Below are 288,358 nucleotides of genomic sequence, written 5' to 3'. Positions count from 1 at the left end.
AGTATTTCTAGAATTATTTAAAAAAAAAACAATGAGAAAATAAATAAAATAAAGCTTTTTCGAGTGGAAGTAAGGAACTGCATTAAAACTTGAAACGAACAGAAATGATTAAGTATATAAGGGCATTCGTCTCCTCCTCAATACTTTGCTCTTTACGCCAAAGTATTATTAGTAATTTCAACTATTCATTCTACGGCCTTTTTGATTCAGGGGTCATTCTTAAAGAGTTGGGACAAATTTCAAAATTTAGTGCAAAGAGCGAGGTATTGACGAGAGGGCAAATCTCCTCATATACGTAATAAAAATATAGAAATATAGAAGTTTGTTACGTAACTTAATTCGTAAGTTACATGTATTTATTGCTAATAAAAACGTTCGTAAGAAAATAAACAGTTCTAGTCACATTTTTAAGTGACCAAAAATTAGAGGGAAACTAGGCCTCCTCCCCCACCCCTTTTAATCAAAACCATCCAATCGAAACTAATATAAAGCCACTTAGCCGTAAAAAAAAATATACAAATTTTGCTTTAATTTTTCATGTGCAGTGAGCCAAAATCAAAACATACATTAATTCAAAAACATTCAGAAATTAAATAAAACATTTTTTAACTGAAAGTAAGGAACGACATTAAAAGTTAAAACGAATGGAAATTATTCCAAATATGAAAGGGGCTGTCCCCTGTTCAACTTCCCGCTCTTTCCGTTAAAGTGTTTTCATTGTTTTAAAAAGTAGAACTGTGACAAAGAGTCAAACTTTAGCGTAAAGAGCGGGACGTGGAGGAGGGGATAGCACCTTTCATATACGGAATAGTTTCTGTTCGTTTTAAGTTTTAATGTCGCTCCTTACTTTCAGTTGAAAAAAACATGTTTTATTTATTTAATTTATAATAAGCAAAGGCTCATATAAACAACTCCTTTGTTCTTATAGAAGTTGTGTGGCTTCTTTCCTTAGCTAGCAAAGGTAATTTTCCCATTTTTTCACTTTTTATTTCTTTTCTTCTCTAATTTACTGCAATGCTTTTATTATAATACTGTTTGATTCCTTTTTAATAATCAAAGGGTAAAGAATATCACTTAGACTTGAGATCTAACAACCCATTAGCTGAAATTATTAGAGCTAAACAAATCCTCCGTGATAAAAAAAAATGCAAATTAAAAATAGGTTTCTGTTTTGAAATGTGCCTCTTCTATTCCGAAATGTCTTCTCAACGGTCGTTATTACAAACTCGTCTCTCTTAGGGAGGGCAAAATACTCAAAACACAGACCAAGGACATGATAATAATAATATTCCAATTATAATATTTACAATAAAAATTTAAACTAGTTGAATAATCATAGTCGAAACACTGTGTTCAACTTAGTTTAATAATAGTTCATAGTTTTCAGTTGTGCACCGAAACATCTTTTTCAAATCTCAATTTTTTCACTATCTAAATTTTTAGCCAATGAATTATTTTAGGACCTCATTTCTGAATTAATTTTAAAATACCAAATCCAAGGCTAAGAATATCTTTTTTATATTTATCATCTAGCGGCTCAAAATCTACTATCTGACTATTAATACCTTCTAGTTTTCTTACTTTTATTTCTATTCTTGATTTTAGTGCTTTTAGAACTAGGCGTTTCTTTTGTGACGGATTCGCAACTGGAACTGTATCCAAATCATAATCCCTTTTCCCCTCTCAAAATTCAACTTAATAGTCTTTCTTCTTTTCTTTCTTATTCAGTTCTACCTCTCGTCTGCTTTAGAAAGTCTTTTGTTCTAAAGTGAGAACTAACATTTCTATTTCTTTTTCCAAAATTTTAGGAAAAATTTAACTAGAAGGAAAATGATATCTGTATACGTGTGGTTTCGGCCTAGTAAACTGACACAAGGATGTATGCGTAATTGATAATGATAAGGTGACCACTCATCTTTACAAACCAAGTCAAATGGTTGTTTGCTTGCCTAAAAACGTTCCTTTTAAAAGAGGAGCCGGAATACTAGAAAAAAAATGTAAGAAATGAACAAGACTTACGATTGAAAATCAGTAAGTTTTAAATTTGACGCAGGGAGGTACTGTGATGTCAAGTTGTAGCATACAAACTTCTTGTATTTATGAGCTTTATGAATGTGGACAGAAATTTTTAAATTGCGTTTCCGTATGTTTGGATGAGTAAAACCAACTTATTTTTACGTTTTGGAATGGTCAAATTGTTTGTTACATTTTGATCTTTCATATTTCAGTTTGAAATTCCCAATGTCAATCGTTTCGTTCCGCCAATCGCATTAAATCTTCCAAATGGAGAGTTTGACATAACAAAAAATGAATATGTATTTGCACTTGGAAGTCAAATAACTGGTGAAGCTTTCCATTTTTCAATCAAGCGAAAGTCAACCGGTGCCATATTGTGAGTCTCTACGAAGTCCACTTGTTACTTCTTTTTTTTCTGATAGATTAACTGTATTTTTATTGATGTTTGACTTTATACAGTCACAGAAATATTCTCTAAAAATGTAACTGTCAATACCAAAAAATGAAAAAAAAAAAAAACTGTTTGCCAGAGAATAAGAAATAAATTGTTTAGAAGCTATTTTAACTAATAGCCAATTTTGTTCCGATTTCACAAATTAGTATTGCAACCTTGTCTCAAGTATTTTAGCTGATTTTGGCCTATTCGATCAATGAGGAAAATCGATGCCTAGTTCTGTGATTGTTTTGTGGGTGAAGCATTTCGTTTTGTCCTGTTTTGTTCTATTCTGACAATTTTAGTTAATGGAAATGGTAATGATGTAATCCTTCGGGTTTTTTTTGGGTAAATATTTACTTTTGCCTAGATCAATGAATTTGGCGTTGTATTTTGGAAAATGTGTGTATAAATTTTGTCATTACTGTTAGTCATTATTGTTGAGATTGTTCTTTCATTCTCCACATTTGGTACTGAAACAGTTTTACATGATCATCCTTTCATAATTCTGTTCCTTCGCTCCTTTCATAGTAGTGATCTTAAAAAGTTGACCAACGTTGAAAAAATTAACCTTTAGATTAAGAATGATCAAGTTAATGTTTAATACTCTTCAATAATTCTTGAAAAGTAAATGAAAATAGAAGCTATTACATTGTTCTTTTGTCTTGTTATTTTTTTTTATAAACGTTAGTTCATGAGATGCACGTTAGTTCATGATATTTTGAAAATTTCGAAGAGCTGACAATACCATTCTTGTCGCACATTAAAAATATATTGTATAGTTAATCTTCACAAAAATAAGCCAAGTCCTTATTTGATAGCATTTAGGAAGTAGGTAATTTTGGGTTAAGGGGACAGAGTCGATAGATGGCTAGAGGTTTTTACCATTTCTGAGTCCCGACAAGCTTCTACACTAAGGTTTCCGAGCGAACCGAAAATTCGATAGGCTTTTATCTAAAGCCAAGGATATGTTTCTAGATATGGCATGTTTCTAGGATATGCTAAGAAATTTCATATTGTTGGGCTTAGAGCCCAAATACTGGAAGGTTTCAACGTTTCATTGCTGTTAATTTCTCCTCTATGAGAAATTTCTTATTTTTCTCATAAAAATATGAGAAATATATTTTAGAAGTCAGGAGAGTGACTTCTGAGCAAGAAACGCAAAGCCTGCTTATCTTCGGGAGTTAGGGGTCACCCAGTTGCCAAGTGGTCCACTTTAATTTATTTTCAATATGTTTTAGGACTGGAAATGTGTCTTTATGCAAGTTGTCACACCAAGATTATAAATATTTATGTAACGTTTTGAGCTTTAGTACTATCAACATGAAAAGGGTTAGGTTTTATGTTTTGGGATGACGTTATGCAGAATTAGTTTCTTTACAGGGTACTTTTTAAAAGTAACAGTATTGATTAGATGTCAGAAAACAGAATATAAAGTTAGTCTTAAAAATAAGAGTGTGTTTCAAAGAAGTGCTTCAAAGTGTGTGTGTGTGTGTTTCAAAAGAAGTGTGTTTTCAGACCATCTTTAAGGATCAAGTCCTCAATTGTTGTTTCTTTTTCTTTTGAAAGGTTTTTGTTAGGACATACTATTTTAAATATTTTTACATGGTATGAGTGCTAATCCAACCAAAAGCTGATTTAACACTCTACGATGCTCAAGGAATATAAACTTGGTTTCTTTTAAGCCTCAACTACAAAATGAGAAGTAAATTTTACGATTCAAAAACTTGTTTCCATCCTAGCCTTCTTTTCGTATACCAATTGTCACAATAATATAAAATAGTGTTATTTCTGAACACATTTTTGTCCTTCCATTAAATTCATTATTGTCATATTATTTAACCTTATGTATATTATGTGTCCTTTGACTGCGCATACTGTTGTTTTTTTATCTTATTTTCTCCATAGAGACTCATGGTGCAATGTTGTATGGTTGACCTTGTAGCTTAGTCCCAATCTGTAAATTGTTTCTCACTAAAATGCTCAGAAAACAATCAAAAACCATTCTTTAGAAAAATTTTGACCATCAGGGCGTTATTGAAAATAGATTTATGTATTCATTACGAATATTTTCTATTGATTACAATATAATAATCTAAGCTCGTTTTTAAAAATTGACACACCCTACATTTTATAGTTTTGACTAAGGATTCTTATTAAGTTTATTTCAATAAAACAACCGTGTTAGGGAAGTTAATTCCTAGGGATGAAATATCCGTTTATTGCAATAGAGAATTGAAGTTCAACTACCATTAACATGGGAAATTAATATTCTGTACAATTGAATTTAGTACCAATCAATGTAGCTATTACTGACTGCTTTAGCTGAATTTGAATATTCGGAAGAAGAAGTAAATATATATATTTAACTTACTTATTTATATATTTAAATATATTATTTACTATATAAGTATATATATATATATATATATATATATATATATATATATATATATATATATATATATATATATATATATATATATATATATATATATATATATATATATATATATGTATCTTAGTCTTTACCGTCGTAATAAGTTTTATCCATTAGGCCTACTACATATTTTCATTTAATTTTAATTATTGCCTAAAAGATGGTGTTAAGTTCAGTTCAGTTAACTTAATTTATAAATCAATTGCATTTAACTGATATGCAAGTACCCTCCCCGAGAAAGATACAAAAAATACTTGCAGCTAGGCGGGTACATAAAACTCATTTTCAAACTAATAATTCGCTATAAGCAAAACAACAACAAAAAACAACCAATAACTAATAACAACCAATCTCTCATCAACTTATCAACTCATCAATCATCATAACCAATCTCATAATAACAAACAGAAGCGAGGGAAAAAAGAAAAGAAAAATAAATAAATAAAAGAACTATGGACCTTGGCATAGCAAATACTTTTCCAAATTATTTTTAAACAACCCCAGGTGCTCAGCCACCCGAATACTCCCTGGAACAGAGTTCCACACGTTAGGCACGAAAATCTAGTAGGGAAGCCAACCCTGGCTCCACTTTTTTGCGGAACGACGATATTGCTAGCGTGACGCGTTTCATAATGAAGGAAAGATCTAATTTCACTAAATTAATCAAGAAAAATGTCTGGACTTACATTACTCCAACATTGATAAGTAAAGATTACAACTTGGTACTCCCGTAGCTGTCCTACATTCAGCACTTGTAACTTTTTGAAGCAAGCTGTAGTGTTGTGTTCACCTTCAACATATCCACCAATAAGACGCGTTGTTTTATTTTGAAAAATCTGAACACGTTTAAAATTCACATAAAAATTGCTTTCCTATAACATGCAGCTATACGAAATATATGGATTAATCACAGTGTGGTATAAAAGCAATAAAACTGCCGGAGGCAAAAATTTTTAAAACATTGAATTACTCCAAGGCCATGGGCAATCTTTATTGCAACAAAATCGCTGTGGCGTTTCAACGAAAGATTACAATCAGTTTAAAAACCTAAATAACGGATTTCCTGAACCTGAACTACATGCTTATTATCAAACGGAATTCTACCATTATTGGGCTTGAATACTCTAGAATATAAAATGAAATTAGTCTTAGCAAGGTTAACTGATAACAAACTCAAGCTAGTAAAAACATGGAAATTTCTCAAAACGCCATTTACTTTCAAGACAAGGCTATCCAAACAATGCCTAGAAAATGTAACTCCAGTGTCATCAGCAAATGTCGTTAAGCAGAAACCACATACTATATACATAAACTAGATAAAGAAGCGGACGAAGGACCGACCCCTGTGGCACACCACATGACACTTCATAAGGAAAACACATCATCGATCATTACTTTAATAGACCTCCCACGTCAATAACTTTCAAACCACCTCAGACGTACTCCTTTAATACCCAAGTATTCTAATCTCTGCAATAAAATTATATAATCTACTGTGGCAAATGCTTTCTTAAAATAAAAAAAATACTGTTAGGGGGATCTCACCTTTTTTAAAACAATTATTCATAAAATCAACAAGATGAATGGCAGCATGACTAGCTCAATGCCCCTTTCTAAACCCGAATTGGGTGTCACTGAGTAGGCCATCTTTCGTGAGATAGTCATAGAGACAACGATTAACCATTTTTTCTAAAAATTTTGAAAGAGGCAGCATTGAAATTGGTCTCCATTTAACGGCATATAGTCTAGCACCAGCTTTATAAAGCATGATAATCTTAGCTTGCTTGAACACTTTGGGAAGGTCCCTGTTTCCAGAATAAACTGATACCTTTACCATTTAGGGGGTGTCAAAAAATTTGGGTTTCATTTTTTTGCGAAGCGGGGGGGTTTTTAGAACGTTGTTGTTTTTTAGAGGATTCGCATAATAGAACGTAAATGGATGACTTTGACTTTTCTTAACTTGACGTTTACTTTCATTAACATAATAAACAACAATATGAATTATTACAGATATAAATCACTACGCTAGGGAAAAATTTAAATTTTGCTAACGCGTAGTGATTAATTACACAAACATTTTCTAAAGGCATCCTAAATTAATAAGAATAATAAAAAAAATATATAAATATTGCTAGAAGCATCTTAGACTAATTAAAATAATAATAACAAAAAAAGAAAGAAAAGGCAATCACCATCTATTAAGCACCCCTAGGGTAACAACCACCATCGAAATACAACTTCTTCCACCCCATACCCTTCAACCCGCTCCCCACAGCCCTATTATCCACTAGCCCCCCTTTCCCAAAAAAAGAAGAAAAACTAAAATAAAACCCAAACAAAAACTAATTCCCCAAGAAATACTCATTTAATTCTTTTTAAACTGTGGAAGGTGCTAATCCACCCTAACGCTCCCAAGAAGCGAATTCTATACAGAAGGAAGAAGATACTCCAAATTAAAACCAGATCTCATACTGCTTTTAATATCCACAACCAAGTTATCACATCTTCTTGTACCATGATTATGAACAGAACTTCCGAAACGGTAAAACTCATTAAAAGTTTTCAGGACTAGATTATGCACAAAATTAAACTATAAAAAAGCGCGTGAAGTGCACCGCTAAAGGTGCAAAGATATTATAAATTCACGTTTTGGATTTCAGTGAGCAAATGGTGGCTACTTTACTGCTTATTTCCATCTGATCAAAACTTTGCATTATATGACATATTGCCTCATCTGTTCATCCTAAAACATTAAAATAAAGGCCAAAGCCTTTAGAAACATTTTAACTTTAATAAAGGCTCGTATAAGTATACACTTAAAACTAAGCATATGAGTCGAAATACTCCTTCAAAGGTTGGAGTAATCTTTTAAGATAATTAGATTTTTGAAAAATTTTTCTATAAAATAAGGCAAATATTATGTGTTTATTTTTATACCCATAGATGGGTGTCTTAATTCTGATTTTGGATAAGCAGAATAGCATTTTGTTTTAACATTTAAAACGAAATGACGAAAAAAAGTGGAAATTCACACCACTTGAGTTAACCATGGAAATGGATTGCAACAAGAATATTACTTCAGAATTTCTTACCGTCTCAATACCAAATAGTCACAAAATATAGCTATATTTTGTATAGGGATTGCACGTATTTGCCCATAAAAATATATAAACTGCTATATATACAGCTTAAGATGTTTATACTTATTTTGATACATGCCATCTAATCATGTTTCTATAAATAGTTGTTAGTAAATCATAATTTCCACTGGACAACTCTCAACTTAATGCTACAGAATTATTATGAAGGAATTTCTTTCTAAAAGAATTTCTTAATGCTTAATGCTAAAAGAATTTCAAATTTGTATCTTTGTGCCTATGAAATTTAAGCGTTTGAATTGGATATCTGAAAATATCATGATTACAACAAATTAATCGGAAATCTACCACAGCTTGAAACCCTGAGAATTTAAATCACCAATCTACACCTATCAAATAAAACTTATTTACTTAAATTGAAGCACATACCTTCATGCAACTTTATTAGAGATCATGTTTTTCTGTCGATTTTTGTCTTTATTCGAATGTTTTAGGATGATTGGAAAAAGAAATACTAACGAAGAGCTCTAAAATAAGAGGGCTCAAGACCGACAGGACTAGCCATTATAAACGTTCACCGAAGTAATAAATTGATATGGCAGGAGTAGAAATAAAGGAATAGATTATTTCTTATAAAATTGCAAATTCTATAATTTAAGCAAATATTTCAAGGTTTTGAAAGGTAAAAATACGCTACGTCGTTATCAAAAGTGAAATTTTGATACGTAAATTTTTAGATTTTGTCCGAGTTGACACTGTTTATTAAAACTCTATTAAAAAAAATAGTGGGGGTTTTAAGTTAATGCTTTATTGCCTATAGATAATACCCTCGTTTTAAATGTATTCTATGTATTTCCACCTCTTTATCTATTTTTCTTACTACACCCCTAAACGAACTAGTATTTAATGCTTAATACATCTTTTACGAATATACAAGTTGTATCTTAATCCTCATTTCCTATTCTTCATTACTATCACAATTACTAAGCGATGCGATAAGGTTAGGCGACATGCTAAATAGGTTGACCTATACAAATAGTCACAATGAATAAATGGACCCAAAAGATGGTTCAAGACCAAGTTCTGTTTTGACAATACAAATTTTAACTCACTCGCTATAGTGGTCAGAAGTGCAGAGGCGAAAAATTATGCAGAATACATTAAATATCATATTTTTTTTTACAGATGATGAAGAGCTTTATATTTTTTTATGGTGTGGTGGTTTTTATAACTTACTATTTTGTATTGTAATGTCATGTCATTTTTATTTATTCAATTTTTCATTTCCTATTTGAATTGAATTGAATTTTACTTTAACTTCAACATATTTATTAGAACTTTAACCCAGACCAGATTTATATTAAATTCATGACCATACTACCTACCTACGTCGAGCATAATTGTCAGGCTTCCCTTGAAATTGCCCTTATTTGTTTGTTCGTAAGTTTATCGAAGCAACATATTATGCGCCCCCGCTAGGAAAAATTCTGGATCCGCCCCGATATAAATCATAATAGCCTTAAAAGTTTTGAGATTCACACCCCAGCAGAATTCGATTTTCATGCTTTTGCTATCTTAATCACTTCATCCTTTGTACACTTTTCAAACTGGCACTCAACACTGTCACCACGAGAGTTCTTGAATTCCTCACTGAGAACATTTTCCCTGTCACATCTTGCACTTTCTTGAACAGACAATCAAATTTGAGAAAAAAACTGACCAAAATGATTCGCAACTATATTTTTATCACTCAAAGAACTTCTGTTTATATCAATGCAAGGCGATTGACTATTTTTCAGATTTCCCGTGAACTCATTGATAACTTGCCATGTAGCTCTTGTATCTCCCTTATTATCAGAAAACCTCTCCTCAAAGTACTTCTTCTTTACTTGCCTTCTAATACTATTCACCTTATTTCTCACTGACTCGAATTCTGTAAAATCTGCGTCATCCTGACTATTAAGATATTGCTCATATAACAAGTTTCTATTGTTTATCCTGTCTATTATTTCCTTTGTAATCCATAGCTTGCGAGATCGTCCTTCTTTTCCTTTACAAGTCGCGAGGGACATGTTTTCTCATAATTCGGTTGAAAATGGACATGAATTGGTCATAAGCTATAGAAGAATCACCTGAAGTATCAAGGACAGAGTCCCACTTAATTCAACTCTAATCCATGCCAATGTTATTTAAATTCTGCGTTTTTAGTTCACGTTTCAGAATTTTCTTTGACTGGATACGTCCAATTTCTGAAACACATCAAATGAGTAATTACTAGGAGATGATCCGAGCCTGGACATATGATCACATCGGGACAGCTTTGACTCAAATAACTATGTCACACGAAACGTTAATAATTAGAGTGGAAGAATGACTAGATATTCGGGTAGGTGCACAAGTTAAAGGGTAAAGATCATTTGAAACCATATAACTTAAAAAATCCAAATTATCATCTGAAAGTTCCAAAAGATCAAGTTAAAACCCCCCACACAAAAAAGTCCATAAATGTAGACGAAACCAGCCTTATCAACTCATCAAATCCCGTGACAAACTCATTCATGCGAGCATTGCGCGGCTTATGCACCATACTAACTAAAATAAAATCTCTTTCAATTTCCAATTCTAAACAAAAACATTCAAACTTACCTTCTACCCATACACCCGAATTTTCCTCACCCTTTACCTCATGTTCTTCGTAATAAAAAATCCAAGGCCTCCTCGGATCATAACTGATCGATTCCTCACCTCAAAATTATATCCTGGAAAATAATAAGCCGGGAGAGATTGGTCGGCACTCAAAAGAGTTTCACAACCACCCATAATAAGAAGATTTTTCAATTAACTGCAGAACACCTAAATACCCTTTAGTAAGGTGGCAATTCCATGAGCAAAGACACAGCGACATGTCTGAACTAACATGACGGCAATATGCAGGCACTTCCACGAAGAGTTTTTGAATCAATAATAGGCAAATCATCACGTCAAATTTGCGCCTCCAAAATATCTTAATACGGAGTGGATTAGACAAAACTTTACTGAATGAACAAAGATCGTTCACCATAAATAAAAGAAGAAACTATCTTTTTATCCCGTAATAAAATTAAACAAAAACATTAGAACATGAATACTAGAGTAACTAAATAATACGAAAAAAATCAAAACACATAAACCGAAATAAACAACTTTTATTAAAAGCTATAGGGTGTCAACAAGCGAATGGATGCCTATTGGGTGGATGTCACCTTGTTCACGTTTGAAAATACGGCCACGATCATTCCAGACGTTCCTTACACCATATCTGTCTCTCGCACAAATTCTCGCACTAATTTCTTAGTCGGATGTGGACTAATAAATTATTCATGACTGTGTGATTGTTATACTCATGCAAATTTGATCTTTAAGCAAAATTGTCTAAAAAATTTTTTTGCCTGACTTTCCATGTTGAATACTCGTTTGACACAAAATAAGTTAAATATAAATAGCATAAGAAGAGAAAATAAAATAAAATAAACACGGTGTCGTGAAAACAGATTCTATGAGATTTGGATGCTAATATTACAGTTACATTTCACTTAAAGTTAAAATTCGTAATTTCACTTCAAAAGTATCCGAGGACGAGTATGCGCGTAAGTCGAAAAAGTATCCTCATATGTACTCGAAAGAGTTATTGTAAATATAAACAAGCTATGTCATTACCGACATCTTGATTACGAGTTCTTCCAGAATATATGTTCTTTTGTAATGTATTTGCCGATATTTTTCCTTAGGTTTGACACAGCAATCGGTGGATTTTTCTATGCCGACAAATTTATGTCGCTGTCCTCTTTATTACCTTCAAAAAACATCTATGGTCTAGGGGAAAATATGCACCTGTCATTCAGACACAACCTGGATTTCATGACATGGCCAACATTTGGACGGGACCAGCCACCGTCTTACGGAAATGAAGATGGATCAGTAAGCTGTATTATGTATTCTGCGTCTCTCAAATATACTATAGATTTTTGCAGTTCCATATTTAAAACAAGAAATTACCAAGTAAAAAAGAATTTAACAATTGTTTTAGTCGCGTGGGCTTGTTTGAATCCAGAATATATGTGATCAGGGTTGTAAGCGAAGATCGTAATGGCGGGAGGTTTTGTGATTTGGGGTAGTGGCAATTAAGAGTGGCATTAAGGTTGATTCAGATCGTGGGGGTTGTAATTTAATAAATTCTGATTCTCAAAACTGTAAGCTAGATGTTTTCGGGGGATATCCGTGAAAGCTTAGCTGTGACACGGAAGATTTTGAAATCAAAACCTTTATGACCACTATCTAGTGAGTGATCGACTTCAAGTTTAACGTTTTTCTGTTTATTGCCTTTTCAGTTGATATCCAAAAGTTCATTGGAAAGCCGAACTTAGACCTTGAATTAAATGTATGAGCCAGTAGTTCGTAATAGCCACCAATTTAAATGCATAAGCTAAGTATATATGGGGCAACAGTTTTCTTTGCATTTTAATGATGCAATTAAAAAAAAAAATACTGCATATCGTGTATTAATGAAGAACTGCTAAGGTAGACGCGAAAGTTTATATGTGTTTCATTCGCAGCGCAATAGCGCTGCCTAAGTAAAGAGCGATGTGGGCAGAATGTATTATTTATTTGTTTTATCCTTTTTTGTTTGTTTCTTACAAGGGTACTTCGCATAGAAGGAGTTGTTGTAGAAAGCTCGAAAAAAGCTCGTTCGACTGGAAATTGAAGGGGGTAGTGTCTCTTTTCATAGTTGAAAGTGATTGGGGGGCAACCACCCCCCTCTCATGCCCATCATTTCCACAAACACATCCAGTCAAAATTTTGAGATGTCTAAATTTGCCATTTTGTTGGTAGTTGAAAGGTCTGGAAATAATGTCTTTTAGGATAACACCCCCCCCCCCTCACAGCCCTCAGGGAAAGGGTTGTAAGTTATGCCCTGAGGACATATCAAATTTTATAGAAAGGTTGATCGAAAAGCTTCAGAAAGGGCTTATTGGATTGGTAATAAGAAGTTCTAGTGTCCTTTTTAAGAGTCAAAGTGATCGAAAGGCAGCTGCCCCACCCCGCCCATAATTCCTCCAAATACATCCACTAAAAATTTTGAGATAGCCATTGTGTCAACATAGTTGCAAGGTCCAGTGATTATGAGTTTGAAGATGAGCTCCCTCCCCCCGCAACCCTCAGGGCAGGGGTTGTAAGTTATGCCTCGGGGGTATATAAGGTTTGAATGACAAGGGCAGTGGTATAAACTTCGGAGGGCGCTTACTGGATTGGATATTAGAAATTCTAGAGCTCTTCTTAAGAGTCAAAATGATCAGGGGGCAAATAGCACCCCCCCCCCCCCCCCTTACGGTCTATTTTCCCCAAATGCACCTGATAGAATATTGTTTACATTTTTTTTCTTTTTCTTTCTATTTTCAGAAAAACTTGAATTTGTACGGCTCCCATCCTTTTTATGAATGTGTCGAGAACGACGGAAACACGCACGGTGTCTTCTTATTTAGTGCAAGTGCCCTAGGTAAGTATAATATCTGGTCATATATTACTCCATTGGTAAGAAAAGTAGCATTTTCTATGGTCCTCTTGTAAAGGATTGTAAGGAATAGAAACTCACCCCGGGAACTCAAAGTTGAGAAGCACTGTTGGCTTATGTCAGAAAATGAGCATTTAAGAAGTTTGTAGATATTTATTTGGTCCTCTTCTTTGCAGGATTACGTGGAGAAAAATATTTTCTAGGACTTTATGCAAATTTCTGATGTTAATCCAATTTACTTGCCAAACAATCTCCAACATGTTCCTTGATCCTACTAATAAAACAAAAGATATAGTGCAATAGACTCATTTTGTTGTAAACAAGAGATTTTAACAAATAATTACTTGAAAATGAAAACAACAAGTGTTTGTCAGTTCAATTTTATGTATAAAAAGTAAAATAATGTCTATTCTGCAATTAACTACAGCTATACTTTGTCGAAGAAACGCTGAAATCAACTATCCCAGTCTGTGTTAGAGGCACTCAAGGTTTTGACTAGAATGTAGATCTGTACCTTGTGTTGCATTTTGGCAATTTTTTAAGATTGTTGAGGAGACCAGAGAAACTTTGTAAGTATTCAATACAGAAGTTTTTCTGAGATTACAGATTTAGGCCTAGGTGTCAAGCACAGCATCTTTGGATCGAAAAGTCGAAATATTTGATTATGAGGTATTGACATGTGGGTTAGGCCATCCGCCTATGGCTATACAGTTTAATTGTAAAGTCTACTGATTGTGCGCATTGCGTGGGTTCTACAGCCTCTTATTAATGATTAGTGAATGGACGTAAAATACCAAGTTTTAATGTTTAAATGTTACCGTTTTATTTACTTAGAATTATCTTACAGATTATCAACTTTTGCCATATCCTGGAATAACATTTAGAACTATAAGTGGTATGTTGGACTTTTACGTTTTTCTTGGTCCTAATCCTGAAGATGTGGTAGGCCAATATACAGCTTTGATTGGACGACCAACCTTAGTTCCTTATTGGTCCCTAGGTTTCCAGCTATCTAAATATGGCTACGAAAATATAGAGACTATGAAACAGGCTGTTGAGAGAACACTGGATAATGGAATTCCTTTGGTAAGAATAGTTGAATGTTTTTCATAAAAGCATTATTTTTCGATAATTTTGATGCTTGCCATGAATTTCAACCGACATATGCCCAGGCTACTTCATTTTTTTCTTGATTTTCATTGTTCTACACATAATAAAGTAAATGTAAATTTCACAAAAATGAACTGCCAGGGGAAGGCCTAATCCCCCCTACATTTGTGACTGAAGTCATTTCAGTCTAATCAGTATCGTGGTTTTAGACTTAACCTCAAAGACCTCTGATGGACTTTGGACACCATAAACCATATCTGTATTGAAGTTTGATAAGAAACGAAGAAAATATAAAAAAAAAATTAAGAAACCAAGAAAAAAGCTTGACTTTCGGCCAGTTGAAAAAACCGAAGCGAAGACATAAAGCAGATGCCTCGGCAAGGGCCTCTGCCAAGCCGTCCTCAGTGCCCACCACGCAAAAAAAATATTAATATTTTGCTAGAACTTATTCTAGAACTGCTAGGACTAAATTAGCTAGAACGAATGAAACTATTCAAAGATTAGTTTGGGCAGGCATTTTGTCCTTAGTGGTTAATGTAATCTGTCTATTGACTTGATTTTTTTTATTACGGTTAATTGACCTTGATTTGAAAGAGAGGAATAATAGCCAATTCTCTTCGTGCTAAAATACCATAAATTTCGCTTAAAGAAATGGCCTCAATTTCTCGTTGTTTGGTTGCTGTTTCCTTTTCGTTCTTTTTTTTACTGAAGACAGGACTGAAGACAGCTCAGTAGATGTCCTTGCCAAAATATTTGTTTCGTTTTTTCGTTTCGCCTTTTTTCGACTTGCTGAAAATCCCCCTTGATTCTTGGTTCCTTAATTATTTGTATATTTTCTCTGTTGTTGTTGTTTGTTTTTCAAAATTCATGTACAATTAAAATGCCTCTGCAGTATAATTTTTGTAGGTATGAATATATAATGCGTCGAAGGTAATAGGCTTTTGATTGCTTGTACAAAACGTCGAGACTTGAAAATAGAAGAGTACCGCCAAGTGTGAAAACTATTCGGTGATCAAAATGGGCATAAGTTGCACAAAGCTGTTGTTTAATTGGCTATTATTGTATTGTTATTGTTATTATGTTATAGAATCATTTATATAATTTTAAAATGTTTTTGCAACTAGAGATTTAAAAACTGGCAAGATCGATAAAAGAGACCAGGGTAGATATGGGTGCTTTTCTTGATGTTAAAAATAAAAATAGCCATATGGCAGTGTCTAGAGTTTATGTTTAGCTGAAATTTAGGAAAGGTAACTACCATCTGGGAAGTTCTGATTTGGTAGACAGTAGAATGATAAGTTGACAGAAGATTATCAGGAACAGCTGTACATGAAAATAGAAATTTTTAAATTTGGTAGTATGAAGAAGGATGAAATACTTTTAATTAAATAATTAGGGAAATTTCAGATTGAATTTATGGAGAAAAGTCGAAAACGCAGCTAGGAATATCAGTCAAAACGTTTTAAGCTTGATAGAAGAGAGTAGGGGTCTGTACAATATGTTTTGAGTGGTTAACCAGTTGAGATAAGGGGCATGCGAGGAAAGTAGAAAAATCATTACAATATGAATTAAGGTTTGTGTGAAGGGGAGACCGTGGATAAAATCATCGAATTTCTAGAATATGCACCCAGCCGGCCTAATAATAAAATTTTGTACTGTTATGTTAAAACTTTGAGAGGGATTAGTGAATCTGGACTTGTATCAGTCAAAGTTAAAGGTGGGGTCTTAATTAGAGATAAGGAAAATTTTAAGGAGAAATGGAAAGAACATTATAAGAATGTACTAAACCGTTATAAAGTTACAGGAAACAACACAGAAAAGAATGAAAAGGTTTGTGACAATTTTGAAAGGAAGGAAGATTCATTTTGTTAGGAAGAGTTATAGAGATAGTCCTAAAAGGCTTAGAAAATAATAAGGCCTCGGTTGCTGAATTGGTGTCTAAATTTCAAGACTAGCTAACATACATTGGTTCAACAATACAATACCAGCTACTTTTTTCAGGATGTTCAGTTCTTGGATATTGATCACATGGAAAACCAAACTGATTTTACAATTTCTCCTGAATTTGATGGAATCAAGGACTTTATAGCTGAGACAAAAGCCACTGGACTGCGGTGGATTCCCATTCTAGATCCAGCTATTGACACGGAAAGGATGAATTATTCAGTTCATTCTGCCGCCTTAGAAGCAAATATTTATTTCACATGGCCCAATTCCTCGTACGTGAGTGAAGGAACAGATTATTACGACGACTATGAAAGACTTGGCAATAAATCTGTAATGCTTGGCTATGTAAGTGCTTTTATAGATTATTAGAACCTACAAAGAAAAATGCATTGATTACCTTGAGTCTGTATTGATAGCAGTGGTTTATCATTTAGAGTTTTTAGTCTTAATATTTTCCGAATTTAATTATAATCAGTTTATTTCATTTAATTTTAAATCGAATAGAATATAAGCACATTTTTATGGCAATAACTTTCATATTGACTGTAAAGCCAAATGTAAACCCTATTGTCATTTTAACATTCTATTTCAGAGAAAAAGAAAAATTAAAGGAATGAGATTCAAAGAATTAGTATGTTCAGTTTTGGCATTAGTACATTATTTCACAGGAAACCAACTAGAACTCTTTTTTTGGGGGGGGGGGGCATTTTTTTCCAATTTTTTAGCCTGAAAAGGATGCATTTACAGAATTTTTTTTTTATTTAAGAGAAAGCTCAGATGTCATCCTCTCACCTGGGAATAGCCTTGTTCAATCAAGGTCAAAATTGCTGTAGAATATTCTTCAGATTTTAGCTTCTATAGAATGTCATGCAAAATAATGTATAGATCTTTTGACTATTTTACAAACATTTTAATATCTAGGTCACTAATATTGAAAAAACGGCACCTAATATAAACGAAAGAAGAAAAGAAAGAGAAAAGGAAAAAAAGAATCATAACACCATCAGTTGCATCAGGATCCATGATAGGGTTTTCCGTTTTAGATATGTCTTTCAGGTCACGTCTCTAGCCACTTCGGTGCACGATGCTTCTAGTTTTCTCTATTAAGGAAAACATGTGTTTCTCCCGTAAAATTAAATATGGGAATGATATAAAAGCTAACTATTATAGAGGAGTTTAAAAAACAAAATAAAAATTCTGTCCATTCTTAGGTTTGGCCACTTGGTAAAGCAGCTTTTCCAAATTTCCTTGACGAAGCGGCACAACAATGGTGGTATGATGAAATTCAGAAATGGAAAAGGGAATCAATTGATTTTGATGGCCTCTGGATTGTAAGTACCAGTTTTCTTCACCTTTTGTAGGGATTGGACAGTATATCGGAATTCAAATCACTAGATTCAAGGATTTTAAACGGATTCGGATTGAAATCAAACAAAATGTTTGATTCTTGAAACAATTCCACAATTAAATGCAGGTGTTTTAACGGAAAATTTGCATCTTTTTGTTATTTAATAAAAACCAGTGGTTGACTTCTCCCAGTCTTGATGGTCAAATCTGTGTAAAGAGCTTAAATGTTTGCAGTGGCTAATCACTGATTAACTAATTATAAGCAAAATGTGAGTTCTATTGTATTGACAAATCAGCTATTCAAAGGAGTAAGATATTATTATGGGATTTCTATCTTCTGTATAGTCGTATAAAAAAAATCTATGTCATAGTAAAACTTGGACATCTTCCTTTATTCCTTGTTTTTATCTTTGTCATTATATCGAATAATATGAAAAAAAAAACTTCGTTTTCTTAAAGAGTTAAAGAGGCTGCGTCCCAAAGTCGAACCTTAAAACGTACAGGAATTAGGAGAGGCAGTTGGGGTGCTGCCGCCCCCCAAACCCCCCACTTTTAAAGACTCTTTTGTACAGGTTTTTTGTTGTGGGGGGCTGCCGCCCCCCTAACCCCCCGCTCTTGGCTTCGGAAAGGCCCTCTTTTAATTAACAAAGAATACAAAACAGGTTTTTGTTTGCTACCCTACCCCCCCCCAGCTCTTAGCTTGTGTGCTCTGTGTCTGGGAAACAGTTTCAATAATTATGTTAAAATGTAAATGGAGTGGTCAACTTCATTGTTACTAATTACTAGTTTCGGCGCAATGGTTCTCCTGTCCTCTTGTGTTTAACATTTTTCGAAGTTATTCCATTATTCATTCATTTATATTTTTTGTTAATTAAAAGAGGGCCTTCCCGAAGCCAAGAGCGGGGGGTTAGGGGGGCGGCAGCCCCCCACAACAAAAAACCTGTACAAAAGAGTCTGTAAAGGCGGGGGGTTTGGGGGGCGGCAGCCCCCCAACTGCCTCTCCTAATTCCTGTACATTTTAAGGTTCGACTTTGGGACGCAGCCTCTTTAACTTTTTAAGAAAACGAAGTTTTTTTCATATTATTTCTGTACGTTTTTCTACAATCCATGGTGGATGTAATTTAATAATTCCTGTACTCCTCGTACATGAATTAGGACTGCCTCTCCTAATTCCTGTACTTTTTAAGGTTCGACTTTGGGACGCAGCCTCTTTAACTCTTTAAGAAAACGAAGTTTTTTTCATATTTTGTGAAAAAAAAACCGCCCGATAAGGGACTTGAACCCTTGACCTTAGGATTAAAAGTCCCACGCTCTACCGACTGAGCTAACCGGGCATGTTTGAAGTCGAAATACCTGCATGTGTATAAATATAACTTTTAAATAACTTTTAAGAATTTCAAAAATTAACATGGGCTCTTATGGGGAAATGGGTTTTTCTAAGCTAGAAAATCGGGGGGTTAAGATTTTCCGACGAAACTTTCCAGGAAAATTACTCGGAGAATTCCTGCGTCGAATGAGTCTTCGTACACCCAGATCCGATGTCGGCTGTGACCTGTAGGCGTGGCTAAAAAAAACAAAAGGAGAACATGAACATTAAGTGGCTATGCGTGGTTTCTGGAAAACATGGAAGGAGTTATCGGATCGAGCTGAAATTTCACGGATAAGCTCCTGGGCCCTAGGGGACCTTAACTTGTGAATCGGACAGCCCGATCGGACAACGTTAAAGGGGGGTGGGGATGGGGGGTCAAAACTTTCGGCCAGATTTTCCCCATGAAGGAAAAGTCGGAGGAGGATGAGATTTGGCAAGTTTCTTAGTTGGAGCTCGGGCTACGAAATGCATCCCTCCCCATTCCTCTGCGACTACTGGAACCGAAGATCGCTTAACATTGTCGTGGTTTGCCTCTTTAAAGAGGCACGAGTGTGCCTCCTTGATTGGAAAAGTTCATTTTGAGTTGGCAAAAAAGTTGTCTGTCAAACCTTAGCGTAAAATGCGAGGCTCAGTGAAAGTGTAGTCCTAATATATAGCGTGATTTAAGTTTGTTTTCAGTTTTAATGTCATATTTATTTTGTTGCAAAAGATTCTTTTTTAATAATTGGATAGAATAATCACACATAGCCTTCTTTCAGTCCTTCTTGTGTATGGTCTACCTAGGATATGGTCTACCTAGACGACACCAACCAAAAACAACTGATAGAATAGACCGAGTTACGATTATGTTATATAAATTTTTGCATCGCTTCGTTATATTCTTGCATCTCTTAATTTATTCCTTTTTTTCTTTTTTTTAGGACATGAATGAGCCAGCCAATTTTGATACAAATAAAATCAGACCTTGGAATTGGCAAGCTCAAAGACCGAATGAACCTGATTGGAACCTGCATTGTCCCATAAATGAATGGGACGACCCTCCATATGTAACAAGTACGTCGGTCATGAACGTTGATCCTTCGAAATATTACACAGGAATTCTTTTTATTTGAACTAATTTTATAAATAGTAGACATTTATCCGATCATCTATGCCCCTGTCACATATACAGGGACCTACTGCCAACGTGATTTAAATTATTATCCGATTTTATAGTTTTCGGTACTATTTCCTACTGTGTCCGTGTTCATCCCCCTTCTTGCTAGTTTGATAGTTTTGCTCATCTTTACTCGGAATAAGAGGAATATATAAAAGGGAAAGAGAAGTGGGGTTGCCTTCCGTTTCTTTTTCAACATCCCTCTCATCACACCATTAAAGTTTCAGCTTCATGACCTATGTCGCTCCTTAGATGTTGCTGTTGTGTCCTTTTGACACACCATCTGCACATAGTTTGTTTTGATTTTGCTGGACAACCCACGTAATTTTTTCTAAAAATTTATCTTAATACCCCTTGCCTTTTTACTACTGCTACTACTAGGAACAACTCGACCAAGCCGCCTGAAGCCAACACGGCTATGCACGCTCCTCCTCCATCCCAGTCTATTTAAAGGATCCCTCTTTAACCTTACCAGGAAACTCCCTTTTCCCTTATTTCTTTCCTTACGATATTCTCCCACCTTAACCGAGGAAGACCTGCTCTTTTTTTCGCCCTAGATGCTTGGCCAACAAGGACAATACTTGGCAATATGTCATCCTTCATCCGTAAAACATACCCTAGCCCTAGATAGCGGGATGAAATCACACTTTGTGTACCGCCTACTGTTTGATATGCTATCAGTCAGTTCAGTACCCGAGACAATCCGTAGACAATTTCTCTGGAAAACATCAAACGAATCTCATCTGGTTTTTTTTTTTTTTTTTTTGAACGCCCATTTCTTTGACTGAACCTTGACCACTATATACCCATTTCTGATGCTTGACCACTATAGCTTTCAGTATTCGAATCTTGGTTTGTAGACTTGTCTTCATATTCTTCCAAACTTTCTTCAACAATTGAAAAACACCCTGGACTATGGCTATTCTACTTTTAACATCTTCATTGTATCCACCGTCTTTGCTAATAATATTACGTATGTAAGTGAAGCTGTCTAGTTAATCGATCTTTTCATTACCCAGCCTCACCTTTTTATTTTCACTTATTCTTTGTACCACTAATTTTCAAACGTATTCTTGGATTCTGGACACACAAAACTTCCAAGAATTCCTTCATTTTGCTCACATTTTCATCAAGGATGCTTAAAACAAGCACAACATTTCTTTTAATTAAAATATTACATCTGAAAAAAAGTACAAACATAGTGTATTTGATTGTGTTCGGTATCGCTCTTCAAAGCTGTGGAGAGTGGGGTTATAATATCACTGTGGGCATGGTTATTTGAGCTGTAGACAATTTTGAACAAAGTTTCTATTTCAAAATTTTGTGTAAACCATTTTGGAGGGGTTCACAACTAAAAAGGGCATAGAAGGGGAATAGCAGCTCTCCAACCATTGTTCCAGATGAAAGTCTGAACTTAATGCCCTCAGCTGCTCTGAAAACACTGCAGATCCTTCTTTTTGGTAAACTGGATACACACGGTGCCCTTTGATTTGGCACAAGGTACCCCTCAACATTCTCAAAAGTTTTAACTTAACGCCCTTAACCTTTTCTGATGCACCAAGGATCAAACATTTCTTCTCTTCCTAATGATAAATTGTGCATGTAAACAATGGGCTAATTGAATAGTTTACAGTCCTTGTCCCAGGATTATGAGGGACATAGTATCCCTGGAAGCCTAGCTATTATACTTTTTGACTAGTTTGAGCCAAATGAGAAATTTAAAATTATGTTCAGTGTTGAGCAAAGGTGGTCTCTATCGGAGGCATAGTTATTTGGTTTTTGAATTATTTAGATCTAAATGGTTATCTCGAAATTTTGATCTGATTTGTTTGGGGGAGGGTGGAAACCTTGCAGGGCCGGTTGCCCTCAATCAATTATGACTCTTAAAAAGAGAACAAGTACCTTCGATTTCAAATCGAATGTGCCTTCTCCGAAATTTACGCTACCGTTCCTTCCATAACTTGCTGCTCCTGCCCCGCGGGCTCCGGGGCTTCTTTAATCCCCAGATTTATAGCTATTTTGACCTTTGGACGATTTTGAACAAAATGGTTATCTCATATTTTTGATCGGATGCATTTTTGGAAAAGGGGCGTGGGGGGCTACTTTCCTTCAATCACTTTTGAATCTTAAAAACTGCACTACAGCTTCTAATTTCCAATCGAATGATCCCTCTTCGAAGTTTATACAACTACCTCTTCTGTATGATGGGGCTTTGAAAAACAAACATAATAATGCAATGAAGCCATTTGGTTCTTTGCTTCTGATATAAGTGGCTAAAGTACTGAATTGAGACTTCTCATTTTCGTGTAAAACTTCAACAGAAATAAGTTACAGGACTCCGAATGTCGAGCAAAAATTTTCTGTGGAGCAAAAGAAAAATTTCGGACACATAGCATAATGTACTTTAACTTACAAAATATAAGTTCTTGGCTCGTAGATCATTGCTAAATCATAATCTTCTTTCTGTCTTCTTTGTATTATCATTTCTACTATTTGGTGGAGGAATCAAATTTATTCATTAAGCTGCTCAAACTTTTGTATACATTTCAACCATACGTGCTTAAGAGAGCGAGTATCAAAAAGGGGACGTAAATTACTGTCATCCTTAAATCTTTAGTTTCTATCAGGTGGGTTTACCTTTTTTTGAGAATTCATGCTTGGTAAGATATAAATTGTAGTTTTGAAATTCTTTGTATAAATCATTAATGCAACATAATAAGTAATCCGCCCAAGAAGCTTATCCTTGGGTTTGAAAAGTTTGATCAACATCACTTTAAAAAAAGGAAAAAATTGACCTTGAGAAAAACAGATAAGGTAAGGTATTCTGACGGTAAGGATCGTGCTGCATTAAAAATGGAAAATTAGAAGATTCAAGTATTTTTGGCAGTTTAATGACCCCTAAGCGTGGCAAAGTCAAGATATGCTAGATTTTTAGCTGGAAAATTGTTGGAGGATGGTATTAGGTTCTTGTTTGAATGACCATTGTCAGCCAATAAGCTGTACAATAATTTTCATTGGATCACCCTTTCGAGAGCTAAAATGAAAGAAATGTCATAATAGGTAAGTTACAAGTTACTCTTGAAGATTAATGTTTAAAAAAAATGGGCAAAATTATAATCCATCTGGGGCCAGACGAAAAGCAGGACGTCCTTGCATGAGATTAAATAAAAAAAAACAAGTTTTTTTAGCTGAAAGTAAGGAGCGACATTAAAACTTAAAACGAATAGAAATTACTTCGTATATGAAAAGGGCTGCTTCCTCATCTACGCCCCGCTCTTTAAGCTAAAGTTTTTTACTGTTTTAAAAAGCAGAGTTGAGAGAAAGAGTCAAAATTTAGCGTAAAGAGCGGGGCGTTGATGAGGAAGCAGCCCCTTTCATATACGAAGTAATTTCTGTCCGTTTTGAGTTTTAATGTCACTCCTTACTTTCAGCTAAAAAAACTTGTTTTTTTTATTTAATTTCTGAACATTTTTGAATCAATCCATGTTTTGATTTTTGCTCTCCACTGAGGAATAATTAACACGAAATTTGCATTTTTTTTTTTTTTTTTTTTTTTTTTTTTTTTTTTTTTTTTTTTTTTTTTTTTTTTTTTTTTGGCTAAACGGCTTTCTCATAGTTTTGATCGAATGATTTTGAGAAAAAAAGGAACGGTGGAGGAAGCCTAGTTGCTCTGCGATTTTTTGGTTACTTAAAAAGACAACTAGAACTTTTAATTTTTTACGAATGTTTTTATTAGTAAAAAAAACGTAACTTATAAATTAGCTTACTTAACGAACTTTGGTATTCTCATGTTTTTATTACATATATGAGGGGTTCACCCCCTCGTCAGTACCTTGTTCTTTAGACTAGAGATTTCATTTTTGTCCCAATTCATTAAGAATGACCCCTGAATCACAAAAACCATAGAATAAATAGTTGAAATCACTAAAAAAAACTGTAGCGTAAAGAGCGAGGTATTAGGAGGAGGTGAGCCCATCATATGCATAATAATTTCTCTTCGTTTTGTTTAAATGCTGCTCCTTACTTCCAGTTGAAAAAGCTTCATATTTATTTTTCCATTGTTTTTTTTTTAAATATTGCTAGAAAATCCTGCGCGCCCTTTAGGGAAATTGTCTTCCCCCATGACAAATTCCTCGATGGAAAGTTCCCCAGAAATATCCCCTTCTTGTCAACCCCTCCCCCTAACCAAAAGATCCCCCTAGCCCTACTATATGTAAGCACTGGTCAAAGTTTGTAACTTGCAGCCCCTCCCACGGGGACTTTGGGGGAGTAAATCGTCCCTAAGGACATAGTTATAAGGTTAAACTTTTCATAATTATTTTTTCATTGTTTTTTCTTTAAATAATGGTAGAAAATCCTGCGCTCCCTTCATGGAAATTTTATACTCCCATGACGAATTCCTCGATGGGAAGTTCCCCCAACATCTCCCTCACTTGTCAGACCCTCCCCCAACCAAAAAATCCCCCTGAAAACATCTGTACAAAGGGCACTAGAACTTTTCATTTCCGTTAGAATGAGCCATCTCTCAAGATTCTAGGACCACTGGGTCGTTGCGATCACCCCTGGGGAAAAAAACAAACAAACAAAGATACAAATAAACACGCATCCGTGATCTGCCTTCTGGCAAAAACACAAAATTCCACATTTTTTTAGATAGGAACTTGAAACTTCTACAATAGGGTTCTCTGATACGCTGAATCTGATGGTGTGATTTTCGTTAAGATTCTATGACTTTTAGGGGGTGTTTCTCCCTATTTTCTAAAGTAAGGCAAATTTTTTCAGGCTCGTAACTTTTGATGGGTATAACTAAACTTGATGAAACTTATATATTTAAAATCAGCATTAAAATGCCATTCTTTTGGTGTAGCTATTGGTATCAAAATTCCATTTTTTAGAGTTTTGGTTACTATTGAGCCGGGTCGCTCCTTACTACAGTTCGTTACCACGAACTGTTTGATAAGAAAGGTTCATAAGACAATATTTAAAGAATTAAAGAATATATAAAACTTCAAGATTAGATAGCACTGAATTTGTCTTTCTGACATTTGTTGATTCTGAAATCATACTCTTTAGCTTCCCATACTCCTTACCCAGCACTTCGGTCACATTAAGCTGATATTTCGTTAATTCCTACAATAACACAGTGGCGGTGAAACTTCTTGCTTAGTTGTATTATGACACATCGAGTCACTTTGCTGCAGGAAGTTTAATCACAAGTACATTTGTTTTTTTTTTGTTTTTTTTTTTAGCAAACTAGAATAGTCTTAGCACATACCCTAGTTTAAAACATCGGTTTAGCCTATTTTCCTTTACGTGGAGCTTATGTAATCTGGCAGTAATGAAGTTTCAAGCCACGGCCTAAATAGGAGAAGAAAGTTATAATTTGAAAATTGTATACGTCGACCGTTCAATCCTGTTAATGCTTTGTCTGATATTTACTTACTTTCTTAAGTCTCCTTAGACTAACATTCTCTTAAGTTTATCCACTATATATATATATATATATATATATATATATATATATATATATATATATATATATATATATATATATATAGAGAGAGAGAGAGAGAGAGAGAGAGAGAGAGAGAGAGAGAGAGATTTTACTTCATAAGTGTTGCGCGTATTTTAATGTGTAACTCATTTTCGTCTACTTTTAGTGGCTGCTCTGTGGACAAGTTGTGGTGATGAAGATAATGCAACTCTCTGTAGTCGTCGTATGTCAGATAAGACTCTGTGCATGTTTGCTGTTCATGGCGACGGTGATAACATTCTTCGACATTATGACAGTCATAACCTTTACGGCTGGGCCCAAAGTCCAATTACCAAGAGGTATTCAATCTTTTTATTTATGATTGTTCAAAGAACTGAGAATAGGACCTCAGTGCTTCTTTTGTCAATAGCTGAGAGGTTACGATATCCAAAAGAGGAGAAAAATTTTGATCTAAATTAACTGGAATATTCCTGAATCATCCATAAAGAAAAAGAAAAAAGAAAATTTTAATGTAGTCTCTTAGAAAAATTTAGCAATAAAAAACCTTTATAAAGGCCTCTTCGCGATGATATCTTACTAACAACGAGAAACAAAATTCAGCTTTTTCAAGTCCTTGCATTACCTTGTGTGAGGGAAAATTTGTTAAAATATGTCTAAAAGTTGATGCTAATAATTGTGGATAATATTCAATAGCTGATTCCTGAAGTAACATTTGATTGACCAGCCTTTGCTGAATTCTAATCATCTAAGCTTGAATTGTGACTGATTCGAGTTCTAAATTTTATCTGAACAGTTATTGTAAAAAGATTAGGATTTAAGTAATCCAAAGGTGGTATTAGCTGAATAAGTTATTGGTGCTAGTAAGATTATATTTCACAAACTTTAATAAAAAAAAGCTCAATAGCATAAAAATAGCATTATCCACATTTAAGATAAGAACATTAAATAAGTAGGCCCTACGTATGGCTGTGATATATCCCAGCGATCTATACCTTTCTCTCATTAAAGCCCTAAATATCGGAATAGAAAGACATTTTTCGTACAGTTTTCTGTTTGATATGTGATCAGTCACACGGGTACCTGAAACAATCCACTGACAATCACTCTGGAAATATTTAATAAGTTATCTTCTTTCTTTCGGAGCTTCCTCGTTTCAGAGCCATGCTTGACTATTATCTTCAGTGTAGCTTCCAATATTATAATCGTGGTTCGCAGATTCATCTCCCTATTCTTCCCAACTTTTTAACTGTAAGCAAAATATCCTGAACTTTAGCTAATCTTCTTTTGTCTTCACTACATACACCATCTATATATATAAAAATAAGTTTTCTGTGGATGTGTTTGTCAGGTGACGTCATGTTTGTGTGTTGACTGACGTCATGAAGTTAGTTGTCGTCATTTTTGTTATGACGGTGACGTCATTAAAGATATTTAAGACATGCGTTCACGTAGAAATCTATTAATGTTTAACTTTAAAATGACTGATGAACTTACAATGGCAACAGCCAAGGAAGATGCTCAAAGAGTCTATGCCAAAAAACTTTCTGCTGATAGAGAAAGTCATAGAAGAAAGCGTACCGAGGAATCAAAAGAACAGCAAGGAAACAGGCTTGAGGCTGATAGAGAAAGAAAGAACAGAAAGCGTGCCGAGGAACTATCAGAGCAACGCGAAAGCAGACTTGCTGCTAAAAGAGAAAGTGAAAAAAGAAGGCGTGCCGAGGAACTACCAGAGCACCATGAAACCAGACTTGCTGCTAAAAGAGAAAGTGAAAAAAGAAGGCGTGCCGAGGAATCACAAGAACATCAAGAAATCAGGCTTGCTGCTTTTAGAGAAAGTAAGAAAAGAAAGCGTGCTGAGGAATCAGAGCAACCTGAAAGTTATCGCCTGGCATTCAGGTACAGCCCAGTCGATGATTATAGCTTGAGTAGATGTGTTCAAATCGGGACTATGTCTAAAATTTGTCCCTATTGCAAGGCCTTGAAATTCAATGGTGAAACAATGGGAATGTGTTGCGCCTCAGGAAAAGTTAAACTTCCTCTATTGGCTGCACCACCAGATCCATTGAAGACTTTCCTTACTGGAACTACGTCAGAATCTAAGCGATTTTTTTCACAAATCAGAAAATATAACTCGTGTTTCCAAATGACGTCGTTTAGAGCCCAAATCGAAAATCCAGATCAATTTATGTCTACTTTCAAAGTAAAAGGGCAAATTTATCATAGAGCAGGGTCCCTTCTACCATTCTCAGGCGAGAATCATAAATTTTTACAATTGTACTTCATCAGTGATAGAAATTCTGAATCGAATGCACGTTGCGAAATTTCTCCGAACGTTGAAAGGACAATCGTTTCCCAATTGCAACATCTTTTCCACGAAAATAATAATGTAGTGCGTCTGTTCAAAACAGCCATCGGTTTGATGCCTACTGATACGCATAAAATTGTTATTTCCGCTGACAAAACACCTCCTGGCCAACATGTGCATAGATACAATGCTCCAATGGCAATCTTTATGGTCGGTGATCAGTTTTTACCTCGAGACATTATTCTTCATAAGCGAAGCGCTCAGTTGTTAAGAATTGCTGAAACTCATCGATGCTACGATGCCCTACAATATCCTATCATTTTTTGGGATGGAGCCGACGGCTATCACTTTAATATTAAATTGATGAATCCAGCCACTAACAAAGAAATGAATAAGAAATGCAGTGCAATGCATTATTATTCCTATAGACTAATGATTCGGCAGGATGAAGAAAATTATATTTTAAAATGCCGTGAATTGTTTCACCAATTCATCGTTGATATGTATGCTAAAATTGAATCAGAACGTTTGCTATATATCCACCTGAATCAGACCAAGCTCCGCTCTGAACAATACATTCATTTGCGAGATGCAGTTATAAATGACGGTAATACCACAAACGTTGGAAGATTAACAATTTTACCTTCGTCATATGCTGGCAGTCCCCGTCATATGCATGAATATGCTCAAGATGCTATTGCGTATATTCGTCTCTATGGTCGTCCAGATTTATTTATTACATTTACATGTAATCAATCTTGGGACGAGATACTGCAGCTTTTACTTCAAGGACAATCGGCGGTTCATGGACATGACATTACGGCCCGTGTCGTCCGGCAAAAGTTGAAATCACTGATAAACTACATAGTAAAACTTGAAGTGTTTGGGTCAGTGCGATGCTGGATGTACTCAGTGGAATGGCAAAAACGAGGTTTGCCACACGCACATATACTAATCTGGCTACATAAAAAAATTATTTCGAACGAAATTGATGATGTGATTTCCGCTGAAATACCTGATGAAAATGTCAATAAGGGGTTACATGATATTATTGTAAAAAATATGATACATGGACCTTGCGTTGCACTGAACGAAAATTCACCATGCATGGCCAAAGGAAGGTGCACAAAGCAATATCCTCGACTTTTAGTATCCAACACAATTACTGGCAATGATGGTTACCCACAATATAGAAGAAGATCTACTGAAGATGGCGGTAAAACAGCAATAATAAAGAAGCGTAACGGTACCACCATCGAAGTAGATAACCAGTGGGTTGTTCCATATTCCCCATTATTATCAAAAACATTTAATGCACACATAAACGTTGAATACTTTAACTCCGTAAAGGTAATCAAATACATATGTAAATACGTCAACAAAGGCAGTGACATGGGTTAATTTGTATTGTATCTATCTATCTATCTATCTATATAAAAACGAGTTATGTGTATGCATGTTTGTTTGTTTGTAAAAAGAGCGTTTGCATATGACTTCATTATTAGTACATACGGCTTTGTATATGCACAAACAATGGGAAAGCCAAGAATGTTGTATATTCGCAATTTTTACGTAGTTTGAAACACATATATAAATCTATCTATATTCACAGATAGGACACAGGGACACAACTACAATGGCGCGTAACGGCTTACGCGCGCGGGGGGCTTGGGGGGGGGGGGCGCGAAGCGCCCCACCAACTAGGTGTTGGGGTGGCGCGAAGCGCCACCCGCTAGTTCTTAATAATAATACTACCCAGGTTTAAGGGATGCTATCGATTTCATCGATCTTCTCATGACCTAGCATCATCTCTTCATCTTCACTTACTCCAACTCCTAGCCACTTTGTCTTCTTAACATTAACTTTTGAAATTATTCATATAAATGGGGATAGAACGCAACCCTGCTTAACTACTGATTTAATACGAAACCTCATTTCCCACCTTGGCCACAGCAACGTTACTCTCGTACATAACACTAGAAACTTTGCATTCGTCTGTTATACAGTATAATGACAAGACCTTTGCTAAAGCCCTTCTATCAGCCTAATCAAATGCTTGCTCATAATCTAAAGAACTGAAGACTAAAGGTGTTGGGTGACTCGGGCATTTCTCAATTGTTAATCTAAGAGCGAAAATTTATCTTTGACCCTTCCAAAACCACACTGTTATTCTTTTAAATCTTTATCTAAAGCACCTCAAAGTCTAGAAAATATCATCATATTAAGTCATTTACTATTTCCACAAACCCGGCAAATGCCTCTATAATTACCACACTCACTCTTGTCACCTTTCTTATAGAGGGGTTTAATTAGAGTTTTTTTTTAATCGCTTGGTACTTCCCCTTTTTCAAAAATCATATGTGTAATCCTAAGTAACTTATTTCTAACCTCATAACCACCACATCTAAGAAATTCATTTACCACACTATCAGCAACTGGGGGTTCATTATTTGTAATCCGCTTATGACTGACGCTAATTTTTCCTCACACAATAAATCTCCCTTCACATCCAATGTGTCACAAATTTTTTCATTCAGCTAGGAATATTTCCTGTAACTCTATCACGATTTACCTCATTCTCAAACTGTTTTACATATCTCTTTAACGGTTTCCTTAGTGTGGCCCCATTCCTATCTTTAACTGAGACAAAGCCAGATTGACTGCTCCCTCTCAATTTATTAACATACCAGCACAATATTTTAGTATTATGCTGTCTCGCTGCATCTTCCCTATCTTCGACAATTTTACCCTTGGACACCACTTCACAGCTCCTTAATTCATATTTAAATGTTTTCTCCACTTTCTTTACATTCTTTTTATATTTAAATTATCTATCACTCAAATTATTCTTGTACAGGCCCCTCCTCCTTTCAATTAAACACTATGCATTTTGATTAATATTCCTAGCTATGTTCCTAACTTTCTTTCCTAAGACCCCATCAGCAATTTCCTTTTCATTTACTTAAAAATTCCAAACTGGATATTTTCATTTCAGAGACGTAAATAATCAAGGCACTGATTTTATAAAAATGCCAAATATGCAAAAAATTCTTGGTAAGAACAAGTCTGTTTGAGGAGAAATTATTTTATTACAGAGCAGCCGAAGATGCAACTGGGAGCAGGAGTCTTGTTATTTCAAGGTCAACTTTCCCTAGCTCAGGCAAATATGCTGGGCATTGGCTTGGAGATAATGCATCTATCTGGCCAGATATGCATCGTTCTATCATTGGTAAGAATTTGGTTTTTATCTCTGCTCCAACTATGTGCAGAAGCATGTTGGAAAACTTGCAACCTGTTCGTAAAAATTCAATGGAACTGATTCTTTGTTGTGGTTTTCTGCATCTTAGCAGACTTTCCATGTATTATTAAAAGGATTTAATACTTTTTTTTTGTATTCTCCTTGTGTTTAAAAAGATATCTTTTTTTTAAACTATCTGAATGACACCCCTGATTTTACAGCAATTGTTTTTGTTTAAATGCAAATAAACTGACTATCGCAATGTTGGGCATATACATATAAATCTTAAAACTAGAACTTTACTGAAAACACAAAGCCACAAAAAAAAGATGTTCTATTTGATAAGTCTCTTAATAATATTTCAGAGACGGTGATATCATTGACTTTTACTATGCAATTGTAATTCTCTAATCTAAGAAATTCAAGCAAGCCAAGCTTTCAGTAAAGCATTATATTTCTAAATTTCTACAGATTGATAAGTGTGCTTAACTTGCTGGAGATTTCCGGTCATATCAATTTTTGGGCAGAGGAAACTTAAACATGAATATATTTAAAATATTTTCAAAATAATCTCTAAATAATCTTTAAAAAAATTAAATTATAGATTATTTTTAAAATAATCTTTTAAAAAAAACCTCTAAATCTCAAAATTTCATCAAACAATCATCTTCACCAATCCAATTCAACTAACCACCACTTGTCTTTAAATTTAAATATTTTGCGTGCGCTTTTCTTTGCCATAGACCATAGACCACAGGATCAGAACAAAAAAATACCAGATGGTTCGTAGTATGTCGTTGTGCCGAAAATTTTACTTTAGTTTGGTCGAAAAATTCGATAAACCATCTTTGGTGTTCGTTTTATTAATGTGACGTTATGAGTTGTTCTACAACGTCTTATGTTATGCTACAATTATGCTATCTTAAGGAGGATTATGCTTGGATGCCTTTGGTTCCTAGTTATGCCAGGTTCCGCATAATTATGCTACATCTGGCAACACTGGGCCTATAGTAACCAAAAGTTAAAAACGCGTTTTGAAAGCAAAAACTGCCTATTGAAAAAAATTGCCATTTGACATTGACTCAGGAATGGTCACTATTATTTCGGCTTGTCTTAAAACGTTTATTGCGAAAAGAAATTTATGATGATTTCGATAAAAAGTCTGAAACCCCTAGAAAATGGTGTCAGATCGAAATGAAAAGTGTACCATTGGGATCAGCATGGTCTTAAACCTCATGCAGGGAAATTACAGTCTCTCCTTGAACAACTTTTTTGCATTGGTAGCACTGATCTATCTCCTGTCTTTTTTTTTTTTTTTTTTTTTTTTTTTTTTTTAGCAGGCCCAGCGGGCTACCGGAACATCATGGAGAGGAGCTCAATGGCTCATTTAACTATTATTTCCCATATCTAAGTGCTTTTTAGAAATTCTGTCATCTGCAAGTGCCACATGGCACAAAAATGGCACTTTTTGTGACTTCTAAAGGGGTGAGGTTAGCGGTTTACCAAAACATCGTAGACAGATTTTTCTTTATAGCTCATACAAAAGATATTGCTCATATCTACGTTTTCCCTATAAAATACACCATCTGCAAGTGCCAAATGGCACTAAAAATGTCACTATTGGTGTCATGTCTCAAGTGGACAGCTGGGGCTAGTGGGCATCCAGAACTTCTTAGAGAGATGTATAATGGCTAATTTGAAAGTTATTGCCCATATCTACATGCTTTTTATCAGTTCTACCATCCGTAAGTGCTATATAGCGCTAAGAAAAGCGCTTGTGGTGCCACTTCTTAAGTTGAAAAGCCCGGAAGTATAAAACGGTACAATTATAATAATTATGGTCCAAAACACTTAACTGGAGATTTACAAGAATCCCTCCCAGCCCTCTTAGTAAGTCTCATTGGTCGGTTGGGAGAATTCGCTATAGACTCTTTAGCACGGTCAGCCTACGTTGGGGCTCGCATAATGATTTTTGAAATATCGAACGTTCTTAAGAGGAAGATATTTATTAGAAGAGGAAGTAATTGAATCTCAAGTTTCCAAATGACTATTCCTTGACGTGCACCTCCCCTCCTCCTGTTCGCAAAAGTTCAGCTTCGCCAAATATAGTTTAATGCTCTCACTCTTTATAATAGAAGCTTTTATTAACCCAGTGTTTTATAATAGCCAATTACAAATGTATTTGCTGAATAAAGTCGAATAACTATGCTTTTGGTGATGACATACTTCTCCATAGTCTTTGGGAAAAGGGCTGTAAGCTGCACAACTTGGTCCTACAAGAACAAATAGATTGAATTCAATCATCAGCCTCCGTAGTTTCGTTACTAGCGCGTTAGACTTTGAATCAGAATGACAAGGGCTCAGTTCCTTAATCAGGCATTTTTATTTTAATCATGGTTTTCTGCCTTAGATATGATTATTTTTCAACTAATTCAGTTTTTTTGTGAATTGTGAAATAATCCATATACTATTTTTCACACCCAAGACCCCAACCCCCTGCCACTTAGGGGTTAGAGAAGTAAATGTATATGATTCTGGAACTGCTCAAAGTTGTATCTTCAAAGAAGGATCAATTCTTGTTATATTTATTTATTCATATTATTTCCTTTCTTACTATTTAACAGACAAAATAAAACTGTTTGTAATGTATATAGAGAAATCATAGAGCTAAGAACCTATTAGTATTTTTTTTCTATGATATTTCTCTGGTTGTCAGGTTACTTTCCACCTATTTCTTGTTTTTTGCTATTCCTCACTTGTATGTCTAATTTTTTTGTGTTTATGAGGGGGGAGAGGGGAGATATTTAGTGAAATAAGTTATACATACCAAATTTTTGCTTAGATTTTGAAATCTTAAAAATCTTACTTATAAGAACAGTTACTCTTTCCTAGCTGTCGAGGTTGCCAACCTTCAAAAATCGTCTATACCATTTTGTGTAGCATGATTTCTCGGTGTTTATTTAAAAAACAATGATAAATTAAATAGTTTTTTTCAACTTAAAGGAAAGAGCGACATTAAAATTAAAACGAACAGATATTATTTCGTATATGAGGGTACTACCCCTTCCCCTCAAAAAAATTAAAAAGATCATTGCAGTGTTGCTTCTGCATCAAATTTAAATTAAAAACGGGCAAAGATTAGTTTTAAAAAAACTAAGATTTTACAGAAGTAAAGAGCGAAGTTGAAACTTAAAACGAACAAAAATTATTGCTTCACAGTCTTTCTAATATACATCTTTATTTCAACAAAATTATGACTCACTTGCAGCGGCATACAAACAGATCGGAATTTCCTTCAACAAATCTAAAACAGAACTTCTTTTCTTCAATGGTTCAAAAAATGAGCTTTCAGTTAACCTCTCCGTTAAAATTTGCGACACTCTGATTAAGCCCTGTGAGTACCTTACCTATCTTGGCCTCCCTATTTCTTCTACATTGAAGGACACACGCTCAGCACTGACAAACCACTTCTGTTCCCGTCTACGAGCGTCTTATGGATTACTTGTTGGCAATAAGTATCGTTTCAACCGTCCTCTCCTTGCTCGGCTATACATTGCTTTTACTACCCCCCATCTGCTTGCTCTGGCTCCCTTCTGGAAAATATTTACAGCATCCGAACAGAAAGCCATTTGTGGCCCATTCTACAGATATGACAAAGTTTCTCCTGCGTCTCCCTATGTGGCACTGCAATGGCGACATCTCCATGAAATACAAGGTCACTAACCCTTCCATGGCCATAGAGAGAAGAATCTCCAAACTTAGTGCCAATGTTTTAAGAGCCAACCACCCCTGGACTAGTGTTATTTTATAATGTTTTAGTTGAAGTGTATTTATTTTTTCAGTTTTTGACGGGTAATAAATTAATAATAATAATAATTGCTTTATTTTTGTAGAATTATAGAAAACTAGCTCTTTACTGATGATACAAAACAATATAGGAGTTTTAGCACAGTAAAAGTAAACCGATTAAGGCCACTTTTTACAATATACAAAGAAAACATTTTTTTTAGTAATACAAAAGCGTATTTCTTACAATTTAAGATTGTTTATTGCTCACTATTGGTATTATAGCTGGTTAGACCAAAATTTTAAATGATAAATCAATCCAATATGTCTCTATGCTGTTCAGTGACTTTGCGGTTATTAAAAAAGTATTCAGTTTTATGTTTATGTTTTTAAGATAATTTTAATTGTATACTGAAAGTTACTGATATCACATCTGCTGTAAGACTATGAAAAGCTTTACAGATATTTTTGTTGTTGTCAGGCTGTGTGCTCACTTTTAACTAATAAATCAACAATCTTGTTTTTTATACTTGATTTCTGTGTTTTCAATAAAGCGCTAGTTTTCTTTAACCCTACGGACATAGGGAAATATGATTAGTTGGTTTATTTTTACTAGCTTTATTGATATATGTTAGATAGACTGTGAAGCAATAATTTTTGTTCGTTTTAAGTTTCAACTTCGCTCTTTACTTCCCTCAAAAACTTTGTTCTTTCAAATCAATTTTGAATTATTCTAAATTGTTTAGGAAAGGCAATTTTTCCCACTGGCTTTTTTTACCGTATTTTTCAGTTTTTTGCTACTTTGGGTCGTGTTTCGTTCTTTGCCAGGTTGCAGCTATCACTGCAACTACGATAACCCCTACTCTGGAAACTACTACCCCAATAACAGCCTCCAATAAATTGGCCTTTTATAGAAGAAGTAGGCAAGTTCATTTTTGGGAACGTCATTATTTTGCGTGGTATGGAAACATATAATAGCCCCACATTTTATTGTATTAAGAATATTTGCCCAAGATCTATTATGTGCCCCTCTAAGTGTTAAGCCACAATTGTTATATCTCTTCAATGCTTTTGTAGGAATGCTGGAATTCAATTTGTTTGGAATTCCGTATGTTGGTGCTGATATTTGCGGATTTTTCTTAAATGCAACAGAACCTTTGTGTAATAGATGGATGCAACTGGGAGCATTCTATCCTTTCTCAAGAAACCACAATACATATGAAGGTCGACCGATTCCTCAGGTAAATTATCTCCTTGTGTGTAATTAATATAAATGTTGATTGTGTAGCCAGTTTCTTAAATATTTGAGCAATTTGGCTTAAAGCTGTAAATACACTCAGAGAAAGTTATGCAGTAGAACTGATAGATTACGGGGGGGGGTTAAGACCACTAAAATTCTTGTAAATTACGTTGCACATTTTCCAAACCCTCTATTATGCAAAAAAAGGAGCATCTTAGAAGTGAGTAAGTTGTTCATTTTGAAAATTCACACTCATAGAAAAATATAGCCCGATTCTTTAATTAAAACACTATAATAATCCCTTTATTGGGCAATTTAGATTTTTTGAATTTTCATCTACTTCCTTTGAAGTAGAAAAATTGAATCGACTGAGACTTAAAAAATAAATGTGTTGATCAAACTTTTAATTTTATAAATTGGACCACCCTAGTTTAATTGTTTCAAAGAAAGAAACAGTTCCTGTATGTTTTATACCTAAAATGCAGTATAATATTTGAAATCATGATTACCTAATACTTTACTTGCTAAAGCAGTTTTTGTCGTTAAGCCTTATTAAAATTAGGAATACATGCGGCTATGCTGAAAAAACAATTTCGCGAAAAATTTACTGACATTATACTGAAAGTTATCATCAGATCAGTTTTATTCAAAGGAGGCTAAAATGCCTAAAAGTACGAAGCTGGAAAACTAGTAATTTGAGACAGTACGTTAATAAGTTCCTTTGCCTATTATTTTCGAAAGTACGAGACAACAATTCCTTGAAATAGCAAGAAGTGAACACCCTGCCTGACCTTTGACTTCTTACAATTCGGCTCGACCTGACTCTTGAACCAGACTCAACCTTTATAATTAATAATCCCAATTTATAGAGCTATACCGATCTTTTTGTAATGTTGTAATCCCTTGTTTAAATTTAAGTATAAAGACCCTAAGTATATTATTGTATTTGCCATCGTCTTTGCTAGATACTGCGTAATTACAAACACGAAAATGCCTATGGCTTTTTCTTAATTGCATTCGTAAGATGCAGTTTTTGTACATGAAAAATTCAGTTTTTCGTAAAAAAATTGATTTTTTAAAATAAACATTTTAAAAATTATTGTTTTTAATTGCAAAGAGTTTTTAACCACATCAAATGCCTTTAAAATGAGCCATTAAGCGGCAAGGATTCCGAACTAGGTGGTTCTAATAGTGTACTTTTTGTTTTGATCTGATACTATTTTCAAGAGTTATGGGCTATCACGTTTTTAGTAGTGGACATGATCGTCTCTTAATAGGTTGCTAGCTACCGCTCCAACCCGGATTTCGATCTGACTCTTTTTTGGAGTCATGCGCTATTGTATTATGGTACAGCCCACATTACCAACTTATTTTATTTTCTTTGAGAAAAGCCACATACTTCTTTTCAAGCTCGGTATTTTTCAATCTTAATGGATTGAGTAGTATTTGTTGTTTAAATTTAGAAGCTTTTTATCTAATTTCTTTTACATGAAGAATAGATTTTTTTTAGATTGAAATTGAGAATGCAGCAGGTTCTTCTTTTTACATTATATATTGAGGTTCTAAACTAACTAAGAGATGTGACTGAAATCTATTTAGGTTTCTTTTCATTTACACAAAGGGCTTAAATTGTGACAGCTCCAAAGGACGGGTCCAGTAGTAGAAGTAGTAGCATTAATTTATTATCCAAAAGAAATAACAGAGACAAAATCAATCGGTAGCCCACCAAAAGCGTCGATTGCGAGGGTGTGCTACTAACAAAAAAGAACAAAAAATGGAAGAAACAAAAATAATAAACACAAAGAACATAAAAAAAACGAAAAAAAATAGTGAGTTCATCTATAATAAGCAGAAGGGTGAAATCGTGTACCGATAAAAAAAAAACTTACATAAATAATTCATACACAATAAAACAACAAAATATCATGATCCCGAAGTGAAAAAAAACAATAAACAATTATTGTCAATAACAAATCCATCAATCTCAATCTATTTCAAAAGTATACCTACGAAGCAACCCCACACGCAGCTTGGTTTTGAATTGACTAATGGACAATTCTTTGATTGTTGGAACAAGCTTATTAAACAGCTTAGCCCCTCAATAAATAACTGAAAAAGCAGTCCTACTTGAATCTAGGCGAGGAACCTCAATATCTCCACTTGTTCGAGTTCTGTGACCATGAACATTAGATCTTTCCCGAAAAATTCCTGTAAAACATTCTGGAACACGCCCTTAATAGTACTTATACATAAAAACCACTGTATAAAAATCACGCATTCCGGCTGCTGGCATTATATGAACCATACTGTACATTGACCTGATCGAATCCCGGCTCCAAATTCCACTGATGGCATTATTCTGCAGTACGCGCATTGGGCGAAGTATTGAGGGGAATGTCCTAAGCCATCCAGATGAACAATACAAAATATACGAATGTATCAGAAAACAATATAATAACCGTAGAACATATGAAGGAAAAAATGTTTTAATTTACGGATAATCCCCAAATTCCGCGATAGTATTCAACTTGTAGCTTTTACATGGTACTTAAATGATAAAATTTCGTCAATAATAATTCCAAGGTACTTAACGGAACTTGACCTCTTAACAATTCCCTTCGGTGAAGCTATTTCTGTAATCCAAGGATAATAATTTGGGGATCGTGAAAAGATAACAAAATTTGACTTAATTATATTTAGGTCAATCCGTTTTATCTTCAACCAAAGACATGTCATAGTCATTGCTGCATTAATTGTTGAGGTATGTTGTTGTTCAGTTGAAGCAACACACATCAATGTCGCATCGTCAGCAAATGAGGGTGTAGTGATCCTGGATCCCGAAGGTGCAGGATCAACTAGATCCCCAATTCTAGAAGTAGTTGCAACAGCATTTGGCAGATCATTCATAAAAATAAAAAAAAGTGGGACCTAACACAGAGCCCTGGGGGATACCAAATTTAACAAGACTCTTACTTGAAGAAAATCCATTAATGTGAACATACTGCTCGGAGTATACTCCGTAGTGAACATACTACGGAGGTAATCACAAAGCAAAGCTAAAGTAGCCGCTCTTAGTCCATAAAATTCACATTTTCGAAGTAGTAATTGGTGGTCAACAGTGTCAAATGCCTTAATCAAATCAAGCAACAGACCAGCTACTCTAAGCTTATTGTCAAGAGCTCCATTGATTACCGAAGTTATATGTTATAAGTGCCATCTCTGTGGCTCTCCCTTTCCTGAAGCCAAATTGAATTAGATTTAACAGCTTATGCAGTTCCAAATGATCATAAACTGTATTGTTAATACACTTTACTAGCACACGAGAAATAACAGGTAAGACCGAGGTAAGGCCGATAATTTTCAAGATCATTCTTACTACCGCCTTTAAAAACAGGGGTATTCTTAGCAATTTTCGAGCAATCAGGAAACATTCCCCGTTTCAAGCACAAATTAGTGAAGGAAGTAAGAACATCAGCAACATAAGGAAACACTATTTTTAACACCAGAAGATTGAGTGAATCACTACCTGCCGATGTATTTTTCATCTCAAAGATAATTTTCTCTACTTCATCACGAGAGAAGGGTTTCATATATATAGAAATATCAATTGTAGTCTTCATAAAAAAAAACTCCAAGAGAGGATCATCATCAGATAATACAATACGGGAAGAAAAATCTACACCAATATTAGCAAAATGTTTAGAAACAGAATCACATATCTCTTCTGGTTTCTTCGTTGGTAGGTCATTCTGCATTCGGGAATAATAGAGTTTTCTGTCGATATCGCATTTTTAATTATTTTCCATGTTTTTGCAGGGTTACCACAAGTCTCAGTAAATTTATTTACGAAATATTATTTTTACATTTCTCAGTAATGTATTCAGGGCATTCCTGTAATTTTTAAAAATTCTTAAGCAAATCCGATCATTCCCGCTATTTAAGCAATTCTTATAAAGTTAATCTCTTTTATTAATACAACGCAACAAGCTAGGTGACATTCATTTTTTCTTAGGATCATTTTTCTTTGATGGCAAACGAACCATTATGCATGTTTTTGTATCTAACAAAACCAGTTTATTATAAAATCTTTGAAAACTTGTATTTATACCATCCATAAAATCAACCAAATTATTCCAATCGACCTCTGCAATTGCCTGCTTAAATTTTTGAAGGTCACTCTGGCTAAACACATGCATTGAACTCTTAGAAACTATTGGTGCTGGCTTTTGGGGAGTAGAGAGATCAAAACTTGTTGAAATCCCAAAATGATCTGATTCATCAGTAATAATAACTCTTGGAGCTGAAAAAAACCAATTTGAAAAAACATTGTCAATAAGCTTCAATGATGAGGTGGTTACTCGTGTGCATATGTTCATAGTTGGAAATAAACCATAGGACATACAGAGCTGCAAAAAAAAGCATAAAAACACTTGTATCAAGCTCATGAAGGTCAATATTAAAATCTCCGAGCCTCATAAATGGATGTGAACCAGTTGCTAGTTTCTCTAGATGCTTATCCAGAAGATCCATAAAGATGGGTATGGAGCCAGATGGCGGCCTATACAATATAATAACAAATGCATCTTTAGGTTTCGGCCTAAGCTGAAGAATAAATGGTTCAAAAACCATTTCCTGATATATTACTAAGTCATTTCCTACACTAGCCTCAATATCGCTTCGAATATATGCACCATTTCCTCGAAGTTGTCTAAACTGTCGGTTCCTATTGTAAAATTTATATCCTGGAATATTTAAAATAGCGGAGTTGTGGTCATTCAGTCAGGTTTTAGTAAGACCGATAACCTGAAAAACCGAAAACATATCTCATTTAAAAAATGAAACAAAGAATTTAGCCCTTGGCAGTTAAGATGGAAAACATTGAGGCCTCTCGCGTCACCATACTCTGATTGAATTCCATCTTTAAACAAATATTTGGAACTAATAGAATTATAATTCCCTGCTACCCCAATGTCATAACTCCGATGCAGCTGCTCCGTAAATACACCCCCAAAATCTACATTCGAAGCTTCTAGAGTATTAAAACGGCTAATGCTTCGGGAATCACGATTATGATTATCCATTGTCATTAAATTAAAAAAAAAACTCGGTACATGGTTTCAATAAAAATAACAAACAGACACAAAAAAGAAAAACAAATTGAAAAACAAAAATAATCCACTTTAAAACACTAATAAGAAAAAGAACAGGCGATGCAACATCATAAAATCACTTAAAAACTAACTTAACAAAACTTCAAAAAGACTTAATCAACCAAAATACACAAATTACGGTATCAACAGACTCTTTGTATTGCACCAAAGCACTTTAGCTACACTTTTTTTCTCAGAGCATGAAATATGTTAACAAATACATGATTCGTAAAAAATATTTCTGAAGCATGTAATTTATTCGACGGATAATGAGGGTCAATCGGTACATCCTAAAATCTTAGGGATTTTTTTAGCGGCAGGGCAGTCCCCTCATGTAAATTGTGATTTATTTATGCAGAGATTAATTTTCTTTTTTAGGATCCTGGATATTGGCCAGATACTGTAGGAGTATCATCACAGAGAGCATTGAAAATAAGATACCGCTTCCTTCCCTACATTTACACCCTTTTCTACGAAGCTCATATTAAAGGTTCCACTGTTGTAAGGCCTCTTTTTCATGAATTTCCTCGAGATCGCAGAGCCCTTACTATTGATACACAATTCTTACTTGGGTCAGCTTTTCTTGTATCGCCCATTTTAGAAGAAGACGCAATTTCAAGAGAAATCTATCTTCCTGATGAACTTTGGTACGATTTTCATAGCTATAAATTTGAACAGCTAACAGGTACTGACATAACAGTAGTTCCATTGGATAATTTCACTATTCCCTTACACTTACGGGGTGGCTATATCTTCCCAGTTCAAGAATATTTTGGTAACAATACACAGCATACAAGACAGCAACCATTGGGGTTGGTCATAACCGTCGGAAGAGAAAGGACTGCTTTTGGGTCATTGTATTGGGATAACGGTGACTCCTTGGATCCAATTGGCACTGAAGCATATCAGCTCATTGAGTTTGAATTCAGCGAAGATATGATTATAGGTAGTGTTATACATCGAGACATAACAGGTTCGGTACTTGAGGGACTGATGATTGAATCCGTTGAGATTTGGGGTTATGAATTTGAAGTAAGTGATGTTATTGTTAATGGTGAAAGTAACAATTTTACAATAGAAGGACCTGGTGAAATTGAATTTTTGCAAATAAGCGGACTATCGATTGATCCAAAAGAAGATTTTACTATCGTATTAACTCACCATAATTAGTTAAGTTTGTTTTTAACCCATCTATTGTTTCTTGGAACTGTATAAACAGAGGGCTCATAAATATAGTGAATTTTTTTAAAATAAATGCGATAGTTAAAATATTTGTTTAACGTTGTTCTTTTTAGAACGTTCAGCAAGGTTTTGGAATAATTTAATCCTTGTACTGATTACTACTACCCTAAAATCAGTGTATATTGAATTGTGGTAGTCTTGTGCCGAAAATTGATTTAACTGAGACTAATTCTAAGCCTATTCAAAAATTATGAAGAATATGAAATCGCATGCTTGTAGCCTGAAATTGTCGGTTTTGGGCTTGCAAATAGCCTAATATGTTGAATTTTTTCTGCCTCTTTCGCGCAACAAATTGAGCAATTATTAGTCCCTATCACTTATTATATAAAGTTTTACAACACCCAAACAATTAATTGATATGACTTCTAGGGTTAGCTGCCTACGAACAAAAGGAGGGTAAACCCACCTGTCCCTTTCCCACAAAATTTCCATAATGTATATAGTTGTTTAAATTTTCAACATTTTCTTCCTAAAAAAGGCAAATTTTTGGTAGTTTTCTCAAATCCACACCCCAGACCCCAGACCCTTAGAAATACGTATGTAAGTTGCTTTCTGTAGAAAAATGGTAATAGCATCAGTTATTTCCTAATTCTTTTAATATTTGAAATATTCATCGAAAAATGAAAAAAAATATAATATAATTTAGTTCCGACTTCTTCTATAAAATTTCAGAAATACAATCAATGTATTTATATTAGCATCCCTTTTCAAACAGTTCGGGGTAACGAAGTGTAAGTAAGGAACGACCCGGCTCAATAGTAACCGAAACTCTAAAAAACGGAATTTTCATTCTAATAGATACATCAAAAGAATTGGATTTTTATGCTGATATTAAATATATAAATTTCACCAAGTTTAGTTTTACCCAACAAAAGTCACGAGCATGAAAAATGTGCACACCATCAGATTCAGCGTAACAAAAATCCCTAATGTGGAGGTTTCAAGCTCTTATCTGCAAAAAGGTGGAATATTGTATTTTTTGCTAGCAGAAGGATCACGGATGCGTGCTTATTTGTTTTTTTTTCAGGGGTGATCGTTTCGATCCAGTGGTCCAAGAATATCACGAGAGGGCTCATTCGAACGGAAATTATAAGTTCTAGTGCCCTTTTTAAGCGACCAAAAAATAGAGGGCAACTAGGCCCCCTCCCACGTTTATTTTTTTCCCCAAAGTCCCCGAATAAAATTTTGAGATAGACGTTTTGTTTAGCATATTCGAAAATCTAATAACTATGTCTTTGAGGATTATTTAATCCCCCACAATCTCCGGGGAAAGGGCTGCTACTTATGAATTGTGTCCATTGTTTACATATAGTATTGGCTATTGGTAGGTATACTGGCGTGTTCAAGAGGGATTTTCTCTGGTGGGGGTCAGGGGAGAGGATTACGTGGGAGGATCTTTCCATGGAGGATTTTTTTATGGGGGAAGAGAAATTTCTGTGAAGGGGGTGCCAGATTTCCCAGCATTATTTAAAAAACGATCAGATATTAAATTAAAAACTTTTTCAACTGAAAGTAAGGAGCAACATTAAAACTTAAAACGAACAGTAATTATTAGGTATATGAGAAGTTTCGGCTCCTAGTCAATACCTCGCCCTTGACGCTAAAGTTTTCTTAGTACTTTCAAAAGAGCTATCTATTCAAATTAAACGACCTTTGTGATTCAGGGGTGGTTCTTAAGGAATCAAAACAAAATTTAAACTTTAGCGTAAAGAGTGAGGTATTGACGAGGGTGTGAACTTTTTTGGAAGTCCATCCCTTCAAGTTTTGACATGGCTGTTCACATAGGTTAGTATGGAGGTAATTTATGGCAGAGGTTCTGAATATGAGCTCAAAACTAGCCTAAGTTGTACCTTAGTGCCACTAGGTGCCTCAAATCCAAAATGGTGGACGAAAATACGAGTTTGTCAAAATGAGAAGACATGTCCGTTCAAAGAGGCTAGTATGGGTTGATTAATGGCATAGGTTCCGAATATAAATGCAAAAATAACCTAAGGCGTGTCGTAGTGCCGCTAGGTGCCTCAAATTGAAAATGGCAGACGAAAATGTGACTTTTTTTCCAAAATGAGAAGACATGAATGCTCAAATAGGCTAGTCTTGGGTAATTGTTGGCACAGTTATATAAAAGTAAGAGCGGACTAAAGTAATAATATCTGAAATTTCGTCTGTTGTTCTGAATAATGATAGAAAGGAAGCATTTTGATACTAAACCAACTAAAAAAATACATTCAATTTGCATTAAAAACCCGATATTCACAATAAAACGAAAACAAAAAAGGCATTTCGCCCCGCCAATTTCAAACTCTACGTAGAAATTTTACAGCTCATAACCCCATGGTTTTTTTTACCATATCAATAACTGCCTGTTCACATACGCGATGTGGTGCTACTAGAAGCAGAGCATCCATCTGTTTTTGAAGAATTCATGAAAGGCAAGTTCACGATATCAAAACTGGGACATTCTCAAATTTAACTCTGGACCAAGCACACGAGCAGCTAAACTGTGTTATTAAGGGTGTTGGGGGAGCTATTGGCATTCTGGACGATCCTTCAGCTCTTTGTCACTGTTGTATCGGAGGCCCAGAATAGCCCGACTCCACACATGACCTTACAATATTGCAGCTCTAAGGATATGTTGTAAAAACAAAGCGCTAGCTGGAGGACGTGTCTGCATGTTCTTGGTCTTTTGTCGTGGAAACATTTATTTCCTAAATTTATCCACGTCCTCGCAGTCTTGTTCTAGGTCATATGTCTTCATGACCAAGCGTTCAAGGTCGTATGCTTGCAGATCTGTAACTTGGGAAAGCTGGTTTGTCAGTTGAAGGAAAGTCTCCGTCAGTCCTGGCATACTTTGCCAAGTCGCAAAAAAACTTCCTCTTTGAGTGGTGGATAAAAGAAGAAACGGTATCACATCCTGTAAACGCGTGAATGAACGAAAGTGCCTTTGGTTTCGTTGGCCCGAGCGATCAAACTATTTCGTGAATAGCAACGGACTTTAGGTTGTTACCGAAACCAAACGCAGTAAATAGTTTTGATACATCGATGCGATCAAAGCATCAGGTCGCAATCGCAATTACGTCTGTGTCCATCGTTCGTATGAGAGTTGACGCATGTCCTTGTAAGACTGCGTCACACGCTTGAAGCAAAGGCAGGTGTTAGCCTCTTCGTGTGAACATAACTGGGTGAGGTTCTTCTCTTTGAATGCCTGGTTAGCTAAGCGGATGTTTCCAGTAGTGCAATATACTCTTTTTGACGCTGGACGCCTTTTTACGACAGCATGAGACAGCAGGTTAAACAATTCTGTTTTGTTTGCATCTACTTGAAGGATTTCTATACATTTAAATGGAATTTGTGAGTTCAAACCAACTTTTATTTGTGAACCCTTGCCTCTCTGACTTCTTACAGACGACTTTAGACTATTCAATTTGTAAATATCGAATACGAGGTCAAGTCTACCTAAATATCTGAGCTGATACTCCATCATGGGAAAAAAGACGTTTTCTGCATACTCCCCGAAGATCTTCGAATTCCCTAGATACAACATTTGGACCAGAGTACTGATAGAGCTCCGTCTATCATTTTCGTTATAACATTTGGAACGTTCCCCTTAGAACCTGGAGTTAGGCTGATTAAGACATCTGCAAGTTCGGCCTTGTTGCCAAAACGAATCTGGCCATCAGATATCAAAGCCGGTGGATACTGACTGTTTTTCGTGTTTGAAGAAGGCGTCCATGTCACCTCCTCAAGCAACACAGCCCACTTGAAGTGCTCCAAACAGTGATGCATCATTTCTAGCGACGCTGAACTGAGTTTTCGCTGAGGTTGGTCTTTTCTTCTTAGACTCCCTCAAATATGGCAATGCAATTCTTTGACCGACAGAGCTGTTATTGGTTTGGAGCATTCAACGAAGCGTTCCTTCACAAACTATTCGTACTGCTGTTTGCCCAGGCCCTTAATGCTTGAAATCAGCTTTCCTGGTTCAACAACAACATTCGTACTTAAAACACAGAGATATGTCCCTCTTTCCAGAAAAGGATTCTCCGTTTCCAAAATAGTTGTTACGAGACTGGAAACATTTAATAGAAAACTCTTCTGGTGGGACTTTGCCTCACTATTGTGTCCGTCGTTATGAGCATCAGAGTTGCAAGAGCTACATTCAAATTCATAGATGCAGTGGGCCAGCCTGGAATCAACCCCCCAGTCTTCTCAGTTTATCTGAGTTTGCCTGGGTCAGAGGCACCGATGGAAAGTGGCTTCCCGTTCGATTAGGTTCCCTTCCACCAGTGTCAAAAGTCTGCCACGAGACAGTGCGTTGTGGTTGCAAAAAAGGGTGCGAAAGAAGGTGCCGTTGCAGGAAATTTTACCTTAACTGTAGCCCACTATGCAGGTGCAAGTCAAAGTGCTTTAATTGTTGAACATTTGATTATTTTATTTCACCAGAAGACTCGATTTATCTCTTCGTGTTCCTAAAGCAATTTTTATTCTTAAATTATTTAATCCGTCCGTCAAGCTTCTGTTGATTCATTTACAATAAATAAAAAGAAGAAGACTTAACAAGTGTTTGATAGATTATGGTTTAGCAAATGTAAACACAGGCCATCATACTTAGGCAATCTGTACTGTACAGACTGTACTACTATAAGGCCTATGTCGGAATGACAGAACGATATTTAAGACTGTTGAATTAATTACTCCTCTTCAGCCTGTTATATGGGGATCATGAAGCTTGATTCGGAAAACTAGCATTTTCTTCCACCATCTCCAATTTTAGACCCCAGGCGGATCAACAGGTCAACTAATCTTAGACCCCAAGCGGATCAATGGTACAACTAAGGTATGTTTATGTGCATGTACGTGCTTTTTCAGAATCTGAAGTATCGATTGCTTCTAATCCGCCCATTTGAAGTCATTACTTCTTGTTTTGACAAAACTTGTATTTTTTTTTCCGCCATCTTAAATCGGAAGCGCCTAGCAACAGTATGGTAAAACTTAGGTTAATTTTATGTTCATATTTGGAACTTCTGCCATTGATTACTTTATAGATACTGGCCTATTTGAGTAGCCAGTATCTTTTCATTTTTGCAAACTCATATTTTCGACCGCCATCTTGGACGCCTAGCGGCACTACTGTACAATAAAGGTTATTTTTAAGCTCGTATTCGGAGCCAATGCAATCGATTAACCCATACTAGCCTAATCGAACGGCCATGTCTTCTCATTTCAACAAACTTATATTTCCGTCCGCCATCTTGGATTTCAAGCCACCTAGCGGCATTCCGAGGAAAAATGCACTTGCGTAATCGAGCAATATTAAAGAGCATGTTCGAAAGTACGTCTCAGCCAATTTTTGTGCTTTCCTCAAATACAGAAGTATTTTGGTAATTTTCGCCCGCAGTATAAGCAGGAAGTACGAATTAATTCAAGTAATTTTTACATTTTTTTGACAGATGATGTAAAGTGGAAGGCCAGTCTGATTTGTTACAAAATATGAATGATCAATTTAGCTCACCTTGTGTTTTGATATGTCAGACCATACTGTTTCATCCGGCACTTTTCCAGCCATCCTTAGTCCTACCATTCTTTTAATCTGTTGCAATAGAAGAAAATCTGTCTTTTTGCAACGGATTCAAACTCATACAAGCCCTATGATAAATTAACAAAAAAAAAAGACGAGTTTTTCTAACTGAAAGAAAGTAGCCATATCAAAACTGAAAACGAACTGAAATTATTCTGTAGTATGAAAGGGGCTGTCCCTTCTTCAACGCCTCGCTCTTTAGGCTAAAGTTTTTTTTATTGTTTTAAAAAGTTGTGAGAAAGAGTCAAACTTTAGCTTAAAGAGTGAGGCGTTGAGGAGAACATATACGGAATGATTTACGTTCGTTTTAAGTTTTAATGTCGCTCCTTACTTTCAGTTAAAAATAACTTATTTTTTTAATTTAATTTATGAACGCTTTTGAATTAATGTAGGTTTTGATTTTGGCTCACTGTACATGAATAATTAAAACAAAATTTGCATATTGCTTTTACTTTTTTTTGCTAAATGGCTTTCTCAAAATTTTGATCGGATGAGATTCGATTTTGAGAAAAAAAAGGGTGGAAGAGGGGGCCTAATTGCCTTCCAATTTTTTCGGTTACTTAAAAAGGGCACTAGAAATTTCGATTTTATTTACGAAAGTTTTTATCAGTAACTGGCTGTTGGTGTGGCACTTCGCACCACACCAATACCTAGTTGGTGGAGGGGCTTCAAGCAACCCCCCCCCACGCGCAAGTCGTTACGCGCTATATTAGTTACGCGCCATTGTAGTTGTGTCCCTGTGTCCCACCTGTGAATATAGATGGATATATATATATATGTTTTTAACTACATAAAACTTGCGAATATACAACATTCTTCGCTGTCCCATTATCTGTGCATTTACAAAACCTTATATACTTATAATGACGTCATATGCAAACCCTCTTTTTACAAACAAACAAACATGCATACATACAACTTATTTTTATATAGATAGATAGATAGATAGATAAACATATACCCTATAAATTAACTACGTAAAACTTGGGAATATACAACATTCTTCACTGTCCCATTGTCTGTGCATATAAATAGATTGTCAGGTTTACTGACCCTTGAACATGCAGCATACAATTGTTCATGGGAAAAACAATTTGTATTAAGATCTATACCGCATTTTTCTAATAATTGCCCTTGAGCTTTGTTAATGGTGGTTGCAAATGTTAATCGAATTGGGAATTGAGATCTTTTAAATTGAAACAGCAGATCCGTTGGAATCATGGGAAAGTGAGTAATAAAAACAGCCTCACCCTCAAAATTCCCTGTCAAGATTGTTGCCTCTATTACGTTTTCCATTGTTTTTTTACGGCAAGTCGCGTGCCACTGCAAAGCTTTGGTGGGTTAATATTTCGCAACAGTATTATTGGTACGCCTATTTTTAGTTGAAGCACGTGTGGTGGAAAACCTGGGAGGTTCAGGGAAATTAAAATTCTGATGGATAATTAACCGCTTCATTTGGTTCCAGAACTGTGTCGACTGACTTGTAAATAACTGCCTGGTCTCGAATATTGGTCAAAATAATATTGTTGATTTCGTGGACGTCTTAGTCTTGGCTGCCAGAATCGCTCGTTCACTTAGCCATTTATGATTTTTATAATTGGTTAGAATATTCAGAAATACCTTTTCAACCAATTCATTTTTGGACGTCACTAAATTACAGAATTCAGCAGGCAGTTTTATATGACCTGAAATTGAGTCTACTGGAAGCTTTCCGTTTCCAATTGCCAGAAATTGATCTGAAAATATTTACCAGAGTCATCGTTTTGCAATCGGACACGCTTATTTACAGTTAACTAGCTTCGCAGCCAGCCCAACACCTAGTTGGTGGGGGCGCTTCGCGCCCCCCAAGCCCCCCCCCCACGCGCGTAAGTCGTTACGCGCCATTGTAGTTGTGTCCCTGTGTCCCACCTGTGAATATAGAAAGATATATATATATATATATATATATATATATATATATATATATATATATATATATATATATATATATATATATATATATATATATATATATATATATATATATATATATATATATCATGAAAAGAGAAATCACCAATGCAACAGCACAAACACACAAAAAAATAAAAAAAAGAGAGAGACAGAAGGAGAAAAGGAAGACTGTTTTCCTAAATTAGTGATTAATATAGACCAGCACTTGAATGAGGCCTTAACCCTACTCATCCATACAATCACATAGGTCAAACAGCATAGCCACACACAATCAACCATAAAGAATAATCCATGGACAGGCAGTCATGTTGTCAATAAGTATAAGTCGTCATTTACCAAACAATAGAAAAAATAATATAGACAAATAATTCAGAGGCAACACCCAACATAAGGGCTCATCATATATCTATCTATCTTCTATATATATAAAAATAAGTTGTCTGTCTGTCTGTGGATCTGTGGATCAGGTGACGTCATGTTTCGGCTGACGTCATGAAATTAGTTGCCGTCATTTTTGCTTTGAAGGTGACGTCATTCAAGTTGTATAAGACATATGCTCGCGTAGAAATCTATTAATGTTTAAGTTTACAATGACTGATGAAGATGCTCAAAGAGTCTATGGGCACACGTAAAAACATTAAAATTAACTACAAATATGCGTGTCCGATTGCAAAACGATGACTCTGGTCAAACATTTTCAGATCAATTGCTGGCAATGGGAAACGGAAAGCTCCCAGTAGACTCAATTTCAGGACGTATACAACTACCTGCTGATTTCTGTAATTTAATGACGTCCAAAAATGAATTGATTAAAAAAGTATTTCCGAATATTCTAAAAAATTATAAAAATAATAAATGGCTAAGTGAAAGAGCGATTCTCGCACCCAAAAATATAGACGTCCACGAAATCAACAATATTGTTTTGACCAAGATTCAAGACCAGGCAGTCCTTTACAAGTCAGTCGACACAGTTCTGGAACCAAATGAAGCGGTTAATTATCCATCTGAATTTTTAAATTCCATAGATCTTTCAGGGTTTCCACCACACGTGCTACAACTAAAAATAGGCGTACCAATAATACTTTTAAGAAATATAAACCCACCAAAGCTTTGCAATGGCACTCGAATTGCCGTAAAAAAAAACAATGGAAAACCTAATAGAGGCCACAATCCTGACAGGGCCTTTTGAGGGTGAGGCTGTTCTTATTCCTCGCATTCCCATTATTCCAACGGATCTGCCTTTTCAATTTAAAAGATTGCAATTCCCAATTCGATTAGCATTTGCAATCACCATTAACAAAGCTCAAGGTCAATCATTAAAAACATGTGGTATTGATCTTAATACTGATTGTTTTTCCCATGGACAATTGTACGTTGCATGTTCGAGGGTCGGTAAACCTGACAATCTATTTATATGCAGCGAGAATTGGACAGCGAAGAATGTTGTATATTCGCAAGTTTTACGCAGTTAATTTGTATTTCGGAACCAAATGAAGCGGTTAATTATCCATCTGAATTTTTAAATTCCATAGATCCTTCAGGGTTTCCACCACACGTGCTACAACTAAAAATAGGCGTACCAATAATACTTTTAAGAAATATCAACCCACCAAAGCTTTGCAATGGCACGCGACTTGCCGTAAAAAAAAAATAATGGAAAACCTAATAGAGGCCACAATCTTGACAGGGCCTTATGAGGGTGAGGCTGTTCTTATTCCTCGCATTCCCATGATTCCAACGGATCTGCTTTTTCAATTTAAAAGATTGCAACACAGACAATGGGACAGCGAAGACTGTTGTATATTCACAAGTTTTACGTAGTTAATTTGTATTTTATCTATCTATCTATCTATCTATATAAAAACGAGTTGTGTGTATGCATGTTTGTTTGTTTGTAAAAAGAGCGTTTGCATATGACGTCATTATTAGTACATACGGCTTTGTATATGGACAGACAATGGGAAAGCCAAGAATGTTATATATTCGCAATTTTTACGTAGTTTGAAACACATATATAAATCTATCTATATTCACAGGTGGGACACAGGGACACAACTACAATGGCGCGTAACTAATATGGCGCGTAACGACTTACGCGCGCGGGGGGGCTTGGGGGGCGCGAAGCGCCCCACCAACTAGGTGTTGGGGTGGCGCGAAGCGCCACCCCAACAGCTAGTATCTATATATATAAAAATAAGATGTCTGTCTGTGGATCTGTGGATCAGGTGACGTCATGTTTCTGTGTCGGCTGACGTCATTTTTGCTTTGACGGTGAAGTCATTAATGGTATTTAAGACATATATGTTCACGTAGAAATCTATTAATGTTTAAGTTTAAAATGACTGATGAACTTACAATGGCAAAAGCCGATGAAGATGCTCAAAGAGTCTATGCCAAAAAACTTGCTGCTGATAAAGAAAGTCAGAAAAGAAAGCGTGCCGAGGAATCAAAAGAACGGCAAGGAAACAGGCTTGAGGCTAAAGAACGCAAAACCGCGCAGTTAGATGAAGATCCACCTGGACAGCGAGAGTCAAAACATATCAAAACTGAAAATGATAGCGATGATGATTGGGTTTGGGATTTTGACTTGGATAAGGGCATCAATGCCTACCAGATTTTAGTTAAAAAAAACAAAAGTTCGGCGATATGTATTTCATAGTGAAGCTGAAAAATAAAGAAGAAAAAGAAAACTGAAAAAAGAAAAAATGTAAAAAACTAAAAAATACTAAAAAGAAAAAACACTCAAAGAGAAATTACAGACCGGGACACAAATGACGACCGGGACAGAGGGAATATAAATAACGTTCGGGACACTCAAAGAGAAATTACAGACTGGGATACCGGGACACAAATGACGACCGGGACACAGGCAATATAAATGACGACCAGGACACAGGTATTTAAGAATATCGTTCAAAGACAAATTTTTAATTGTAAGAAGACCGTTGAAAGAGAAATTTCTAATTGTAAAATGACTGAAGAACCTACAATGGCAAGAAGAAAAAGAAAACTGAAAAAAGAAAAAATGTAAAAAACTAAAAAATACTAAAAAGAAAAAACACTCAAAGAGAAATTACAGACCGGGACACAAATGACGACCGGGACAGAGGGAATATAAATAACGACCGGGACACTCAAAGAGAAATTACAGACTGGTATACCGGGGCACAAATGACGACCGGGACACAGGGAATATAAATGACGACCAGGACACAGGTATTTAAGAATAACGTTCAAAGAAAAATTTTTCATTGTAAGAAGACCGTTGAAAGAGAAATTTCTAATTGTAAAATGACTGAAGAACCTACAATGGCAACACCCGAGGAAGCTGCTCAAAACGAATGTATTCAAGTCGAAGTAGCTGAGTTGGTAAAGCGTTATGTTTCAGGTTCTAGGTCCGAGAGGCTCCAGGTTTGAACCTTGGCTTTAGCATAAATACAAAAGAAGAAAAAACTAAAAAAGGTAAAAACTACAAAAAACTAAAAAGAAAATATATATATATATATATATATATATATATATATATATATATATATATATATATATATATATATATATATATATATATATATATATATATATATATATATATATATATATATATGTATATATATATATATATCTTCTATATATATAAAAATAAGTTGTCTGTCTGTGTAACGATGACTCTGGTCAAATATTTTCAGATCAATTGCTGGCAATTGGAAACGGAAAGCTCCCAGTAGTGGGAAAGCCAAGAATGTTGTATATTCGCAATTTTTACGTAGTTTGAAACACATATATAAATCTATCTATATTCACAGGTGGGACACAGGGACACAACTACAATGGCGCGTAACTAATGTGGCGCGTAACGACTTACGCGCGCGGGGGGGCTTGGGGGGCGCGAAGCGCCCCACCAACTAGGTGTTGGGGTGGCGCGAAGTGCCACCCCAACAGCTAGTATTATATGTTTTTAACTACGTAAAACTTGCGAATATAAAACATTCTTCGATGTCCCATTGTCTCTGCATATAAATAGATTGTCAGGTTTATCGACTCTTGAACATGCAACATAAAATTGTCCATGGGAAAAACAATCCGTCTTCAGATCTATACCTGATTATTCTAATGATTGCCCTTGAGCTTTGTTGATGGTGATTGCTAATCGAACATTCCCTGTGTCCCCGTCGTCATTTATATATCCCCCTGTGCCCCCGGCATCCCCCTTATAGTTGTGTCCCTGTGTCCCGGTCGTCATTTATATTCCCAGTATCCCGGTCGTCATTTGTGTCCTAGTGTCCGAGTCTGTAATTTCTCTTTGAGTGTCCCGGTCGTCATTTATATCTCCCGATCGTTATTTGTGTCCCAGTGTCCCAGTCTGTAATTTCTCTTTGAGTGTCCCGGTCGTCAATTATATTCCCTGTGTCCCGGTTTTTAGTTTTCTTTTTCTCCTTTATTTTTCAGTTTTTTTCCTTTTTTGGTTTTTTTCTTTTTCAGTTTTTAGTTTTTTTAGTTTTTTTAATTAGTTTTTGTTTTTTTTCTTTTTAGTTTTTTTTTTGTAGTTTTTACCTTTTTTAGTTTTTTCCGTTTTTTTCTATTTTAGTTTTTAGTTTTTTACCTTTTTTAGTTTTTTAGCTTTTTTAGTTTTTTTAGTATTTTCTTTTTAGTTTTTTTTGTAGTTTTTACCTTTTTTAGTTTTTTTTCTTCTTTTGTATTAATGCTAAAGCCAAGGTTAGAACCTGGAACCTCTCGGACCTGGAACATAACGCTTTACCAACTCAGCTACTTGGGCTTGAATACATTCGTTTTTGAATTGGTTTATGATGTGTCCCGGTCGTCATTTATATTCCCTGTGTCCCGGTCATCATTTATGTCCCGGTGTCCCGGTCGACAAACATGACGTCAGTCGACAGACACACAGACAACTTATCTATATATATATTTATATATATATATATATATATATATATATATATATATATATATATATATATATATATATATATATATATATATATATATATATATATATATATATATATATATATATATATATATATATATATATATATATATATATATATATATATATATATATATATATATATAGATTTTAATGTCTTTACGTGTGCCCATTAATTAGAATTTTTCAGGCAAGCATTCATTTCGTCCGCAGGGGTTGATCTAAGTATTATAGGTAATGTTTGCCTGAAATCTCCCGCAAGCAATATTAATGTGCTGCCATAGGATTTCGAATTTCCTCGCAAATCTCGTAACGATTGCTCCAGAGCCTCGAGCGATTTTTTGTGTGCCATTGTGCACTCGTCAAAAATAATAAGTTTGCATTGCTGCAATACTTTACCCATCCCAGATGATTTGGAAATATTAAACATGGGAGGAATGCAAATTCAGAGGCAATTTCAAAGCGGAATGAGCAGTTCTTCCACCAGGCAGCAACGTTGCGGCTAATGTGTCATTTTTTGATCGAACTGATGACAAAATAAATTTTATCACAAATGTTTTACCAGTACCTCCTGGTGCATCCAAAAAGAAGATTTCTCCAACGTTGTTATTTGCACAATGCATTATCTTATCATAAATGTCTTTTTGCTCAGACGCTAACTTAGAAATATTATTTTGTACATACAATAGATCACTCGTGTAGTAACTTTGTTCATGATCCAATTCCACACATGTCGAAACAGCAGCGTTACGATTAGGTGAAGGCATTCCCAGCTCCTAAAGAGGTTTGTTTGCCATTCATAAGCACTAATCTTCAATAATAACTAAAGTTTAGTTACAAATTTATGATGTAAAATCAAAGGTCATATCTAACGTCTCTAACTGTTTTCGATGGAATATATCCTCGGCCATTTTCGCTTTATATTTCTCCCATAACTCTGTAGGAGCTGAAGGAGAGCAAGTTGTTAGTATGATTCCAGACGATGCACGAATTTGACTTGGAGTTGAAGTTTTGCACGCGTCATTGATGCAGTTATCCCAGTGTTGGTCCTTCTCCAATAAATTCAGAGCTTGGCAAGCACTACGGTAAGTGTTATGTATAGTACCGTTTACAGTTTTCAAATACTCAAAGGAAGTCGAACCGGGTACATTCACCGAAAGCAGGCGGAGAAAGAAGCATTCATGTTGATTGGGGTGAATGGTGTAGAGACTTCCTATCGTGGTATCTTTGAAGATGGTAGGTTTGCCGTCGACTGACTTACCCTGTTTTCGATGTTCAAATGATTTCTTTTTAGCATTCACTTGTAATACGAAGGCACTCCAGCATACAGCAGTTTTTTGCAAAACAATCATTTAGACATGACGAAAAGAAAGCAGTTAACGTTGTATCCGGTGGATTCAGGGCTCTTTGTTGCACTTGGATTCCGAAAAATAAACACGTTGTCCATTCTGTACACGTTGCTCTTGTGATTCCTCAGCACGCTTTCTTTTGGCATTATCTGTTTGAAACTCAAGCCTGTTTTCACATTTTTCTTTTGATTCCTCGGCACGCTTTCTTTTCGCATTATCTCTTTGAGCCGCGAGCCGGTTTCCACGTTGTTCTTGTGATTCCTCGGCACGATTTTTTTTGATAATTTCTCTTTGAGACACAAGCCTGTTTTCACGTTTTTCTTGTGATTCCTCGGCACGCTTTATTTTCTTACTTTCTCTTTTAGCCGCAAGCCTTTTGGCATTAACTCTCTGAGTAGCTTCCTCGGCTGTTTCTTCTGCTATTGTATGATTTATACTAAAAATTTCTCGCACGATTTGATCCCTTGGCTGTTTCTTCCACCATTGTAGGATTTATACAAAACATTCTCTTTTAATCGGAACCCTTATATACTTATAATGACGTCATATACATAGCTTTATATACACAGTGACGTCAACTTATAATGAGGTCATATACATATATATATATATAAATAATATATATATATATATATATATATATATATATATATATATATATATATATATATATATATATATATATATATATATATATATATATATATATATATATATATATATATATATATATATATATATTTATATATATATATATATATATATATATATATAATATATATATATATATATATATATATATATATATTTTTATATATATATATATATATATATATATATATATATATATAAGTATATAAGGGGGCGATTGAACGAGAAATTTCAGTATAAATCCTACAATGGCAGAAGAAACAGCCGAGGAAGCGGCTCAAAAAGATAATGGCAAAAGGCTTGCGGCTAAAACAGAAAGTAACAAAAGAAAGCGTGCCGAGGAATCACAAGAGCAACGTGAAAACAGGCTTGCGGCTCAAGGAGAAATTATCGAAAAAATCATGCCGAGGAATCACAAGAACAACGTGAAAACAGGCTTGCGGCTCAAAGACATAATGCCAAAAGAAAGCGTGCCGAGGAATCACAAGAGCAACGTGAAAATCATCGACTGGCATTCAGGTAGAGCCCAGTCGATGATTATAGCTTGAGTAGATGTGTTCAAATCGGGACTGTGTCTAAAATTTGTCCCTATTGCAAGGCCTTGAAATTTAATGGTGAAACAATGGGAATGTGTTGCGCCTCAGGAAAAGTTAAACTTCCTCAACTTCCTGCACCACCAGAGCCATTGAAGACTTTATGACGTCACAGTCCGGGACACTGGGACACAAATGAAGACCCGGACACCGGGAAACAGGGAATATAAATGACGACCGGGACACTCAAAGAGAAATTACAGACCGGGACACAGGGAATATAAATGACGACCGGGACACCGGGACACAGAGAGACAGAAGGAGAAAAGGAAGACTGTTTTCCTAAATTAGTGATTAATATAGACCAGCACTTGAATGAGGCCTTAACCCTACTCATCCATACAATCACATAGGTCAAACAGCACAGCCATACACAATCAACCATAAAGAATAATCCTTGCACAGGCAGTCACGTCGTCAATAAGTATAAGACGTCATTGCCTACAAATCTTGCAAAGACACTAGTTACTCTAATCTTCAGGTCTAAATCGAAGATGAAGAAGACATGCGATTAATTAAGTAAATGCGATGAATCTTTAATCCCTTTGCAATTTCAAATTACCCGTGATTTTTGTTCAAATTAAAATCAATGATTTACCTAGTTGTGAGAAGTTGCTTATTGGATTCTAATATATTGGGGCGGTTACGTTTAGGGTTGAGGGTTGTTGTTTGTTTTGGGGGGAGGGGGGGTAAATTGACTTGCACAACTTCTTCTCTGCATTTGCAGTCCAATTTTCTTCTGTATGGATTCAACTTGGTGTAATGTTGTGCTCAGACCTATATGGACGCTTGATTTATAGGCGGGAGGGGGAACTGAACATGAGCGTTCAAAAAAAACAAAGTGCATATTCGTGATCTACGTACCAGATTTACCTATTACCGATTTTTTATGCACGCCAATTAAATTGTTTTTAAAAGTCGTCATTTTAAAAAAAAAAAAGCCGAAAAACGGTCAATCTTGCCTCGTCCGATTTTGGCCGATTTATTGTATATTGTAGAAAAAAATTTCCGGTTCGAATAGTACCGAAATCAAAACTTTTGCAATTTGTTTGAAGTTAAACCTTAGATTCACTGTACGATTTAATGTACTTGTCCGGTATACCATAAAAAGATTAGACCTTTCATAAAGCTCTTGTATCAACAAAATTAAACACTTTCTCATAATCTATAAGACTGAGGGCCAATCTTGCTTGACAACTATGTCACTTCTCAACTGTTAACCTAAAAGGGAAAATTTTGTTGACACATCCTCCATCTTTTCTAAAACCGCACTGTTCTTCTCTTAAAACATTATCTAGAGCATCTCTCAGTCTAAAAAGTATCATATTACTAAGTAATTTGCTACCTACAGAGACCAAACTAATGCCTCGATAATTACGACACTCACTCTTATCACCTTTCTGATACAGTGGTTTACTTAAGGTTTTTCTAAAATCGTTAGGTACTTCCCCCTTTTTCAAAAATCATATTTGTATTCTTCAGCAATTTATTTCTAACCTCTGAGTCACCATATTTAAGAAACTCATTTACCACACTGATTTTAGGAAAACTTTAATTAAACCACTGTATAAGAGAGGTGACAAGAGTGAGTGTCGTAATTATCAAGGCATTAGTCTGGTCTCTGTAGGTAGCAAATTACTGAGTAATATGATACTTTTTAGACTGAGAGATGCTGTAGACAAAGTTTTAAGGGATGAACAATGCGGTTTTAGAAAAGGTAGAGGATGTGTGGACCAAGTTTTCACTCTTAGGTTAATAATTGAGAAGTCCCTTCGTTGTCAAACACCTTTGGTCCTCAGTTATATCGATTATGAGCAAGCTTTCGATTCTGTTGATAGAAGAGCGTTAACAAAGGTCTTATCGTTATATGGTATACCAGAAAAATACATTAAAGTGATTTGTGCTATGTACGAGAATAATACTGCTGCGGTTAAGGTAGGAAATCAGGTTAGCAACTGGTTTTGTTTTAACTCAGGAGTTAAGCAGGGTTGTGTTCTATCCCCCTTTATATGGATCATTTTGATGGACTTCGTCTTAAGGAGCGCAGGAAAGGCAATTGGAGACCAAGGAATCAAATGGGGAGGAAAAACGCTCCTGGACTCAGATTATGCTGATGATTTAAGCATACTAAATGAAAGTTTGAGCAAAATGAATGAATTTTTAGAGGTTGGCCTTTTGAGCTTCAGTATTCTAATCTTGGATTGCAGACTTATCTTTCTGTTCTTCCAAGCTTTTTATAACTTTGAAAAAACACCCTGAGTCTTAGCTATTCTACTTTCAACATCTTCACTGCTCCCATCGTCATTACTAATAATACTACAAAGGTAATTGAAGCTCCCAACCTGATCAATCTTTTTGTTACCTAATCTCACCTGTTCATCTTCACTTATTACTAGCCTTAGTGACTTAGTCTTCTTAACATTAATTCTCAGGCCTATTTTAGCACCCTGAACTCGCAAAACCTCTAAAAATTCATTCATTTTGCTCAAACTTTCATTTAGTATGCTTAAATCATCAGCATAATCTGAGTCCAGGAGCGTTTTTCCTCCCCATTTGATTCCTTGGTCTCCAATTGCCTTTCCTGCGCTCCTTAAGACGAAGTCCATCAAAATGATCCATATAAAGGAGGATAGAACACAACCCTGCTTAACTCCTGAGTTAATACAAAACCAGTTGCTAACCTGATTTCCTACCTTAACCGCAGCAGTATTATTCTCGTACATAGCACAAATCACTTTAATGTATTTTTCTGGTATACCATATAACGATAAGACCTTTGTTAACGCTCTTCTATCAACAGAATCGAAAGCTTGCTCATAATCGATATAACTGAGGACCAAAGGTGTTTGACAACGAAGGGACTTCTCAATTATTAACCTAAGAGTGAAGACTTGGTCCACACATCCTCTACCTTTTCTAAAACCGCATTGTTCATCCCTTAAAACTTTGTCTACAGCATCTCTCAGTCTAAAAAGTATCATATTACTCAGTAATTTGCTACCTACAGAGACCAGACTAATGCCTTGATAATTACGACACTCACTCTTGTCACCTTTCTTATACAGTGGTTTAATTAAAGTTTTCCTAAAATCAGTGTGGTAAATGAGTTTCTTAAATATGGTGACTCAGAGGTTAGAAATAAATTGCTGAAGAATACAAATATGATTTTTGAAAAAGGGGGAAGTACCTAACGATTTTAGAAAAACCTTAAGTAAACCACTGTATCAGAAAGGTGATAAGAGTGAGTGTCGTAATTATCGAGGCATTAGTTTGGTCTCTGTAGGTAGCAAATTACTTAGTAATATGATACTTTTTAGACTGAGAGATGCTCTAGATAAAGTTTTAAGAGAAGAACAGTGCGGTTTTAGAAAAGATGGAGGATGTGTCAACAAAATTTTCCCTTTTAGGTTAACAGTTGAGAAGTGACATAGTTGTCAAGCAAGATTGGCCCCCAGTTTTATAGATTATGAGAAAGTGTTTAATTTTGTTGATACAAGAGCTTTATGAAAGGTCTAATCTTTTTATGGTATACTGGACAAGTACATTAAATCGTACAGTGAATCTAAGGTTTAACCTCAAACAAATTGCAAAAGTTTTGATTTCGGTACTATTCTAACCGGAAATTTTTTTCTACAATATACAAAAAATCGGCCAAAATCGGACGAGGCAAGACTGACCGTTTTTCTGTTTTTTTTTTTAAATGACGACTTTTAAAAACAATTTAATTGGCATGCATAAAAAATCGGTAATAGGTAAATCTGGTACGTAGATCACGAATATGCACTTTGTTTTTTTTGAACGCTCATGTTCAGTTCCCCCTCCCGCCTATAAATCAAGCGTCCATATAGGTCTGAGCACAACATTACACCAAGTTGAATCCATACAGAAGAAAATTGGACTGCAAATGCAGAGAAGAAGTTGTGCAAGTCAATTTACCCCCCCCCCCCTCCCCCCAAAAAAAACAACAACCCTCAACCCTAAACGTAACCGCCCCAATATATTAGAATCCAATAAGCAACTTCTCACAACTAGGTAAATCATTGATTTTAATTTGAACAAAAATCACAGGTAATTTGAAATTGCAAAGGGATTAAAGATTCATCGCATTTACTTAATTAATCGCATGTCTTCTTCATCTTCGATTTAGACCTGAAGATTAGAGTAACTAGTCTCTTTGCAAGATTTGTAGGCAATGACGTCTTATACTTATTGACGACGTGACTGCCTGTGCAAGGATTATTCTTTATGGTTGATTGTGTATGGCTGTGCTGTTTGACCTATGTGATTGTATGGATGAGTAGGGTTAAGGCCTCATTCAAGTGCTGGTCTATATTAATCACTAATTTAGGAAAACAGTCTTCCTTTTCTCCTTCTGTCTCTCCGTGTCCCGGTGTCCCGGTCGTCATTTATATTCCCTGTGTCCCGGTCTGTAATTTCTCTTTGAGTGTACCGGTCGTCATTTATATTCCCTGTTTCCCGGTGTCCGGGTCTTCATTTGTGTCCCAGTGTCCCAGACTGTGACGTCATAAAGTCTTCAATGGCTCTGGTGGTGTAGGAATGTGAGGAAGTTTAACTTTTCCTGAGGCGCAACACATTCCCATTGTTTCACCATTAAATTTCAAGGCCTTGCAATAGGGACAAATTTTAGACACAGTCCCGATTTGAACACATCTACTCAAGCTATAATCATCGACTGGACTCTACCTGAATGCCAGTCGATGATTTTCACGTTGCTCTTGTGATTCCTCGGCACGCTTTCTTTTGGCATTATGTCTTTGAGCCGCAAGCCTGTTTTCACGTTGTTCTTGTGATTCCTCGGCATGATTTTTTCGATAATTTCTCCTTGAGCCGCAAGCCTGTTTTCACGTTGCTCTTGTGATTCCTCGGCACGCTTTCTTTTGTTACTTTCTGTTTTAGCCGCAAGCCTTTTGCCATTATCTTTTTGAGCCGCTTCCTCGGCTGTTTCTTCTGCCATTGTAGGATTTATACTGAAATTTCTCGTTCAATCGCCCCCTTATATACTTTTATATATATATATATATATATATATATATATATATATATATATATATATATATATATATATATATATATATATATATATATATATATATATATATATATATATATTTGAGTATTATGACGTCATGTATGTATTTTTTATGTTTGTATATGACGTCATTATAAGTTGACGTCACTGTGTATATAAAGCTATGTATATGACGTCATTATAAGTATATAAGGGTTCCGATTAAAAGACAATATTTTGTATAAATCCTACAATGGTGGAAGAAACAGCCGAGGAATCAAATCGTGCGAGAAATTTTTAGTATAAATCATACAATGGCAGAAGAAACAGCCGAGGAAGCTACTCAGAGAGTTAATGCCAAAAGGCTTGCGGCTAAAAGAGAAAGTATGAAAAGAAAGCGTGCCGAGGAATCACAAGAAAAACGTGAAAACAGGCTTGTGTCTCAAAGAGAAATTACCAAAAAAAATCGTGCCGAGGAATCACAAGAACAACGACAAAACCGGCTCGCGGCTCAAAGAGATAATGCGAAAAGAAAGCGTGCCGAGGAATCAAAAGAAAAATGTGAAAACAGGCTTGAGTTTCAAACAGATAATGCCAAAAGAAAGCGTGCTGAGGAATCACAAGAGCAACGTGTACAGAATGGACAACGTGTTTATTTTTCGGAATCCAAGTGCAACAAAGAGCCCTGAATCCACCGGATACAACGTTAACTGCTTTCTTTTCGTCATGTCAAAATGATTGTTTTGCAAAAAACTGCTGTATGCTGGAGTGCCTTCGTATTACCAGTGAATGCTAAAGAGAAATCATTTGAACATCGAAAACAGGGTAAGTCAGTCGACGGCAAACCTACCATCTTCAAAGATACCACGATAGGAAGTCTCTACACCATTCACCCCAATCAACATGAATGCTTCTTTCTCCGCCTGCTTTCGGTGAATGTACCAGGTTCGACTTCCTTTGAGTATTTGAAAACTGTAAACGGTACTATACATAACACTTACCGTAGTGCTTGCCAAGCTCTGAATTTATTGGAGAAGGACCAACACTGGGATATAACAACATATCCTAAGAACAAACATAGTCAGCCATGGGTAGATTTAATCTAAGAACAGTGCTGTGAAACAGAACCATTGTATTTAAATAGGCTATGGTGTATAGGTAACTTTTGTCTAAATTCAAATGTTTGAAAACCAAATGTTTTCTAAGATTGTTGTCAGTTAATCCCCACTGGTCTAGTCCTAACCATCAGCCAATCATAACTATTTAATCCATACATATAAGGTCCAAGATTAGGAGCCTGCTTTGTATGTATAGGAATGATACTTTTTAATCAGAATATCTGGTCAAGATTAGACACTGGCCAAGTAGGCTACTTGGAGCCTTACCCTATCTGAACAATGATTACGACTAACATTGGAAGAATTGCTTCTTAGATATATGTATAAACAACCTTTTATTTTATTCATAATTTTTGCGGCTTGTTCGCAGAGCTGCCCAGTTTTCGGTGCTTAATATGTCCCCTGAGCATCCAAAAATGTTTTATTTCTAGCTAAAATTTGTCCATGTTGAAATCTCAAAACTAGAGCTCATTATTTTTTGAACGTATATAATTGACCAAAAACTGTGTAAACCTCTTCCCAAGCAGCCAGTTAACACCAAATATAATAAAAAAAAAAAAAAAATCATATAAAACATTCATACAAAACAGCTTAGTGTGAAAGTGCAAAACTAATTGGAATATGTAAATCCCTTACTTTGAAGAAAATCATTTACTTACAAAATTTTTGGTACCCTGTATCCGTAAAAAATTTGAGGAAAAGCCCTACTTATGTGAAACGTGAGATTTTTTCACCAAAATATGTATCCAGTCAAAAAATGTTTTGTTTTGTGTCATACATTTACAAAATGTATTCCCTTTTTTGCACTTTGGTGTCGCAAATTTCTAAAATGAGTAACTATTTTACATTTTTAAGTCATAGTGTCACGGCATATTGGATTATGTCCTTTGGAATGTAAAATGTGTTCAGTTTGGAACGATGTTTCACGGTAAAGCTGTTTAAAGATTCGAAGAGACGTGCAAAGTAGGCAGACAAACCAGGAGTGTATCAATTACCAATACCAATCTTGACATATGAATATGAATACCATACCAATACCAATCCCATACCAATACTAATACCAAAAAAAAAGAAATGCGAATTATGAGAACTTTTGACAGTCATAGATGCCTCAAAGTCCGTTTATCCAAAAATTTACAGGCTATTTAAACCAGGTAGAACAAAAAATTTTCTCTTAGGTATTGATTTTTTAAAAACTTTTCAACAATATAAGTTTTTCATAGAAAAGTCAAGACCTACATAAAAAGATGTGCAAAAATGAAGTCAAATAACGTACCAACAGTAAAACTACCACATATAACCCAATTAAATGAAACCCAAAACGAATAAAAATTAACCGAGTCTAAACTCAAAACAATCAGACGCTAAGTTGAGTAGGGCTGACACCTACCATTCCTTTTGAAGACCAGAACTTAATTTGCACTTTATTACAATTTTTTTGGTTTGCTGCTAGAAGCAGGGATGTGTTCCAGTATCAAATACCCCTGTTTTTACTGTCAAAAGTTCAGTCATATGAAAAATGAATGTAGAGCAAATAACTTTGTTTGCCTAATGTGCAGTAGAAACCATATGTCCGAAGATTGCCCCTGAAAGGTGACGACGCAGCAAAACCAAGAAAATAGTACCACTGCAAAAACTACTTAGAAAACCACATAACAAGTTTATTCTCATGCTTATTGTTTTAGCCTCAGCTGTCAAACCTGAAACATTTCAAAAGCATGACAACAATGCAGGCAGCAGAATAGATGACTGCACAGTAATCCAAATTTTGACCAGCATAAAATTCCACAATTTCAAAATTAAAGATGCTATTTTGAATCCTTACAATACTGGTCATAACAAAAAATAATTATAAGATAAAGTAAAGTTAATATGCAAATTTCGTTTTAATTATTCATGTACGGTGAGCCAAAATCAAATCTTCATTAGGGAGTGGAATATTGAAAAAAAATGAACAAGGCCCAAGTTCAACAATAACGCACTAGCTATATAAGCGGATGAGGAGACGGTTAGTACCTAGCACAAAAGAAGCATTTTTCCTTAATTTACGACTCAAACGACTGAAGACTGAATAAGATATATGGCTTGGTACTTTCTAATAAGTCTTTGGTTCTGACAAGACCTTGGAATGAAAAGAAGAAATGATCAATATCAGAAATAATCAATTCACATACATCTAAAATGATGACCAGCCTAAAAGTAAATAGAATGGTTTTAATAAATCGAGAAAAGCTTTGCTAAGGCAATCCGGTTTTACCGGTCAAGATTCGCAGCAATTTTGGGACATTTTGTAAATGTATGACACAAAACAAAACATTTTTTGACTGGATACATATTTTGGTGAAAAAATCTCACGTTTCACATAAGTAGGGCTTTTCCTCAAATTTTTTACGGATACAGGGTACCAAAAATTTTGTAAGTAAATGATTTTCTTCAAAGTAAGGGATTTACATATTCCAATTAGTTTTGCGCTTTCACACTAAGCTGTTTTGTATGAATGTTTTATATGATTTTTTTTTGTTTTTATTATATTTGGTGTTAACTGGCTGCTTGGGAAGAGGTTTACACAGTTTTTGGTCAATTATATACGTTCAAAAAATAATGAGCTCTAGTTTTGAGATTTCAACATGGACAAATTTTAGCTAGAAATAAAACATTTTTGGATGCTCAGGGGACATATTAAGCACCGAAAACTGGGCAGCTCTGCGAACAAGCCGCAAAAATTATGAATAAAATAAAAGGTTGTTTATACATATATCTAAGAAGCAATTCTTCCAATGTTAGTCGTAATCATTGTTCAGATAGGGTAAGGCTCCAAGTAGCCTACTTGGCCAGTGTCTAATCTTGACCAGATATTCTGATTAAAAAGTATCATTCCTATACATACAAAGCAGGCTCCTAATCTTGGACCTTATATGTATGGATTAAATAGTTATGATTGGCTGATGGTTAGGACTAGACCAGTGGGGATTAACTGACAACAATCTTAGAAAACATTTGGTTTTCAAACATTTGAATTTAGACAAAAGTTACCTATACACCATAGCCTATTTAAATACAATGGTTCTGTTTCACAGCACTGTTCTTAGATTAAATCTACCCATGGCTGACTATGTTTGTTCTTAGGATATGTTGTTATAAGTTTAAGATCCTATGGCAAAAATTAGACAATGTTTTCTAAGATCTGTTGTAAGTTTTAAATGTGTGGCCACTTGAATATTAAAATATTCAAGCTAAGCAGATACTTGTTAAGCAGCACTCACCTGCAAGTGTAACTAGAATCTCATGTCTAAACACATATCTAGCCATAAATCAATGTCTATACACATGTCTGTCCAGAAATCAACATCTAGAGGATTACTGTTTACAAGAAGAATTTAATGCTTAGGTAAAAGTACAAATTTAGTTTCAAATAGATTACTGTTATCATTTCTAGCAAATCAAGAGAGCTTATGCAGGGAAAACTATAATCCCTGTTTTTACTGTCACAAGATAATGGATAAGACAATCCAAAAAATTGCCTTAATGTCCCTCACTATTAAATCTGGTATTGTATATTTGCCCAACATGAAAAAAACAATTAATAAAAAAAAAACAAAAATTAAATTTTAGTTTAAAAATATAAACATAAATGGTGAAAATAGTAGAATTTTGTGCATTCTGATTGGCTATAATAAAAAATCTTAGACTTTGAGCTCTAGGGTCTAGAACTAGATTCTTAGCTGTAACTTGTCTAGCCAAGTACTAAATTTTACTTGTGAATGGTAATTGTCATTAATGTTTGGCAAGACATGTGTCTAGACATAGGATTCTAGCTAGATAAGCATGTGAATACTGCTTGAAGAAAATTTAAACACAGGCATTGTTGAAACAATCCACTTCCTAGGTGGCACTATAGAAATTTCACAATGATTTAGCTGTTAAATAGTAGATTAGCTGGCAAAGTACTGGGTATCATACCCTTCAACCAGTCCTGGAATGTACAAAGAAAGGATAAAAATGTGATGTCAAGCTCCCACATATGTACCATCTCCTTTTGATGCTTTTAGACTTGGCTGTATATAAACACTTCAATAGAATATTCTTCTCTTGGAAAGTAAGATGAAAGAATAGTTGTTTGGGTTGATAGTGCTCTTCAGCTGTTGCCCATGAATAGTTGTTGTTGTTGTTGATAGTGCTTTTCAGCTGTTGCCCACTGCACACATGATATAAGCAGTGTTTTTAAACAATTAAACTTGCACAACAATATTGGAAGCTTGTCATAATAGAGGGCAATCTTTGAAGATGACCAGGACAGACTCATGTGCCTATTCTTCTAAACCATGATGATCTTCAGCTTCATTAAACAGGATAAAGTCTTCTCTACCTCTGATTTGCATATTCCTTTTTTTTTTCAGGCACCAGGTTTGAAGAGGCTTTTATTCTGGTCTGATACTATTATTTTCAGGTTCCTTATCTTCAATCCAGCAAAACTTTTTTTCATTGTTTTTATTTTCATCTTTGGGTTCCAATGTGAACACACTACATGACAAATTTTTCATGCTCTTTCCAAACACTACAATTCTATCACTTGAAATTCAATTTAAAGTCCTTAAATGGATCCTAAAGTGTCACTTTTTTGTAAAAATTCCATTGAAATTGAAGCCTTTTTTATTTTTCCCTTATCCATTCAAATATACTGTACTGTAGTAGCATTTGGCTTGGTATGTATTCTTGTATTGTCCAGCCATTAAATGTTCTATAAAACAATCCTGTTTGATTGTTGGTTCACCTACAACCCTGGGATATGGCACACAGCACCTAAAAGTAAGAATACTGCCAGCTTCTAGATTAAGAGAGTTACCTTAAATTTACCTTAAATTGCATTTGCCAGCTAGATAAGGTGGTAGATCCTTCTGTAGTTCTTGCTGGTGGTGAGTAATGTAAATATGTTGGCTTAGCTTCACAGTCCAGCCTCCACTCAGCCCTCTCCCAGTCCCTGTTGACTCTAGCCTTGAAGGAGTGGGAGTCTCAGCTTGGATGGTAGACTTGGATAGGCTGTTCCAGAGGGGGACCATCAGAATGGAAAAGAAGCCACGTTGTTCCCTTCTCCAACACCCAGGCAGATGAAGCTTAAGACTGTGACCTCTTGAATTGTTGGCCAAGGAGGGGGTGAAGATCTGGTTCAGGTGACCAGATTTGAAAATTTTGCATGCCATGATCACATCTCCTCTATATCTTTGATACGTGAGGGTTGGAAGTCTCAGAGATCCTAGGCAATCCTGGTAAGGGACATTTTTTAAGCCACAGACCAGTTTGTTTGCTCTCCTTTGGGCACTTTCAAGGGCTCTTGTGTCCATTTTATTTTGGGGAAAGGCCAAACTCAAGGTGGGGACAGACAAGGGATTTATAAATTTTTGTAACCACACATGACTTTCTGGTTGCAAAAGAGCACTTAATGAGTCCAAGAGCTCGATTAGCTTTTGCAACATGAGCCTGAGTGTGGCTGTGGAATTTTAAATCTTTGTCCACAATGACGCCTAAGTCTCTCTCCTCAGCAACTGCTTCCAACTGATCACACCCTATATGGTAGGGATGGTGGGGGTTATTGTGCCCTAAGTGCAGTACCTTGCATTTTGTTGCATTGAATTGTAGGGCCCAAGTTAATGACCAGGAGGACAGCCTGTCAAGGTCCAGCTGAATGCAGGCTCTTTCTTCTTCAGTTTCAGCAGGCCCAATGAGCTTACAGTCATCAGCATATAATGTTAAAAGGTTGCATAGATAAGTTGTACAGTCGTTAATATATATGCTGAACAACGTTGGCCCAAGGATGGTTCCCTGTGCGACGCCGCTTATAACCGGGGAAGTGGAGGAGAAAACTGGATCGCCATTATCAGTGTAGATCATGACACATTGAGATCTACCAGTTAGGAATGCTCCAATCTGATCAATCACATCCTCATGCACCTGGTAAGCTTTAAGCTTCAGCAACAGGTATGAGTGTTCAACTTTGTCAAAGGCTTTGGCTTGGTCAAGTAAGATAATGTCAACCAGTTTACCCATATCCAAAATTTTAGTTGTACACACTTTTGTTTATTTTTTTTAACTTCAAGATAATACAAATCTTTTATGTTTTAGAGTTTGACAAATTTGAGTAAGGAGTAATGTAGCTCAATAGTAACTGAAACTCTAGACAACCAAATTTTGATATAAATAGACATACCAAAAGAATTAGCTTATTATGCTGATTCTGAAGATATATGATTCATGGAGTTTAGTGTTACCCATTGAAAACAGACATAAGAAATTTGCCTGATTTTAAAAAAGGGGAAAAGGCCCCCTAAAAGTCAAGGAATACTAATGAAAATCACACCATCAGATTCAGCATATCCAAGTACTTTATTGAAGTTTCCTGCTCCCATGTGCAAAAATGTGGGATTTTGTATTTCTTTTTTGCCAGAAGAAATATCACAGATCATTATTCTGGGTGTTTATTTGTTCTTCGTTTTTGTTTTTTTTTTCAGGGATGATCATATCAAACTACTGGTCATAGAATACTGGGAAAGGGCTCATTCAAGCAGAAATTCAAAGTTATATTGCCCTTTTTAAGTTACCAAAAGATTGGAGGGAAACTAGCCCCCTCCCATGGCCCTTTTTTATCAAAATTTGGAGATAGTTATTTTGTTCAATATAGTTGAAAATACCCGAAGCTATGCTTTTGGAGATAACAAGACCCCCTAGCCCCTAGGGATAAATCTTTAAGTTATAAAATTTACCCATTGTTTACATATACAGTTTATTATTGGGGGTTATACAGACATTTCAGGGGGGGGGATTTGTGCTTTGGATGTGTTTCCTTGGTAATAATTGTGTGTGTTGAGGTAAATTTCCAGGGGAAATTTTTACACTGAGGGGAGTTGACAGAATTCCTGTACAAAATTTCATTTATTTGTCTTACTTTCTCTTTGCCTACTCAATTGTGTATGCAGAGATGTTTCAGGGGAAATTTCAGCATGTTTGGATTTCTGGGAAACAATTACCACTGAAGGGGAATATCCAGAGTAATTTGAACAATTAAAACTTAAAGTCTTCTTCAAATGAAAGCATGCTAAGGAGAATTTTTCAGACTAAATCACCTGCAAGAATTTTTATGTACAGGGTAGGGAATTTTCAGTGAAGATGGAATTGTCTAGAAGGAGTTTTCTTCTGGAAGGTTGTATTCTATGTGGGAAGAACTTTCCTCAGAGGAGTTTCCTGGGAGGGGAGGAATTTTTCATGGAGGGTGAGCCAAATTTGCTAGCATTATTTGAAAAACGATCAGAAATTAAATTCAGAAGACAAGCTTTTTCAACTTAAAGTAAGGAGCAACATTGAAACTCAAAATGAATAGAAATTGTTCTATATATGAATGGGTTACCACCCTCCTCAATACAATGCTCTTTATGCTAACATTTGACTGTCCAATGTTTATGGCACTTGGTATTTACCAAGACAAGCTAGGACTATGAAATTTGGCAGGCGTATCAGGGACCAGACCAGATTAAATTAGAAATAGTCGTTTTCCCCATTTGACCATCAGGGGGGGAGTGGGAGACAGTTAATTCGGAAAAATTGTTAAAAGTGATGTATTTTTAACTTATGAATGGGTGATCAGATCTTAGTGAAATTTGATATTTAGAAGGATATCATGTCTCATAGCTCTTATTTTAAATCACGGCCAGATCGAGTGACATTGGGGGAGTTGGAGGGGGAAATCTGAAATCTTGGAAAACACTTAGATTGGAGAGATCAGGATGAAACTTGGTGGGAAAAATAAGCACAAGCCCGAGATACGTGTTTGATATAACCGGAACTGATCTGCTCTCTTTGGAGGAGTCGGGGGGGGGGTAATTTGGAAAATTTAGAAAAAATAAGGTATTTTTAACTTACAAAGGAGTGATTGGATCTTAATGAAATTTTATATTTTGAAGGACTTTATGACTCGGACATCTTATTTTAAATCCTGACTGGATCCAGTGTCATTGGGGAAGTTGGGGGGAGGGGTCTGAAATCTTGGAAAATGCTTAGAGTGGAAAGATTGGGATGAAACTTGGTGGGAAAAATAAGCACAAGTCCTAGATACATGATTGACATAACCGGAACGGATCCGATCTCTTTGGGGGAGTTGGGGGGGGGGATAATTCGAAAAAAAAAAGAAAAAATGAGGTAGTTTTAACTTACAAATGAGTGATTGGATCTTAGTGAAATTTTTGAAATTTTATATTTGGAAAAACCTTGTAACTCAGACCTCTTATTTTAAATACCGACCAGATCCGGTGTCATTGGAGGAAGTTGGGGGGGGGACACCAGAAACCTTGGAAAACACTTAGAGTGAAGAGATCAGGATGAAACTTGGTGGGAAGAGTAAGCACAAGTCTTATATACGTGATTGACATACCCGAACTGGATCCGCTGTCTTTGGGGGAGTTGAGGAGGGGGACCTAATTTGGCAATTTGGAAAAATTAGAAAAAATGAGGTATTTTTAACTTACAAATGGGTGATTGGATCCTAATGATATTAGATAATAAAAGGACCTCATGTCTCAGAGCTCTTATTTTAAATCTTGACTAGATCTGGTGACATTGGGGGGAGTTGGACTAGGAAAGCGGAAATCTTGGAAAATGCTTAGAGTGGAGAGATTGTGATGATGGCCTACTTGGTGGAAAGAATAAGCACAAGTCCTAGGTTCGTGATTGACATAACTAGACCGGATTGGTTCTCATTGGGGGAGAGTTAATTCAGAAAAATTAAAAAAAAATGAGTTATTTTTAACTTACAAACAGGTGATCAGATTTTAATGAAATTTGATATTTAGAAGGACTTCGTGTCTCAGAGCTCTTATCTTTAAATCCCGACCAGATCTGGTGACATTGTGGAGAGTTGGAGGGGGAAACCGGAAATTTGTGGAAAACGCTTAGAGTGTAGAGACTGAGATGAAACTCAGTGGGAAGAATAAGCACATGTCCTAGATACACTATTGACATAATTGGACCAGATCAGCTCCTTTTGAGGGAGTTGGGGGGATTTGCTAGTTTGGAGACTTCTAGATAAGCTAGGACAACGAAAGTTGGCTGGCATATCATGGACCAGACTAGACTAAATTAGAAATAGTCTCTTCCCCAATTCGACCATCCCGGGGGGGGGCAAGTGAACAAAATAGTTGAGAAGAATTTTATTTGCCAATAAAACAAATGATTGTTCTTCTTAAGTATCCCTTGTGGTCTAGGGGTATGATTCTCGCCTAGGGTGCGAGAGGTTCCAGGTTTGAGTCCCAGACCACTCCAATTTTTACATGAAGAAGATCCAAAACTAGATATGTGATCAATATAGCGATTGCTAAAAGTTGGCAGGCATATCAGGGACCTGGCCAGATTAAATTAGAAATAGTCGCTTTCCCAATTTGACCATCTGAGGGGGGAGTGGAAGGATGGTTAATTAAGAAAGATTAGAAAAATGAGGTATTTTTAACTTACAAATGAGTGATCGGATCTTAGTGACATTTGATATTTAGAAGGACCTTGTGTCTCAGACTTCTTATTTCAAATCCCGACTGGATCTGGTGGCATTGGGAGGAGTTGGAGGGGGAAACCGCAAATCTTGGAAAACGCTTTAGAGTGGAGATATTGTAATGAAACTTGGTGGGAAGAAGCTCTTGGCTCTTCCAAGCTCATCACAAGTGCCATGTGAAGCTCATAGCTCTTGTTTTAAAAACAACATCTGAAACACAAAGGCCATTTAAGTAGAATAGGGAGCTTTTTTAAAAGTACTAAAAACTTGTGCGTAAAGAATAAGGTATTGGGGAGGGGGGCAACACCTTCATATACAGAACAGTTTCTGTTTGTTTTGAGTTTTGATGCTTAATTGTTTCTTAATTTCAGTTGAAAAAACTTGTTGTTGTTTTTTTTAAATTTACTTTACTCTAACCTTTCTGTTCTGATTTTTTTTTAATATGCTATTTTGCCGATTTTCTGTTATTTTTTTCTCTGCCTGTTTTTTTATATTTTCTAAAGTTAGTGACTGATCGTTAATACAACTTTACTGTGAGTGATTGGGCTTTAAAATTGATGCTGTAATTTAAAGTAGCATTACAGGAACTAAAGGAGAGAATAACTTCTGTATATTTCATTTTGTTCCATTACAAGTAGAGGAAAGTCGGTAGGATTGTTAAAGAAAACAATCTTTGCACAGCTATAATACAATTATAATGGCATAGGCAAAGTATCATGTCTGTTTCAAAATATATCCTGATATGATGATAACATCAGCATGTCAGCCAGTCCTAGTTGTAGGCCTAATAGCTTCACTTGTATCATGGCTGTCTAGCAACAAGAAATGTTCTGAAAAAAGCCCTGGAAGATTGTTTCAAGAAAAGGGAGGGAACCCTGAAATGAGATTTGTAAGTGAAACGATTATTATATGAGGAAATAATATAAAGAGAGCATCAAGTCAAATGTTTACCCTTTCCCTATATAAGTATTTTTCTTTTAATTATAAACAATACTACTTAGTGTCATTCTGAATCCATCTTTGTGCTTTGGGCCTATCAAAGTCATATCACAGTAATCTACACACTCAAGGTTTGTCATTTGCTATGTTGGAATTGGCTGATTTTTCAGTTATTTCTATTTTAAATGTTTATATAAACTTCCATACTTGTATGTGGCGAGTTAGTCTATGTAGAATGGATCCCTGTTTGTTGGGGTATATGCCAAGGCATACATCTCCGCATATTTTGAAAATGTATGTTGCTATTACTTTATATATGATTTGGTTAAAGTGTTACTTTGCTTTTTTGAATATTGATATTTGGAATATGTTAATGAAAATCAATGTTTTTTTTTGTCTTAAATGGCTGAAACTGCACATGATTCTTTCATGTGAGCATTTAAGGTTTCATTTGCAATGTTGCTCCATGATCACTTTTCTGTCTGGATTACTTATTTCAAGTGGCTGCATCTTTCACATTATATCTCCATTTTTTCCAGTATTACATTTATGTTTTGTAATCTTGTTGAGGAATCACAAAAAGGATCAAATTTGGTTTTCATGCATAGCTACCAATCAAGGCTAATGCAACTGATAGAACTGGTCTCTATGCAGAATTTTTGAACTTTTTCTGATAAAGTTGTGTTGTTCTGAGTTTGTTAAAGTGCCATTATATTAGATGCCTCAAGCTGCATTATTTTTGTTTGAGTTAGAACTTCATCTACCATCCTTGACCCCAAATTGTAAATTTGTTTCTAAATATAAAGCCTAGGAAATCACAAAGAACCACTGAGCAACTAGAGTCACGTAACCAGCTTGTTTTAAGGTTTGTTTGCTAATAATGTCTGTTTTTGTGCACAATACTTTTATGTGTTTAGTTTCCTTTCTGTTTTTTTTTTACTCTGCTTGTCTAAAGCACATATTTAGTGGGTCGTATAACTTATTGCTATCATTTTTACTTCTAATAATACATTTTATTTTTTAGAGCCTTGTTTATTTCCTGGGAAGGTGTTTTCAAGTGTCAGTGCTTACTTTATTGACATTTTCAAGGCTCATAAAAATTGTATTGAAGACAAACATACCCGCTTTAAACTCCTGAAAAAATCCATCTTTATTCATTTTGACTTGAGTCTTTTTATCAGCTGACTCGGTACTTTAAACATATATTCCAATGGTCTGAATAAAATTGTAAACTTATAGTATTCAATTGCTTGTAAGTAAAATTATAAATGATTCCAAATATATGTCTAAAAATTCAATTCAAATTCGAAAATTTAAAGATTCGAAGAGGATTTTCCAATCTAAAAATAATGTCTACGAACTTTTTTAAACGTTTTAAACCAATATATCGTAAAGATGTGACCCAAATACCGTCCTTTGGCTTCATATGTGCAGTTAATCCAATTCGTAAAAGTTTACTTGCATAACACAAATTTTGTCCATGGTCCTCAAGATTCAGTGCCATCTTAAGGGATGGGGCAGTTATGGATCTGAGGGGGTGCAGGAGGTGTTTGATGCCCCTCCCACATTTCAAGGGGAAAAATTGCTGTCATGAGGTATCTATGACCTGATTTTGAGATCAATGCTTGGGTGTTTGATTGAATTATTATATTTAAGAAGAGTGGGTGACACCTGGTCTGCTTTATGTCTCTAGGGAATTGTTCAGAATGTTTGATGCCAGCCAAGCTTACAAAGCATTCTTGTACAACTTGTCATCTCATTAATAAAAAAAGATATTGATAAGTATGTGTCAAATCGTGTATCTTTTTTAATAACCAGCTAAGCAATAACAAAGATGCAATTTGTTTGATTGAATTATTATATTTAAGAAGAGTGGGTGACACCTGGTCTGCTTTATGTCTCTAGGGAATTGTTCAGAATGTTTGATGCCAGCCAAGCTTACAAAGCATTCTTGTACAACTTGTCATCTCATTAATAAAAAAAGATATTGATAAGTATGTGTCAAATCGTGTATCTTTTTTAATAACCAGCTAAGCAATAACAAAGATGCAATTTGTTTGATTGAATTATTATATTTAAGAAGAGTGGGTGACACCTGGTCTGCTTTATGTCTCTAGGGAATTGTTCAGAATGTTTGATGCCAGCCAAGCTTACAAAGCATTCTTGTACAACTTGTCATCTCATTAATAAAAAAAGATATTGAGAAGTATGTGTCAAATCGTGTATCTTTTTTAATAACCAGCTAAGCAATAACAAAGATGCAATTAGGTTAGTAAATATTTCTAGAAGGGCTTTTAAAGTGCAAACTTTTTAGATAATGTTAAGGTTTTATGATATTGATTTAAAAGTAGATGAGAACTTTTTACAAGTTTTTTGGTTCAAAAGCAATGTAAGTGGATAGGGTAAATGAAGATAAAAATACAATGAGAGTTAAGGGTTTCTAGCGACTCGAGCTCTGTGACGAATAATGAGATTGTGCGGAGTTCGTCGGTAGTATCAAATGAATTCTGTAGCCTAGTTTAACTTAAACATCGAAAATATAAGAATTTTCTGTGAAAATCGGATCAGAAGCTTTATCAATAAAACTGAAAATTGGATGATCAACCACAATATGAATTGCTTCAGAAGTAGTGATCGTTTAAAACTTAAGAATTTTATCTAGTTTATTCTGTTATGGCTCAATGACCATCTTCTTGGGGAAAAAGGTTGGGTGTAATGATGATACTTTGGGATCAGATTGAACCTGAAACAAATAGAATACAACATTTTAGAGAATATAATGCAATTTAATGGGTTTTAGTACAGTCCAAACCACTCCTAAGAAGTGTTGCTAGTTGAGCTGTTTGCTTGTTTTACTTGTCACTGAGTCGAAAGGTTTCAGAAAGAAGGTTTTTTAATACACCTTTTTTAAGCTTAGATTATATGACAACAAAATACCTTAAGGTAGGTATTTGTCTTGCTAGTGATGAAAGTAATCTGAAACTGGATTCCTTTCTTAAAAACAACAAACTAAATTAAGTGGTTTCATCTCCCACAAACAAAGGGGGAACTTCACTTGATGTTATATGATAAATCTTTCCTAGGATTACCAGATCCTATAGGAGCTCCTATCTCCTAGCAGAAGCCACTATTCTATGCTGCATTTCTTCTATATCATTTTATGCTATATTTCTTCTTTTAATATCTTTCTTCTTAAAATTATATAGGTTATTGGAACTTTTTAATGACAAAGGTTTATTTGAGTTTGGTTCGTGGATCTCAGAAGATAGTTAGAAAGAAATTTACTCTTTGAATTTCTCGTAATGAAAAAGTATTGATCCTTTAAAATAAAACCCAAACTAAGTATTCAGAATGTGTTCCAGAGAAAGCTGTAAAACGTCGCAATTTGATAGAACATATATAACTGCCAAAATAAAGTGCATAATACGCCACAAATTTGAATTACAAAAAAATAAAGAGAAAAGCGAGCAAATAAACTGCATAATACGATTTGAAACAAGAACAAGTAAGGCTGCTGCCTCATAAAAGTTGAAAACTTTCTTCAAAGCAGCCATCAGCGTAGTATAAGGAAATAAAAAGATTATATGGAAGGGTGCTAGTAGTCTAAATTTTGGCCTTGATCAACATGATTAACACACTGCTGACCAGTCATAAGGAAACATTTAGCAGAAATTGTAAGTTCGCTCCCTCTTGTTTTTAATGAACAAACGTTAGATTTTCTGGAAGCAACATCGATAGACGCGCTGGCCGAAATCACAGAAAAGGAAGTTTTTATCCAAATAAAGAAATTGGAACAAACAAGAATAATCCCATTTTTATGTTACTATATATTTACTTACTGCTCCAACCGATAAGATTGTCCATCCTTTGACTAATATTTTGATACGATTTCTGATATTCGTCATTAACCCTCCAATTTGGAAAACTAGTTCAATTACTCCTATTCCAGATAAAAGAACTGGAGTTGGGTTTTAATGGAGTAAGAACAATATCTTTGATACTCACTTTTAGCAAAAATTCTAGCCAAAAATTTTAAAGTTAGAACTGAACCACTAATTGAAAACCGCCATGACTAGCAGAAATAAGTTCCTATGGTAATATAATTCAGTAATTAACTAACAAATTATAATCGTATATTTTAATTCTTAAGTCTAAGACGTGAGAAACTGCAAGAGGCACAATCTCACTGTTTATCAAAGAGCTGCAATCGCTAGAAACCCTGCAACTTTCATTATACTTATCTTCAGTTACACTATCCAGTTGTCCTGCTTTTGAACCAAAAACCTTGCCCACAGGCAAGTTTCTCTTCTACTTTAGCTTCAACATCATAAAACTTTTCAAATATTATACTTTGCTTAAATATTGAAGGCTCATTTATATAAAACGTATTTCATAGTATTGGCAAATGCATCAACTAAATTACGCTATTTCTTACAACATAAGAAAAAAAAGGAAAAATACAAACAACCATGATATTAAAGCATTGATCTCAAAATCAAGCCCCGGAAATCTTGTGACAATAGTTTTTTCGATGGCAAGGGTGAAGGGCATCAGACACCCCCTTAGATCTACAACTGCCCTACCCCTTCCAAATGGCACTGAACCTTGATGACCTTGGACAAAATTTGTGTTACACAAGTTAAAGTTTCAGAATCGGACTTACAGCACAAATAAAGCCAAAGGAAGGAGTTTTTGCCTCGTTCATGTATTAAATCTTAGTTTGAAACCTTTTAAATAGGAAAAAAAATTTTTTAGATTAGAAAATTCTCTTCAAATTCTTAAAATTTAAGAATTAGAATTGATCCTCTTCGTCATTTATTTGGAGTAAATTACAATTTTGCTTAGAACTAACAGAATTTTTAAGTTTAGAATTTTATTCAAACAACTGAAAAATGTTTTAAACTTCTGAGTCGGGTGCATGAAGAGACTCAAGCCAAAATAAATGAAGACGGGTTTCTTTTTTTAAGTTAAAACAGGTAGGCTATGATTGTCTTCAATGCAATTTTATGAGCTTTATAAATGTCAAAGAAGTAGGTACTGAAGCTTGAAAACACCTTCCCAGGTAAAGAACAAGGCTATAAAAAATAAAGATATACATTTATTATTCGGAGTGAATAATGATGACAATAATTTATTTTCAACCCACAATACATGTGCTTTGGATGAGCAGAGCAAAAAAAAAGAATACTAAACAAATAAAAGTATTATACACAAAAATATATATTTTGAGCATGCAAAAATTAAAATAAACTGGTGGTATGACTCTAGTTTATCAGTGGCTGTTTGCTAACAGTTTACCTTAATTCGCACTTCGGGGGGAAATAATTTCCACTTTTGGATCTGTTTGGCTCCGTTGTTGAAATGATGGCTAAAATGTTTTACACTTAATATAAACAAAAGAGTCGTGGCTGTGTTTAGGGCCCAGTGACACGCCTTCCAACTAAGAGGGTGCTAGAATAGATGCAATTTAAGCCCAGTTGGTAACAGAGACTATAAATAGCTATGATCAAGGGGATTATTCTTCTGTAGTTTAGAGTAGAGACTGCCACACAACGTCAATTTCTGATAGAGTATGCGAGTTGGTTGATTATGACAAAAGCATGAGCATCCTTGCCCAACTCTTTTATATATACATACATAATAATAACTTCATGAGATGCAGATGCTGGGCAGCTCCAGTTGTATCTTGAAGGGTTGGCTTCCCATTCTTTGTCGGTTTCTTTTGAAAATTTTGGCTGATGTTGAAGACACTTTTTCCTTACTTAAACCGTTCCAGTCATTGATGCACTTTGGCAAAAAAACTTTAGAAGGTTATCTTTAGTGACTCCCAGGTCTTTACCACTGGTGCAAATTGGGAGAAGAATGGGGTATGATGTATCATTATCATTCATAGTATATTGATGCAGAGGATTATTGTGAACAAAATGAGTGGTGACACATTTTGATGCATTAAAAGAGAGAAACCGCCTTTCTGCCCATGCCTTTATGTGATCAATGTCAGATTGTATTGATGATTTATCGGGTTAAAGAAATAGTTCTGAATCATCAGTGTAAAGGGCGCAGTGGTTGCTGACTTCGGGAATCATATCATTTATAGAAAGAAGAAACAATGGGGGTCCAAGAACTGTTCCCTGGCACCCATGACTCTACAGTGCGGCGAGTAGGAGCAATTGCCATCTGTTATGAAGAGCCATACAGTCTGAGATCTACCAGCCATGAAGTCCATTAGCCAATCTACTAGTTCTTGGTTGTTTCCTGATGCTGTTAAGTTAAAACGAAGTCTATTATTTGAGACCTTGTTAAACGCTTTGACTAGGTCTAAAAGAATCAAATCAACAGGAAGACCTTTGTCCAGTAACTGGGTAACCTGTTCATTAGTATCTAGAAGGTTAGTTTTTTATAAATTCTCATTGGAGAAAGCCGTGCTGCCGATCAGAGATAATTTCATTATTAACAGGATGTTCAAGAGACGAATCATTGACAATTCTCTCAAGGACTTTTGCAACAGCGGACGTGAGGCTGATAGGTTTTCTGCTTTGGATCTTTCTCCCCTTTAAAAGATGAATTTTAAAAACTTTTTTCCACAAGATAAGTTTTTCAAAGAACAGTAAAGAGCTCCATTAACCCAAGAATGAGCAAAAATAAAGTCAAATAATCTTCCAAGCGTAAACTACTACAAATCAATATCAGTAAATATATGAAACTCAAAACGAATAGAAATTGTAATAAATATCCGAGTCAAACTCAAAACGAGCAAAAATTAACAGGAGTAGGGCTGATAACCCCTATGCCCTTTCAAGATCAGAACACAATTTGAGCTTCATTAAAAAAAACAAACAAATGACCGTGGATTATCAGTTAAATTGACATATACTGACATTTCTTCGTTACGGTTTTGATAATTTTTCATTTATGAAAAATTGTTAGTTGAAGAGGCGAATCATTAACAATCCTCTCAAAGACTTTTGCAACAGCAGACGTTAGGCTGATAGGTTTTTTGCTTTGAATCTATCTCCCTTTTAAAAGATTAATTTTAAAAAAAAAGACTTTTTTCCACAAGACAAGTTTTTCAAACAAAAGTAAAGAGCTCTATTATCCTAAGAATGAGTAAAAATAAAGTCAAATATTTTTTGAAGTGTAAAACTAACACACATCAATATAAATAAATAAATGAAACTCAAAACGAACAGAAATTACAATAAATAGCCAAGTCATACTCAAAACGAGCAAAAATTAACATGATAAGGGCTGATAACATCTATGCCCTCTCAAGACCAAAGCACAATTTGTGCTTTACTGAAAAACACAAACAAACAAATGACCGTGGATTTTCAGTTAAATGGACATATGCTCACATTTCTTCGCTAAGGTTTTGATAATTTTTCCTCTATGAAAGTAAGAAAGATAAAAACATTCCAAACATGTTTTGCTTTCAGTAAAGCGCGAATTGTACCCTCAAAAGTTTCAACTTAATATCCCCAGTCGTTCTCGATATATTGCTGAGGTGTCTTATTGGCAACCATTTAATACAATGCCTTTTAATTGATTTTTAAGCAACATTTAGTTTTAAAGTATGATGGGCCAATTGCCTAATAACAGAGGGGTTCACATGCCTAATATCCCTAAAGACATAGTTGCTAGAACGTTCTACTATGCTGAACAAAATGGCTGTCTCAAAATTTTGACTGAATGTGTTTGGAAAATCAATGGGCTTGAGAGAAGGGCTGCTCGTCCTCCAATCTCTTGTTACTTTTAAAAAGTACACCAGACACCCGCGCTGTATTGGAGTGCAAGGGGGAGGACTTCCACCTTCATATACCTGGTAAAAATATGTTAAACAAGTAAAAACAAAGTGAAAACATTTTAAATGTGTCTTGTTTTTGGTAAAGTGCAAATTATGTTCTGGTCTTGAGAAGGTATGGGGGTGGTCAGCCCTACTCACGTTAATTTTGACATAGTTGCTAGAACGTTCCACTATGCTGAACAAAATGGCTGTCTCAAAATTTTGACTGAATGTGTTCGGAAAATGAATGGGCTTGAGAGAAGGGCTGCTTGTCCTCCAATCTCTTGTTACTTTTAAAAAGGACACCAGACACTCACACTGTAATTGGAGTGCAAGGGGGAGGACTTCCACCTTCATATATCTGGTAAAAACATGTTAAACAAGTACAAACAAAGCGACAACATTTTAAATGTATTTTGTTTTTGGTAAAGTGCAAATTATGTTCTGGTCTTGAGAAGGCATGGGGGTTGTAAGCCCTACTTATGTTAATTTTTTCTCATTTTGAGTTTGACTCGGTTATTTATTTTATGATTTAAATAAACAAAATACGGTTAAAATGTTTTAACATTTTGACAATGAATAAATTAAAATTATTAAAACTTTAAGGAATATATATCAATATTTGTATAATAAACTGACAATCCACTGCCATTTTTTTCAGTAAAAGTGCAAACTATATTCTGGTCTTGAGAAGGTATGGGAACTGTCAAAGACATAATTTCCAGACCTTTCGACTAAACTGAATAAAATATCTGTCTCAAAATTTTGATTAGATGTATTTTGGGGATTGATGGGTGTGGTGGTGTTTGTTACCCTTTAATCACTTTTGACTAATAAAAAAGGCACTAGCCCTTTCAATTTCCAATTAAATGAGCCTTTTTTGAAGTTTCTGCGACAACAAATGGCCATCTCAAAATTTCTATCAGATGCATTACGGGAAAATACGATGTTTGGGGGGTGCGGGTTATCCACCCTTTCTATGTATACCTTTTGCTCTCAGGGCACAATTTACAATCATTGCCCGGAGGCCTGTGGAGTTTGTTATCCTCAAAGATATAATTTCCAGACTTTCGAATTACGTTGAACAAAATGGCTATCTCAAAAATTTTGTTGAATGCGTTTGGGAAAATGGTGGGCACGGAAGGGGGGCTAGTTGCCCTCCAATAACTTTTGACTATGAAAAAGTTCATTGGCTCTTTTAATCCCAAATCGAATGAGCTGTTTTCGAGGTTTCGTCGACAACAATGCCCATCTCGAAATTTCTATCAGATGCATTTCGGGAAAATACGGAAGTGTGTGTGTGTGTGGGTGGGGTATCTACTCTCTGATCACTTTGAATTCTAAAAAAGGGCACTAGAAATTCTGATTACCAATACAGTGAACCCCCTCCGAAGTTTATACGATCACCCTTTCTATATATACCTTATATGCCCCTAGGGCAGAACTTACAACCCTAGCCCTGAGGGCTCAGGTGGGGGGTTGTCATCCTCAAAGACATAATTTCCGGATCTCTCAATCACTTTGAACAAAATGTTTATCTAAAAGTTTGGATTAGATTGGTTTGGGGAAATGTTGGGCGTAGGAGCAGGGTTAGGTGCCCTCCAATTACTTTTGACTATAGAAAAGGGCACTAGCACTTTCAATTTCCAATCGAATGAGCTCTTTTCGAACTTTCTAAGACAACAAATGGTCATTGAAAAGTAAACCTTAAGGAAGAAATGTCAGTATATGTCAATTAAATTGACAATCCGGAGTCATTTGTTTGTTTGTTTTTTCCAGTAAAGAGCAAATTGTGTTCTGTTCTTGAGAAGGCATAGGGGCTATCAGCCTTACTCATGTTAATTTTTGCTCGTTTTGAGTTTGACTCGGCTATTTATTTTAATTGTGTTGCGAGAGCAACACTTTGGTTTTGTCCTTTTTTTTCTGTGCCGCCGATCTCAGATTGTTCCTGGAAAGGAACTTCCTCAGCTTGTTCCTTGTTCCTGGAAACTTGTTCCTGGTTTTTACGGAAAGTGTGGACCTCAGGCCGGATTGATGAATATGACATACATTTTGGAAAGCTCTGCAGAACTCTTGCCTGGGGCCAAAATGGATGGTTTTTGCTTGTCCACGAGCAGAGCCTATGGTGTGCGAAGTGAAGTGGAGTTATATACCCTATGTCAGAGAGGAGTATCTGAAGTTGTGCAGCCAAGCTTTCGTTTCATCAAAGCATGTTTCTGCTTTTGAGTGGAAAGCTCCGTTCTAGCAGCCGAGCAGGCAGGCACCACTTTCAAATTGAAGATGGACTAAAATCTATAAGTGTTAAATATATGCGGCAATTACCCAGCCCCACAGCCAATATATCTTCTTTGAGTGATAAATAGAAAAATTTACAGAAACAAAAAAGCGGCAATTTCCCATGGGTGCGAAAGTGCTGCCGTGATTATGGCTGGGTTTATCATTGGTTTTTTCGGACTTGGGATTGATGTAGAGAAATTTTATCAGATGTACTTCTTAAACTTCAAAAGTTCTGTCATTGCTAAAGAAATTGGAGCTTATCCTTTGTTCCTTTCTAAATGGTGACTTAGAAAGTTGGCCTACGGCAAAAAAGATCAACTTTTGAACTAAGACAGATAGAATTTTTTTTCGACGGCAATCGATAGCTCTTAATGAGCTGATCAAAGTATATGTCTCCAATTTTTGGTACAAAATTCCTTCATGAGATATGCTAGTTTGAAAGTTTCAAGGGGTTGACAACTTCAGTAGTAGGGTACACGCTGAAACCAAAAATAACCTGATACCAATTGTGAGACATGTAGGGGACTTGTAAGGAAAGATCGGCTGTTACCTCATAATCATCTTCGGTAGTGAAGAGTTTGCAAATTTTGCTATTTGGTGTACCTATTATTTGTTTCCAGTGTATTTGATGGTAAGACCGAGTTGGTTCCAGTGGTAAGACATGTAGGGGACTTGTAAGTAATAATTGTCTGTTAGGCTACCATCATATTTAGTGGAGAGGGATATGTAACTTTTGCTAGTTGGTGTAGCCTACCCATACTCACTGTAACCTAGAACTAAATGTTTACGCAACGGGTACAAACGATAACGTAAAACAGCGAGGCTGTTTCGTAATAATTAATAGAGTGTCATCTATGGTATTTTGATCCTGAAAAGTTACGGACAGCTTTATAATACCAACTGGATTATTTAAGATATTGTTTAAGTCTTGATCCGTCACGATGTCTACGATTGAAAAGGATAAAGTTCGACTGGCTGCAAAGTCTTTTTAGTCCCTTCTTTCGATATTCTTTTGTTATTGTTGTTTTTTCAACGCTGAGGAATAGCCTTCGATCATGTGATTACTGATTGATAGCGAAGAAACAAAACCAAAGTGTTGCTCTCGCAACACTTTAGCCGGTGATGCCGGACAAAGGTTGCCGCAACACTTCACGTTGCACGGGCAACGTTGGTCTAGCTTCTGTTTATTTTGAGTTTCATTTATTTATTGATAGTGATTTGTGATAGTTTTACGCTGGGAAGAATTTTTGGCTTTATTTCTGTTAATTTTTGGCTGGAGCTCTTTATATTTCTTTTAGGAACTTGTCTTGTGGAAAAAGTTTTTTAAATTAATCATAAAAAAATCGAAGTTGGTTACAAATAGTTGCCAATCAAGGTTAATACAACTGATATAACTGGTCTCTAAACAAACTCTTTCCCACTTTTCCTGAGTGGGTGTGGGAAGGGGGCTAGGTGCCCTCCAGTCACTTTCGACTATTAAAAAGGGCACTAGCCTTTTCAATTTCTAATCGAATGAGCCCTTGCCTAAACAAAAAAAAATAATACATTGTGCCCACATCGCTCTTAACATAGGCTGCGCTATTGCGCTGCCTATGATAGGCGTGATATAGGCTAGTTTCCATTAAGAGTGGACTTGCGAATGATCAAGGAAATGTTGTTAAGTATAGATAGTGCAGGGTCAATTTCACGAGCTGCTTCTTTTTGAAGAGGGAGATGAATGTTGTCAGGACCTGCGGTTCTGTTGACGTCTAGGCTTTTGAGTCGTTTTTCGACCATAGAAGTACTAACTTCAATATGGCTTATTTGCTTCTGGATGCTGTGCTTTAAGCGGGGAATGGGAACATTATCAGGTTTATTTTTGAAAACTGATGCAAAATGCTCATTTAGAAGATTAGCTATACTTTGGGCGCCAGTGACTTTGATCACTGGTGCTCTTCATTTATCATGAAGTGCTACAAGCTTACTTTTAGTTTCTGAGGCTTCACAATTAGTGACAAATTTTAAATTTGGGGTAAACGACGGAAGATAAAACTAGAACTCAAGCAAAAATAGTTCAGCTGGAGGCACCTAATATTATGGCACTTTTATAAACTGTATAAACCAACTGGAAACATTTTGTCTTGAAACCAGTTATATCAGTTGTATTAGCCTTGATTGGCAACTATTTATGAATAACCAACTTTGATCTTTTTTATGATTAATTTAAAAAAACTTTTTCCACAAGACACGTTTTTCAAAGAAATGTAAAGAGCTCCACTCCGCTAAAAATTATCAGAAATAAAGTCAAATAATCATCCCAGCGTAAAACTATCACAAATCACTATCAATAAATAAATGCAACTAGAAAGGAACAGAAATCAAACAGTTCGTGGTAACGAACTGTAGTAAGGAGTGACCCTGCTCAATAGTAACCAAAACTCTAAAAAACGGAATTTTGATACCAATAGTTAGATCAAAAGAATTGCATTTTAATGCTGATTTTAAATATATAAGTTTCATCAAGTTTAGTCTTACCCATCAAAAGTTACGAGCCTGAGAAAATCTGCCCTATTTTAGAAAATATGGTTAAACACCCCCTAAAAGTTCTTACTGTTTTAAAAAAGTAGAGTTGAGAGAAAGAGTCAAACTTTAGTGCAAAGAGCAAGGTGTTGAAGAGGGAGCACCCCCTTTCATATACGGGATAATTTCTGTTCGTTTTAAGTTTTAATGTCGCTCCTTACTTTCAGTTAAAAAATACTTGTTTTTTTTTATTTAATTAAAATAAATAGCGGAGTCAAACTCAAAACGAGCAAAAATTAACATGAGTAAGGCTGATAGTCCTATGCCTTCTCAAGACCACGACACAATTTGCGCTTTACTGGAAAAAACAAACAAACGACCGTAGATTGTCAGTTCAATTGACATATACTGACATTTCTTCCTTAAGGTTTTGATAGTTTTTCATTTAAGAAAATAAGATAGGTGAAAAGATTTCAAACGTATTTTGTTTTCAGTAAAGCGCAAACTGTGTTCTGCTCTTGAGAATGTATAGGGGTTGTCAGCCCTGCGCGTGTTAATTCTTGCTCGTTTTGAGTTTGACTACTATTTATTTTAATTTCTGTTCATAGTCTTTTTCATGGAAAAAATAATATTGTTACATCTTTTCAGTCTACATCAATAACAATCCATAGTATGGGTTTCAACAATTTCATTAATTTTTAATCCTGACACAAACAGTAGGCTATATTTTATTTTTATTTTATAGCTTCTGAAAATGACCTGAAAAATAAAACTTAACATCATTCCCAAAATATTCTGTCTATGCTCTTTGGCAACCTGGATGCACTTACACTCTTTTTATTTACTTAAATTGTGAGAGCAGAAGTAGTAATAATAATATACCCAAAAGTTTCAACTTAATACCCTCGGCCGTTCTCCATATATTGCTGAAGTGTCTTATTGGCGACCATAAACACAATGTATTTTGATTTATTTTAAAGCAGCATATAGTTTTAAAGCATAATGGACCAATTGCATGATTGTGGAGGGTTGACATGCATTATATCCCTAAAGACATAGTTGGTGGACCGTTCTACTATACTGAACAAAATTACTGTCTCAAAATTTTGACTGGATGCGTTTTGAAAATGAATGGGCTTGAGAGAAGGGCTGCTTGCCATCCAATCTCTTTTTAGTCTTAAATAGGGCACCAGAAACTCTTGCTTCTAGTCTTGAAAAGGTATGGAGGTTTTCGGCCCTACTCGTGTTATTTTTTCCTTCTTTAGAGTTTGACTCGGTTATTTATTGTATCAATTAGATAAACAAAAGACGTTTAAAATATTTAACTTTTTAAACTTTTATTTATTAAAAATTATTAAAACTTTAAGAAATATATATCAGTATATGTAGGCTATGCTAAACTGGCAATCAAATTTTTCAATAAAGTGCAAATTATATTCTGGTCTTGAGAAGGTATGGGGGTTGTCAAAGTCAGAGATATACCTTATATATATATACCTTATATGCCCCCAGAGTATAACCTTGCCCTCAGGGCTGTGGGGGGGTCATCCTCAAAGACATAATTTCCGGTCCTTTCAATTTCGTTGAACAAAATGGCTATCTCAAAATTTTGATTGGATGTTTTTGGGGAAATGGTGGGTGTGAGAAGTGGGCTTTTTGCCCTCCAATCACTTTTGACTCTGGAAAAAGACATTGGTCCTTCAATTTCCAATCGAATGAGCTGTTTTCGAAATTTCTATAACAACAAATGGCCATCTCAAAATTTCTATCAGATGCATTGGTGGGGGTATCCACCCTCATTACTCTGAATCTTAAAAAGGGCACTAGAATTTCTGATTACGAATCCAATGAGCCCCCTCTGAAGTTTATACGATCACCCTTTCTATACATAGCTTATATGCCACCAGGAAATAACTTACAACTCTTACCCTGAGAGTATTATGGGGGGTTGTCATCCACAAAGACATAATTTCCAGACTTTTCAATTACGTTCAACAAAATGGCTACCTCAAATTTTTCATTGGAGGTGTTTGGCCAAATGATGGGCGTGGGAGGGAGTTTATTTGCGCTCCAATCACTTTCGACTATTCAGAAGGGCACTGGATCTTTCAATTTCCACGACAAGAAATGACCATATCCAAATTTCTATCAGGTACATTTCGGAAAAATACGAAATGTGGAGGGGGTATCCACCCTCTGCTCACTCTGAATCTTAAGAAGGCACTAGAACTTTTGATTAATAATCCAACAAGCTGGGGGAAGGGTGTAGGAAGTGGTCTAGTTGCCCTCCAATTACTTTCGACTATTGAAATGGGCACTGGTCCTTTCAATTTCCAATTGAATGAGCTGTAATCGAAGTTTCTATGACAACCTATGGCCATCTCAAAATGTCTAAGATGCATTTCTCGAAAATTAAAGGTGTGGGTGAAGGTATCCACCCTCATTACTCTGAATCTTACGAATCCAATGCGCCACCTCCGAAGTTTATACGAAGTTTATCACTCTTTATTTATATTTTATATGCCCCCGGGGCTTTACTTGCGACCCTTGACATGAGGGTTCAGGGGGGGGGGTCATTCTTAAAAACACAATTTCTGGACCTTTCAATTATGTTGAAAAAAAATGGCTGTCTTATAATTTTAATTGGATGTGTTTGAGGAAATGATGGGCGTGGGAGGGGGGTTAGTTACCTTTTAATCACCTTTGACTATTAAAAAGGACACTAGCCCTTTTAATTTTCCATTGATTGAGCTTTTTGAAGTTTTTACGACTACAAATGACATCTCAAAATTTCTATCAGATGAATTTCGGGAAAATACGAGGTGTGTGAGGGGGGTATACACCCTCCGATCGCTCTAAATATAAAAAATTAGCCATCTCCAAAGTTTATACGATCACCCTTTCTAAATAAATCTTAAATACCCCCAGGGCATAGATCTACCCTTGTCCTGAGGGCTATGGGGAGTTTTCACTTAGACTTCTGTTTTGCAATTCAATGAAACCTCTCCGAAGTCTATACGATCACTCTTTCCAAATAAACCTTAAATACCCCCAAGGCATAGCTTACAACCCTTGTCCTGAGGGATGTGGGGGTTGTTATCCCCAAAGACGTAATTTCTGGATCTTTCAATTACGTTGGACGAAATGGTTATATCAACATTTTGATTCGATGTGTTTGGGGAAATGGTGGGCGTGGGAAGGGGGTTAGTTGTTCTTCCATCAATTTTGACTATTAAAAAAGGCACTAGCTCTTTCAGTTTCCAATTGAATGAGCCCTTTTTGATGTTTCTACGACAAATCTTTCGATACAAAGTGTCCTGGTCTAAACAAAAAAAAAAATAGAAACAAACTAATAAGTAATACATTGTGCGCACATCGCTCTTTACTTAGGCAGCGCTATTCCGCTGCCTGTGAAACCTTATTTTCTCCCAGGGTATAACTTACAACCCTCGTCCTATGGGCTTTAGGACGGTTGTCATCCTCAAATACATAGTTTCTAGACCTTTCAACTACGTTGAAAAAAATGGCTGTCTCAAAACTTTGATTAGATATGTTTGGAGAAATGGAGGGCTTGGGAGGGGGATTAGTTGTCCTTCCATCGCTTTCGAATAATAAAATTTGCACTAGCTCTTGCAATTTCCAATCGAATGAGTCTTTTTTTAGAAGTTTCTGCAACAACAAATGGCCATTTCAAAATCAGTTTTGTTTCAGGAAAACTACGGGGTGTGGGGGGGACCCAACACTCGATCACTTCTAATCTTATATTAGGTACCAGAACTTCTGGTATCCAATCCAATGAGCCCTATCCGAAGTTTCTATCATCACCCTTTCTAAACAAACTTTATATGCCCCCAGGGCATAACTTAAAACCCTTACTCTGAGGGCCTTGGAGGGTTTTCATCCTCAAAGATATAATTTCCAGACCTTTTAACTACGCTGAACAAAATGGCTATCTTAAAATTTTGATTGGATGTGTTTGGGGAAATAGTGGGCGTAAGAGGGGGGTAGTTCCCCTCTAATCACTTTCCACCTTTGAAAGGGGCACTTTTAGAAGTTTCTACGACAACAAATGGCCATCTAAAAAATTTTATAAGATAAATTTCAGGAAAATACGAGGTTTGGAGGGGGGAATCCACCCTTTGATCACTCTGAATCTTATAGAGGGCAGTAGAACTTTTGGCTACCACTCCAATAAGCTCCTCCGAAGTTCATACAACCACCCCTTATATATAAACCTTAAATGCCCCCAGGGCATAACTTATAATGCTTGCCCTGAGTGCTGTGGGGGGAGGGGTTGTCATCCTCAAAGAGATCATTTCTAGATCTTTCAACTATGTTGAATAAAATGGATATCTCAAAATTTTGATTGAATGTGTTTGAGAAATAGTGGGCGTGTGCCCTCTAATCACTTTCAACTATTAAAAAGGGGATTAGCCCTTTCAATCGAATGAGCCCTTGTCAAAGTTTCTATGACAACTCCTTCGATACATAGTGTTATTTTTTCTGAGATGAAGATCAATAGTCTAAATGGATAGCTTACCTGGACAGTGGTTTTTTGAGGGACACAGCAATATTCTCAGCACCTTCCAGAAAACAAAGAAGTCTAACTAATAATAGCCTACTAAATATCGGAATCTTGCACTTTGTTGTCTGTGAATACACTTAGCACAAAAAGATGACCAGGAAGTTATGACACTGATTACATGAATGCAAGGGCTGCTGGGCAGACAACTATTGTGTCACTTGGAAACCCAGTTTAAATCCCTTATTTGAACCCCTAATTCCCTATGGCAGCATTTTTTTCGTGAAGTTTCACAGAGGGTAACATCTTCATTATAGAAATATGTGATAAAGATTACCCCATCAGCGCAGCACTAATCATTCAAAAAGTGAAACACGACTCTGTGTCTTGACTAATGACTGAATGAAAATAAGAATAACAATTTACCGTTTTGTTTTGAAAATAAATTCAACACCATTTTCAATCCTCGTACCCCTGAACAGTTAATTGTAAAAAAAAAGTTTGAACTACTTGGAATAAACTAAAAATGGGAGGCGCTCACCTTAAAGTTTGTAAAGAGAGGCTACGCTAGCTAACAAATTTCAAAATTACCTCTAATGATAAAATTTTGTGTCTCGTGTCCCATCTTTTAACAGTTTACTTCAACTTTATTTGACCATATATAGAGCATGCTGTTCTGATGCTGCATTTCGGTTTAATGGAGGAACAATCGAACCGTTTGGAAAACTAAATCAGAAACGATCCCTTGCTATTATTTTTTATGGCTCTGGAAATTCCATGTTCTGAACTGTTAGTTAAGTTTGTGTTAGTCTCTCTAGAGCAAAGAAAGCTGAACCTGATTATGAATTTTTCGAAAAAAAAAATGTCTTGATGCCCATAAACGTCATGAGATCCTTCCTTTAGCTTTTATCCCTAAACGATCCCAAATGGTCATTGCAGGACCAGTCCCAAAGCCGACAGAAGTAAACGCAAAACATGTGGTATGAAAGAATGTTTGTGAGACTATTTTAGACTGTTCTTTTTTATAGAATAATATGATTTGATTGGATTGGTTTCATTACAACCCATGGATTTCGTGGTCAGAGAGCACTGGAATCGATTATTAAAGGGGAAATATGGTTGATTTTATTCAAACTCTCGAGGTAGACTATCTATATTGTGTTGGCATAGGCACTGATGAATGCGCTAAGATGGTTTCAGTATATTTTGGGGCTGTAAAAAGAGCTGGAAAGGTAGCAGAGAATACCATGTTGGCAATGTTTCAATCACTCTCTAAATATCTCCGTCTCAAAAGCTCCTTCTGTCCACATTGTTGTAAGCTCCATTGGGGAATGAAGTAAATTGTGGCTTTTTTTTTTCTTTAAAGCGGAATAATGTATTAACCAGAGTAATGAAAGCACAGCTAAACGGTGTGTGTAAAATGGGCTGAAACAAAAAACCACGATTCCTTGATGCTGTTCGTGGCAGAGTTCCCTAAAATTGCGGAAGCTTTTGAAACTATCAGCGGCCGGACAAAATGTACAACTGCAGTAAATGCAAAATCCTGATTAACTACTGTGACATCTTCCGATGAGAGATGCTCTCTTGGTGACATATCTGGACTAATTCTGCAGCTCTGTTGGCTATTTTAAAGAAGAACTTGGAGCTTCTGTCTTGAGCATGCCATTTTAAGGACTTTCTTAGCCAGATGCAAGTCAAACGTCAGGAAAGTGAAAGCTAGCTAAAAAAAAAAAAGACTTATGAGGTAACTAAAAAAGCAACTGAGCTGTATTTAGAAATAGGAGTCCAAAGGATAGTGTAAGAGCAAACAATCTGGATTAATGTTCCATTCAGTTCAGGTGAAGAGTATTATAGACATTTCTTATTTCCCTGTTGGACATGATCATTTCGAACTTAGAAATCCGTTTTCCGCGGGAACACAGGATACTTTTAAGCTCAGTATGGCCAGTAAATTGTATGGGAACGAGCAGACGTCAGTAATTCATTTTCTCCTCAATTATCGGATTGTGAATTTGCTCCGACTGAGAAGTGACAATCTTGGTGGCTATGTTTGCAAGAAACCAATGCAGGCACTGCTAGGATACTTGAACACTAGGGGGGAAATAAAGGTAAAGAATTCGGCTTTAGACTTTACAGTCCCTACCGGCGGTGCTGATCTCCGTTTCTCGGCCCTTCAGCCAGGAAGTGCAATGGGGGGGGCGAGCAACCATCCGGTGCTTTCGCACAAGGGGGAAAATAGCAGAAACAGAACGGCAATGATGGTATTCTCACAAACATTTCAGCCCTCTTTAAGATCTTCTTAACCCTACCTTTCAGTTTGAAATCTTCTGAATGGAGTTACTCTACTTTGATAACATTAAAATCATGGCTAAGAAATAATATGAAATAAGAATGACTCACTAAACTTCCCTTAGTTATGTTTGCCTTGGTACTGTCAGAAGTTTTTTTTATTTTTATTCCTATATTCACAGCCCAAGTACATAAAGGTACGTGATATGCTGATGTTCATTTATCTCGTTCCAAAACCTCGAGCTCTTAAAGTCCGCTAAACCTTCTTTTGAAGGAATTAACAGAGGGATTTACTGGAATTTATCCCCAGTAAGATCGTTCCAGACCGAAGTGCAACGCTGGATGAAGCTGTTCCTCGAGTAGTAGGTTCTGCGTGTGTCCTCCTCCAGATGTTTGGGCCGTGCTGTGTGCCTTAGTGTCTGCCTTGATGGCTGGAAAAAGGGGGGCGCAGTGCGACATAGCTTGTCTGAAGGAAGCGAATTCATGTTCTTGTAGAAAACAGCCATCGACACTACATCAAACCTTTCGCTTAGAGGCTGGAGCGAGTCATGTATAGAGGCGCAGCCCACCCTATTTGCACTATTCTGGATCTACTAGTGGAAATGGGTGTCAAAAAATCGTTTTAAAAGATGAGATTAATTGCGAAAAATGACTATCGAAAGCCCGGATTGGCCGAATTTGCAATAAAGATAGCAAAACAAATATAGCAAGGCTGGTTAAAAATAGTTAGGATGTTAAAAAGGTCAAAACAATTAAAAATTTTAAAGTTTGTAACGCAATCGAACCAAATAAGAAAAGTTAGTCTTATGAGCAAACAATAAAGACGCAATTTAGTAAGACAAGTGCCATAAATTGTAATGTTTGTAGGATATACGTTACACACTGAGGGGTAACAAAGCGGGAGGAGATTCACTTGTGTAACATACCAGCTATGGAGGAGAAAAGGTTTCTCGATATCGATCTGTGGAAAATTTTGTTTTTGGTACAAATGAGGATTTTATTAAAGCAGAGCAAGGGAGGTGAGGCCAGGGGGGGGGATCGACTACGAAAAAGTAATTTCATCTGATTATGAAGGGCAGTGCTGGCGAAGCCAAATGAAATTATTGTTCTCATTTCCTTGAAAGTAACCATATTGGCTGTTCGAAGAAAGGAAATTTATAAGGGACTTTCCCCTCATTGAAGGCACCTTTTTTAGGCTAGCTATATTCTGTCCAAAAAATCATCAGAGATATTAGGATATAAAACACGACAAGCGTAGTCAATGATTGGCCGTACAAATATGATAGAAGTTCTCAAACAATACAATTAAGGATGTTTTAGCACCAACAGAAGATTAAGGAGGGAAAGTGTGATATTTTTGCGTCTGTTAATATCACTAATGTAGCAATCCAATTTCAATGGCTTAAAATGTTAACACCTAATAATTTCATAGTACATTGACAATACAGGGGAGATGGGAGTGAAAGAAGGGAGACTCTATATGAAATAATTTTTAGTTTGTTGGCTTGAAGGTTTTCTAGGATATTCACTGGGCTACTTCTAAAAGTTTGCAACGTAAGACAGCTAGGTCCTCCACGAATTTCCGTGTTGCCGAGAGATCAGCACCAAGCTTGTTAATAATTGAAATGAATAAAATTGGGACTAACCGGGCTCCATGGGGCGTGCCGTAGTAAATTTGGAGAGAAACAGAATATGCGTTTTGGTGTTTATTAACCTGTGTTATTTCAGAGAGGGAAGATACAACTATTCTAATAAAATAGGGGTAGTTTAACAGTTTTCTAAAGATGTATTGTGGTTAATGAAATCAAAAAAAATTTGTGAGTCCACTGGTATGATTTTGAGTTGTGGGTTTGTCAATTTTGTTGCACATTGGGTCATAAGGTGAACAAGATAGTGGGTGGTGGATGTAGAACATTAATTTTTGAATTGCCTGTAATTAACGTTGGGATTATCTTTATTTTCAACCACTCAGCTAAAAAGCTTTTATCCACGAGTAACTTCGGAGAAAACTAAAGTAAGTGTAATGGGTTAGAACTGCCAAAACCAGCAAAGGCTTTAATTAGTTTCATGGTAATATCTAGTGGACAAGTGCTGCCTTTTTTATGCTCTTAATTTTTGTCTCCACCAGAGTTGAGGGAGGTCGAATAACAAGGAATGTCTAGAGAGAGGAGAGGCGGGCTTTGCACTAATGATAGAAGGAATCTTTTCAGATCATTGGCTGTATCTAAGGGCTTTTTGGGGAGATGGAAATCATTATTATTTTGGGTTTTCCCACAAATGTATCTTGTTCTATAATACCATTGTTTTAGCTTAATAGCGAACAATTCCTTGAGTTGATGTTTCTCATGTAAAGAAGAAGATTTATCGGTTTATTTTTTTTATGTTTACGCAGCAAGTTAGCTTCGGACATTTTGCCATCTTAAGTAGATTCATTTGAGTTTTATATATTTTTTTCTATTGACTGGTAATTTATGATTAATCATATTAATAAGTTTGATATAATATTCAGTGCGTTTCTATAAGCAGAGTCATGCAAATAGGTTAACTGATCTGACTGCTAAAGGCTGAATAGAAACAGAGGTGTGGAATTTTCAATATCAGTGAGGTATGTAAGGCTTAATTTAGATTTTTTTTTTTTTTTTTTTTTTTTTTTTTTTTTTTTTTTTTTTTTTTTTTTTTTTTTTTTTTTTTTTTTTTTTAATGCAAAGATGTAGTATAGAGAAGTGACAACACTATTGTGGAAGATTCATTAAATTGACCAGGAAAATAGTTGCATCTACTTAAGCATAAGTTTTAGAGAAATGAGGACGTGGTGAAGATGTAAAGAACATAACAACCAAAATTTTACACTTTCCGTCAAAAATTGTCCAGATTCACTAACGTTCTTGTGCTTTAATATGTTCGATGCTGCAATTAAGTTGTTGTTCTGCTATTATTGACCCAAGATTGAACATTTCTGCTCAATTAAAATATGTACAAACCAACCTAACGTACAAACCTAAAAATATGTTTAGTGTTTTTTTTGTGTCTATGTATGTCTGTAAAATACTGCAAGATTAGTTAACTTTGACACATGAAGGTTCTTTTCCCATGGCCTTAATTCAAGGAAAGGGGATATGCACTTTTAAACATCTAGGGGGGAATCAATTTTGATGTTTTTCTCGTTTTTTTTTATGAAAACCCCAAAAAAAAACTGTATTTTGAAAACCAAAGGAAGGTTGGAAAAAAGGGAGTTATTGACGCGTTTAATATTGTCTGATGATAATTATGCTTTTTTATAGCTCGTCGAGTTTGTTATGAGCAACTTTTACATCCTTCTAAAACTCTTCTTTTTTTATCGTCGTAAAGTATTTACTAAGGGCTACCAACTGGGGATCAATTCAAGTATTTGTTGAATTTGTTGCTGTCTGTTGAAGATGACTTCGAAAAGAATGGAAGTGATAACTTATAAATAAAAAGATTAGCTAGTTGATTTGACTCTGGATCCCAACCACTTTTCCGGAAATATTTGAGAAACTATGTTAGGATTCTATTAAATGATTTTTAGATAATTCGCCTGTTATTTTGTTCTGATCAATTTATAACTTTTTTTTGGGGGGGGGATGAATCCCGTACATTTCTGTATCACGCATGTTTCAAGCTGCAGTTTTTAAGTGGATTTAAAGTTTTTTTGGAAAAATCAGCTACCTTGGACCCTGTCATTCTTTTTAGAGTGGTTTCAAGATAATAATTTATCACAATGACCAGTGCTAGAGCTTGATAGTTGGCTTAGAAGTAGGAGTTCTGAGGCACCTTACCCTTAATCGCTACATCAAACCATATTATAGTTTTAGACACTGTTATGGCCGTTCTTAATGGGACTTATTAATTTCATCCCTTAAACAGGATAGATATGTTCCTATAAGGAAAAAAAGTTCGGCCTCAGCATATTTCTTGGATTTAGAGTATTAGAGTATATGAGCAGGCTTGTATTTTTGCTCCTAAGGCAAACTATCAGCCAAACTCAGCTGTCAGAGGCTCTTTACACTAAAAGGAATAGAGGCTTTCCAAACTTGCTGAAGGTTTCCAGTCACTATTACTCAAGAAGCCAGATAGTGTTATGCAGCCAAGGGTTGAATGAGGAACACTCTCTCCCTGAGACATAAATTGGAAGATGAGTCTCTCACCATTACCGAATTGCAGACAATCAGCCTCATTTATTCAATAGCTGATATTCAACTACACAATATCACTCGATTAATCTGTCAATCTAAAAGAAGATCCTGAAAATTTTAATCTTAAAAGCACTTAAAACTCTGCAAATAACCCATAAAGATTCGCCCAACAATGTAGAGAAGAAGACATTCCCATCCCAAAATCATAGTATGGTAGTGTGTAGTCTAATGGGAACGCAAAGTTTGCCAAATCGCTGGGTGATTCCAAAAGAGGTTCCTTGATACCCACTTGGCCAATTTGTTGAAGAAGTTTTTTTTATGGCTGCAGAAAAGCATTTCATGTTTGTAACTTCTTCCCCAATAAAGTATGGAGCCCCTCAGATAGCAAAATACTAGCTGTAGTCCTGTATTGGGAGTATTTTGTTTCATTGTTATTGGTTATAACTGAAGTAGAATCCAAAAGTGTCCCTTAAGTGGATTTATTTTATGTTATTTTTAGAGACCCAATATGCATCCCATTTGTTTATTTTCATTATGCTTGGCCTGGGCCTTCCATTGTGGTGGAAAACAACAGAAGTTTACCGACAAGAACTTCCTTATAAAGATGTGGAATCTTTAAGAGAGAGCTTCCAGATTGTTCAAGAAGTTAGATTGATCCTGAAAGTCAAAAGTATCAATGGCGGTGAATTGGCTAAAGTTATTGCAAAGGAGTGTTCACTGCCAGGTAAGAAAACGTTTTTTAATGATATTTTACAATTTTATAAACTCTCGTCGAAGAATGAAATTTAATACTTATTTTCTCCTTAATTCAAGGAAATTGTTAGGGTAAAAATTGTCTTGTGACTGTAAATCCTGAAAATACTTGAGCGTCGTAGAATAGTAGACACAGTAAGCTCCTGACAGTACACATATTACATAAGGATGAACTTCTTCATAATGATGATAAAGATGAAGAGGATGCGTATACGCTAGGAGGATTGACGAAAATTCCGCAAGACTGGTGTGCTGGCTCCAATTCCTCCCAACCATAAAAATTTTCTGAAAAGTATTACTAAAAAGTAAACAACTAGAGTATTTGGCTTAAAAATTTGCTTTACGATGGACCAAATGCCGAGAAAAAAAAAATTATCTTTCACCTTAAAAATGGTTGGCATGTAATGTATGCCTGTGAATCTAAATTATTCATGAAAGTAAATCAAATAGTTCATGGTAATGAACTGTAAATAAGGAGCAGCTCGGCCTAATAGCATCCTAAATTCTAAAAAAAATAGGATTTTGATAACAATAGATACGTCAAAAAATTGTTTTTTTTTTGTGTTGATTCCAAATATTTGAAATTTATTAAGTTTAATAGTTACCCATCAAAAGCTATAAGGATGAGAAAAATTTGTCTAGTTTCCGGAAAAGGGGGGAACATCCCCCAAAAAATCAAGGGATTGAAATCATACCATAAGATTAAGCGTATCATTGGACTCTACTGTAGAGGTTTCAAGATCCTGTCCACAGAAATGTTGAATTTCTCATTTTTTGCTGTAAGAAAGATCCCGTATGCACGTTCTTTTTTTTCAAAAGTTGATCTTATCGATCTAATGGTCTTAAAAGATCGGAAGAGGATTTATTCGAACGAAAAATAGAAGTTCTAGTGCCCTTTTTAACTGACCAAAAAGATTGGAGGGCCATCCTCCGACGTCCCTTTTTGCCCAAAGACATCCGATACAAATTTCGGAATAGTCATTTGATTCAGCATAGTTCAAAGGTCCAAAAACATGCCTATGCCTCTAGGGATAAGATGACCCCCCACAGCCTCTGGGGAAATGGCTGCAACTTGTACAATTTTCTAGTTGTTTAAAAATAGTATTGCTATCAGGAGATATACGGAACTTTTTCAGAACGGAGTTTTCTCGGAGGAGAATATTCCATGGGAAGTAAGATTTCTGGGGGAATTTTCCAATGGAAATTTTGCACGGGGGGAGATTTCCTACCAAGATTGAAAAACAGTCATAAAATGGATATAAAAGATATCAGCTGAAAATAAGGAGTAACATTAAAACTTAACACGAACAGAAATCATTCCCCATATGAAGCTTGCTGTTTCCCCCTCGCTCTTCACGCTTAAGTTTCACCTGTTGTCCCAAATTCTTTCAGAACGACTCTTGAAACACAAGGGCCGTTGAATTTCAATGAGGAGTATTTTAAACCCTTTTACGACCAAGCCTTTGATTTTTGATCAAATTTGACGAAGAATATGTGATCCCCGACCAAAAAAACGCAGTGACTTTGAATACAATAATAAATACCTCCGAAAATGAGTAGGAAAAAATCTGTAAAAAATGGGACTCCGTATTCCCACTGGGCAAAGCAACCTAATCAAATACTAGCCGAAGGGACCGAGAAGTCCCGCAGGGCAAGTTACTTTTTTCTAAAAGAAAAAATTGTTTATTCAGAAATAAAACTTCAATTGAAATGTTAGGTACAAATCAGTCATTGATGATACTCATGATACTCAGCAGAACAATTCTTCCGTTCATTGATGCACAACGTCAAACCACATATGGAGTAAATTCAATCATTCAATTCAATTCAATCATATATATTTAAACAAAAGACACATAATTACTGTACATAATCTGCCAGGAAAGCACAAAAAGTGCTTGGCTAGTGCAAAAACTTAACTAAATAGTAAATAAACAATCAACAAACAGAAGCAACGAATCCACTGGATTTATTAAAAAAGAGAAAAAAGGGGGTGACGAAGAGAAATAAAAGAAAAAGACCGAAAAGAGGAGGACCGCACGATATTCAAATTTAAACAGTATTTCTGTAATGACCCTTCACTGATCGCTTGAAGGTAATAAGGTTATTTGGGTTCCGGATTTCCAAGGGGATTAAATTCCAATAGCTGATGCAAAAAATCTAACTAAGAAAAAAGCTCTTTTTGTAGACGATGTAGAAAAAATCGAGTGTGGTCTTGATTCAACTTGCTTTAGAGAAAACATTTCACATCTTGAGCATTGAGAAACAAATTTAGGCCAGAGATCTCCCAGACCACTAAGATGGACATCGTCTGGAACCAAGGGTACCGCAACTCCCTCGTCTTTTCTTGTTAACTGCAACAGCCTTCTGAAAAGTGCTTCCATTTTTCCCCTTGGACTGTGGCACAGACACGAATACTCTCACGTCCCTTCGCCGAAATTCGAGCAGTGTCAATTTTTCTTCGGGAAAAAGGAGAGTGTGCAAAACATTTGCATCATAGAGCGTCAAATCAACAAAACCCCAAAAAAGTCGATGCCACCATTTTAACGACTTTCTACCTCTTGTATATGCTGGCCTTTTCTGGTCTGAAAGGTTTACACCACCCATATGGTCATTATAATCTTTTGCTACTTGTGGGATTGTGATAACCGAGGTACATCCACCGTAATTCTTTCTTTTTACAGAGGCTACCTCTGTACCGTGGTAGTTGGAGGAAAACAGAACAGTATTGGAATCCCTCTATTTATAGACACCAATTGATTCACAATATTTTTGGTTGAAGCTTCCTCTATTTAAAGTTCTGTCGGGTGCAAGGATAGGAAGCCCCTTCCTATTTGAGCGAATAGTGAAACACGCAAAAATACCATCTTCCTTAAATTGCTCAAGGAGAGATTCATACGAAAAAAGGTTAATGACGATATGCTGTTTTTCAGTAAGACATTTAGTAATTTAACTCTCGACTCTACCACCAAGTCTAAATCCTAAATCGTCTTTGATAGCTTAGAATTTTCCTTAATAATTGTCAAAATTGTAGACTTAACCGCTCAAGCAAGCTAAGCACCAAAGCTTATAGCCTCTTTTTATCGGCTTCCTTGGGTTATATTGTTTGAGTGTGGAACGTCCTTTCAAGAGAATGATGGAACTCGAGTATGTTCCAGGCTTCACTAACTTTTTGAAGCGGAATTTTAGTAGGTCAGCCATCGGTCGCAGCTTGAAAAGCCTGTCTTTTTGGCCAGCTATGATTGTCAGGTTTGATATCGATTTTCTTTTTCGAACATTTACTAATAAAATATTGATAAAAAGTGGAAATTCACACGACTTGAATTAACCACGGAAACGGAATACAGCTGCAATATTACTTCAGAATATTGTATAGCTTGCCGGAAGAGGTAATACCGAAAAATCCTTCCTTTTACGCGTTCAAGTGTTAGAAAATGAAGTAATTACCAGGACTAGCGGCATATCACCACCTGTGATGGAGTGGCTAAATATATAACGGCAGTGGCTAAATAATATAACGGAAAACAAAAGCTTAGCTAAATCAAAGAAACAAGTTAAACCTGTAAAAACATATTTTAAAAAAAAAAACATTTTGGTAAAGACCATCTCTCTACCAAAGGGTCAACAGTACTTTTTTTGTGAAGAATGATCTGCTATTTGGTAATAGTAAGAGTGGGAAATTAAAAACATTGCTTCGTCTGCATCGTCAAAAGAAGGAGAAGAGTTGCTGTAAAATTTGTGGAATTAAAAGTCTTTAAAAGGCAAAATAAAGGAATTAAAAGACAAAAAGTCTTTGTTTGGGGGGGGGGGCTGACTAAATAGTTTAACAACGAAACTATCATTGCTCCGTAAGCAAACGCATTAGGTATCTAGTAATATTTCAGACTTCTATAGGCCCTACAGCATGGGATTGTCTACTTTATATCTTTAAATATAAAAAATATGTATCCTAGATCTCCAGGAAATAGTCCTTGAAATGTTGATCTTGAAACTGTAGGTTGTATTATGTATTTTCGGTTTCGATAGATTTTTCTCAATTTATGTCTCATAAAGTTTTGTGCTGAAATTAGGCTGAAGTTTAGTTGCGATTGAACTGAAAAGTAAGGTGAGGGGAGAGGGTAGATTCTTTTCATCAGGGCATCGATTATTATGATTGTCTGGTCTCTACCAAAACTATTCGAAAGTAAGGGTTAATGCCTTCGCTATGGCTTTCACTGTCTGGTGTCCGAACTGATTCTATTTTTGTGGGGAAGGAAAAGGGATGATTCGTCCTAAATTCTTGTGTGCAGGACATGTAGTAGAAGGGCTTATTGGACCTATAATAAACCTGGTGAGAAGTAAATGTAAATGTTTAATTTGTGTCTTTTTTCTCGCGAGAGGGATCCCTGCTCATCAGCCTTTACTTGGGAGGAGACAGTCCCTACATACTTGTCAGCACAAAGTCTATCAGAACGATTTATTGTGTCCCAATAAACTAGTTGAAAATACTAGAAAGTTTTCTAGTGGTCCAAATCAATCTATATGGTCAATATGTATTATGCAACAAAAAGGTAATCAGCTGACCAAAACGCATGAAAACTGTTTTCTTTTTTTCCGCACAGCATAATAAAACTAGTTTTTTATTTAGTTCATTCGTAAATGTATTTGTCCTAAAAAACACCGAATAAAAACCAGGGTTAAGAGTAACTATCCTAGTTGTTTGTTTTGTAGGTTATTCTATTACCTCCATTGGTAGTTCCTTTTTTGGTTATGGGGGGGGGGGTAAAGAGCAGTCTGACTTGTTTAAGGCAGAGGGATCTCAAAATTGCGGTTATCAGGACGTCTACCAAAAGGGAGCAGTTGGACTCTGACCAAATATAGTAAGAAAGTTATATTGAAGATATTTTGATTCATTTGTGGTTACTTAATTCCTAATGCTTATCTGTGAAATCATATTTGGGGCTGACAGGGTGGCTTACAAGGAAACTATTGATGTTTCCAATTTTCCAACCTTGTTAAGTTTTGTTGAAATCTACATAAAAAAAAAAAAAAATACTAAGGATGGTAATTTGAGAATGTGACATGTAAAAACTAATAACTATTACAAAAAAACCTTAGAGAAAAGAAAATAAACTAGGAATTGAAGTGTTTGATTTGTATTGTCGAATAACATATAGAAAATGTTACCAAGAATGTAACGTATCCCTGATAAACATCTTTGATAAAGTTGCCTATTGTGGGAGAAGACGGGTGTTTCTTGAAACTATAGTAAACGCTCTCACTTTAAATGGATAAATTTTCAGTTCAAAAGAGAATTTGTAGATAGATAGATAGATTTATTGACATGAAAGCCCAATTGGGCCATGGTGACATACACAAAACAAGTGAAAAATACAGCAACAAAACATAGACTGAAAAGACAGTAAAACTAATTATTTAGGAAAATCATCACGATACCTCATTATTATCTATACTGAAGTAAAGCCTACTTCTCATAATTTCCAAAATCCAATCTCTCCCCCCGACCTCCCTACGAAATATTTTAAGCGGAACTCCCTCAACTCCCTATAATACCCTAAAAGATTATGCATAGACTCGTCCATTTATCCACACATATTCAAAGCCTATATTCAATTCTCTTTTCTTGAAACAGCATGTCTTTTTCGAATGGAAATGTTGTATCGTTTTTCTAGCTAATAATTTGTGTTATTATATAGGCAAGTTCTCTGTAGTTGTTACTCCTTCAAATTATTCTGTTGAAGATGAGACTCTCTCTTACTTGGCACTAAACTTGGAAGATTTTGATGCAAGTTTGCCAGAACTGGAGCATTACCACCTTCAAATAATCGAGGTAGACAAGTCAGAAAAACCTGTTGTATTGGGGAGGAGAAGAAACTTGTTTTTTGAAAAGAAGACTTGTACGTATTTATTCAAATTTTTTCGAACAGTTAGGTCAAGCGTTAAATGTGAACTCAGTCCCCGGTCCTTTGAAAGTGTTTTGTTGATTAGCTCCAACAATGGGGTCTGATGATCAGTGTTGTTGGTTTGGGATGCAGGGGCACTTACCCTCTCCCTACATTCCCCCTATACTTTGTAAAATACCTTCTTCTGTTTTTTTTTCAATGAAAATGTCTGTTTTTAGTGTTATCAATGAAAATAGATTTGAAATAATGATAAATTTGTCCACCCTAAATTAAAAAATCCCCCCTCCTCCTCAATTCCTTCGAATTGACGCAACTGCTGCCGATAGATATAATTATGATGGGAGCGTGAATTATGGCAGATTGCATTCAAAATCAAATTAATTTGAAAACAGCTTTCGAAGATTTGACAAATATCGCAAACTAAATTATTTATTATCCAAGGTTTATTAAAGTCATCAGTTCAAAATTACAAGAATAAAATTTTAAACTGGTTAGGTTTTTGTATGGTAGTGGCACCAATTTGCTCTTCTTCCTGATGTTAACTAGTGAGTTAACCGCAGGGGTAGAAGATGTCGGTTCTAGGGACTAGCAAGGAGAAATTGCCCCAAACTCATTTTAATCTTTAAAGACTCGAGCTGGTTTATAATCATCAAATTTTTGTCCACTGATGATTTTAATTGCTCATTTCTGGATTCCTACCACAACATTCCTTAAAGCTATTGCTGATAACTATTGCTGAGAATTTTGCAAGACTTTGGAGACATAGGGCAGCGTTTAATTCCTTGCTTTTTCTAAAAATTGCATGTTTTTTACAAAGAGGAACCCGTTTGAACGGGGGGAGGGGCAAGTCCTTTAATCTGATGCCTAGTTAAGCGTATGGGCTAAGTCGCCTATGATTCGTCAACATTATATTGAATGGCATATTTAGCACCATCTTGTTTTGTCCATGTAATATGTGGTTTAAATTGTCAGCCTTGATTTGTCATTCAGCATTTCAGTTACATCCTTCGATCACTCACACCCTATTTCAAGCAGTTAAATATCCTGAAGCTAACATATAGTGTTATTGCCATTGCAAAATTGGTTGTAAGTCTGTGAAGTGATGAAGTATCTCTTGATTTGCAGTTGTGTCAATGGGAACGTTAATGGACAATTTTTCCTCTAATGTTATTTTTGGGATTCTATAACGCACCATTTTGCTGAAAAGGATTCTAAAGGGTTTTGTGATTGCGGTAGCGTGTCTAGATTTTGCCTTGTATATAAATGGGGTAAAGTCAAGTTGAGGGCCTTCTTACTATCTTGAAAAGTAGTTGGTTTAGGCAAGTGAAACTTTCAGGAATGAGTCCAAGGCTAAAAACACACCCAAGAAAGGTATTGTAAAGTGGCTATCTCTATCCTTTCCTTATTACTAGAGCTTAGAAAATTGCATTGATGACCTTTCTAAATTTTCGAAATTAATAGTTTCAACTTACTTTTGAGTTTTCAGTCTCATTTTCATTGACTCTAGTATTTTAAAATGTAACATATATCTTTTCAGCAATATTTTCAGCATGATTTTAAGCCATATCAAAGTTTCCCCCCCAAATTTAACTAACACATTTGTAAATCTTTAACACATTATTAGTTGGGATTAAGTAAAGGCATGAAGCTTAAGACAGTTTTCTTTTGCCTGATTGACTTGTAGATCTGTTTCCCAAGGTTTTAATTTTATAACACAAAATTTGTTAAAGCTCTTCAAAAGGTCGGGGCCTTTTCAAGAAGGAGGACTCAGAGGACTATAGTTCAAAATACCTTCATGGAAAATCACTAATACTCTTAAATCGATACCTGAAAATATCATCTACACACCTCAACTGCCTTCCAAGATAGACAAAAGGCCCTCATCTAGAATTTCATTAAAAATGCTAAAAGGTTAATCCCTAAATTACTTACAGATACTTGAATATTTACAAATTTAAACAAATGGAAATCAAACAGTTCGTGGTAACGAACTTTAGTAAGGAGCGACCCGGCTCAATAGTAACCAAAACTCTAAAAAATGGAATTTTGATACCAATAGCTACATCAAAAGAATCGCATTTTAATGCTGGTTTTAAATATATAAGTTTCATCAAGTCTTACCCATCAAAAGTTACGAGCCTGAGAAAATTTGCATTATTTTAGAAAATAGGGGGAAACGCCCCCTAAAAGTCATAGAATCTTAACGAAAATCACACCATCAGATTCAGCGTATCGGAGAACCCTACTGTAGAAGTTTCGAGCTCCTATCTACAAAAATGTGGAATTTTGCATTTTTTGCCAGAAGGCAGATCACGGATGCGTGTTTATTTGTTTTTTTGTTTTTTTGTTTTTTTTTCTTTTTCCCAGGGGTGATCGTATCGACCCAGTTGTCCTAGAATGTTGCAAGAGGGCTCATTCTAACGGAAATGAAAAGTTCTAGTGCCCTTTTTAAGTGACCAAAAAAATTGGAGGGCACCTAGGCCCCCTCCCACGCTAATTATTTTCCCAAAGTCAACGGATCAAAATTCTGAGATAGCCATTTTATTCAGCGTAGTCGAAAAACCTTATAACTATGTCTTTGGGGACGACTTACTCCCCCACAGTCCCCGTGGGAGGGGCAACAAGTTACAAACTTTGACCTGTGCTTACATATAGTAATGGTTATTGGGAAGTATACAGGCGTTTTCAGGAGTGTATTTTTGGTTGGGGGAGGGGTTGAGAAGAGGGGGATATGCTGGGGGAACTTTCCTTCGAGAATTTGTAATGGGAGAAGAAAATTTCCATGAAGGGAGAGCAGGATTTACTAGCATTATTTAAAAAAAAAAACAATTAAAAAATAAAAGTGAAAAAGCTTTTTCAGCTGGAAGTAAGGAACAGCAATAAAACTTAAAACAAACAGAAATTATTACCCATATGAGGGGCTCACCTCCTTCTAATACCTCGCTCTTTACGCTAAAGTATTTTCAGTAATTTCAACTACTTATTCTACGGCTTTTGTGATTCAGGAGGTCATTCTTAATGAATTGGGATAAAATTTAAGCTTTAGTGTAAAGAGCGAGGTACTGACGATGGGGCGAATCCCCTCATATATGTAATAAAAACATGAGAATACAAAAGTTTTTTACGTAAGCTAATTTATAAGTTACGTAAATCTTTTACCAATAAAAAGATTCGTAAAAAATTAAAAGTTTTAGTTGCCTTTTAAATTAACCAAAAAATCGGGGGGCAACTAGGCTTCGTCCCCCGCTCTTTTTTTCTCAAAATCATTCGATCAAAATTATGAGAAAGCCATTGAGCCAAAAAAAAAAAAAATATGCAAATTTCGTTTTGATTATTCCTCTGTGGAGAGCCAAAATCAAAACATGCATTTGATTCAAAAACGTTCAGAAATTAAATAAAAAAAACAAGTTTTTTTAACTGAAAGTAAGGAGCGACATTAAAACTTAAAACGCACAGAAATTACTTCGTATATGAAAGAGGCTGCTTCCTCATCAACGCCCCGCTCTTTACGCTAAAGCTTTTACTGTTTTAAAAAGAAGAATTGAGAGAAAGAGTCAAACTTTAGCTTAAAGGACGGGGCGCTGATGAGGAAGCAGGCTCTTTCATATACGAAGTAATTTCTGTGCGTTTTAAGTTTTAATGTCGCTCCTTACTTTCAGTTAAAAAAACTTGTTTTTTTTATTTAATATAAAAAAAAGACGGGTTTAATATTTTAAGCAAATACTGTGGACAAAATAGTAAAAAATAAAACTTTGGAAAAAAACGGAAATTTTGGTTTGAGTTCTTTTAGTCCGTGAGTTTTCTTTTTGTTTTTCTCTTTTGTATCCTGTTTGCCTGGTTATCTTCACTTCTTTTGCTTATTTGTTCCTTTTTTTTTTATTTTCTTTCCCGTTGATAAAGACTTCCGGATGGGAAGCCGAAGTATTTTTATTAGTATTTTTTTTTTAGTTTTGTTCACTGTCTTTGTTTAAAGTATTAAATCTGTTTTTCAATATTTACATTTTTTAGATTTGTATAGCGCACTACAATTAAGACTTCATATCATCAACAGATTGTTTGTAGATCTACGTTTCTTCAAGAAATTAAAGTTCCAAGTAATATTCAATCCCAGCTTAAATAACGGTTTTCTCGCGATATGTCGCTTTAAACTTTGCAATACTAGAATAGAAGTAATAATAGCATATACTCGTAGAACTAAGATTATAATAATATTGTTTTTATTCTTGCCTATTTTAGATCCAACACAATTAAAATACATTTTTGTTATTCCAGCTTCTAGTGTGTCAAGAACGACCGTTTTAAGCCGTTTCACTTTCTCTTTTCAAACAGTTCGTGGTAACGAACTTTAAGTAAGGAGCGGCTTGGCTCAATAGTAACCGAAACTTTAAAAGACAGAATTTTGATATGAATAGATATATCAAGAGAATCTGCTTATTACGCAGATTCTAAATATATAAGATTCTTTAAGTTTAGCTTTACTCGTCGAAGGCTACGAGCCTGACAAAATTTGTCTGATTTTCTAAAAAGTGAAAACACCCCTAAAAGTCAATAAATCTTAATGAAATCCACACCATTAGATTCAGCGTATCAGAGAATCCTACTGTAGATGAGTCAAGCTCCCATCTTCAAAAATGTGTAATTTCGCATTTTTTGCCGAAATAAAGATCACCGATGCGTGTTTATTTTTGTTTCGTTCTTTTACAGGGGTGATCGTATCGAACGAATGGTTCCGGAATATCGAAAGAGCGCTCATTTGAATGAAAATTAAAAGTTCTAGTTCCCTTTTTAAGTGACCAAAAAGATATGCCCCATTTTTGGCAAAATTAGTTCGAAATTTTGAGATAACCATTTTTTCAGCATAGTTGAAAGGTTTAATAACTATGCCTTTGGGGATAACATGACCCCCCCCCCCAAAGCCTATAGGAAAAGGTCTTTAAGTAATGAAATTTGTCCATTGTTTACCTATAGTATTTTTATTAGAAAAAAGCATATATCTTTTGGTTGGGGAAAGGCTTAGGTAGGATCAATTTCTTTGGGGATTACTTAACCCCCTTCATCGTTCTAGATAACCATTTGTTCAGCATAGTTGAAAGATCCGACAACTATGCTTTGGAGATAAAATGGCCCCCAAAGCCCATGAGAAAAGGTCTAGGTAATGAATTTTGTCTATTGTTTACGTATAGTATTTATTATTGGAAAAAATGCATAAATGTTTTGGTTGGGGGGGGGGGGTAGGTATAGTGAATTTTTTGCTCGAGAATTTTTTTGGGAGGGAAGTTTCAGGGGGGGGGGGGCTGAACTTTTCAGGGGAAATGTTGCACTAGGGGAATTTGCCAGAATTCCTATACGGAATTTTTTTTTTTATCTGTCATATTTTCTCTTTGCCGACTCAATTTAACCTGTAAAGATGTTAATAGTAATTTTCCTGGGTAAATTTTCCCCGCATTATTTAAAAAACGATCGGAAATCAAATTAAATTTTTTTCAACTGAAGGTGAGGAGCCATATTAAAACTTAAACGAACAGAAATTATTACGTATATAAGGGGGTTTTCTCCCTCCTTGATACCTCGCTCCTAACGCTAAAAACCTTTTGTCCCAGTCCTTCAAGAACGACTCCAGAAAAACAAGGGCTGGTTAACTAGAACAATAAGCTTTTAAAAGTACTAAAAACTTTCAGCGTGAAGAGCGAGATATTAAGGAGGGGGCGATCCCCTCATATATGTAATAATTTCTGTTCGTTTTAAATTTTAATTTTGCTCCTTACTTTCAGTTGAAAAAACTTTTTTTAAATTTAATTCAGTAAAAGAGCTATGAAAAAATGTACCTTTTACAGAGGCAGGGTCCAATTTTTCCATTTCTGAAAGCTATATAGTTGTTTCAGCCTTATTCATCATCATGAATTGATGAGTGCTAGATAATTGTGATCAGCATTACAAATCCTATAGTCAATTCAAATTTATGGCAATTGCCAAATTGTTTGAAGCTTGAGTTTTCTTTCCCCGCAGGAGCTCAGTCGTTGAGCGTGGTTTTTCGAAGTCACTTCAGATTCTTACTAATGAAAGAAATAGAACGGCCTAGAAGTCAGTAAGGCTTGGCATGTTGTTGTTTATTGATGTAAAAATCTTGGGAGGCCCAGAAAATGTTTTAGAACTTTACTTAAAAATGACACTAACAAGCAATGTAGACGGAAGACAAAGCTATTTTCAGATACAGAGAAATTGAAGAGATCGAAAACTTTTGAAAGAGCTCAAAAAACAGGAACTTTCAGATAAGCTTTTTGAATCTGAATTTGAGAATGTTAAACAGGACCTTGATATCGTGGACTCCTCCGACTTAGAATTGACTAAAACAACGTTAAAGCCCTGTGGAACGACGATAAAAGATCAAAACAGTGTCAAGATTCTGGTTGAAAAATCAAAAAAAAAAGAATCTGATTGAATGTTCAATCAAGAAGGAAAAACTATAGCTCCGTTTCTTTTCTACATGCTGTAGTCAAGTTGTGTTTATTTTGTATACCAATCACCAAAGCATATTAGCCCAGAAAGGAAAGAAAATAACAGTCAAGAATAGGCCATGAAAAGTCAGTAGGAATATGTCGCAATAGTAGGAAATCAATACATATCGTTTTCACTAGTACTTTCTGACCCTCGAGACTTCCAGAGTTGGATGCTTTTTTGTCACTTTTTCTGTATCTGAAAATCACTAAGGTCACTTTTTTTTCCGCAAGTTTTTCCCTCAAGATCATTACCATAAAGCGCCTAAAACTGACAATATAACTGGTTAGTTAACCCGTTTGTCTTAATTTTTTCAGAAATAACCCAATAAAAATTTCAAGACATTCAACAAGGGGGCAAATATCCCAGTTGTGACGCTTTGTTGTATTTCAGCTCTGAATCTTTTGGCTGCTGTGATAAGAAGTATATTAGCTGAGGAAGGCCCGACGAGTGTTGTTAATCAGGACTTTGATGGTACAAGTGACCTGTGGAATCAGTTAAGCAAGCTTCGTCGGTTTGCCTCCAGCTCTTTTCTAAACGTTCTGTTCACTTTTTCCAATCCTGACCCAGAACTCTTTGATATTGATTGGCCTATTGAAGCAGCAATAGAAGGTATATTCTCATTTTCTTTTGTCATTTTTCTTAATTGTAATTATGATTGGGTTGTAATCTAAAGGCTCGTTCATGAAATTAGGCTGATAAAAAGAATGTCCATGGTATCCGAAAATGTTTCATACTTGCATAGATAGTTAGACAAATAGATTTGCTATAAGACTGTGCCAACAATAAGTTTAAAAAACAAAAATAAATACATCATAATACACAGCGCGCAAGGCTCTCTGGCAAGGGGTGCAAAGAGAATGAAAACCAACAAAAAAGACACATACAAAAAGAACATGACGACCAGCCGCCCATCTTACACTATCTGTCGAAACCCTAGCCAGGGCATAGCGCCATGCGCAGTAAACCATATATACTTCCATTTCTAATTGGGCGTGGAGATATCCACCACAAGCGGGAATAATGAAAGAATAAAAATCATAGAAATTACACAGAAATCAAACTTTTTCAACTATTTCTCCTGAGGTATCAAATGAGTGACGTGTTTTAGTTGACTCGGGGAAAGTATTCCACTGGAGATTGAAGTCTGGCCTGCTGAGTTGTCGATACAGCTCTTTGGTCTTAAGGGAGGGGTGAATCCTTCTCCAGAAGGGTCAAAGGTTGTGTTAGACCATAAAACCAATGAAACACGTTTACTAAGACATGAAAGTGCTGCTTAAACTTTTTGCCGATGTTTACAAGAATTTCCTGATGGACATTTAAAAGAGCTAAATCGGTAAACCTGACTTGCACCATTTGTTTCCGTAACCAAGTTTTAAATTTTCGCAGGTTTAAAAACTTCCCTTCGGCAGACGCGACACTCATTGGAAGTGAGATGAGAATATGAAGCCGCGTTTTAGCACAAGACTATACATTCCCGTCACTTTCCTTGATAGCCTTGAGTTGTCATGATTCTCCGAGTCGTCACTAGACTTGACATCGCACTTTTTATGTTATTTCTCTAGAGTATCAAAGTGATCAGCAACGTGGGCGTCTGCTATAACAAGGTCCAAAGTCTTCTTTATAAAGAGTGAACTGAGAGGCAATGTAGTTGCTGAAATATGCAGTAGACACTGTAGTGATACCGCAAATTCTGTATTTTGTGTTGCGGTAAGTAGAGTCTTTATCTTTAGCGTACCAACAGGTTCAACCCACTCACTGAAGAGTTCGAGAGTGTCTATGACTTAAAGGAAGCTCAGACACAAACTACATCTGTGACTCGTGGTAGCTCGATCCTTCCTCGATCCTTCCTCGATCCACACTACCTGAGCTTTCATCAGTTTTGATAGGATATAGTTTCTTTTCGCCAATGCACTGAAGAATGCAGAAACATTTTTCATGATTCTTATTGTGTTTCTGATGTTAGGAACAGTTGAGCCATTTAAAAGAGAGAAATTCTTAGCAGGATTAAAGCAGAAGCATCGCGATGCATTCCGTGCTTCTTTTTTTAATCATTAGCACTGTTCCACAGTTAATCGAGGTAGTGACTGCAGTAACGACACTTCCAATACTTAAACAGTTGAGCAGAATCAGACCTAGTTTCTTTAACAAGTGTATAACTAACTGACAAATAACTTTTCTCTTAACGGTTGTTTTTGGTCCGGGGTAGAATTTTTGAATATACCGTCAAGTACGTCTACAAATCTGATAAAATTGTTCTATTTCTGGCTCTGATAGCTATAATAAAGAGATGAGCTAAGTTGTGATTTTTGAGATTCATCAGTTGTCTCACCAAAAACGACACCACAGTGCTTTGCTTTCTTCCCTCACTCTAAAATTACTAAAACTTTTTTTCGAAACATTCAATCAATTGATTCGAAGATGTTTTTACTTTTATATATATATGTATATATATATATATATATATATATATATATATATATATATATATATATATATTATATATATAGCTTCAAAAGCGCAATTTATATATATGTAGCTTTCATACCTGCTGTTTTAAATGCCCCTGTAACCCATCGCCACCGCTGTTCACACGATAGCGCAAAAGGTTTCAGAAATCTCCCTCATTGGACAGGGGAGTGTGCAAACGTCGTTACCATCCCTGTGACCTCTGATTGGAACATTCTACCGTTCGAGAAACATAATAAACTCTAACGCTGTTCATTAACTTGGCTATGCACATAATTGTCGGATGTGTTATAGGCCTTACTAAGGACTTCCCAGCTTCACAATCATCGCAACAGTATTTGGAACCCTCTTTCACTGTAAGGCCACCATCCTTCATCATTGACTTTGCGGACTTGGTTAAAATTTACCAAACGTTGAAGGACAATTCGTTTATTTGAACTCCCGGCAACCCCAGTCGCAAACAGAACTCAATGTGTGCAAAAAAGTCTATTTTTGACGATGGAAAGCTGTTGAAAAGCTTACATTTGGAAATCCTTTTTAAGTTCCTTTCTTCTTTCCCCTGTTTTTGCGTACATCCCGGGGTCTCCAAGGTTTTCCCAACAATTCGCGCTTCGTTCCGTTGTCAATAGTATGGATTAACTCCATATACCTTCCAATATTACTTTCAGAAAAAAACTTGGGGGGGATGCTAAGGACGGGACAGTCTCAGCATTTTTCACTGGACCGGGGGAATGACTTCTGAGCTTTTGGCCTACGCTCCAACGTTGCAAACAATTCGCGAACACATCCAAACACAATTATATCTACTAAAAATTGCCGATTCAACAATCCAGAGTAACTGGCTTTATTTCTCATTGCAATGGAAAATTAGTCGCAGGTGGCGTGGTGGTGTACCCTCGAGAGTTTCATCATGAAGTTGTGATTCGAAGATTGAGGGTGACTAAGATAATATATGGAATATGTTTGCACGGGATGTTTGTTATGTGAAGGTTTTTCGCTACAGTATACAGTGACACAATCATGGTTGCACCGGTAGCTGCAACCTAGTCAAGAACAAACCACGGCTCATAGTAACCAAGAATTAAAAAACGCGTAAAATAAAAATTGGAATTGCTATGAGCGAAAACCTTGTACAGGAAACTTACATTCCTTTGGGTTCAACAACAACAAAAAATCACTTTTTTTTTGCACAGGCAACACTGATGTGTCCTCTTTTTTTTACTACTCTGCAACTGGGGTGCCAGAATCTATAGAGAGCTGATTAGGGACTCATTCAAAAAGAAGGTGCAATATCTACGTGCTTTTTCGTGCTACAAAACATGATAGTTACAATATGCAATTTTTGACAAAAAAAAACTGCATCTTAGTGTACAAGATGTTGTAACAAACGGATCTTTTGTCAAGAGATGATATAACAAACTTATCTTTTGAAAGTTACTTTTCTGGGGCATGATGTCATATTTGAGTGATTCTGCTCCCTGACTCCTTCGGTTTTTTCTTTACTAGATTCCAACTAAAAATAAGCCTTCTCTGTGTTTCCCTAAAGCAGCCATTTTACTTCCTTTTATCCGTCTTCCTATCTATCCCTATTGCTTCTATCTCTTTTGGACTGTCAGAGACAAAAAAAAGGAAAAATTGAGCGATTGCTTTCCTGTAATTTAATGGCACAAAACATGCTATATTTTCATTGGTTTACATCTGTGACTTAACTTCGTAAGGCAACCTGGTTTTACCTTAATTCTCAACACACTAATAGCCTAACTTTTTTAAACCTCCTCTGCAAGATTTTCAGCCAGTAAAAAGTAGAAAAAGCTAACTTATACGTGATTTGCTCTGCTGTGTGAAATAGTAAAGCCAGTAAAAAGAACAAAAAATTTTTGAGCCAAACGATTTTTTGCAATCAGTTTTTCTGTTTTTCTATTGGTACTTCATTTGACTTTTTCTTACTAGAGATTTTTACACGGACCTCAAAAATTCAAAGGTCTCGAAAATATAAGGATTTAAATGTATTTTGAGCAGTAAAGATCTACAAATTACTAAAAAAAAAAAAGTCCACTACAGAGTAGCGCTACATTCTGACTAAACCCTTAAATTGAAAACTGACACAGAAAGACTATAATTTGACAATCATGAGCCTGAGGATCAAAGTCAGATACTACCCAAATCATTTTTCCCGAGGGTCGAAGAAACCTAGGGCTGAAAAAACCTATGGTCTTTTAAACCAAGGCTTGGATTAAAAATTTTAGCCCTTAAACATTTTAAAATTTTCATTTTCACAAAATTGTTCTTTCCTTCTTTTTTGAGAAAAGCTAACTAGGTATCACATTACAAAGTTTACAGTGTCTTTCCGGAAAAGAAGTAAAAACTGTTCTTTCTTCATGTCGATTCAAAACATCCTGGCCTGTAAAATAAAGTTGTTCCGAACAGTTTTATGTTTTACTCTTATTGGATGTGACTTTGTTTATCTCTAAGTGCGATACGTAGTGATGCTTTTACCTCCAAATGGCGTGGTGGTGTACCCTCGAGAGTTTCATCATGAAGTTGTGATTCGAAGATTGAGGGTGACTAAGATAATATATGGAATATGTTTGCACGGGATGTTTGTTATGTGAAGGTTTTTCGCTACAGTATACCGTGACACAATCATGGTTGCACCGGTAGCTGCAACCTAGTCAAGAACAAACCACGGCTCATAGTAACCAAGAATTAAAAAGTAACCATAGTAACCAAGATGTGACTTTGTTTATCTCTAAGTGCGATACGTAGTGATGCTTTTACCTCCAAATGGCTTAGATGAACCATTTTATAGACAAGAGAATAACAGGTTCCGAAGTGGGTATTTTTTGCACTGGAATTTAAACTAAAACAAACTCAAATAGGAGGCATTTGCTTTTATTTTTTAATTTTTGTCTTCAGAATAAAAAGCTTTTGATTCAAACGTAGCCTTCCTTCTGCCTTTCTTCAACCAGATTAGACATAATAATGGAAAATAAAACAGAAATTCCAAAGACGGAGCGAAGAAAACCTAATTGAAACGCTGTATGAAATTATTTCTTTTTGTCTGCAAACCTTGACCTTCTCCTTAATTGTACGCCTGTAATTTGATAGTAATTTGTTTCAATGAGTTACAAATTTGAGTGAAAATATCTGCCTACACAGCTAGTTTAGGAACCATGTTGGTCATTAAGGCAGTAAAAGATTTCCTTTGAAAAGAAAGAATATCTAAGCTAGAGGAATTGTAGATTCAGCCGTTGAAAAACTGTTTCATTGAATTGGTTGATTGAAAAGAAAATTCTATTTATCTTTGCACACAATACTCTGAATGGTCAATAAGTATCCCGTTCCAAAGTTAAAACCGATGGGTTGTTATGTTTGACGGAAATAATGTTAGTACGCGTTAGTGTTTTCTTTTACTCTGTTGTACTATGTAGTTGCTATATGTAAAGCGAAATCAAGGAGAATTGAATGCGTCTTGTGACAGAATAAAATTGTTTGTTGATGGCCGTCTCTAAACATTTTTATTACTAAGTGGTTATACGAGCGGTAAGTATAAATGGGCAAAAAAGCTTGTGCACAGTTTTAGCCGTACTTTCCTAATTGTAATTTTTTGTATCTTTTAGTTACTTCTTCATGTTTGTGTTCCATGTTACGTTTAGTCTCATTTCATTTTTCACACAAAAGAGCAAAGCGAATTTTCTCTAACTCTGAAAGTTTTATGCAACAAAATTTTTTAGAAAGCATCTACAGCCCAAGTTAGGGCCCGAAATGGTGCTCTCAAGATTCTACCTCTAGCTCTTCCAAAACCTGAGTAGTCTTTTCTGCCAGGTGAATCAGATTAGAAAGATTGAAAAAGAAATTTGAAACCTTGAAACTGAAGTTAAGTATTTTTTTTAAACATCCTATCAAAATTGCTATAATATTAAAATAAACAAAAATTAAGACTTGATTAATAAACCTGTTCAAATGGGTTGAATCGTCGTGCTTGCGTGGCAGTCTTAGATGCTCGTTTTCTTATGTTTTTTTAAGCTTTCTTTTAAGTCCAGTAAGCCAAATTTTTAAAAGCTACACATTCAAAGTCAAAGTTAGTCCGTCTTCGTATAATCTTTTAAGGTTTTAGAGATAGGATTGAAAACAACTTACCAGACCCTAATTTTAGCTGTATGCGCATTCGTGCAATTTTTATTTATCTAGCGCAATAACTTTGCGATTTAGTTAAAACTTTTCTCATTCGGCTCATTTCGACATTCGCCATTCTTTTTATCCACTAGCAATATATAATGATACTAATTTCTTTTTTTCAAATTTATTTTAGTAATCTATTTGTTTTCAGAATACCTGCAGCCATTTGCTGATAATTTGAAAGACATAGTAGATATCAGACCGTCATCTCAGCATATTTATTTTGCCCCACTTGGAGTCACTCCTCGAAAAGCTCTACATGGCGACGGGTATGAAATTAGTACCGATTTATCGCTTTTGATAAATCCGCTAGAAAGCAAACTTGGTATGTTCCTCATTTGCTTTGCTTTTAATTGGGTACACTGATAGTAAATAGCTACTTGGACCTTTTATTTTGCTTTGCCTTTCCATTTGCAATTAAAACAAGAGGGACATATAGAAAAACGGGTATAATTGCTTAATAAAACCATGCAAACATAGCAAAAAAAAAATCTTGCTAATACCAAGGAAATCTGACGTGTTTTTTTGTGTATATATCGTGTTTGTGCTTGTTCACTTTTCTTAATATATATTTTTAGTTTAACCTAGTTTATTTATTCCTTTTTTTCTTTTTTTTTCTTTTTTTTTTATTAAGGTTTCCAAATGTGAAGCTGAAATAGTTGGACTTTCATTATTATTCATGAAGAAGTCTTTTTGTTATTTTTCCATCGTTTTGTTGAAAAATTAGCCCGTTTTTTTCCATTTTTCCATTAGTTTCAATTTTACGCTGATAGTCATAGTCGTTTCAAAATGTTATATTTATCGATGATTTAAAGTCTGTTTCCATTCTCCTGTGACAAGGCATGACATTTCTGCGGAGTCTCTCCGACTTACTTCGCATGTGTCTAGGTGGCAAAATGTATGGTAGCCTAGACGCATTTTTATTTCTGCTTCTTTTAAAAGAGAAAAATATCTTTTTCCTCAAATTTGATGTTCCGAACTGTGTCAATGTATAGTTTTTTGTTTCTTTTATTTGAATATATGAGATAAAAAAAAAGAAGGGTGAAACTATAGAACCAAAAAATGTTTATTTTGAAGAATGTTAGTATTAATTAAAGCCATTGTATTTAAGGTAACACGAATATCAAAAGAAAACATTTGGCACTTTACATCTTATTGCCAAAAGGTTTTTCTTTTTTTTTCTTTTTTTTTGATCTTCCCAAAAAAGGAAAAGCCATCAAGAATTCCCTTAATAAATTTCTATTGCAGATCCATCATGATTGTAAAAGTTCGAGAACCATCAGTTACTATCAGTAACTTAACTCGTTTCTTTTTCCACAAGGAATTATGTTTTCTATTTCTGATATAGATGATTTCCTCAGCACAGTAAGTTGGGCTTATCATATAGATTGACAGTGAAGGGATGGGTTACCCGAACGTGTGACCCAGCACATTTTCTACAACTAAAACAGCCCTAGAGTACAACCTATTGGACAACCGTTCTTATGTGGCCTTTTGTGTGTAAGGGATCGAAGCGTTCAGTAGTTCTATTACAGCGTAAAACAAATTGCTCAAGAATCTGTATTTCAATGCTTTGGAATAAAATATTAACGTGCAAGAGCTAAAGCAATGAAAAGCGGTGAATAAAAAAACAATCTTTTCCCAATGAAAGTAAGGAGGGGCACTAAATTTAAAACGAGCAGAAGCTATTCTTTATATGAAGGGGGCTGCCCATTCCTACCCCCTCCCCCTTCTGCTGTTTACTCTAAAATTTGACTTTTTGTCCCAGTTCTTTAAGAATGGCTACCGAATTACATGGGCGTTTAATCGTATTAGAAAGCTTTTTTAAATTGCTTAAAACTTTAGCGGAAAGAGCGAGGGATTGAGGGGGGGGGTAGTCCCCCTCATAAACTGGAAAATTTCTGTTTGTTTTATGTTTTAATGCTGCTCCTTTCTTTCAGTTGAAAAAAAACTTGTTTTCTTCTTATTGAATAGTTGTCGAGGAGCTGAATTTCGTTTTGTGTATTTATTTTTGTTTATGGACATAGTGATCTATATGCACGTACCTACTATTTAATTCTTTGGCTGAGCTTTTAGACCTTTATGAATAATTATTAAAATTATTATAAATCAATCAATCAATTTAAATCAAGATTAGGTATAGTGTAATCGCAGTCAAAATATGTTAACTACAATCAACTACTAATCTACAATAACTGCTAATGTTAACTACAAAATATGCTATATGCATATTATGAAGTAAGTAAATGTGAAGTAAGTAAAGTAATTGTTTTCTTCTGACATGTTTCATTCTCAATAGCCCCAATTCTATGCTTATACCAACCGGTGTCTCATAGACTCTTGCTGGTAAGTCATAGCTTACTTATTAAGTTGTCTAATTTAAGGAGAGCAAGTGCTGCCTGGGCCTACAGCAAACTTAGTTCTGCTCGTTCCCCCTGCTAGATTTCACCCTTTACACCTGAAAAACAGAGAAAACAGTGATTCTTTTATCGTTCATCGCTGGGGAGGCATTGCGTTTTATAATCCTCCAAAAGACAGTAATGGTACCCATTGGATCGATATGCAGCCTGTTATGGAAACTTTTATTGGACAGCTAAGACTACTTATTGGGCTAGACATAAAGGTAAGTGAAAGGAAGAAACATTTGAAAGAACGTATCGAGATCTTGACTGACGAATTCAGACGCTTCTAACTGGACTTATTAGGAGTTTCAGAAACTGATATCCCAGGGGTAGGAAACCTGAAATTAAGTGATATAGAATTTATTTACTCGGGCAGGAAGGATTTGGTGAGTAGGTGTAGGGAGGTGTTGGTGAAGGTTGCATAGGAAGGAAGTAGGGTACATAATGAATTACGGAGCTGCTTATCCCTGTTTAGGTGGAAAGGTATTAATAATAGGATACTAGTGGCTCATTTTATTACTAAAAGTGCAGGGTATCAGTCTTAGTATATGCCATTGTAGAACAGACTAATGGAGATACTAGTGACTCAGATGAATTTTATTTACAGCTACAGGGACAAATAGACATGGTCCCGGTTAAAAATATGGTATTTGTATTAAGAGATTTAATACCCAGGTCGGTAGAAATAGGGATAGATGGTATCCTAGGATATGTAAATATGGTGTAGGAAAAGAAAACAGTAATGGTTACAGACTGCTGCAATTTTGCAGCAGTTGAAAACTTTTTGCAGCAGTTGGAAGATTTATTTTGTTAAAAGCAGTTAGTGACGGTATTAAAAGGATTAAAACATAATAAGGCCCTAGGTGCTGATAGTGCAGTAATGGGTTATTTTAAATATAACGGTTATGAATGCCAAAGTCATCAAACCCCTTCAGTCCTCAGTTTTGTAAATTATGAACCAGCGTTTGATTCAGATGATAGCAAAAGTGCTATCCTTGTTTCGTATGCCAGATAATTAAGTTAAAGTGATCAGTGCTGTGTAAGAGAACTTCATTATTACGGTTAAGTAGGAAATGAGGTTAGTAGCTGGTTTCGTATTAAATCAGGAGTTTATTAGGGTTGTGTCCTATCCTCATTTATATGGATCATTTTAATGCACTTTGTCCTAAGTAGTACAGCCGAGGCAATGGGAGAATATGGAATCAAGCGGGAAGTAAAATTCTTCTAGAGCTAGATTGTGCTGATGATTTAAGCATCCTAGATGTAAATGTTATCAAAATAAATCAAGTTTTAGGGGCTTTGCGAGTTCAGTGTGCAAGAATTGGTTTTTAAAATTAATGTCAAGAAGACTAAGTCGCTGAGACTAGAAGTAAAGGAAGGTGAAGATGTTATACTGGGTAACGAGAACATCTATCAAGTGGGCAGATTCGCATACCTCTGTAGTAATATTAGTAAAGACGATGGGTGCCAAAGAAGATGTCAAAATTGAACAGCCAAGACCCAGGGTGTTTTTTCACAATCGAAAAAAGTTTGGAAGAATGGGAAGATAAGTGTGCACACCAATATTAGAATATGGGAAGCTGCAATGACGAAAGTGATCACGTATGCTTCCGGAGCGTGGGCGCTCCGATAAACGGAAGAGGATATGCTAGATGTTTTCTAGATTAATTTTGTACGTAATGTTTTGGGTATCCGACTGACTGACCGTATATCAAATAGTAAGCTGCATGGAAAATGTGGGTCAATCCCGTTTTCTAGGGCTATATGGAGAGAAGGGTTGAGATGGCTAGGTCACTTTCTGCTGATGAAACATGATAGATGCCCAAAATCGTCCTTATCGAGCAATCATACAGGGCCAAAAGAAAAGTAGGACGCCCCCGAATGGGGTGGGAGGATGTCGCAAGGAAAGATTTAAGGGAAATAAAAACTTCTTGAGAGGGTGTAAAGAGGGAGGCTTTGAATAGGTTGGGATGAAGGAGGAGCGTGAATAGCTGTGTTAGTCTCAGGTGACTTGGTGTTGTAGTAAGTTTTTTGTAGTAGCGGTAATATTTGTAGGAAGTTGAGAATCAACATATCGAGATAATAAAAACGAATATTCTGCATAAACTTATAAAAAATAAGGGGAAAAATTGAGAATATATATTAGTTTGAGCCACGTAATTGGATGCGATGCTTTTCACTTCATATAACTTCATATAATTTTCACTGGGTCATGAAAGAAAACGATTTGGTTCATTTATGAATAGAATCGAGAAACGATCTATTTCAATAGCTAGCCTTTTGTTAAATTCAATAAAAAAAAAACTAATTTTTTTAGCTGAAAGTAAGGAGCGACATTAAAACTTAAAACGAACAGAAATTACTCCGTATATGAAATGGGTTGTCCCCTCCGCAATCCCTCGCTCTTTACACTAAAGCTTTTAATTGTTTTAAAAAGTAGAATTGTGGCAAAGAGTCAAACTTTAGCGTAAAGAGCGAGGGATTGCGGAGGGGACAACCCATTTCATATACGGAGTAATTTCCGTTCGTTTTAAGTTTTAATGTCGCTCCTTACTTTCAGCTAAAAAAATTAGTTTTTTTTTATTTAATTTCTGAACGTTTTTGAATTAATGCATGTTTGGTTTTGGCTCTCCGCACATAAATTATTAAAATTATATTTGTATATTAATTCGTTTTTGGCTAAATGGCTTTCTCTTAGTTTTGATCAGACGATTTTGAGAAATAAGGGGTGGAGAAGGAGGCCTAGTTGCCCTCCAATTTTTCGGTTACTTAAAAAGGCAACTAGAACTTTTAATTTTTAACGAACGTTTCTATTAGTAAAAAATATACGTAACTTAAGAATTAACTTACGTAACAAACTTTCATAACCTTATATTTTTATTATGTATACGAGGGGGTTTGTACCCTCGTTATTACCTCGCTCTTTACACTAAATCGTAAGTTTTGTCTCAATTCTTTAAGAATGACCCCTGAATCAGAAAGGCCGTAGAATAAATAGTTGAAATTACTAAAAATACTTTAGCATAAAGAGCGAGGTATTTATCTCCTCCTAAATACCTCGCTCTTTATGCTAAAGTATTATTAGAACCCCTCATATGCGTAATAATCTCTGTTCGTTTTAAGTTTCAATGCTACTCCTTCCTTTCATTTGAAAAAAGTTTTCATGTTTATTTTTCATTGTTTTCTTATAGTAATGCTAGAAAATCCTGCGCCCTTTTCATTGAATTTTTCTTCCCCCATGACAGATTCCTCCAAGGAAAGATCCTCCAACATAGCCCCCTCTCCTCATCCCCACCCCCAAAAAAGATAAAATCCCCCTGAAAACGTCTGTACACTTCCCAATAACCATTACTATATGTAAACACTGGTCAAAGTTTGTAACTTGCAGCCCCTCCCCCAGGGATTGTGGGAGAGTAAGTCATCCCCAAAGACATAGTTATTATAGTTTTTGACTATGTTGAACAAAATGGCTATCTCAAAATTTTGATACGTTGACTTTGGGAAAAAATGAGCGTGGGAGGGGGCCTAGATGCCCTCCAATTTTTTTGGTCACTTAAAAAGGGCACTAGAACTTTTCATTTCCGTTACAATGAGCCTCTTGTGACATTCTAGGACCACTTGGTCGATACGATGTCCCCTGGGAAAAAGAAAAAAAGAAAAAAAAAAATAAACACGCACCCGTGATTTGTCTTCTGGCAAATAATACAAAATTCCACATTTTTGTAGATAGGAGCTTGAAACTTCTACTGTAGGGTTCTCTGATACGTTGAATCTGATGGTGTCATTTTCGTTAAGATCACACGACTTTTAGGGGGTGTTTCCCCCTATTTTCTTAAATAAGGCAAATTTTCTCAGGCTCGTAACTTTTGATGGGTAAGACTAAACTTGATGAAACTTATATATTTAAAATCAGCATTAAAATGTGATTCTAATGATGTAGCTATTGATATCAAAAATCAATTTCTTAGAGTTTTGGTTACTATTGAGCCGGGTCGCTCCTTACTACAGTTCGTTACCACGAACTGTTTGATTTACAGAGAATAAGGACAAATTCTAACGAAGAACCTAAGGTAGTTTACCAATTGTTAAGCATATGGGAAATTGTATTTGCTGTATCTTCCAGGGATTTTCGTTGTAGAAAATAAAAAACGTAATTCCTTTACTTATACCAAAACAAGCAAAATAAATCGTAACTTACTTTTCTAAGCTAGTTTTCTCTTTGTTATTTATTGAGTGGTATGAAAATACCACGTGTAAGAATGTCATGCGAATGTGTGATAGGAGCTATGAAATAGCAGCTTTAGCAATTGGAAAGGTTGTGAAGTTGCTGAATAGCATTACGATGTAACTTATGTTATCTTACCTTAACAAGCAATTGCAAAATGCCCAGAATGTTGGGTAATCGGTAATAATTATAATTGATATTAGAAATGTTGCTAATTAGTTAGTAGGGTTGCTAAGAATTTAAAAATTGTAATTGAACAAAGTGGTAAGTCCCCTGGGGGTTGTTTTTATATTAGATCTTATAAAAGCCTACCGAAAGTAGGGAAATCGACATCTCGCTTGAATAAAAACTAATTATTGTGCGTAAAATGTTTTCTTCGTTTTCTTGAACGCTAAACTCAATAAGAGTAGCATGAAGTTTCAAAGTTTGAACAATGCGAACGTCAGAAAGTCTTAATAAATTATTGTCACCGAAAATCATGTTTAGCCAACATTGTCATTACTATTACGGGTAGACTCACCAAACTGAGTCGAGGTTCAGGCCGCAAAGACCCATGGCTTCCGAAATAGAATAAAATAACAGTTCTATTGTGCTATCCTCTACTGCAAACAAAAGCTGTGAACCAATTATAACTAATTTCTTAGTTTTGGCTGTCAAAATTCAATTTATCACTTGATTATAATGCTTTATAGTTAGTTGGTTATTTTTTATAAAACTGTAACTAATCAGGAATGGTCCCAGTCAGTCACAAGATGATTGCCGACCCTTGTTGAAAATTACCTACACCTTTGCCGAGTGTGAAGCAATTAGACCATATTAAGTTTGGGATAGTTGGTTGGTTCCTTATCTTATGAAGGAAACTTGTCTCCAGAGAATTTTTGTCGATTATATGGTGTAATTACCTATACAATCGGTTTTTCCTAAGAGTAAGCCAGGTAACATCTAGAAAATGTTAAAAGGTCAGATAACAATAAAAAAAAAAATAAATACCGTCTATTATCTAGAATAATTGTTTGCTGCTCACTTTTTTTCAGGTGGTCGTATCTTCAGAATGTGTATTCAGAATGTTTTCTTTGTACCTCATGCAAACTTTTTAATATTTCTTCAACTTCACCGCTATTCATCAGGTTCCTCTCTCATATTATGTATCGGCGACAAAAATGATATCTAGTGAGGCTTGAAATTGTTCTCCTTTGAAATTTCAAAGGAAAGCCACAAAAATATACGAAACCATTGAAAATTTTCCGAGCTGGCAAAGACTTTCTATATACAAAAAAAAAATAACCAAACTAACTGAAAAAACACAAGACCAATAGATGGGTCTCATCACGTTATGCTGGTACTCTATTACAACACAAATCCTGATCGTGTTGGAGTAGAAAATGGTAGCCTTTGAAATGTAGCCTCTTCTTCTGTATTAATAATATAGTCTTTGACTGCCAAAGAAGAACCAAAAAGCTATACTTCGATTGTCTTCTTTTTACTAAGGAAATTAGTAAAATGCTTATTAGGGCTACTATGTTGCTTCGTAGAACAGTTATTGATTAAAATAGTCATTAGCTGACTTAAGCACATAACTAAAACTTGTCTATGGCTTATGAGCAGCTTGCTTTACAAATCTTTACGTTTGGTAAACATTTTCTTTTTCTCTGTTTAAGTATAAAACTAAATTCTGATGCTAGCTTTGTCTCCTAGCTTGGATTCAACCCTATATTTCAAACCTTAGTACGAGAAAAATTTGTATGCATTCAGATCTTGGTTCATACTCCGCCGTGTATTCAAAAAGCTGTGCCTTGCAACTTTGAGTAGGAATTCTGCTAAGAAACTGAGGCACCTGTCTTCTGTCGAAAAACTCTGGGAAAAGAAGTTGTCAGAGCTCATAGGCTAGAGATGATTGAAATTTCATTACCAGTCCCTTATGCTGTTTTCGTAGCCATTTCTTGTGATGTGTGTTCCTTCATGTACAGTGTTCTTCGTAACTTAATAATAATTGTTCTATGTGTTTTCAGCTACCAAAGGATGTAGCTAGAATTTCCTTGAATGAGAAGGCCATAGCTGATTGGGAAGTGGATTATTTACTTCGTTTAAAAACAATTGAAAATATTGCCTACTCTACCAAAGCTATTAAGGTTTGTCTTTTAACTCTTGTTTAAAAAAAAAGTAAAGTGTTCCACTATTAAACATTTGTTCTTTGTGCCTAATTGTTTAAAACATTGTTTAATTTTAATTGTTTAATACATTGTTTAATTTTGGCTCAACTTCTTTGTTTGCTATCCATCTATCAGCCTTTAAAAAGATATTATATTTCTAATAGTTAGCATTCTCATCATTCTAAATTTAATATTGTTGGCTTAGTAAAGAGCGATATGGTGTCGTGCTATATCTTATTATGTTTTAACCGTGCTAATCATAGGACGGTCACAGAAATGTATGGAAAAACTTGATTGATTGCAAATTCTGAAATTGAGTACATTTTTTAGTGACTAAAAAGGTTGGAGGGGACCTGGTGACCCTACGTCCCCTCAGGGACCCCAATTCAAAAGGCAGAACTAGGAAATTAATTTTTGTTTTGCCAAAAGAAATCAACGGATCCTCGGAATCAACTGGACGGACACAATTACCAACTCATTCATTCGATGGAAGACTAAACAGCCACTCGTTATCTATAAAGCCATAAGCAGTCGGTGGCGATATTAGGACACACGGTTAGAATGGGCAGCAAAGGCCTGCCTCATGATGTTTGGTGTTGGACTCCTCCAGGAGTTTGACGGCGCGGACTACAGAAGGCTACACTTGGACGATGACTAGAAAAATACACAGCGCTCTCAAGAACATCCCTTTATGAACTTCGGCCGAAGACCCTGGAGAGGTCATCATGGAGAGGCATGGTTATGTGCCGACCGGTGTGGGCAGTTCAAGATCTAAGTAAGTCCTAGTAAAAGAAATTTGAGATTTGCTGATAACATGATTGCTGAAAACCCCTTCCCTTCTCTTTGCGTATGCGTCGGATCACGGCTGAATTTCAGTCTAGCTCTAGGCTTAAAGCTCATGTGCATACGAAATTTAAAAAGTATCTGTTCAAAATTCTGAAAAGAAAAAATCAAGAATATCGATTACAAAATCAACTTTTCCATTATTGTCTTCTGGATATTCAGAAGAGTTACATAATTGTGATTTCAGGTTTTTGACAAATTAATTCCATGCTGTGCACAAGTTCAGCATAAAATGGTCTGTAAGACGTCTACTTTCGGAGTTGGATTGTTTCGTTGATTTTTCTATTGCATAATTTTTAGTATGCAACGAAAGAAGGTTTTTTTTTCTCTAAAGTTTGCTTGAATTTAGGAGTAGATTTTAGTGGGGTTGACAAGAGTGTAGAGGAGGGGAATGGGTAAAGTATTTTTCAAAATCGATGGGGTCCAATTTTAATATTTTTTTTTTCATTTTTCAATAAAAATCCCCTTATTTGACGTACCTGACAGATTTGTTTTCCGTTTCACCATTCCGTAATTAAAAGAGGAAGTATCGAATATTATTAGTCCTTTTCTAAGTTTCAAACCACCGATCAGAAGAAGAAGAAAAAAGACTGCGAAAAGAGTAGTGCTCCTGAGCAAAATAGTTTCATTTTATTCCATTTTTGGTTAATATTATCTATACTTTATATATGCTTCTTACCGTATGTAACAATCACAGCATATAATTAAACATACTGTTTGCAGTATGCATTGTTCTTAATTTACACACCAGACACATTATTTATCCATAGTTACGCATTACATTTTTCACAAATTTACATACACAGTTACATTTAAATAAAATTTCATCTAATGCAGAGTTAAAATATATGACTCTCGTAACACTTAAGATAAAAAAAATGAGTAAAAGCAATCATATTTTTCTATTGCTTACAGTTTTTGCCAAATGATATTTGCCTGAGGTTTTTATCTTAAGCACCAATGAAAAGTCTGGAACATTAAACATAAAAACATCAAGATGATTTCGCTGAAATATTGGAATACTTAAAAAACATTATTAAGATTTTCAATATGGTATACAAAACTAGATTTTAAAAATTTTTCTAAATATGCATACGCATGTATATTTTTATTGTTTTTTTTTTATAATAGTCAATGCCATCAAATTGTGTGATAAAACAAACTTTAAAACATAGCTGAGCGAAAATTGTTCATGTTATAAATTATGGTTTTGAAATTCAGCATGAAAAGCTACCGAATAATAAAAGCTCTTAAATATTCATATGATTTACCCATAGAATTTCATTGATAACAATCGCATTTCTATGGAACTTATCAACTAACAGCTTGGAAATACTGATTATTAGGAACTTGGTTTTTGGTAAGTTGGAATTAAATAGTTATAACTAAACCATTGATTTATTGACTTTGTCACAGTGTTTTTTTTTTTTTTTTTTCTTTTTTTTTGTATCGAAGCAGATGAAGTTTATATGTCTCAACGCTCACTGCAGTGTCACCAGTAAACGTTATTGATAAGTGTCCATCCTTATTGACATTAATAAGTTGTAATTATGATTGCAGTTAGTTAGCCCAATTATATCAACTAAAATAAGAATAACAAGCACTCTGGGCCGAAGAATTTGGGTATACTATTACAGTGGAAACGGGTGCCAATGTCAGAACGAAAGCCACCAATGACATCTAGATTTGATGTTTCTTAGCATTTGTTTCATACCATATCATTTTTCTTTTTAGGAATAGAGACGAGACACTTATGACTGCACTAATTTGTCACTAGTTGCAGTAATATTACTGCAACTATTCAGAACCTTTGAGCTTGATTTGTGGCCTTTTTACATATACCCTTTTATACGACTGTGCTACTAGTATGTTTTGAAATCCAGTATGACTTTTTTAGTCGAGAAAGTAAATCTGTTTCTTTTTATCCTTTGGGACTAGAAACTTAACATTATGCTACTGAGATCATTGGTAAGAAGAAAATTCTGCACAGAGACTGGCAATTTTTATATGTTCCTTTAAGTTAGTCGAAATGAAAACTGTGATTGTAAAGTATGAATTTTTAAATTAAAGCTAAACTTGCAGATATACCTTATTGGGCTTAATTTCTTTCATTTTTTACGTCCATGATCTTAGAATCGAGAAAAAAATTTTTTAAAGCAAAACGTTTTCTGTGTATGGCATTTTTTCTTCTGTGAAAGACACCTTATACTGTCCAAGGGTCTCTGTGTATGTTTTATGGCGTCCGTCTGTGTCCATTGAAACACTTTCAGACAAAAAATACAATTTAGTAGTGGTTTTAAGTCTCTTCTGTATTTATTTAATAACCGGTTTTATAACCAAGTATTAATGTGGAAATGAAGATTTTCAAATCCAGTTTATATATACACATGTATTTTCAGCAAGGCAACATCTTATAGAGTTTATTCAACGTAACATCTTATAGTGTTGTCCCACAAATCCCTGTTAGTACTGTGTCCTTTCTCTCTTTTCTAGTCTCTAACTGCACTACTAGAGACCATAACCAATATAGTTATAAGCAATGATGTGGCTAGTAACGTTTCATCTTCATTAGAAAGTATCAAGAAATCATCAAGGCTCTTTGAAAAGGGAATGCTTAAAGAAAGCTATAAAGAGTCTCTTGCTGCTTCAGAGAGAGCGGATGCTGCCTTTTTTGATCCATCTATGCTTGCTCTACTGTATTTTCCTTCAGATCAGAAGTAAGTCATGTCCATGCTTCTTTCAGTTAGCAATAACAAGTTGTTTATTCAGTTAGTTATTCATTTGCACAAAGTCATTTAAGTCACATGAGTATTGAACGTCGAAAAATAGATTCTAATTTTTCATCGGGTCAAATCAGAGATATATTGACTCAAATCAGAGTCATTATAAGACTAGATAAGGAAATATTGGATATTATAGAAGGCTTGATCCGAATGTCCTTGATGTGAAAAATTCAAAAGTAAACGCCTCAAATTCATTTATAATCATTTTTCAATTGTAATTAAACTGTAACCGTGAGATCTGCGAATTATACAAATCCGTGGGAAAATACGGAGTACTTTTGACTTTGCTTTTTGTTTTTATGGCACTTGATATCTGCCAAGTGACATAGAGCGATCGCAAATAAAATCCCGATCGGCATTAAGCCTTTGATTTTCCTTTTAAATCAATCTATTGATTCTTAGAATTTTGCTAGAGCTCATACCATATGAGCTCTTGGCTCTTCCGACCTCGTCACAAGTGCCATATGAGCTCTTAGCTCTTTTTTATTTCCAAATTAATGCTTGGAAAACTAAAATAAAGATATGGGGTCTAAATGTGTGATTTTGGAAAATGAAATGGATGAGTTTTGAGTTCATTTATTTAACAATAAATTTACAATAAAATCAATCTCAACACACTTTGCCCAGTTAGGCTTCATGACCTGGAAGGAGCAGAAAAGAAAAAAAATAAATATACCAACAACAAAAAATTGAATATCGCGCCTCAAAAATTCCCTCAATCAGAAGCTACGCAGAGGAAGGAGTAGCTTGTGATTTCCAATCAAACTATCAATAAAACTCTAGTAACTCATGCTTAAACAAATATCCAACTGTAATCAAGAGACATCAGCTCCAGGGGAAATTTTCGACATTCCTTTTGTAGATACCAAACGAGTTGGAGGCTCGTACATACTCTGGGAGCATGTTGTATACCCTGTTATAAAATATAAGAGGGTTGAAGTCAGACTGCAAGAATGGAGTGTGAGTAGTATATAAGCTGTTGGAAGTGAGCAAATGAAATGTCGATTGATCAAAAATAAAAATAATGCATTATTACAAAGGGCAGTAATAAGATGGCCATGCAACTATAGAAAGTGAAAATGTATATGATAGAAAATAGAAATTTCAAATGAAGCAGGAATTTGAATGAAGAACGGCCAGTTTCTTGAATATTAGTCCTTGTTTTATCATAAACTTTTGGATGTGGTTTCTGTGACGAGAGGAAGGTTGAGATCAAAATAACAGGACAATATGAAGCATAAGACTGAACTGGGCTTTAGAAAAGGATTTTAAAAACTTATCCTATAAATAGGCGTAATAGCTTTCTAAGGATTCCGAGACTGCTGAAGAGTTTCATTTTGTTCGACTCCATATATTACTTAAATGATAGATTTTTAGCAAGTAAAATGGTTAGTTATCGAACCTTATGATCTCTAGGTCTACTCAAACAAGCTCTTAATCCGTCTTTTTTCATTTAAGTCCGGGCAACCTTTGAGACTCTTGAAGAAATGAGAAAAAATGATTTCTTAACATTTAAAGCAAGCTAATTTACACCGAACCCTGGATAACTTTTAAAAAAGTCTCCCATCTTCGAGCAAAGATCAAATTCAGTTCTACAGGGTGTATTTAGAATACTGTCATCAGCAAAGGCAATACGTACATCCAGAAAAGACAAGTTCTTCTCAAAGTTTAGTGGCAGATGCTGGTTAACAAAGACGACAGCAACTTTCATAAGTTGCTGTATTTGTTTTAACTGCATTGATAAGGTCATTTGGATCGATTAAAAGAGTATTGGCCAAATGTTAGATCATTGCGGAATGTCAAAATTTATTTTGGAAGGGTTAAAAAAGAGCGCTTGAGCCGAGATTTCTTGACTAGAAAAATATGAAATTAACTAAGAATAAGCAGTACCTCTTATATCAACATGGGGCAGTTTCCAAAGAAGGATCTTGTGTGTTAATGACTCGAATGCTTTTCGTACGTCGAAAAAGATGAGAAGCAGATATCAGGCGAGAATCAAGAGCTGAATGTAGGAAATTCATGAGAGTTGCATATACATGCTCAGTTGAGTGCTTTGTCCCAAAACTAAACTGAAAATCAAGAAACAAATGTTTAGAATTAACATAATCAAGAAGTCGGGAAATATTATTTTTTTTTAAAGAAAATTGAAAAATTTCAGAATAATTAATACTGATGAAAGAAAGATAGGACAATAACTTGCAATATTATTACATGACCTTACCTTTAAATAGAACAATAACACGAGCACGCTCTAAAGAAACTTGGAACACCATTTTCATAGGCAGTACAATGGTAATGCCTAAATAAAGAGTGAAATGTGCTCCGTGTATTTTATGTTTCACCGAGCCACTTTGGATGGAAGGAGTTGTTGCGGAAACTTCAGAAAGGGGCTCACTCGATTGTAAGTTGAAAGTTTTAGTGCCCTTTTTAAGAATCAAAAGTGATTGGAAGGTGACCAGCCCCCTCTGACGCTCCTATTTGCTGCTCTCCTCCCAACGTTATCCGACTTAAGTTTTGAAACAGCCATTTTATTTATTACAGTTGAAAGGTAAAATAACTATGCCTCTAGGGATGACATGACACCCCACAACCCTTGGGGCAAGCCCTGTAAGTTTTGAAATTTGTCCATTGTTTACATATAAGATTTGTTATCGGGTAAGGTGGCATGTTTGATCCTGGGTCTCCAAAATGTCTATGGTGAAGCTTTCAATAAATGTTGAAGATGATTTTGTTCTAAATAAAAGAACACTATGTGCATGAAGGTTGTCAAAAGAGCGTATCAGCAATATCTTGGAACGGCTTAAGGTATTCAACGGAAATTTTCAGCGCATGTTGAGGTGGATGTTGAACTGACCAAAAGGCACTATGTGCATGCTACCAATACTACTACTCCAACTGTTATTGCTACTAAGGCTAAGGTTATAAGGATGAAATATTCAATGAATATTTAGGAGGAGGCTAAACTAAATCAAAACATACTCTGTGCATGCAGGTTCTCAAAAGAACATATCAGCAAAATCCTTGGAATTTATTAGGCTCGAAACAAAAAGATTCTCGTTTTTACTGGATATTTTTTGGTTTATTTTTCTGGGTAATTCAACTTTTCTTTCGTTTTGAGCTGGAAAAATTCATTTATATCTAGAATCTTGTCTCCTACGAAGCAACTGACAGACCGGAGCGATGCCACGAATAAGCCGGATACTTCTTACAAAGGAGGATGTCCTCAGTGTCCTACAAAACATATATGAAGACCTAACAACTGGCAAGGGTTACAGGAACGACCCGGTCTTCGTCAACTAGAGTGTTGATGTCATTGATGAAAATTCTTTAGGCAGTACAAGCGAAGAATATGACAAACAGGCAGTTAAGAAACAATCAGATGACGATGGGGAAAATATTCCTGTTGCTAATTGACTTCGACAAAACCAGCAGAGGAGCAATGTTAATTCTTCATTCATTGGTAAAGTGACTAAAGTGGGATAAGTCTAAGCCAGGGGCGGATCTAGGATTTTCTTTAGGGGGAGGATGCATAATAGGTTGCTTGGATAAGCTTGCGAACAACAAAATACTCGCAATTTAAAGGGAACCTCGACAGCTATGAGTCGTAGGTAGGCAGTGGAAATGGTCGTAAATTTAATCTAAAATCTGGTGAGGGTTGAAGCTCTAATAAATCTGTTGAAATTAAAATGTATAAAAATATTTATATAAAAAAAATAGTAAGTTATAAAAACCATCCCGCCGTAAAAAAAAAAAAAAAAAAAAAAAAAAAAAAAAAAAAAAAAAAAAAAAAAAAAAAAAAAAAACTATTCACCATCTATAAAAAAAATTATATTTAATATTTTCTGCATAATTTTTTGCCTTTGCACATCTGACCACTATAGCGAGTGAGTTAAGCTTTTTATTGTCAAAAAAATAACATTGGTATTGAACCATCTTTTGGAGTCATGTACTCTATGTGACAATTTATATAGATCAAACCATTTAGCATATGGCCTAACTTTGTGGCATCGCTTAGTAATTATGGTAGTAATGAAGAGTAGGAAATGAGGATAAAGATACAACTTGTATATTCGTAGAAGATATATTCAACATTAAATACTAGTTCTCTTAGGAATGTAACAAGAAAAACAGAACGAAGGGATAGAAATGCATAGAAGACATTTAAAACGAGGGTTTTATGTATACAGCATTAATTAATCACTGTTTCTTTTAAAAATAGTGTTTTAATAAACAGTGTCAACTTTGGCGAAATCTCAAAAATTTATTAGTCAAAATTTTACTTTTTGTGACAACGTAGCCTGTCTTTCCACGTTTTAAAGTTCGATATATTTCGCTTAAATTTCAGAATTCACACTTTTAAAAGAAAAAGTATATTTTTCTATTTCCACTCCCGCCATATCTATTTATTACACGGTCGATGTCTACCTCAATATTTCAGTGAATATTTGTAATGGCTTGTCCTGTCACTGTAGAGTCCTGTCAGTTTAGACCTCTTCAGCAGGATTTTCTCGTCTATTCATCCTAAAATACTCGAATAAAGACCAAATCGTCAGAAAAACATGGACTTCAATAAAGATACATGTAGGTATTTGCTTCAAACTAAGTAGATGGGTCGAAATACTCCATAAAAAACAAATAATTATGGGTTTGCTATTTTTATATTTGATAGATATAGACTGGTGATTTAAATTCTCAGGGTTTTCAAGGTTTAGTAGATTTGTAATTAACTTTTTTTTAATCTTGAGGTTTTCAGATATTTAACTCAAACGTTTAATTCTCTATACGTCTGTTGAGCACAAAAATAAGAATTTGAAAATTGACTCGGATTTGACATTAAGTAAGAGAATTGTCCTGTAAAAACTGGATTTAAAGACAACTAATCGTGGAAATATGATTGGATGGCATGTAACAAAATAGTGTAAAAATCCCAGCAGTATATATAGCAGTTTAGACAATTTTATGGACAAATATATGCAACCCCTATACAAAAAATAGCTATATTTTGTGACTGGTTGGTATTGAGAAGGTGAGAAATTATGAAGTAATATTGTAGTTGCATTCCGTTTCCGTGGTTAACTCAAGTTGCGTGAATTTCCACTTTTTATCTACGTTTTATTAGTAAATGTTTGAAAAAAAAAAAATCGATGCCATTCCACTGATTCAAACTAAGAATTCAGAGACCCATCTATACCAGCTAGATAAAAAAGATAAACATATAATTATTTGTCTTCTTTTATAAACAATTTTTTGAAAATTTATTTTTCTTATATGATTACCCCGATCTTGAAGGAGTATTTCGACTCGTATACTTAATTTTAAGCATTTACTTCTACGAGCTTTTATTAAAGTTCTAAAGAGTTTAGCCTTTATTTTAATCAATTAGGATGAACAGAGGAGGTGATATGTCATATAATGCAGAGCTTTTATTAGATGAAAATAGGCAGTAAAGTGGCCACTATCTCCTCACCAAAATCCAAAACTTAAATTAATATTTTTTTTCACTCCTGATACATTTACTTTCTACTATACAAATCCCCTAAAAAACAACAATGTTGTAAAAACCACCCTGCCTATTTAAAAAGAAGCAAACCCAAAAAATTAAAACAGACAGCCAAAAAAAGTAATGATACCAATTTCTTCGCATCAGTGCCATAGCAAGGCTCGAAAACAAATTTTTGACAGTAAAAAGAAGTAAATATTTTGCTTTTCAGCCCCATTGTGAGAGCACAATCCTGAAATATCATTTTGACAGCCTAAAGAAGTTACGGTTTTAAGTTTTTCCCTCCTTGTCATTATGAAATGAAGGTTTTTGCCTCCCAGTTGGCATTTGTGGTAATTCAAACAGATTCCCTTGATAAACCTAAATTTAATTAAATACTTTTTTGCGGTTTGCGACATTAGTAAAATCTAACAGAGATCGCACAAAGCGACTAAAACATTGTTCCTAACTTGTTTGTAAAAAGAAGCAGTCTTAATAACTAAAAACTCAACTATTAAAAACCAATTACAAAAGAAAACTTTCACCCCAACCCAAACCGGAGCAGGTGGTCCCAACCACAAATCCACCACCTCATTAGGGGTGCGCCCCCCTGGATCCGCCACTGGTCTGAGCCACCTCAAAGCAGCACGAGATCCTAAAATTCTGTTGAAAAGGCTTTGGGCCTTTTCATCACAGCCTAGATCCTTGAGAAGAACGTCTTTCACACCAATGTCATGATTGACACTTTCGGCCTGCATTATGATTTTAGGATTGTAGATAAGCAAACGTTCTTTGAAACCAGTTGACGTCACAGAGATGCGAGCCTTCTTAGGCCTTCTGTATCTCCCTAGAGTTTTAAAATCGGGCAGTGAAGATTGTGAATGTCTCTTTGCAGCTGATGGAATTGAGCAGGACATTTTCCGCCCTACGATGAGCCTGAAGCGATTCCAGTATCTGGAAAATTATCTTCATTTTGATTTTGGGCACACAGGTCACAAAAGAGGTGGTCCTCTAGCTCCCATCAAAGAGGCTTTCGACTTATTCATCGCAAGCTGTCAAGCAAATTATTCGCTTGGCTAGTACTTGACCATCAATAAATTTCCCGTTTCGTTTAGAGGACAGTCCAAGTTCAAGATGCACATTCCCTCTAAACCAAACAAGTATAGAATCAAGAGACAGTTTCTAGTAGATTCAAAGAAACTCTAAATATTTAACGCCTTTGTCTATACTGGAAAGGAAACATTTATGGTTAATATCTCAAATTCTTCAGTTTCTTCGTGAACTGTCATGATCCTTGTCGATCATAGGCAGTGCAATAGTGCTGCATAATTAAAGAGCGATGTGGGCTTTATTATTTCTCAGTTGTTCGTTAGTATCCGTCGATGGCAGATCACATTTGTTTGGATTTTGTGCAAATCGTGGATATTGGCGAATAACTCACTTTATTGTTGTTAGGTATTTGATTTTAATTCTTTTAATTTTTGGTCTTCCGTTAAATTTCATTGAATTTTTTGGCGGTTTTTTTCATTGGTTTTGTTGTACTTTGCGCGTTTGTTTTTTGGTTTTTGGCTTTTTCCTTGATCATATTATTTTGTTCGTGCTGAAGAAGAAAGGCGGTTGTTCTCTCGAAATATTCGTTTTCTTTCTTTAAGGATGAAGTTTCTTCGAATAAGTACAGCTACTTTCAAAGCTTTGCTCACGATAGATTTATAGGGGTTGGTGAATTTTACCACACTGTCTATTATTACTCTAAAGTCCCACTCAAAATGTATTTTAGTATTAGACTGGTGTTAAAGCTATAGGTTGACTTGAAATTCTACGGTCCAAGGCAGAGGTGGGAGCTTTTGTTTGTGTTGATCTGCATTTCCCACGTTCTCATCCAATCGGCTATCTTGTTCAAGCTGGTCTGCAGTTTTTGAATATTATTTGGGCATTTCATAAGTTTAAAAAGCTTTGTATTGTCAGCATAGAGTGCGATAATTGAGGGCAGGCAGGTCCATTGCAAAAAGATTTAACAGTAGGGAAGTGATAACGCTACCTTGTGGAATACCGCTAGACACTTTTGTCACAACTGTGCTAATGTGACCATCTACTTTCAACCTCTGAGTTCTGCCTCCCAGGAAATTCGCCATCCAGCCAAGAGCTTTGAATTAGAATTTTTATCAAAGGCTTTACAAAGATCAAGGTATATTGCTTCGACTTGTATGCCTTTGTAGAGGTTTAGGTGTTTGTAACTAGAAGTAGCTGGGGCTCAGCTGACCTATGTCTTAGGAATCCAAACTGCCTTTTTTTATTATCTTTTTCGGTTAGAAGGTATTCTAGTAATCTGTGTGCTATCATTAAGTCGAGGATTTCACAAGTGATGCATATAAAACTTATGTGCCTGTGGTTGATCGGATTTTGTTTTTTCACATATCTTGAAGATTGGGGTGATAATTGACTTTTTCCAAATACTAGGGAGTTTTCTCGTATCTAAAGATGCCATAAAGATGAGCGATAGGGGTCTTGTGAGTTGTGCTGCAAGTTCTTCAAGAATACGAAGATGTATGCCGTCTGGGCCTTCCGATTTATTTGTTTTCCTCTATTCGTGCTTGTTCACTTCTGTCCTCCAGTTGTGGTGTAAAAACATATGCAGAATGATTGGAAAAAGCCAATAGATTGGCTTTTTCTGTCGGGTCTTCCAATGTTTTTCCAGATAAAGGATCTATTAGATCTGAGATTCTATTCTATATAAATAGGATGTAAACATATAGACGGAGTTGTCGTAGAAACTTCGAAAGGGGTTCATACGATTGGAAATAGGAATTTCTAGTGCCCCTTTTAATACTCGAAAGTGATCGGAGGGCAACCACCCCCCTCCACGCCCAACATTTCCCTAAACATATCCAACCAAACTTTCGAGATAGCCGTTTTGTTTAGCCTAATTGAAAGGTCCAGTAATTGTGTCTTTTTTGAAGACACCCCCTCCCCATGGCCCTCAGGACAAAGGCTGTAAGTTGTGCCCCAAGAGCATATATGGTTTTTATGGAAAGGGTGGTCGTATAAACTTTGGAAGAAGGTCATTGGATTGGAAATCGAAAGTTCTAGTACCCTTTTTAAAAGTCAAAGTGATCGGAGGGCAACTAGCCCCCTCACCCCTTTACGTCTTGTTTTACGCGAGGGCATCCCATAGAAATTTTGAGATAACCATTTGTTCAAAGACAGTCCAAAGATCGTATAACAAGGTCTTTGGGGTTAACACAACCCCACAGAGCATAGGGACAAGGAAATCATCGTATCCGGTAGCGATTAAAAATAAAATCTCTGAGACACGGTCCTTCTAAATATCAAATTTTATAAAGATCTGATCACCCATTCGAAAGTTAAAAATACCTCATTTTTTTCTAATTTCTCCGTATTAACCATCCCTCCATCCCTCCAGGATTCGAACCTAGGACCTCTCTCACTCAAAGCGAGAATCATACCGCTAGATTAACGAGACACGTGTAGGTACAACAATCATTTTGTTTTGTTTATAGCAAATAAAAATTCTTCTCAACTATCTCGTTCGCTCGCTCCTCTCCAGATGGTCGAATCGGGGAAGCGACTCTTTCTAATTTAATCTGGTCTGGTCCCTGATACGCCTGCCAACTTTCATCGTCCTAGCTTATCTGGAAATACTCGAACTAGCATAACTGGGACGGACAGACAGACAGACTGACGGATGGAAATTGTGATCGCTAATGTCACTTGGTTAATACCAAGTGCCATAAAAACCAAAAATATATAATTTTTTTATGGTGAAACAGATTAGGTCAATAAAAAACGAACAGAAATCAATTTAAAAAGATTTTTCCGTGAAAAGATTGTTTCAAAGAAAAGTAAAGAGCTCCATTAAACCAAGAATAAGCAAAAATAAAGTCAAATAATATTCCAAGCGTAAAACAACCATAAATCACCATCAATAAATAAGTGAAACCCAAAAAGAACAGAAATTACAGTAAATAATCAGGTCAAACTCAAAACAAGCAAAAAATTAACATGAATAGGACTGACCCTATGCCGTTTCAAGAACAGAACATAATTTGCACTTTACTGATAATAAATTGCATTTTAAATGTTTTCACTTTTTGACTTTCATAAATAAAAAAATATTAAATTTTTAAGGAATAAATATCAGTATATGTATATTAAACTGACAATACATGGTCTTTTTATGGCACTTTGTATTAACCAAGTGACATATAGCAATCGCAAATTCTGTCGGTCTGTCTGTCGGTCCCGGTTTTGCTACTTTAGGCACTTCCAGGTAAGCTAGGACGATGAAATTTGGCAGGCGTATCAGGGACTGACTCAGATAAAATTAGAAATAGTCTTTTTCCCGATTTGACCATCTGGGGGGGGGGAGTGAGTGGCCCGTTAATTCGGAAAAAATAGAAAAAATGAAGTATTTTTAGCTTACGAACGGTTGATCAGATCTTAATGAAATTTGATTTTTGGAAGGATATCGTGTCTCAGAGCTGTTATTTCAAATCCCGACCGGATCTGGTGACATTGGTGGGGGGGAGTTGGGAGGGGAAACCTAAAATCTTGGAAAACACTTAGAGTGGAGGGATCAGGATGAAACTTAGTGGGAAAATAAGCACAAGTCGTAGATACATGATTGACATAATAGGAACGGATCCGCTCTCTTTGGGGTAGTTGGGGGGGGGGGGGTAATTCTTAAAAATTAGAAAAAATGAGGTATTTTTAACTTACGAACGGGTGATCGGATCTCAATGAAATTTGATATTTAGAAGGATAACGTGTCTCAAAGCTATTATTTTAAATCCCGATCGGATCTGGTGACATTGTGGGCAGTTTGGGGGGGGGACCCAAAATCATGGAAAACGCTTAGATTGGAGGGATCGGGATGAAACTTGGTGGAAAAAATAAGCAGAAGTCTTAGATACGTGATTTACATAATTGGAACGGATCTGCTTTATTGGGCGGAGGGGGTTAATTCTGAAAAATTAGAAAAATGACGTATTTTTAACTTACGAAGGAGTGATCGGATCTTCATGAAACTTCATATTTAGAAGAACCTCGTAACTCAGATCTCTTATTTCAATCTCAACCGGATCCAGTGTCATTGGGGGGGGGGCACTGGGGGGGGCGGAAATATTAGAAAATACTTAAAACGGAGAGATCAGGATGAAACTGGATGGGAAGAATAAAAACCTGTCTAAGATACGTGACTGACATTACTGGACCGGATATGCTCTCTTTGGTAGAGTTGGGGGGGGGGGGGGTAATTTGGAATAATGAGGTAGTTGTAACTTACGAAAGTGTGACCAGATCTTAATGAAATTTGATATTTAGAAGGAATTCGTGTCTCAAAGCTCTTGTTTCAAATTCCGACCAGACCTTTTGACATTGGGGGGAGTTGGAGGGGGAAATCTTGGAAAACACTTGGAGTGGAGGAATCGGGATGAAGCTTGGTGGATAGATTAAGCAAATGTCCTTGATACGTGATTGACGTAACCGTACTGGATTCGCTCTCTTTGGGGGGTTTGGGGGGAGGCGTTCAGTGATTTGGCCAGTTTGGTGCTTATGGACGTGCTAGGACGATGAAAATTGGTAGGGGTGTCAGGGACCTGCACAAATTGACTTGATAAAGTCGTTTTCCCAGATTCGACCATCTGGGGGGCTAAAGGGAGAGGAAAAATTAGAAAAAATGAGGTATTTATAAATTACGAGCGGGTGATCGGATCTTAGCGAATTTTGATATTTAGAAGGAGATCGTGACTCAGAGTTCTTATTTTAAATCCTGATCGGCATTAAGCCTCTGATTTTCCTTTTAAATCAATCTATTGATTCTTAGAATTTTGTTAGAGCTCATACCATATGAGCTCTTGGCGTCTTAGCTTTTCTTTCCTCGTCACAAGTGCCATATGAGCTCTTAGCTCTTGTTTTTCAGTAAAGTGTAGATTGCCGTGACTTTTTTCAAAAGCCAGTCGAGAACTACATTATATCCATTTTTTAAATTAGTTTTCTGTAATATATAGTTAATTAAATCTATGTCGTAGCTCTAATGTTCTACCAAATTGTGATCACAAATAGAATAATAATGGTCTTGCAATGTAGCTTATTTTAATAATTGTTCACATTAAAAAGAATCAAGTCTCTAGAACTATTTTGTCTATTAAAGAATTCTTCTTAACGTCAATAGAGCTTTTCTTTTGAAAAAAAAACTGCGTTCTTACAGAATGAATAGGGCACCCATAAGTTTTTTTCACGTTAAAGTTACCTTGTTGAATTGAAGGTGATGACACATATCGGGTTTCAGATAAAAGTAAGGTGAAAAATCAACAATTATGAACTTCGTAGACGTCAGCAGTCGTTACATTAGTGCCGATAAGGCATTTAGTGTACCTTACTCAAAGGTTCTTTGCTGAGAATGTGTATAGATTTTGAATGACCAATCTTAAGATGATGATCGTGTCACATAACTGACAGGAAATAATTTGCAAAAGCAATCTGTTTCTTTTTTATGAACTATAAGAAGAACGGCCGAGCTTAAACATCGGAGTTTCAAATTCTATCAATATCTATTTTCGTTTGCAACGAGGAGTGTCGGAAACTTATAATATTAAAAACTGGCGATGTGTCGGAAAAGAAAATTACTAAAGCCATCCAACCTTTGGTGATTTTCTCCTTTTTTACCTACATTCAAGTACTACATGCTTGTATTTTAAGGTACTTCCAAATGAAAGGAAGGATAATGAAGTCAGGATTTTGTCACCAGAAGGTATACCAACTGGCAAGGTTCTTCCAACCTTACATAGGACTGCTTTTACAGACTATACTTTCAATTCTTGGAGACTGAGAAAAAGTGCACACTAATTCTCATTTAAAGAAAGATTTCAGCTTTAATCGTTAACATTTCATTTTGCTTATATGAATTATCCAGTTTCAATTGAAGTTTTCTGTGTTGCTAGATGCTATTCTGTTAGTGGCACTAGTTTTTTATCCCTATGCTCCAATGTTGATTTGCTGAAGATTTTCCATTCTCTTTGAGTTGCAGCTTTGAAGTTGCTTATAATTATGCTATCAAAACGTCACTTCTCACTGTCCTTTCTTTTTTGTAGATATGCTATATATGTTCCTCTGTTCCTGCCGGTTGGGATTCCAGTCCTATTGTCAACCTGGTCCCTTTTAAAGAGCTTTTTCGCGTCAAGCAAAACTGAGAAATCGAATATCAATGAGCAAAAAGAGAAACACCATCAAGATTGAAATTTTCTATCTTATATTTCTTAAAAATTTTTGTGATCTATTTTTTTTCCTTTTTTATTGCTGCTTAGATACTTAAATCGTTTTGATAAAGGTTTTAACTCAGCTTCATGCATGATTTTTAATACTGAAAGTGGCGAGAAGCATTGTTTCTCATTTAATAGCGTAATTTATAATGGTTTTTATTATCTTTGTTTTGTGCTGCTTTAACGTTGAAGTGTTTTTCAGAAAGATTCTTATTTTCCCCTAATAGTCAACACAGGGAAACCGTCGTTTTTAATAAAAGTAATAAATTATGTGATGACATGATCAAAGAAAGGGTTTTTTCTAATCATCTGAATAGACATGGAAAAGTTGCATGTGGAGATGGATAGGCAAGTACTCAAGATTTTTTTTTTTGGGGGGGGGGCAGTAACAAAACAAAGTATGTTGGATATTTTCAGTTTGCCCAGAAATTTGGGAAAAGTTACGATCTGGGGGGCTATGTCTTGAACCTCCTTCCGCCTTTGTAAGCCCCTGGAACTAGCCAAAACAATTTTTGTTCATGTGTCATTCATTTTTGGTTATTTTTTTCATGAGAGATATGTAAAATGAATTATGGTAGTCACTTATTAATGGCAGCTTTTATCCTTTTGAAAATCAAATATTTCTATTCAGACTGAGAAGCATACTTTATTCGTCATTAAATAAATTAGATATTTTTTATATTCCAAATAAAAGCCCAACTGAAGCCTGTGCTTTGACATTTTAGCCCTAATAAAATAAAAGGTTTGACATGCCATGCTTTGTGTAAATGGTCCATTTCAGTAAACCCAGTATTCGAAAATCAACATTTCAGTGAAGCTATATGCAAGTGGTATCAAGTTTTTATTCTATTAAAGAGTGACGTCGACTGGCTCCTGAATTACAATTTTTACTTAAAAATACTAATAGGATGTTGTTTGGGGGTGGAACTTTCTACTGTGCTCAAAGGATCAGGAGAAAGTTTAAAAATATATTGGAGGGGGGGGGGGGTACTACAACTATACTAATTTTCTAGTGTTAGTCTTTCAATTTATAGAAAATCAGTCTTGCAATTTTTGATTACACAATCTACTATGAGTCATGGTCGCAGGATCATGAATAGTAGATCATGGTGCATACCTTGCATGTCATGACTATGCATGCCAATTCTTACCACAAGATTACCACAAGAAAATTTATCCTGAAATGTTCACCCCCTCGAGACTTTCCTCTCCGTGGAAAATACTCTCAGCAGAAAATACGCCTTCCTCCCAACCGAAAAATGTATGCATGCTTCCCTATAACAAATGCTATGCGTAAGCAATTAGCAAATTTCATAACTTAAAGACCTTTCCCCAGGTGATATAGGGACTCATGTTATCTCCAAAGGCACAGTTATTGGGTCTTTCAATTATGCTGGACAAATTGGCTATCTCAAAATTTTGATCGAACGATTTAGGGAAAAAATAGGCTTGGGAGGGGTAGTAGCTACCTTCTAATCTTTTTGGTCACTTAAAAGTGGCACTAAAACTTCAAATTTCCGTCCAATGAGCCCTCTCCCGATGCTTTAGTACTACTCGGTCGATGCGATCACCTCTGGGAAAAACCGAACAAACGCGTATCCGTGATCTTTCTTCTGGGAAAAAATACAAAATTCCACATTTTAAGATGGGAACTTGAAACCACTGCAGTTGGGTTTTCTCATGTACTGAATCTAATAGTGTGATTTTCATTAACATTCTTTGAATTTTAGCGATTGTTCCCCCTTCTTTCAAAATCAGGCAAATTTTTTCAGGTTCGTGGCCTTTGATGGGTAACACCAAACTTAATGTAATATAATATAATATAAATATATTTATATAGGGAATAGGGTCAATAGGTAATTAATAGGGTTAATTGGGTTAATAATTAAAATTTAATAATTTAAATGATATAAAGAATATGAAAATTTCAACTTGGAATGAACTTGCACTGACGACTCAAGACGCTTCGAAATGGACTTATGAGGAGCTTCAGGAACTTATATCCATAAAACTCGGTGATATACAATGTATTTACTCTTATATATTGGCAGGGAGTAGGGCCCATGATGAATAAGGAAGTTTGGTAAGTCTTGTTTAGGTTGAAGAAGTATTAATAATAGAATGTTAGTCGCTCATTTAATGACTAAAAGGTGCTGGATATCAGTCGTAGTAGTATATGCCTATGTAGAACCAGCTGATGGAGATGGTAGTTACGCAGATGAATTTTATTTGCATTTAAAGGAACAAATAGACATAGCCCCAGGTAGAAAATTGGTGTTTTTATTCGGAGATTTTAAAGCCTAGGTCGGTAGAAATAAGGATTGATGGTATCCTGGCCTAGATAAATTTGGTTTAGGAGCAGAAAACAGTGTTTGCTATAGACTGCTGTAATTTTGGAGGTATAACAACGTGGTTATAATCAACAGAGTATTTGGCCATAAAATGGTCCATAAGTTAATATGGTATTCACATGATGGTAAGACAGCTAAGCTCATTGATTGTGTGTTTTTAAATCGAAGACTAACAGGATCGATACAAGATACTAGGGTATATAGGACTGCCGTTATTGATGTTAAAAGTAGAAATCACCATCTAGTTGCGTCTAGAGTTGATTTAAGACTGAAATTCGGGCAGGGTCCAAGATGAGCATCTGAGAGACTTTCCAAGGACAGCTGAATACTAGACTGGAGAGTTCGAAATTTTACAATGTATAAGATGGATAGAATAATTTTTGGAGAATAGTTCGTGAAGTTGCTGAAGGGGTCTTAGGGAAGAAAGTCAGAAACGCAGCTAGGAATAAAAGTGAAAATACTTTATGTGTAACAGAGAGGGGACGGGGCTTGTATAAGAATTATACGAGTGATTAATCGCATTATTACCAATAAGAGGAGTGTAAAGAAAGTGGAGAAAACGTTAAAATATGAACTAAGGAGGTGTGAAGTAGAGGCCATGGATAAAATTGCCGAAGACCTGGAAGATGCTGCCAGATGGCATAATTGTAAAATATTGTAATGACATCATAATAAATTAAGAGGGAATAGTCAATCTGGACTTATCCCGGTTAAGATAGTAATGGGCCACAATTAGTCATAAGGAACGAGTTAAAGAAAGAGGGATAGAATATTTTGAGAATATGCTCAAATCGTGATTGACTTACAGGAAAGAATATAGAGAAGGATGAAAAATTTTGTGAGATTTTGGATGTGAAGGAAGATAATATTATGAGGAAGAATTAGTGACATTACTAAACGGAATAATAAGGCCCCTTGTGCTAATAGTGCGGCAAATGAGTTTCTTCAACATGTCGCCTATAAGGTTAGAAATAAATTACTGAAGATCATGGATATGAATTTTGAAAAAGGGAAGTACCCAGCGATTTTAGTAGAACTCTTATTAAACCCCTCTACAAGAAAGGTAATAAGTGTGAGTGGTAATTGTAGAGGCATTAGCCTGGTTTCTGTAGGTGACAAATTAGTATGATGATACTTTTTGGACTTAGAGGTACTTTAGATAAGTTTGAGAGAAGAACAATGCGGTTTTAGGAAGGGTAGAGGATGTGTCGACCAAATTTTTGGCTTAGATTAATAATTGAGAAGTGTCTGAGACGTCAGACACATTTAGTCCTCTATTTTATAGATTATGAGTGAACGTTTGATCAAACTGATCGAAGAGCTTTAGCAAAGGAGCTTTAGGAAGATTATGAGTGAACGTTTGATAAACCTGATCGAAGAGCTTTAGTGAAGGTCTTATCCTTGCATGGTACACCAGCTAAATAAATTAAAGTCATTAGTGCAATGTACGAAAATAATATTGCTGCAGTTTAGGCACGAAATGGGTTAGTAGCTGGTTTTATACTAAACCAGGAGTTAAGTTGGGTTGCGTTTTATCCCCATTTATATGGATCAGTTTGATGGACTCAGTTTGTTGTCTTCAAAAGCATAGTAAAAGCAATAGGAGAACACAGAATCAAATGGGGAAGTAAAACTATCTGGTTATGCCGAGGATTCAAGCATCCTAGATAAAAGTGTTAGCAAAATGAATGATTTTTAGAGGTTTTGCGAGTTCAGGATGAAAGAATAGGTTTGAAAATTGAAGTTAAGAAGACTGAGTCAATGAGGCTAGGAATCAATGGAACTGAAGAGGGGATGCTGGGCGGCGAGAAGATTGATCAAGTGGACATTTTCACTTACCTATGTAGCATTATTAGTAAAGAACATGGGTGTAGTGAAGATGATAAAAATAGAATAGCCAAGGCCCAGGGTGTTTTTTCATAGTTCAAAAAAGTTTGGAATATTAGGAAGATAAGGCAGTGAACTATTAGAATATTGGAAGCTAGAGTGATGAAAGTGGTAAAATATGATTCTAAAGTATGGGTGTTTCACAAAACGGAGGAAGATTTGCTAGATGGTTTCCAAATAAATTGCCTACGGGCTGTTTTGGATAATCAACAGAATGACTATACCTCAAACTGTAGGCTGTACGTAAAGTATGGTTCAATCCTACTTTCTAGGGCTATGATGAGAAAGATTGAGATGGCTAGGGACGTTTCCTGGACTGCATGTTTGACCGCAAAAAAAAGAGAATTGCTAGTCCAGAACTGCAATAAAATAGAAATAGATATGTTTTGCATCCAAGAAACATAATTCAAACCAAACGCTTTGAGTTCAGAGAATGGTTTCAACATTATGAGGCCTGATAGAATAAATTGAACAAAATGTGGTGTAATGATTGGAATTAATAAATACATCTCATCGCAAGGAGCTGGAAGTAGCTTATAGTCAACCCGAAGAAAATGAAGTTGAAATAATCGGCGCCCATATATATTCGAAAAATAAAAAAGTAAACATTATATGCGTTAATAACCCTTCAGGAAGTAATAGGCAGTTGGGAGCAAAAATTGAGGAGGTTATCAACAAGCTTCCAACAGAAGAAAAAAAATACGCTAATTTTAGGTGATATGAATGTACACAGTCGAACTTGTTGTAAATACAGAGTTATGACCAGTTACGGCTCTAGTCAAGAAGGTTGTTTATTAAGTAACTGGATGCGTTTAGTAAGGTCAACAAGGGTAAACCCTCAAACAAGAAAGATCACAACAATTGATTTACTACTTTTTACTCTAAGGCTATTTGCACAACTAACTGTAGACTGTGACACTATAACCGTGTTGTCCAATGATTATAACCCTTTCTAATACTGTCTTGATGAGCAAGATCTTACCATATTTGGTAAGAGGAAAGGCTTTAGAATTAAAAATATTATCTGGACTGTACTTAAAGGGCCTTATGATGAATTGGATGTTTTCTTCGTGACGGAGGAAGAAGTAGAACGGTCAAGAAAAACTAGAATATTCCAAAAGAAAATGATGGAAATAGCCAAAGTGATTGTCCCATATAGCGAAGTTAGCCATCAGAAATATTTTATTTTGTGGAATAAAGACTCCACTGAAGCCAAGCGTGATTTTACTAATAAAAAAAAAAACTTTATATTCTACAAAGAAACTTAGATAATCATATTGAAAAAAATACAGTACATGCCAAGTTCCTGAAAACAGTGCTGGTAGCTAAGAGAAACGAATGGAATAGCTTTGTAAATAACCTTGTCTTTAGAAAGTCTGATTCAAAAGTATAGGCTTTCATGAATAAATGAATTGTGTAACAACCATTCTTGTAGATGAAAGGCAAAATGTTGAAGCAGCTGCAAACTTCATGGATTCCTGTGATTGACGATGCGATCAAAACATCTTAAAAGAAAGATAGGTGAACTTGATTGCCCATCAGCTAAATATAGCAGTATTGTTGGGTTTAATACATGATGCATTGAGAGAAGGAAACATGTTTGGAAATATGGGAAAGCAATCATGTTGCCAAAGCGCTCTAAAGACAGTTCTAAAATGGGGAATTACTTACTGATATTGGTAAAGTGATGGAAATATTGATAAAAGAAGACTGTAATTTGTGTTAGATCAGAAGAAAATCCTTTAAGACATTCAGTGGGGGTTTTCGAAAACAAAAGTGCTGAGAAATATTTGCTTGAAGCAAGAAGCATTATGTTTTTCTAAATTGATAGATCTTGGCAGCTATTTTGTTAGATATTGAGGGTAGTTTTGTAAATTATGCTTCACAGAAAAATTACCGATGGATTAACAGAAGAAGAAAATATAGTTAAAATGTTTGATTGATTACTTGAAGCGGAGATGAGTGAAAGTAAGTATCCGAGCAACACCGTCAGATGCCACAATGTTTACTGAAAAGGAAAACTCAAGGTTCAGCCTAAAGCCTCAATATGTACAATATTTGATTATATGACATTCCTTTTGGCGATTGTCAGGACGGTGAACTTATTTTTGGAGATGATAATAATACTTGGGTCATGACCTGAGACATTTCCACCATTAAATAATTAATTGCCAGAGTCATGAAAAAACTAAAAAAATGGGCAAAAGAAGCTGATTTAAAATTTTCTGCCGGAAAAACAAAAGCAATTATATTCAGCAGGAAAAGAATTGGAGCAATAGTTCGTTACTCATCATACTTCTTGAAATAATTAGAAAAATTAAGAAGACTTGATTGAGTTTCTGAAGAAAAATGTTTACTTAAACCATTTTTTTGATAAGGTGGTGAAGACCGACCATGCAAGAAGACCAATATTTAGCGAGAAGAGAATTATCAACTTGAGATTAGATACGCTGAGATTAGACGTCATCATGCTTGTTAGACGTCGCTGCTTAAGAGAAAACCAGCATATATTTCAATATATTCATCACCAATTTAAGAAAGGAAGAGATCAGAAGACCCTGGGGTGGAGCAGATTCAGATAGTTAGAAAATATAGGAATAATTTTTCATTTAAAGGTTAGAGCATCTTGATTGTGGAATCTTGGCTACGTTCGCTTTAATTTTTATATCATTAGGTTTTTACTGTCTTGGAAATCTTTTGAGCCAGATGAATGAAACCTTAAGGAATGGATCAACTGCCCAAAATAACCTAGGACATGGGAAGGTATTTTGATGCTCCCATGCATCTACACCTTTCATTCCTCTTCTTTGTATTTAGTCTTTTTTGGTAACATCCTATGTACAAATTATGTTTTAGGCTAGTTAAGAACTAGCCTAAAACGGTTAATTTTCTAGTTGATGAATATAATTAATATGAGTATGTTTTCCAGTAGATGAATATAAGATACAGAGGTAAAATTCTAGTTAATTGACTTCTTGCTATCTTGGAAAGGGTTTAGGTTAGGAAAATGAAACTTTCAGGGATGAGTCTACAGGCTAAAGTATGTCATGGGAAGGCATTTTAAAATACCCACCTCCACTCCTTCTCACTCTAGAGGACTCTGAAATTTGCCTACATGACAGGTTGATACCTATTGAAATTTTGGCAAAACAACATTTTACTTTAATTTTCAGTTACTAGTTGCTTTTTCTCTACCTTTAGTTTTGAAAATGTAATTTCTGTTATTTGAGTAGAATTTTGAGCCATATCACTGTTTGTTTTTTTTTCTAAATTTAGGAAATGTATTTGCATATCTTTAAAACTTTTTAAAATTGAATTGAGCAAAGTTACAAAGCTAAAAACAATTTTGTTGTAGACTACTTCAATTAAGCAGAAGATCTATTTTGCAAGGTTTCACTTTTATAACACACATATTTTTAAAGGTCAGGGTCCTCTAGAGGGAGGAGTGGAGGTAGTTGCTTCAAAATACCTTCCCAGGACATACTATAGTCTGTAGATTCAATCCTGAAAGTTTCATTTTCCTAACCTAAACCCTTTCTGAGATAGGATAAGACAACCAATACTCAGACACTTCAATCACTCTGCCTCTTCTGGGACAGAATCTTTGGTTGGATTGCAACATGTCCAATACTGGGACAAAAGACAACAGGTTTTTTGGAAGCAACCCAGAAAAATGTATGGATTGGGTGTCCAAGATTAAAGTCTTTAGTCCCAGTATTAGACAAGTTGTAATCCAATCAAAGATTCTCTCCCAGAATAGGCAGAGTGATCAAAGTGTCCCACTGGTTGTCTTACCCTAGCAAGAAGTCAATTAACTAGAATTTTACCCATACTTTAGTCTGTAGATTTGGTAAAATTCTAGTTAATTGACTTCTTGCTATCTTGGAAAGGGTTTAGGTTAGGAAAATGAAACTTTCAGGGATGAATCTACATACTAAAGTTTGTCCCAGGAAGGTATTTTGAAGCTACTACCACCACTCCTCCCTCTAGAGGGCCCTGACCTTTGATGACCTTTAAAAATATGTGTGTTATAAAAGTGAAATCTTGCAAAATAGATCTTCTGCTTAATTGAAGTACAACAAAATTGTTTTCAGCTTCATAACTTTGCTCAATTCCATTGTATAAGGTTTTAAAGATATGTAAATACATTTCCTCAATTTTAAAAAAAACAAACATTGATATGGCTCAAAATTCTACACAAATAACAGGAATTGCGTTTTCAGAACTAAAGGCAGAGATAAAGCAACTAGTAACTGAAAATTAAAGTAAAATGTTGTTTTGTCAAAATTTCAATAGGCTAGGTATAGACCTGTCATGTAGGCAAATTTCAGGGCCCTCTAGAGGGAGAAGGAGTGGAGGTGGGTACTTTAAAATACCTTCCCGGGACATACTTTGGCCTGTAGACCCATCCCTGAAAGTTTCATTTTCCTAACCCAAACCCTTTCCAAGATAGCAAGAAGTCAATTAACTAGAATTTTACCAATCCTGAAAGTTTCATTTCCCTGTTTCCTGAAAGTTTTCATTTATGAGAAATTAAAGATATGCAAATACATTTCCTAAATTTGAAAAAAAAAAACAAACAACAACATTGATATGGCTCAGAATTCTACTCAAATAACAGGAATTGCTTTTTCAGAACTAAAGGCAGAGAAAAAGCAACTTGTAACTGAAAATTAAGGTAAAATGTTGTTTTGTCTAAATTTCAATAGGTCTATGTATCAAATAGCTCAATATGTCAAAATTCCAATTGGGGGGAGGGGGGGGCTCTAAAGCCCTGGATATGGCCCTGTTATGTAATTTATCTGTTTTTTAGATTTATCATGCTGGATTTGGTAAAGGAATGACAAGGAAATTTCAGGACCCTCTAGAGGGAGAAGGAGTAGAGTTGGGTACTTTAAAATACTTACCTGGGATATACTTTAGCCTGTAGACCCATCCCTGAAAGTTTATTTTCCTAACCTAACCCCTTTCCAAGATAGCCAAACGTCATTAAACTAGAATTTTACCAAAAGAAATTATTATTTTCAAGGGTCCTAAAAAGGTTTAAAATTGAATTTGCAAGAAAAGTAATTTTTATATTCAGAAAAAATATACAAAATGGCATCAAGTGATATGTTCACTTTATTTGCCAGTCAATTATATGAGCTTCTCAATATTTACCCTTGTATAATAGCCCTTATCATGCATTTCTTCATTATCTCAATGTAATCATTGGTTAGATTGTTGATCCTACAGTAAACGAGTTATTTTCTCAGTCAGCAGTTTATCTCTTTATTTGATTAAGTGCAATATTCATCAAAATGGGTAAGTTCAGAGAAGTTCACATTACCAACCTACACATAAGGGGGAAATACCTCTCAATGCCTTTTTAGGCTCTTTCTGAATACAATAGTCATTTGGAAATTCAATATTAAGCCCTTTACAGAAAAAAGGGCTTAAAACTGAATTCAAAGAAAACATGTTAAAAAAGCAATAAATTTGGACTTTACAACATAATTTAGCTGGGATGAAATGAATACATTGCTTGATGCCTTTTCTTATGGTCTTTCATAGTTCAGTTTCTAAGGCAAATTTTATTTTGAGCCCTTAACAGTACCCCAAAAGGTAAAAAAGTTAAAAGTCACAAAAAGTTCAAAAAAAGATTTTTGAGAAAAATTGCCATTTATAGCTGATTTAGGAATAGTTATTATGATTTATTTTAATCTTAATAATAATATTTTATTGATAAATCAAATTTGAAGAATTTTTTAAAGGGCCTGAAACCCTTCAAAAATAAAATCACAACTAAACTGATATTATTTTTCAGGGGTTTCTAGCTCTTGAAAATAAAGGATTACATGTTTTTTTTTCTAAGCAATATTCTACTATTAAGACCAAGGACAATATTAATTACCATTCCTAAATGCTGCAAATGGTAAATTTTGCTCACTAATCATATTTTTTTTAGAAACAGGTTTTTAACTTTTGGTGGCTATGTGCAGTTTTAACCCTTTGAGGGCTCAAAATGGAATTTGCCCCAGAAGCTATTATTGAATTATAAAAGGGTACAAAAAGGCATCAAGGGATATTCAGTTTTATTCTAGATAAATTATGTTGTAAACTACAAATTTACCAACTATTATTGGCTCACAGTATACAGAATAACTATAGCTAATATGTTTTGACTGCAGCTCCACCATACTTTACCCCCAATCCCCTAGTATGCAAATATAAAACCCAAATTATATATTTCCCTTGCATTCCGCCAATGTGTCTCTTATTTTAAACTGTTTACCTATAAATTGAATCAGTGTGAAAAATCTCCATTTTTTTTTTTTTGTTTCTGTTTTGAAATTGCTCTAAATATATTATGCTTTTAGTAAAGACAAATAACACTCTTGCTGTACTTGGGTTCAAGGTGGACAACTTCTATTAATTTCTGTTTGTTTTGAGTTTGAGTTGAATATCAGTTTTTATTTTTGGTACATTACAAGTTGATTATTGATTTCATTTTTCATTAAGTCAAATATCTGTTTCTTTTAACTCAAATATCTGTGGTTTTTTAAAATTATGATAAGGGTAATTTCTGTTTGTTTTGAGTTTGAGTTGAATATCAGTTTTATTTTTGGTACATTAGCTTATAAGTGCATTATTGGTTTCATTTTTTATCAAGTTGGATGTCTGTTTCTTTGAACTTGAATATTTTTTTTTAATTTTTTTTTCTTTTTTAATTTAATTGGTTTACTAGAAAGTTCATTTATCTAGTAATTTCTGTTTGTTTTGGTTTTGAGTTGAATATTAGTTTCAGGTTTTGTAAATTACAAGTTCATTATTAGTTTTATTTTTATTTAGTTCATTATTCATTATAATTTTTGTTATTTTTTTTTTTTAATCTGCTCAAGACATATCTTTGCTCTTTATTTTTGTTAAGAAAAAAAATGCTTCTTTATTTAATCATATACAAAAACAAAGTCAACACAAAAATCATATACGATCTTATAAAAAACAGAGTTTTTCTGTGGGAAGTATAAAGTAAAGTTGAAACTTAAAAAGAACAATAATTACTGCTTCACAGCCTATCAAACATATACAATTTTTGTATGACATGTATAACCCATATAACTTTTTAATCTGAATGAAATCTTTTTTGCTGTGGAGAAATAAACACAAAGAAAAAGAGGAAAGAAAGAAGATGAAATAATACTGCTTGTGCCAAGTTTAATCAAAATGTCTAATTAAAATTTTGAAATGTCATCTTGTCTGAAATAGTTTAAAGGTCAAATAACTAAACTTCTGGGAATGAGATAGCCCTATTAACCATGGGGAAAAGGGTAAGCTATTCAAGTTGACCATTGTTTATATGCAAGGTTGGTTATTGAGAGAAGGAGGCATGTTTGATCCTGGGTCTCCATAAAGCCTTAGGATATCAAGGTGAAACTTCCAGAAAATGTTGTTGGGTAAAAAAAAATTAAACACACAATATGTAGGGAGTTTGTCAAAAGGGTGGGTCAGCCATATCTAAGAGTATCAAGTTGATACTCTTTTGATCAAGCCCTTTTTGAGCTTTTAGATCCCCCCCCAACAATGATAGATATTTTGAAAAGTCGTTTTCTTTAAAATTGTTAAAAGGTTTAATAGTTATGTCTCTGCCTCTCAGGGCCAATGGGGAAAAGTATGTAAATTACACAACAGGGCTGTATTCAGAATTTTTTTCAGGGGAGGTTTTACACAGAAAGATTTTTTGGGAAGTATTTTACACAAAAAAACCTCAAACACACATAAAAAATTTATTTATTTCTTTTTTTTACGTTTTGACAAGTCATACAAGACATTTGGGGGGGGGATTCTAACCCCCTGGATATGGCCCTGTTATGTAATTTATCTGTTTTTTTAGAGGGAGGATTTATCATTGGGGAAGGGGAATGTTTGATTGTGGGTGTTTTTGAAAAGGCTGAAGGTACTGAGATGAAACTTGGTGAATGTTGAGTAAAATCAAAAGGCACTATGTGCATCCAGGTTATCAAAAAGGTATATCTGCTATATCTAAGGAATGGATAAGGGTGCTCTTAAAATATTCAGGGCTGCTACTATTGCAACTACTTGTGATTGTGACTGAAGCTATTTTTACTTACTGCTGCTGTGAGGAAGTTTTTAGTAGGATATTGAGCAAAATAAAAACACCTTGCACATGCTGGTTTTCAAAAGGGGGTATCAGCAATATCTCAGGGACTGCTGAGGGTATTTAGCTGGAAATTCCAGGACATCTTTGGGATGATGCTCAAAAGTATCAGAAGGTATCCAGCTCCTTCCTCACCTGTCCTATTTAGGTGCGCCCTCCCCAACAACAGTCAAAATTTTGAAAAGAAACATTTTGTTTGAATTAGTTTAAAGGTCTAATAACTATGCCTCTAGGATGCCAAGACTGACGCTACTCCTAGAGCAAGATCATGAATTTTGTAATTACATCTGTCATTGCAACTACTTGCAACTGTGACTACTTCTTGTGATTACTTTCAGGAAGCGGTAGGGGGATCTCAACAAAATCAAAACACTGTTTGCATGCTGATTATCAAAAGAGCCTGCCACCAATATCTAAGGAACAAATGATGGTATTCAGAAAAAAAAATTATAACATGTTGAATAGAGGTCAAATAATCCCTTTGTACTTTTTAGCTCCTCATCACTGATCAAGTTTATGAAATAGCTGCTTTGTTCAAAATAGTCAAAAGGTCTAATAACTATGCCTCAAGGGATGCCATGTTTACATTAAAAATGTATAATTAGGGAAAGGGGGATGTTTGGTCCTTGGTGTGTAAGAAAAAATCCAAGAGCATTAAACTGAAAATTTGAAGAATGTTGAGGGCAATGTTAAACTAAATCAAATGCCACTATGTTCATCCATATTATCAAAAGGATGTGTCTATAATATCTTAGGAACAGATAAGGGCATTAACTTGGAACCCTTTAGGAATTAGTACTGCTGTTACTACTGCAACCATCTGCAACTGTTTGAGACAGTGACTATGACTACTTATAAGTGTGACTACTCACAATTCCAATAATGACTAGTTGCAACTGGGACTACTTGTGACTATGACTTCTTGCAACTACTTAAGACAGCAAATAATTGTGACTGTGTCAACTGAAGAATGCAACTGTAAGTACTTGTGACTGCTAGAGTGACAACTACTGACTGCTAATGCAACAACTTATGACTGCAACTGCTAGTACTTGTGACTGACTACTACTGACAGTACTCCTACTACTATTCTGATTGTCACTGCAAATGCTGCTGCAGCTTCTGCTATTACAACCAGTATTTTTAACCTAGATCATCAGCATTTAACTGCTTTTTGAAATGACATAGTATATCTAGGTTGTCAGAAGACTTATCTGCAATACCTCATGGATCTATAACATTATTAAGTTGAAAATAGGGCTTATCTGGGCGTACCAGATAAGCCCTAGATAAGTTGAAACTCATGGCATGCTAAGGGATATGTAAAATCAAAGAATTTGTTAAGTAAGGATTGACTTGGCCTAATAGTAACCAGAACTCTAAAAAATGGAGTCATGGCATTACCATAGGTTCAATATAACCGCCATGGGAAAAATATGAATTTTCCCATAATGTTGTGATGTATTTAGATCGTTTTTATGACCAGAAATGTCAATATGCAAGTTTTAAACAACTATTTAGCTGATTTCAAAGCCAGGTCATAGCACTTGACATAAGGCAGGCTTGTATATATTGATTTTTGTAATTGCTTTGTCTTCTAAGTGCAGATGCTTTTTCTTGATGTCATGACTTCAGATGAGGTTTGCAACCCTTGGAAACAAACAAAGAGGCATATAATTTTTACAAAAGTTATTTTAAATAAATAGGCAGTATTTCTTTTAAAGGGAATATATATATTCGTTATTCTTTTGTTTTAAGGCACGAGGTGTTGAATAAGCAAAACAATTTATTTAAGAAAGTCTGGTGTAAATTCAATTCCTCCTCCATGTTAATACATCAAAGAATTATCCATTTATAGGATTTGTTTTCTTCTGGAACTTGTTGTGATTCTCTCTGTTGCTCCTCCTCTAACTGCAGTTTTCAGTTATAGTGTATTTAATGTATTTGCTGTGATACTGGGTGTCAAATGCCCTCTAACTGCAGATCTTACTTGTGATTCATTCTTGTGCATCATTACATCAGAGTTTTCCATGCCTTTTACTTTAGCTGTTCGGATACATTCTAAGTCACATCTTCAAATATTTTTCAAGATGGGGACTCTGCCCTGTTTTGGGTTTGGATCATGACAAATGGATTGACTGTCTTATCATTTCTGTTCTCTTGTATTATGACCCTCATAGGGCAAAAAGTGGCTCATGGTGGCACAAAATAGCAGAAAAGGTCACTTTGCTGTGTAATGCGGGGATCAATGTTGAAAAACTTGTAATTTTTTTTTTTTTTTTAAAGCCTGGCTGGTTCAAAAATTCTGATTTTTGGCAGTGATCCTTCTGATCATGCTTATCAATGTCTAGAATAGTGACAGCTGGACTGTGCTTCATACTTTCATATGAGGTCATTATTAGGAACTGAAAATAATATGAAGAAGCTAAAATAAATTTGGGCCTCAGAATAAGAGATTAATTTATGATTTGAGAATAGTAGATCTGAGTGTGTGACACTATATATAAGAAATTTAGTCTGCACTCCTCAAAAATGATTGAAATGTTCAAGGCAGGTCCTTTCAATGTAAAATGGACACCTAGCTCAATATTGTGTTGCACCACATCATACACTAGAATCCTATCTAAGTCTGTTAGCAAGGCAAAAGAGTGGGTGAATAAGTGTTACTCTAAGCAAAGTTGCAATTGCCAAGTGAACACTGACATTGCCATTTTACTCAAGAGTAACTTCTTCTCTTCAGTTTCATGGCAGTATTGGGTGAGGTGTTGGGACAGGGCTGATTCTGAAAATCATATTTTGTAAAACCAAGTAGCCTTGTAGACAAGTTAGTCAGTAATCTTGAAGAGTTTACACATCCTTTTAGGTTTGATAAACAGTTTTTGGTGAACTTGATTACTTTAGAAACTGTTGATACTATTATTGCAAAACAGGATTGTCTCAGTAGCGAAGATGGGATTAGATGTTGGGGAGAATTTACTAAGTGATGATTCCTGGGGTTTCTCAAATATCAAGGCTCAAACCATGTAAAGCTGCTTGAAAGCCTCCCAAAAGATGTGATATAGCTCAGCTAACCCTGTAGAGGCACTAGAAGTGGTTAAAAAGGTTCTTCTGAATATTGGTTAAAAATCCAAGGTCAACAGCTGATGTACTAATAAAGATGCTTTATTATGAACTCTTTCAATGTTCCACAGTACCGTCTGAGGTTAGACATGTTTTGACTAAGAACAAAAAAGAAATCAGACCTGATGAACTTGGCAAAAGCATTGTCAGGGCTAGATTCTTCTGTGTACTCTTTGCCAGTTTTTTCTTTTGTCGTTTCAAGGTTTTTCTCTCATTCTGGATTTTATGCCACTCTTATGGACTATGACTCCATCAAAGGATTTTCAAGGTGGTTCACAGTAAAGTTTTTAGTCAGCTTCCAAAAAATCTACAACATGATCGTATTTATGGAATTCAAGACCTAGCTGGCTCATCAATGTGCTTAAAAGATAGCGGTGGCTGCATAGATGGAAATGGATCCAAAGCCATAGAGTTTGAAAGTGAATCTTAAGCTGTAGAGTCTGAAGTTGAATCCAACCTACAGTGACAGGCAATTGGTTCTTAGAAGCTCTTCCTGCAAAGCAGACTTGGTTGTTTCTATTTGGGTTTTTCACCAATCTCGAAAGCAAAAGTTGTAACTTTGGAATTATATTTGCTGAGGGGTTTCTGATCATCAAAATGTTCAGTTAATGCTAAGGAAAGGATCACTCGAACCTTCATCTCCTCTTAATCTTGGGCTTGCAAGTGCATATGTGTGTAGCAACTCATGTTGATTTTGCATACCACATACACTCTGAAATATCTAAATTACGTGCAAGCTAATTATCCTATTGTTCTTTAGTTATAACTCCTTGAGTGACAAATCAGCAATTTCAATCAAATTAAGAAATTTTGGTGTGGATTGGCTTGCAAGACGATTTTCAAATGATTCTTCAACGAAACTAAAACTGGAATTAAATCCTCATGTAATTTGACTTCAATGAAGTAATTTTTGAAGAATTTGTGTTTAGGCTCTAAAAGTTTAAACCAAATGATTGACTGAAAAAAAAAATCATTTGCACTTTCTCTAAGTTATCCTAATTTGTGTAAATTTATTTCTAATTGGAATTTTGCGTGATATTATGAATGGGCCCTTCACAATTTAATTGGACTGTAGGTTCAGTACGATCACCCCAGAGAATAAAGTGAATTTTCCAAAAGTCGTGACCTATCTAGATCGCTTTTTCAGGACCAAAAAATGTTATTCTGTCAATTTTTTTTAAAAATCAGTCAACCATTTGCCAGAAAAACATATGCATATGTTACCGTGACTATCCAAAATCCATGAATGTCGACATCACCGGTAAATATCCGAATTACCTTTTTTGTCTCCTTGGATTTAGTCGGCATTGCCAGTCAGACTTTTTCAATTTAATGCAAGGTTTGATGATGACAGGTTAGGTTAGCTTAGGCTAGGTTTTTAACTCGTTTCTGATATTTATAATTAAATGTAACCTAACCTTACCTAAACCAACATAATTAACTTAACTTTAACCCTTATAAGTAATACCAACCAGGCGTGTTCCGTTCCCGTTAACCACGGAAATATCTATATTATGCATCACTTATATGATTTGTATTCTCCTGGGAGACGACCGACAAATTCAGCATTGATTTTACTTACTGCTTTGTTGAGCAGCGCTAAAAGAACACGTTCTTCCATTCCATCATAGCTTTTATTTGCAAGAAAATTTACAAATATTTCTTCAATTAAATTACTTCTGGAAATTAAATTCTCATATAAATCAATTTCTTTAAAGTTGTTTGGAAGCCTTCCATTTCCCAGTTTTAGGATATGCTTTGCAAATGCAATTTGTCATGATTCTCGCTGATGCTTGTCTTTTAACTGCATATTTTGTAGTACATCATTTTCACTTGCAATTCGATAGGGATTGTACTGGAATTCTGTCTTGAATGGACAATTGATTGTCCAGGTTGTTACATGATCATTTCTTGTTCTTTTCGTGTATGTGTTAGTTGATTGTTGCTCTAGGAGTTTTAGTCAGAATGCTCTACTGAAAAAAAAATATTTTGCACTTTCTCCTAAGTTATCCTGATTTACGCAAATAGCCATTGGCACAACTCCAAAATCCTGTAAAGAATAATACATTCTTTTAATTGGAATCTCCCATGACACGTCGTCTCATTGGACCATGAGTTCGATACAATCACACTGGGGAAAAACAGTTTGTCCAAGTCTTAACAGAAAGTGTTAAGAGGGCCAATTTTCAAGAAAGAATATATACACAATTATGGCCCAACCGATAAGGATTTTTGGATCTAAAACCGATATAAAACAATAGCAAAGGTCGATAGCTGATATAATTGTTTATAAATTCCCCTCTGGAAAAAAACCTTACCCAAAGTTTAAACCCTGCATTTTCTTTCCAAATTAGTACTCAGGCGTTTCTGCCTGATCTATTACACACCAAAAAACCGCCTCAATAATTCACTGTGAATTCCAGATAATGCAAAAAATATTTATTTAGAAGAGATTAAGAAAAACAGCGAACAATGAAACACAACCTGAGCATCAATCTAACATTCAATTTTTTTTTCTTGTAAATTGTGGTTTCTACAAATGTTTGTAAACTAATAGCCTACTTAAGAACAATAACAAAAATAAATCAAATATTTAAAAATAAAAGCATATAAAAAATAAAATAATAATTGTAAAAAAAAAAAAAAACTTGTGCTTTGTTACAGTAACACGCTCATCCTGGACTGGAAGTAATTGCACATAGGAGGCATAAATAAGAACAAAAAAAAGTTGCATACACTAATACCTATTAAAACACACATCAACCACAGCCCTTAAGTATGTTTAGTCCAACTTGGGCAAGTTGTAATTCAGAAAGCAAGGCTTTTCAGGATTTTTTTTTTCAGTTTAGAGACCTTCGTTTGTTGTCATAAATGTTCCCAACTGCAATCTGGCGCCTTCTTCGGTATAAGTAGTGCATAAAAAAACGGCTAATTTTCTTTCTGATAGATTATTGCTCTCCTGTAGAGAGTAGATTTCCATCAGTTATTGTCTGCTTCATAATGTATGTATCAGTAAGAAATGTCTGCATCATAGAGACGATAACATAAGTCCTTAGGAGACTGAGTTAGAACGTTGCTACCAAAAAAAAAATATTTGAAAACCGCAAGATAATCTGTTCTCAAGTTTAATTATAAGCCTTATGTGATGACAAATTCAGATTTGGATCTCATTTTAAAAACGATCCTAGAAACATAAATGCAGAATTCACAAGGATATTATATATTATGTCGTTAGGCTTGGGTGCCACAAAATTAATTCCACTAGATTAGAATATGACATGAGAGTCAAGTTGTCAAAACAAGTACATTGTTATCGTCCCATCGGTAAAACTGTGTTGTTGGACTTTCCTACTCTTTGAACAACATCCATTTTTCATCTTTTTGAGTATCGCACTAGTTCTGCATAATTTTGCAAATATGGAGAATTTATTGAGCTAGTTCTAAATATATAATGTAATGACTGGGAAGCAATACTCTTTTGTTCATTTTAAGTTTCAATTTCGTCTGAAAACTTCTGTCCGAAAAACTTAGTCTTTAAAGCGTTGATTTACCGTAAAATTGATACATTTGAAGCGGCCTCCTGATAGTCCAAAAATACTATGCAAAGAGCAAAATTTAAGTCCTTTTCATGGACACTGATTCTTGGGAAATCACACAATGGCCAAAATCTTGCTTATTCTTCCGTCATTTGCATGTTACGTTATCTGCATTAAATTCCTTGTCTTTGGTAACAGACCACAATTGTATGCCTGACTGGTCATGCAAGACAAATAAATAGTGGGTTTCATATAATAAATGAAGTGCTTCACCACATCATACATAGAGTTTCGACCTTGTATCTGATTCTTTTTTATTGAAGTCTGAAAAATAAAAATAAAATTGTCTTTCCAAATTTAGTTTTTGTCATTTTCGATATTTCTCGATGAATCAGCTATATACAAGAGGAAAGAAACAAAAACTTAAGTTGTGTTGCAACCATTTACCGTCATTGTTTCAACAAAACCCTGGGTTTGCATCATTGTCCTTTTTATCATGCTCAACAGTTCTTTATCAAGAACATTGTTCTTTTCAAGCCAGTGCTTTGTATCAGTGTAAATGCAAAAGGCAAAAACCGAAACAAGAATCTGAGGCGAAATTAAATAACGCCCACATATGCAAAACAAGGGAATTGCGCTTCAAAAATCTCCTTCTCTTTATGATCATTTTTGTTGTTTCGATGGATTTGCCTAGCAAAAATACGTAAAAAATAAATCAATGAAATTGTAGCACACTTATCAACAAGGAAGTTTTAAACTTCGTTCTCTTGTTTTTTTTTTCTGTATTGTCACCATATCGTGTTTATTGTTTCATTGTAAAAACTTTATTTTACATTGTAAAAAGTTTAAACCAAAGAAGAGCAAAAAGATTTCGGATTTGTGTGTGTGTATGTGTGTGGGGGGGGGGGGGTCTAAAGTTTTTTCTTCTTGGATGGAAAATCTTCATATCTCTCCAAGCTGTGATTTAAGGTAAGGTAAATTTGATAGAATAAAGCTGATTAATTTTTTTTTCAGGACTGCCTCTAAAGAAGGACATCTCTGTTAAGTTGCAGTTCCACTTCGGGGTTTACATATTCAATCTAATAGAAGATGTCTGCTGAACGAGAAGTGCCAGCAGAAGATAGTATTAAAGTAGTCTGTCGCTTCAGACCTCTTAATGACTCTGAGGTTAAAGCTGGCTCACAATTTATTGTAAAATTTCCTGGTGAAGAAGATAGCTGTGTCTCTATTGGGGTAAGACAATTAGACATAGTTATGACACACATGTAGTTTACCTGCTTTCATTTTGCAGATCGGTTACAGTGAATAAGTAAAAAAAAACTTCTAACAAATGTTTCTGCCAATGCATTGCTGCATACCTGGCACAAACCCTAAAGCAAATACTTAAAAAAAAGGTAATCAAATCATCTCCTTGTGTGCTCAGCAAAAAAAAAATTTAATAAAATGAAATACTCCCAAAACAAGAAAATCCTTTTTTGCCTCCCTACTCAACTCTTCCAATAAAAACTTTAAGTCCAAAATGAATCGTGAGGAACATTTATTCGCAAATGATGCCAAGAATACATTTTGCTACAAAAAAGGTGCGCCAATTCACGAATATATAGGGGGAGGGGCCAAGGACAGGTTTTCGATTTTTTATAGGTATCAAGGTTGCTCTGATCAATCATGTCTATCCAACATTACAGTCATCTTTAATACAATAATATAGATAATACAGATACAACATATACTGTAATACATATACAATAATAGGCAGCGCAAAAGTGTTGCCTAGATAAAGAGTAAAGTGGGCACAATGTTTTTTTTTTACCAAGACACTTTGTTCAGAAGGATTTGTCGTAGAAACTTCGAAAGGAGCTTGGTCGATTGGAAATTGAAAGTTCTAGTGTCCTTTTTAAGAATCAAAAGTGATTGGAGGGCAACCAGCCCCCCTGTGACGCCCATCAATTATACAAACACATCCAATCCACAATATGGAATATCAATTTTGGTCAGCTTAGTTGAAAGGTCCAGTAACTATGTATTTTGGGATGTAAAATCCCCCCCCCCTCCCTAGAGCGCTCAGGGCAAGTTTGAGCAATTCGCCCATTGTTTACATACAACATTTGTTTTTGAGAAAGGTGGACAGGTTGACCTATAGTGTCGAAAAAGGTGAAGGGTATTCAGATTAACCTTTCAGAAAATATTGAGTGGAGTGTTGAAGTAAATCAAAACACGCTTAGTGCATGCAGGTTTTCGGAACGGCATATCTCAGAAATGCATTAGGGTATTAAATTCCAACTTTCAAGGGATGCTTAAAGGTTAAGGTCAACCTGACTAAAAGGCACTGCTATTATTTCTGTAGGGAGTATTACCAAGTATAGCCCTACTCACGTTAATTTCTGCTTGTTTTAAGTTTGAGTTGGTTATTTATTGTAATTTATGTTGGTTTTGGGTTTCATTTAATTGTTGATGGTGATTTGTGGTAGTGTTACGCTTGAAAAATCATTTGACTTTATTTCTGCTAATTTTTGGTTTAATTAAGCTCTTTATTTTTAATTGAAAAACTTATTTTGTGGAAAGTTTTTAAATTAATTTAAATGAAAAATAGACTGACCCTTTAATTCATTTTCTGAATGGTATCTAAAAGCAATGCCACATATATCCCTCTGATTATTATTAGTGTTAACACTTAGCTTCTTATTTCCAAGGTAGTAACCCACTGTTTGAAACAAGTTAGTGTAAGAATGAAAATCAGTAGAATTACTCTCAAATATATGGTTTCTAAGATAACCATCAGAAGTAATAAGTAAATTGGAAAAAAGTCTAATCACATCCTCTCCTTAATCTGAAACTTTGACAGATGAGAAAGTAAAAAAATAACATACCTCGGTATACTAAATCACATGCTCCTAATACCATGAAAATGGCCAATTGAGTAAATTTTGTAAAGTAGGACTAGTGAGTTGGCGTTTAGCCAACTGAAAACTTGAACTGGTTGAACAGTTCTTTTCGGCATTTCATTCAATATTTTCACATCCGAAATTTGTTCATTTCGACCGTTCATTGGCATTTCGTGGTAAAAGATAATCTTTGAACTCTAAAAATTAACCAATAATTTTGACAACTGTTTTGGCTATTATCCAATTTAAGTTTACTTTCAAGGAGATTCCCTTTAAAAATGCGTGGATTGTTCTTATATTACCAACAGATACTACTATCGAATGAGATTGCCAACTTCCTTGGCCAAACTTGAAAAAGGGCAATTTTAAATTACTATTTTTAAGTGGATCCTTTGCTACAATCGGGAGTGAGGAGAGATCCTCCTGTTTGCTTTGGCGATAACTCGCAGAGTAGTTAAAGTTAAAGCTTTGAGACAGCTGTGTCAAAGGAGTATTTGGCAAGGTCTTGATCTCAGGTGCCTTAAGGATGTAGGGGTTTTGTTGCAGTGGTAGTGTCCTTGCTCTTCTAAATGCTTATAACTATGCAGACTTATTTTCAAATAACTATTCTTCTTTTTTTTCAGGGTAAAGTTTATATGTTTGACAAAGTGTTTAAGCCGAATGCTACTCAAGAAAAAGTGTATAACGAAGCTGCCAGAAGTATTGTAAAAGGTTAGTTATTCATGCTACTACTGATAGAATTTCAAACAAATTTTATACTTCATTCCAGAAATAACAATGGATCATGTAATCATAGCTGTGAAATAAAGTTCTTTAAAAATTGACTGAAATGAGTATAGACAGAGGCAGGTACCTTCCTCAAAGTTATACTATTTTTAAGGTATATACAAAATATGGGAAGTTTTTCCTGTCTTTGTCTTTTTCCACATTGGTAAAATTCTTTGAAGCGACTTTCGCAGATGAAGCTCTATTTTTCGCTTTATGCTCTTGTCAGTTTATATTCCTATTAAAACAAAAAGTTGGTTTTCTATAAAAAAAAAGTACATAACTTTGAATGGCATGGGGTTTTCTTAATTAATATAGAAGCATCTATAAATATCACTTTGACAAGAATAATTTACACCAGTCAACACTGGTGCTACGTACACGAGGAGGTTCATGAGAGATATTCTACCTACCTTTATATTATAAAGGTAGGTAGAATCTATAAAGTTTACGGGCTGTGTGGCTACTATGATTGTCCTTGTCCATCCAGTCTGTAGAGATTTAAAACTAGACTGCAGAGCATGATAGAAGGTCTATGTAGCACCATACTACAATGTAATGTGTTTCCGGTATTTCTATTATTACTAGCGACTGTTAGCATTATGTTTCGTAGATGGACGAAAACATGAATATTGATCTGTAAATACTCGTTCCCGACATTACGCTGAAACAGATTGTTTAAAGTGACATTAAAAAATCGAACCCTGAAATATTACCAAGGATTTGTTAAAGACTTTTTATGTTACACAACTTGCCTAAGAAACATGGTTCTTTGTTGTTACTGTTGAGGTTTATCGTTATTTTATTCTGATGAGAAGTCTAGATTTAAAGGTCAAACAGTCTCTTGGCCTGTTAAACAGGCTTGCAAAAAAATGGAATGTGTTGTGTTGTAAAAATCATTTCTTGTTTAATGCAACACCGTTCGATGGTTTTATGGGCGCTGCCTGAGAGGGGACAGAAAAAAGGAGGGGTGACTCACTCTGGGAAAAAGGAAAATAATAAAAACTAAATTTTGAGACCTCCCCCCCCCCCCCCCATCGCTTTAAGAACGAAAACATAGTGGAATTAAAATATTTTTCACCGTGTCTCAAGAATGGAAGAGGTTATTGACGCGAATGTGCTTTAAACAATGACACCCCACAGTCAAATTGTTTTAAATGTAATCGGCAAGTCGAACGTTCACAGTTAGCCATTAACTACAATTGCTGCTCTCATAAATGTTTTTGTAACATACTATAAAACCATAGCATAAAAAGTGGGAGGTATAAGAGGTGGGTTGATAATCATCAAATGGCAAGTAGTATCTGTTCGTTTTAAATTTTAATTTCCCTTTTAACTTCTATTCGCCGGATTTTTCTTCTTTTTTTATTTTTGGGCTTCAGCTCACGATTCGAAGTTAATGCTGATTTTAAATATCAAAGAAAAGTTAGAAAGGTATTTAGGACGTAAAATGGCTGCATGGTATCTATCTTCGTGATATTTTAGGTTCTCTTTTCGCGCTATAGCCCTCATGCATATTCTCTATTCTACTCGTCTTTTTTGAGATTTAACTCTGCTATTTTTCATCGATTCGAGTTGTCTATTTAAAATTTTACTTGATTATTCAATGTTTTTTAGTCACTGAATTAGTTTCAAGATTTAAAATTGCAGAACCATGAGAGCTAGCTAAGATAGATAATTTTGGACATTGTCTATGCGTCATAACTTTTCCCTTTTCCCGAAATTAAAAAAATATTTGAGATATTATTTATTCATGTTTTTTTTGAACGTATTTATTTTAATTATTTTAAAGTGTATTTTAAATCGTTGGGTTGTTCTATTTGTTGTAGTATTTTGAGGCGGATAAATGAATAAAGAATAGATAAATAAATTAGGACCTATAGGTCAGACTTTACTGTATGAATAGCCTTTTTAACACTCAGAAATGAAGCGGTATTTCAAAACCTGAAATTTTGTCTAAGATTAAAGGGGGACGGGTGATGATGTCATTTTATTGTATAAGCTAGAAATTTAATTTAAAAATAAAAAATTCTGATTTGATTCAAGTTCAGACTGAAGAAATAAAGTTATTTTTTAAATCGAAAAAACAGGATTGAACATTGACTGAATTTCTTTCTCTTGTCCTCTGTCAACTGAATTGGCAGAGTAGCTTCTGTTTGAATATGCAAAACATTGCATACCTTGTGTGTTTCCCGGTGTAACTGTTTTGTAAAATTTTAACATTATTAAGAGATAAATATTGCAGCACTGAACAGTAAAACATAAATTATGTTTCTTGACTGTTTTTACTTATTGATTTAAAAAAAAATCGACAACAGAAGTTTTTCAAGGAAAAGGAAAGAGACAAATTAAACAAAAGATAAACAGAAATAAAATCACATAGTTTTACAGCGTAAAACTACCATAAACCACTAGTAATAAATATAAAAACGGCCAGAAATTACAATCAAACGGTTCGTGGTAACGAACTGTAGTAAGGAGCGAACCCGGCTCAATAGTAACCAAAACTCTAAAAAACGGAATTTTGATACCAATAGTTACATCAAAAGAATCGCATTTTAATGCTGATTTTAAATATGTAAGTTTCATCAAGTTTCGTCTTACCCATCAAAAGTTACGAGCCTGAGAAAATTTGCCCTATTTTAGAAAATAGGGGGAAAACACCCCCTAAAAGTCATGGAATCTTAATGAAAATCACACCATCAGATTTAGCGTATCAGAGAACCTTACTGTACAAGTTACAAGCTCCTATCTACAAAAATGTGGAATTTTGTATTTTTTGTCAGAAGACAAATCACGGATGCGTTTTTTTTTTTTTTTTTTTTTTTTAGGGGTGATCGTATCGACCCGTTGGTCCTAGAATTTTGCGAGAGGGCTCTTTGGAACGAAAATGAAAAGTTCTAGTGCTCTTTTTAAGTGAACCAAAAATTGGAGGGCACCTAGGCCCCCTCCCACGCTCATTGTTTTCCCAAAGTCGTCGGATCAAAATTCTGAGATAGCCATTTTATTCAGCATAGTCGAAAGACCTCATAGCTATGTCTTTGGGGACAACTTACTCCCCCACAGTCCCCGTGGGAGGGGCTGCAAGTTGCAAATTTTGACCAGTGTTTGCATATAGTAATGGTTATTGGGAAGTGTAGAGACGTTTTCAGGGGTATTTTTTAGTTGGGAGGGGGGTTAAGAAGAGGGGGTTTTGTGGGGGAAATTTTCCATGGAGGAATTTGTCAGACGGGAAGAAGATTTCCATAAAGGGGGCGCAACATTTTCTAGCATTATTAAAAAAAAACAATGAGAAAATAAATATGAAAAAGTTTTTTTTTTCAACTGGAAATAAGGAGTAGCATTAAAACTTAAAACGAACAGAAAATATTACGCATATAAGGGGTTCACCTCCTCCTAATACCTCACTCTTTACGATAAAGGATTTTTAGTAATTTCAACTAATTATTCTACGGCCTTTGTGGTTCAGGGGACAAAATTTAAGCTTTAATATAAAGAGTTATTGATGAGGTATTGACGAGTGGGCGAACCCTCTCATATACGTAATAAAAACATACGATTATAGAAGTTTGTTACGTAAGCTAAGTCGTAAGTTACGTATATCTTTTATTAATGAAAACGTTCGTAAAAACTAAAACTTCTAGTTGCCTTTTTAAGCACCCAAAAAATTAGAGTGCAGGAGGAGGAGGAGGGCCTCCTCCTCCTCCTTTCTTCTCAAAATAATTCGATCAAAACTATGGGAAAGCCATTTAGCCAAATAAATAAATATGCAAATTTCGCTTTAATTATTCATCTGCGGAGAGCCGAAATCAATACATGGATTAACTAAAAAACGTTCAGAAATTAAATATAAAATAACAAGTTTTTTAACTGAAAGTAAGGAGCAACATTAAAACTTAAAACGAACAGAAATTACCTCGTATATGAAGTGGACTGCTCCCTCTTCAACGCCCTGCTCTTTACGCTAAAGTTTTTACTGTTTTAAAAAGTAAAGTTGAGAGAAAGAGTCAAACTTTAGTGCAAAGAGCAAGGCGTTGAAGAGGGGGCAGCCCCTTTCGTATACGGGGTAATTTCTGTTCATTTTATGTTTTAATGTCGCTCCCTACTTTCAGTTAAAAGAACTTTTTCTTTTTTTTTTATTTAATAAATAACCAAGTCGGACTCAAAACAAGCAAAAGCTGAAACAAAAATAAGTAAGGATAACGCCCCCGGGCCTTCTAAAGATCAGAGCATAATTTGGACTTTACTTGAAACAATATTTATTTCGAGCTATGCTGCTTTTATTTTTTAGATCACTGAAAACAACAAATGAATTCTTGTAAGTCTTGATAATTTTAGATTTATTAAAGTTTTAAAAAAGAAAACGTTAAAAATCCATTTTGTTTTCAGTAAAGGGCGTGCCATTTTCTGGGGTTTGGAAAGCCTTGTGGGCTTTAGCCTTACTCCTGTTTGTGGTAGGTTATGTTTGTTTTGAACTTGACTTTGGTATCTGTTGTAAATTCTGTTTGTTTTGAGTTTCATTTATTTATTAGTAGTGATTTACGGTAGTTTACGCCGAAAAAACTATTTGACTTTATTTGTTCTCATCTTTGGTTAAACCAACGAAAAAAAACGTTACTTTAAATGTAACTTTCTTTGGTTTTTGAAAAACTTCTTTTCTGGAGGAAAATTTAAAAGTTAATTTCTGTTTGTTTTAATTGACATAGTCATATCCATTGATTAAGAAAAGAATATTTTAAATCAGTTAGGTTTTCCTATATGAGAATAAAAATTTTGGCTAGCTAATTTGATGCTGGACAAAATTTTACAGCAATTTTGAATGATAGTTGCGCTATAATGCTTTGGAATAAGGGGTACAAAGTGAAATATTCAAATAAGTGGGTTGAAAATCTGCATAATCTTTATGGTTCTATTGAAAGGTCGGAATTCTAATCTCCATCATGTCACATCCTTGAGTATGGACAAATAATAATCAGCTACCCTCCTCCACATACTTTGGAAGTTTCAACTTGATTCCCTTAGCCTTCCCTAAGATATCGCAGATGTACCCTTTTGACAACCGTGGAAGCATATAGTGTATTTTATTTTAGTTCGATTTCCTACTTAACATGCCTTTACCAAATTTAACTTAATATCCTTAGCTATTCCCGAGACGTCGCAGATATGTCCTCTTAACAAAATTGGATATCGGATATCACATCGTCTTTTGATTTAGTTTAACATCCACAAGAACATGCGCTGAACTTCTAATGTAATACCCTATTATTTTTTCCTCGGATATTGCACAGACACCCTTTAGACAATCTGGATATATATATATATATATATATATATATATATATATATATATATATATATATATATATATATATATATATATATATATATATATATATATATATATATATAATTTATTTTGTTTTAGTTTTACGACCCCCCCCCCAACTTTTAATGAAAGCTTTAACTCAATAATCAACTCGTTTCCTGCGATATTGCATTTTTGCCATTTTGATAACCCTGATGTACTCAAACTCTTTAGGTTTAGTTCAAGATTAGTAGTAGCAGTATTAGTGGTAGTAATTGTAGTAGCAGCAGCAATCACAAGTAGTCAGCATTGCAGTTATAAGTAGTCACAGTCGCATGTAGTCCCAGTTACAGTTCCAAGTAGTCACAAGTAGCTGTAGGTGCAAGTAGTCGTTGTAACTAAAATTGAATGCAATTGTAAACGCAGTTCCAAGTAGGCACAGTCACGAGTAGTTGAAGTCACTGTCAAAAGTATTCGTAGTCGAAAGTAGTCGCAAATGCAAGCATTCGAAAGCAGTCACAGTCGTAAATAGTCGCAGTCACAGTAGTAGTAGTAGTAGTATCAGTAGGATAAGTAGTTGTAGCAGAAGTAGCAGTAGTAGTTATAGTAGCCCTTAAAGACTCAATTTAATTCTCTTAGCCGTTCCCGAGATATTGCTAATACACAATTTTGACAACCTGCATACATATAGTGTGTTTTGATTTTGTTCAATATACGCCAGAACATCCCTGAAAGTTTCACCTCGTTGCTCTTAGCCCTTCCAGATATATTGCAAATAATCTTTTTTAACATCTTTATTTAGCTAAACCTATCCCTCAACATGCCCTGAAAGTTTCAATTTATGCCCTGAATCATTTCTGGGGAATTGCGGGTGCGCTCGTTTCACAACCTGCATGCACGGATTGTATTTTGACTTAGTTCAGCATCCCCCTAAGCGCTCACTGAAAGTTCTAATGTAATATGCTTAACTTTAGTAGTCGTAGTAGTAGCATGCACATAGTGCCTTTTGGTTAGTTCAACATGCCCTGACAGGTTCAACTTATGCTCGAAGCTATTCCTGGAAATTGGTTGATGCGCCCTTTTGACAACCTGCATGCACGTAGTGTGTTTTGATTTAGTTCAACATCCCTCTAAACGTTCCTTGAAAGTTTCAAGTTAATACTCTAAGCCGTTCCTAAAATGTTACTGGTACGTCCTTTTGGCAACCTGCATGCACATAATGTGTTTTGATTTAGCTTCCCTCCACATTCCCTGAAAATCTCAAGCTGTTCATAAGGTATTGCTGACATAGCCTCTTCATAACCTTCATGCGCATAATGCTTTCTATTTAGTTCAACTTCCCCTACAATATTCCCTCAAATTTTATCCTTAATACCCCTATCTTTAGTTGTAGTAGTAGTAGCAGTAGTTGCAGCTGCAGTAGTAGTGGTAGTAGTAACAGCAGTAGCAGTAGTAGTATGCACATACTGCCTTTTGCTAGTTAATTACTCCCCTCAACGTTTCCTGAAAGCTTCACCCTATTATCCTAAGCCCCTTTGGACACCTAAGGCCAAACATGCCCCCTTTTCCCTTTAGGAAATATTATGTGTAAACAGTGGGTGAATCGCATAACTCACAGGCCTTGCCCCAGCGGCTGTGGGGATTGTAATCCCCAGAGTCATATTTATTGGGCCTTTCAATTATACTGAACAAAAAGGCTATCTAAAAATTTTGTCTGATGTCTTTTGGTGATTAAGTGGCGTGGGGGGTGGGTTGCTTGCACTACAATCACTTTCGACTTTTTAAACGGGCACTAGAACTTTTAATTTCCAATCGAATGAACCCTCTCTGAAGTTTTTGTGACAACTTCTTCCATGCGAAGCGTCTTGGTGACAAGAAATAAATAATACAGAGCCCACTTCGCTCTTTACTTAGGCAGTGCGATTGTGCTGCCTATTATTAATCTTTCGACGATTTTTTGTATCCTTTCAGAAAAAAAAGACTTTCCACTACTATAGTAAGAAACTATTATTTGTAAGGATGTTTAAAGTCAATTTGACAAAAAATATATATTCGACGCACAAAAATCTCAGAACTATGCCTAAAATGGAATCGCCTATAATATATTTTACCACTACCTGAACAATTTATTATGAAAAAAGTGAAACTGTTTGAAAATGATGCAGTCAAATAGGCTTGCTCTAGAGCCCCTCGGCTAATGCTTGAATTAGAATTCAGCTAATGAATGCCACTGAAAAAAAGTTTGTATTTGTGTTTTCAAGAAAATAAATGGATTCGGTTTGCTATAATACGAAACCTTTTTGATGAATGTTATAAACCGAAACCTTCAGTAATTTTTGTTCGCTGAAAAATTTCTCAATTGAAATGTATCTCTACTTAGTCTGCTGGATCTTACTATACTTTTATTCTAGCTATGACTGCTGTGTAGACTATTTTAAAATAAGGTTTCTTTCCCCCTTTAGGATAACTACTTGCACAGTCATAATGTTGAATTTTTCTTGTGAAATATTTAGCTTTGTGTTAAGCCTACTGCTGTAACTTTAACCTAGGAGACAAAATACTTAAATCATTGTTAAAGTTCTAACCATTTACTGAACCAGAATTATGATATTGCTTGGATATTCTTTTAGAGAATGATGCTAAATTCGTAAAAAACTGGAAAATTTACTTACATATGCATGCTTTCAACGTATTTTTAGGTATTAAAAAAAATTATTCTTTTATTAAAATTTTAAAAATTTTAATTACTAGAATCTTAAAAATTTTTAATTAAAAAACAGAAATTGAATTCTGTTGGTTTGCAGAAAAATAACCAACCCAAAACTTCTAGAGGGAACGTAGACATTATATAATGGTCATTACCAAATATTATGTTTCAATACTAATTGGAGACTCGCACTTAATTTCGTACTTTTTTTTCTTAGAATTTGTACTTTAATGTACTTTAAGTTTTTACTTTTTTAAATGATTACATAGCGATCAGATCAGAACAATATAAAGTAACCCTGTCGGCAAAAATCCAAGGAGTCTAGGCATGTAAAACACTTCGCAGCTTGAGACTCCCTGTCTATTGTCATTCTCTACATTACAGATGTCTTGTGTGGTTACAATGGAACCATATTTGCTTACGGTCAGACTTCCTCTGGAAAAACTCATACTATGGAGGGTGTGATTTCTCAACCACATCTCCAGGGTATCATTCCACGGATAGTTAATGATATTTTCAACCATATCTATTTAATGGAAGAAAATCTAGAATTCCATATCAAAGTGTCCTATTTCGAAATTTACATGGATAAAATACGAGACTTGTTAGATGGTAAGCATTTTCTCTCATTATTCCACTAGCTTTTAATATTTCTTTTTTGCTTTGTCTCATTATTATTGCAGACTTGTCTCTACATATTTATTTTAATGTATTTTATACACGCTTTCAGGCTTTTACTTTTTTTTTTGATGTGAATATAGGTGTTTTCTTACATGACATCAGGAATGAATTCCTTGTCTTCTTCGTCTGCACATTTGGGCATGAACAAAGCATTGGATGTGGCTGCTGAGGATGTCGAAGTGTTCAATTATTTTTTTTTTTTTTTTTTTTTTTAAGCCGAATACTGGTTAATTGTTAAATCTTTGATTTTTGGAAGTAGCAATCTGGAATGTCAAAATTCCAAATTGCTTACATGGGTAACATTTTCTGTTTTTCAGGTAGGAAAGATTTATAACTATGTTGATTTATTTAACATAAGCTTCAAAATGAAACGTCAGTTGTAATTCCTTTTCTAAGGAGAGATAAACCAAGCCAATTTATAAAAAAAAAACTACACCAAGAACCTGAAGTTCTGTCTGGTGTTTTCAAATTCTCGCTTCACTATCCTGACACATCGTGTTTATGTGTCGTCAACCAATTTGCACACATGATTTATTCAGACATTCAACACACCTAGTTGAAGGCTGTCTAAATGCAAAAGACATCAAATCCGAAATGCCATGCTTCAAAGATGAGTAGCCTTTGACACTCTGAATCTGTTTGTCTGGGTGAAAGGGTGTCATGATTTCAGCGATCGCAGCAGTATAGTAATGAACCTAGTTGAACACGTAGTAATCAAAAATTAAAAAAAACACTTAAAAAAAAACTGTCAAGTATTTGTAACTGATTCAGGAATGGTAACTATTATTTCGATTAATCTAATTGTAGAAGTTCATTGCAAAAGCAAATTTATAGGAAGTTTTAATCCCTAAAGCCAACTTAATAACCATGTTTCACTCTTTAAATCACTCATATAGAAGTTTCATAACTTTGTCCCTAGAAAAGAAGAAAGTTTAACAAAACGTCAAATGTTGCGTTGGTAATTAGGTTTATTTTTCCAATGGATAACTTTGGGAATCGGAGTATATAACCATTTGTGCTACATCTTTTAAGAATACAAGTGTAAGGTGACTAATAAAGCAAAGCATGTTGTTCCTTTTCCTTTGCTTGGAATCATGATCAGTCCAGCTGGTGTTTTCTTTTGATGATGTGCTGCTCATGCTATATTTTCTTCAAAGCAGACATATTACATCTTCTTGTCCCGTCCTTTTTCTATCTTCTCTTTCAAAGCAATAAACGGAATTTTCTGGTAAAACTCTTGAAAAATTCGTCCGAAGAAAATAAACAAAATTTTTGGAAAATTAATATGGGAAAGAAACGATATTGAAAAAAAAATAATGAAAAACATTTTCAGGAAAATGCGTACACTTTCTCCCATGGGCGTGTCTCCTGGTTGATAAATTTTGAAGAACGTTTCTCAAAGATATTCGGTATTGCTCGAGTATTTACAAAGGCTATTATTATCTAGATTATCCCTTTCGCCTTCGAATTGATTAATTTATTTTCAATGGTTTCGTCTTATTCTTCGGCACGCAATTCAACGCCAGTATAATCTAAGTCGCTGTTCTATCTTGTCATGAAAAAAGAATAACCTCCCTCCGTAACCATTGACGGTCTGATTGCCGAAACAGTTGGCAAGTTTAAATACCTTGGAAGTCTTATGACTGCTGACAGCTGCTATACCAATCGGCGACTTGCTTTAGTTACCCCTAGGTTTAATAGACTGTTGAAGATCCGGTAGTGTGGCTACTTCTAGAAGAAACTAAAAGGCTTTCTCTTCACTAACCTTATTGTGCAAAGCGCTCTCTACGGGCGGTAGACATGGAATCTGAAGACAGAAGACGAGAGTGCAATTTTCTTGCGTTTGAAATAAATCGAGACTAATTCAAGGTTTCAACCGTTCAAATTGAATATTGCAAAGGCCATCATTCATATATTAAAAAAATGGCTTAGCCTCTTGACTTTTGTATCTCAAAAGGACGATTTCAAATTGTAGGTTGAATTAGTCTTCACTTAAAAATAGCCACTAAGCTCAATTGTGAAAACTTTTTAAGAGACATCCTCTCCGCAATGCGGCTTTCTATTTCTTGGGAAAACTTGTACCTTCTCTCTTTGAGTTTTTGCAGTCGTTATTCTCCCTTGCGAAATTCCTTTGTAAAAATTTGGCAGCTACCTATATACAACTGAAATTACTAAGGAAAGGTCCCTTTGAATTCAAAAAAGAATTAAACACTAGTGTTGAGAAAGAGAAAACACCTTTGCAAATGAAACTTCCTAACAGTTTTTCTGCTTATAGGAAACTCCGCTTTAAAAAGACAAGAATTTGTTCAATTCGGTACTATATATATATATATATATATATATATATATATATATATATATATATATATATATATATATATATATATATATATATATATATATATATATATATATATATATATATATATATATACCTATATATACCATATCATATATATAATATACCTGGACGGAAGTGTTTCCAATCTGGCTTTTATATATATATATATATATATAAAACAGCCTAAACGAGCTCTAAAACAGCCCCCTGCCAGAAACCGAAAAAATGTGCTCTTTGCAAATCAGGCAGTCACCCATGTTCCAGTTACAAATGCCCTATTGCACAGACTCGGCTGAACAGTAAATCTAGTTCAAAATATGATCCAGATGCCGAATTTTATCGTGTAATATTAATGGAAAAGTTGCCGATCAAATCCCAATTCTTTCGCAATTCCTGCAGTCCCATGACCTAGTTCTGATTCAGGAGCATTTCCTGTCGGAAGATTGCCAAAGCCTGTTTCCAATATTTTCTAATTTTTATCTCCTCTTTCGTAGTGCAGTTGTGAGACCGCGAGGCAGACCATCTGGCGGTCTCGCTATCCTGTCCCGATTCCCTTGCAAGCTATTAGCAGAGACTAATTACTTTATTGCCGCTAAACTTGAAAATAATGTTGTAACTAATGTTTGTCTGCCTACAAATTATAACAACGAACAGGTTTTAGGCAGGTTTCTTAAAAGAGATACCTCTAAATATGTTATCATCAACAGAGATTTTAATGTAGATATAACAAACACAATGTCTCCCCGATCACAGATCTTTTGGGGCTGCGTTCCTCTCGACTATTGTGTATGGCCTAAGAATAACAACTTTTCATATATTGGGCCCCTTTCCTCAACTTCTAGCTTAGACCATGTTGCTGCTTCGTTTGGCAGTCACGAGGTCAAAGTTTTAAAATAAGGATTCTTCTCTGACCACCTTCCTATCTCTACTTGCTTTTACTCATCCCCACCTTTGGCTCAAAATACGGAATCAAATTGGTTTTTCCTATCGACATTTGAAAAATATGTCAAGTGAGTCCTTCAGTAAAGTCTGTGACGAAATGTTGAGTAAAATTAAATTGTCTTTCAATCTTGTATGCGACCGTGCTGTGCTGCCACAAATTGAAAATTCCTACTTGACACAAATAAATCACGCGCTGAATTGTGCTGAAAGAAGCACCGTTCCTCTTTGACCTGTTCGTAAAAAGTCTCAGCTAGAAAATTGGTTAAAGAAAATCTAATGAATTCGTGTAATTTGACCAAGCTATGGCTTTCTTTTTGGAACGACTCTGGTCGCCCGAGAGATGGCTTAATGCTGATCCAGAGAAATATAATCCATATTGCTGAATATCCCTCGAAACTCTGTAAGTACAGCAAGCCTACCAAAGCCAAGAGTGCTAGTGTGCCTTTAAAAAAGTTGGTTGGATATTTCATAAGGGAGTTCAGTGCCCCTGATAAAAACATAGAGGATTTTTTTTTTTTTGAAAAAAAGCTTGACCTTGTACTTTCAAATTAGACGAAATTATTCCTGGTTTTGTCGCCGAGTGCTGTTCACTCTTCGGTTCCGAAGTTAAAGAAAAAATCTTCCTCTGGTGTTGATTCTATTTCAGCAAGGCCCCTGCAACTTGCAGGTTTTTAATCGAGTAAAATTTAGCACTACTGTTTCAGATGATCCTTGTTTGTGGTGTAGTCCCTTTGCAATTTTGTATCGGACAAATACTATCCTTAAAGAGGGCAAAAAAGACGCTTCTCTGTGCAGTTCTCATCGCCCCATTATCGTCTCATGTACTACTTTCAAGCTCTTTGAGTTTTTTTCACGAGAGATATTGAAGAAAATTGTTCCGCCCCTCCTCGTCAGTTTGGGTACCAGCGAGGCTTAGGTAGAGAGCATGCTCTCTTTCTACTTATAAATGTGTTGAAGGATATTGAAGAAAGAGGTGATTTCTTGGTCTTATGTGCGCTCGATGTTGCAAGAGCTTTTGACTCGTGTATATTTTCGCAGATTTTGCTTGAGGCCCTTTTGAAAGGTACTGATGCTGCGGTAATCACTTGTTCAAAATACATGTATAGAAATCTGAAGGCTGGAATTAAAGATGGTAATCAACTATTTCCGATTCAGAAGGGTGTACGCCAAGGAGCTCTGACTTCTCCGCTTCTGTTTAATAATTGTGTTACTGGTGCTCAGGATGAGCTGAACTGTACTTTTATCTTAAAAGGAGTTGACCTTTTGTTAGTTACGTTTACGGATGACCCACTAACCTTTCCTGAACTATTCAAGGATGCTCTTCAACCTTTGGATTTCTCCAAGAAGAGTACGAACACATCGTTTTTAGTTTTAATACTGAAAAAAAAAGGTTGTTCTGCCATTCAACTGTTCAAGGGAACAGAAATTCAATAAGTCTATCCGGCTCCGAGGTTTTTTTTTTTTTTTTTTTTTGCTAGCAGCCTTACTTACCTGGGCATGCTTATTGGAACAAACCTGAAAGAAACTGTAAACCTCGTAATTAAAAATTATGCCAGTAAGATCCGGGCTGCGTATGCCTTCCTGACTTCAAACGTTTCATATCTAAGTAGAATTCACCGCTCTTAGTTATATAATAGCTTAACAGTTCTTCACTTACTTGCTCCTGTCTGGTCTTTCCTTAATTGTGGCAAGAGAAAGCAAGTTCTTCTCCTTTACTTTGAATTTGCAAGGTATTTAATGGAACTTCCAACTTGGACAAGTAACTCTTTTCTGCAAAGAAAGTATCAATTGTTAAACCTAGTTGAAGTTATTGAGAACCGCATTTGTGATTTCACTACCGAATGCCAGAAGTCTTCCCATCTTTGGTTATTTCTGTTTGTCCCTTGTTTGTGGTTGTCAAAGTTTGTTTTTATTTCTATTGTCTCTTTTTTTTTGTTTTTTTTTCTTGATTTTAACTCTCTCTTTTTCTGGGCTTTCTGCCCAGTTTTTTGTGATGAGTCATAAATAAAATGATGATGACTACTCGCCGCAGCATCAAGCCTCCTGAAGCCAACACAGCTACGCGTGCTCCCTCCTATATTCAATCAATTCAAAGCCTCCCTCTTTACACCCTCCCAGAAATTTGTCATTTCCCATATATCTCTCTTCATAAGATCTTCCCACCCTAATTGCGGACGACCTTGTTTTCGTTAGCCCTAGAGGGTTGGCCGAAAAGGATAATCTTCGGCAGTCTGTCATCCCTCTTCCGGAGAACGTGCCCTAGCTATTTCAACCTTTCTCTTATTATAGCCCTAAAGAGCGGAATTGAAACACACTTTTCGTACAGTCTACTGTTTGACATAACGTCAGTAAGTTGGGTACCCATAACAATCCGTAGGCAAGTTCTCTGGACAATATCTAGCAAATCGTCATCCGCTTTTCGGAGTGCCATGCTTCAGTACCATATTTGACCACTGTCTTCACTGTAGCTTCTACTATTCTAATTTTGGTTTGCAGACTTGTCTTCCTATTCTTCTTAATATTAATTATCAAACCTATTCTAGCACCCTGAACTCGCAAAACCTCTAAAAGTTCATTCAATTTGCGCACACTTTCCTTTGGGATGCTTAAATCATAAGCAACGAAACCAGCTGCTAACCTCCTTTCCCACCTTAACCATAGCATTGTTATTCTCATACATAGCACTTTAATGTGTTTGTCGGGTTTACCGTACAAGGATAAGACCTTCGCTAAAACTCTTCTATCAACAGAATCAAACCCTTGCTCATAATCTATTAGAGGTGTTTGATAACTCCGGCACTTCTCAATTATTAACTTAAGAATGAAAATTTGGTCGATACTTCTTCCACCCTTTCTAAAACCGCACTGTTCTTGTCTTATAACTTTGTCTACAGCATCTCTCAGTCTAAAAAGTATCTTTTACTAAGTAGTTTGCTACCAAACAGACTAGGCTAATGCCGCGATAATTACCACACTCACTATTATCACCGTTCTTAGCAATGGTCTACTTAGGGTTTTCCTAAAATCGCTAGGTACTTCCCCTTTTTCAACAATCATAATCTTCAAACTTATTTCTAACCTCAGAGACACCATATTTAAGAAATTTATTTACCACATTATCAGCAACTGGGGCTCCCATTATTTTTTATCCTTTTAGTACTGTCTCTGACTCTTCCTCACAAAACAAGTCTTTCTTCACATCCAAATTATCACAAACTTCTTCATTTTTTCTATATCTTTTCCTTCAACTTTATCTCGGTTTAGCACATTCTCAAAATATTCTGCCTATCTCTCCTTGACTCTTTCCTTATCACTAATTGTGGTCCCGTTCCTATCTTTAACTGGGACAAGTCTGGATTGACTACTCCATCTCAATTTATTAACATGCCAGTACAATATTTCTACTATTATGTCGTGTAGCTGCATCTTCCAGATCCTCGGCAATTTTATCTATGTCTTCCACTCTACACCTCCTTAGTTCATATTTTAGTGCTCCCTCCACTTCCTTCATATTCCTCTTGTTTTCATATGATCCATCACTCAGATAATTTTTGTACAAGCCCAATTTCTTCTATATTAAACATAAAGCTTTTTCACTAATATTCCTAGCTGCATTCCTAAATTACTTTTCTAAACTCTCCAGTTTAGTGTTCAACTGTTCACGGAAAGTTTTTCTCTAATTCTCATCCTGGAGTCGTCTACCAACATCATAACTTCCTGAGAGGTAGTTACCCTTCGGAAATTTCAGCTTTAAATTACCCCTTGACACTACTTGATAGTGGTATTTTCTTTTAACATCAATAATAGCACTCCTTTTTACCTTAGTATCTTGTACTGATCCTGCCAGTCTTCGGTTTACAATAACATAATGAATAAGGTTTGTTGTCTTGCCATCACTTGAACACCACGTTAACATATGGGAGGGCCATTTTATGGCCAAACACTGTATTGGTTATAACTAGATTGTTATACCTATAAAATTGCAGCAGTCTATAGCCAATGCTTATTTCGTTTCCTACGCCAAACTTTCCTAGACTAGGATACCATCTATCCCTATTTTTACGGACCTGGGTGTTAAAATCTAATAATAACACCATATTTCTCCCTGGGACCCTGTTTATTGCTCTTGTAATTGTAAGTAAAATTCATCTGAGTCACTAGTATCTTCGTCAGTCCGTTTTACACGGGCATATACTACTGTAATTGTTACTCTAAACTTTTTAGTCATAAAATGAGTGTCCCTGTAAAAAAAACACCCAGCAACTGAAACGTCGATTGACGCCCTATGCGCCAACAATGGCTCTGGAGGATCTTTATCCTTATTATTTTATTAGTATCCTATTATTAATTGCTTCCTATCCTAAACAGGACTTAGCAGCTTCATTATTCGCCATGAGCCCTATTCCCTGTCTTTGTACATCATCCTTGCTCTCTGAGTAAATTAATGCTATATTACCGAATTTCCTGCCTTCTACCCCTGGGATACGGGTCTCTGAAATTCCTAATAATTCCATTTAGAGCCTTCTGGATTCATCAGTCAAAATGTCGATTCGATAGTCATTTTATTAGTTCGTAATATTCTAAGCTCTAATTTTCATATTCTTTAAATCATTGAAATTAATTTGGCCCCAGGAAAAGCAATGGTCCTAGATGCTTGTGCAGGATAGGGACCAACACTACTTCCCAAGTCTGCATCGAAGCGCTTAAGCCGGCTTAGAACCGGGCAGCAAGAAGTCCCTGGAACGTCCGGTATGAACGGAGGCTTTGTGCTATCCTGGGCCCATCTTGGTCACAACATGGTTTTCAGCACTTGGCGATGCTCTTCTATTAAGAAGAGTCAAAATCCTGCACAGTCAATCTCAAGTCTATTACTTCTGTCTCAATATATATTCATGCCTGCAAATATCGCGCTTCTACGGAGAGACAACCGACAGTAGATAAATTAGCTATGAAGGGGTTTTTCAGCCCGAAAACGCCCGCCAAAACAGGCTAAGTCCAGAAGAATTATCTACTAATCAGAATCCCGTGCGACTACTGTTTCATTTACTATGCTATAAGTTCATCGAGAGCCGCCACTCCTTAAGTGTGCCACTCCGCAAGGTCTCCAGTCTTGCCGGTAATCTGAAAGGGTTGAGGCAGGTCTTTGCTAAGGCCGTTGTCGATAGATATTGATCTTATGCCCTGTCGGAGTTTTCCTCTCATAGAGATCCTCCTACGATGTTGTTCTGCGTCATTATGCGAACCCATTGCTGGGAGAAGGTCTTTTAACTCACAGGACGTGTGTATACATAGGTGGGCCCTGTTGAGTGTACATTTGAGGGCCTTCCTCCTTCTCCACCTGTATATATGGCCCCAGATCTTAATCTAATTATCTTAGTTTTAGAAATAGAATATTTTTTTTGACTTATAAAATATAGTATGATTAAATCCAAAAGGTATTTTTTCAAATATGATAAACTTGTTTAGATAATAAAGTAAAATTAATCTTTAAGTGCTGCAAAATGTAATTACAATATAACCTTTTTTTATGGATTTTCTGAATTTGTTATTTTATTTTGTGCTTTGCTTGTGTTTTAGACAATTTAATTTGTTAAGTGGATATGTTCAAACAATATCAACAAATAGGTGCGTTTTGACAATGCAAGTATAGCTTTGTTTGTCCATGGCTACAGAAAAACTAATTAGCTGTTACATAAAAAACCAATCAAATGACTCAGGTATCTTAGATCGTTTGTTGAGTTCATTTAAATTTCAAACCACCCTATTTTCATTAGATTAGTTTATAAGTGTCTATATAAATATGTTCTTGTTTCTCTCATTTGTAACGGTCCATCAGTTGTTTACAGCCACGACTGCTCAACCAGTGGTTTCGCTAATGTTTGTGAATTTTTAATGATATTTGGGGCTTACTGATACACTGTCACGCTTGAAAACAACAATTTGGTGGAAATGTCTGTAAGGTCTAAGTCGTAAACCATATATTACTTACTTTGCTTTATCATGGACTACCCGTGATGAATATTGTTTTATGCTGGTTGAAAACGTGTTTTATTAGATAAATGGAAATGCGTATTTCTATATAACTGTTTACATCATTTTCAGCATGGGATTCAAAGCAGGCATGACTAGCCGGGGTTCAACCTCATTTTTCTATATGTTTAAGGATAAGAAAGGGATAAATTCGAAAGATTATACAATAGCCGAGCCCTTTTTTTATTGTGGGATGCTCCGTATATGTACTGTCATCTATCCTAAGTGTTGTCGAAAATAATTTTGAATCCTAATGTATTTGTTAACATGCTATTTCGCTTTGTAGAAGTGGCCCTTGAAATAATGTCTTCCCCAGGGGGATCACTGGTAGAAATTTATGACTTTTCTACGCAATAACAGTTATCATGCATTTTAGCCGTAGTGCAATTAAATGGTATAATATTAGCTAAAGTACGGTATCAGTAAAGCGAACTAAAGAAGTAAAACACTGTAGTTGGCAATGTAAAAGGATGTCCAAAATCTTCCATAAGCGATTTGATACCTTTCCTTCAAAAAACTAGATTCAATAAAATTAACTTTTGAGTCAACATGACTCATTTTTTGGTCATTGGGTCAACATGACTCTATGTGACATTTTGGTCCCTCAAAACGTGTTTATTTTTGTAAGTACCCGTGTATCTTTATTTCTTTTCTCTCTCTCCTTCCCTTTCTTTCTCTACTTTTTTTTTGCAAAGTCTTATGTAACTCTATCAAAATTTAGATGCATATAAACTATAAAAAGTTGACAAAAATCTGATATTCCCTGTTTAATCGCGTTTTTTTTTACGTATCTTGTAGACTTTCTCTTAAACTTGACTTCCTAAATATTTGGTTGAATTTATTTTTTTTTTTAAATTATGTTAACATTTTCTTCTCCTTTTTTTTCCAGTATCTAAGGTTAATTTAAGTGTTCATGAGGATAAGAACCGCTGTCCGTATGTTAAGGGTGCAACTGAGCGTTTTGTTTCTAGTCCCGAGGAGGTTTTTGAGGTCATAGAGGAAGGCAAATCGAATCGACATGTTGCTGTTACAAGTAAGAATGAATTGCCTTTTATGGTGTTTCAGTAAATGTTTTCTTAGTTGTTTGGCTATTGATCTAATCCAGTGGTTTCCAACCAATCTTGGGCCATGCCCCACCTAGGTAATTTCTAAAAAAAAATCCTGATTTCTAATAAATTCAATATCTAATAACCCTGACTCCCCCACGTGCTATTTAAAGTTGCTGTTCAGAATTTTACGAGTATTCGCCCGAAGGAAGCTTCAAAGGCCATTGACTCGGTATTGTTTTTTAGGTTCGTCTTCTAGGCATATATACTAATGAAAAATGTTGTCTGTATACAGAACCGTATATACAGTGTATGACGTCATTATGTATCTTTTTTACTCTCTCAATGCATACGAATGTGACATAATTCACACGAAAAACATTTTTTCACAACTAAGGCTCTAAAGTATAGTCAGCCGAGGGGTGCATGTCCTGCCTATGACCCACCAAAATATTGGCATGCCATGCTGGTGTGACCTGCGCCCGACGTTGGGAATCACGGATCTAATTTGTTCCATACTCAGGATTAATACAGTTCCATTTTTGTTCTTGCAAAATAAAAATCGTAGATTATGATAATGAAATTAAAATATTTATAACGGGTAAAATGCTTACTTAAGACGGTTAAAAAAAATTTCTTACAAATAAAAGCCTGAATATTTCTCACGTGAAGCCGAAATATTCATGCTCTCCGTTGAATCAGTTAAAACATGAGCAGGAAAATTAGAAATGCTGGATTGAATCACCAAAGACTATTCCAATGGTGTTCATGTTTTTGTCTTAGGCACCAAGGTAGATTCTCACGATTAACAACGAACTTTCTATCTTATTATGTTTATTGACTTTATTCGTTTTCTTTTATTTTTTGTATACATTAAATTTTCCAACGCACCCTACTGATTCTCATGGGGCTTGAAAAGCCAACATTAAATAGACAATATCTGACATATTATATACTATTATTGCGATACTGTATAATATTTAATTGTGAAAATGCATCAGTGTAAACTGTAAACCCATTGATAGTTGCCATTTGCCCTAGGTTCACAATGAATGAAATCTGCCTTCAGCGGCATGTTCGTGGAAGCTAATTTACGTTATTAAAGAACTTCCGACTGGGTGTCCAATAGTTCTGTCTCAAGACCCTAATATTTTTCAATTGATGGAGATTCTTGAACCGATCATAATTTAGGGGACGCTCCTTTTCTTTTTGTGTCCTTAAGCAAATGTATATAATCCTCAGTTTTTTTGCACCAATAGGGCTCTATCTGTCGCGCCCGTTGCCTCTAATTGACTGTACAACAGTCAAATCAAAGTTTTTCTACCAGAGACGCCCCAACTTCAGTATAGTGTTAACTAATATATTTCAAACGATGCTTGGGGTCTATTGTAATAAAATATTGGGTTTCAGCTCGTGAAGGCAAGAGAATTTTCAGTGCTTAAGTCAGTGCTTAATGATTGAAAAATTACAAAAATTTGTCTTTCCATATTCTAGAATTTTTCTGTCACTATGTTACTCATAGAAAAAGCTAAATATTTGCATTAGCATCTCCACTCTTCGCCTTATCCTGAATAAATTTGCTCCAAGGTTAAATTAAGGGGATGTGATTCATTTTCCAGTGGTAAGATTGTTTACTTACTACCATTTTTTAACATGTTTTTCAATCATAGGATCATTTTGTTGCTGTAAGTGTTTATGTTTGTATATCTCAAGAAGACTTTGAAGGATTATGTTAATATGAGATATTGTTTTATTCAATATTAATTTTGACTTTCTAATGTGTTTGTTTTACCGAAAGTGAAATAATTGGTCAAAATCTGTTAAAAAATACTGATAATATGTCAAAAGATAGCAAAAAAGTTAAAATCTGTTTAATATCTGTTGATTCTACAATTAAATAGAATTAGATGATTATAGGTGCATTAGCCTCATGACTAGGCCTGTTAATTACATTTTGCGAGTTGGACCTTTCTTACTATAAATTGTATTGATGTCTTTACCTCTGTCCTCTTTTTGGAAAAATTTACTCAATTTATACGCTCTTTTTTTGGAATTTTGTTAATTTATCGCTCTGTAAGGTAATGTCGATTATTTGGTGCATTATGTATTAAAAAAACATGAGACCTAACGTATATTTTTATGTTGTTTTTTTTTTCCAACTAGATATGAACGAACATAGTTCCCGAAGTCACTCAGTGTTTTTGATTAATGTGAAGCAAGAGAACTTAGAAAACCAGAAGAAGCTCTCTGGCAAACTCTATCTTGTCGATCTCGCCGGCAGTGAAAAGGTATTGACTTCTGAACTTTTTTTCCGTATATCTGTGAGTATTCTTCCAACGCCTTAGGAAAAAAGTGCAACCTTTTCAGAAAGATAAAATTTCTAAAATTTTTGTCTGACGTAAAAGTCATCTATCTGTTCTTATAAAACGAAAAAGAAAAATATACGACATGGTCTTTTCATCTAACAATATCGAACATTTGAACAGTCTCAAAATAATAATTGCTGTAGTAGAGCTACTTACAAATTGATTCTGGCCTCCCAAAAACCTTCAAAACATCTAGAAATAACCTGAATGATTTTATATCATCAATGGTGCAAACATTCCCTCTGTTTTCCTATCTTTTCCCCTGGAAGTTGGTCCAGTTCCATTCTATTTTCCCGTATGATGTGAAAGCAAAACTGAAAACTTATGATGTGAAAACAAACTGAAAATGTATTACATTTCCATCATATATTCCTTTTATTCTCACCAAAATCTTTTATGGATTCAATTTCAGCCAACTATAAATTGCCTTGAATAACGTTGTAGTGTCTAGTCGTTCTCCTAACTATTAGAGGCTGGGGTTTTATTATCCATGTAGAATTGTAGGCACTCAGTTTAGTATTGTATCAGATTAACGACGCTTCTTGACTACTAAGGTCCCTGCGTCGGCCCTGCAGTGCATTTCTGCAGCATGATTCGATCGTCGGGTCCCGTATTACCAAGCTAAGGTCAAACCCACTGCGACACCACAGGACACTCAGTTTAGTTAACTAAACTAAAAAAAAAGTTGTTGAGCAACTTATTAGAGCTTAGCTATGCTTTGGTATACAGAATGAAAGTTTTTTTTCTCCATTTGTTGATGCGTTGACAGTCAATGAATGCTTTATAGCTGTTTGGAAGATCAAATAAAGGATTTGCAAAAACCGGTGTAATCCCCAGAACCAACACTGGATGTTCATACTCAATAACAAATGAAAAGAAATGCCTAAGTAAAAATCGTAGATATAGATATCGAAAATTTTAGATGTACGCCGAGGATAAATTTTAGGAAAAAAAAATTCACTTTGAGAAATAGAAAAGGTTGAAAACTGCACTCGTATCTAGAAAAAAGAAAAGAAAAACATAAATATATTAGAAGTGCAGCAAAATAAGATTACATGTCCCTCTATGTACAAGACTCAAGGACACAATAGAACACAAGGGACAATCAGAATCCATATATAGAAGCCTGCCGTGTTGGGGCCTGGCGGCGAAGCCGCTGGAACCGAGACATATATATATATATATATATATATATATATATATATATATATATATATATATATATATATATATATATATATGTATATATATATATATATCAACCAAAGAATCCTCCCCCCCCCCCTTCTTTGAAAAAAAAGATACTTTTTAACCATTCACTAAAAAGAAAAAAAATCCTTGCACCCCCCCCTTCTCGCTGTTCCTTACATTTTCTTGTATTGGTGTGCCCCCATATATGATAGGATAAATCCTGACAGTACCAAACTATTTGAATTGTTTGAGTTTATGTAACTCAGGTGATGATACTTATTTCATTATTTTTTAGGTTGGCAAAACTGGTGCCGAGGGTGTAGTTTTGGATGAGGCAAAAAATATCAACAAATCTTTATCTGCTCTTGGAAATGTTATCTCTGCTCTTGCTGACGGAAACGTGAGTAGTTTATAATTATTCTGTGTTTCTATTCAATCATTTAATCACGCGAAAGCAAATTTACACGTGTCAGACATATACAAGAAAAGTTGTGGAAAGTAAGGCTTGTGAAAGCAGTATGAATTCTCAGTGCTGGTTAAAACTTGAAAAAGAAAACTAAAAGCATAAAGGAAAGAAAAATACAGAAAGAGAGAAAATTGGGGACTGGGGATCTTGTGTTCAACTTTTCCCACTGAAGGAGTGGCACCCCTTGGGGAAACTATAGCCTAGTAAACAACACGGTATTCGCACAGAATTCTGATTATTGGATATTTCTTCTGGGCTTGGTCTTTTTTGATGGGCGTTTTTTGGCTGTAAAACTTCCTTGCTAATTTATCTACTATGGGTTGCCTCGCCGTAGTAGCATAATATTTGTAGGTATGAATATATAATGTGTCGGAGGTAATAGGCTTGTGACTGTCGACTATTGTTGATAGAAGAGGATCGTCAAGTGCTGAAAACTATGTTGTGACCAAGATGGGCCCAGGATTGCACAAAGCTTCAAACCAAACTGGAGGTCTTGCTGTCTGGATCTAAGCTGGCTTAAGCGCTTTGGTCTGGACTTGAGAAGATATGTTGGCCCACCTCCTGCACTGGTATCCGGGATCATTGCTTTTCCTTAGGCCAAAACAATTTCAATGATTTAAAGAACATGAAAATTGGAACTTTATGATGTTATGATGTTAGGAATGTTACAATGTTAAAAAATGACTATTGTGTCGACATTTTGACTGACGAATTGGACGGTTTGATCTGGACTTTTAGAAGTTTCAGAAACTCATACCGCAGGGCTAGGAAGCATGAAATTAGGTGACATATAATTTGTCTACTCATGCATTAAGGATGGGGTATATAGGCAGGGAGTAGGGCACATGATGAATAAAGAAGCTGCTAAGTATTGTTTAGGCTGGATAGAATAATATTTGTTCATTTATGACTAATAAGTGCGGGGTATCAGGTATAGTGGTACATACCCCTGTTGAACCAACTGACGGAGATACTAGTGACTCAGATGAATTTTACTTACAGTTACAGGAGCGAATAGACTGGGTACCAGGTAGAAATATTGTGTTTTTACTAGGAGATATTACGCCCAGGTTGGTAGAAATAGGGATAGATGGTATCCTAGCGTGGGTAAACTTGGTATAGGAAAAGAAAACAGTAATGGCTACAGACTTTTTCAATTCTGTAAATATAGAAACCTAGTTATAACCAATACGGCGTTTGGTCATAAAATGACCCATAAGTTGACATGGTATTCACGTGATAGTAAGACAGCAAACCTTATTGATTATGTTACTGTAAACCGAAGACTAGCAGGATCAATACACGATACCTGGGTATATAGGAGTGCTGTTATTGATGTTAAAAGTAAAGATCACCTTCTAGTAGTGTCTAAGGTTAATTTAAAGCGACAGTACTAAAGGGATTAAAATATAATAAGGCTCCAGGTGCGTAGAGTGTGGTAAATGATTTTCTTAAACATGGTGGCTCTGAGGTTAGAAATACGCCACTAAAGATTATGAATATGATTTTTGAAAAAGGGGAAGTACCTAATGATTTTAGGAAAACTTTAATCAAACCATTGTATAAGAAAGGTGACAAGAGTGAGTGTCGTAATTATCAAGGCATTAGTCTGGTCTGGCAGGAAATTACTTATAGCAAATTACTTAGTAATGTGATACTTTTTAGACTGAGAGATGCCGTAGACGAAGTTTAAAGAGAAGAACAGTGTGGTTTTAGAATAGGTAGAAGATGTGTCGACCAAATTTTCACTTTTAGGTTAATAACTGAGAAGTGCCTTCGTTGTCAAACACCTTTGGTCCTCAGTTTTATAGATTGTAAGTAGGCGTTCGATTCTGTTGATAGAAGAACCTTAGCAATGGTCTTATCCTTATATGGTATACCAGAAAAATACATTAAAGTGACTTGTGCTATGTACGAGGATAATGCTGCTGCAGTTAAGGTAGGAAATGTGGTTAGCAGCTGGTTTTGTATTAAATCAGGAGTTAAGCAGGCTTGTGTTCTATCCATCTTTATATGGATCATTTTGATGGACTTTGTCTTAAGGAGCAGAGGAAAGGTGATTGGGGACCATGGAATCAAATGGGCAGGAAAAACTCTCCTGGACTTAGATTATGCTGATGATTTTGGCGTATTAGATGAAAGCGTGAGCAAAATGAATGAATTTTTAGAGGTTTTACAAGTTCAGGATGCTAGAATGGGTTTGAAAATTAATGTTAAGAAGACTAAGTCCCTAAGGCCCGGCTCATAAGTGAAGGCGAAAAGGTGACGCTAGGTAACGAAAAGGTTGATCAGGTGGGCAGCTTCACTTAGCTTGGCAGTATTATTAGTAAAGACTGTGGGAGCAGTGAAGATGTTGAAAGTAGAATAGCCAAGGTTCAGGGTGTTTTTTCACAGTTAAAGAAAAGTTTAGAAGAATAGGAAGAAAACTCTGGAAACCAAGATTAGAATATTGGAAGCTACAGTGTTGACAGTGGTCAAATATGGCTCTGAAGCATGAGCGCTCCTAAAAGCGAATGAAAGTTTACTTGATGTTTTCCAGTGAAATTGCCTACGGATTGTTCTGGGTACCCGACTGACTGACCATATTTTAAATAGTAGATTGTACGAAAAATGTGGTTCAATCCCGGTTTCTTGGGCTATAATCAAACAAAGGTCGAGATGGCTTGGCCAGGTTTTGCGGATGAAGGATGAAAGATTGCCGAAGATTGTCCCTTTGGCCATTCGTCTGTGGCTACACGGAAAGCAGGTCGTCCTCATCTGGGGTGGGAGGATGTCGTAAATAAAGATCTAAAGGAAATGGGAACTTCCTCAGAGGGTGTAAATAGGGAGCCCTTGAATAGATTGGGCTGAAGGAGGAGCTTTCGTAGCTGTGTTGGCCTCAGGTGGCTTGGTGCTGCGATGAGTTATTAGTAGTAGTTGTAAAGAAGGTCATCTCGAAAATTAATTAATTTTAAAATGAGTTTACCGAGTCGATTATTTCATTAATATTATTCTATTTTTCTCGAATTTGCCTACTTATTTATTAAGAGCTTAATTTTTTTGAGAAAATATTGAGCTGAGTCAGCTCAGGGGTAACTCGTGAGTCGAATATGGGTTTGTTTGGGGCGAATGCTCTAGATTACTTAGGTTTTTGACAGTAATACACCACATACTACAGTAACTGTTGCGTAACATTTATGAAAGCCTGCTGATTAATTCATGGAGTAGTTTCAAATGTGTTGTATCTGTTATGCATAGACATTCCTCTGTAAATAACGAAACATTCAAGATTCAAAATATATATGGTGAAAAATCCCTAACTACGAGGGTAATTCAATAAATAACGGGAGAAGTTGACATAGCTCAGAACTATTTATTTAATCAATTCAAAACTTTGGCTGCTTTTTGACACAGTACCCGGCAACATTTATGCACTTATCTTACTGTTCTAATTTATATCCCTAGCATATAATATAATTTATATATATATAATTTATGTCCCTAGCATAAAATTTTTTAGATTGATCTCGAAGTCACTTTTGTACCTGATTTTTAACTTCTTCAATTTTTTTCTTGAAGAGCCTCTTTAAGGAATCTAAACTTTTTAATCAGTTTCTTGGTTTAGCAGTATCGCATGTGGGCACCCAATGTTATGAAGAAAAATCAAACTTATAGTCAAAAGTCTACGACATTTTGTTCAAACGGTAGGCCTTAAGTTATACTTGTTGTATTCTGGAATTCACTAGAGCCTACCTATTGGGAATTTTTTGTATATCTGTGAGCCAGTAACAATCATTATCACAGTGATATGCTCGCAAAAAAGTAAGCCTTCCCGTTAGAACAAAACGTCATTGATTCTTGAATAAAGATGTGATTTTTCTCTATGAAAATGTGCAATCACATGTGTCAATACTTAATTTAGAAATAGTCCAAAACTGGGGTTGAAAATCTTTCCACTTCACTCCTACTGCCTTGGCCTCGTTCATTAGAATTTCATTTGGTTGAAGCCTTTAAAGAAACTCAAGGTTGAAAACATTTTTGATCCAATGGTGGAGTTAAAATCAGATGCAAAATTGGCTTCGAGGTCAATTTAAAAACATTGATTCCAGAGGCAAGCACAAGTAAGAACAATGGTGGAACGGGATCATAACTGTTGCTAAGGACTGTGTTGATAAGTAGCCAAAGTTTTGAAATGGTTAAGTAAATTGTCTCTGAGCAACAGCGACTTGTATCGTTACTTATTGACGGGTCATTTTTATCAAATGTTTAAGGATTTGAGACTGAAATTGATGCTTATCCTTCCGGCACGAAAATCATTTTCACTTCCGCTGGAATAACAAAGGAACTTGATTCGGTTGTGTTAATTGGACTATACTACTACTACTACTACTACTAATAACTCACTGCAGCACCAAGCCGCCTGAGGCCAACACAGCCACGCACGCTCCTCCTCCAACCTAATCTATTTAAAGCCTCCCTCTTTACACCCTCCCAGGAAGTTCCCTAGGAAGTTTTTGCTAGGAAGTCGTCAAAACTGAAAATGAAGCTCAGTTTACTAGTCATTATTACGTATTCTAATGATGAATATGCTAGTTAAGATTTATTGCAAAAAAAAAAAAAGAATATCACCAGCCCTGACAAACAAATTTGCGTTTTTAGTCTGAAACAACGGTGACAAAGCATTTCGAACATACCCCAATTTAACTTGAAAATCAAATATTCGAAAAACATTTTATTTATTTTGTAACAAAATTCAAAAATAACTTTCTTATCAAAATGATTAATTATGATTGATACATATAAAGTGCCTCAAGTCTTTACGAAAGTAAGAGTTTTTCGTCAAATTTAATGGCACATCGGTCAGGTTCTGCATTTACAGTAGTTCTAACAACTATGTTCTACAAAAGGAGTAACATGGGGCATGTTTCGGCTTCATTATCCTCATAGGTACTGCGGCACTTTAAATATTATGATACTTTGATTCTCTGTCTGGTTTCATCTGATTCAATTTTTTGTGCTGTCTATCTTTGTTGACTAATCAATTTTTCTACAGTTTTGGTTTTCTTGTAGTTCTAGTTTAAATCTTTTTACTTTTGTCATTTGTTTTCTTTCTCTTTATTTAAAAAGTTTCTGATTTTGATTTGAAATATCCGTATTTTTTTCTTTTGGTTTTTCTGTCTGCGAATCTCGCTTGTAATTAAATCCTTAGCCCAGTCAAGATTTTACCTGTGGAACTTATTTCGTTTTCTTGTTTTGTCCCTACTCCTCTTCAGTTAGTTTTTTAACATTTATTATTTTAAATGGCATTGGAGGCCTCAAATTTTCACTGTAATAAAATCAGTCATCGCTAGGTGATCTTTTTGTACTCCAAAGGCTCTTTAAAGATTATCATTCTTGGGATTATTTTTTCTTTATTTAGTAACAGGTGTAGAAATGTTTTTCCCTGGGGTGAAAGTGCAGTTTGAGAAAAATGTCTACGAAACACAAGCAGTCTTTAGTCTATGTTCGATTTCCATATAGATTTACTGTAAGGGGAGATGGTATCAATAAGTTTTTTTTGCCTATAATATAGCCAACAAACAATGGTCAGTGCCTTTTCACGTGCATAAAAAGTGTCTTAATTATATTAATGAACATTTTTTTTTCAATTGCAGAAAAGTCACATTCCCTATAGAGATTCGAAATTGACAAGAATTCTGCAGGAATCCTTGGGTGGTAATGCTCGAACTACAATAGTTATATGTTGTTCTCCCGCTGCCTTTAATGAAGCTGAAACTAAGTCAACTTTGGAATTTGGTCGTCGTGCGAAAACAGTGAAGAATGCGGTTAAAGTTAATGAAGAGCTTACAGCCGAGGAATGGAAACGACGCTATGAGAAGGAAAAGGAAAAGGCAAACAAATACAAAGCAAGAATGGAAAAACTTGAAGAAGAACTTAAAAAGTAAGCTACTACTTGTATTTAGCAAGTATAAATAATTTTGTCCAAAAACTTAAATTATCAATTTTGACTGTACGAACTATTAAGGTAGCAATAGTATCTTTTCGGATTTCTTTTTTTTCTGGAAAGGGGTAAAGGAAAAATTAAATAAAATAAACTATTATTTTTGTGGTTTGCTATTTTTGAGTCCTTTTTGTGTATGTGGGTGGGTGAGTGGATTAGCTTTCTTTGTCAGGATGTGGTTCTGGATTTAATCTTTAAAGCACCCCTTGAACATACCAATTATTTAATTATTATTATTATTTACATACCAATAATGACAATTATTAAAGAACTGCCGCATAGTTTATTATAATATTTAATTTAAGGTTTGAACTGACATTCCTTGCAGTTTATATTTTTTTGCTTGTCCTAATTTGAGTTGGTCCATGGATCTAAGAGTCTTTCAACTCCATACCTTTCCTTATATTACTTGTAATCTTTCAAAATAAAACATATATAAATGATTGTGGCATGTAGCTATTAGAGAGAAAGAAACTTGGGAATTTTTCATGATGTTCCTTTTGTTTTGTTTTTTGCTCTTTTATTTTTTTTGCAATAGCATCAAATAATAAAAAACAAGAGCTAAGAGCTCATATGGCACTTGTGACGAGGTCGGAAGAGCCAAGAGCTCATATGGCATGAGCCCTAGCAAAATTATAAGATTCAATAGACTGATTTAAAAGGAAGATCAGAGGCTTATTGCCGGTCGGGATTTAAAATAAGAGCCCTGAGACACGAGGTCCTTCTTAATATAAAAATTCATTAAAATCCTATCACCCACTTTTAAATTGAAAATATCTTTTTTCTAATTTTTCCTCTCCCTTCAGCCCCCCAGATGGTCGAATTGGTGAAAACGACTATATCAAGTCAATTTTTGCAGGTCCCTGACACGCCTACCAAATTTCATCGTCCTAGCACGTCCAGAAGCCCCAAACTAGCCAAAGCACTGGACCCCTCCTAACTTCTCCAAAGAGAGCGGATCCACTCCCGTTACTCAATCACGTATCTATTACTTGTGCTAATTCTTCCCATCAAGTTTCATCCCGGTCTCTCCACTCTAAGCGTTTTCCAAGACTTCCGGTTTCCAGGATTTCCCCCCCCCCAACTCCCGCCAATGACACTGGATCTGGTCGGGATTTAAAATAAGAAATCTGAGCTATGAGATCCTTCTCAATACGAAATTTCATCAAGATCTGATCACTCCTTCGTAAGTTAAAAATACCTCATTTTTTCTAATTTTTCATAATTAACCCTCCCCCTCAACCGAGCGGATCCCCCAAAGAGAGCGGATCCGTTCTGATTATGTCAATGCGTATCGAGGACTTGTGCTTATTTTTCCCACCAAGTTTCATCTCGATCCCTCCACTCTAAGCGTTTTCCAAGATTTTAGGTTTCCCCTTCCAACTCCCCCCAATGTCAACGGATCTGGTCGGGATTTAAAATAAGAGCTCTGAGACACGATATCCTTCTAAATGTCAAATTTCATTAATATCAGATCACCCGTTCGTAAGTTAAAAATACCTAATTTTTCTAATTTTTTCGAATTAACCGTCCCCCCACGCCCGCCCAGATAGACGAATCGGGGAAAAGGTTTTTTCTAATTTAATCTAGTCTGGTCCCTGGTATGCCTGCCAAATTTCATCGTCCTAGCTTATCTGGAAGTGCCTAAACTAGCAAAACCGGGACCGACAGAATTTGCGATCGCTGTATGTCACTTGGTAATTACCAAGTGCCATAAAAACCAAGGGGGAGATAATTTATTGAGTATCAGAGAACTCCCTCGGTTTTTTTCCCTTATGAATAGTGATCTGTTACGGCTGGAGTAAAACAAAACAGAGAATAATAAGAATTTTATATTTAAGTATAAAAGTACTCAAGTCTAAGCTAATATGTTGGCTCTCAAGTAACGTAGTGAATGATAGAATAGTACTAAATAATGGAATGTATTCACGGGGGGGGGGGTTTAAAACTTTTAAACTCAATTCAGTTTTATTTAGTTCTTACGAACTTGTCTTATCGCATTTTTAACATCATTCAGCGTGCTTCATATAAATGGATCTGTTATTGTTTTGTTGGCCTTTGATCTTTATGATAAAATAATCCTAGTACTATCATTTTGGCACACAAGAAGTGTATTTTAATGGTGTTTGGATCACAGTTGTATTTTACAAGTTATGTCAAACATTTCTCTTAAACAAAGGAAAATGAGTCTAGGGATGAGTCGTTGTCACTTTCCCATTATTTTTGCTCCATTGTTGTCATTAGATTCTCGCTCCCTTAGATGGCGATCAGGTGAGAGGGTTGACGAGAGTGAGCAGTTGGCTGATGATAACACGTCTGTGATGAGTGACTCTGTTATTTCGGTGGCAGCTACCGTGCCTCCTGTCCCAATGACTGCATCTGTGGTTGAAAACCTCCCAGTTGAACTAGAACGACTTTATCGACAACTTGACGATAAAGATGAGGAAATTAATCAGCAGTCACAGGTTGTTGAAAGGCTGAAAGAGCAAATTATGGAACAAGAAGAGGTAAGATTTTTTTATAGAAATCTACTTTGGCTAGGTTGACTATCTACGTTTATCTACGTTGACTATGCTTTGGCTTTTAGTTCACGCACACACGAAAGGAAATTTTCTGCTAATGCCAATCGCCTCTGGAGAATCAGAGTACTATTTTGCTGCACGTAACAAAATACAAATTATCTACAGTTATCACGCTCATTGTATGTGTTTGTTCTTATCTTGTATATACTGTCGGTTGATAATAAGTAGGTCATTGAGGTTTTAAGAGTTGATCGTTTTTTATTTAATGCTTTTTATTGCATTTTCAAATGCCTTGAAATCTGTTCCAATCATTGCCTGTTAAAGATGCAAGTAATATATTGCTTTTCGACAGATTTGTGCTGATAATGCAAATATTCATTTTCACCTGACGATTAGTTGTAGTGATTAGTACCAAAGGTTTGCGGAGCTAGGAATTTTAAATTGCTGAAGTCTTTGTCTCCAACAATGTGTTCAGCTACATTTTACACTCTGACAATGTTTAACGTTCTCTTCTATCACTTAATTGGTATTCCAAGTAAACCACTTGGATTAAATATCTATTAATAAGAAAAATAGGGAGTGGTCAAAATTTTACTTTTGAAACTTGGGACCTTACGTCTCTTGCCTACTCACATTATCTTTGTGTTTTTTTGTGTTGTCGTAGACAACACAAAAGGTGTTTAATACAGATGTCCAAGAGGAGTTTTTTTTGTAACCTATAAATTTGGTACTTGTGATTGTTTGTTTTTCTTTTCTTTTGAAAATTGTTTTACCGTATGTTGCATTTGGAAAACAAGTTAATTCAGAATATTTAATTTTTGCAAATAAAATCAAGAGAATCAAAGACGACATAAAATAATCAAACAATTCTTATGGATACTTATCAGTTTTAATCCTATGATCATTTGATACTTATTGCAACATTGTTATCCAACATACAGTGTCAATATCACGAATAACTTCAAGGCACGGCTAATACGCGACCCCTTTTTTAATATTCCAGGGTAAGCCATCTGGATATCTGTATTATGTAGCATTTTCCTGTGGTCTCTTACCTCCTGTTCGATTATTAGGATATATTTGATTCGTGCAATGATTGTGTGATGCATGAAACGAAGAAATTGCAAATTAATAACAAGTATTTCAATTGTAGCACTGATGATTTGTAGTTCACCCGTTTTTTCCTTATATTCAATCATTTGTTCAGCGATGTTCCTCAAATTTTGTGTTGCAGGGTGGATTACTGTTTTATCTGGTCCTCAAGAAAAGCCTTTTGCAAAGGCTTTCTTTTTTCTTTTTTATGTCTGGTTTTTGAAAGGTTCGGTTGCAAGTTGGCTTATTATTATAGCGTTATCGAAAATTTAATTGCATATTTGAACCTGATAATACTGTGTTGTATCTTAGACGAATTCTTAGAGGAAAAAAGAACTATGAAAATGAAAAATGCTTCAAAGTCTATATGAACATTACGACATGGAGTGAAGTTAACTTTACGACACCCTCCTGGAGATCGAGTCTGACCATAAACGAATCAATAGACGGAATCAATCTGTTACAACCCAAGACCCATTACATTACCTGACACCGTCAGAGAATCACCAAATGCCAAGTCAAAATGTTAAGCTTTTACATCGAATATGAGTATTTTGCAAGTTGTCTAATTATAATGCATTTTCTTTTTTATAGGATTTCGTAGAAATTTTTCACTTTATATAAAGAGAACAGTTTCTTCTTTAACACATTTTTATTTTATCTTCAAGGAATAGCTTACATATTTATCGTGCAACTTCTTAATCTTATTTTAATGAGCGTCATAAAAAGAAAGAAAGAAAAAATTGAGTTCAGCCGTGCAGGAGAAAAAAATTGTTTTAGCTCAAAACAAGCAATGTAGATTAATTTCATAACAAATAAGGTTCAAAATTTGAAAAGAGGATTTTCCTCAAATTTTGTGTTGCAGGGTGGAATACTGTTTTATTTCAGATTCAGATTCAATCTATCTAGTTTTTATTACTATTTTTATTACTTTATTACTTTCAATCTAGTTTTGTGTTTGTTCTTTTTTTCACGCTTTCTCCTTTTTTTGGAATTATATTTTGAAGCTTTGTTACTGGTTGTCACGTTTGACTTATTATAAAAATCATTCATCCCAAAGCAAATTGTTGATGATCTTTTCATGCCACTGGACTCCTTTTTTCTATACACTTCTTTTTTTCTATTCTATCTTTTCAAAACACAGCCTCCTTTTTCTATTGAAATTTTCGTTGCAATTGGGAGAGTGCTATTACCCCCCCCCCCCACCTATCTTCATTTCCAATAACAAAGGCGTAGACAAGAAATTTTCCCCGAAATCAAGAGGGATTAGATGTAAATTTCTACCTCCCCCTACTTCCCTATAATTTATTCTATGTTTATCTGAAGGCTCATAAAAATAGACCACTGAGCATACAACACGACAGTCCTGGAGTTTTTCTTTAGAAGCCGATGAATTTTAATTAGTCAAACGCATAAATTATGCTCTGGTTTGCTCGAACAATTTTATTGTATTGTATTATTGCCGATTGGTGAGATCTATCCATCTATCGATTAACGATGCTTCTTGACTTGAAATTTCTTGAGGAGACCCCGCTGCATCTGGTTTCTTGCTTCGGACAGCGTATGTTCAGGCAAAGATCAAATTACTGACAGGACTATAACGAGTCTTAGACTCGATTCCGTGACCTACTGCAATTGGAATGAGAACTACACCTTTCAGAACCCTGACCCATATGATAGGCAAGATTGCTTGCTTGCCATATGCATTGTATCATTGGCTAGGTTCTTTTGAATTACATTTTTCACAATATTTATATTAATTAATCAATGCTATACATAAGTCTATTAGCACGAAAATTAAATTTGTGTTTTGAAAGTTTACCTTTGTAATTGATTATATTTTTCTCTTTAGCTTTGTGCTTGTTTGAAAAAGAAGACTGAAATAGGAAAATGAGTTTCGAGTTTTTTTTTCTAATTTATTAAGAGTTAAAATACAAAACACTCAAACTGAACCAGTCACTTTCGACTATCTTCTGGCTGATATTTAGGCTGTAATGCTATGTCAGCTAAGCTAATATCATGATAATCCTTTTTTGAGCTCAGGAAAAACAATTTTTCTGCACGTACAACCATTAATTCTACGTTTTATCGATTTGTAAACATTTACTTTTTCAGTTGATTTTGACCTAAACCAAGATTAAGCTAGATTTACAACGCAAAAAGCAAGACGGTTTGATAAGACTACTACTACTATGTTTGCTTATATCGTATTTTACCTACGCATCATAAGTGTGTATGTGCTACTGGATTTGAAGCTAAACTTTTCAAGCTGGAAACTTGGGATTTTAGCAGAATGACGACTATGACCATGACGACGGTCATAGCCTGTATAACATCTAAGAAATGTAGTAACATCCTGAATAACAATGGTATTTCGTGCAGCAAAAAGCTGGCTTTTTCCTGGGAAGCCCGTAAATCATTGTATATATTAATCTTAAACTCTTTCTGGGTATGAAGAATGTAATATATGGAAGACAATTCTGAATATAACAAAATTTCCAGTAATTTTCAGCTAGAAAACGACACTTTGTTTAGTATAAGATAATTTAGTATAAGTTTGAGGTAAAAAAAAGACTTGGCTAAAATTTCGAGCAAATTTCCATGCTGAGGCTTTTTGGGTCCGAACCCAACTTTACCTGTGTAGGAGGTTTAAGATCTTAAAAATCCGAAACGAAACTCTCCCTCGCTCCCTTCCATTTGTCTTTCTTCCACGAACCTTTCCCTCGTTCCCTTGCTTTTTTCCGTCTTCCTTGTCTCGAGAGATTTTGGTTCTTTTCAATGAAACATAATTGTCATAATAATGGCAATTAATTCTTCTTTATTATTCAGCTTATCGGATCAACGAGACGAGACTACGAGTCATTACAGCAGGAGATGAACAGGATACAAATTGAGAATGAGTCTGCTAAGGAAGAAGTAAAAGAAGTTTTACAGGCCCTTGAAGAGTTGGCTGTCAACTATGATCAAAAGTCGCAAGAAGTTGAAAACAAAAACAGGTATTTGAAATATTTTATAGCCCTCCCGTTGTCCAGAGAATGTGATGATTGGCTGAAATGTTTTCCTCGTTTTCTTGAATTGTATTGAATGTTTGAAAATTATCAATCTGGTAACATAAACCTGATTTCGTAGCTTTTTCAAGTGTAGCACAACATATTACATGTATTAAAAATGAATCCACTTGTTTTTAATTTAATGCGCTGTTTATCAATACAAACTGCGGTAATAAATCTTTCCTAGACTACGGATAGTATATTTATGTCCTTGAGGCTTTAGATCAAACTCCAACGATACCAAGATTTGACGTTATCATTGTTGTGTGTGATTTGAGTAAGTCGATGATCAGCCATTGGCCAAATTAATGCCTGCTTGTACCGGAATGTACGGATTCGGATATATAATCTAATGTACAGAATAAACAAAAATTTTGTTAGGAGTTACCGCACTGTCTATAAATTTTTATATATATGAACAGTTTATATACTGTGTTTTGTGTTAATTTTAGGCCAGAAGAACACACTGACATAACCTTTGAACTAGGCTTAACCTTTTTTTGGTATAATATCCATTGGGTAGAATTCACATTTTCCGCCAATGATATTGGGAGTGACTCGTTCTAACTGAAATTCTTAGAAAAAGGATCTTGATAACAATAAATTCATCAATAGAATTGGCTTTTTATGCTGATTAAAAAAAAAAAAAACTAGTTTTTTTAATTGAAATTAAGGAGTGATATCAAAACTTAAAATGAACAGAAATTATTCGATATACGAAAGTTGCTGTCGCCTCCTCAATGCCCAACTCTTTACGCCAAAGTAAAGAGCGGTATTGTTTTAAAAAGTAGAGTTGTGAGAAAGAGTCAAATTTTAGCGTAAAGAGCGGGGCATTGCGGAGGGGACAGCTACTTTCATATACGGAATAATTTCTGTTCGTTTTAAGTTTTAATGTCGCTCCTTGTATTCAGTTTAAAAAAAACCTGTTTTTTATTTAATTTCTGAGCGTTTTCGAATTAATGCAGGTTTTTATTTTGGCTCAACGTACATAAATAATTAAAACGAAATTTGCATATTAATTTTGCATTTCTTGGATAAATGGCTTTCTCAAAATTTTGATCTGGTGGTTTTGAGAAAAAAGAGACGGGGGAGGGGGCCTAGTTGCCCTCCAATTTTTCGGTCATTAAAAAGGCCACTAGAACTTTTCATTGTATTTACGAACGTTTTTATTAGTAATAAATATGCATAACTTACAAAAATACATTTACGTAACCAACTTCTATATTCGTATATTTTTATTACGTATGTCAGGGGGTTCGCCCCCTCGTCAATACCTCGCTCTCTAAAAAGATTTATTTCGTTCCAGTACTTTAACAACGATCCCTGACTCACAGAGGCCGTTTAATTAGAATAAATAACTTTTGAAATTGCTAAAAATACTTTAGCGTAAAGAGTGAGGTATTGAGGAGGGGCAATCCCCTCATATACGTAACAATTTTTTTCCTTCTAAGTTTTAATGTTGCTCCTTACTTTCAGTTGAAAAAACTTATTTTTTTTCGATTTGTTTTCTGAATGTTTTTATATTAATGCAGGTTTTGATTTTGGCTGACCGTACATGAACAATTAACACGAATTTTGCATATTAATTTTACTTCTTTTTTTGACTAAATGGCTTTCTCAAAGTTTTGATCGGACGATTTTGAGAAAAAAGGGGCGGGGAAGGGGGTCTAGTTCATTGAAACTCTCTTCCCGCATGATAGATTCCTCCGTTGAAAAATCTTCTCACGCCAACCTCTCCCCACCACCAGAAAAATCTCCCCTGAAAACGTCTGAATACATCCCAGTAATCAATATTATATGTAAACAATGGGCAAAGTTCATAACTTGCAGCCCTTCCCCTGGAGACTGTGGGGGATTAAAGCGTCCTCAAAGACATAGTTATTAGATTTTTTGACTATGCTGAACAAAAATGGATATCTTGAAAGTTTGATCCGATGATTTTTGACAAAAATGAGCGTCGGAGGAGGCCTAGTTGCCCTCCAATTTTTCTGGTCACTTAAAAAAGAGCACTAGAATTTTTAATTTCTGTTAGAATGAGCCCTATCACGACATTCTGGGATTACTAGATTGATACGATCACCCCTGGAAAAAAACAAACATATAAACAAATAATCACGCATCCGTGATTTTTCTTCTTGCAAAAAAAAACACAAAATTCCACATTTTTGCAGATAGGAGCTTGAAACTTCTAGAGTAGGGTTCTCTACTGAATCTGATGGTGGGCTTTTTTTTAAGTTTCTGTGACTTTTAAGGGGTGTTTCTCCCTTTTTTCGAAACTAAGGCAAATTTTCTCAGACTCTTAACTTTTGATGGGTAAGACTAAATTTGATGAAACTAAATTTATATATTTAAAATCAGCGTAAAAACCTGATTCATTTATTGTATATATTGGTATCAAAATTCCGTTTTCTATAGTTTCGGGTACTATTGAGTCGATTTGCTCTATACTACAAGTCGTTACCACGAGCTGTTGGGTCCCAAATGCATAGAATTAAATAGGTTCAAGGTTACCCATCCAAAGCTACGAAACCGAGAAAATTTGCCTGATTTTCAGAAAAGGGAGGTAACACCCCCAAAAACCTTAGTGATTTAAAGAATATCATTCTTTAAATTAAACTCAGCATATCAGAGGATCCTGCTGTGGTGGTTTCAAGCCCTGATTTGCAAAAATGTGGAATTTTGCGTATTTTTCTGTAGAAGAAAGATCACGGACATGTGTTTTTAGGGGTGATCGTTTGTGAAACTGATAGTCCTAGAGAATTTAAAGAGAGCTCATTAAAACGGAAGCTACAAGTTTTTGTGCGTAAACGGCCGATCGGCCGTAGAGAAAACGGCCGATGCCGTTTTCTCTACGATGCCTAATGTTGAATGGTACCCCACATCACGTCTTGGTTAGGCCTGGACATCATGTGAAAACGATTATAAATTAAAGAAAAAAGAAGTTTATTTCAATTGAAAATAAGGAGCAACATTAAAACTTTAAACGAAATGAAATTATGTTTAAGAATTATTGCTCCAACTCACGTGCCGTTGAATTGGACTGAAAAATATTATTATAATACTTAATATCTTTTAGCCCGAGAAATCTTTACACCGGGTTTTCATCAGCAATGTACCTACCTCAGAAATAGATTCCTGTTCCAAGCAGAAGCAGTTTGTCGAAAGACACGCTAGTGACGGAGGCATTGATCATATCCAGCAGACTAAATCCGGCCTGATTGCTTACATGAACAGCCCCAAGTCGGCAGCTACTCTCGCCAACTCCCCCAAGACCTCCCCTGATATAAATGCTACTTTTCGTGAGGAAAAGTTCTTCGTGATCGCCAAGTTTGTGCCCCTTGCCACAACAGATGATGATATTCTCTCTGTTAACTCCAAATTAGTCAGTGCCGAGCGATATAGTCAATCTGACACAATCAAACTTACCTTTAGTGACGCTGACTCCCGAAATGCAGCAGTCGAATATGGGTTATTCATTGATTATACTCACATCAAAGTCCTCCCATTCAGACAAATTCTCAAGCGATGCTTCAAGTGTCAGTCATTTGATCACCTTGCTAAAGACTGTACCAATAGCATGCGATGCTCCAGATGTGCTGGACCCCACGAGAACATTAGAGAAAGCTCTTGCGATTCCCAAACAGTGAAATGCGCATTGTGCCCTGATACTAATAATAACCACCATGGCTTTAGTCTACAATGCCCAGCAGTCCGACGAGCCATGCAGAAAGCTTCTCCTCCAACAAGAAAATGAATGAACTGTCAATATTTTACCGCAATGTTTACGGCCATAATGCTGCCAAATTGGGCTACGTCAAGAACTTGTGCCTCGCATATAATATTGTTTGCGTCCAAGAACACTTGATAACTACCGATAACTTTGGGCTCTTTCAGTCGGTTCCTAAGAAATCCTTGGACATTCATGGGGCTAAGCGTTCTAGCGCCAGGGGCCGACCTAGTGGTGGACCTGCAATATTCGTTGACAAGAGCATATACTGTCGTGAACTTGAGTCGTGCGATTTCTATATAGCAGTCGAGTTCCCAGGCCCAAGTGCTTTCACGCTAATCAATATATATCTACCAACTAACATGAACACGGATCGTAGTGAAAAATGGCATGCCGAGGCTTACGGTCGAATTGGAAGGCTACTCCGTAGGCTGGGAAGTTCGCGTTTTTTAGTCTGGGGTGACTTCCAGTGTGACCCCTTCTCGAAAGGAAAGCTACAGGACGTTCTTATGGCATGTTATCCGCGTGACTGTTCTCCATATATTAAAGATCAAAATTTTACGCTTATTCATAATTCAGGAAGCACAAGTAATATTGATCACGTCTTTTCTAACTTTTCTATGCCCTCGCCTGTACATGTGGATTCAGAGCATACCGCAAGTGATCATCTTGGTCTTGTGTTTAATGTTCCTTTTAGTCACAATGTAAAATCAAAAAGGCCAGATTATACAGAAAGACGCAAGTGGAAAAAGATTAAGCTCAGTTTGTACCAGTCGACGTGTGACGAAATTTTGGACAAAATAAAAGTCCCGTTCCAGCTTCTTGTCCATGGGTGCCATGACAAGATTGCACTCAATACATACTGCGCTGAAATTACTCACGCGCTAAAACTTGTTGAGTCTGCAGCCGTACCTAGTGCAGTTATTAGGAAAGGTACAAGGAAAAGAGGATGGAGTGACCATCCTTACGTGAAGCATGCCAAATGGAGGTCTAAGGTATGGTATTCTGTGTGGCGCGACTCCGGCAAGCCGAGGACCGGCACTGTCTTCAATCTCTTTCGTAAAACAAAAAGAGAATACAACGCATGTGCGGATGAGCTGAAAGTGAAGGAAGCAGAAACTGCTTTGGAAGAGGCTATCCGTGACCCACAAAATATGTCGAAAAAATTCAAAAGTAGTAAAGTGCAGTCCAAGCCATGTGCCATGATACCTGAGGAACAGTGGTTAAGACATTATTCGAAGGTCTTCGCGTCTAAAGATACTCCCTTGGAAAAGGAATATGATGAATCGCTTAAATTACGTCCTGATTTACTGTTGAAAAGAGAAATTATTTTTTAATATCTGTGAATGATGTTTTGAGGGCTGTTCGCCAGTTAAAGGTTAACAAGGCTCCAGGCCTTGATGGTGTCAGTGGTAATCATCTGCGCACTGGTTCACCGCTTTTGATCCAGCATATGCAACTACTTTTTCAGATGTGTATAGATAGTGCCACCGTCTCCAAATAGTTTTGTATCGGAGTCGTTACAAACATCCTGAAGAAAGGAAAAAACGCAAATGAGTGTGGAGGCTACAGGGCGACTACTGTCTCGAGTACATTGAGCAAGGTGTTGGAAAAATTGGTCCTTCGAGAAGTTATATCGAAGTGTGTGATGGACTACAAACAGTTTGGGTTTCGAAAGCATCTCAGCTGTTTTTGCACATTTTTGCGAAGGCTGATTTACTTGTGTTATCCGTACATATATGTAGTGTTGACATTTCCGCTGCATTTGATTCAGTAATCCACTCTGCTGTGTTCCAGACCTTGCTAGATGCCGGTGTGAACGCCCCTATAGTAGCTATGTTATCATTTTGGTACTTCAATAACTATATAAGAGTGAAACTAGGGCTTGAAAAACTCAGTGAGCCAGTTAAACTAAAGAGAGGACTTCGACAAGGTTCCGTCTAAGTCCGATATTATTTAACACGTTGACTTCTAAAGTTGCAAAACAAATTTCTGGTGGGCTAAAATTTATATTTGTGATTTGAGTTTAATAAGCTATGTTGATGATTTATTTATGTTGAGTTTCTCATTGAGTGTACTGCAGAATAACTTAGATAAGCTTGTATCTCGTTATAGCGCTATTGGTCTATAAGTTAATCGCCAGAAAACTGAATTTCTGGTTTTCAGCTCTGCGAAACAAGAGGCACCAGCACCAACTGTGTCCGTAGATGGTGCTATTATCGCACCGTCTTCTTCGCTCAAATATTTAGGTCATCCGCACGGCCAAGATAAGAAAACTACAAGAACTCTTTACCTTGATACCTTTGTGTCTAACCTGCGAGTGAGCTATGCTAAATTAGCCCCATTTACAATCTGCAAATTTTGACGAGGATGTACAGAGCAGTGGCATTACCACATGTCCTTTACCTTTCCCCGCTTTGGGAATGGTTCACAGAAACAGAGAGACTAAAAGTTATGTCCGCGTTTTGTAGATATTTGAAGTTTTTGATACGCATACCGTTATTTGAGAGAAACTCAGTTCATTGAATAAGTATCAAATTCCAGATCCCCGTGAAGCTGTGGCAGATCAGGAAACTAATGTTAGAAAAGGTGCCCTTGAGCACCTTTATGATTTACTGCCTTTGCACGTCATATACGAGCTATGAATGTATATAATGAATGTAATCTAATCGTTTAATCTTGAAGTATTGTTTTTCGTCTTTTTCTTTTTCCTTTTTTTTCTTTATATTCCGCCATGTTGTTGTTCTGATGGTGGGCTAAAATAAACTATCTATCTATATACACTATATTTTATATACACTATAAAACTTTACTGTTGAGAAAGGGAGAGCTCTCCCCCCCCCAAAAAAAAAAACGGGATAATTTCTGATTCTTTTAGGTTTTAATGTTGCTCCTTATTTTCAGTTGAAAAAAAACTTGTTGCTTTTATTTATTTATAGCTAGAGCCAATAGTTACTTGGGATATATAATGCCAACCTTAGCTTCTGTGATTGTCCATCGACGTTTCTTGGACTTTTCTACCCTTGAAACAATTTGGATGTTGCAAAGAATCTCTTTCAAATTGTTTTAATCGTAGTCCATGTAATAAATATCCCACCCTTTTTCGGGAATTTTTTTTTTTTTTGCAAAATTCAAGGGTTTCGGTGCAATAAGGGCTAGGAAAATCTGGTCTCTATCTTAGGTATAGTATCAGCAATGATTTATCCAGCCATAAAAATCTTATAAAAACAAAGATCTATGAATGTTCAGGCAGTTGTTGAAAAATTATCTTTTTTTTTTTTTTTTTTTTTTTTTTTTTTTTTTCAGGGAGTGTGAAAGCATAAATGATGAGTTAAATCAAAAACAAACCCAGTTACATACAACCGCTTCTGAACTTCAGCAGCTTCGTGATATGTCTGCCATTCAGAAGAAGAGGATAAATGACATGCTCACCAACTTGTTGAAAGACTTGGGTGAGATGGGTGTGGCTATTGCTGGAAATACTGGTGACATTAAGGTAAGATCCCAATGCTAAATTCATTTAAAGTTCGCTTTGCTAAATCCAAATTTCCGTGATGTTTTAAAATCCTGACATCACTTCACTTCTTTGCGTAAAATTTGAAAGCCTATTTTTCATTGATACCATACCAAGATTTTTTGTTTTATTGAATTTATTAGCGTTTGATCCGCGGATTCATAAGCGATAGAAGTATGCCTTTTCTATGGACATCATTTCCCATTGACTCTTTATAATGTAGTAATGCATATATATATATATATATATATATATATATATATATATATATATATATATATATATATATATATATATATATATATATATATATATATATATATATATATATATATATATATATATATATATATATATATATATATATATATATATATATTATATATTATAATAAAGAAGAAAAAATGTGATTCAGCTGTCACATATTTTCTTTGGCTGAATCACAAACATGTGTTTTCAAATAAATTAGTTGTTCCAACAATGACTCTTATTATTAATCAATCAGTTTACTTAGTTTTTTTTTGCCTTTTTCTTCTTTTATGAAGCTATTAATATTCATTTGTATGTATTTTCATGTATATTTCATGTATTTTCATTTATTCTCCATCTATTTTTTTCTTTATTATAATTTTTTTGTTTGCAGAATCTCCAGCAGACAAATGGAGATCCATCCAAAGTGGAAGAAGAGTTCACTGTTGCTCGTCTTTATATCTCCAAGATGAAGTCAGAAGTGAAAAACCTCGTTCAACGCTGCCAAACATTAGAATCACATCAAACTGATTCAAACAAAAGAGTAAGCCCACAGAGTATTTTTTTTTATTGAAGAAGCTTTTTGGTTTATGAATTATTTAAACCCGATCAATCTATATAATCTGCAATGGGCTTGAAAACCATTGAAACAAGTATACATTGAACTGTAACGAACAAATATTAATTCGAAGTCACTACCAAAAATGACTCGGATGGAAATATGCCCTAAATTTTTGTTTTTTCCAGATGATTATATCTGGGGAAAACAGTTTAAAAGGTAGCTATTTCCAAGTGATATTAAATAGGTGAAAGAGGTGAAAGCTATTAAAGGATACTTGTTTTCATTTTTTGTAAGAGCCGTTGAAATTATAATCGGTTAATTTAAAGTTCGTGTCTACTAGGGATTTTTTTGTTTCCTATTTCTTTCTTAATCTGCTGGTAGTTCATGCGCGTGATCATTTTGAGATGGAAGGGAGGCTGGTAGCCTGACTTTATCATTAAGAAGTATCATATACAGTCCTGAGTATAAATGCTCTCCTTCTTAGGCTTTTATTCGTGCCAAGTTGCGAAGGTGTGTGAATGTTCGCAAGGAAGAATTTCAATTAAAAGCAAAATTACATATCATCACAAATTAAAATCAAAAATATTGTGTTTTATTTTTATTAATTTTTTATGGCAGAAACAAATCTTATTCTGTCTAGGGGAAGAGAAAAATTTGATGAAATTAGTTGAATACGGAAATTCTGTATTATAAACAGGATGGTTTTGCATATATTTTTAGTTTTTAATTTGTTGATCTCCCATTTTTAGATTGAAGAGTCTGACAAGGAATTAAGCGAAAGTCGACTGCTTGTACAGCAGCACGAAGCTAAGATGAGAACTCAGCAAGAGACCATGAAAGAGATTGAAAATAAAAAGCGTCATCTTGAAGAGACCGTTGACCAACTGAATGAACAGATTGCTAAAATGAAGGCTCAGGGTACAAATATTTCTATTATTATGATATATATATATATATATATATATATATATATATATATATATATATATATATATATATATATATATATATTCTTCAAAGTTAAGCATGGATAATAGTTACCATTCTTCTACGTTGGGGAATTTGTTTTCCTTTTTTTTTTTTTTTTTTTTTTTAGAAAGAAAGGATTTATTCATCAATAATAAACATAACAAAACCTGAAGAAAAGCTTGTTAAGGTAAATAGTCACCCCACTTGGCCGAAATATAAACCAGCGAATGTGTTGGTTTATATTCGAATTCGTTACACTCAAAACCTAAAATGTGTCTTTAAAGTATTTTTGAGATGGAGTGTGTTTCGCTATTTACTAGATTGCAGCTACTTCTGTAGCCATGGCTACAGCAAAAATCTATTTCCATCTAATTTCTATGAACTACTGATATCCTTTAGAAAATTTGATTAAAATAAGATTTTACTAATGGAAAAAAAGCACATAGCATTCAGCAACGAACATCAAATACCCTACCTCCCCCCTTGGATAGGAATCAATACCCAGAAATAAGGGGAGAAATAATAAGAAACAAACGACGAAGTAAAAAAGGGGAAAGATAACAAACTAAAGTGTGAAAACACATACACAAACTAAAGATAAAATGTCAATCAGTCCCCCATCTGTGACTGCGTGCTGAAACCCAAACTGTATTGAAGTGACGTGCCAAATAAACTAAACAGCGCGCAGTTTCATCTTAGACTAGAAACATCAACTGCTCTTGGATGTTAAAAAAGAGAAATAATTAAATAAATTAATGTTTATTCTGCGATCAAAACACTTTTTGTTCGCAGAATATTATACAAAGATAATATGTGAATAGTCAGAGGCAAGCGAAGGTCTAATTGTAAGGGCCAGAGGAACGTCACAGTATAAGTGAAGAACAACGAAAGACACGCATGAGACAACTTAAACTGAATTCAAATCAAACAACAGCTTATAAATAGAACTATATGTGTTAAGGATATGGTTCCTTGATTTTTCGTATACCCTAGAAAATGGTATCAAAAGAGAAGAAAATTTTAACATCCCTATAGTAGGGCAGCAAGTGAAATAAGACTTAATGAAACTATGATACGAAATTTTTAGAATCGACCCAGGAAAAATATGTTAGAGGTTTCAAGAATTTCGAGATTCCTCGATATCTCCATTTTAAATTCATAAAATGATGCTTCATCAAGCAAAACACAGGAACTGAACATGATCACTATGTCTACTGAAAGAACCCATTGAAAGATGAATTTCCGAAAATTTGGGGGAAGGCTGAGAAATTCCTGAGAAAATCGGGAAGCTCGACTTCTCAATATTTCATGCCCGGCAATTAGCATCGAACCGAAGAATTATCTTCTTAAACTATACACTCAGCTTAATTACGAGTCTCAGAATCTGTTCTGATAGCAGTGCCAAGGGTACTTTCGTCAGCGGGGACAAACAGGGTGTTGCCACCAGTTGACAAAGGTCAATATTTGTGGGCATGGAAAGATTTGGGGTGACATAGGTGACACGAAACTGGTTGCTTTTCATTTATAAACGTAAAAATAAGATCATTGCCATAAATGATCATTAACATTCATGTTGAAAATCTTTTTAAAATGGTTCTTGAGAAGTGTTATCGTCGATTTCAGTTATAGAAATTATCTTGAAAGAAGCAGGGAATGAAGGCTAATATTACAAGTTTCAAATTGCCATGTTTATATGGCTTTTTATTCAGATAAGTCTAGGTACGTCTCTGGTAAAAACATAGAGGATTTTGTTTATATATTCTCTTAAATGCTTGTGCAGAATATTTCTCTTTATCCATGTTTTCCTTTGCAGAACAAATGCATGTAACGACCTCCAAAGAAAAGGCGGTCGAACAGGAAGAAATAGCCCGATTAAAGGCAGCTTTAGAGGAGCAGCTTGATCAGAACAGGGAATCTCATATGAAACAGGTAGCTCAACTACGTGATCAAGTCGTCGAAAAGCAAACACTCATTGACCAATTGAGAGAGTAAGTGACCATTCTTTCTCCTTTTTTTTAAAGAATGTTTTGGTGCTGATGCAGAATGGCATTAGAATAAACTCATTGGTTTTCCCTAATATTTATAAAAACTCTTTTTTCTTCTATGGTGCTATTGAAACATAAAACGAACATAAATCATCCAATATATGGGGGGGGGGAGGCTGCTATATAAGTTTCTTCTTCTTGTTACTTATGGTTCATTTTGAGTGCAAAATTAATATCTATAATATTTTAAAGCTTAAGCATAAAAAACGTGAAGTCGGCACTTTCCTGCAATAGGAAAGATATGTCATCCCCTTAGCACTTTTGTTGCACATGTATTCGTATGGTCCTATGAAAAAAGGGATTCGGGGAGTAAAAACCTTTCCATGTTGATTCTTAAGGATTTCTAAAAGAAAGTTGGACATAAAAATGGACGTCGTAATGTATCAGGCAATTTCTTTCCCCTAATAGCTGTTGTGCAACGATGAAATGCTTTAAATAACGTAATAAAATCTCAAATGAACCTGCCGAGAATTATTAAGCTTAAAAATTATCGTCTTGTTATGATGGTTAATTTTACTTCGATTGCATGTACGTATAGGGACGAATTGCCTATCACGTGGCAGTGTAGCATCCGGAACTGAGAGACATTGATTGGCTACATCACAGTTTCGTTCGACAGTTTTTTGCCCTTAATGACTAAACTGTTATTTTCTCTAAAAATATCTCAGAAATTCACTCTATGCTATGGCATATCGTCTTTTGCTTAAATAGGGGGCTGAGACGTCCAATTCTGTTAAAAAAAAACAAATGCACATCGGTCACCATATTTCCCTGGAGTAATAGGACATCTTGTAGATTCCTAGATAGGGACTTAAACCCCTCTCCTCCTCCGTCTTATGGTTAACAGATTTTAATCAAGATTTTCATCTTTTTAGGGTTGTATTCCTCTTTTCTAAAAACCACAAGTTTTTAATGCTCAAATAACTTTTGATTGGTGACAGCAATCATTCATTGCCATGAACCACTTGACAATCTTGACATGAAGTCTTTCCCCATCTTTTTGATGATGAGGTTAATAAATCTAGAATATAATTGTGTTTGTTTTTCTTTCTTACTTTTTCCTCAGATTCTTGCTCTACGATTTTGATCATTTCTAGCGACCAGATGCAAAATACAAACTGTTTTGCATAGCATAACAGGCGAATGTCAGTAAACTTGGCTCTTTGAGTAATCAGCATTTTAATGAAACCCTAGATAGTACCAAATTAAGTTCTTTTGTAACTTCAATAATTTCCAAGTGAAATATTTTTCTTGTTGTTTTATATTGAGTAAGAATAAGATTTCATTGCCTCCCGATGGAATATTTCAAGAAACACTTTTGGTGATGAGCTGTTCGGAGAAGCTCATCTATTGCCCTCATTTGTGACACCTTTTGTCTCGTTCACTGATTTGCTAGTGTTCCATAGTTAGGTATCTCTGTCTTGTACAAGAAGGGAGATTGAATAAAGTTTTCCTGGATATTCATATTACGGAATACCCAAAAAATATATATAAGTTAGTACAAAGTGTTTGTGCTGAGCTTGGCAGTAGAGGAATATAACTTAATTGAAAATGTCTCGCTAGTCTCCTATAATTGTTCACCAAAGGATTCTAGCGTCGGTCTATATGGCGCTATGATGCTAAAATATAATAGCTCCGTTAGACTTTTTTTTCGTTTTTTCAGCGTACAAGACCAGAGGTATTCTGACTCTGACACTGTGGTCTTTGAGTCTTATTCAAGCCACATCAAATAGTTAAATTTCTACAAATCGTAAGTTCTTCCAGTCCTATGTATTGGACGGATACGAATCACACATACTATATTGTCTTTGTAGTAGTTGTAGCACCTTAGTTTGTTAATTATTCAAATGTCTTCCATAAGCATATAATTTAATTTTGAAAATACTGGCTTGTTATGTAGTACGTAGATTTGGTAACATTAATACAGTATTATACGATTTCTTCTCCTCAGTATCAACCAAGAGCTTTCTTTGGCTCATGAGCAACTTCAGAAAGAATATGAGCGACTGCAAAAGGATGAACAGGACAAGACGCAAAAACTGCACGAATTGCTTCATGCCAACGAAAAGAGGGAACAGGCACGCCAAGATCTGAAGGGACTAGAAGAAACAGTTGCCAAAGAACTTCAAACGCTTTACAATCTTCGCAAACTATTTGTGGCAGATTTACAGGTAGGATTGTCTTCTAGTCCCACAAATCTCATCCTTTTTCATTTGTGTATTGCGCCCTTTTTCTCTCCTTATTTTCTTTTCCTCCAGTACCTCTATAGTAACTTTTGTTCGTTTTTTTTCTACTATTATCTTGACTAATAAAGTAAGGAGAATATTTATCACCTGAATCACTAGCGATTTTAAGCCTCATAATCAGGTGGGGGGGGGGGGGGCAAGATGTACCATCCGAGGGTAAAAATGAAACATTAAAAGATTCAGTGTCAGAAAAACTGGAAAGGGGCAGCTGTCCCCCTCCTTTTCCAGGCCTAGAACTAACACTGACCTGAATCGTACATTTTGGAATGGGAGAGCCCAAGGGTTGTTGGTTTTAGATATACTTGGCCTGTCCTATACATGATGCATACTTGAGGTTTGTTTATCAATAGAAAGTATTAAAGCTATCATAGCTTTAACGTATGTATTGGTATTTATTTATGTACAATTTTTTTTCTCTTCTTGTTTCCATTTTTTTTTTTCTCCTTTTTTATTCTTTTCTTTATTCGACACCTTCCTTACTTGCCTTAGACGTTAAATGTACTTTAGTATATTTGTTTCATTTTATCTATTATTTTGAAGAGATTCTATCTAAGATGAAGGGAGAAAAACAAATGTAGTTAAAAGTTAAGAAAATTTCCTATGTTTCACGCTTCCACACCTAAGTCTGACAAAAACCTAACTCTGGCAAACTTTGACAAAAAAAAAAAAAAAAAAAACAATTCCAATTTGTATTTTATTCTTAGATATTTTTTTAAGGACGAGAGTATGGCATATCAAAAGCAGATGACCATGAACAACTTCCGAAGTGTGCAAAATATGTCGAGCCATGCATTTTTCATTATAATAATTAGTCTATATTTTTTCAAGGCACGTGTTAAGAAATCTCAAGCTGGTGATGATAATGAAGATGTGGGTGGATCATTGGCTCAGAAACAAAAAATCAGTTTCTTGGAAAACAACTTGGACCAATTAACCAAAGTTCATAAGCAGCTTGTCCGTGATAATGCAGACTTAAGATGTGAGCTTCCCAAGCTTGAGAAACGACTCAGAGCCACTATGGATCGTGTCAAGGTGTGTGTTTGCATGCAAAATCTTTCTCGATTGCTTCCTTCTGATAAACCGAAATCCCTGGTTTTGAATTTCTTTGAATTGAATTATTTCACAAAAAAATACAACGTGCGAGTCTCTAGAAGCCATTAAAGTCAAGAAAAATCCATTAAAGTCTCATATATCGCTTAGTATATGTTCAATGCTGTAAATATAAATTGTACTCATAATTAAAGAATTGACAATAATAACAATTATTTTAATAGAATCTTTTAATACATATACGATTATTTTAATGGAATGAGAATTTACCTCCTGTAAACAGAATTACATAGCTACTTGAAATGACTAAGACTATGCTTTCATCATATTTGAAATAAGCAAGTATCAGCTAAAGTCTTATAAATAATTTGAAATGTTTTCCTTATTGTAACCTCAATAAATTATATAAAACCCGAAAGGGGTAAACTCTAGTGGAGGTACACAAAGACTTAAACTAGCACATGTTTGCAGTGAGGATGGAGAAAAGAACCATTAATGAACAAATTGCAAGCTCATTCTCCTCATGTTCTACTTCTTAAAAGAAAAACACTTTACTCTTTGGATGTGCAACTATAAACACTAATGTGAACACGATTTACTGTTATTTAAACACTGAAACGTTCGTTTTGACACACTTTTATTGATTTAATTATCATAAGAAGCATTTCTGTCCAAATGTTGCATTAATAAAGGATGTTTGGGCACATAATATAACAACCGGTGAAAATTCATAGAATAGAAAATTGTATCTCATAACTCAGATGAAATCTTCATTCAGTGTACGCTTATATGTAACCGTAAAATATCTGTTTGTAAACGCCATAAAAGTACCGAGATTTGTCGATTTGCAAAATGTAACCAATATGCTATTATTAAAAACTACAAGAAAATAGTGAACGTTTAAATATATATTAAAATACGTTTTGCCCTCTCAAAATATTTAGTTTTCAAAGGTGCCGCCTTTTGACTAAATTATAGACTGCATATGAAAGAAGAACCATGGAAACGGGTCCTACATCCCTTGCGTACTTTTTGCCCAATTATTGTCAACTTAACACCTTAGGAGAGCCGTGATTATTTTCGATCAATGTTTGGCTTTTAGACAGCAGATGGTTTTATTTATAATCACAGTAAGCAACATAATTTCAATAAATAAAAACGTATGGATAACTTCAGCGTCTGGGGGCATCTGAGATAACATTTTGTTGTTGTTTTTTCCCTTTTCTTTTCTGATTTATTGCTTGTTCGGTTGTTTGCAACGGTAACATGCAAAAAAAATCATTGAATAAATTTGAATAAAGTTCTAATAATAATTTATTTATAACCCGGTACAAAAAATAAAGTGTAATAAAAAAAAATCACGAACAAGGAAAATCAAATAAAAAGTTAATAATAGAAATGAAAAATCACCAAACGAGAAAGACAATGCGAATGGACAGATACTGGTAGGTATCTTGTAGTTTGCCAGCAATTTATTTGAGTTTTAAACCGATGTTTTCAGTCAGATACGAGATTTCGATTTGTAGTAGTGTGTGCAATGTAGTAATGTACTTAGAAAAATAGCAATAGGTTAAAGTTTCTGTTTAGCTTATGCATTTGCCTAAAAGACTTCATAGATCTTATAAAACTATAACTGAAAAAGAAGCATTAAACAAGAATGTGAATATCGTCAAAAATCTGTTAACATACACACACATACATACAAAAAAAAAAATTAACGCCGTTTGACACGTTTGTTTACGTAAAGTACTGAAAATACACTAAACTACACACAGGATGAATGGTTCGTATTTTATTTGAACAAATTTGCAGGCTTCAGGATAAATCATGATGTACTGCAACCTATAACAAAGTGAATTTAATGAAATTCATTGTGTCCGGCATAAAATTTCATTAGTAGAGCATCTCTCCTTTGTGTACATTTCTAAGCTAAGTTTAACAGCCGATTTTCTAAAAATCTTGTAGTTTTCTTTATTATTCTCTCTACAGCATTCTCTTACTTTTTTTTAAGCTCCTTTTTTGCAAATTTATGTATCAAAAGATCTTCATTGATATAGATTTTTGCTTGGCCCTGTTTAATCACAATCATATGAGGAAAGCAAGTGTCAGAAGCTGCTCAGTGCACTAGTCGCAATTTTTGCTTGTAAACAAAAGAATAATGAAGATGCAAAGGGAGAACTCAGTGTTCTTGCTACTGCGCTCTGAGCTGGAATTAACTGCTCAGTTTGGTCAAAGAGCCTAATCCTTGGGTTAGGATATGCTTCGAAAGTTGGTTCACTTTGATACTGAATACTCTTCTGATGCTGATACTAAATACTTTTGATACTGAATTAAAAGTCTTGTATTACGTAACCAACTAAAATGGAAACTTTGATAAATCGCTGCATATTATTTAGCCTAGATCTCCAGACATGTGTTCTGATTCAATAAAAAAGTATTGTCTGACATATGCAAAAAAACAAACTGTTCAATAGCACCGTATTGCTGTTTGTCATTTAGGCATGCCAGATTCCCAGAAATATGTTTATTCTGTCTGACAGAAAACACAAAATAGAAACAAATGAAAATGTACTTGTGGAGCAGTGCTCTGCGTATTGTTAGTCATTAACATATCAACTTATGTATATAAAAAATCCTAGTATAATCTATTTTCTTTTCAGCTCATTTTTCTTTTTTTTAGTTTTTAATGGCGTGCTATTTTATTCGTAATACTTTTTCGGCTGATACAAACACTCGTAGATTGTTGACCTGTGGTGCCAGTTGTTCAGTAAAATGCTTAATGCGTTTACGAAAATCTCATTTGTTTCAGGCCCTTGAAGCAGCATTGAAGGAGGCTAAAGAAGGGGCTATGCGTGATCGAAAACGGTACCAGTATGAAGTAGATCGGATCAAAGAGGCGGTTCGCCAAAAAAATCTTCAAAGGCGGGGGCACGCTGCTCAAATTGCGAAGCCAATTCGTGCTGGACAACATCATGCAGCAGCAGCAGTTGCAGCACAGAACTATCCAGCCAAACCATCCACTGGAGCCTCACCGTCCCCTAAACCAGTTCGACCTATTTCCGCCTATAGAGGTTAGATTTTCTTTTCTGTTTTTTATTCATCGAACAAGGAAAAGTATACCTAACAACCGAGTAGTTTTACAGAATCGCAAGTTGAAAGTTTCACAACAATGTTTCATGGATTGCAGATGATTCTTGGTTATATTTGCATTGGAAGGCGATATAGTTAGATGTTTTGAATTACATAAACAAAATTCGTTCAATAAAATTACTGTCGAACGCAGTGAGAGACGGCTGATGCTCTGTGGAGATTTATAGAGCCCTTTTAATTTCAATTTTTTTTTGTCAAATTTATCTTTTGAAAAAATGTAAAATTTGCAAACAACCTCATACTTTTGAATAAAATCATCCTAGTTGTATGAAGGACCTCATCTTAAAGTTTGTCTATCCGAAACTGCTTTTTGTCATTTTATCTGTCCAAATTTTATTTTCAAGGTCACATTTCTGGACGAACTGCTTACAGGCCAGGTCTTTTAAATCCTTTAAATATTCCTATAGTCGAAGAAATATCTATATATTCTAAAAGTTTCCCTACTAGGCATTTGAAAACAGAGACCATCTTAACGATTTGGACAAATTCTTATCGAAAAGGGGTAGATCAGACTGTAAAAATTCTATTGAGATATCCTTAATTCTCACTCCCCCCCCCCCCCTAAAAAGCTTTTAGTTGCAATTATATAGACTAGACTCAGGGATGCTCGGAAGTCTTGCGTAAAGCTACAACCAGCAGGATTTAGACAAAGCATGGGCCTTACTCACGATATTTTTAGTTTAGTTCTAAATTGTCAATCAATTTAATTGATATCACGAACAGTTTATACTCTCTACCAGTGCTGAAACAAGTACTCTAAATTTTTACTTAAGTATCAAGTATTAAGTACTCATTGTTTTTTTTTTTACTTAAATATCAAGTACTTGCCAAAATTATGCTTAAGTAATACTTCAAGTATTTATTCTATATATATATATATATATATATATATATATATTTCTGATATAAAGCCCATGCTACCTTTTTTAAAGCCATTCTGAAGGCTTCTTTGCCCCTTCCCTTGCCTATAAAATGTCCTCTGTCATTCCTCTCTTGGAAATCTTAATCAAGAACCAGAATTTCTGTTTTATAGTTTTAACCGTATCCTTTGTTCGGCTGGTACACACCCAATGAAGTCCAAGAAAATAATCTTAACCAATTTTCAACACAACGGCTTGAAAGGAAAAGACTTTCAAAACAATTAAGTGCAGTCAAAAAACTCCTGATTGGATCAGACAGATCACATGATAGGGTTAACACAGTGCACGTAGAATTTGACTTCTGGTGATTAGTGTTCAGTCAAATCTGGCACGTTTGAAAAAATACACGGTTATTCTGAAACGTCTGGGAATGATACAAAGAATATTGAAAATATTTGTCTACCTTGTTTGGCTGGTAGACACCCAACGAAGTCCAAAAAATAATCTGAACCAATTTTCAACACAACGGCTTGAAAGACAAAGACTATCAAAACAATTAAGTGCAGTCAAAAAACTCATGATTGGATCAGATATATCACATGACAGGATTAACAGACAGGAGAGTATTATACGTATATAATACTCTCATATGGCATGAGCTCTAGCAAAATTATAAGAATCAATAGATTAATTTAAAGGAAAAATCAGAGGCTTAATGTTGGTCGGCATTTAAAATAAGAGCTTTGAGACACAAGGTCCTTTTAAATATCAAAATTCATAAGATCCGATTACCCACTCACAAGTTAAAAATACCTCATTTTTCTAATTTTTTCTCTTCCTTCAGCCCCCCCCCCCCCCCAGATGGTTGAATCGGGGAAATCAACTTTATCAAGTCAATTTGCGCAGGTCCCTGACACGCCTACCAATATTCACTGTCCTAGCACGTCCAGAAGTACCGAATTCCCCAAAGCACTGGACCCCCCTAACTACCCCAAATAGAGTGGATCCAGTCTAATTTCGTCAATCATGTATCTACGACATTTACTTATTCTACCCATCAAGTTTCTTCCCGATCTCTCCACTCTAAACGTTTTCCAAGATTAGCGGTTCCCCCCTCCAACTCTCACCCAATGTCACCAGAACTGGTCTGGGTTTAAAATTAGAGATCCGAGACATGAGTTCCTTCTTAATATCAAATTCAAAATTCCTCACGAACGTTCATCCGCTCTTAAGTTAAAAATACCTCAATTTTTGTAATTTTTCCGAATTAACACCCCCTCCAACTCCCCCAAAGAGAGCAAAATCCTTTCGGCTATGTCAATCACGTATCTAGGACTTGTGCTTATTCTTCCCACCAAGTTTCATCCTGATCACTCCACTCTAAGCGTTTTCCAAGATTTCCAGTCCCCCCCACCAAATCCCCCAATGACACTGGATCCGGTCGGGATTTAAAACGTGAGATCTGAGTTATGAGTTCCTTCTAAAATGAAATTTCATCCGATGAAATTCAAGATCCGATCACTCCTTCGTAAGTTAAAAACACCTCATTTTTTCTAATTTTTTAGAATTAACCCTCCCCCCAACTCCCCAAAAGAGAGTGAATTTGTTCTGTTTATGTCAATCACGTATCTAGGACTTGTGCTTATTTTTCCCACTAAGTTTCATCCCGATCCCTCCACTCTAAGCATTTTCCAAGATTTTAGGTTTCCCCCTCCAATGTCACCTGATCCGGTTGGAATTTAGTGTAAGAGCTTTGACACATGATATCCTCCTAAATATCAAATTTTATTAAGATCCGATCTAATTTTTCCAAATTAACCGTCCTTCCACTCCCCCCTCCCCAGATGGTCGAGTCGCGGAAACAACTATTTCAAATTTCATCTGGTCTGGGCCCTTATACGTCTGCCAAATTTCATCGTCCTAGCTTATCTGGAAGTGCCTAAACTAGCAAGACCGGGACTGACAGACCTACAGAATTTGCGATCACTGTATGTCACTTGGTAAATACCAAGTGCCATAAAAAGTAATTTTTCTCTGTTAATGAAGTATTTGGTTAAAGGTTGGCTTCAGTATGACTTATTTTGGAAAAGGGTTATTTCCAGGCTTTGGGCAAGCCATGGGTGGAAGTATTTATAGGCCCTACTAAACTGAAGGAAAACTCGACTTTCTTAAAACTTGAAACTCCCCTCCCCCTAGCCCTATTTTAGATGTGGCTTGTGATATCAGAGCTCGATATGAGCCCTGATCCTTGTCATCCTTGGTCTAGCTTTCATTTGGATCCGTTGCTCCATTCGCAAGTTATACTAAACTAAACCAAAAGCTTCACTGAGATCCATCAATCTCTCGCAAGCTACACTGAATTAAATGAAAAACTAAACTTTTAATTAAGCGTGGGTCTCCATCCCAGAACTCAATGCATACCATACTCCTAGGCATCTTTATTCAATTTTCATCGAAATTCATCTCCATATGCAAGTTACAGTGAATTAAATAAGTAACTTGAATTTTTTTTAATACTTAAAGCCCCATCGCCCTAATTAAGCTCAATTATCCAAATAGTTCAGTTTCAATACAAATCTGACTGGCGGTTCTCCCGCTATACTCGATTGCACAGACGGGAGGACAGACAGACAGATCTCAAAAACCTATCTTGATGGATATTTTCCACTATCCAAATAGATGATGATATCTGGATGATGATGTGCCATTTTTTCCTTTTTTTGGATCCAATTAGCCAACATGGCTACCTAAGACGTTGCAAAATCCGTCCGTCCGTCTGTCTGTCCATCCGTCTGTGTAATCACGTATAGGGGGAGAAACACTGGTTGGATTTGGATGAAAATTTTGTTGGCCAGATTTGGTGCCAAGGATCATAAGACACATCAAGTTGAAAGATGAAGACCCTAGCTCAAATAAAACAGGGGGGAGAGGGCTTTACCTGCTAAAAACAGTTTTTCGTTTAATTCAGAGTAAATTGCGACTGGACTTATGGATCTGAATGAAAATTGAACCAAAGAGGCCTAATCATGACACATATCAAGTTTTGAGATAAAGACCCTAGCTCAAATTTAACAAGAGGGAATGGGTTTTAATTCCTGAAAAATTTAAGTTTTCTGTTTAATTTAGTATAACTTGCAAATGGAGTAACGGATCAGAATGAAAACTAGACCAAAGATGCCTAAGATCAGGACTCATATCAAGTTCTGGTATCACAAACCCTATCTCAAATAGGGCGAGGGGGAAGAGGGTTTCAAGTCTTAAGAAAGTTGAGTTTTCCTTTAATTTAGTAGGGCCTATAACTTGTGAATGGAGTGACAAAGCTGAAATCAGATTCGTCTGAATACCTGAATTTGCTGGAACGAATTTGACAAAATACCATTGCATTGAATCCAGCTAGAATTGTCTAGACTTGTTTATTGCAGACAACATTTAAATGGGCAAAGATTCATAGCTTCAGTAGTTTTACCAATAATATGGTCCTGAAGATGATGAAATGGTAGAAATCTGGTTCAGTTGACGAGATGACAAAGCTTAAACACTAATATCAGAAATATAAGCCCAAATTGACTACAGTATGCAACATTTAGTACAAAACAAGGGATTTTAGCTCACTGGCGACCAGTGAACTGTGAAATAATTTCTATTTTCTTTGTTCTATAACTTCTAAACCAAAATTAAACCAAGCGTTAATCATACTATAATTTTTTTCGTCAAAAACAAATACCTTATTTCATATCCAAAAATAGGGCATGGAGCTATATCTGAGTTTACTCTAAATCTAAAGGTGATGTTTTCTTGTACATTGCCAAAGCACACACACACAAAATTTTCGTGTCAAAGGTAAAGTATATGAAAACAAGTACATTAAAAGCATCTTAAGTAATAAGTATTTCGTAATCTTACTTAAGTATCAAGTAATAAGTATACCCTAGAGTTTTTACTTAAGTACAAGTACCAGTAATGGAAAATTTTACTTAAGTAGTACTTCAAGTAAAAGTACTTCAAGTAAGTGACAGCACTGCTCTCTACATTATGATCTTTTGCACAATGCAGTGAAAGAAGATGGCGAATTTGAAAAAAAATTCGATTTACTTAAGACGATCATTACACTACTCTTTACGTTATTGCTGATATTTTAAAAGAAAGAGTTATAAGCTTATCGTTCCTTGTCACTTAGAGGGAGTATGGCACAAGCGAAGTCTTCTGAACTACACTTGTTTGTTATTGTCATTGATTACATGGTTTAAGTCCTTGATCTAAAGAGATGTTGGAATGATCCAACCTTCTCTGTAACTGACCTTGGCTAGCGGACATCGTTACTATTCTAGCTGATGATATCCTCTCAAATAATTTTATGATTAATGAAATTGCATGAAGGACTCTTGCCACGGATCTCCATCTTGCTCCTTGTCAGACCTGCCCTAGGTATGACAGAAGGTTGGTCACCCTAAATCAAGACAATATAGATTTACAGCAATTTAAGCGCATTTGCTCCTTAACGAGCCTTGGAATCCTTAGGAGATCTGAACTTACTCCTTTTTTGCATTTTCTTCAGTCATGCAGATGTCTGTGGAAAAGAAACGAATTTTTTGTTTGCGTACCAAGTCGTGACTTTTCGATGATGTCGCTGTCTTTGTTCTTTTTTATGGGTCTTCAACCTTGGCACTGAGGATTTTGGAAACTAATGAGCCTGACTGTTTTTCCCATTCTCGCAATATTCAATCTAAAGATGCCAAGGTAGGGTGATTTAGATGGTTTGTTCATACCTAACGCCGACTGAACAACTATTTCAGCCAAATCACCTACGCTTTGCTCTGCTTTTACCATAAAACTAGAGCGTCAGGTGACAAGACTGCATGGCTCGCAGTTATAGAATATGGTCTGAAGCAGTTAGGTGGATTACCAAACATATAGTGACGGTACTATTCTGACTGGAAATTCTTGGACCTATTTAATGGACAGTAGTCCTCTGCAATGTCGGATACAGAATTAATGTTTGGGGACGGGGGCGGCAATTAAATTTGGCTTCCTCGTCTGAATTAGACCTTGTAATTAGTGTATTTTTTACCTTCTTCGGGGGGTTGCAACTATCCATAAAACCAACCCTTTGGATCCGCGCTTAAACTCTCGATGAAATTATATTGTCAGTTGGTGGACGCCACGATAAGCCCTGAATGGCCCCCACTGATTGATAAGCGTTAGGGCCCTTGACCCTGATTACCAGACAAATGTCCTTTTCTTTTGTTTCTTTTGCTAAATTAAATTACAAATATAAGAGTTTTCGTTAACTTGTATTGAAATTGAGACTCATAAAATGCCTAAAATAGTTTTTTTTTTTTTTTTAATAGCACTTGTTGCAATAAATTCAAAGCTCTTTTACCAAATATGAAGGACCAACTAGTAGGCATCAACATGAGGCACCCAGTCTGCCAGAGAAGAATGAAAAAAAATTATCGTACAAGGTTTTCTCGTAGAGTCTGGGAAATTTTAGTTCAGTATAAAAAAAAACCTAATGTGGAAATTCAATTCTCATTTGATGATGAATTATTTAATTCTTCTATAAAAATAGTGAAAACTAAGAGAGGGAAAAGAAATGTATAACGAGACTAACAGAAAAACGCAGCCTAGAGTCCAGACACCTGACACCAGAGCCCAATTAGAAGTTGAAGATGATTTGTTTTGCGCAACAAAGAAATTGGAGGAAAATAGAAACGAGACAAGAGATGCAAAAAAAGAAATGTGATACAAATCCAGTCTGCAATAATGGAGAGTAAAGTTGTTAGAGAAATATAAAATTCCGGTGGGACGAAAAAGCTTAGGAGGGAGAAGATCTTCAAATTATGGAAAGGGATGAATGATTTCAAATTATGCCCAAGGGTAATTCATATTTTATTTGAGATGTGGATTTATTTTCACTGTTGAAGGTTGAAAGGCTAGTGTAGGTAATCCCTTTTAACGTCTGACTTCGTCGCATTTGCCAGAACCTGATTCTTTGCTTCTCTGAAATGCAAATGTGTGAGAGCGAGAAGGTTTCATACTTAATTGTGCAAATAGACTGTCATTAATCATGACCCATCAGTCGTATGATTTCTTTGATTTGTTCCATTATGTTGGTGGACTGGATATGAATTCCCCTTAGGCTATGCCTGAGAATTTTTAGATTAAATTACCATGATTATGTTCCACAAATCTTGTGGATTTTTCTTGTTCAAAATCCCAAACTTGATGTGGAGGGTTGTACGGCCAGAAGCTTCAATTTGTTTGACAGAGACATTGAATGGCAATGAAAGATGAGCCAAGTAGAGGGTATAGGCGTGGAACATGTAGCCAAGCTGTAGCTGCAGTGGAGATTCACCAACGAAAGAAGACGGGAAGATGGTTAAATTTGGTCATTTTGAAGTTGGTGTTATGCATTTTAAGTTCTGTGTTATTGTGATTTTTTGGTATGGCTCATGAGGCTCCAGCCAGTCTACAGAGTGAGTGGCCATTTATTTTAGAAGGAAAGTGTTAGAGCCCTTGGCTTTGACTACCAGACAAATGTCCTTCTCTTTTTGTTTCCTTTGCTAAATTAAATTTTTCCCACTCTGGGACTCCTGTGTCACCCCTCCTTCCCTTTCTTTTTACTTCTTAATCTTTAGTTTTCCCTTTTAGCGTAATTCTTTTTCTCGTAGACGGACAAAATAATTTGTACAGTAGCAGCGCAATAAGGTGACTTGTCTCTATTAGAATTATATTTTTGGACGCCAGATTTGGCTGAGATTTGCCGAGAGTGAAATAAGAAAGAGTTTATTCATTAAGGGATGGCGTATAGCTTTGCATGGCGCCCTGCGAGGGCTAGGTTTTTCTGGTCCATATGTGTCGTATCTTGGGTGATTTTTCCCTTTGTCTCGAGACGACAGTTATTTTTTTCAGTCTTGTTGTATAATTTGAATTGTGCAGAAATAAGCTTACCTTTTCTACTTTTTTACTTTCTTTAACTAGCCTACAGTTGAGATAGGTTTTTTATTGAGCAAAGTTTGATTATAGGGAGTGTCCTGTGTTATTTGAGATATCTGTCCTGGGGGAAAGAAGTGTTTTTCAGACAATCTTGAGCTTGGTGACAGTGGCCCTCGTGATGGCGCCTTTGGCCAATTAGTGTGGCATGTATACCATGGAAAGTTCACTTGTCGTATCCTTTCTGGGTATCGGAAAATAGCAAGCGCAGAACACGTAGCGTTCGTGGTGCGTTAGAGTTGGTTGTGGCAACGTAGTGCCAGTAGACTTACATTAGTGGTGTCAGGACAGACCCTGGTAGCCCATTAGATTTACGAATATTGAGGGCACAGTAGTCCATGAGAGACTGCGGACCGCTTGAACACGATACCATACCCTAGTACCAACAGTAGCGGAACTGGTGGCGCTGTGCCACGTACCCAGGTGGCATCAGGTTACTACAAGAGTGGTGCTAGGCTAGAATAGTAAGCTAATTAACTAATTTTTCTATCTTTTTTTTTCATTACAATTGTCTCTTTAAAATAAACTCAGTGGGAAGAGAATAATATTCTAGAAATTTAAAACGTATGGTACGTGATAAAAATGTGAATTTTAATTTTATTTGGAATTTTGTAACCATATTTGCCCTACTACGACTACTGAAAAAAAATATTTTCCTTTCTAACATGTTTTAATACCAATTTAAAGGAGGAATAGCCAACCTTTGACCTGATGGTTGCATGCAGTCCATACTTTGCCCTTCTGTATCTTGTCGCTTTCTCTTTCGAAATTGAAAACTCTGCAATTAGAAATCAGTGAAAGATAAAAATAAAATGAAAGAAAAGATGGACATGCGATTTAATAAACCTGAAGTAGCTCTTCAAATGATAAAGTTTGGCTGATGTAAAACAACGTAGATGTTAAAGGTTAAGTAAAGGTGACCAAATTCTGAATTACGAAATTTATGCCAAGATTTTCAGTTTCTTTGGCAACGATTTTGATTTGTTCATTTCACTGGCGCAATACTTAAGAAAATTAAATTTTAATATGCCATAGTGAGATTAGAAATATATCTTTATAATAATAACTAGTTCGCTTTAATTATTAAAAACTGGCAAACTTCTTGTTTATGAATCATAAATGTTTTATTCTTCGATATATTTGATGTTGATTGATGATTTCTTTTAAACAAGTAGAAAATATTAAACTAATAATGCACTTTTTTTTCTCACTGTAGAACCTGGAAAATAATTTATGTGCTGGTTGTCAAGTATGACTTTAGATTTTGTATTTATACATGAGTATTTTTTTTGCAATTCGCACCTTTATACCCTTATACTTATGAATAGTGTCGCCACAAATAGCAATATAGTACTAAATCTCGTAATATTAACAGAGCAAACTTAAATTCAAAATCTCTGTGCATTAACAGCCAAAAAAAAAAGAAAATACGAGATAATGTAGAAACTACCGACAAAAACTATGAAGCTACAATCGTTATAAGAAAAGTGAAATAGCGAATGTTCCTCTATCTGTGCAGGTATGTTTTATGGTGTCATAAAAAACCGAGTGTCTCAAAGTAATGTAAACTTCTGTTTTTAATTACTGGAATTACATTTAAAAGTGTGTCAGAAATTAAAAGGCTGATGTTCTCGAAGCACTTTTTACAAATATCAAACTTGAATATAAAAAATGGGAGGTGGAGGAGGGACTACTAGCCCTCCTTCACTTTATATCAGTTTATATTAGGTTAGGTCAAGTTAGATTAGGTTAAATTTGGTTCTAAATATCAGAAATGGGTTAAAAACATAACTTAAGCTAACTTAAACCAACCTAACCTCGTTTAACCAAACCTAATCTAATCTGACCTAATGTGTCATCATCAAACCTTGCATTATATTGAAAAAAGTGACTGGCAGCACTGACTAAATCCAAGGAGAAAAAAAAAGGTATTTTGGCCATTCACCGGTGAATGTCCACATTAACTAATTTGCGGACATTCACCGTAACATATATATATATATATATATATATATATATATATATATATATATATATATATATATATATATATATATATATATATATATATATATATATATATATATATATATATATATATAATATATATATATATATATATATATATATATATATATATATATATATATATATATATATATATATATATATATATATATATACATATATATATGTATATATATATATATATATATGCTTTATTTTCGTTCATCATTACCTCAACCATGCCTTTTCCGTTCCTTTTGCACCTTTTTGGATTCACTCGTCATCCTGTATAATTTATATTGCGCCATAACTACCAAAGATCACCCCTGGGAATTAATGATGAAAGTTGCTCTATAACTGCATAATAATAATAGACGAATTTTCCCAAGGTTATGACCTATCTAGACCATTTTTTCATGCCAGAGAGTGATAGTGTGGCAATCTTTTTGTTGAACCCTTGCTTTGCAAAATTGAAATTTTAATTTAATGAGTCGGGTTTGAGGAAATTAGTCATCGTTGCATTTAGGGTAACACTGTACATACTACGGAAAACCAATTGAAATTAATTTAAACAAATTTTTTTCAAATGAAAGTAAGACTGACATTAAAACTTAAAACGAACAGAAATCATTCCCTATAAGAGGGGTCTGGCCCCTTCCTCTACTAGCCGCTTCACTCTTAAACAATTAGAACAACAAGTTATATTTTTGCGTAAAGAATGGGGGCTGAGGAGCGAGCAGCCTCCTCATATAGAGAATAATTTCCGTTCGTTGTAAGTTGTCGTTCATTACTGTTATTTGAGAAAACGTATATGTTTTTATGGCACTTGGTATTAACCAAGTGACATAGCAATCGCAAATTCTGTCGGTCTGTCTTTCCCGGTTTTCCCGGTTCCCGGTCTGTCTGGTCCTGGTTTTGCTACTTTAGGCACTTCCAGGTAAGCTAGGACGATGAAATTTGGCAGGCATATCAGGGACCGGATCAGATTAAATTAGAAATAGTCGTTTTCCCGATTTGACCATCTGGGGGAGGGGTGGGGGGGTCGTTAATTCGGAAAAATTGAAGTATTTTTAACTTACGAACGGTTGATCAGATCTTATGTTTGGAAGGATATCGTGTCTCAGAGCTCTTATTTTAAATCCAGACCGGATCTGGGGACATTGGGGGGGGGGAGTTGGGAGGGGGAAACCTACAATCTTGGAAAACAGAGTGGAGGGATCGGGATGAAACTTGGTTGGAAAAATAAGCACAAGTCCTAGATACATGATTGACATAACTGGAACGGATCCGCTCTCTTTGGGGTAGTTGGGGGAGGGGTTAGTTCTGAAAACTAGAAAAAATGAGATATTTATAACTTACGAGTGGGTGATCAGACCTTAATGAATTTTAATATTTAGAAGGACATTGTGACTCAGAGCTCTTATTTTAAATCTCGACCGGCATTAAGCCTCAGATTTTCCTTTTAAATCAATCTATTGATTCTTAGAATTTCGTTAGAGCTCATACCATATGAGCTATTGACTCTTAGCTCTTCTTGCCTTGTCACAAGTGCCATATGAGCTCTTAGCTCTTGTTACATTTGATTGATAGCTGAAACACCTGAGCAAGCATTTTGTTGCTATGTTAAAAACACGAAATTGCATAGTGTGTCAAAGATGCAAGATACATGTGCGTTTTTGCGATGTTTGTTTTAGTGTCATCGGGCTAAGCGGGTTATAGCATGGTTTCTATGTTTGGCAAATGAGTGTTCAGACATTTATTGCAGATAGTTCACAACAAGGGCAAAGAGAATTTTGAATAGCAATTTTCTATTTTAAGCACCTTAGTGAAGAACCCCTTGTCTTTTTTTGGAAATTGACGAACGGAATAAATTGTTTTGCTTAGTTTTCAGGAAAAGATGCGCCTGTGAACGTAAGTGAAACTAAAGTAGTTAAAATCGATAATCACGGAAAAATGTGTATAATAACGCAGCAATGAACCCAGAATTTAGTTTCGAAGGGGTGAAGAAAGGTACAATAGTATGAACAGTTTTTTTTTTTACTATGTAAAACGATGGTAATTTTCAACGATACACGAGCTAAAGGAGTTATTTTTTTCCACAAATGAGACGCTTTTTTTATCTTTTACTAAACGTTTAAATATTATTCATTTCTATTCGAATAAATAAGCTACATTGTATTCCTTAAGATTTAAAACTTTTATTTTTGGAAAGTTGCCGTTTAACCTTTAATTCGTCACCGTTACCACTTTGAAAAATCACCACATAACCTAAATTCGGGGGCTGGCTTGCAAAGCGGGCAGAGCTTTCCATCAAATATTCGCAATTAGTGGAAAGCTGCAAGACTGATATCCACGAGAAGACAGAAATTGGCTGGACCTGGAAAGGAAATTCTTACCCTTAGCGAAAAGTGTTTGGGGCTCGTAGTTTTTAGGCCAAACAAAAATGACTTTTAAAAAACAATAATTCTCACCGTTTTCTTTATTTTTTAAACCAACAATGATATCAACAACTCCATGAATTGCATAGTTTTTTTCACTTTTTTTCTGGAATCAAATTGCTAATGCCAGTTGAATGAGATAAGTTGGTTAGGACAAAGGAAGCTCAGGGGATTTTGGAATTCGTTGCTTTTTCAGTGGATATTCGAGAGAATTTTCACTACCCGGTCTTCTAAGTGAGCTTTGACCAGTTAATCTTCCTCCATACTGCCTTTTTTGTGTGTGTCTTTTTGTATAAGAGTAACAAATAAAGGTAATGTTGTATCGTTTTTCAGGTGAGGAGAAAAGTTGAGCAAGACATCCTAGTCCTAATCTTTGTCGCCTGTTTTTCAATAATGATTTTCATTTTCTTTGGATTCGTATCAGCAAAATCTGAAGGAAGTGACAGCCTCTGTAGAAAGCCGAATTAGTTCCACTTTGTATGCATATAGTGTTTTAGGCTTTTAGCGTTGCACAATCCATAGAAATTCTAAGTGACTTTACTTCCAAGATTGTTTGATGAGCGAATGCATAATGAATGATAGTGCCGCTTTTTAACTAGTCCAATGTCTACATAAATTTTTGTTTTGCTCAGAATCATAAAATCTTAACGTTTGATATACGTGAAATATCAGTAAAGAAAATGATATGAACAGAAATAATACTGAAAATTTGGACAATGACAATAAAGGAAACTGGCGGGGTTTTAATCATAAAAGTGTAAGGTTAAGTACGGTTGGAGAGTAATGGCCTGAGTGGGGAAAGTTTTCCTCAAAAATTAGATAAAGCAAAACAAAGATATTTGCTATATATATATATATATATATATATATATATATATATATATATATATATATATATATATATATATATATATGTATGTATATATATATATATATATATATATATATAACGAATTGGTAACAGATAATAAAAGAAAAAGAATGGATGCATACTGGTTTGAAATGGCCATTCAGATAATTTTTTTTTTTTTTTTTTTTTTTTTTTTTTTTTTTTTTTTTTTTTTTTTTTTTTTTTTTTTTTTTTTTTTGCATAGATGCTGACTTAAGAAATATCGTCGCTCACGTGACATCAGACTCTTTTTGAGTTTTCTTTTTTTTTGGGGGGGGGGGCTGCTGATTTTGGTGAGAGATTATTCCGTTATTGATTTAGTGACATCTTATTAGTTATTTATCATATTGTAAGTTTTTTCTGAGCAAAATTTTGAGTGAATGTTTATTCTTTTTTTACTATTATCCTGAGTTGGTGCTAGTTCAGTTAGTTTTCAACTAGAATATGGATCTGTTTTTAGAACTTTTTTTATTATTATTATGCGTGATTGTATTATGAATTTACAACATAGTTTTTCTAGATGAGATTTAATTTATGCATTTAATTTTGTGGATCGGCACATCTGAACATGTTTTCGAAACTACAGATTGATTTTCATTCAAAAAGAATTCTTAGCTTAATTCTATCAATTTAATCTAGGCTGCTATTTAGCTTATTTAGTCAATCAGTCATAAAAAACTCACCAAGTTTCAGATATAACCTTGTTTGGTTAAGTTCACTGTATGTAAGGTCACTCCTATTGACTTATCCATTCGTGTCAATTTGTTCAGATCCGTGTCCATCCCTCTGTCTAATTTCTTAAAGAATTTATTAAGATTTGAAGATTTATTAAGACTAGAAATACAAGTCACGTTATTTTCCCATTTGACACGAAGTATTCATGCATTCGTGAATAGATTCAAGCTGAAAAAAAAACTTTATTTCAACCTAAATTCATTCTCTTTTTCACCCTCTTGCTCTCTATTCATACCTTTTTTCTCTGTCTCTCCTGCTCTTTTTGTTGCTAGGATAGCAGTAGTATAAAAATGAAAATGCTTCCTTGTCACCTCTAATATGATTCATCTTGTTATTATTTTTTCAGTTCTTTTGTAACAGACCTTGTATCGTTTTACTTTGTAACTGTGTCTGCTATTTCTTTTTTCGGAAAGCTGCCCATTAATCAACGCTGGCATTTACTAGATGGCAGTTTTGACTGCATAATACCAAAGAAGGATACTTTGTTGCGTTGTGATTAGTTTTATGTTTCTACTTTATTTTTTATCGGATATTTTTTCTCATTTGAAATGAAAGATCATTTCCATCTCAAGTGGATGGATAAACGATCGGTATTAGCTATTGGTTCCTGTCCATAGGTGCTGTCAGGAAGGGTCCAGTGAGGTAGTGGCTCTCTACATGAAATAAGAAAAGAATTCTTAAAATATAAAATTGTTAAATACTTACATTTAAACCCCCTATAAAAACAAAATTATGTAGCAATTGATGCCTCCCCCTCTGGGAAAACTTCCTGGTGGTTCTCTTGTTTATATCTATATGGATTCCTATTTTCTATACGAGTTAGGTATCTCTTGGATATCATTGGCCAAGAATTGACCAAACTCGACTCCCTATTATTTAATTTATTTTATTCTTTAAAGTGCTGCAATGTTATTATAGCCAGTTGTGTATTATTATAATCGTGCTGTATAATAATAAATGAAGAAAACTAACTTAAATTTCTCTTTTAGCTAAATCTGTTTTTTAGAGAAACTTGTTAGACGAAAGTTGAGTGTATAGGGACTTCTTATGTCCTGTTGTTGTCGTTCATTTCTATCCATGCTATCTGCCGCCGTACAAATATAATTAATTTATGAACTTAGCTTTAATTAAAATGGTACCTATTTTTGAATATGATAAATATTTGTTCATCCCGACAGATATATGTTAACAAGGATTCCTTTCTCCAAAAACTGAAATGACCACTCATAGAGCTGCCAAAAGGTCCCTAAAATAAAATGAAAAATGGTTAAAAAAACATAAACACCCAACTAAAAGATATCCAGGAGAGGGTTAACTTTTGATGAGTTTTAAATCAACACTAATATATAGTCTCGAAACTTGTAGTTCAAAATTTAATAATAATAATAAAAAAAAAAAACGCCGAAAAATCTCGGAACCGGAATCGCCATATTCGAAAACCCTCAATTAGAGGTTTCTAGCCCAAACCAAAAGTCAGAACCAAGAAACCTACAGCTTCGTTATGTCTCCGTTTTTTCATTCCCATACCTTTAGATAGTATTATATATTTATACTTATGTAATGCATCATGGCTTAACTACAAATCTCACCCTACAAAGTGTGAGATTTCAAGTTCAAGTTTCGCACTCAGGAGTTCAAGTTTCGCACTCAGGACTTTTTTTGAAAATGGTGTGAAAGCAAGCAGGACATGGGCAGGCCACTTTCTTCAGCAGTAGTGTTCTCCCCATTATCAACTAAAACAACAACTGTGAAACAAGAATATCATGTCAAGTTATGAAAGTTATCTTGAGAACCAGAGAGAGCTGGAAAAAGAGAGTGAAGAAGAACGATAGAAGCTTGCAGAAAAAAAGCAAACGCTCGCTGAACTTTTTTCCAGCAATCAAAGAATAGAGGCTCTTGGAAAGCCATTACAAAAAAAAATCCAGTGGGTACAAGGAGTAAGCTACTGACCAGATGCTCGAAGATGCCAGAAATTAGCTTACAATGTACATTGAGAAGAAAGACTTGATTGAAATTCAGCTTGTCCAAACCGTGCTGGATGGGTCACTTTTGTTGCACACCGAAGAGAAAAAAGAATCAGCATATGTTGAAAGTACTTGACAACTTATATGCAGAAGTAAATCTGCACTTGAGAAGGTTCAAACGAAGCAAAGCTAAAGCAAAAAAAAAACACAGCCAAAAAGCAAACAAATGATTTTGAAATGCTGTGGTCTTGTGAGGATTTTCTGGCCGTTAGTCGAAGAAGTTACTAGTATATTTTTCGAATTTTGTATCTTTATAGTCAAAAATGAATAAAAAAAGAAACGCGAGAATAAACATATGGAAAGCCAAGGGGTCGGATCACCTTGATATTACCCATGTCTTTCGAGAAGATGATGACGCTACATTGCCGACACTCCTAGTTTTAGACATATGAGAGATGGTTTTGAACACCGAGTATAATGTTGATGGGGTATTTATAGAGTAAGCGACAGTTGGGCCAAGTCTCTTGGTTCGGTCTGCAGTGTCAGGAAGGTTCTGATTTCCGAAAAAGTTCCTAAAGTCCCTAATTTTGACCCCTTGAACCTGTGGCAGTCCTACACTCACAATTATTTACTTAAATAGGCAAAGTTTTAAAAAGATCAGGAAAAAAAATATAGATAGGCACACCAAGTTCGGTACCTGGAATCTACTAGAAAAGAATTGAAATATTCGTATTATCTCGATTTTGTAAAGGTAAAAAATTAAATCAAACACCATCTTCAATTTTCCTTAAGTGGAACACCTTACCAAATCCAATTATCGCTATTAATGATAAAAAAAAGAAAAGATTTACGTTACCCAATAAAAAATTAGTCCCGTTCAAAACAGTTTCGATAGTCAATTCGACTTGAATTTCTGAATAAAAATTTTAATTTTTTTTTGTATCAAATTTCGAAGTTCAAAAGTTGGGTGATTACACAATATTTCATGTCTAACTACTTCCGTTATCAATCATTTTATCCTATTAGAAACTTCTTTTTACAAATACTAATAACGGCTGTTTGGTTGGCAAGGATTAGGCTGTTAAGGATAATTTCATAGAAATTACACAAGCCTGGTAGATCTGGATGGTTCCTTATTTTTATCTATAAACATTGTCAACTTTCCTAGGCGTATCGACATTGATGAATCTCCAGTGTGGCCCTAAGAAAGGTGACACTAGTATACTTGCCTTCTTGAAAATAAACCAGGTGTTTTTTCAATCGTAGTATTTTTAAGCGGTTTTTCGAATTGCATGATTAAATTGTCGTTATTTAAGCGAAAAAAAAATTATGCATGCGGAATCGATTTGTTTAAAATAAACCAGGTGTTTTTCAATCGTAGTATTTTTAAGCGGTTTTTCGAATTGCATGATTAAATTGTCGTTATTTAAGAGAAAAAAAAATTATGCATGCGGAATCGATTTGTTTAAAATAAACCAGGTGTTTTTTCAATCGTAGTATTTTTAAGCGGTTTTTCGAATTGCATGACTAAATAGTCGTTATTAAAAAGAATGGATGCGGAATCGATTAAAGATTTGTGGGTTTTCATTTAAAAGTGTAGATTAACTTGGTCAATAAAATGTTACTTGCGCATGCAACTTCGACCAATTTTTCAAAACAGCAGGTGAACTGAAAACATTTTATCTTCACCCTAAATGCCGGCAAGATGACAATGAAACGACAAGTTATATCTCTCGTGAAGAGTAAGAAAAAATACAAATATAGTTGATGTAGCTACCTTGTGGACTGCAGGTACAAAAATGCAACATTGAAAAGTCTTCCCTCATGAAAAGATGCTTGTACATAGATAAAAATAGTTTAAATTAGTGTCTTGTCAGAATTGCCACAAGATCAAAAAACAAATCACTAAAATCTTGAGAAACAATCACATAATGAGCAAAATAATATCCAAATTTCAGATGTAACTGCTCTCTCCTTGAAAATAGTAGAAAACGTGTTGTTTTTGAGCAAATAGTCTTCAGAAAAATTCAGACAGTTTTCCCTAGGTAAGAGGAGCTTTCCTACACAGAAAACAAAAGAACACGTGTTTGTTGGTGATAGTGATGCCGTTACTGGGAAAGAGCATTGTCATCCGTCTGGGGGACAAAGGAATGTACGTAAATCATCGTCTCAGTAGGCACTATGCTGGTGACATGTCAGCTCTATAGAGGGCGTCATTAGCCAAAATATGTTGGGCAATGGCAGTAAATTTTACTAACTTTCTGGTCATATTCACCGAATGGTTTTATATATATTCCCATTTTTTTCGTAAGCTGGAAAAAAACTGCTTCTTATATTTTTTTTTTTTCGTAAGAAGCATTTGCACAGCTAATTAGTTTCCTAACCAAGGTGCTTCAACCAGTATTGGATAGTTTTTGTGGCTTTAATGGTATTAGATAAAAAAAAACTTTGGTTTTATCAAAAATGTGGCCGAGTATAACTAATTATGTAGCTTGTTAGTTTTCACAGTATCTAGGTTTAAGATAATCTATGATTTCTAACGACTATGACCGAGATATTGATTTCTATAGGGTTAAGTTTTTATCCTGGAAATAGCTTTAATACTTTGAAAACGATTTCACAGCTTTTATCTATTACACAATAAACTTTGTCCAATAGTACCCTGGCTCCAGAAAAGAGTTGCTGTGAATTGCATCACCCATATGTCATTTATTACTATGATTCTGAGAACTCTGCAGAATTCAATAAAATAGAACGATTTCCATTCATCTGATGATTTGACGTCAGAATATGGAATTATCCTTGAGAATGTTCTATCAGTTTACCATATCTCCCATCCTTTCGGCCCATCATCTGATTCAAGTGACACAGCTGACTTTTTACCAAACTATCTTCTGGCAATCGGACCCAGAAGGAAACTTACGTTTACTATCAGAGAGAACCGAAGACCATATGAGCTTGTATTTATTTCGGGGGGGATCTTTTTGGGGGTAGGGGGAAGTTCGAGAAAACACAAAAAAGACCCTGCATGTAAAGTATTAAAATATCATTAAGAAAATAAGAAATCTTATAGAAAATCTTAAATATTGAGATTATTTCGCATCACTTTTTTAAATCAATTGGTCTAAAACTTGACATTTTTATTTTCTGTACTTAATTTGTTCTTTGGCACTTAATATCAATAATCAAAATCACCCTTGATGTTAGACTAGCCTTTTTCTCAATCAGTTGATACTGAATGAGTTGTTATTGACAAGCTATAATTACTGAAATTTATCAAGATAGTGGTTAGATACTTTGTCGGTATTATTGTCTATTTTCACTTCTTTATCATTTCATTTAAATAATTGATCTTTTGTCAGTACTTAGTAATAAATTTTTGTAATACGGGATCCAGAGATCACGAATCACGTTGCAGGAATGCACTGCAGGATCGACGCAGGGACCATAGTAGTCAAGAAGCGTCGTTAATTCTTAAATAATAATAACTTAGTAATAAATTTCTAAAACTGCTGCATTTACATACTGAGAACAAAATTTTGGCTGTGTGAATTTTTATTGGCTGTTATGTCAGTATTTTCATCTTATGATTGTACTAGTTCAATTCTTTTATTTTTTTTCTTAGTTTAAATGATGAGCCATTAAAACTATGGTGCTTTGTTTGATTATTTAGTGACTCGCCGAAAATATCACAGTTGGATAATCCTAACCCACTGAACACGGCACCTCTTTGTGTAAGACAATCTGGATCGCTTGGATTCGACAGTTCGAGTGAAATTAACTCGGTCAGAGAAGCAGTAATGAGCCATAAGGACACGAGGACAAAAAGCTCCCCTTAGCAGCTTTTTAGAACTTTCCCTACTATTATATATTGTAAAATCAGTGATACTGACGTCGTCAGCATTATTGAGTTAACGACATTCGCTTTAAATTTTTTTTTTATATCTATTGGCATTCCTTAAAGACTGGAGATTAAGGTTTATATTTTCATTATCTTTGGCCTCCTTCTACTCAGGAATTATGACACGACATGGTGTGCTGTCTCATCTCTTTAACCTGAATCAATAGTCTAATCGGGTGGGATCACGGTTGCAGCAATAACTGCAACCTAGTAAAGAGCAAACCATAGCCCATAGTAACCAAATGTAAAAAATTGTGTTTGAAAAAATAACCTGCCTAGTGAGCAAAAATTGTCATCTGTTACTGATTAGGAATGATAAGTGTTATTTTAGTTCATCTTAGAAGTAAAAGTTCATTGCAAAAAGAAACTTATGGTAATTTTTAGAAAAGCCTAAAACCCCCTAAAATATGGCGTCGGATTGAAACTAAAAATGCACCATTGAAATCAGCATGGTTAAAAACCTTAAACTGGGAATTACAGACCTCCACCTCAAACAACAAGGAAAATCACTTTTGCATCGGTATCGCTCATGTCTCCTTTTCCAGTGGTAGTGGGTTACCAAGACATCATAGAGAGATGTTTAGTGGCTCATTTAAATGCCATTTGTCATATCTATGTGCCTTTTATAAATTACACCGCCTGTAAGTGCCATATGGTACTAACAATGGCACTTTTTGGGCTATGTCTGATTTGCTATTAGACAGATGTTTAATGGCTGATATAAAAGCTATTGCTCATATCTACGTTCTTCCTATTAACACAGAACTAAATAAAAAAAAAACTAATTTTTTTAGCTGAAAGTAAGGAGCGACATTAAAACTTAAAACGAACAGAAATTACTCCGTATATGAAATGGTTTGTCCCCTCCGCAATCCCTCGCTCTTTACGCTAAAGCTTTTAATTGTTTTAAAAAGTAGAATTGTGGCAAAGAGTCAAACTTCAGCGTAAAGAGCGAGGGATTGCGGAGGGGACAACCCATTTCATATACGGAGTAATTTCTGTTCGTTTTAAGTTTTAATGTCGCTCCTTACTTTCAGCTAAAAAAATTAGTTTTTTTTTATTTAATTTTTGAACGTTTTTGAATTAATGCATGTTTGGTTTTGGCTCTCCGCACATAAATTATTAAAATGAAATTGGTATATTAATTCTTTTTTTGGCTAAATGGCTTTCTCTTAGTTTTGATCAGACGATTTTGAGAAATAAGGGGTGGAGAAGGAGGCCTAGTTGCCCTCCAATTTTTCGGTTACTTAAAAAGGCAACTAGAACTTTTAATTTTTAATGAACGTTTTTATTAGTAAAAAATACACGTAACTTAAGAATTAACTTACGTAACAAACTTTCATAACCTTATATTTTTATTATGTATACGAGGGGGTTTGTACCCTCATTAATACCTCGCTCTTTACAATAAATCGTAAGTTTTGTCCCAATTCTTTAAGAATGACCCCTGAATCAGAAAGGCCGTAGAATAAATAGTTGAAATTACTAAAAATACTTTAGCATAAAGAGCAAGGTATTTATCTCCTCCTAAATACCTCGCTCTTTATGCTAAAGTATTTTTAGAACCCCTCATATGCGTTATTATCTCTGTTCGTTTTAAGTTTCAATGCTACTTCTTCCTTTCATTTGAAAAAACGTTTTCATGTTTATTTTTCATTGTTTTCTTATAGTATTGCTTGAGAATCCTGCGCCCTTTTCATTGAATTTTTCTTCCCCCATGACAGATTCCTCCAAGGAAAGATCCTCCAACATAGCCCCCTCTCCGCAGCCCCACCCCCAAACAAAATAAAATCCCCCTGAAAACGTCTGTACACTTCCCAATAACCATTACTATATGTAAACACTGGTCAAAGTTTGTAACTTGCAGCCCCTCCCCCAGGGATTGTGGGGGAGTAAGTCATCCCCAAAGACATAGTTATTATGGTTTTCGACTATGCTGAACAAAATGGCTATCTCAAAATTTTGATCCGTTGACTTTGGGAAAAAAATGAGCGTGGGAGGGGGCCTAGATGCCTTCCAATTTTTTTTGTCATTTAAAAAGGGCACTAGAACTTTTCATTTCCGTTAGAATGAGCCCTCTTGCGACATTCTAGGACCACTTGGTCGATACGATGACCCCTGGGGAAAAAAAAACAAAAACAAACAAATAAACACGCACCCGTGATTTGTCTTCTGGCAAAAAATACAAAATTCCACATTTTTGTAGATAGGAGCTTGAAACTTCTATAGTAGGGTTCTCTGATACGCTGAATCTGATGGTGTCATTTTCGTTAAGATCCCACGACTTTTAGGGGGTGTTTCTCCCTATTTTCTTAAATAAGGCAAATTTTCTCAGGCTCGTAACTTTTGATGAGTAAGACTAAACTTGATGAAACTTATATATTTAAAATCAGCATTAAAATGCGATTCTTTTGATGTAGCTATTGATATCAAAATTCAATTTTTTAGAGTTTTGGTTACTATTGAGACGGGTCGCTCCTTTTCTTTTTTTCGCTCCAAAACCAAATTTTCATCGCTCCAAAACCAAACATGCATTAATAAAATCCCGGGACGTTTTCAGGGGGATTTTATTTTGTTTGGGGGTGGGGATGAGGAGAGGGGGCTATGTTGGAGGATCTTTCCTTGGAGGAATCTGTCATGGGGGAAGAAAAATTCAATGATAAGGGCGCAGGATTCTCTAGCATTACTATAAAAAAACAATGAAAAATAAACATGAAAACGTTTTTTTAAATGAAAGGAAGAAGTAGCAATGAAACTTAAAACGAACAGAGATTATTACGCATATGAGGGGTTCTATACTTTAGCATAAAGAGCGAGGTATTTAGGAGGAGATAAATACCTTGCTCTTTATACTAAAGTATTTTTAGTAATTTCAACTATTTATTCTACGGCATTTCTGATTCAGGGGTCATTCTTAAAGAATTGGGACAAAACTTAGGATTTAGTGTAAAGAGCGAGGTATTAACGAGGGTACAAACCCCCTCGTATACATAATAAAAATATAAGGTTATGAAAGTTTGTTACGTAAGTTAATTCTTAAGTTACGTATATTTTTTACTAATAAAAACGTTCGTTAAAAATTAAAAGTTCTAGGTGCCTTTTTAAGTAACCGAAAAATTGGAGGGCAACTAGGCCTCCTTCTCCACCCCTTATTTCTCAATATCGTCTGATCAAAACTAAGAGAAAGCCATTTAGCCAAAAAAAGAATTAATATACAAATTTCATTTTAATAATTTATGTGCGGAGAGCCAAAACCAAACATGCATTAATTCAAAAACGTTCAGAAATTAAATAAAAAAAAATAATTTTTTTAGCTGAAAGTAAGGAGCGACATTAAAACTTAAGACGAACAGAAATTAATCCGTATATGAAATGAGTTGTCCCCTCCGCAATCCCTCGCTCTTTCCGCTAAAGCTTTTAATTGTTTTAAAAAGTAGAATTGTGGCAAAGAGTCAAACTTTAGCGTAAATAAAATTTTTAGTTAATTGTTTTAAAAAGTAGAATTGTGGCAAAGAGTCAAACTTCAGCGTAAAGAGCGAGGGATTGCGGAGGGGACAACCCATTTCATATACGGAGTAATTTCTGTTCGTTTTAAGTTTTAATGTCGCTCCTTACTTTCAGCTAAAAAAATTAGTTCATGCTAAAGTATAGAACCCCTCATATGCGTAATAATCTCTGTTCGTTTTAAGTTTCATTGCTACTTCTTCCTTTCATTTAAAAAAACGTTTTCATGTTTATTTTTCATTGTTTTTTTATAGTAATGCTAGAGAATCCTGCGCCCTTATCATTGAATTTTTCTTCCCCCATGACAGATTCCTCCAAGGAAAGATCCTCCAACATAGCCCCCTCTCCTCATCCCCACCCCCAAACAAAACCTATCAACAAAACAAAACCCAGGTCCATAACCTATTAACAGATTATGGACAGTGAGATTCTGTGAGAAATGTGTATTTAAAGCCGAATAATTTTCCTCTCGCAGGTATATTTCTTTTTATCGACCGATGTTATTGTTTATTTTTATTAATAATTTTGTCCCAGAATGTTTTAAAAGTATGTTTGTAACTGTTAGTGACCTTCACAGTTATAATACGAGAAACGCAGATGTATTTCGGTGACACAGAGTTAAACAGCCCGATCAAGTTCTTGCCAAGTTCTCGGATCACAGTACAAGGATATATTTCATTTACTATGTTTACTATCTTTGGTTTTGGGTGGGTACAACCCAAATATTTTCCAGGAAAATTTGAGGTATTTTTTTTTTATTTGAACTACCATTTTGTTTGATTTGTGTTATAGTATTGTCTTAAGGGAATTATTGTTTGATGCGTATTGTTAGCCTGCCGGTGTAGGCTATTATTTTATTTTGTTTACTGCTTCAGATTCGAATTGGCCTAAGGAGTCGATAGGGTATCTGCTTTTTATTTCTTTTAGGTCAAACTATTTAGCATGTAGCCTAACTTTGAGGCATCGCTTAGTAGCTATGATAGTAATGAAGAGTAGGAGATGATGATAAAAAACAATTTTTAGGTTCGTAAAAGATATATTAAACATTAAATACTAGTTCGTTTAGGAATGTAACAAGAAAAACAGAACGAAGAGATAGAAATGCATAGGAAACATTTAAAACGAGGGTATTAAGTATGGACAATAAAGCATTAATTAATCACTTTTTCTTTTCAAAAATAATGTCAACTTTGACGAAATCTCAAAAATTTACTAATCAAAATTTTACTTTTCATAACAACGTAGCGCGTCTTTCAGCGTTTTAAAGTTCGATATATTTCGCTTAAATTACAGAATTCACACTTTTATAAGAAAAATTATATTTCTCGATTTCCACTCCCGCTATATCTATTTATTACACGGTCGATGTCTACCTCAATATTTTGGTGAATGTTTATAATGGCTAGTCCTGTCAGTTAGAGTCATGTCAGTCTAGAGCTCTTCGGTAGTATTTCCTCTTCTATCTGTCCTAATGTGTTCGAATAAAGACCAAATTCGTCAGAAAAATATGAACTCCAATAAAGATGCATGCAGGTATTTGTTTCAAACTAAGTATATGAGTCGAAATACTCCTTAAAACACAAATAATTATGTGTTCTTATTTTGTGTGTTTCATAGGTATAGATTGGTAAATTAAATTCTCAGGGTTAGAAGCTGTGGTAGATTTCAAATTAATTTTCTTAATCTTCAGATTTTCAGATTATTCAATTCTAAGTTTAAATTTCGGTGTGTCTGTTGAGCACAAAAATAAAATTTGAAATTTGACTCAGATTTTGCATTAAGTAAAAGAATTGCCCTGTAAAAATTTTGATTTATAAACAACTAATCGTGGAAATATGATTGGATGGCATGTATCAAAACAAGTATAAAAATTCTCATCGGTATTTATAGCAGTTTAGACAATCTTATGGAGAAATATATGCAACCCCTATACAAAACATAACTATATTTGGTGACTGGTTAGTATTGAGAAGGTGAGAAATTCTGAAGTAATGTTGTAGTTGCATTCCGTTTCCGTGGTTAGCTCAAGTTGTGTGAATTCCACTTTTTATCTACGTTTAATTAGTAAATGTTGGGACAAAAAATCGATGCCATTCCACTGATTCAAACTGAGAATTCAGCGACCCATCCATACTAGCTAGATAAAAAAAATAAACATATGGTTATTTGCCTTCTTTTATAATCAATTTTTCAATTTTTTTTTTTAAATGATAATTCCAACCTTGGAAGGAGTATTTCGACTCACATACTTATTTGTAAGTATATACTTGTATGAACTTTTATTTAAAGTTCTAAAGAGTATGGCCTTCATTTTAATGTTTTAAGATGAACAGGGGAGTTGATATGTCATGTAATGCAGAGCTTTAATTAGATGAAAATAGACAGTAAAGTGGCCACCGTTTCATCACCAAAATCCAAAACTTAAATTAATAATTTTTGCCCTTCAAATACATTTACTTTCTATTATGCAGATCCTCTAAAAAACAGTAATGTTGTAAAAACCACCCCGCTTCGCAAAAAAAGCAAACCAAAAAATCCAAAACAGACAAAATGCAAAAAACACAAAAAAGTACTGATATCAATTTCTTCGCCTCAGTGCCATAGTAAGACTCGAAAGCAAACTTGTGAAAGTAAAAAGAAGTAAAATGTTGCTTTTCAGCCCCGTTGTGACGGTACAATCCTGAAATATCATTTCGACAGCCTAAAGAAGCTAGGATTTTAAATTTTTCCTCCTTGTTATTACAAAATGAAGGTTTTGCCTCCAAATTGGCTTTTGTGGTATTACGGACAAAGTCCCTTGATAAAACTAAATTTAATTAAATACTTTTTGGCTGTATGCGACATTAGTAAAATCTGACAGAGACCAAACAAAGTGACAAAACCTCGTTTCAAACTTGTTTGCAAAAAAGTCTTAATAATTAAAAACTTATTAAAATTCAACAATTAAAACCAATTACAAAAAAAAACTTTCGTCCCAAACCAAAGCAAGCGGTCCCAACCACAAATCCACCACTACGTCAGGGGGGCGCGCCCCCTGGATCCGTCATTGATTTCAACTCAAATATATATCTCAAGCTCAAATGTAAATCACCTTTGTAAGGCGACCCATACTTCATGTTAGACCTCCTAACTGCAGAGGTGCGACACAGATCCTAGTTCTGATAAACTCACTGCAGGGTGACCAGAGACAAAGTCCCGCCAGTTCTGGGTTTACTTCAGGGTTCCCTGAAGAGGTTCCTCAATACTAATGCCATCGAATCTAAGCTGGAAAAAATTAACTAATTGTCATAAGTGAAAGTTCAGACCCCCAGAATAATGCTCGGAAGGACAATTGTCCTCCCTCGCCAAAATAGATATAGGACAATTGCGTAACCGGAATTATTTAAGCGACATACATGACGCAATTATTAGCGTACTGATAGGGATTATCCGCGAATTCTTAAATAGAGAAACAGGATGTCTAGCAACAAGAGAATGAGTGCGCAATAATTAACATTTTCTGTGACGCAATTTCTTGTTCAGCCGTGCCCATTCTACGCCTCGATTTTAGCCAATGGAATGCTAGCTTTAAGGTCGACTCTGAATTTTCTATGGGATTTGACTCAAAGCTATTTTACTTGATGCTCAGATTGTGAATTTAAAATACTTATAAAAAGGAATTAGACAAAGATCTTGAATTGTTAAAGGTTAGTGTTCAAAGAGGCTTACTCTCAGCCTACAGCTCAAGTTTTAATGTCAGTTGGGTGTTTCTATTCAAGCTGCATGTGTGCTTTTAGACTAACAAGACGTATTATATTAAGGTAAAGTGTAGCAGGCTAGGTTATAGAGTTTTGGTTAAGGTTACCTTAGGCCAGAAATCAAATATAAAAAGAATAGTTGGCATACCAATAGGGTAAAAAACCACTTTTCTTTGGCATTTCGGAAAAACATCAATGGTTCTTCTATAGATCACCTCTAGTTACTACAGCATGATGCAATCTGAGGGTGGTAAAAAGAACCCGCGTTCTTGGTAAAATTTTCGGTCAATATTCCTATTACCTGAACAATTGTTTTGGATCATGAAACTATTGTTAATAGAGGCATTTTGACTTTTCGAACATCTTTTCTCTCTTGCAAAACTACCGCAAACTCACCGTTATGGAGTTATTCCGGCCCAAATGTTCCTGTATTTACACATATAGGCTAGAATTGCAATCATTTCCGTTTTCGTTGATCGGATATTTGAAATCGCGAATCTGTAATAGTTAATAAATAAATTTGGGCTATATATTTGCATATTAGTGGGGTGGGGGTAAAGCATAGCATATATTAAATACGTAAATTAACCATTGCTGTATTTAATATATGCTATGCTTTAACCCCCCCCCCCCCGTCTAATGTGCAAATATATAATAACTCCATTACGGTGAGTTTGCGGTAGTTTTGCAAGAGAGAAAAGATGTTCAAAAAGTCAAAATGCATCTATTAACAATAGTTTCATGACCCAAAACAATTGTTCAGGTAATAGGAACATTGACCAAATTTTCTACAATAATTTGTCAGCATAAATTAAAAATATAGTCTCTTTTGACAAGGTTATATCAACATTGACCAAAGATGTTCCAAAAGTCAAACTGCATCTATTAACAATAGTTTCATGACCCTAAACAATTGTTCAGGTAATAGGAACATTGACCAAATTTTCTAAAATAATTTGTCAGCATAAATTAAAAATATAGTCTCTTTTGACAAGCAGTTAAAACGAAAAAAATATCTTTAAATATTTGTGATTTATAAAGCAAGTATCAAGTAATAAAAGTTAAATTTTTAGAATAAAAAGAAAGTCAGCTTTCTGTTAACATGTGAATAAAACCGAAACATTAAAAGAGCATATACATCAAAATAGGATAATTGGTATTTCCAAAAAGAGGTCCTTGTAGGTAAGTAATAAACTAATAATTTTAAGTGTTTGATCTTAAAACAATTTTGGTAAATGTTTAGTTTCGTTCAAGTTCTCTAAAGTGCGTATTACTACATATAGTAAGATTCTGGTTATAGCATATCGTTTCTTTGTCATTATTAGTGAAGCGCATCCATTTCTGGTTGACCCTCTTCCTCCATGGGGGAAACTAAAATGCGTGAAGTGGGCTTGCTTACAGGTAACATTACCTATAGAGCAAAGCGTATTAGTCCATGAGCCCCGCGGGCAGCGGGGCGTGGTCTGTATTCTTTATTTGTTCAACAGAGTGATAAAACTAAAAAAAAAAAAAAAACGCAGACGAGGTTTAATAAATAAATATAAAATACAGACCTTTCCCCGCTGCCCCTTGGTTTCATGGACTAATACGCTTTGCTCTATAGGTAAATGTTACTTGTAAGCAAGCCCACATTGCGCCTTTTTAGTTTGCCCCATGGGGAGGAGGGTCAACCAGTAATGGATGAGCTTCTAAAATTAGCATTTCTAAGTGCTCTAAACGTTTACCACGATTCTTTATAATAACCCTATTGATGTGTAGCTTAGATTTTTAGCTTTTCCCTGATATATACAATTTTTCCCAATTCCTCTTTGGTAACAAGATGTGAGGGTTTTACTTTTGCTCAATTGGATACTGGTTTTTTACCCTTGATTCATCGTTCAATGTTATTTTTAAATTTAATAATCAGTGCTGTAGCAATCGAGTCTCAGCCTCCATCCTAATGGGGGTAGTCATAGCCCTAGGCAATATACAAAAGGTGGTTTTTCGATAAAATTTCAGTTAAGTTGCTATTCTGAAGGAAGCATGGTAATGCATGAAAGTATTGGTTAGATTCCTTATTCTACTCTCCTTTTCTATAGGTTATAATATTCACTACCCTGACAAAGTATCCCATTGACCCTAATTATATCCATTCCATGTACATAGTCCTAAATAAATATTCTTATAACATTCAATGGAATTAGTAAATAACATGCAACGGAATTACTGCATTAAATATTATTATAATAGGCGATTAACAACGCAAGAAAATATAATGAATATGATTAACAGAAACATGTAATATGAAACATGGTACTTATTCTTAAGTAGGATTTCATCTTAGTAAATTTTTTTTCACTTTTGTGTATATCCTGGGGCTATATCTGGAACCATAAGAGGGAGTTGCATTGTCAGAGTAACGGCTGCTATATTGAAAACGAGAGCATTAAACATGCAATCTAACGGCACTACGGTACTTTGTTTATTACCATGTTTCCTTTAGAAGAGCTGCTAAACTGCGATTTTGGTAATTGTTTAGTCACCGGCCACGTCCGAAAGAAACATGGATTTGGAACAAGTCGCTTTTCTGATGGTGCAAATCCCCCCCCCCAAGGTGATTCTAGATAAAGCCCTAGGAATATAAAACAAGAGCTAAGAGCTCATATGGCACTTGTGACGAGGTTGGAAGAGCCAAGAGCTCATATGGTATGAGCTCTAGCAAAATACTAAGAATCAATAGATTGCTTTAAAAGGAAAATCAGGGCTTAATGCCGGTTGGGATTTAAAATAAGAGCTCTGAGTCACGAGGTCCTTCTAAATATTAAAATTCATTAAGATCCGATCACCCACTCGTAAGTCAAAAATACCTCAATTTTTCTAGTTTGTCCTATCCCTTCAGCCCCCCAGATGGTCGAATCAGAGAAAACGACTTTATCAAGTCAATTTGTGCAGACCCCTGACACGCCTACCAATTTTCATCGTCGTAGCACGTCCAGAAGCACCAAACTCGCCAAAGCACTGAACCCCACCACCTAACTCCACCAAAGAAAGCGGATCCAGTCCGGTTACGTCAATCACATATCTACGACATTTATAAGCGTTTTCCAAGATTTCCGGTTTCCCCCTCCAACTCCCCCCCAATGTCAAAAGATCTGGTCGGGATTTAAAATAAGAGCTCAGAGGCAGGAGTTCCTTCTAAATATCAAATATCATTAGAATCCGGTCACCCGTTCTTAGTAAAAAATACCTCAATTTTTCTGATTTTTCCAAATTAACAACCCAGCTCCCTCAAAGAGAATGGATCCGTACCAATTATGTCAATCTCGTATCTATAACTTGTGCTAATTCTTCCCATCAAGTTCATTAATATCTGATTACCCGTTCGTAAGTTACAAATACCTCATTTTTTTAATTTTTCCGAATTATTTCCCCCCCCCCCAACTCCACCAAAGAGAGCGTATCTGTTCCGGTTATGTCAGTCACCTATCTTGGACTTGGGCTTATTCTTTCCACCAAGTTTCATCCTGATCTCTCCGCTGTTAGCGTTTTCCAAGATTCCCCCCCCCCTAATGACACTGGATCCGGGCGGGGATTAAAATAAGAGATCCGAGTTTCGAGGTCCTTCTAAATATGAAATTTAATTAAGATACGAATACTCTTTCGTTAAGTAAAAAATGCCTCATTTTCTCTAATTTTTTAGAATTAACCCTCCCCCCTCCAACTCCCTTAAAGAGATCAGATCCGTTCCAGTTATGTCAATCCCGTATCTAGGACTTGTGCTTATTTTTCCCACCAAGTTTCATTCCGATCCCTCGACTCAAAGCATTTTTCATGATTTTAGGCCCTGCTCCCACCAACTTCCCCTTCACCGGATCCGATCGAAATTAAAGAGAAGAGCTCTGAGGCGCGATATCCTTCCAAAAATCAAATTTCATTAAGATTGTATCACTCCTTCGTAAGTTAAAAATACCTCATTTTTTCTTATTTGTCAGAATCACCCCCCCCCCCGAACTCCCCCAGAGAGAGCGGATCCGTTCCGGTTATATCAATCACGTATCTAGGACCTTTGCTTATTTTTCCCACCAAGTTTCATCCCGATCCATCAACTTTAAGCGTTTCCCGGGATTTTAGGTCCCCCCTCAATTCCCCCCAATGTCACCTGATCCAGTCGGGATTTAAAATAAGAGCTCTGAGACACGATATTCTTCCAAACTTCAAACTTCATTAAGATCCGATCACTCCTTCATAAGTTAAAAATACCTCATTTTTCCTAATTTTCAGAATTAACCCCTCCCCCAAACTCTCTCAAACAGAGCAGATTCGTTCCAGTTATGTCAATCACGTATCTAGGACCTCTGCTTATTTTTCCCACCAAGTTTCATCCCGATCCCTCCATCTAAGCGTTTTCCAAGATTTTAGGTCCCCATTCCCCCCAATGTCACCGGGTCTGGTCGGGATTTAAAATAAGAGCTCTGAGATACGATATCCTTCCAAACATTAAATTTCATTAAGATCCCATCACCCGTTCGTAAGTTAAAAATACTTCATTTTTTATATTTTTTCCGAATTAACCGACCCCCCTCCAGATGGTCAAATCACGAAAACGGCTATTTCTAATTTAATCCGGTCCGGTCCCTGATACGCCTGCCAAATTTCATCGTCCTAGCTTACCTGGAAGTACCTAAAGTAGCAAAACCGGAACAGACAGACCGACAGAATTTGCGATCGCTATATGTCACTTGGTTAATACCAAGTGCCATAAAAACTAAAAGAACAACCGTAAAACAATGAAAGGTAGGCCTACCTGTCGGTTATTGGAAACCCATTCAAGAATTACACTTAGGTTACATCTCAGATGGACCATATATTTGCACATTGGGGGGGGGGGTAGGTTTCCGATGCTTATCTCTTGTACCCATCACACTCAAGTTTTACGCTGGGTAAAACTGGAGAACAAACCGTTACATCTCTCTGTATTAAGAAACAATTAGCTTACGCTCAGTGGAAAACAAGCAGTGGCTGAAAGAGTACATTTGACTTATATAATTTGGGATATATATTTGCAGATTAGGGGTGAGGATGGGGGTAAAGTATTTGACTAGCGCGAGGTCCAAATGAGCAAATAGCCCAAATTTGTTTATAAAGCAGGTACTCGTGTATCATTGCATCCGGACTGTTGTTCTCGATCTGTTGTAAAACTGGTTTTTCTGTGTGCTGTGTTTGTAGTTTCCTATTAGTAGATTCCGTACTTATCGGTTATATAGTAAACACTCGGGGAGTATAGTTCGATTAATGCTAATGAAACCAAACAAAATACGATGAAAATATGATAGTTTAGAAACAAATTTGGCCTATATATTTGCGCATTAGGGGGGAGGGGGGTTAAGCACAACATATATTAAATTCGTAACCTAACCAAACCAAAATACCAACTAAGTACTTAAATAAGATATAGCTACAATTTATTTTCCAACCAAGCCAAATCTAATTGTGTGGTATAAAGAAGTTGCTTGACCAGTTTCTTGTGTCATGTTCGCATTATCCGCGGTTGAAATTCTATAGTGTTTACTATATAACCGATAAGTACCGTAGATTATGTGTTGTAGTATCCATAATTTTGTTGCTAAAGTATTATATTTTCGTCATATTTTGGTGTATTGCATCATGATCAACCTAATCTCACTTCTTGAGTATGGTCGCTATAATATAAAAGTACCCTGTAGCATTATATTTTCATCATGTTTTAGCATTTTTCATTAAGAGTAACCTAACTTCACTTCTTGAGTGTGGTGGGTATATGAGATAAGTACCAGGTTTCCATCTATTTCTAGAGTATTATTTTACATCTTGTTTTGTAATATTTCATAAGGATTAACCTAACTTCACTTCCTTGGTGTGTTTCCAGTAACCGACAAGTACTCAATGAAATTCTTACATTTTAATATGCATCATGTTTCTATTAATCATGTTATCATTTTTCTTTCCATTGTCATCCACTTGTTAAATTATTCCATATAATATTTGTACACAATACTGCATTTAATCGGAGGCAAAACCGAATTTAATCGAGTTGATTCTTTAGAAACCGGTTTTAACCAAGAATACGTTATGCATCACAAGATTCCATTAACAAAGATATATATTGTTAGGGATATATCTGGGACCATTACGAGGGGTGGGGGGGGGTGCCTTGACTGAAAATCAGCCATGATATTTGGAAAGAGAATAAAATAAGGAATTATTGATACTAGTTTTATTGCCTAACATGTTTCCCTCAGAAATGGTCAACCACCAAATATTTAGTGCAATTTTCTTTTTTTCCAAAAAAAAGGATTTGGCATTTTGAACCAACTGGGGGCGGCTTATTAGCCGCCTCTCCTTGCCAGCCTATATAACGCTACTGTTTTACCTCATATAGTGTACCTGACACCATTTTGGAAACTATTCTCGAAGGCTGAACTGTCTAAAATCCTTGCGCTTTTCTTCCTTTTTGCTAAATACCTCCTACGTTTTCCTCCCTGGTACAGAAACTCAATCCTCATTAAAAAGTATCACATAACCGACCCTCATGTTGCAGTTGAAAATTTAATCAAAAGACACAATATTAAAATAGTAGATCACGATTGGTATAATCTCCTTTTACAATAGATCTGTTTTCGTTTTATTCATTTTAGTGCTATTTTGTTTGCCCTTTTATTAGTTGAGTCTCTTTCTAGTTATGTCTCTTCTGATAAGTTCTTATATATTTTCTTATATTTATATGTTCGTACTCCGTCTTTTTCATTTCGTATGATTGACGGGTTTTCAAATAAATAAATAAATAGATGAAAAATGAGCACAAAACTAGACATTGGCAAATGCTCAAAATCAAGAAGTTGCGTGTAGCCTAGGGCTATATCGGGACTCATAAATGAGGTAGGGGCTGCTAGAAGTGATCCTGAAAGTCCAATAACTATTAGTTTATAAAAGGAGACAAAACTTCACTGTTGCCCTATTTCAACTGTAGGTCTTTTCCTCATTTTTTATCCACATAGTATAACAACTTTCCTGTTATCTAAGAGCCCTTAGACTATATTTTCACCTTCAAAATTTTTCAGAATTTTACGAGATTCTAAATTATGATTTTTCGAATTTTTTGATTTTACAGAATTATGTGACAAAGTACGAAGTGTTGCTTTTAAAACAAATTCCGCAAAGCAAAATTGTCATTTTTAGAACTTGCTGTTTTCGAGTTAGTAGCCTTTTCATCTACTGTTTGGTAATTTTTATTTGCTAAAAGTAGCACCAATAACATAGCACCAACCTTCCTTAGCACCCCAATTTGAGCATAATTAAGTGCCCCAGCCCTTGAAATCGAGAAAATTCTATTTCTTCTACTAATCGACGGTACTTCTCACTTGGTTTAAGTATTAAGCCCTGTCTGACGGAGAATGATGAAAAGGATGGATGATTTTGCCAACATTTCTAGAACCATTGAGTGGCGGTAAAAGAATACAAAATTAATCCCACAACGGTGGCTGTAGATTAATGAGGAGTTTTTCAAAGGTAAGATGGGGAAATTAAAAAAAAAGAAGATTTTTGGTAAATGTTTAGTTTAGAGCGCTTACAAATGCTAATTCTAGAAGCGGATCTCTTTCTGGTTGACCCTCCTCCTCCATAGGACAAAATGACAATGCGTAAAGTGGGCAGGGTTTTGAAGCCGAGGGAAATGTTGAGGTTGTACAATATAAATGAAATTATATTTTAAATACTATTTTCTGTCATCACTGCTAATTTCTGTAATGTAGGAAGTCAAAATATAATAAAAAAACTTACGCATCTATTAATGCTAATTATCCACTTTCACTTTCCAGTTGAAACTAGCCAGTGAACCCGTGAATTAGAGCGATTAGTTTAATATTACGTTTATGTTGCGTTGATTTGAAGAAATGCCTTCCGACGCAATGGAGATTACACAGTTTTTCAGTTCGAGATTAAATTTTTTTTTAAAAGATTCTTTGGCTATGGGAAGGCCTTGGTAAAACAAATTTGGTTGAAAAGTGATTCTCGCGAGTGAATATTACCTATAGAGCGAAGCGAGTTAGTCCATGAGCCCCGCGGGCAGCGGGGCGAGGTCTGTATTCTATATTTATTGAATAATTATTTGACCTGAAGCCTTACAGAGCAAACTGAAAGTAGGTCATAAATATGAACTAACAATTCAACCAATCAGAATACAGACCTCGCCCGCTGCCCGCGAGGCTCATGGACTAATTCGCTTCGCTTTATAGGTAAGATCAACTCGTGAGAATCACTATTCAACCAAATTTGTTTCACCAAGGCCTTCCCATCCCATAACCAAAGAATCTTTTAAAACAAATTTAATCTCGAACTGAAAAACTGTATACTCCACTGATGTTATAGTTTATAGTCGTTGTTAGAAATAGTTGTTTCAAATTTGCTAAGTATGCTTATCGTAGTGGTTTGCACAAGTTTCAATGTAACGTGTTTCTGACCTGCAGATTATAATTTTTAGCTGATGAATTGTAGATCATTTTAAATTTCTGGTGGCGTAGGCTATTTAACCCAAGTGCCAATGTAGAACAATTATAACGGAACGGAATTATCATTCGGGTGAGTTTCACATTCCCTTGGAAATTATGAATACGACTAGTATTATCCATTTGCACCACGACAGCTGCATAATTTATTTGGTGATCAGAATATCTCTAACAAAGTTTCGAACTTGCAAGTGCCAAGATTTTTTTTTTTTTGCATTGACTAGCCAATATCCTTCAGTTCCAGTATCATTTCTCTGTCGAAAGAGCAAGGAAGATATGGGATTTTGAAAGCCTAAATGTAATTTTCTTTCTTGATTTTGATAGCTTCGTATATTTTATATTCTGAAGGGGTTATGAAAACAAACAAAAAGGAAGTTACAGGCGAAGAAAAACGCTTTTGGATTTTTAATCTTGGCTGTGTCTACTCACGTAACTATGTACCTTATGTCAGCTCGATCTATCTTAAATTATGATTTTAAAATCGCTTGTTTAACTTATTTGTATGTATCAAAGCAGAATAAATTATGAAAGTTCTTCTGTATTTTATCGACGGGGAATCATTGGCGTCACAAGGTGGAAGTCTTTTTAGCTCCAGTATGACAAGTCTGTCTTTGTCTTCAGTTCTATCTCTGTGCCTTGTGCCTTGGTATTCGTGGAAATCCCAGATGAGTTTTCCCTTGCACTTTACTGACTCTATTGTCATGCTATGTAAACTTATTCATAACTTCGCAGAGGAGAGGAGGGGAATAGGAGAAACTCCTTCCTGACATTGGTCTATAGAAACACCCTGCAACAATTTTTGGCTAAAAATACGCCTGATTCGCATTTTTAACCCACCACAGAAGACCCCTCTTCCCTAATTAAAGAGCGAGTGAATGAGCACGTGTCGATGCATTTGTTAAATACTTGGGCAGGGGCGTCAGTTGGGCGATTGGTACGGGCAGGGGAATTAACCCCCTATATTTCTTTATCCCCTTAGATTAAAAAAAAAAATATATAGGCCTATCCTTCGTCGAAAAAAAATTTTTTTTTGGTATGTTCATTGGAAAGAATCGAAAATAAAACAACAAAATTGCCCCCTCCCCTAGGTTTTGAAAAATACATGCCAATACATTGTCGTGAACCAATCCTTGAAAATAAATTTGCATATTCCCTTCCTTCAGTCGTATTGATAAGATCGGGTTCATGATATTTCTGTTATCACATGTTTAATTGATTTTGTTAACATAGTTTTTCTAATGAAAGTAAAGAGCGAAGTTGTAACTTAAAATTAACAAAATTACAGCTTCGCAGTTTATGCAACATATTTTTGAAAAACTGTGGAAAATAACCTGGCTCATGATATTTTCCCTTGTTTATAGGTTTTTGGAACAAATAGCGCTTAACTGAAAACGCAAAACCAACGCAAAGAAACAAAATTATGAGCAGAAAAAACCTAGTAAGTAGGCTGTTGGCCTTTACCAGTCACGAAATCAACAAATTTCATTATAGAATTACGAATCTTTAAAAACTCCAGCAAGCTTAGTTTTCAGTAAAGCGCTACTTCTCCGAATTCGAGCCGAAGTTGTTGTTTTGTTGCAAAAAGAAGCAAAAAATGGCAGAGCAGTACCTTACTGTGGCACCATCGCTTTTGTTGCTTAAAAAGGGCGCTAGAACTTAGAATTTTCATTCGAACCACTTCGTTTTTGATAATATGAATCCATTATTTTGACGTGATCACCCTGGCAAAAAAAGAAAAAACAGCAAAAACTAAACACGCATCCGTGGCCTACCTTCTCAGAAAAACGCAAAATTTGAAAGTTGCTACGCATAAGGAAAAAAGTGGCGGGCTAAATGCACCTTCGCCCCTGAAATATTACCCCCTACATCGTTTTTTTATACAGCTGGTTCAGTAATTTTTGGGGGGTGGGATAAACTTGTCAAACAATAAAATCCAGCATTAATAGTCCGATAATAGTTCGTTGTGTCAAAAGTTAAGACTCCCCCATGTTAATCTGTTGTTCTGTGCCCACCGAGCATAGTATGCAATAATTGTCCCTGGCTTTGCAATACTTCCGCTGAATTTTCTCTTCAGCCGATTCGGTTTGACATTAATGATGCCAGTTGTTTGTTCATAACAAACAATTCTGTTGTAATGGAGCTCAAAAATTGTGCATGAATAAACCTGGCAATTACGCAGTATTTTTTTTTTTTGGGGGGGGGTGAATCTGGAAAAAGCTTGATGAGTTACATGAAACACATGAACAAGAATGTTTTTTTAAACTTTGAGTTGTTTTTGTTGATAAGGGGTAGAAACCAAAGGCCCTACCAATGTACATTTGCCTGGAATAAAACAAAAATCTAGGTATCTTGTGTTGTCTAAGCTTTGGAATCTAAGCTTTAAGGCCAATAGCATAATATATGGAACATGTTTATAATTTAACTAATACTCATTTGTAATTCTCAATAAGAAGGAAAATGAAGCAATAAACTAGAGTCATATTTAAATTTTATCTTTCTATAGCCATGCTTGGCTAGATGTTTTCCTAATGATTTTTATTTTTAGATGACGTCCTACAAACCAAGATTTGGTCGTGTGAACAGATCTAAGTTTAGGCACTTAGATATTGACCTAAGTAGTGAATTGGTTTTCCTTGAAGGAATGGCCTTACTCTGCTTCCAACCGGATTGCTCGTCTTTTAGAGGAAATTTACAAGGCAAAGACGGTTCTTCTTACGAACTCACTGGAAAATGCTTATATACAGAAAGATGTAGTTTCAGTGAATCTAGTGATGATAGTATGCCCAGTAGTCGTCGCGATAGCATCAGTGACGAAATGTTTATTATCGAAGAAGACAGTATTGTTGTAGAACGGCCTGAAAGGAGTTTGACTCCTAGACGCCTCAGTGAACGACCCAAGGTATCTGTTTTTGACATTATAGTCAGTGACATGGAGCAAGGACTTCAGTTCGTGGTTCCTGATGTTAAATTTGTGTGTGGACAAGAGTGTAATATCAGCTCTAAAGATATATCTTTTCACACTGATGTTGTTTACTGGGGCCAAAAAGCAGACTTGGTGATTTTGAAACACTTTGGCCCCGACTTTGTGGAAAAAGGCTGTATGGTTTATGCTGGTGACCTCAAAATAAAGTATAAAGACTCAATTGAAAGGTATGCTGTCACACCAGAAGCTTCGAGTTCGTGGTGTATGTGATTTTTTAGGCTCATTTTTATTTTATTTTTTTTTTATTATTAAATACTTCGGTAAAGCGATGGATTTCTTTGTTTGTATAGCTGACTTCACTCTTTTTGGGGGGAGCCTATCCATGAAATTTCAAACCATTGGGTGGGTGGGGGGCTCTTAACGAGGGGCATAACATCTTTTGGGGGGCTGGAACTTGGAATCTGGGATTCGTAGAGCGTGATCAGCCAGTATTATCTAGAAGTGTCTGCTTTGATGAATACGCCTATATTCTATTCTAGTTCGAAGCAAATTATTTTTTTGAATTCTTTGAAATTTTGATTTTTTGAGGACTAGTTTTGAGTGTCCTTTATTAAGATGCATTCCAAATGCAAATGAAATTTCATTGAGATCGTAGTGGGGTTGTGGTGGCCCCGTCGAGGATAATCTTTTACTTTAGAATGATGATGATTTAGTTGGTTTTCGAAATGTCGAGAAATATAGGTGCGATGAAGAAATTAAAGTAGTTTCACAGTTAAATGTTTAAGCTTCAACACAATTCAACTATCTCATAAAAGTACTATCTCACTTTTGTTCGGCTGGGCACTTTTAATTCGTTTTTAGAACTTCACGCTCTTCTTCGTAAGAAGGCACGGACGACTGTGCTAGAGCAGTGTGCTTTCTGGCATTTATGCCTTCTTGCGAGATTTCTAGGCATTCCGTGGGACTTTTTTTCTAAAGGGGACAAGGGGATTTTCCAGAAATAATTGACATATCTAGAGACTTCATATTTGGAACTGAGATATTCGGGATTTTTGAAACTCAAACTGAAGATTTCATTTTGAACGCTGTATGAAGAAAACAAAATTCAAAGTGAAATTCTCTGTTGGTTTAGAACATCTCTCTAGGATTTTCTACTCCTATTCCAGCATGATTGCTAGGTGAGCGAGAGCCTTGAAGGAGTTCTAAGCATTTTAAAACCTCGAATCACATAAGACGCCCTCACCAGGTAAACAAGGTGTCTTTCGTTTGAAAGTTGCGTGAAAAGTCTGCTTAAGAGATGGACAGCCTTGAAGCTATATTTCACAAATGTGGTTTTTGAACGTCAAACTCATTGTCATGATAAGGCTTTAGAAACACTTCAGAACCTCCTGATGAAAACAACTTGAGTTTGTGTCTTACGCACTAGACCTGTTCAACAACTTTACTTGTTCGCTCCAGACCGAGGATGACTTGTTTTGTCGGATAAGACAAGAAGCAAAATAGCTAGTGAGAACCTTCGCCAGTAACTTTATGAACTTGTCCTGCACAAGGACTATTTTAAGCATAGGCTACCAAGAAGCGATGAAAAAAGGAATGGGAACATCTCCACTTCGACAAGTCAATCAGGACACGGAAGCAAGTGGCAGCTTGGCTTTGCTCGTGAGTGATCCATATGTCAAGCCCATAGAATTGGATTTGGTTTAAAGAGCTATTAGACTTTTAAACTGACTTTAAGCCCAAACGAAAGTACCATTCAACTTTCAAGATGCTATTTTTGAACTTGCCAAAGTGTTGGTGCCAAAGTTTGCCTGAGATAGGGGCTTTAGAACTCTATCAACGTATCTTGACAAAGTTGGCATGCTCGGATAGGATAAAGCACACAGTGATGCACACTAGCGACGCCAAGTCATGATCTATTTCCCAGAAAATGAGGATGCCAAACATGCGTCAGTAAATAATACTGGGGTGCACATTTGACCTGAAGAATGATCTTGAAGATGTTCGATTTCCCCACCTCAAAATGCGTATCCAATTGTCATTGAACCTTTCCTTTGCAATGTTGCGGCCAAGAGACTATTCAGTGAGTTGCAAAACATGAAAACCGACAATCACATTCGTCTGGAGGAGCCAACGGCTGCTGTTCTGTTGCAGTGCACATACGAAATATAGAAAGCCGGCATCACTGTCATATCAATGAATTTAAATCCTCAAATACAAGAATAGCTAAAGATCGTAAAAAATGCCACCCCAGAAAAGGCAGCCTCACCAGTATCCCTGTCCCAGTGTTTTTTTTTTCTTTTTTTTTTACTATTTGTGAAAAGCTAATTCATTGATAAAAGAAACAAAACATTAACCGACACTACTTGTCAATTGTGATTATGACCTGTATACAAATAGTTAATGTTATTTTTCCTGTCGCTCACTTATTTTACGTTTTTGGGACATTGCATGTCTTCAGCACAAGCAAACACTATGTCTTGCTCTGTTCTTCCTCTCTTGAAGTGGTCGATTACACGGGGCTTAGGAACAGTCACTACTGCGGCAATGACTTAGTGAAATCATATCCACGCTAGTTTTGTCTAGAGAGAACACTCCGTATGAGCGGAAAAGTCTAGAACCGACCGCCACTGTAATGGCACCTAAGCTCATGTGGGTGGCCACTAACCGTAACTCAAGTTCGTACAATGGTATCCATAATCAGGAAGAGATATTAGGGGCGGGGTTGTACACTTCGGATTCCTGCTCCGTTGTTTTGCTCTTTTTTTTCAAGAAACTACGTAATGGGTGCTGGTGACTGATTGAAATCTTGACCCTTATTTTCGGCTTTTTACATTAGTTGTAATTTGCATTGTACGTCGCCATAGTCACAATTATCAATACTGCTTGATAAAAATTTGAGCGCAGATACTTTGACCCTAGGCCCGAATGTAGCTACACCAAAAAGTCAGTCTCCATTTAGCATTTTATGCAAAACGGAATAGAAAATGTTAATTCTTTAATAATGTAGACTGATATTCCCTTCCGTTTCTATGTATTAGCAGAAAAAGAAACCGAAGTTGTTCCCTTTTCCACCACGTTTACCTTTTGTAGAAAATACCAAATGAAGACTGGATTCAAGTCCCGTGTGAATGGATGCTATAATTGGGGCGGAAGAAATGAAGGTGCCATTCAACAATGCGGGAAACCGTACAGTTTTACAGATAGATTCCAGTTAGAAGAAAAATCTAGTAATACGGAAAATGCAGCGTCTTTCAGCTGGATTTATTTTTGAAGAAACATTTGCAGTCACAGCTAAATCATGGCTTTGAATATCAACTGAAGGTATTTGTTTTACATATTTATACGAATTACATGGTTTTCAAATGAGAATATTATTCAATCTCTGTGATAAAACCTGTGATTATCTCCGTAGGAAAAACCACGCGGTTTTAGTGGAGGAAAAATACAGTTTGACCTCGGGGAAATTGCAGCAGATTTTTTTTTTTTACACCAAAATGTTCAGAAAAATCAGCTTAATCACATAAAAAAATCCCCCCGAATCCCCAATGCACAACTACCCGAACCCCTTCCCCTCCTTGAAGTGGAGAAATAAGGGGGGAAATCGAAATTTCTATTTGGATGTATTTTTGGATTTAAGTGGTCGTTTTCTATCAGATCAGGCATGACGAATCCGAATCCGACGTCAGAAATCAAGTCTTCCCTACCCCAGTATCAATTTTCACCTTCACGGAACGGGGGGGGGAGGGGGTAAATTACGCAGGTCATTATTTGCCGGATTCCTGTGGCTAAAAGATAGTTTTATATCAAATAAAGTACCGTATTGCCAGATATAAGGTCAAAAAGCAGGTTTTTTTAAAAAAACTATTTACCTCATTTCCACCTCTAAGGGGTCTGTAATATGAGGGATTGCTAAGTATAACATCTTGAAAAACAACTTCTTTAATCGAGATCAAAACTTCAGATCAATCAGTTATAAAAAAAAAAAACGTTTAGAACTCAGGTAAATTATTCACAAGAACATTTTGATTTTAAAGCACAACCTAAAGCTAATTCTTCTTCCTGCTCGTCCTCGTTATCATCGTCATCCTGTCTTGCTGCAGCGTTAGCTCATAACGCCCCTTTACACTCCCCGCAGGCAAAGCTGTGGGGCAAACCGTTCCGACGGCAGCTACATTTGAGCGACTCGCACCCGCTGGTGCCCTGGCACCGCACCATCTTCAGCAGGTTCTCTGGTGCTGGTGAAGCATCCGTCATTATGGGAAGATACATGTTCCGTGACGAAGAGAGGCACCAACCCCACTCTTCGGGCTTTAGCGAATCGGACGCGTTTTGCCACTCCATTATTTGCAAATAGCACCTGTAAAAGTGGTACTTTGCGGCAGCTAAAGTCGGCAGAAGCCGCTCTGCCTGAACAAAAGAAATTGCACTTGTAACCTGCATTGTAAATTCTCCCACCCGAACATCTTTCAGAGTCTTCTCATTGCTTTTCCGCATTGTAGATGCGGAGCAAAGCTTTCTCTCCAGCTTCGGCGATCTCCTGGTGGTTGCAAGCATCAAGCCTGGAGGTCTTGCAAGCATCTTTAAAAATCCCATCTTTTAGTGACAAGGAAACCACAGTTGGTTTCCCTATGCCTTGAAGTCTAGATGTTGTATCGCAGCCAGACATTACGTGGAAACCGAGTATATTTTCTGCTGCTTCGGTTCCTAGTTTATTCTTGATCCTTTGTATGTCGTACACTCGTCCGTTATTTCCATGTGTGTCTGTCTGCATAAAGATATCACATGCATCAAGCTTGGTATGGTACAGCAGAAGGACTAATAGGTCGGTATCATTCCCAATCAAAGTGGTCGACGAAGTCTCAGCGCAAGTGACTGCAGTTTGTACAACTAAGACATCGGCATCATCCTGAGTTTGTAGAACTTTGCATCCTCAGTTTGCCAGCCTCTCAGCATGTAGGTTGATGAAGTATTCTTCCTTACTTTTGACAGTCTTCATGTTAGGAGAGAATTGAATCGTTGGACACGACAAGCCTATGGTTCTCTTCAGTTGTGTGCAGTTCTTCATCGTCGGTGTATCAGTGTAAGAGTAAAAAACTACCGCTGCTTGGCCGAAATGTCTTGTGACATAATCTACGTAAGATCTTGGCACCTCAGAGTCACTGGACCATCGAGCTCCTCAATTTTCATCAGTGCATTTGTTAGAGAGGCTTTGTCAGCTGTCCTCGTCACCTCAAACGAACTAATGAGCGATGGTGGAAAACTACAGAGCTCGAACGACAGAACCTCGTTCAAGTCAGAACCACTGGTGCTAGCCACTGCGGCTAGACGTTGGAAGATTAGAGCTGGGTTGACTAGTACCCTCTCGCAATCTATCTCCACGGATGACTTTTCAGCCAGAGTTACAGCTTTCTCCTTTCTCCTGAAAACATATCTCTCAACGTCTTTCGCTTCCATATCCTTCAGAATGGTTTCTCCCACAGATTTGGCATCGTCTGTGTTTACAGATGATGAAGCGCGGAAACCAGTAACCACGCTCAACAGCTGTGAATCTGGCCTGAAGGGTTCTAGAGGCTCAATGTATCGAAATATTTTTTCGATGTCCGCCAGATCTCTAGCTCTCCTCGAAGATATCGCTTCTGCGTGATTTTCAACATTAAACTCCGCGAGGCCAGTCAGATTCTGCATGCGTTCGTTAACGAGAACCAAAGTAGGTATAGCAGATGTCCAAATTGTCCGCTGAAATTCAGTCATGCCTCTACCTCTCGTCAGACCGCCACTCGTTTTCATACTTCTCATTAACGTCTGTTCGATCACCAAATCAGGAGAAAGTGCCGCCCAGTGGTTGTCAGTTCTTCGGATGAACAGGTACTCTTGTAACGTTCTGGACTGCTCTGGGTTGTCTTTCCTCAACTGAAACTTGGACTGCACGAACATCCAAGTAGACTTCGTGTAAAAATTGTGTCCGGAAGCAGCAAAGTAAGGAAGCATTTCCAACAACGACTCTAGATAAAGCTCAAGGTAGCGACTTCGTTCAGCTTTCAAGTTCTTTCTCAGGATTCCAAGTAGGTCCAGATACTGAAACCAAAGACGGGCAGTTCTGGACTCAAATAATCTTTCTTTTGCACTTTGAACTATTTCATAGATAAACTCTGCTGCTTCTAACACCTGCACTTCGTCGATGGTATCTCCTTCAAGGAGCGACTCGTACGCCTGTTTTGCCTTTTTAAGGGATTCTGGTAGCATGTCATTGCCATCAAATGCTCTATTATCCAGTTCTGATGATAAAAGGTTCGCATGAAGGGCTACCTGCAACAGACCATGGCCTCGCACAACATGAGAGACAGCTTTGCCTTGTAACATACTATGCACAGTGTTAGGCGTGTATACTTGAATTAGGATTTTCAAAAGTCTCGAGTCAGCCTTAAGGAAGCCAATGGCTTCTAGGAAACTCATGCGTGTGTGAAATCCACCTAGGACAACAATACCATTTCTTAAAGCACTTGCGGCAGGCTCTGCATCGACGATACACTTCGCCTTCTAGTAAAGCGGTTGGTCAAAGGTAATGACTAGAGTTTTTCCAGCTCGACTAGCGCGCTCGTTAGTATTTATAAGTGTAGAATAGACACAGGAGATATCGCTTGGATTGTGGTCAATCATTGGCAAATAACGAATATTCGAGTTTCCCGGATGAGGTAGCTTTTGGTGTATTGACCCCATAAAGGCCGACCAGCTCATGTATGAGCTTCTGAAAGAGCCAGAGATGTGCCTGAGCCTTTCAACTTCACATTCACTGTCATGAGTGTCACCACTGTTTGTCAAGCAAACAAAAGTCCTTGGTTGCGACTTTTGATAGGTGTAGAACAGCACGGTGCCGATAGACTTCATCTCATCTCCACTTACTTCTTTTCTTGGCACTGAAAGCTCCGTTGCCGGCAACTCAGGTGTAGACACTTCAATAAGTCCCATTCCATGAAAGGTATTCAGGCCGTCGATTGTAGCAATAGCATGATCGACGTTGTCTCCTAAGTACTGAAAAAAATATGCATTCTCTTCGGATTCTTCCAACAACGTTTGATTTACTGCTGCACATCTCTCAAATTTTTTTACCTCTAAGTACGAAGAGTAGAAACCAAGATTGTGCAGTGTGTCAAATAAAAATGGGGACGAGAAATTGTGATACAGCTGCGAAGCCAGTCCTATTTGTACAGGAGACATTAAACCACGTGGCCTGCATGCCTGCATTATAGCCTGTCCGATAGAACACATTAGACAAGGCGTGTCAACCCCTATCGATGAAAGCAATAGACAAAGATGTGGGCACACGAAGTTCAAACACTTCTCTACTCACGGTATTTCGTTAGGAAATTGGTAGGAATCCTTGCTTGTCGTAATGGATTTGATTTCACTTCTTATTATCTTTCCAACGACTTTGATGAGCTGATCCCTTTCTCCGTTTTCACTATCTGCTTTTTCCTCTTGGTGAAATTCTCGTAATATCCTGTCAACTGTATCTCTAAATGTTATGAGTGTCTCTTTCCCATTTGAATTGGACACAACCACTTGTTCGCAATACTCACTGACTAGAAAATCCTTCGCTTGACGAAAGCTGTAGGCCAAACTGTCACAGTCGGTTTCAGAGAGAATATGAGCCATCTTTCTTGAAATGATCGTCTGAGGTACCGGTTCTTCACTGTTGGCATAGCACCGAAGCGCTTCTTCGAGAGCGGCTTTTCTTGCACTATCGCGTGGTCTTTCCTTCCATTTCTTTGTTGGAGGCACGTGTCACTCACTTCTTCTTGACCACTGAATTTTTGTGGAATCTCTTTTCCTGTCCTGAAGTTCACTGAGCATATTTGATGATAAATGGCATCCTCTGCATGAAGGTCAGAAGTCTTTGAATTTATCCGACCAAGCACTGTCATGTTCCACTGATCGTTCCTGCTTTTACACATTACGCTATTTGAATAGTCGGAGCTATGAGTTCGTACTGCATAAGCTTCAGCGAATTCACGACTTATGATCTTGCATAATTTCACTGCTCGACCACAGAATAGGCAGTTCTTCGACAAATAAAAGCGTAGAGCTGAAGATCTGGTGGGGGGAGGCTGCAACCGTTTCTTTCTGCCCAAGTTTTCTTTGAGCGTTCTTTTCTTTGTCGATCCGACGTCTGTCACAGATGTTACGACGACACGCGGTGTGGATTTCATTTCCAGTCGTCACAGCTATGCTACTACCTCTTTCTTTGCTTGCGTTATTCACGGCATCGACTCCTTTCTCGGATAATATGGTAGTGTTTTCACCGGGTTTGTTGCTGCTTTGGCATATCGGGCAAACCATGTTCTCTTCATTGACGGTTCTAGATTAAAAAGAGACTGATTATGTCATACAACTTGTTTGTTCAGTCAATCCAGGCACAGTCCAATCGGAATTCAACCCATCGCCGCCTAGAAGAACAAATTCAGCTTGAATGATACACAGTAGGTTGCATTGCACAAATGAAGTTGAAAAGTAGAAATGAATATCCGCTCTTCCAAAATCAGAAGCATAATCCTAAACACTATCTTACTAAATACTTCTAATCAACGCTCGCGGATCCCAGTTTATTATTTTGTCTTTCCTTTGCGGAAAAATAAAACGGCACAAACCTTGTATATAGCCTTGAACACGCCAATCATCTAGCAAGTACTATGGTAGATGGCTCTACTGATTAGATCACCTAAGGAATGACACTAAGGAATGGAAACCGCAAACTGGAGGGGGAGTCTGGAATGCTGGTCTGAAATTAAACTCTTCGAGACTCATATTCTAAGGCGTCATTCCTAGCTTGATAGGAAACGGTGAATCAACCAACAAATGATCAAAATAACTAGTTCACGTTGTTTAACTTTCACAGCCGATTTAGGTAAGATGAAGTACTTCACCACGTAAAATCAGGTTTTAAATTCATTTTCGAATTCACCGCCATTGATTCCATAGGAAACTGCCAAATAATGCAACAACCTCTTAATTTCGAGTTCCCCCCCCGCGCCCTTTAAGGGTGGAAATGGGCATTAGGGTACAGAAAAAAGGAAAATCTGAATTCAGATATGGAGTCAGCATGCTCAATTTGATTGGAAACGACTATTTCAACTCAAAAATATTTATAAACACAAAAGTCGGATTTTCCCTACATTTTTCCCCTTCAAGGGCAAATTTGGGATACTTGTGCAAAGGGGATTCGGGATTTTTTGTGTGTGATTAAGCTGATTTTTCTGAGCATTTTGGTATAAAAAAAAAAATTGTGTTGCAATTTCCCCGAGGTTTGACCATTTTTTCCGTATCTTTCCTCCACTATTTGTGCATTATGTAATTTAGCTTTTAATACATTCGGCAGGACAGAACTTCTAAGAGATTTTTGTTGAGTAAAAAGGTATATTAACGGATTTTCTGAATAACGGATGGGATTTCGAGAAAAAATTGGAAACACTGTGTTAAAGATCGATGATTGATTATCTGTCTATTTGCTTCCATTGTATAGCGTATAGTGTAGTAGATTTGATCCCCCCCCCCAAAATAAACAAAGAGCCATGGCTACAAAAAGAGATAATAACATACAAATACAATTAAGAGATTCAATTTAAGCTTTTGAACAAATGATTAAAAAAAAGAAAACACGCTATTCAAAAACGCTAACACAAACAAACGAAGTCGTCAAGCAAAACCCTAACGGTGGGTCATGCCAACACGAATAAACCGCGCCAGATTCTTAACACTAATATTTCATTCATTTTCAAACAATTCCCCCCCCCGAGGGTCAACCCCCTCATCCACTCCAAAAATCTCCATTCTCAAGTGCCTTATCCCTTCCCCAAAAAAATGCAACCGATTTTCCTCCCATTCTCCATACATTGGACAACTGTCATTCTAAATCTTAACACTCTTCATTCTAAACCTTTACAAAAATCTTTTCCCCCCAAGTGGCATAAAATTACTTCTACAAGAAATTATCCACTTTATAATTATCTGTCTCTCCATCTCGAAGTGTGTATTAGTTAGCTAGCTCCATTTCTATTTTCATACATCTTCATGGTTTTCTTGTTAAATCAGAAAGCTCTGCTATATGTATCTGCTATAGCTCAAATTCTAAGCAATCTTGTCTGCAAGGCTCTCCTTGATACACACTTAGGATTTTTAAACTATTGTTGATAATATGTACGGACACTTTTTTTTTTGGGGGGGGGGTATATATACAAAAACTGTTGGTATTTATTTTTACACTATGATTTGTATTTTGTTTCTTTTTTTCGGGGGTTAGGGTCGATCTATCACAGCAGGATAAGATAAAAGTTAAAGAAAATAATTGGAAAATATGAAGTTAGTCGCAACTGCAAAATGATTGCCTTATGATAAAAATGCACAGGAATAACAGGCTGGGACAAAGAAGTGCAAATAACTACTTCCCGTGGACTTGAACTGGCGCCAACCAGAGGCTTCACTAGCCAAAATGTTAAGGGAGCGCAATGGATTTCATTGAATGGTTGGTCATTTTTATTGACAGATTTGGGTGTCATTGCTATCAAAATTACTTTTTTTTCCGTTTGAAATTGATCTTTTTTTTATTTTATGTCTTATATTTGCATCAACCCAAACACCCTAATAGAAGAAATGTGAGTAACTCCGTGATTAATGTGAGTAAAAAATCCGTGCTTTGCTCCACAATTTTGTCGAATCAAATTTCATCAGACTGACTGAAATAGGAGGACTGACGCCCTTGGCTTATACGTGACACCCCTGACGAGAACTATAGTGGTTGATACCAGATAACCACTTGTGACCGAGAATGCGTCCACTAGGTGTACATCAGAAGGTGTTCCCGTCTGGAATACCTTTAAGGGGTATATTCTTGTTAATTTTTTATTTACTTTTTTTTGTAAATAACATGGAGTCAAATTCTAAAGTAAAACCAAGCAAATGTATAAAATTGGCAGAGCTCCTTATTCTAAATAAGCTCTGAATTGCCTTTAAGGAGCGTTTTCTCTTTTTAATTTAATTTCACTAAGTTTTAATCTAATCATATTTCATTACATAGAATCAAATTCTAAATCTGTATCAAGAAAACAACTCATTTCAAATAGGCAAGCCAAATAATTTCTTTAACTTTTATCTCAAGCTGCTATGATCACTCAGCCCCCGATCCCCCAAACACGAAAAGAAGAATCAAAAGAAATAAATGTAAAAATATATCTATAGGATAAATTAAATAAAGAAAAAGGTTTTTTTTCATCTGAAAGTAAGGAGTAGCATTAAAACTTAAAACATACAGATATTGTTCCGTATGTGTGGAAGCCAATCCCCCCGTCAACACCTCGCTCGTTACGCTAAGGCATTTTAGGGCTTCCAGAAAAGCTTGTTATTCTGATTAAGCGGCCCCTTGTGTTTTAACTGTCGTTCTTATCTGGGACAAAATTTGAATATTTAGTCAACATTTTCGAAGAATAGCAGTTTTATTGAATAAGTTCTTAATAGCTTTTTAACTACAAAATTTCGGAGGGACGGAGAGAGGTACTATTGTTTATGGATTTAAGTTCTATGCGACTACTGATCTTCTTCGCGGCTAAAGCAATCGCTTTAGCCGCGCAATAATTTATCGCAATAATTTCTTATGCTTAAAAACATTGTATGCATATGTTTAGATACATTGACATGTAGTGTCTAAGTAGGAAAAGAGAAACGTTATGATTTAAAATCGCTAAAAACAAAGCTACTCGTGGGATTTGCCGCCCAACCCCCAAGAAATTTCCTGGTGAGGCTCACGATATCTCGGCTCGCGCTTTCTCTGACTTTGTGATGTCGCACCCATCTCTGTAGGTAGCAGACCTGTAAATGTATTGTTTTATGCTACATTAAAAAAGATTGTCGCAATACGAGTAGCACTATAACACCCCCCCCCTCCCTGGCGCTAACAATATAGAGGTAGGTTAATTCCAGAGAATTAAGAGGGAGAATAATTCTATACCCCCTTCCATCGCAAAACTCGTTCTAAATGTATAAGAGGGCCTAATGTGGGCTAAGATGTTTGGGCATTAAAATACACGCTTTGAGGCATCTGCCTCGCTCCCTTCTACAAAATGACCCACCGCCCCTGTTTCGCAATAGCTGATGTTCGCGGACGCATCATTGTGTATAATTTTATAAAATATGAAGTAAATTTGTTTAGTCGAAGGAGTCTTTAAAATAAACGTTAAAAACATTTTAATGCAATAAGAAGGAAGGTATCGAATCGTAGCTCAATTATTCAGGCTTAGTCTAAATGAAAGACGATGATAAATTAATTCTCACCGATACCTACTCCCCATGCCTCTTCGTATATTTTTCTGGAGGTTCATGGAGTTTCGACAGTTTGGAAAGTAAAAAGCGCTCTTTTAGGCATCCAAAAGCCCTTCCCTACTTACCCAGTGACTCACAGCCCCTCCTTCATAATAGCAGATGCTCAATAACATCTTTTCTTCGTCAATTTTATTTGTCTTAATTTCTCTTTGGCTGCTCAATTTTATACTCGAGGAGAATTTTATAGGGCGTAATTTCCCACGTGGGAGAGAAAATAGGCTAGACTAGTAGTGGGGGTTTTGTGGATATAAGCGTGCCCATAGGGAGTATACTATTGGATAATCCCTCAAGACCTTATTACGTGCACCTGTTTTTTGTGTAATAGGAGTTGCTTGTTTACTTATGCAAATGTTTTCTTCAAGACATTGATGCTGAGTATGTACACTTGTATGTTACGTAATACTGTAGGGTTGCTTTGGTAAATTATCGAGGATGGTGTAATCATGAGTAACTTGTTTTGCTAGAGCTCACGGGATGCTAGTAAAATGGGGAACCCACGGTTGTAATTGCAGATTACGTAATCCCGCTTGACTTACTAGAGCTCACGTGCCGCTAGTCCAGTGGGCAACCCATGGTTGTAACTGAGGAACACGTAATCTTGCGTGACTTGTTTTTTTAGAGCTCAGGGCCAATAATCAGCTGAGGATGACGCACACGTGGTTGTTACGTAGTACTCTAGGACATGTTATTATTTTTTTCTTCAAGGCTTTTCTTTTCATTTAGAAATTTTTTCTTCGAAGTTTCTTTTTTCTTAAAGATTTTTTTTTGTTTTGATTTTTTTTCATTAAGAATATTTTTTTTAAATTTTTCTCTTCGAAACATTTTCTTCGAGATTTTTTTTTTCTTCGAGATTTTTTTCTCAGCGAATCTTTATAGTCCGATGGCAAGAAAAGTTTTTGTCCGCTCTAAGAATTTAACCGAAGACCAGAGATTTTCCCAACGGAGCGATGCCTTAACCACCTGTAACAACAAATACTTTCTAATATTATGTTTCGGGAAACAAATTTCATGAAATAGGGTGTTTCCCGTACGGCGAATTATCTACCTAAATTCTAGATCGATAACGTACATGTTGCTTCCTACGCAACCTATGAATTGGAAATGATTTCGCTAAGCAGTTAGACAAAAGAGGTTTTTGTCTGGTGTGCAGGTGTTATGAATTTTCTGACGCGAGCTAGACAAGAACAAGTTGAATTAGGTATTGACTCAGTTGGATGTTAAGTAGCATTGGCAATGCATCTTTTCTTCTCCTTGGCTTTACCCTTCCTCTGATCTTTATAATGATACTGGAATAGCTCCGCTGGATCATATTATAGGTAAAAGTACCCTTTATTTTGCGCATTCTGCTTTTCTAGGTACTCTCCCACCGCCCCTACAGCAGTTTTTCTCACGGACAGGCTCAGGTAGGTACTTTTCTTCTTTACGTAATTCTTCTCGACGATTTATTTTACCAAAACGATCTTCTACAGCAAGCCAGAGGTCTCCAGTATATCAATCAATTCTATTATGGAACTCCATCCCTTCGGATGTCCCTCTTTTTCTTTCTGCAAAGGCATTATTTCGTCGGGTATTTCCAATTCAATAATTTTTCTCTCTTTATTAATCCTTTCCTAATTTGTATGTCTCTTCTCTTCTTTTAAAATAATTTTCAGCTATATGTTAATCTCCTTCTAAATCTTCTATCTGTTAAATATCCTATCTATTCAATGTCCTTGTCTTGTTCCAGTGTTTTTTTTTTTTTTTTTTTTTTTTTGTATATATTTTATAGTAGTGTTTTATTCTTGTTCTCTGTGGTCCATTACAAGCAAAGCTTCTTGGGCCTAGTAACCACTTTACTTTTGTAATAGATTTTTCTTTTAGTATCAATAAATTGATTGATTGATTGATTGATTGCGCAAATGATTTCAATGGCCAGTTATCAATCTCATATTTAAAACTGAATGATAATGATTCACCTTATTGTTTCTATGGATGGTATTTCTGGGGATCCAATATTGTTTCCCATATTTTTTATTATGTTTTCTCCCAAATTCTGTTTAAAGCACAAGAGAGGTTACTTCGGCTTGAAAAAAACGAGTTCTACTTCTACTAGCAAAAATAAGGGGATATAGAGATAAACAAAGGGAAACAGAATATGAAAACTGGAAGGACCACGGAAAACGCAAGAATGATAGATAAGAAAAACACACTCTATAATATTACGTGTCGAAGATTCATCGTGGAACAGGAAATATAAAAGATGAAGGACAAAACTTTTAGTTTGCTTATTAGTTTTATCAATAAGTAAATCTTCAAAAATTATTCAAACACTTTATTCTTAGGGCACTTAAATCGGTCTTATACAGCTAAGAAAATGAGTGCTGAGAAATTCACTATAAGTATGCCCACGACATCAAAGATATAATATTGCATTAAAACCACATATTCGATCTGTAAATCTAGATTTGTTGAGGGGAAGGTGACTTATTGGAGGTAAATTCGAGGGGACACAAGACATATGACTGACATGGACACAATGGACATGGACACAAAACAGACAGAGTCAGACACACAATCATACAAAGACAGACACAGAGGCAAGTAATCACACAGTCAGACACACAGGTACGGAGATAGAGAGTAAAAAACACGCAGGGTCAGACATACAATGACAGACACAGAGACAGGCAAACCCATTTTTAGACACACAAGCACAGAGAGACAGGAAAAAGAACACACACGCAAAGACAGACAAACGCATAGTCAGACACAGAAGAACGGAGAAAGAGAGAGAGAGAGAGAGAGAGAGAGAGAGAGAGAGAGAGAGAGAGAGAACTAACCTACAGATGTTGGGTACCTGCGGGTAAACCAGTTAACTTAGGCAACCAATAGCTCCCAGGTACATGTGTAGTGCGCGCCCTGCTAAGTCAACTTAAATGAACTTAGCTTGAAGGCAATATTTCAGTTAAATATTACTTATACTGCCATGAGTGTGTAGAATTCACTGCGCATAGATTGGCTGCAGGTAGCCTGGAATACGGAAATTTCGCTGTAGGTACCTGATGAACTGTTGTAGGTTGGCTGTAGGTAGCCATACTTTGGTAGGTGGTACTTTTACTGATCAAGTTGATTCAGGCAGCCATTTCATTGTCTCTATTGACGGCAATTTTATTACTCAGATCGATTCCAGCCTCATTTCATTGTTTGTGCCTGTGTGTCTGACCGTGTGTTTGCATGTCTCTGTGTTGGTTTGGTTCAGTGTCTGTTTGTGTTTTTTTTCTCTCTCCTTCTCCATGCCCGAGTGTCTGACTATGTGTTTGCCTGTCTCTATGTCTGTCGTTGTATGATTGTGTGTGTTTGTGTTTGTTTTTTGTTTCTGTCTCTCCGTGCCTGTGTTTCTGACTGTGGAATTGCCTGTTTCTATCTGTCTTTGTGTTTTCATGTCTGACTCTGTGGGTTTGTGTGTGTTTTTGTCTATCTCTCTCTCCATGCCCATGTGTCTGATTGTGTATTTGTCTGTCTTTGTGAATGTTTTTGTCTCTCTCTCTCTTTCTCTCCACGCCTGTGTGTCTGACTGTGTGTTCGTCTATCTCTGTGTTTGTCTTTGTGTGTTTGTGTTTCTGACTATGTGTGTTTGTGTGTTTTTTGTCTCTCTCTCTTCGTGCCTGCGTGTCTGACTGTGTGTTTGCCTGTCTCTGTGTCTGTTTTGTGTGTTTGCGTGTCTGACTCTTGTGTCTTTTTGTGTTTTTTTGCCTCTCCCTCTCTCTGTCTCCGTGCATGTGTCTCTGACTGCGTATTTGCCTGTCTCTGTGTCAGCATTTTGGTGTCAGACATTGTGTGTTTGTGTATATTTTTTTGTCTCTGTCTCCACATGCCTGTGTATATGACTGTGTGTTTGCCTCTCTATGTTTCTTTCTTTGTATGTTTGTGTTTCTAACTCTGTGTATTTGTTTGTGTTTTTGTCTCTCTCTCTCTCTCTCCCTCTCCCTCTCTCTCTGTGCCTATACTTCTGAATGCGGGTTCGCCCGTCTCTGTCTCTGTGTTTGTGTGTCTGACTATGTTTGTGTTTTTGTTTCTCTCTTTGTGTCTTTGTGTCTGAGTGTGGGTTTGCCTGTCGCTGTGTCTATCCTTGTGCTTGTTTGTTTGATTATGTGTGTATATTTGTGTTTTTTGTCTGTCCCTTCCCACATTGGTGTATGATATGCGTCCGTCTTCTTGTGTTTTGCGTGTCAGACTTTGTGGGTTGCATGTTTTTTTCTTTATCAGCTATGCTTCTGTGTAGACTGTGTGTTTGCCTGTCTCTGTATACCTGTGGGTCTGAATGTGTGTGTTTGTGTGTGTGTGTTTTTTATCTGTCTCCCTCTCTGCCTGTGGGTCTGACCTTCTGTTTTCCTGTCTTTGTGTGTGGACTTTGGGAAAAATCGTGCCCATTTCTCTCAGTCTTCAGTAAAAACCCTGTTGACCTGTTTCACACTCTAGTGGACCCCTACGAGCCCGGTTGTAGTACCTTTGTCTCTGAAAATTCCCCTTCTTACATCCTTGACTTTTGAATAAACATGTTAAACGTTGGAGCTGTTTTCGGGCCCTAAAAATAATGGAAGCATAACAAAATATTGAATGAAATATTTTTATTGGAGTAGTGGCATGTAGAATATCGTCATAAAAAATGAATGGTTTGAATATATTCCATAAAATACTTCATTATATTCTCTCTTGACATGGCACTTATCCTATTTTAGGGTCATAGACAACTTTTAGCAACCTCGCCATACATGTCATCATTAACATTATAGTGTTACTAATTGAATCTGTTGGTAAACTTTTGATGGTACTAGTAACGTTTACCGGTGCTTTGTTTTTCTTCAATCCATCTTTATATTACTTGGTGATATTGTTTGTCAATACCCTTTACTTGCGGTTGCATCGTTTATTATGACATTATTTTTACATAGGTTGCAGTTTCAGCACATAGGTAAGATATACGTTATGACGATGCTGCAGAAGGCTCGTCCTCTTCTTCTCCTGTTTTGAATGCTACTACCAGAAAGATGGCGATATGATCTATCAACGGGTAATGTATTACCAATAGCATAAGCACGTAGCTGGCCTTCACCATCGACTAAAAGTCTGATGTTTGCATTTTTCTTTTAGCACTATCATCTCTGGAAATGTTACTCTCGCATATCCACCGTTTTGATGATGGAAGTTCTTGGGCACTCCAAAGGACTTTAACCCCTCACTGTCATGACAACGCACGCATACATTTTCAATAGGATCCCATTAATACTTGTTTCACACTTTCTCTTAGTCATACTTTCCCTTTTTTCAAATATTTTTCTTTGTCAGCTTTCAATGTTATGATAAATTTATCATATACACATACTTGTACTTGCCTGTCTCTATGTCTATCTTTTTTTGTTTTTATGGCTGACTCTGAGTTTTTTCTGCGTCTTTTTTCTCTCTCTCTCGCTTTCTCTCTCTCTCTCTCTCCCCTGTCTCTCTCTCTCTCCCCCCCCTCTCTCTCTCTCTCTCTCCATACCTGTGGCTGACTGTGTGTTTGCCTGTCTCTGTGTCTGTTTTGTGTGTTTTGTGTCTCACTCTGTGTCTTTTTGTGTGTTTGTGTGTCTCACTCTCTGTCTTTTTGTGTGTTTTTTGCCTCTCCCTCTCTCTGTCTCCGTGCATGTGTCTCTGACTGCGTATTTGCCTGTCTCTGTCATACAGAGCTCCCATTTTTCTCATGCGGCTAAACTTTCATCACTAATTCCAACAATTGCCCATTGCAAGAATTGGGACGATCTGAAGGAAGGTTATGAGAAGTACAAGGAATATCTAAGCACATGTACTGATTTGAAAATTGAATTCCAGATCTTGAAGAGTCACTGGTCGAGCTTAGCAACGGAGAAGCCGAAGACAGCTATTTCGGCTCTCAACAGCTGTCAGGAACAAATTTTCATGAACATCTTTGTATTGCTCACAGTCTTTGTAACGCTTCCACTTTCAACATGCGAGGCAGAAAGAATTTTCTCCAAGGTCGACATAACGTCGTCCGCACTCAGAAGCACAACGTCAGAGGAGAGGTTAGAGGCGCTGTTGTTAATGCAAGTAAACAAGAACGAACTGACGAAAACAGAAGATGTAATAAATTCGTTTGCCATCATAAAAGCTCGGAGACTGAATCTGATACTCTAGTATGGCCTTTTGTTCAATTTTTTTGCAGCCGGAATTCGATAGTAGACTAACCGAGCTACAACTCTTCTCATCCCACGATACGAACCAGATCTACAGAAACGAAACTTACCGATTAACCGACAAATCAGTCAAGAAAAGAACCGGGCTCGAAAATAATAAGGAGGTATGGGTGAAATACTCTTTGCTACTACTACTAGTAGTGATATTTAGATTAGTAACGTGATTCAGTTTATCTAGAAAAGTAGAGATGGGATGGTACGATATAGATTAGTCGAGCTGGGATGGTATGATATAGATTAGTAGAGATAGGAATATGTAGATTAGTAGAGGGAGATCTATTACTTAGATTTGTGTGTGTGGGCGAAGAGGGGGGGGGTGAGATAGAGAATACGAGTGATATATAGTAAAAAACATCAATGAAAAACCATACCAACATACACACGCTAAAACATACAGAAAAACACGTACAAATACAAACCCACACACGCATACACACAAACACACAAAAACAGAAAACAGTTATACATACATACATACATACTCATACCTGCACTCTTTTCTACTCTACTACTGCTACAACTAAAAAAAATAATGTTTTCTTTCTTTAGTAATTAAGACAGATTAGCACTTGAATGTGGCCTTAGCCTTATTCACCCATTCTACTACCTAGGACAAACACTTTTTCGAAATTCATATGTTGGAATATCACAAAGCTTCATATTACCATAGAAGAAAGCTAGGTGTTGGGGTTTGGTTTTATTGTTAGGAGTGTGGGGGTGGCACTGGAGAAACTTCACGTTGGTGCCCATTTTAATACTAATCTCCAGGATTTATTTAAATTTTATTTTTTTATAAATTCTATGTATTTTTTAAATCTATATATCTTCTAAGGAAATTTAAAGGAATGAAACATTAAATTTTTAGGTTACAAATCATATAATGTAAGGTTATTAAGGGCTAGTATTAAGGGCTAGTAAGGGCTATTACCCCTTACTCTCAAGCCTCTACCCCACATGAGACACTGATTTTCTTGTAGTTTAAAATTTAAACAAGGAGTAGAAAATACTTTCAGGGATGAGTAAATTGATCTTTCTTCTAGTTTACATTTCAGGTTAAATAAGTGGCGAGGATGTACAAGCTCAAGATGTTATATTAACGTCATTTCATCAGAATTATTGAATGTAAGTTACGTGGTAATGTTAATTGTAAAACAACTGATATAATTTACCCCTTAGAATGTAATAAATGCTGTTTACAATATGCGGAGGAAACAACTGAAAATATATATAAGAGATTTTCTGGTCATAAAAACAACGGTTATTAAAAAAAAACTAATAGCTATCTAGTTCAACATTGTAATAATGTTGTAATAATTGTAATAATCGGAGTTTAAAAACTTAAATAAGGAAGAGAAGAATAATAGACTGCGCAAACAGGAGGATTTCTGGATCCATACTCTTGGTACAGCTTATCCTTTTGGGCTAAATGATCATGTAGCAAAATATAGAGACGTGTCTCATGTTGTTAAATGTATTGATGGTCTTATTGATCATCCTTCTGTTATGTGTCCTACTAATTGTAAAAAACGATTGAGAGGGCATAGGAAAAATAATAGGAAAATTCTTAAAAACTATTGGACAAATGATATTTTATTATAATTTAATACTCAAAAGATTGGACAGTGATATAAATTGGAAACCTGTTTATAATTGTAAGCAACTAGGTACATTTGTAAATCCCACTTACCAACATGTTATAACAGGGGACTTATCAATAATAAAACATGAAGAACTTCAAAATGTAATGAATAAAGGGGTTAAATTTCGTCTTTTTCATCATTTGAAACCATCAAGTATTCTTGGTAGCTTGGAGAGTGATTTTGATTTATTTATTGACAAGTGGTGCAAGAAAGAGAATAAATAAAGAGTTTTTAAAGTTGGAAGAATTTAATTATTAATAGAATACGAAATAAAATAAATGCTAACTTAAAAAAAGTAACATTAAATCATTATTTTATAATGCTAGGATAAAACAAGCAATTGCTAATCTACCGAATGAATTTGCAATTTTACCGGCTGATAAAGCTAATAAGAATTTTGCCATAACTTTTGAGAAGTTGTATTGTGATGTCTTAACAAGGGAATTGTGTACGACCAATGTCTATGAAAAGGTGATGTTAGAGGATGAAAATTTAATTTAAAAAACAGAGGAAATATTGTTTAAAAATTTAATATTAGAATTATGATAATGATAAAAGTTCCCTTTCCTTTATTGGACTGTAAAATTTCATAAAATCCCTCTAAACCACGCCCTAAACCACGGTTTATTGCTGGAGCAGCTAGATGTCCAACTGAAATTGCTGCTACTGACCTCTCTTTAATTTTAAGGGAAATTATAAATAAATTTAAAACCTGTTGTTCTGGTACTAAAAAAATTTCGAACTTCAATCCATACTGGAGTGTTAATAATTCATAGCAGGGGATAAACAATGATTTCGGCTAAAAGAATAGAGTCTTTCGATTTTGCGACAATGTATACTAATCTATCACTTAATGTAGTGTTGGAAAATTTAAAAACAGTTATTAAGAAATCGTTCCTCTTATCTAGTAAGAGGTTCTTCAAAATAGACACTTTTAATTAAATTGTTAGATGGATAAACTGCTTCAACACTACAGTTTGTTCAAGATGTTACAGCCTAGATATGATTTTTGACTTATTAGAATTTGTTTTATACAATACTTATATAAGATTTAATGGTAATTTTTATAAGAAAATTGAGGGAATTCCCATGAGGGGGGGGGGGGGGGAATGCCAGCCCATTTATAGCTGAGTTGTTTTAAATCAACTAGAATATAAATATATGATGGATAAAAATAATCCAAATAACTTAGAAAATGCTTTGTCAAATAATAAAAGGTATTTTGATGATATTTTGGTTTTAAATTGTAAAGTATTTATTGATATTTCTAAAAAAATTTAGCCATCAGAGCTGACTCTTGAACCTAGTCATGGCGCATGTCTAGAAGATCATTTCTTAGATTTGAATATGAATATTTCTGATAATAATAAGCTAGGTTTTAAAATGTATAATAAAACGGATGATTTTGGTTTTAAAGTAATTAATTTCCCGTTCCCTGAAAGTAATATAAAGTCAAATATCAAAAATTCAGCATTTTACTCACAATTACTTAAATTGCAAGGATTTGTAGTAGTTATATCGATTTTAAAAGGAGATGTAAAATTTTAGGCCAAAAATTGATTTTAAGAGGTTTTTCTGCAAATAAATTAAGTTAGCAATTTAAAAAGTTTAATTCTTATTATAATAAACTTTTAAGCAAATACCGAAAGAATTATCTTGAAATACTTAGTGAAATCATTCGATGATTTGTAAAATGGCAACAAATGTTCAGTATTAATATACATGGTAAATAGGTATGATAATGCAGGTTAACACAAATACATGCGGCCCAAAAACAAGGTAGGATAAGTAAGTTATATTTCGGAGGTGATACCTAGAACGGGGATACCGTAGGGATTCTACGGTAGGGACACCACTTGCCTGGGTAAGGAATTTAAAGTGCCGAAACACTATATGCAAATGTGTATTCTCCTGATGAGCCCTTGTGTTGGGTTGTCGCCTTTGAATTATTTGTCTTTTATATTGTTTTTAATATTTGGTATATATTTGGTAACGACTTACGACACGACTGCCTGTCCATGGATTATTCTTTGCGGTTGATTGTGTATGGTTATGCTGTTTGACCTATGTAATTGGATGGGTGAGTAGAGTTAAGGCCTCGTTCAAGTACTGATCTATATTAATTACTAAAGTAGTAAAACAGTCTTCCTTTCTCCTTCTGTCTTTCTTTTCTGTTTATATGTTTTTTTATGGTGTGTGTTTATTTCTTTGTTTGTGCTGATGCATTGGTTATTTCTTTTTTCATTATGACATTATTTCATATATAAAATATATATTTACACTAATATATTATATTTTTCTCTATCACTATTCGGCTTGTATGGTTTTCGAAGAAATTAGGAACTTTAAATATATTTGGGTATTAAACCAGGCCGCGGTAGGGGTAGGGCTTATAATAAACATCATAACATAAACACATTCCTTTTTGAAAGAAAATCAACTTAACAGTGGGGGACACGACCCTTTCTATGTTTTGGTTCTGGTTCCGATTAAAGAATCCTCGAAAAAAGGAGCCCCTGACACAAGTAAAAACCAAATATTCCTTTGCATGTCGTGGAACATCTTCAAAACATTTTCTAGCTGCCAGAGCAACAAGGCAGGACCCCCACATTTCAAGTGCTCCTCAGATATTCCACAGCAACTAGGCGTGCGGTTGGTTTTCAATCTCTTTATAGAAAATGTTGGAATCTTGTACCGGATCAAGGGGCTGCTTTACAATTCACTTCCTCTTGTAAAAACAATTGCATTTCCAATCTTAGACATTAGAGGTTTTCCCATTAATTGATTTTTTTTATCGAGCTCTGAAGAAAAAAAAAAATAGTCTGGCCTACTCATTCAAAAAGTCTCAATGAAGCTATGTAATTTATTCATCAAAGAATCTGCGCACGTCTGTTGTTAATACGCATTTTACTGCTATAGGAAAATAGTATTGGCTTTCGAAGAGGTTTCTTTGTCATTTTACATGAGCATCAGCCAGATTCACAAAAACAAACTGGTCTGACGAAAACGATATCTACACCCCCACCTATCAATGCGCTCGAATCACATTGGTGCCCTTGGTCCAGTGGCCCCCCAAGATTTTTTTCCGCCCCTGGACCCAGTTTATCAGGGTATCTTACCTTTCAAACTAGTTTGTATCACAGTAGTGGAGCAGCTTTGTTTTTCATTTACAGAAGAGCACAAAAGAAGCTAAGGATTCAGCTCGTTTGGGGAAAGAGGGAGAAAAAAGTGAAAACAACAATATCTTGCAAATACCTTTTAGCATTTAAATTAGACCCAATTTGGAGGCCTTAACTAAAACAAAATTGGAACAATGGAAACCACAGTACAGGTAAAAGCAAGTGGATGCTGCTTTCCATATTTATTCTTGCAGGTGGGGTGTGGGGCCCTCTAAAGGCCAAAGCATCATTTTTGCTTTACCAAAAATAGTATGCATTTCCAGGAGTATACTTTTATTTACCAAATCTTCAACAACATAAAAGAAGAAAGTATCGATACTGAAGTGAAGAAAACAAAATTATTTGAATACTTTCTTTGGGGCTTTCATTTACTTTCATTGTTTAAAAGAACACTTTCTTTGTTAGAACCTTTAATTTTGACTCTATTTCGTTTGAAAATATGAATAATTTATGCCTGAATAGAATATGAACTTAGTGGATTTTCGGAGCATTTTTTTCCAGTTTGTTGAAGCGATATTTTGGGTTAACGAATCAATAGATGATCTACCTATTTATTTTCTGCACGTTTGAAAGGGATGTATTTAAATAAGAAGGATATATGGATAAAACTTGACACAAATCAGACTGATCAAACTAGATTGCTTGTTTAAACCGTAATAATACTAATTCCATGACGTCTCACCATTTTTGACTTTCCCAAAATTATATTGATAAAACAGAAAATGAGTAAATTATGTTTTGTCATCGATTTAACCAAGCTTAAAAAAGTTATGTCTTTATTGAGGTTTACTTGGCCTTGTCCAAGCGCAAGTTTTTGTTGGACTTTAAATCTAAGCTTTTTCTACTTCCATGCGTCATGTATAGACACACTTAAAGTTAGTTTCAAATCTCTACCTGGTCCAGCCATGTATGAATGTAATTTTTAAGCCGAATAGAGAGAATGTGCATAGCCCCGTTTTCATACATCACGAATCGTTTCACCTTTTTGTTTATGGATGATCAAAATTAGTCCCAGTGATTGTTCGAAAGAAAACTTTTGGTCCTTTAGTAGATGAAAAAAAGTTTAATTATTAAATTTCAATTATATATAGGTGTTCCACTAACCCAGGGACTCATGGAAATGAGCTTCAACCTTTTAAAGTTAAAGTGGTTGGGCCTTTTCCGGGCAAACCCTGACCCAAACATAAGAACTGAAGTCCAGACCCTTTTCCCTTCCTAAGTGCTCCCAGAAAATTTTTGGTCGGCCGTAAAGCCCTTCCTGAGATATTACAGATACTGCGTTTTTATAGCTTGGATATCATTTGGATTTACCTTGTCACTTCTCCTAGAATAGATTCTACGTCCCGAAGGGCCACATAGTACAAAAAAATAAAGGCAGACCGACGACAATTATTTTTTGTTTCTCTTGGTACCCCCCCCCCTAAAATTGAAGTCTCCTTGCCCATCTGTCCTTCGCAAATACTACCCAAGTTTCAACTCCGTGACTCGACCAATTTTGGAAATATTGAAAATAAACTGTTTTGGTAAACTGGATATACATACCGTCTAACAACTTACTTCTGTCCCAGTCAAAACCAAGGTCCACCTGGTCCATCCAACATTCCCTGAAAGTTTCGACTTGATTCCCCAAGTTTTGGGGTTAAATGTGATGTCAGATTTTGTGTATTTTAAATGTCTTAAGATTAAGAAAAGAATAATTTGGTTATCTACAAGACACCTCAACATATGCTGCACCCAGGAACATATATACCCTCTTGCCCCGTTGCTACTCCACTGTTGCAGACAAAGAAATATTTCCTCAGAGGAGAGTAGGTGGGTCGGCTGTTTTTCCCTTAAAGGCTGAAAAGGCAAAAGGATTGCAGGAGATTGCAATTTAAAAAAAAAGATATTTTTCGGCAAAATCTTTTCCCTCAAAAATGGACCGCCCATGGAGACACCACAGCAGGCTTTCCCCTTCCCACCCCTCAGATAAACAAATACGGGTGGGATCACTGTGTATAAATTAATAAATCTAAATTTATATATAGTAGGTGGGATGTAGTTTTTACAATAGTTAATTGACAGAAGCTATATGCAGGAATACATGCAAAGGGAGGGCCTTTGGGTACACCCTCCCTAAACTCTGTAAATTTTTCCAAATACTGGGCACTTTTATACGAATTATCAAAGAAACCATTTTTTTTATCCTCCCCACTCTCCCCACCAAAAAAATTCTATTTACATGCCTGGTTGTAGCAAACAACTTTCAAGGTTGTAAGATCTATGAAGATAGGGCTGTAGCTGTCAACAAAAAACGACGTTCAAACTTCGTTTATTCCATTCTTTTCTTTATTTGCATGAGCTCCGATGGTATTGGCGTTTGGCGAAAAGGTAAGGCCACTGTATTTAAATTTGTATGTATTTCTAAATTTATATACAGTGGGTAATGTAGAAATTTTGAAAGAAGAACGATCCCAACCGATTAACATATAGAGCTCAGTAATAGTCATTTGGTGGTCACTTGACGTGTCACATGCTCACTTCCGATTTCATTCAGGAGTTTCTGCCAGGTTTGAAAAGATAACTCATAAGAGCCCAAGCCAAAAATATTATTTTCCCACTAAATTAGTTCAACAATTATACATTGAACTATACGGTCCCTGGCGGGTATGTACGCATGAAGGAGGGGTCTCCGAACTCACCCCCTCTTTAACAGAAAATTTTTAAATAAAAACTTTTAAAGTGGCTTCCCGACAAAACCCAACAAACGTTTCTGTCTGCCACAGCCAAGGCTACGACAGAAAACTCGTTGCTATCTGACTAATACTAATTCCCTACACCGGAGCTTTGTAAGCAATAATATTTACTGAAAAGCTTCGTCTGACGATCGAGTACCGTGCGGAACAAGCTCCGAGTTATTGACTCATTATTTCTTGTCGTGGGGATAACGTATATCAAGTTCATCGACAAGGTATATTGATTTTTCACATAACAATAGAAACGAATTACTAACGTAATCACTGACGTCATTGCATTTGGATAAACAACTGCATTTTTGGCTTGCTGAGATCTACCACTTTAATATAATGCTGCATTTTGAATAACCAGAATTAATGACTTTTAGAACTGAAAAGTCCAGTAAAATTATAAACATTTTTAAGCAATATATAAAGTTTACATATATTGTCAACAATCGAAATTATTTTTTACTTTGGAACCTCATATTAGGCAATATTATGATGAGAAACGGTGGCTAAATGCACCTGAGGAAGTTTGTGGATGTAGCTGAGGCTACATCCACAACATAAAGCATAACATGCATAATATTAGCATAACATGGTTTTTTCGTGGTCGCAGATACCTCTCTTGAATTTTCCTTTGATAATTCTCTTGGTAATTCTCTTGGTGTGCTGTACGCGCATACATATTATTCACTATTATTGGTCATCATTTATCAAGTATTAATGCCAGAAAGTGTTTACAAAACCATGTTCGATTTCCTACGCTGTCATTTTCGAAATATTTTCCGATATGGAAATGCGCAATGGGATAGGATCAACACCGAGCAACACCGTTCTCTTTATTATCTCAAAAGAGCAAATAACAAATTTAACATTCTTAAGAGAAACTTGGAGATCATTGACCCAAAATATGTCTAGCGTTTAATTAGCACGCGCCCATTTTTAGGTCCTGTAGAACTTGACCTTCATTTGTTCCATTTGGCAGTGATCGCTAGTTTAAAATAACCTGCCAATTATTTGGATGTAGAGTTTTTATTTTAATCAATTGAAACAATAAGAATCTGTTCTCGTGTCAACATGTAAACTATTTGAGGTAAAGAATTTTAATAAATAGGTTTTCCAGCAGAGCGGTTCCAATGGTCCCGACTGAAATACAAGCCAAAAAAAAAAATCCAAGCCAAAGTGAAAAATTGGATCAAACTGGGCCACCAAGCTGCAGTGACCGGGGCAAGTGCCCCAGTTGCCCCCCCCCTCCCAAGGAACGGCTCTGGTTTCTAGAAGCTAAGGAAGAAACGTAAAAAGAAGCAACTAGAAGTATTCGCGAAATAGCCAGGGGATGCAATTAGAGGGATCGGGACACATATTTTTGCTTGGTTGCTCTAAATACTACTAATACTACTACTAATAACTCACTGCAGCACCAAGCCACCTAAGGCCAACACAGCTACGCACGCTCCTCCTACAACCTAATCTATTCAAGGCCTCCCTCTTTACACCTCCCAGAAAGTTCCCATTTCCTTTAAATCTTTATTTTTGACATCCTCCCAACCCAGACACAAGGACGACCTTCTTTTCGTGTAGCCCTAGACGGTTGGCCAAAAGGGACAATCTTTGGCAATCTGTCATCCTTCATCCGCAGAACTTGGCCTAGCCATCCCAACCTTTCTTTCATTGCAGCCTTAGAAAGCGGGATTGAACCACATTTTTCGTACAACCTACTGTTTGAAATACGGTCAGTCAGCCGGGCATCCAGAACAATCCGTAGGCAATTTCTCTAGAAAATATCTAGTAAATTTTCATCTGCTTTTCGGAGCGCCCATGTTTTTGTTGGACTTTAAATTTAAGCTTTTTTCTACTTCCATGCGTCAGGTTAGGTACTGTAGCTTCTTTAGGTTAGGTTAGGTTTAGGTGCTCAGGTGTCACTGTAGCTTCCAATATTCTAATCTTGGTTTGCAGATGGAAAAAAATTGAATTTCAAAAATGTAAGGAAGCAGTTTTTTTTTATTCTTTTCAATGAAAATACCAAAAAAGGTATTTTCCAAACTCTGGTGCTCCTGGAAATAGCTTAGGCTCGATGGAAGGGAGTTAGATTTTGAAAATACATTATCAGTATATTCTATTCTGATAATAATAAAATACAAAGCGTCACATATGACTAATAGGTTAAACTCTAAGCCATGCTGAAAATTATTTTAGCACTGAAGGGCACACCTGAAAGAAACAATAAACAACGACGCATGTCGAATGGTTTATAGTAACAAACCATAAGTAAGGAACGTCCCCTGCCAATCGCTATCAGAACTCGAAAATAGGGATTTTGATAGTATTATACACGCACCGTTAACTTTTTGTGGTGATTTCAAATGTATAAAGTTGTTAATTTTAAAGTTACTCTTCAAACTTATTAACACAAGAAAATATGCAGAATTCTAGAATTAATGGGGGAAACCTCCTGAAAAGGGTCCGATTTTAGCAAAAACTACGGTATCAAATCCAGCATGTCTAAAACCATGTCCAGAAGGTTTCAAGTTCCTTTACTCAAAAATATGACGTTCCGCATTTTTTTTCAAGAAATTTGGTAGAGGGTAGGGGTTTATTTTTTGCTGGTTCGTCTAATTTTTTTTTTCTAGGGGAAACTGTAGGCTGACCGTAGTCGCAGAATATTGGAAGAAGGGCTATTCAAACAGATATCCAAATTTAGAGCGTATTGTTTATGCAACAATTGTGCCGTAAGAATGTCCTGATTTCTGCTGTTATACCTCCAAAGACAAAAGTGTGCGAGAACCAATTGCTGCAGAATTACTGACAAGCTATACAAATAACCTTCCCTCCAATTTCAGATAGCGCCACAGAAAAGTCGGGATTCCTGCTATTTTGTGGTACAAAAAATGTTTGGCCCGATTTGGGGTCAAAATACCATCAAGTGAAAATTATTTGATAGCCAATCAGTTTAGAGCCATTGAATTGCTATATACATAGCCTCCCAGTTTCAGAGGTAATGCTTCCATGTGATGAAAAGCAATCTTCTCTATATTTTTGTATAGTCCGTACAAAAGAAGAAAACGTTATAAAAATATCTAGGTGTTATTAATAAGAGTTATACCATATTGTATAGTTGGACACCAGCTATTGGCAAAGCCATTCATAGGGTTGGTGGTGCCCCGGTAAAAATTAGTTACAGTGCCTCTTCCTCCCGGTTCAAATATAAGCAAAACAGTAGAATCAAATGAAAATTTGATCAAAGAGGTCAGTCCCCCAGCAGCCCCCCCGCTGTAGTGCCTGGGACAACTGACTGGGTTGAACCCCTAGGAAAAAGTTTGGCAATTGGAGGTAGAGTTTAGAGGGTTTTTCAATCAAGAACAGGATAACCAAACCCTCAAAAAGTGCATTTCAAGATCAAAAATTCCAAATTCTCGTAGAAAGTCTTTTCGATCGATATGGATAGAGGATTTAACTCCCAGCATCTCTTCTTTTGGAAGAGCCCTGGCTAAGTCGTTGGCGCGCTGGGTTGGGAATCCTTTCTCCAAGGGGCACGGGTTCGCTCTCTGGCGTAGCCGGTTATTTGGTTTGAGGTGGGGGTCATTGGCGTGACACTACAAGCTCAGCTAGAGTCGACCCAGCTCTAAATGGGTTCCTGGAGAAATCTGGGGAAGGTAAGCAGGAAGAGTGTGCGAAAGCACAGGATGCCCCCCATCGCAGTTCCTGGCTGATGGGCCACGAAACGGAGATCAGCACCTCCGGTTTGGACTTTGAGGGGCTAATGCCGTCATACTTACTATACTGTTTATATAGAAGAAAAAACTTGAACACATTAAATAAATTAAATTGATTCAATAGATTCCAATCAATACTATAAAAAATGATGAAAATAAGAATTAAAAGCAAACCAAAAAAAAAAAAAAAAAAAAAAAAAAATGCAAACCAAATGGTTTTCGTAAGGCATTCTCGGCTGAATTGCGAAGGATATCCCACAAACGAAAGGATTAAAATCTGATCTTACTGTCGAAGTATAGTTTGAATGTTCCGAGAACTACGGAGCTTATAATTCGACCGATCAGATACAAAGGATGAAGTAAATCTAAGGAATCTGGGAATATCGCCGTGGAGCTGAAGAAAAAGTCAAAGGTGCACAGAAAAGAATAAAATGTTATTCAAGGTTACTGAACGATTTACGTCATGGATAAGATGTGTAGCTTTTTTGTAAGTATGGGAAGAAAAGAAGCGGTTTAAGCAAAGAAGGAAAAGTAAACACCCGTATAACTGGGCAATAAGAAACATAAGTATGAATTAAACTATGAAATAGGATTCTCAGAATTGGTCCAGGATTAATGTGTTTGAGCTTTCTTAGAGTACCAAGGTTTCTACAAACCTTCATTTTAATCAAATAAGCATGGTGCTAAAAAAAAACTTTTCATCTTGGACAATACCTAGGAAATGGACATGGTCATCCTTTGGTCTACTAATAGAGCCTTTGGATAGACGAATTTCAGATAGTTGAGGATAAGCCTAAGATCTACGAGAAAAAAAAACTCGATATAGAGAAGGGCAAGAGAGTTAACGTTAAGCCAAAGTAAAACTCTCTCGAACCTGTCCACTAACTTTGTATGAACATCGTTCTTTGATTTCTCAGAAGCAACAAGGGTGGTATCAACAGCAAAAGCAACAAGAAAATCCAGGGAAGTCAAACTATGGTTGTGGGTAGTGAAAAATTAAGTAATTTACATAAATTAAGACCAATACTGGCCTTAAA

General features: G+C 35.6%; 4 protein-coding genes and 2 long non-coding RNA genes across 12 annotated transcripts in view; 5 read left to right on the top strand and 1 right to left on the bottom strand.

Moving 5' to 3' along the window:
- LOC136029697 (maltase-glucoamylase-like) overlaps positions 1-42,948 on the top strand; it is a 204,610-nt gene extending 161,662 nt beyond the window's left edge. The window contains exons 23-33 of the mRNA XM_065708202.1: positions 2,229-2,392; positions 11,755-11,944; positions 13,424-13,520; positions 14,383-14,621; positions 16,647-16,937; positions 17,804-17,923; positions 20,229-20,361; positions 26,125-26,296; positions 31,359-31,492; positions 36,365-36,528; positions 42,056-42,948. Of these exons, the coding sequence (XP_065564274.1) occupies positions 2,229-2,392; positions 11,755-11,944; positions 13,424-13,520; positions 14,383-14,621; positions 16,647-16,937; positions 17,804-17,923; positions 20,229-20,361; positions 26,125-26,296; positions 31,359-31,492; positions 36,365-36,528; positions 42,056-42,847 (2,496 nt within the window). The 3' untranslated portion in view covers positions 42,848-42,948. The remainder of the gene's footprint in view (positions 1-2,228; positions 2,393-11,754; positions 11,945-13,423; positions 13,521-14,382; positions 14,622-16,646; positions 16,938-17,803; positions 17,924-20,228; positions 20,362-26,124; positions 26,297-31,358; positions 31,493-36,364; positions 36,529-42,055) is intronic.
- A 23,781-nt stretch (positions 42,949-66,729) lies between these two features.
- On the top strand, positions 66,730-143,156 carry LOC136029680 (GPI transamidase component PIG-S-like). 3 transcript variants are annotated; one of them, XM_065708197.1, is made up of 9 exons: positions 66,730-66,870; positions 98,618-98,842; positions 104,613-104,768; positions 111,663-111,881; positions 118,069-118,242; positions 120,302-120,540; positions 126,554-126,673; positions 130,031-130,254; positions 142,909-143,156. In XM_065708197.1, the coding sequence occupies exons 1-9, from the start codon at positions 66,855-66,857 to the stop codon at positions 143,051-143,053; spliced, it is 1,518 nt and encodes a 505-aa protein (XP_065564269.1). In that variant the 5' UTR covers positions 66,730-66,854; the 3' UTR covers positions 143,054-143,156. The 3 variants fall into 3 exon arrangements, with proteins under 3 accessions (XP_065564269.1, XP_065564256.1, XP_065564263.1); XM_065708184.1 differs by having other exon boundaries at positions 104,568-104,768; XM_065708191.1 differs by lacking the exon at positions 66,730-66,870 and adding an exon at positions 76,838-76,862 and having other exon boundaries at positions 104,568-104,768.
- Positions 143,157-149,807: 6,651 nt separating this feature from the next.
- LOC136029639 (kinesin heavy chain-like) lies at positions 149,808-233,899 on the top strand. The gene is made up of 18 exons (XM_065708143.1): positions 149,808-149,929; positions 163,143-163,361; positions 165,634-165,721; positions 174,172-174,399; positions 184,671-184,814; positions 186,991-187,115; positions 188,680-188,784; positions 194,484-194,770; positions 197,091-197,337; positions 201,274-201,440; positions 208,528-208,717; positions 209,379-209,528; positions 210,296-210,464; positions 212,329-212,503; positions 214,512-214,731; positions 215,635-215,838; positions 218,666-218,927; positions 231,638-233,899. Exons 2-18 carry the CDS (start codon positions 163,218-163,220, stop codon positions 231,652-231,654), a joined length of 2,922 nt encoding a protein of 973 aa, XP_065564215.1. The 5' UTR covers positions 149,808-149,929; positions 163,143-163,217; the 3' UTR covers positions 231,655-233,899.
- Positions 227,341-253,951, bottom strand: LOC136029676 (uncharacterized). The gene is made up of 4 exons (XR_010618089.1): positions 253,829-253,951; positions 245,389-245,561; positions 234,068-234,174; positions 227,341-227,637 (listed from the first exon to the last, which is right to left on the bottom strand). It is a non-coding gene; the product is annotated as an uncharacterized LOC136029676 (long non-coding RNA).
- On the top strand, positions 242,862-257,805 carry LOC136029649 (uncharacterized). Of its 5 annotated transcripts, none has more exons than XM_065708151.1 (2): positions 242,862-243,041; positions 257,099-257,805. In XM_065708151.1, the coding sequence occupies exons 1-2, from the start codon at positions 242,895-242,897 to the stop codon at positions 257,744-257,746; spliced, it is 795 nt and encodes a 264-aa protein (XP_065564223.1). In that variant the 5' UTR covers positions 242,862-242,894; the 3' UTR covers positions 257,747-257,805. The 5 variants fall into 5 exon arrangements, with proteins under 5 accessions (XP_065564223.1, XP_065564233.1, XP_065564240.1 ...); XM_065708161.1 differs by lacking the exon at positions 242,862-243,041 and adding an exon at positions 245,760-245,983; XM_065708168.1 differs by lacking the exon at positions 242,862-243,041 and adding an exon at positions 245,961-246,097.
- A 2,765-nt stretch (positions 257,806-260,570) lies between these two features.
- On the top strand, positions 260,571-287,534 carry LOC136029631 (uncharacterized). The gene is made up of 2 exons (XR_010618088.1): positions 260,571-260,797; positions 286,239-287,534. It is a non-coding gene; the product is annotated as an uncharacterized LOC136029631 (long non-coding RNA).
- The last annotated feature ends 824 nt before the right edge of the window (positions 287,535-288,358 follow it).

The sequence above is a fragment of the Artemia franciscana genome, chromosome 1 (genome assembly GCF_032884065.1).
Source record: "Artemia franciscana chromosome 1, ASM3288406v1, whole genome shotgun sequence".
Classification (NCBI taxonomy): domain Eukaryota; kingdom Metazoa; phylum Arthropoda; class Branchiopoda; order Anostraca; family Artemiidae; genus Artemia; species Artemia franciscana.
This window is presented reverse-complemented; position numbering and strand designations above follow the sequence as displayed.

Excerpts from the sequence above, each read along its gene's own strand:
- LOC136029680 (XM_065708184.1), top strand. Across the intron at positions 98,843-104,567 it reads AAAGGAGTGTTCACTGCCAG|GCAAGTTCTCTGTAGTTGTT; the intron begins GTAAGAAAACGT and ends GTTATTATATAG. Across the intron at positions 120,541-126,553 it reads TTATTGGGCTAGACATAAAG|CTACCAAAGGATGTAGCTAG; the intron begins GTAAGTGAAAGG and ends ATGTGTTTTCAG.
- LOC136029639 (XM_065708143.1), top strand. The coding sequence starts at position 163,218 with ATGTCTGCTGAACGAGAAGTGCCAGCAGAAGATAGTATTAAAGTAGTC. Across the intron at positions 188,785-194,483 it reads CTGCTCTTGCTGACGGAAAC|AAAAGTCACATTCCCTATAG; the intron begins GTGAGTAGTTTA and ends TTTCAATTGCAG. Across the intron at positions 201,441-208,527 it reads GAAGTTGAAAACAAAAACAG|GGAGTGTGAAAGCATAAATG; the intron begins GTATTTGAAATA and ends TTTTTTTTTCAG.
- LOC136029649 (XM_065708151.1), top strand. The coding sequence starts at position 242,895 with ATGTATTTCGGTGACACAGAGTTAAACAGCCCGATCAAGTTCTTGCCA. Across the intron at positions 243,042-257,098 it reads ATTTTCCAGGAAAATTTGAG|ATGACGTCCTACAAACCAAG; the intron begins GTATTTTTTTTT and ends TTTTATTTTTAG.